The 286,369-nt window shown below is 42.1% G+C and overlaps 18 protein-coding genes and 1 long non-coding RNA gene across 40 annotated transcripts in view; 8 read left to right on the top strand and 11 right to left on the bottom strand.

Moving 5' to 3' along the window:
- oc90 (otoconin 90) overlaps positions 1-7,459 on the bottom strand; it is a 13,653-nt gene extending 6,194 nt beyond the window's left edge. For 2 of the 4 annotated variants that reach the window (XM_044026578.1, XM_044026587.1), the window contains exons 1-9: positions 7,359-7,456; positions 6,513-6,564; positions 6,049-6,120; positions 4,632-4,806; positions 2,848-2,954; positions 2,620-2,757; positions 2,488-2,535; positions 2,243-2,299; positions 1,566-1,688 (exon numbers count right to left, since the gene is read on the bottom strand). In XM_044026578.1, the coding sequence (XP_043882513.1) occupies positions 1,566-1,688; positions 2,243-2,299; positions 2,488-2,535; positions 2,620-2,757; positions 2,848-2,954; positions 4,632-4,806; positions 6,049-6,120; positions 6,513-6,555 (763 nt within the window). In that variant the 5' untranslated portion in view covers positions 6,556-6,564; positions 7,359-7,456. Of the gene's footprint in view, positions 1-1,565; positions 1,689-2,242; positions 2,300-2,487; positions 2,536-2,619; positions 2,758-2,847; positions 2,955-4,631; positions 4,807-6,048; positions 6,121-6,512; positions 6,565-7,358 lie in introns of all 4 variants that reach the window. The other 2 variants (XM_044026597.1, XM_044026607.1) reach the window with 2 other exon arrangements.
- Positions 7,460-14,604: 7,145 nt separating this feature from the next.
- Positions 14,605-15,666, bottom strand: LOC122767960 (basic salivary proline-rich protein 2-like). Its single transcript, XM_044023579.1, has one exon. It carries the CDS (start codon positions 15,664-15,666, stop codon positions 14,605-14,607), a length of 1,062 nt encoding a protein of 353 aa, XP_043879514.1.
- Positions 15,667-58,138: 42,472 nt separating this feature from the next.
- LOC122767471 (sodium/hydrogen exchanger 3-like) lies at positions 58,139-59,758 on the top strand. Its single transcript, XM_044022859.1, has 3 exons — positions 58,139-58,315; positions 58,618-58,696; positions 58,786-59,758. The coding sequence occupies exons 1-3, from the start codon at positions 58,139-58,141 to the stop codon at positions 58,902-58,904; spliced, it is 375 nt and encodes a 124-aa protein (XP_043878794.1). The 3' UTR covers positions 58,905-59,758.
- Positions 59,759-67,719: 7,961 nt separating this feature from the next.
- Positions 67,720-105,476, bottom strand: kcnq3 (potassium voltage-gated channel, KQT-like subfamily, member 3). Of its 3 annotated transcripts, XM_044026396.1 has the most exons (17): positions 105,384-105,476; positions 105,061-105,192; positions 104,009-104,467; positions 78,886-78,976; positions 78,349-78,475; positions 78,097-78,269; positions 77,612-77,785; positions 77,066-77,176; positions 76,370-76,465; positions 74,843-74,937; positions 74,291-74,317; positions 71,327-71,526; positions 71,142-71,247; positions 70,228-70,359; positions 70,050-70,145; positions 69,880-69,967; positions 67,720-68,977 (listed from the first exon to the last, which is right to left on the bottom strand). In XM_044026396.1, exons 3-17 carry the CDS (start codon positions 104,305-104,307, stop codon positions 68,270-68,272), a joined length of 2,523 nt encoding a protein of 840 aa, XP_043882331.1. In that variant the 5' UTR covers positions 104,308-104,467; positions 105,061-105,192; positions 105,384-105,476; the 3' UTR covers positions 67,720-68,269. The 3 variants fall into 3 exon arrangements, with proteins under 3 accessions (XP_043882331.1, XP_043882322.1, XP_043882339.1); XM_044026387.1 differs by lacking the exon at positions 105,061-105,192; XM_044026404.1 differs by lacking the exons at positions 105,061-105,192; positions 105,384-105,476 and adding an exon at positions 104,665-104,701.
- Positions 105,477-108,023: 2,547 nt separating this feature from the next.
- LOC122769852 (dynein axonemal assembly factor 11-like) lies at positions 108,024-129,447 on the bottom strand. Its single transcript, XM_044026730.1, has 12 exons — positions 129,396-129,447; positions 126,485-126,652; positions 126,262-126,339; positions 126,011-126,183; positions 122,823-123,010; positions 122,616-122,741; positions 118,852-118,929; positions 118,556-118,621; positions 118,345-118,483; positions 117,457-117,552; positions 116,930-117,006; positions 108,024-109,538 (listed from the first exon to the last, which is right to left on the bottom strand). The coding sequence occupies exons 1-12, from the start codon at positions 129,403-129,405 to the stop codon at positions 109,343-109,345; spliced, it is 1,395 nt and encodes a 464-aa protein (XP_043882665.1). The 5' UTR covers positions 129,406-129,447; the 3' UTR covers positions 108,024-109,342.
- A 1,351-nt stretch (positions 129,448-130,798) lies between these two features.
- LOC122769683 lies at positions 130,799-147,018 on the top strand. Of its 9 annotated transcripts, XM_044026445.1 has the most exons (19): positions 130,799-130,842; positions 134,479-134,506; positions 135,206-135,400; positions 135,649-135,768; positions 135,935-137,142; positions 137,809-138,045; positions 138,288-138,395; positions 138,470-138,523; positions 138,942-139,076; positions 139,332-139,466; positions 140,024-140,092; positions 140,192-140,286; positions 140,657-140,783; positions 140,921-141,038; positions 141,210-141,274; positions 142,072-142,150; positions 144,567-144,682; positions 144,912-145,041; positions 145,502-147,018. In XM_044026445.1, exons 5-19 carry the CDS (start codon positions 137,080-137,082, stop codon positions 146,329-146,331), a joined length of 2,361 nt encoding a protein of 786 aa, XP_043882380.1. In that variant the 5' UTR covers positions 130,799-130,842; positions 134,479-134,506; positions 135,206-135,400; positions 135,649-135,768; positions 135,935-137,079; the 3' UTR covers positions 146,332-147,018. The 9 variants fall into 9 exon arrangements, with proteins under 9 accessions (XP_043882380.1, XP_043882361.1, XP_043882352.1 ...); XM_044026426.1 differs by lacking the exon at positions 130,799-130,842 and having other exon boundaries at positions 134,218-135,126; XM_044026417.1 differs by lacking the exon at positions 130,799-130,842 and having other exon boundaries at positions 134,218-135,400; positions 135,935-136,596; positions 136,923-137,142.
- Positions 147,019-147,880: 862 nt separating this feature from the next.
- On the top strand, positions 147,881-154,497 carry si:dkey-7l6.3 (gastrula zinc finger protein XlCGF48.2). Of its 2 annotated transcripts, XM_044026798.1 has the most exons (4): positions 147,881-148,430; positions 148,605-149,127; positions 152,785-152,845; positions 153,320-154,497. In XM_044026798.1, the coding sequence occupies exons 2-4, from the start codon at positions 148,816-148,818 to the stop codon at positions 154,150-154,152; spliced, it is 1,206 nt and encodes a 401-aa protein (XP_043882733.1). In that variant the 5' UTR covers positions 147,881-148,430; positions 148,605-148,815; the 3' UTR covers positions 154,153-154,497. The 2 variants fall into 2 exon arrangements, with proteins under 2 accessions (XP_043882733.1, XP_043882725.1); XM_044026790.1 differs by having other exon boundaries at positions 147,881-149,127.
- Positions 154,498-155,347: 850 nt separating this feature from the next.
- LOC122769862 (zinc finger protein 90-like) lies at positions 155,348-158,078 on the top strand. Of its 2 annotated transcripts, none has more exons than XM_044026749.1 (4): positions 155,348-155,815; positions 156,091-156,164; positions 156,271-156,352; positions 156,980-158,078. In XM_044026749.1, the coding sequence occupies exons 1-4, from the start codon at positions 155,503-155,505 to the stop codon at positions 157,843-157,845; spliced, it is 1,335 nt and encodes a 444-aa protein (XP_043882684.1). In that variant the 5' UTR covers positions 155,348-155,502; the 3' UTR covers positions 157,846-158,078. The 2 variants fall into 2 exon arrangements, with proteins under 2 accessions (XP_043882684.1, XP_043882676.1); XM_044026741.1 differs by having other exon boundaries at positions 155,349-155,815; positions 156,977-158,078.
- Positions 158,079-160,004: 1,926 nt separating this feature from the next.
- tmem71 (transmembrane protein 71) lies at positions 160,005-168,792 on the bottom strand. The gene is made up of 11 exons (XM_044022576.1): positions 168,763-168,792; positions 166,967-167,000; positions 166,318-166,377; positions 165,605-165,650; positions 165,036-165,245; positions 163,045-163,319; positions 162,793-162,972; positions 162,645-162,711; positions 162,483-162,544; positions 162,341-162,390; positions 160,005-162,236 (listed from the first exon to the last, which is right to left on the bottom strand). Exons 1-11 carry the CDS (start codon positions 168,790-168,792, stop codon positions 162,213-162,215), a joined length of 1,038 nt encoding a protein of 345 aa, XP_043878511.1. The 3' UTR covers positions 160,005-162,212.
- Positions 168,793-169,564: 772 nt separating this feature from the next.
- On the bottom strand, positions 169,565-175,345 carry ift57 (intraflagellar transport 57 homolog (Chlamydomonas)). The gene is made up of 11 exons (XM_044026759.1): positions 174,892-175,345; positions 174,064-174,238; positions 173,394-173,512; positions 173,227-173,317; positions 172,883-172,951; positions 172,683-172,805; positions 172,477-172,548; positions 172,189-172,320; positions 172,044-172,106; positions 170,139-170,205; positions 169,565-170,042 (listed from the first exon to the last, which is right to left on the bottom strand). The coding sequence occupies exons 1-11, from the start codon at positions 175,044-175,046 to the stop codon at positions 169,855-169,857; spliced, it is 1,254 nt and encodes a 417-aa protein (XP_043882694.1). The 5' UTR covers positions 175,047-175,345; the 3' UTR covers positions 169,565-169,854.
- A 3,665-nt stretch (positions 175,346-179,010) lies between these two features.
- Positions 179,011-186,917, bottom strand: cavin4a (caveolae associated protein 4a). The gene is made up of 2 exons (XM_044026947.1): positions 186,369-186,917; positions 179,011-182,442 (listed from the first exon to the last, which is right to left on the bottom strand). Exons 1-2 carry the CDS (start codon positions 186,774-186,776, stop codon positions 181,882-181,884), a joined length of 969 nt encoding a protein of 322 aa, XP_043882882.1. The 5' UTR covers positions 186,777-186,917; the 3' UTR covers positions 179,011-181,881.
- A 1,986-nt stretch (positions 186,918-188,903) lies between these two features.
- Positions 188,904-202,408, bottom strand: LOC122769958 (tomoregulin-1-like). Its single transcript, XM_044026885.1, has 10 exons — positions 201,940-202,408; positions 197,690-197,799; positions 197,412-197,541; positions 196,360-196,389; positions 194,514-194,610; positions 194,250-194,398; positions 193,807-193,866; positions 192,349-192,463; positions 192,039-192,200; positions 188,904-191,771 (listed from the first exon to the last, which is right to left on the bottom strand). The coding sequence occupies exons 1-10, from the start codon at positions 202,067-202,069 to the stop codon at positions 191,687-191,689; spliced, it is 1,068 nt and encodes a 355-aa protein (XP_043882820.1). The 5' UTR covers positions 202,070-202,408; the 3' UTR covers positions 188,904-191,686.
- A 4,638-nt stretch (positions 202,409-207,046) lies between these two features.
- Positions 207,047-224,309, top strand: slc39a6 (solute carrier family 39 member 6). Of its 5 annotated transcripts, XR_006360461.1 has the most exons (13): positions 207,047-207,165; positions 209,123-209,356; positions 209,459-209,960; positions 210,935-211,079; positions 211,200-211,301; positions 211,366-211,535; positions 211,632-211,826; positions 211,941-212,016; positions 212,214-212,627; positions 219,086-219,166; positions 219,276-219,466; positions 221,787-223,420; positions 223,513-224,309. XR_006360461.1 is itself a non-coding variant. In XM_044026538.1 (12 exons), exons 2-12 carry the CDS (start codon positions 209,163-209,165, stop codon positions 221,937-221,939), a joined length of 2,223 nt encoding a protein of 740 aa, XP_043882473.1. In that variant the 5' UTR covers positions 207,047-207,165; positions 209,123-209,162; the 3' UTR covers positions 221,940-224,309. The 5 variants fall into 5 exon arrangements, 4 of the variants coding, with proteins under 4 accessions (XP_043882473.1, XP_043882492.1, XP_043882482.1 ...); XM_044026538.1 differs by having other exon boundaries at positions 221,787-224,309; XM_044026557.1 differs by lacking the exon at positions 207,047-207,165 and adding an exon at positions 207,318-207,563 and having other exon boundaries at positions 221,787-224,309.
- Positions 224,310-224,907: 598 nt separating this feature from the next.
- On the bottom strand, positions 224,908-234,986 carry LOC122769645. The gene is made up of 3 exons (XM_044026355.1): positions 234,963-234,986; positions 230,478-230,619; positions 224,908-229,266 (listed from the first exon to the last, which is right to left on the bottom strand). Exons 2-3 carry the CDS (start codon positions 230,614-230,616, stop codon positions 225,575-225,577), a joined length of 3,831 nt encoding a protein of 1,276 aa, XP_043882290.1. The 5' UTR covers positions 230,617-230,619; positions 234,963-234,986; the 3' UTR covers positions 224,908-225,574.
- Positions 234,987-236,392: 1,406 nt separating this feature from the next.
- Positions 236,393-241,245, top strand: LOC122769781. The gene is made up of 3 exons (XM_044026618.1): positions 236,393-236,412; positions 237,346-237,384; positions 238,704-241,245. The coding sequence occupies exon 3, from the start codon at positions 238,845-238,847 to the stop codon at positions 240,831-240,833; it is 1,989 nt and encodes a 662-aa protein (XP_043882553.1). The 5' UTR covers positions 236,393-236,412; positions 237,346-237,384; positions 238,704-238,844; the 3' UTR covers positions 240,834-241,245.
- A 480-nt stretch (positions 241,246-241,725) lies between these two features.
- On the bottom strand, positions 241,726-252,632 carry crfb16 (cytokine receptor family member B16). 3 transcript variants are annotated; one of them, XM_044026904.1, is made up of 8 exons: positions 252,099-252,632; positions 250,724-250,856; positions 249,882-250,072; positions 248,608-248,732; positions 248,327-248,480; positions 247,886-248,025; positions 243,564-243,654; positions 241,946-242,131 (listed from the first exon to the last, which is right to left on the bottom strand). In XM_044026904.1, the coding sequence occupies exons 1-8, from the start codon at positions 252,160-252,162 to the stop codon at positions 242,085-242,087; spliced, it is 945 nt and encodes a 314-aa protein (XP_043882839.1). In that variant the 5' UTR covers positions 252,163-252,632; the 3' UTR covers positions 241,946-242,084. The 3 variants fall into 3 exon arrangements, with proteins under 3 accessions (XP_043882833.1, XP_043882839.1, XP_043882848.1); XM_044026898.1 differs by lacking the exon at positions 243,564-243,654 and having other exon boundaries at positions 241,726-242,131; XM_044026913.1 differs by lacking the exons at positions 243,564-243,654; positions 247,886-248,025.
- On the top strand, positions 243,653-247,952 carry LOC122770089. The gene is made up of 3 exons (XR_006360495.1): positions 243,653-244,728; positions 244,882-245,000; positions 247,889-247,952. It is a non-coding gene; the product is annotated as an uncharacterized LOC122770089 (long non-coding RNA).
- A 1,621-nt stretch (positions 252,633-254,253) lies between the features above and the next one.
- On the top strand, positions 254,254-258,429 carry LOC122770059 (claudin-15-like). The gene is made up of 5 exons (XM_044027027.1): positions 254,254-254,687; positions 256,145-256,309; positions 256,472-256,553; positions 256,626-256,739; positions 258,234-258,429. Exons 1-5 carry the CDS (start codon positions 254,471-254,473, stop codon positions 258,313-258,315), a joined length of 660 nt encoding a protein of 219 aa, XP_043882962.1. The 5' UTR covers positions 254,254-254,470; the 3' UTR covers positions 258,316-258,429.
- Positions 258,430-268,596: 10,167 nt separating this feature from the next.
- The window catches only part of LOC122769814 (protein phosphatase 1H-like), a 23,839-nt gene continuing 6,066 nt past the window's right edge, over positions 268,597-286,369 (bottom strand). Inside the window, exons 2-10 of the mRNA XM_044026667.1 lie at positions 285,566-285,731; positions 283,175-283,531; positions 278,381-278,493; positions 278,196-278,280; positions 277,849-277,967; positions 273,237-273,300; positions 271,386-271,493; positions 269,905-270,056; positions 268,597-268,802 (exon numbers count right to left, since the gene is read on the bottom strand). Coding sequence (XP_043882602.1) covers positions 268,655-268,802; positions 269,905-270,056; positions 271,386-271,493; positions 273,237-273,300; positions 277,849-277,967; positions 278,196-278,280; positions 278,381-278,493; positions 283,175-283,531; positions 285,566-285,731 — 1,312 coding nt within the window. The 3' untranslated portion in view covers positions 268,597-268,654. The remainder of the gene's footprint in view (positions 268,803-269,904; positions 270,057-271,385; positions 271,494-273,236; positions 273,301-277,848; positions 277,968-278,195; positions 278,281-278,380; positions 278,494-283,174; positions 283,532-285,565; positions 285,732-286,369) is intronic.

Genomic DNA, 286,369 nt, shown 5'->3' with positions numbered 1-286,369 from the left:
GATTTTAACATCACATACACAGGAGTTGTTGCTGCTGCGTCCACTGCAGAACAAACAGAGTCAAGAATAGCTACTTCCCGCTGGCCATCAGACTGCTAAATTCCAAATAATCGACATTATCTGTGCAATATTTAACTGTTTTTTAAACTGTCTTTTTTATTTTCATATTGCTGCTACAGTTTTCATTCCTGTTTTTCTTTTTGCACTACTTTTATATATATTTATATACATATATATATACTTATTTATTTTTTTATTAATCATAAGTACACAATAATCTACCTCATTACCTCTACACTAATTCAATGCTATGTGTTGGTTATTATCTGCTTGCCAAGCAACGAAATTTCGTTGCCAGTTTTCACTGCTGTGTTTTCTGTCCAATGACAAATAAAAGGAAGTCTAAGTCTGCTGCCTCCATCACTAGGTTCTAATGTCTTATTTTGTAGAATTCAGCTTTCAAAATTCATCATTTCAATTTATTTTAGTGACACAAAGTGACCACACGAGGCAGCAGCAGACCAGCAGCTCCTGTGTGCTGTGGACTTTGGTGTGGGAGAGTGAGTGGTTTACAAACTTCAGTTTCCTGTTGGAAAAGTGAGATAAAAACACAAACGTATTCTTAAAGATGTCGTAGACTTAAACTGATGTAGATTTTATTAAGTGGATAAAATCTGATTTTGTGAACTCTCCCTTTTAAAAAATAATCATACAAATATTCCCAGGGACTCGATGAGATTTACATGTTTCAATAAGTTTTTATGACTCAGAGCTGGGATGAATCACTGCTGCTGAAATGTAAACTTGACCGCATCATTAAAATATTAAAAATGAAAGTGTTGTTTTTGTCTGTGAAAGTGCAGAAGTGTTTTCCTGTTCTCTGACACTGCTGTCATTATCACCTCAATGCTGCAGGACTGTGAGCTGCTCGAGTGCTTCCTCTGTCACACTCTCAGGATTATCTCTGTACACAACCTGTATATATTATTATCTCTAATATTATTATCTCTAAACGTCACATGTCTTTATCTCACTGTTAGACAGGAAATTCAAGTTTGTAAACCACTCACTCTCTCACACCAAACCCCATAGAGAAAACCAGTGATTTTAGCTGGCGGGCACACAGGAGCTGCTGGTCCTCTGCTGCCTCATGTGGTCACTTTGTGTCAGTAAAATAAATTGAAATGATGAATTTTGAAAGCCAAATTCTACAAAATAAGACATTAGAACTTAGTGATGGAGGCAGCAGTGGATCAAAAAGTCCTGTGTGTGTGATGTTAAAATCACTGGTTTTCTGTGTAGGAGAGTGAAAAGTGTCTCACAGTGAGATAAAGATGTGAACATGTGACGTAGATATCATAGACATCTGTTATTAAGTGGTTCGACTGCTTACCCTCTCTTATTGAACATAATAAACACCTACACTTTTTACATTGTGGATTGTGTCCAGGTGACACTGTAAAGATTGATGAGGTGTGTGACCCTTCACCCCCCACCCCCAGGTGTCGCCCTCTGCTCGTTCCCATGTTAATTCTGTGATCTGTGAGCCAATTAGAGGAGCGTACCAGCAGCTGCCAGCAGTGGGGGTTGGCCCGGTGGCAGAGTGATGAGGTCCTTGTCCTTCCCTGTGGTGTCACTCTGATGATCCACTCTGCTGCTCAGTGACAGGACAGACACAGTCAGGGGATCTGCAGGTTTCAGCAAGTCACATATAAGACTTTTAAGACCTTTTTAAATGAAATCAATGAAAACATACGATAATTCAGGGACCTCGCTGTATTACAACCCAAGCATAGCATGTGTTGTCATTCAATGAGACTCATTCAAGTTGACTTTTTGTCTGTTTATTGAACATAAAGTGATACTCAGTGCTCTCTGGTTCAAAGGCTGTATGTACAAGTGCAGTTTAACTGCATGTTTCCGACAAAGTATACAAAAAAATATACCACTGCTGCCTCCATCACTAATTTCAAATGTACTATTTTGTCAATCCGGTATCTGAAACTCTTCATTCAGATTTATATCAGTGACAGAAAGTGACCACATGAGGCAGCAGAGGACCAGCAGCTCCTGTGTCCCCGCACCTAAAATCACATTTTCTCCATGGGGTCTGGTGTGGGAGAGTGAGTGGTTTAAGCTAAGGCTGGTTCTCAGCAGTAGGGGGCTCTCACGGCCCTTTAAACATCACAAACACTAATAATCACTCACACTTTTGTGGCTGTGATCAGTTTGAAGTGTTTACCTGTCGACAGGAGGGCGGAGCTTAAGTTCACAGACTGGTTGAGTGCTGAGAGAAAATCTGGAAAGAGAAACACGAATCATTTCATTTAGGTTTCTTCTTAAAAAACTTTTTCCCACAGATTTTATGACCTCAGTCTTTTCTTTCGTGGCTAAAGTCGGCTAAAAATGTTTTGTAAAAAAAATCAGCTCCCTAACCACTGCTAACCCGGCTGCCAGTGTTCAGGTGATGATGTCACTCTGTCTCACCTGCTTCTCTGAAGGCTTCCTCCGTCTCCATGGTGACATTGAGCAGATCTAAAAAAAAAACAACTCAGTGAAATGAAGGTTTGGGTCATTAGGCTCCTCCTCCTCCTATGATGATGAAGATGACACAGTTACCTGTTTGATTGCCGGCAGAGCAGAGCGACTCAGCGGTGCCCCTCAGTGTTGAGTTGTGATGCAGCGAGCTGAGGCTGATGCAGTGGATGGCCGCCTGGTCACACTCACAAAACGTCTGCTGACACGGATCAACGACATCTGCCAGAGAACAACAACAACAACAACAACAACAACAGCATCTTATTTAAAGCGCACACACACACACAGGGGAAAATCAGCTGCACTCACCACAGCTGCTGTTTGTCGACAAACATGTGAAGTTGTCAGGGAGCAGTGGCAGCGTCTGCCTGCAGGGGGCAGCGTTCTGGTAACACAGCCTGTGAGTGTCGCAGCAGCTGCAGTGGACAAGAAACCAGAGACGTCAAGTCAAAGGTCAACAGTCAGGCTTTCCATTCACTGCTAACGTCGGTAAACGTTAAACGGTATTTTATTTTGTAGGAATAACTACCAAAATGAAAGCGAGCATAAAAATGTGTATTTTATTTTGAAAGAATAACTACTGAAATTAAAGATAACGTACAAATCTGTATATTATTTTGAAATAATCACTAAAATGAAAGTTAATATAATTTTTTTATTTTGAAAGAATAACTAAAATGAAAGATAACATAAAAATGTGTATTTCATTTGGTGGGAATAACGACTGAAATGAAAGATAACGCAACAACGTGTATTTTATTTTGTAGGAACAACTACTAAAATGAAAGATAGTGTAAAAACATGACAAAGGGCGACTGCGACACTCACTGCTCACTGTGACCTCAGAGGAATGTTGTGTTTACAACATTCCTTCGGTCACTCCATCAGTGACCGAAGCTTACATTACATTTACATCTAATTTACAGGCTAACATTAGATTCTCCTCCTGATAATGTAAAGGAGGAACAATTATAAACCAAAGGTCTCATAACTCATGGCCAGACCTCCCATTGACTTAAAATCAACTTCAGGTTTGCCACATCTAAATCTGGATAACAGTCGAGTAAAAAAGTGTAAATCGTGTTTTGTGGCAGGAAGATCTCTGAGATTTTGATTAAAAAGAATATTGTAAGTGGCTAAAATCTGTTTTTCCTTGCGTCCCTGCTGGCAGCCACATTTCAACCGAGTGCACACCACAGTGGCTGCTCCTTGACACAGGGGGGCACTCACAGTGCAGTCAGTACCGACTGTGCCACTTAACTGAACAACCACATTTCAAAATAAAACCATTAAAATACCAGCTTCATGCCTCAGTCTTCTCAGTTTCTTTTGCAGGGACTAAACGACTAAAATGAGCTCTAATTTCACAAGGTTAATTCTTGACTTTAATCTTTTATTACCATGATCATTGTACGTTTAGTATTTGTTTTTTATTAAGCTGGTCACTCTGTAAATAAAGTGATGTGGTATTGAGTGGACAGTTTGAGCTCACACACTCACAGCTGACAGCTCTTATCTTATTAACCAATAATGAAACATATCTCACAGGGAGATGAGATGGTTTGTTTCTCTCTCTCCCTGTGCTAAAATCTTTCTGCCCTGTTGAGTTTTGCGACTCCTCTCACTCTATGTGTTCAGCTTCAGTCGCCACAACACTTTTTTTTTAAAAAAGCACAGAGGAAAATGGAGTGTTGCTGTTTGAGGTTCTGAAGTTTATAAACCACTCACTCTCCCACACCAAAGTCCAGAGAGAAAATCAGTCATTTTAGCTGCTGGTCTACTGCTGCCTCGTGTGGTCACATTGTGTCACTAAAATAAATTGAAATGACTTAGTGATGTAGGCAGCAGTGGATCAACATCTCCTGTGTGTGTGATGTTAAATCACTGATTTTCTCTATGGACTTTGGTGTGAGAGAGTGAGTGGTTTATACACTTCAGTTTCCTGTTGGAAAAGTCTGTCTAACAGTGAGATAAAGACGTGAACATGTTCTCAAAGATATCGTAGACCTAAACTGACATAGATTTTATTTTTCTTTGTGTCCCCACTGGCAGACTTAAATCCAGCTGTTGCAGGTGACCCGGTCTGAACTTACATGTCCAGAGGATCCACAGGACTTCCAGCCGCCACAAATCGACAGGAGCAGCCATAATCCTCCAGGTCTCGTGGACAGAGACCCGTCTCACAGTGAAGTCTCACTGCGAAGCTCAGCAACGACGGGAAGTTATCAAAGAGCGTGTGGAGCCAGGTGAAGCGCAGGCCTAGGCAGTCTGTGAAACACACACACACGCACACACACACACACACAGACATACACACACACACACACAGACACACACACATACACACAGACATACACACAGACATACACACAGACACACACACATACACACACACAGACGCGCACACACACACACACACGCACATGTTCGACATTCATGACTTGAGGGGACATTGCATTGACTTACATTCATTTCTTGGAGACTTACTCTAACCTTAACCACAATTACTACTGGCCTAATCCTAATCCTAACCCCAACCTAACCTTAAAACATATCTTCACCTTAAAAGTTTGATTTTAGGCTGTTGACACACGGCCATTTTTGTGGAGGTTAGCGTGAGTAAAAACTCAGTGCCCACGAGGATGAAAACAGAGGCAAAAGTTCCACCGAATTTACCTGAAACTTGATGGTAAGATGTTACAGACCAAGACAAACAAGTTGACAGTAACTATGGCCTCAACTCAACAGGAAGTCTACGTAAATGAGCGACCTCGTCCGAGCGGTACCGACATAAAAAACACTCCAATTTGTTCGAGACACATCACAGGAGAAAAGCTATCGAAAGGTTTTGTGGATTCAAAACCATATCATACATATATTCACCATTATTATTGTGCTATAATTAAAAGTCGATATTAGTATAATTTTTATCAACACTCTCTGCTGCTGCTTATATAAATTACATTGTATTGCTAGAAACATGTAATCATTGACTATAAACTTGTAACTTGATACAGCTGTACAGGTGTATCTGCTCCTGGTCTCTATCGCTCTCTTCTGTCTCTACCTCACTCTTCCACTGAATTGCCAGAAACTTTGTGTGAAGATGTTATCGACCAAGATGAACAAAAAAGTCAACAGTAACCATGACCTCAACTCAACAGGAACTTGGCCATTCTGAATTTTGCTGTCCATTTTGGAGATTGGCACCAGATTAGGGGTTAACTGAAAACTGAAGACTGTTGAGTGAGGTCAGGTTAGTATTAAAGAGTGTTAAACGAGTGGTTTACTGCAGATTAAAGCTGTTGGTGATCAGATGTTTAACTGTGTATGAGTGCTGTCAGCTCCATGACCTTCCTGTTCAATCACATCAGGCTTCGTTCAAGCGTGTCAGTCACCAAACACCGTTTCAACCCAGTGAACCAACGGTGACCATTTGAACTTGTGAATGATCATTAAACAAGGCCCGTGTGTCACGTGACTCGTGTTATTATTACATCATGTTCTCACCCGTCAGGAAGTCCGTGTTCTGGTCGCCGGTGTCAGGGTTCGGGCAGAAGAGGGAGGAGCTTCCACAAAGAGCTGAGAATTTTACATGAAACACAAATAAATCATCAGGGGAAAAAAGTATTTTCAGTAGATATGAAAAGGAACATGGTAAAGAGACACTTCAGGGTTTTTTGAGGTGTGGTTTTGTCAGATGCCATCACACAAAATCTTTGCCTACAATATCTTTAAGAACACGTTCACATCTTTATCTCACTGTTAGGCGGACCTTTCCAACAGGAAACTGAAGTTTGTAAACCACTCACTCTCCCACACCAAACCTCATAGAGAAAATCAGTGATTTTAGCTGCGGGGACACAGGAGCTGCTGCTCCTCTGCTGCCTCGTGTGGTCACTTTGTGTCACTGAGGTCAATCTGAACAAAGGATTTCAAATGCTGATGGTGGCGCTGTGTTTTGTGTGACTCACCAGTAGGGGCAGCAGACAGGATGAAAATCCAGATGAGAAACATGACTCGTACCTGAGTTCAGAAGGGAAACGAGTAACCGCGCGTCATCTTAATCAGATTAAAACACAAGTCCTAATCCGACTGTGCTTTACAGCACGTCAGTGAATAATCTGTCAACCGTACCTTTCAAACTTCAAACAAATACAAAATAATGTTTTTATTGTATGATGACTAAATATTGTGTTTTATTCTTTTAAAATGAATAATTACTCGACTATATTTTAAATACAAAATAAACATGAAACGCAAATATTCACATTTATACACATAAAGGAAGTTTATCTAAACTTCTGGACAATATAAAAAAGCATTGTAATGTACATAAATATATAATCCACTTTTAATCCAATTTGTTTACTGAGAATTTGATAAATCAGCCACACAGATTCATCTGTCAACCTCCAACCTGCATTTTCTTTCTGCACTTCTATATTTTAAATAACAATAATAGCTAATTAAACCTTATATACATGAAATATGTCATTAAAACCCACAACATTTCGTAAATAACATAAATAATAACATAAATAACACAAATAAAAAAAACTATATGGCTCAATAAAGTATGTTCATCTTGGCTTTTAGGCAAAATATTAAAAGTTTTACTGCACAAGTTTGTGTAAACTTAAAGAAGTTATAATCGACTTCATTTTTTAACTTGCACTTTATCTCTGCACTTATATATCTTATTATATCTTTTAAATAATAACAGAGGTCAAATTATACGTTAAACACAAAAACAAAAACCCTGTCAAATAACACATACACATTTAAAAATCAGCCATAGATCAAACAGAACTTTTTACCTTGTGTGTGAAGAAGAAGAACTCAAACACATGGAATCCTCTTTGGTTGATTTCTCAGAATAAACTCAGTGATTGTTGGTGAAGATGAAGATGAAGACGGAGGAGGAGGAAAGTGGACTTCCTGGGTTTCTCAGATGACACCTGAGCTCTGGTTCCTGTGCAGGTATTTGAGGCCGTGGTGGAGGAGGAGTCCTCACACTGAGACCCACACTGTGCTCTTTGTCCTCCAGGACCTGGATCTGTGACCCGGGGCTCGACCTGGTTTCACCTGGTCTCATCTGGTCTCACTTGATCTTCCAGGATTTCACATCAATGACAGTTTTAATAACAGACTGCAGAGGGAGGGGGAGGGGCTTTTGTGTGGAACAGGTGCAGCTGTGGATCAGTGGGGGGGAGGGTCTTGAGTGAACACATGATGTTTATGTCAAGTGACACACAGGAAGTAGATTAAAGTAACTGCAGAGGGTTTGTTTTCACAGAACCAGGGTAACGTCCAGTAACCACAACCATGTCATGACGACAGAGCAGGTGGTTAACTAGAAAACTTCAGGTATGGTTAACTAGCTAACGTCAGGTTTAACTCTCTGGTTAACTAGCTTCATGTTAAACTATAGTTATCCGGCTAACTTGAGGTTTGACTCTCTGGTTATCCAGTTAACTTGAGGTTTAACTCTCTGGTTATCCAGCTAAATTGAGGTTTAACTCTCTGGTTAGCTACCTTCAGGTTGATCTCTGGTTATCCAGCTAACTTGCGGTTTAACTCTCTGGTTAGCTACCTTCAGGTTGATCTCTGGTTATCCAGCTAACTTGAGGTTTAACTCTCTGGTTAACTAGCTTCAGGTTACACTCTGATTATCCAACTAACTTGAGGTTTAACTCTCTGGTTAACAACTTTAAACTATATTCATCCAACTAACTTGAGGTTTAACTCTCTGGTTAACAACTTTAAACTATATTCATCCAACTAACTTGAGGTTTAACTCTCTGGTTAACTATTTTAGGGTTAAACTATAGTTATCCAGCTAACTTGAGGTTTAACTCTCTGGTTAGCACTATTTTAGGTTAAACTAAAGTTGTCGACTAACTTGATGTTTCTTTCACCGGTTAGCAGGTTAAACTATAGTTATCCAGCTAACTTGAGGTTTAACTCTCTGGTTAACTACTTTAATGTTAAACTACTCCAAGATTTCATAAACTAACTGAGGATTTTGGCTTCTAGTTAACTACTTTAATGTTAAACTATGGTGTAAATACCTTGAGGTTTAAATCTCACAGAATTTAGCTCCATACTAACTGAGGTTTAACTTTCTCTGGTTGGCACAACTTTAAACTATATTCATCCAACTAGCGAGGGTTAACTCTCTGGCTACCCTGCTAGCGTGTCTCACCTGGTTATCCAGCTAACTTGAGGTTACTCTGGTTATCCAGTTAACTTGAGGTTTAACTCTCTGGTTAACTACTTTAAGGTTAAACTATAGTTATCCAGCTAACATGAGATTTAAATCTCTGGTTATCCAGCTAACTTGAGATTTAACTCTCTGGTTAATTACCTCCAGGTTAAACCAGGGTTCTTCACCATGGTAACAGCTTGAATTCAGATCACAGGAAAAGACGTGAACAAACTGGAGGAGATTTTTATTTCCCTTAAGAAAGAAAATCGGAAGCTAAGTTTCTAAGATTTTCATAAATATTTTTTTTTACAACATTCAAGGTTTTTTTTTTAAATGAAATCCTAAAATCTGAAATAAAATGATGAAATAAAATGACACACACACACACGTATTGTGTGTGTGTGTGTTATAAATGTAGCTTCATTCACTCCCTGTGACGATGATGATGACGATGATGAACAGCTCTTTGTGTCTTTGTTTCCTCTCTGGTCACAGTTTATTGCACATCTTTGTCAGACATCTCTGCTTCAGATCTGTGAGCAGAACAAAGGAGATTAAGTTCTCCAGTTCACCTACTCCCGCCTTTAAAAACATCTGAATGATTAAGACATACAATAATAATCATGGTAGTTTTATTTTAACTCTGAGTTTCAGTTGAACCTGCAGCAGAAACAGTAGTAGAAGCAGCAGCAGCAGAAACAGCAGTAGAAACGGCAGCAGCAGCGTCTGATTTCCTCTCTCTTTAACATCACATGAAAAAGTCAAACTTCTCCATTTTCCTGAAAAATCTGTGTTCTGATAAAAACTTGTCGGCCATTTTAAAACCAGGATTTACAACGTTAATCTTTATTCTCTGTGATTTGCTGTTGCTCAATAGCCAGTACAACATCCCAGATAAGGGACACCCCTGCCTGATGCCTCTGTGTGCCTCTGGTCGACTGAGTCCACCCCCTACTTAACAAAACACTTGCGCTATAGCACAACAGTTTTATCCATGAATTAAATGTTTCTCCAACATCAAGTCCTTTAAGAGTTTTAAATTAATAAACATGATCAACTCTATCGAAAGCTTTTTCTCGGTCTGAAATTGTGAAATATCGATAAGGTCTCTTAGATGTGAAAGCTAATGAGTCCAACTGTTTAGAGGTGAACAGACCATGGTTCTGAGGGCCACCAAATATCGCATTGAAAGGGCATTTCTTAATTTCAATACTCAGTATTTTAGACATAATCTCAAAATATTTCTGCCAAAAATTGTGTAACTTTGAGCAAGAATAGAACATGTGACATAAATTGCATGGAGATTGATGGCATCTGTCACACCTATCTTCCACTCCTGGAAATCTTCCAGATAACCAAGCTTTAGAGAAATGCACTCTATGCAGGACTTTGAACTGTATCAAGTTACCAAGTTGGGCACAGAACAAGCTTGTGTAGGTCCTTTTAATGGCCCTACCCTTCCTCTGTGAACGTTATGCCCAGCTCCTGCTCCCACACCACCTTTGTTTTGGTTACGCTGCATTCATTCAGTGATAAGAGCTGAGCATAGATTTTTGAAATCAGTGATTTTTCTTTAGGTTTTAGCTCAAGAAGATCATCCCAGGGATGTTTAGGGGGCCTCAGGGGGTAATCTGGAAAAAGATAAGTCGCACAATGCCGGACCTAAAAGTAACGAAATAGATGGGTTGAAGGTAATCCAAATTTAGCACAGAGTTCTGTGTAACTGCAGAAGCCACTGTCTTTATACAGATCTTGAAAGCACTGTATGCCTCTGTTGTGCCATTGCAGAAAATTAGCATCCATGCTTGAAGGAGGAAATAAATGGTTTCTCAGTAGAGGTGTTCTAGAGGAAGCTGGTAGGATTTTGAAATGGTGTCTGAATTGATACCAGATCCTAAGGGTAGATCGTACTACTGGATTGTCAGTAAAGCCAGAGGGGTTGAACGGTAAACAGGATGTAAGTAGGGCTTTAAGAGAGGATCGGTTACAAGATTGTGCCTCGAGTCGACACCAAGGAGTGTCTGTAAAGTTAAGCCATTAAGTTATCTTCTGAATATGTGATGACCAATAATAAAACTGAAAATTAGGCAATGCAAGACCCCCATTAAATTTACAATTTTGTAATAGTGATTTACGAATCCTAGGAGCTTTATTGTTCCATATGAATCCTGAAAGAACCTCATTAATACTTTTAAAGAATTTCTTCGTTAAGTACAAGGGATACATTGAAACAAAAAAAGAAATTTAGGCAAAATATTCATTTTCACAGCAGTAATTCTTCCAATCAGTGTCAGTGGTAAGCTACTCCAGCACTGGACATCAGCCTTAACCTGCGTGATCAAAGGGGAGAAGTTTGCAGAAAAAAGAGAGGGCAATGTTGATGTTATGTTGAACCCCTCAGGGTTAATTTTGAAGAGAATTTCAGATTGCTGAAGTTGGAGTGCAAGATTATTTATCGGATAACAAATACTTTTGAGTGGATTAACTTTATATCCAGAGAATATCGTTCCAAAATATCCTCGGGTCCCACTCTTAAACAGAGAGGATGACCTCAGTGCGATCGACAAAGGTTCTATCAAATATTAGTGGGGACAAAGGGCATCCCTGCCTAGTCCCACGTGTCAATGGAAAGTAATCAGGATATCATTTGTGTGGATGCTGGCTTGTGGAAATGTGTAGAGAAGGCAAATCCAAGATATACATTTATCACCAAACTCGAATTTCTTTAGTACAGCAAAGAGGTATCCCCACTCCACTCCATCGAAGGCTTTCTCTGCATCCAAAGAAATGACCACTTCTGGAGTTACTGTCGATTGTTTAGAATGGAGTATATTTAACAGTGTGCGCACATTAAAAAAAAAAAAGCTGTCATTCCTTAATAAAACCTGTTTGTTCTTCAGATATTAAAGTTGGGAGGAACTTTTCAAGACGTCTAGCTAGTATTTTTGCTAAAATCTTAGCATGGACATTCAACAAAGACACAGGTCTATAGGAAGAGCAGGAGGTGACTTAAACGTACTTGGGATGGCCATGTATCCCGGAATACATTTCGGCGGAGCATAGCAGCAGATAATAGAAATATAAATCTGAAATAAATATTTTTCTGTGTCCAGGAACAAAGTTTTAACATCATTTGAGGCAGGAAATTAGTCATTTAGAATTCAAACATGTGGTTTGTGTATTAAGATATGACGTATGTATAGTTTGGCAGCGACGTTTGTCGGAGGTGATAAGCTCCGCCTCTGTGGACGCTCGGCGCTCACTGTGCCCGGCGCAGAGCAGCGTTACCTCGGGCTGTCCTGATGAAATGATCCGCTGGCTCAGACTGTCATTAGATGCTCGGTGTGATCCATAGATTTGTTGTTGACGTGTTATTTTGATTTTAATGGAAACGTTTTGACCTGACAGTTTGAAAGTTTGTATATTATTATTATTATTTTATTTTAACGTTGAATGTCAGATTTATATTAAAGTCGCACGATCATTGTATCTGTATTTAAATATAATATGTAAATATTAGATATGTAGAGTAGTATATATTTTTACACGTCATATATATATACTACTCTACAATGCTGTAATATATCTATTTTCCACATTGTATTATTTGTATTGTATATTTTATTTTTTATTTATTTTTTATTTGATAGATTGATTAGATCCAATCATTTAGATTGCGTTTTGTTTTCGACCACGTTCTCGGTTAGTTAACGATCGCCAATCAATAGGACTGTGCTTTTGAGTTCGTTTCCGTTTTGAAGTGTTTAGAGCTTTGTTTTCCTCCGTTTGGAGTTTAAGGTGTTAACCATAATCTGAGTTAGTTTCCTCTTCGGAGTGATTTTTTGTTTCCTGTTCATAGTTCCGCAGTGTTTCATTTGAAGAGCACTGCGTTCCGCATTTGTTATAGTCTTTCATAGCCTCGCTTTTGTTTTCCCTCAGTAAGAGGATCTTTGTCTTGAGTTTTGCTAAAGAGGACTATTAAAAGGCCTCTGCGTCCTCTCTGAACCAGCTTGTCATCTGGCCCTGGAGCCTTATTATTTTGCATAGCTTTGACTGATGCCATTACCTCATCTAAGATTAGTGGAGAGTCTAGAACCGCCGAGGCTTTAGGGTCTATGGTAGGGGCCTCAAGATTCTGGAGAAATAGAGTCATATCCGAGGTATCAGACAAAGATTTAGAACAGTAAAGAGATGAATAGAATGATTTAAAAATATCATTGATACCCTTAGGGTCAGTTACCAATGAACCTGAGGCATTTTTGATTTGTAAAATGGTACGGGATGCTGCTTGACGTCTTAGCTGATGTGACAAAAGCCTACTTGCTTTAGCGCCATGTTCATAATAAGAACTACGAGATCGCAACAGAAGTCGTTTTGCGTCAATCGTGGTAATAAGATCGAACTCTGTCTGTAGATCGAGTCTGCATTTCAATAATTCAGGAGATGGATTCACATTATATTGCTAATCTACATCCCGAATCCTCGAGGCAAGATCTTTTATTTTATTTTTGCGGGTTTTATGCTTTTATGCGGCAAATATGCTTTTAATGTCTCCCACAATAATGAGCAAGATAATGAGAAGAACTAGGCTGATTGATGGCTAAGAAATCATCTATGTAGGTTGATATATACTCAGTAAACTTGTTGTCAGCTAAGAGGAGAGGGTTGAATCTCCATGGTGCTGAGTAACGTGGGCAGGCTTGGAATTGGACATCTATACTAAGAGGTGCATAATCGGAGATGACAATTGCATGATATTTAGGGGAGATAACCTTGGAAATCAAAGTGCTATCAATAAAAAAGTAGTCATCGAACAAACACTCTGTAATGAAATTAAAATCTCCGATCTACCATTTATAAGCAAAACCATTAAACGGCATCAGTGCTTTAAAAGCATAAATATAAATACCTCCTTGTCAGCCTGGTGGGAATTCATCAAACTCACTGGGTCCTCGCATATCCCATGTAAATATACCCCAATCTGGAATAATCCAGACATACTACGGAATAAAACAACACTAAAACTCAAATCATGGCAAGAAAAAAGTATAAGGCACCTGGAACAAATTCTTCAAGATAACAAATTCATCCCATTTCATAACTTAGTGGAACAATATGGCATTAACAGCAACACGTCCATTGATTATCTACAAATAAAATCTGTAATCCAGACGAGGTTTAAAACCAGTAAATTGGATCTAGAACTACCTCCAATGATCAAACAATTTCTAAACCTTATGTCTCCCAAAATGGTGTCTAAAACACATGCACTATTGACTAAAAATGATTGCATAATCTCTTTACCAATCACAAAATGGGAGGCGGACCTATCCATCAGCCTAGATGAAAATTTCTGGTTACAGATATCATCTAACACATTCAAATTGATAAAAAATCCAGACCTACAACTAATACAATACAAAATCTTACACAGAACACACTACACAGGACAAAGGATATTCAGAATGGGGCTCTCACAATCAAATATCTGCACAAACTGCAACGAAAACACAGCAGATAACTACATGCATGCTATATGGCTATGCACACCGGTGTATAACTTCTGGTGTAGGGTATGCGAGGACCTCTCAGCATGTCTCGAATACACCATACCACCTTCCCCCACGCTATGCATACTGGGTGATTTAAACGTAATACATATAAACATGGAAAAATCGCACGTATTAATCAATAGCCTAAGCATCGCCAAGAAAACTATCCTCTTGAACTGGAAAAACAAGAAAAACTTAAGTTTAAACCAATACAGAAATTTAATTTTAGATCACATCTCTATGGAGAGAATGTCTGCTTCCATAAATAAACAATTACCTATATTTGATTTGACCTGGACACCTCTAATTGATTATATTTCCTAGGGCGGGTTGGTGACTGTGTCTTCCCTGGTCGGTCCGTGGTGTTGCGGGCCGTGCATCTGGGGTACTGGGGATGCCTGGTGGTCTGTGTGGGTTGGTGGCCCTCTGTGGCTGTGGGTCTGCCCTACGGGGGTCGGGGTGGATTTGTGGGGGGGCTGCCACCTTGGCCTGGGGGGCCCGTGGGGGTTGGGGGTGGTGGGCCGTGGGCTGGGGCTGGGCTGGCGCCGCACTGCGGGTGGGGGTAGGGGGTCTGGGTCTCTGTACGCTGGGGCCTGCGGGGCGCTGGGGGGTGGGGTTGGCCCCTCCCCTGGGTTCTCCCCTCCGGGGTGCACTCCTGAGCGCTCGATTCCTGCCCACCCCCTGGCCGTGTCGGGACTGGCGGTCTGGGTGGGGGCAGCAGTGGTGGCCATGAGGCGTCGCTGGACGTGGGGGATCGGGTCCCCTGCGCTCGGTCTGGGGGGTGTCCGGGAGGCATGGTTGTGGCTCATCATGACGCACCTCCCTGAAGGTACTGTGGTGGGCGGCAGTCTGCCTACCCGGCGGGGGTCGTCGGCGGGAGCAGATGCTCCTGGATGTTGGGGGACCCCTCTCCGGGGCACCGCGGGGTTGGGCGCGGCGGGTCCTTGGACCATTGGCCCTGCCTCTACCTGGGGGGTCTGGACCGGCTCGGGAGTCTGCCTCTCTTCTGTCTCTGGGGGCCCCCTTGGCTGGTGGCCCTACGTGGGCCTCCGCCTGTCCCTCCCTGGGCTGGGGGGCGTGCGGTCGGCTTCTGGGGGGCGGTGGGGGTGACGGTGGTGGGTATCTGGCCGTACCTCCCTGGTGGGCGGTCTGGGGGGGCTCTGCTCCCCCCGGTGGTGGGCTGGCCCTGCCCTTGGGCGCTGGCGGGCTCTGGGTGCGGAGGCCCGTTGCTATCCTGGGAGTGGTGGCTGTGGGCCTCTCCTGCCCGGTACGGCTACTGGGCGCCTTAGGCGCCTGGATGATTTTCGGGCCGTAGCTGGGGACGGACCGGACATTGGCACGGTCCCCCTCCCCAATACCAATCATACCTAATGACAACTCCTGCACATATACACTGATATGCACGATCACACACACACACACACACTAACACGCTAAGATAAATTAAATTTAACTGATATAACTGTTGTAAGCCCGGACATACTCTCTTGATGTGGTCGTTAACAATTACTATATAAACTGTATCTGAAAGTATGTTCTGTACACGCTAAATAATTTCAACTGTTCAGTGTTATTAACCTGTTACTAACACACTAATGTCACCCTTAAGTTGCCTAGGTTCTGTCTTATCAGGTATGTTCTGTCTACTTTATATAATTTCAATTTAATGGTACTAACCCATGTATTATACTGTTGTCCACCTTGCTCTCCCTCTCTCTCACTCTCGATCTCCTTCTCTCTTCTTTTTTCTCCCTCTCTCTCTCGCTCTCTCTCTCTCTCACTCCCCCTCCCTTCCTCCTCCCCGCTCACTCCCCATCCCCTTGTCAGTCCACTCCCTGTCCTCCTGTCCGGTCTGGCTGCCCGCAACACATAATCATAAAACGAATAAATAAAAATACTGCAGTTATGAGTATCCCAGACTCGTCCTGCACATATCAAATCTGTCCGACACCAAAAGGCATGCAGTCAATCATATTACATGCCCTGGGTACTAGACAGGACAGGTTAAAAAAAGTAGTCAATACGGGAGTATGACCGGTACACCTGAGAGAAAAAGGAAAATTCTTTTACTTGTGGGTTATAAAATCTCCAGGGGTCGACACACCCATTCTTAGCCATGAACTCTGAGATTACTTTGGACATGGGAGATTGAGTCAAGGTGCAAGGATTCGATCGATCCAATATTGGATCAATGACACAATTCAGATCTCTGCCAAAAATCAGCTGATGATCATTCAGGGAGGGGAGTTTCTCAAACAGCCTATTCATGAAACTGGGATCATCAAAATTTGGAGCGTATACATTTACTAGCACCACTGGGTTTTGTAGCAGTGTACCTACAATAATCAAATATCTGCCATCTTTATCCGCGATAACTTTATTCGAAGAAAACTGTACCTGTTTATTAATTAGAACAGCTACACCTCTGGCTTTAGAATTAAAATTGGAATGGAAATTATTATCTGCCCAGTGGTATGTGAGCCTGGCGTGGTTTTTATTGTGTAAATGCGTTTCTTGTACAAATGTTATACCAGTAACAAGACATTTCAGATGAGTTAACACTTTTGACCGTTTAACTGGATTACCCATACCCTTAATGTTCTAACTTATTAACCGAATAGATGAGCCAGGAATCCTGGAATTATGCGATGTATTAGCCATTAAGGATATTATCTACAGGAAGTCTGAGAAAAAGTAATAAATAATCACATAAAAAGGAAAACATCAGCAGAGGAATAAACAGGAACAGGAAAGAGATACATCCCATACCACCCATCCCCAGCCTTCTAAACTGTTCCCCGAACATGGCCCTCCCACCAACTACACATCTCCATCCCCAACTGATGGAAATAGGTGCATATGCTCCAAGAGCCATAACTCAACAGTTAGTGCTTACAGCGTTGTAGCTAAAATTAACCAATAGGGCGATGGTCATCATCATCATCATCCTCTGCTTATCCGGGGCCGGGTCGCGGGGGCAGCAGTTTTAGCAAGGGACCCCAAACTTCCTTTTCCCGAGCCGCATTGACCAGCTCCGACTGAGGGATCCCGAGGCGTTCCCAGACCAGAGTGGAGATGTAATCTCTCCACCTTGTCCTAGGTCTACCCCGAGGTCTCCTCCCAGCTGGACGTGCCTGATAAACCTCCCTCGGGAGGCGCCCAGGAGGCATCCTCACCAGATGCCCGAACCACCTCAACTGGCTCCTTTCAACGTGAAGGAGCAGCGGTTCTACTCCAAGCTCCCCCCGGATGACCGAGCTTCTCACCCTATCTCTAAGGGAAAAGCCAGCCACCCTCCTGAGGAATCCCATTTCGGCCGCTTGTACCCGCGATCTTGTTCTTTCGGTCATGACCCAACCTTCATGACCATAGGTGAGGATAGGAACGAAGACTGACCGGTAGATCGAGAGCTTTGCCTTCCGGCTCAGCTCCCTTTTCGTCACAACCGTGCGGTAAAGCAAATGCAGTACCGCACCAGCTGCTCCGATTCTCCGGCCCATCTCCGGCTCCCTCGTCCCCTTGCTCGTGAACAAGACCCCGAGATACTTGAACTCCTTCACCTGGGGCAAGGAGTCATTCCCTACCCGGAGAAGGCAATCCACCGGTTTCCTGCTAAGAGCCATGGTGCCCTGCAGAATTATATATTGCGACACTTCAACGTTAGTGGAACTACAGTGTATTACGTGCAACTTCCATTACTAAGGACACACCAACCCTGCCACACATACACACAAAAAAAGGGCCTGATAAACAAATCCACATCCAAACACCCTAAATAGGGGACTGCCGTCAGTCTACTCATGCGAGCCAATCTGGTATCATAACAATTCTTATGCATGAAAGAAAAAATATTCCAAAGTTCCCATAGTTAACTCAACAGGAATGAGATACCTCTGACTTTAAGATGTAAAACAGAAAGATAATACGTCTACACCAATAGATATAGGACTAAGCCACTTCAAGTCACACACAATGTCCCATTAATATCCATTATGTGTTGTCCCACATTATGTGGGTGCACTTGAATGTGGCGTAGTAACTGGCAACTTGTCAGAGGAGCTTTAAGTTTAAATGATACCTTAATTAACAACATGTACCAATTCAGTTTCCGTCTGCATTCAGTGTGTTAATAAATGCCTTGGCTTCACCTGGCGAAGCCTCCTTTTCCTCACCGTTGTATGTAACCCGCAAGTGGGCTGGATGCAGCAGCCCAAACCGCACACCTGGAATCCCTCGGAGCTGCTGCCTGACAACGTTGAACGCAGCCCGGTCCTGCGATGTTTTGGCCATAAGATCTGGAAATATCGAAATCGGCATGTCTCGGATCTTAATCCGTTTCTGTTCCTTGGCTTTCCGAAGTATGTCCGTGCAGTCTGAGAAGTAGTGTAACCTGACTATGACTGCACGGGGGCATTCTCCCGGTTGGGGCTTCAGCTGAAGTGTGCGATGGGCAGTGCGATCCCTCAGTTTGCGTCCTACACCATTGACCACTACACCGGAAGTCCTCTCTGTGAATCTTGTGTGGTTCATGTATTGCTGACAGAAAGTTCTTCTTTGTGTTTTACCAACCTCCCACCACAATGCTGAATTTACAAAATCCCCTCGTCTTAGCTTCCATCTATTCTAAATATCAGAGAATAAATCATATTTTTTTTTGTTGCGGAGCAACCTGACATTAAAGCCCACATAGACCGGAAGCTCCAATTAACGCTGCGTTTGTGTGTGTATCTGCGTCATTATCTCATTTATGAAACCCTAAAGTTTCAGAACAAACAGTTCAGCCACTGCTGAGAAAATAGTGTTGTATTGTTTTCCTGGGCTCTGCGAAGCGGATCGGCACTTCCTTAATTTGATGTCATCATCAGAAATCCTCACCACTCCTCTCACCACCGCAGCGCCTCCTGGTGCGGGCACTAGTCCGGGCACATCCGGTTGCGTACATTCAACCGCAGAAGAAGAAGAACTACTCTCGTTGTAGCTGCTGAGATGCAGAGCATCCACCGTGCCAGAGGGGGAGCTGTGTATCTGAGAGCTGGCCTATCTATGACGTCACTTCCAGGTACCTGGCCAATCACAGGACAACACAGTCCACATTCTGGAGGTGTGGTTTTGGTCTGAAACAGCGCGGCTGACGAGAGCGTCAGTGAGGAGATATTTTGATCCGCTCGTTTGCAGCGATTAGGAGGTTTTTAATCATGAAAACAAGTTAATATATGTAAGTAGACCTCCATAACTAACATGTATGTGTGATACAAGCATTCCATGTCACCTTTAAAGTGCCAGTAATGGCTCTGTTAAATTTGGGTTTGTAGATAAAAATCTGTTATCACTAGATGATGATCTGAAAAACCAACAGGTAATATTGAAGCTTTACATATACGATTGGTATATGTTTTATTGAAAAAAAATGTGTCTAATCTTGCAGCTTTCACATTTCCTTCAGCAGCTTTAACCCAGGTATACTGTCTTACTGTTAGGTTAGAATTTCTCCAAACAGCTACAAGGTCATTCTCTCTAATGATGTTTAAAAGAATTGAGGCAGATGGTGGGTGAGGCTCCCCAAAATTCATGTCTATTGTATGATGTGTTGTGCAATTCCAATCGCCTCCTAAAACAAATACTGAGCTGTTACTTAGTTATTAGTTTATTTTCAAGTTTTTTAAATAAACTTAAACGACCTGAACCTGAGTTGGGAGCATAAACTGTGAGAATAACACTGAGGCTGATTAAGAAAAACTCCAACTCATTCTCAGCTGTTTCTTGAAGAAACAAAATATGAATATTTTTATTATTCAGTTATGATTGTTTTTCTTCTTGCTCCTCCCCTATTCATATTCAGGCTTCCTATTTGAAAGCTTTCCATAAAAAAGAGGGAAAGAATGAAGAGTCAATAAAGTTGATCCAGCAGGAAAACACCTTTATGTTCATGTTTTAAAGGGGACATATTATGCAAAATCAACTTTTTAACCATTTCAATACTTATATTTGGGACTCTGGAGGCCCTACCAGTCGCCAAAGTGTGGAAAAAGAATACTCAGTCATGTTTTCGTGGTCCCCCTTAGTGTAAGTATAGGCGATAAAAACTCGATGTTGAATTCCCTGCGCTTATGACGGCAGCATGCGCATTTCACCGCGAATGTTACCACCCACCAGTAAGTTTACTTAGAGAGCTCCACCTTAGCTCCACCTTGTCCCTGTGAGAGTGCAGGCGAGGGAGGAAGAGCGGTATTATGTCAACGCGGAGGGACAAGTAAGTAAGTAAGTAAGTCAATTTAATTTATAAAGCACATTTACACACAGCATAAGCTGACCAAAGTGCTGTACAGTGAAAAACAGAAAAATACACAAAATAATACAAAGTAATACAAAAAACATTTAACCAATAGTCATCATTAAAATAAGATAAAACATGGATTGTGAAATAAGTAACATTCAAGACAGGGCACACAACACAGAAAATATAAAGAAAGGCATTACAGGATTAGGGAACAAGAAAGGCCAGGGAGTACAGGTGGGTTTTTAGCCAGGATTTGAAGGCAGAAATGGAGGGGGCAGATCTAATATCCAGGGGGAGCTGGTTCCACAGACGTGGAGCAGCAACAGCAAAGGCTCTGTCACCCCGCTGTTTGAGCCGTGTGCGCGGCACATGTAGGAGCCCTTTGTTGGTAGATCGAAGGGACCTTTGGGTAGAGTGAACCTGGACAAGGTTTGTGATGTATGCTGGAGCCAGCCCATTAAGTGCCTTAAAAACAAATAGTAAAACTTTAAACTGGACCCTAAAATGAACTGGGAGCCAGTGTAAGGAGGCTAGAATGGGCATGATGTGCTCACGCCTCCTGGTGCCAGTTAGAAGGCGCGCAGCTGAATTTTGGACCAACTGCAGGCGTCTAAGTGAGGATTGGGGGAGGCCAAGGTAAAGGGAGTTGCAGTAATCCAGCCGTGCTGTAATAAAGGCGTGGATAACTTTCTCAAGGTCATTATGAGATAGGAAGGATTTGAGGCGGGAGATCATTCTGAGCTGGTAGAAACTATTTTTGACAACAGTGCTGATCTGTTTGTCAAGGCAGAGTTCAGAATCAAGGATGACCGCCAGGTTCCTAGCATGGGATTTGACAGATGAGGTGAGATGACCTAGGTTTTGCTCTACAGTACATCTTGCCTTGGGAGGACCAAAAATTATGATTTCTGTCTTGTCACTATTCAGCTGGAGGAAGTTATTGGCCATTCAACTTTTGATGTCTTCAAGACAGACCAGGAGTGATTGTATGGAGTCCCTAGATTTTAGAGGCAAGTACAGCTGAGAGTCATCTGCATAAAGGTGAAAAGAGATGTTATGCTTTCTTATGATGTCACCCAGCGGGAGCATATACAGGCTGAAGAGCATAGGACCCAATATGGACCCCTGGGGGACCCCATACGAGACGGGAGCAGATGATGAGGAGAACTGACCAATAGACACAGAAAAAGTCCTATGTGTGAGATAGGAACGGAACCAGAGTAGCACAGTTTCCCTAATGCCCACCTGCTGATCAAGGCGGGTGAGGAGGATGTTGTGATCAACGGTGTCAAAGGCGGCACTAAGATCCAGTAATATCAGGATGGCATTGTCACCTGAGTCTAGTGTGAGAAGCAGATCATTGGTTACTACAAGCAGGGCTGTTTCAGTGCTATGCAGGGGTCTGAAACCTGACTGAAAAGGTTCAAATATATTGTGGGTGGCCAGAAAGGGAGTCAGCTGTGACAGAACAGCTTTTTCCAGAACTTTAGAAATAAAGGGGAGCTTAGAGATGGGACGGTAATTTTTTAGGCATTTGGCATCAAGGTTGTGTTTTTTAAGCAAGGGTTGGACGACCGCATGCTTAAAACATGCAGGGACAGTGCCCGAGGCAAGGCATGAGTTTAAAATGATCTGAATAGAGGGGCCAACTGCATCAAAGACATCCTTCATAATAGAGCAGGGTATAGCACCATGAGGTGATGTGGTAGGTTTCATGTGGTATACTACATCCCTCAGCTCAGTGAAGGAGATTGAAAATGGTTGAAAGTAGCTTGTACACCTGAGCAATCCGGTGGAGTAACAGGAGAGGTGGGGGTAAACAATGACCTAATGTTCTCAATTTTGTTAGTAAAAAACTTGAGAAATTTCTCACAGGTGTCAGTAGATACATCAGCAACTGGGGAATTAGGGGGGTTGATGACAGAGTTCAAAGTACTAAATAAAATTTTGGGTCTGTTTGAGTGTTTACTGATCAGGTCAGAGAGATGCTTCGATCTGGCTTTTTTTGCTGCTGCCTGGAAAGAAGCTAATGCAGATTTAAACATTTCAAAGGAGACAGTGAGTTGGTCCTTTTTCCATCTCCGTTCAGCTTTACGACAGGCCTGCCTGAGAGAGCGTGTGGCTTCATCTAACCAATAGTGAGATTTTAGTTTGGTGCGGGTGTACGTGAGAGGAGCTACAGAGTCAAGTATAGAAGAGCAAGAGGAGTGGAAAAGGGTAGCTAGTACATCGGGGCTAGAGGAGGATGAAGCCGCTGTTGCAATGGAAGAAGCAACAGTTTTACTCAGAAAGCTATCAGAAAACTGAGTTGAAGTAAGAGAGTGTATATGACGGGAGTAACGGCCCTGAGCTGTGGCAGTTCGCAGGGGACTGGAGAGGGTAATGTCAAACATAATAGGCTTATGATCTGAAAAAGTAGCATCCTCAATCACAATATTTTCAACTGTTAAACCATAAGACAAAATGAGGTCAAGTGTATGTCCCAGTTTATGAGTAGCTTTATTTATGTGTTGCGTAAAGCCAAGTGCATTTATTACACCACGAAATTCGCTAACCAAAGGTTTGTCCGGACAGCAGACGTGGATATTAAAATCACCAAGTATGAGAAGACGATCATGTACTGATACAAGATTGGAGAGAAAGTCAGAGAATTCGGTAATAAAGTCTTTGTCAGGCTTAGGGGGCCTATAGATCAGTGCACAAACCAGTGGGGACTTAACAGATTCCACAATTACGCATTGCAGTTCGAAGGTGGAGAAACTCCCTGCAGAGAGTGTCCGTAGTTTAAAGTAATTTCTAAAAACAAGAGCCACACCGCCTCCTCTTCCGACGCACCTCGGCGTGCTAAAGAAGGAACAGTTTGTTGGGCAAAGTTCACCGAAAACAGAAGACTGGCCAACTCCAGCACCAATCCATGTTTCGGTTAAAAACAGGAAATCCAAGTTGTGACGAGTAAAAAAGTCATTTAAAACGAAAGTCTTGTTAGACACCGACCTGCTGTTGATCAGCGCCACTTTTGCACTGGAGTGAACCGCAGCCTGGGTGCATCGGGAGTATTCCAGAGGGCGAAGGTTCAAGGAATTTACCCCGCCGCTACGGACACGCAGTCTCGGTCGAGCAGGGCTGACAGGCGTTTGGGGCCGATGCTGGGTGATGGATACATGGCAGGAGTACCTCCGATCCCACGAGCGTCGAGCCAGGTAGAGATTTCCCCGACCTAGATGGGCTGCAGAGAGCTGGCAGAGCCCGGGTTTAGCGGGTGGAACACTCGCTGCTCTCCTGATCTTCACCCGGGTGCCTCCGCGTTTGCCTCGGCGCCTCCGACGTTTCCTCCGGGGAATGCAGCAAGGTAGACGAAGGACACACTCCGCAGTACAGATAAACGGAGGGTGGCACCTATGAAATGGAGCAGGAGACCCACTAGTATGGGTCGTCAGTGCGTTTCTTAGGTGCAGCAATGTCTGGTGATCATAGGTCCATGTAGCAGCAGCAGCAGCAGCAGAGCAACGCCAGCATAGCAAGAGTGCCAACACAAACAAACATAGAGTACACCGGACAGAAAGGAATTGACGGAGCTGACGGCAAGCCAACAAACACACTAGCGCCATCTTGCTCACGTCAAGTGTGCTGTTGGTGGCTGCACAGTGGAGCACAGTGTTTTACACAAACTTCCAGCCTCAGAGGATTTTATATATGAAGCTTATGTGCCGGATAAAGTGTGTTCATGTGTTTGCACCACTTTACATCAGACTGCGGCCAGCGGTCGCCGTATTTAGTCAGCAACCGTATTTCACCGACGTACAAACACACACATTGTTAAGAAAAGGTCACATAGAGCTCATAACTGACCATTCTGACACGTCCTAATTAAAAATATTTGTTCAGTACGTCCTCCATGACCAGAGCACAGACTCAGTCTGATACAGTCACATACAGCAGCAGTTTATGCAGCGGTGGCGATCAGTGGTGCTGTCCCCAAGTGTTTTTAACTGATTTACAGTTCGGCACTGTTCGGCTCGATCCTTATGTAGGACGTCTCTTCCTGTGACGGCACTCTCGCTGTTTTCTGCTCACGCTGCCATGTTGATATTGTCAGAGAACTAGTAGAGGGAGGGGGAGACAAATAGAGCTGTAAAGCGCTGTAAAGCGGACAAATCAGAAACCCCTGGAAGAAGTGGGTGTGTGTTTGCCTGTGTCTCATTTGCATATAAAGGGACCATGCAACTGAGCGTTCTGAAAGGGGCGGGTTTAGCAGGGTTATTGAACTGCTATGATGCGTCATCCTTATGGTATTTTGACCAAAGCATGTCACTGACATGTTCATTAGGACACCAGGGAACTATTTTAATGGGGGAAATAGGGTATAATATGTCCCCTTTAACAACAGGATCTTTTCCTCTTATGTCTTTTCTTGGTTTTGCAAGAAATTTCTTCAACCTATATCTCTTTTTTTTGCTCAGTTCTTCAAATTCTATCATGCTCCTGATTTTCATCACAGAGTTTATGAAGCATTAGGAACAAAGTCTGTGATTTCTATTGCTTGCCTGTAACATGTTGCATCTAGAAAATTGTTACGGGTCCCAGAGATTAACAAATTTATACCTGTAATAGCAGGTAAAGGAGAGAGACACATGAAGATCAGGTTGTCGTTTTCCCATAACAGGTTGTCTCTGCTTTTATTAAACATCAATTATCACCATCACATAAGCACAATGTATAACAAATCTCAGTGTTATGTTCACATTTATCTTTTCACAAAACAATCAAAATCAACATTCTAGTCCCACAAATTGTCTCATCTTTTGCTCTTCTCACATACTCTCTGAAATTCAGATTCATAAACAGTTCTGTATATATATTTATATTACCTTTTTTCACCACAGTCCAAACTGATACAAACACTAGTCCAGGTAGTGAAATTTCGCTGCTTAAATCCTCTACCTATATATTTATATGTATATATCTATATCTCTACCTTGCTCCCATAGCAGGGAATTGAAATTACTAAATTAAACAAAGTGCTTATATCAAAACCAAATCTACCTGGCAACAGGCGCATGAACAAAATAAAAACAAAAATAATTATGTCAGATTAAACTCATAACAATACACTTTCACAACAAACAGACTTGTAAACACATCTCAAACTTTAACTGCATTTAATCACTTATAGTGCAACTGCGGCCGCGTGCGGCACAAAATGGCGTCTTCGCGGGGAAACTTTCTTATATGTTCTCTGTCAATTAGTAACAAAAACATTAAGAAGACATGCTATAACCACTCACGCTATTAATATTTGTAAATATAAAACAAAATCGCGGTGTACAAACACACTGACCTGTGACAGTAGGTAAAGGAGAGAGACACATGAAGAGCAGGTTGTCCCCCTTAACAGGTTGTCTCTGAGAGCGGCAGCGGTTGCACACCCCTAATCATTCCCCGGGCAACTCTTGGGAAACAACGGTTCCGCCCTCCCCATCTCAATATTCGTGTTGCACCACCAAAATAATAAATCATTAAAAAACAATACTTTACATAAAATAATTGCAATCATAAAAATAAAACAAAATTGTGGTTACCCTATTTTAGGTGTGCCACAAAATCGTTGATCTCTTTTACTGAATATTGTTGGTTCTCTTCATCCTGTGATACGATGTCTGAGAATTGTGACAAACTGTCATCAAACATGTCATCGTCCTCATTAAGACTTCCTTCAAAGTCAGTTCACCTGTAGGAGTCTGAACCTGTGCCTCGTGGTGTTCCTGTTCATCTCTATCATCACGATTAACCTGATCTTCACTGTTAGTAGCATAACACACATTTTGTCCTGTTACTTCTTTTTTGGCACTGAGCTGCGCGTCCCTAGTTACGGGGTCGCCTGCTGTCAGCTCCTGTGCCGATTGCGGGGAGTTAGTTGCGGCGTTTGCTGTATATGGTGGTTATCAGGGGCTTCTTCAGACGAGGGCTCACCTGGTGTCCCCGCCTCAGTCTGTCTGTGTGGACAAAACGAGCGTTTGTGGCCAACATCACCACATTCAAAACACTTGGGACACTGCCAGAGCTCACGCAAACAGTGTAAAAAACATGCTCATGTTTTACTTTAAATGACATGTCCAAAGTTAGTGACTGATCATTTAGAAACAAGAAAGCTTGTCTCTGCAGGGACTGAACATGTTGAAGTCTGGAGCCTTTACAGCCCAGACCAACTGTTCCAAACCACCAGCAAACTTCCCATAATGACTCAGTTCTTTCTCTTTAATTTCATTTGGGATGAACTGTAACATAGTTACACAAACACTCTTAGTTTTGCTGTTCTTTCCAATTTGTGTCAATGTCAGTCAGTCAGTCAGTCATCATCTAACCGCTTTATCCTCCACCAGAGGGTCGCAGGGGGTGCTGTGCCAATCTCAGCTACATCAGGCGATAGGCGGGGTACACCCTGGACAGTTCGCCAGTCCATCGCAGGGCCACACACAGATACAGACAAACAACCATTCACTCTCACACTCACACCTACGGTCAATTTAGAGTGTCCAATTTACCTATTCCCCACATTGCATGTTTTTGGACTGTGGGAGGAAGCCGGAGTACCCGGAGAGAACCCACGCACACACGCGGAGAAAGGCCCTTGTTCCAACCGGGGCTCGAACCCGGGTCTTCTCGCTGCAAGGCGTGATTGCTAACCACTACTCCACCGTGTGACCCTTGTGTTAATGTCTTGTCACTAATTCTCCTGTCATTTCAGATTCCGCCTTTTCTCCATGCCATGCAATCAACTGATTTCCCTAGTTTTCCCCGCCCATCTCCTCACCTGTGGTCCATTTGCTCATTAGTCCCTCTGTGTATATATACTAGTCCATTCATTCGACCCTTGCCAGATTGTCTTGTGTGTTAGTTTTTCTGCCAAGTGTTCTAGCATTTTCTAGATTGCCTTTTGTTCTGACTGCCTGTCTTGGACTTCTTGTTTTTGGACTGATTTCCTGGTTTTGACTCCGACTGTGGGACAAAGTAAAGTGCCTTTTCCTCCACAAACTTGACTGCCTCGTTGTCGTGCTTTTGGGTTCTTCCTTGCCTGTTTCTTGGACCGTGACATGAACGGGGGAACACCGGACACAATGACATGGGTCGATGGTACAAATAAAGGCGACACTGTAAAAAACTGATCTTTAAGTATCAGGCCCTTCTCCACCAACAGGTGAACCAAGTGTTCTTCACGAACAAAAGCCACCACGGCCTTGTTCATCCTTGAACCACATGTGATGTTTGCATGACTGATCTGGTCACTCACAGCCAACAGCACCTGCTCAGCCGCCACTTGAACCCCGTGTCTGATAGACAGGGGAGGCGAACCCCCCACAGGGGGGGACACCATGACAATCTCTCCAGGGAACACTCAGTTACAGAGACTGATCATACCTGTCAGTGTCATCCAATATTGTGGAGTAGGAAAAGGAAATGGGGGTGTCAGTCAAGGAATTCTCAATCTGTTCACCAACTCCACACACACTCTACAAACACTCTACACCAGTGGTACTCAATAGGTGGCCCCCGGGCCGGATCTGGCACGCCGGCCACCTATTTGTGGCCCCCAAACTGTTATTTCTTCACTATGGGTTTAGGTTGGGTCAGTACGTGTATATCAGGACTTGTCTCCATGCCAACAATACACAGCCAGCCTGTTACTGGTTAACTTTCACTTTCTTTTTTGGAGCAGTTCGCATATTAACACTTTGCCAGGTGTAGGAGCAGTACCGCATCCCCCAACCTTTTTTGCACCACGGACCGGTTTAATGTCAGACAATATTTTCATGGACCGGCCTTTAATGTGTGGTGGATAAATACAGCAAAATAAAACGATACGCCCGGCATAAAAACTGGTATTTTATAAATATAATAATAAACGTGAATCCACTGTTTATTATTATTATTATTATTTTTATTTATTATCCTCGTAACATCGCACCAATGATACTGCACAGAGCGCAACCGTGCGTCAGCGGCATGCGCTCTGTGCACAACATGTGAAGTCCCGCCTGTTAATTGCGCAGCAGTCGGTAACGGAGGACCCAGATGACACAAGCCAGGAGACAGGATCTGCGTCAACAGCAGTGGCACCCGCTCACTCTGCTTCACACAGATGGAAATGGCAGCAGGGTTTTCAGTGCTGTTGTGGCGATCTCAGGGTGTTCTGCCATGACTGACTGACGGGGGCGGTAACGTATTGTGTCACTTCCTGTGCTTCCACTGGTGTTACGCTGTGTGTCTCCTGCGCTCTCTGCGGTTTTCTATCTACTGGAACGATCGACTGATCTAACCGAACAAACACTCATTTTTATGACTAATACTAGTACTAAGACTAATACTTTCACCCGCTACTTTTGTTTAAACTCTATCATTTACGTAGATCACGTACAGTGTTTCTTTCTTTGCTAGCGTAAAGTTAGCTTAGCAGCAATGGCTTCTCTCTCTCCCTCTCCTTCTCCTGCTCTGTGCACAGTAAGAGGCTTAGTGTTAAGAGTCCTGTCCACCGCCAACCTGTTCACACCTCAAATAAGTTTTCCCCTCTCAGCGCCACACAGACTGAGAAACCAACGTGAAAATAGCGACGCCAGCGACCACAGTCTGGTGTTTTCCCGGGGCCAGAGCGGGCGACATAGAGTCTTATCTGAAACTGCTGGCTACAGATAATCGTAAATTCAGTAATGTTATTATTCATGTCGGCAGTAATGACACCCGATTACGCCAATCAGAGGTCACTAAAGTTAATGTTAAGTCTGTGTGTAGGTACGCACAATCTATGTTGGACAACATAATCTTCTCTGGTCCTTTGCCCAATGTGACCAGTGATGACATGTATAGCCGCATGTCGTCATTCAATCGCTGGCTGTCGAGGTGGTGTCCAGAAAACAACATTGGGTTTTTAGATAACTGGCAAAACTTCTGGGGGAAACCTGGTCTCATGAGGAGAGACGGCGTCCATCCCACTTTGGATGGAGCAACTCTCTTATCTAGCAGCTTTGGGCATTTTATTAGAAACCAATGACAATCCAGAGTTGAGACCAGGACACAGAGTTGCAGTCTTTCATGCTTCTCTGTGCTTCTTTTCGAGCAGTCACCTATTAAAAACCCCATAGAGACTGTGTCTGCCCCTCGACCTACTAAAGTAAAAACTAAAGTAAATAAATCAATAACAAACAGAAGAGGAGTTAGACATTCTAACTTAATAAAGATTAATACCAACAATAAAATAGAGTCAAATAATACCACTTTTAAATGTGGACTATTAAATATTAGGTCTCTCTCCTCAAAATCTGTTTTAATAAATTATCTAATTTCTGACAATTGTATTGATTTATTCTGTGTAACTGAAACTTGGTTACATGAACAACATTACATCAGTCTAAATGAATCAACTCCACCCACTCATGCTAATACCCATATTCCTAGAAGCTCAGGCCGAGGAGGAGTTGTAGCAGCCATTTTTAATACTAAGCTTTAGAAGCACCAGGTGCAGTTAGACAGTTTCTCCCCTATAGATCTCCCTGAGTTAACATCATTAGTTTCATCATCTAAGCCATCAACCAGTCAGTTAGATCCTATCCCCACCAAACTGTTTAAAGAGGTGTTTCTTTTAAAGGCGACATTGAATGCTTGTATCACACATATATGTTAGTTATGGAGGTCTACTTACATACAGTATATTAACTTGTTTTCATGGTTAAAAACCTACTAATCGCTGCAAATGAGCCAATCAAAATATCTCCTCACTGACGCTCTCGTCAGCCGCGCTGTTTCAGACCAAAATCACACCCCCAGAATGTGGACTGTGTTGTGATTGGCCAGCCAACGAGAGCTTTCCCACTGTCCTGTGATTGGTCAGGTACCTGGAAGTGACGTAGTAGATAGGCCAGCTCTCAGATACACAGCTCCCCCTCTGGCACGGTGGATGCTCTGCATCTCAGCAGCTACAACGAGAGTAGTTCTTCTTCTTCTTTTATTATTGTGCCATAATTAAAAAGTCGATATCATTAACTGTATAAACTTGTAACCTGATACAGTTGTTGTGTATCTGCTCCTGGTCTCCCTCTCTCTCTTCTGTCTCTACCTCATCTCCCTCTTGTCCTTTCTCTACCCCCTTTCTGTCCCCCACCTCTCTGCTGTCCCCCATTTGTCCCCGTAGTGTTTGCTCATTGTGTGAACTGTTGGGGTTCTCTGCTCTCCTTGATGTTGTCTACATACAGTGCCTTGAGATAATGTATGTTATGATTTGGCGCTATATAAATAAAAATTGAATTGAATTGAATTGAATTGAATCGAACTTTAATCCAGAACACCGGCAGAGTTATTGTCTCAAACATACTTTTAATGCCGCCGTCATTTGCGATCTCCAGCAGTTGATCTTGCGACAGGGGTCGTTTCTTGTTTTATTCAACTATTTATTTTAATTTATGTCAAAAAAAATTATATTTTATTTAAGTTCATATTTTTGTTGTTTTGAATAAAAAGGGCATTTTCTTTTGACTATTACAGTATATCGCATGTGGCCTGACCGACCTTAATAAATGGACCTTTGAGTCATTGAAAAACTCTTTGTGGCCCTTTAAGACTTGTATTTAAGTACCCCTGTGTTATGGGAATTATGCACCTCATGTAATACATGAAGACAAATGCTCAATGCAACCGTTGATGTGACCTGAGACCACTCACTCTTTGTATTGTTAATGTAACTGTTGGATGCGACTTTTGGCCAGTGACCATATGTATTGTTTTAGGAACTGTTTGAAGTAACTTGTGAATAGAGACAATGGGTCTACGACTGAGGGCAAGGTGATAACAAACCCACAGAGGCGGGGGTCTGCACCTTATGGCAGGATGATAGCTGACCCATTGAGACAGATAAATACCTTGCGATTCCTACAAGACAGAGAGTCTTCACTTTGTAACTGGCCTGTGTGTGTTGCTTTGTGAATGCTCCTCTTGTACAAGATTAAACCCTTGTTTGGACACTGAGCTGACTCCGATCTCCTTCCTATGGATCTCAATTCTTTTGACACCCTGCTCTACACGCTCACACATCCATATTCCCAGTATGCAGTGCAGAGTAGAGTAGAGTAGAAGAAGAAGACCCTGAAATTTTACCTCTTAACAGAAGACTAATTAGCCTAAAAGAATTTACATCACACGTCTTTATCTCACTGTCAGACAGACTTTTCAAACAGGAAACTGAAGTTTGTAAACCACTCACTCTCCCACACCAAACCCCATAGAGAAAATCAGTGATTTTAAAGCGGCCATAGCATGGTGCTATCTCACTTATATGTGAGATATGGAGGTGTACTTCAGAATCAGAATACTTTCATTATCCCAAAGGAAATTGTTTTGTTACAGTTGCTCCATATCAGACTCAGAAGTACCAGTTTTTTAAAGAGCACACAAGTTAAAAAGTTTTAAGATTAAAATTAAATAAAAAATAAAAATAAAGCCCAATAATGACAAAATGACAAAATGTACAACGTGTACAGATAGACATTATCAATGGGAGTTGTAAAGTCTGATGGCCATAGGCAGGAATGATTTCCTGTGCCTTACAAACATGAAGTCATTTTTTTGACCTCCTAGTCGCTACAAACGAGTCAATGTAAATGTCTCATCACTGACACTCTCGTCAGCCACGCTGTTTCAGACCAAAACCACACCCACAGAACATGGACTGTCTTGTGATTGGCCAATTACCTGGAAGTGACGTCATTGGCATGTCAGCTCTCAGACAAGCAGCTCCCCCTCTGGTAAGGCAGGCAGATGTACCGCTAGCAAGTATCAAAACATTGAGTGATGCTGTAATCCCTTGCGCATTTGATCCGGAGTCTGACCCAGAGTCAGAAGACACTGTGACAGTGAAAGACTGCTGCAGGACGCCTGTAGCTTGGATAACATTGTGGTTACCGAGATGATAAACACACATGCAAATTAAACACGAGCTTAGCGTGTAGCTTAGCCTGTAGCCGGCTATCGCTAATGCTAAACAACAAAACAACCAGACAAAGACAGTTACATACGTATTGTTGGCATTGCTCCTTCCTTTAGGTGAAGTTTGGTGCTGTGTCCTGCTTTATATTGCTACTTTCAACTAGTAGAAAGAAAGAAGAACTAGTAGTTCTTCTTCTTCTACGGTTGAAAGTAAGTCACCACATGTGCCCGGACGCTAGTGCCCGGACTAGGAGGCTCTGCTGTTTAGAGGAGTGGTGAAATTCGCCAGTTACGTAACTAGTCAACAGAAGTGCTGTTCCGCTTCGTAGAGCTCAGGAAAACAATCAAACCCAGCACTCTCAGCAGTGGCTGAACTGATTGTTATGATCTTTTAGGGCTTCATAGGTAATGGCGCAGATACACACAAAAAATGCAGCGTTAATTGGCACTTCCGGGCTATGGGATCTTTAACATCACACACACAGGAGTGGAGAAAAAAAAAAAACAAACAAATCTTCACAAAAAAGAGATTTGACTCTCTGCATTTCCATGGTTACCATCTCAGCCTGCTCTCATGCTCATGACATTACATTACATTACATTACATTACATTACATGTCATTTAGCAGACGCTTTTATCCAAAGCGACTTACAAAAGTGACACACACACACACACACACACTTTTATGTAATTGTGAGGACACTGATTGATGTACTGCATTCCTCAGCTGCCGACACACGACCATCAAAAATAGACACCTTTAAAGTTCAGGTGTCTTTATCATGCACACACACACACACCGTTTGACCACATTTGGCACATTTTTTCTTCTATAATTTGTCTCCAAACGCATTCATTTTTCATCCCAAAACCAAGATTTTACTCTCTATCAAATTATTAATATTATTGTGACTGGACAAAACATAACAATCAGTCCATTAGTAGTTAGCAATTAAATTAATTTATCCTTTTTATTTTTCGTTCGTTATTTTAAACAGTAAACTGAAGTTTGTAAACTCACTCTCCCACACCAAACCTCAGAGAGAAAATCAGTGATTTTAGCTGCGGGGACACAGGAGCTGCTGGTCATCTGCTGCCTCATGTGGTCACTTTATGTCACTAAAGTCAATCTGAACAAAGGATTTCAAAAGCCAAATTGACTAAAATAAGACATGTGAACTTAGTGATGGATTAACAACTCCTGTGTGTGATGTTAAAATCACTGATTTTCTTTATGAGGTTTGGTGTGGGAGAGTGAGTGGTTTACAAACTTCAGTTTTCTGTTGGAAAAGTCTGTCTCACAGTGAGATAAAGACGTATTTAAGACTCCTCCTCCTCCTCCTCCCAAACCTTCACTTAAATCTGTTTTCTTCTTACTGTGAGTCCATGTGTCCTTGTATTTGAACAGTGACATAGAAATGGACTCGTCCAGCTTTGATTTCCATTTTAAATAAAACCTAAAAATAGACACTGAGATTTAATTGGGGTTTGGATGATCTGTCTCTCTCTCTCTGACCTCCTGAGCCCATTAGCAGTGAGGCTGCTGCGATGATAGCGGGAACCGACGATGTGGCTGACACGTCCGCCTGAGTGCAGGTGAAGGATGAAGTGTTGTCCCCCAATTATCCCCGACTCTGTTCACACACTCAGTGAGTGACAGTCAAGGTCCTCCAGCAGCACAGGCATGACTTTCACTTTAGCAGCGGACTACGCAAGGTGGACCAGGTAGTCTGGTAGATATTTTTTCCACCATTTTCTTACAACTAACATTAACAAAATGACTGTGAAATTAATCACTTATCTATGTGCAAATGTTGGTTCAGAGAAACTCGATAAAGTCCCTAAAACTTGGCGTGACCTCAGAGCAGGGGAGGGGCCACAAACAGAGGTTTTTAAGGAAAAGTGAAAGGATGGAATGCGAATAATCTCTCACATGTACGTGATAAAGCATGGATTCCAGTGTCACGTGGATCTTGACTGAATCGTCCTCTACTGTTGTTGCACTTACTTCTGGAGAAGGAGATTCTTCTGATGCGGCGACAAACCTCCGAGGTGTGTTTCTTGTACCAGACGTGGCTGTCATCACAGAACCTGAGCCAAAACAGCAGAACCCACGGTGAGAGTTTAAATGATGGAGGAAACGTGAGTGAAGTTTCACCAAATAAGGTCAAAAAGAAAGTCACTTTACATCTTTAAGAACATGTTTCATGTCTTTATGTCACTGTGAGACTGACTTTTCCAACAAGAAACTGAAGTTTGTAAACCACTCTCCCACACCAAACCTCAGAGAGAAAATCAGTGATTTTAGCTGGCGGTGACACAGGAGCTACTGGTCTGCTGCTGCCTTGTGTGGTCACTTTGTGTCACTAAAATAAATTGTAATGAAGCCGAATTTTAGAAAATGAGACATTTGAACTTAGTGATGGAGGCAGCAGTGGATCAGCAACTCCTGTGTGCTGTGATGTTAAAATCACTGATTTTCTCTATGGGGTTTGGTCTCAGTGTCTCAGACTGGTTCCCAGCTCTCTGAACTCTTTCTTTAAGATTAAAAGAAAGAAGTTTAACTCTGCTACTGAGATGAAAAACAGCTGTTTACAATAACACAAAGAGTTTTAGTCCCTCCCTCAGATCACAAGACTAAAACTTTTCTTCTCAGTAGTAAAGAAGTGTTTGAGATGTTTCACCTCCTTGTGTTTGTCCTACGCTGTGCTCGTCTGCAGAGACACTGAGAGAAGAAGCTGCAGAGCTCTAGGACACATGGCAGCATCGTCGCCATTGTCACTGTCGCCGCCCTGCTGGATGTCCGCTTTCCCGTCAGCTGCGGCCCTCTCCGCGGACAGTCTCTCAAAAGGTCAGAGGTCACGTTAGTCACCGTGTGAATACATCACATCGTTCTAAAGCTGACAAATACACACACGTGTGAAAGATGTCTCATCATAATGCTTCATCACAGCCTCCTCATTAACATAAAAATGCATATTCAAATGTGGATTTTAATTAAGATGCTTCTCCACATTGTGCAGGTATTTGTTCACCGAGCAGAATATTAACCAGGACGGCATCTAACCAATCAACTAACCATTCAAAAAATAAAAATAAAAATAAAAATAAAAATAATTTTTATCATACAGCCAAGTCTCTCTGATTAGCAGCCATTATCGTTAATTAACTGTTATCGCAAATTAACTGCTAACGTTAATTCACCGTTATCATAATTTTTTTTACTTTGTGATTTATCATAAAATCATTTTGAAAAATCTGCAGCAGCAAGGTGTCTACACAGACACAGAGATGACACTCCACCACTGCCTCCTACAGGTGAGTGAGAGACTAACGTCACGCTCTGCAGAACACACACACACACACACTGCAGACCCTCTCTTTGTTGCTAGGCAGAACTCAGTGGGGGGGGTGCAGCGGTTGCCTCTAAAGTGTGACATTACTCTCATCTAGTGGACAAACAGAGGAAACAGTTTTAAATGTTTCACCTTGAAACATTTTTGTCTCATTCTGTGTTGAAATTAAAGAAATTAAACCTTAAATCCAGTAATTTTAGCCCAAAATAAATATTATTTTAAAAGTAAATTAAATTTTAAAAAAAGGATTTAATTCATTAATTAATTCATCATTAATTTCTCAGATTAAAAACAGGTACAAATCTTTTTATTTTATTAATTTATTTAAATTAAACCAGCGGAGCTAAGGCATGAATGAATATATAAAATAATTTTATTATATATTCAGTATTTCTTGTCAGGGTTGTGTTACATTTAATTTTTTGTATTTATATTTTTTAGGTTTGTGTATATACACATACATATATGTGTATATACACACACATATATATTTATATATATACATACTGTACATACATATATACAAATACATAAGGTGTTTCATCTGTAACGCTAAAAGAAACAATTTTGTCTTCTAATAACGGGACACATCATAAGTATTTCTTTGTGAGTTTTTGAGACATTTTACAGCTGAATATATAATATATTAATGCGACTATTTGACACCAAACCTTTGTGTCAAATATTATGGATGGATTATGATGGATTTAATTTAGGGTTAAGGAATAACAACATAATCATTAATATGATCATTTTTGCACATAATTCAGTTATTACTGATTATTCTAGGTTTTTGTCAGTACTGTTCAACAAACATCACTTCTCTTCTCTTTTAACCTTTAGAGCTAAAAAAAAAATCGAACAAATCTTCACATAAAAGAGATTTGACTGTCTGCGTTTCCATGGTTACTATCTCAGCCTGCTCTCTTCCTCATGCTCATGACACACACACACACACACACACACTTTTATGTGAGGACACTGGTTGATGTACTGCATTCCTCAGCTGCCGACACACAACCATCAAAAATAGACACCTTTAGAGTTCAGGTGTCTTTATCTCACACACACACACACAAACACACACACGCAAACACACACACCTTTTGACCACATTTGGCTTTTCTTCTATAATTTGTCTCCAAATGCGGCCATTTTTCATCCCAAAACCAAGATTTTACTCTCTAACAAATCATTAATATTGTTGTGACTGGACAAGACATAACAATCAATCCATTAGTAGTCAGCAATTAAATTAATTTATCCTTTTTCTTTTTCGTTATTCATTATTTTAATCAGTAAACTGAAGTTTGTAAACTCACTCTCTCAAAACAAAGTCCATAGCGGCAGGGACACAGGAGCTGCTGGTCCTCTTCTACATGGTGTGGTCACTTTGTGTCACTGAGGTCAATCTGAACAAAGGATTTCAAAAGCCGAATTGTCACATCAGACATTTGAACTTAGTGATGGAGGCAGCAGTGGATCAACAACTCCTGTGTGTGTGATGTTAAAATCACTGATTTTCTCTATGGACTTTGGTGTGGGAGAGTGAGTGGTTTACAAACTTCAGTTTCCTGTTGAAAAGTCTGTCTAACAGTGAGATAAAGACGTGAATGTGTGACATAGACATCGTGGACTTAAAGTGATGTAGATTTCATTACAAAAGTTAAGATAAGTGGCTTTAAATCTGTTTTTCCCTGTTCCTCTGCCATGCCCCTTTAAACCAGGTGAGGTCATTCGGGTTACCTGGCAACTCCACAGTCTTGCTGGTTGTCGTCAGTCGTCCTGTCGTCATGACGACCTCAGTGGGATGGACAGTTGAGATGGTGGTCAGTCTGGTCGTCATGGACATGGCGGCGGTCACTGAACGTATCGTCGCTCTGTGTGTTTGTGACGTCTGCGTTGTCTCTGCGTCGCCCACTGTGGTTTGACTTCGAGGCCCGATGGTTGTTTGTAGTTGTGTGGCGGCCATCTTTGCTGAGTCATCCTTGGACGTGGACGAAACTGAAAAAGAAGTAAACACAGAATGAACAAACTACGACCTGACTTTAAGTACATAGCTAATTAGCTAACTAGCCAACCATCCCTCTAGTTAAGTACATAGCTAGTTAGCTAACTAGCCAACCTTCCATCTAATTAGGTACATAGCTAGCTACCCAGCCAACTATCTATCTTCTTAGCTACATATCTAACGATCCATCTAATTAGGTACATAGTTAGTTAGCTAACTAACCAACTAATCGGGTTAGGTACATAGCTAGTTATCTATCCATCTGTGTAGTAAGTACATAGTTAGCTTGCTCTAGTTAAATAGATAACTAACCAACTTTCTATCTAGTTAGGTCATAGCGAGCCACCTAACTATCCATCTGTCTAATTAAGTACATAACTGGCCATTTTCTATCTAGTTAGTTACATAACAAGATAACTATTGATCTGTCTAGTAAAGTATATGGTTAGTTGGCTAACCAGGCAACTTTATATCTAGTTAGTTATATAGCTAGCCAACTAACCATCTATCTAGTTAAGTACATAGCTTGTTAGCTAACTGGACAACTTTCTTTCTACTTAGTTTCTCCTTCTCCTTTAATTCGGGTTGAGCTTTTTGTATATTTTTTTTATTTCTTCCTGATTAAATGAAGGTTAAATCCATATTTATGGTTGAAAAGTGGGGACATGGAGTTGATGCCCCAAAGCTGCGGTAACACTCTGCCTGTACAAGAAAATAATTTATTATCATGTTATTAACAACATGAATGTAACCATAACCAGTCAATAATAAATGAAGTGTAAAAAGAAGAGAAGTGAACTGTGAGCAGCGCAGTCACCAGTGTGTTACACTCACGTGTGTGACCTGCCATCACACAGATGTACGTACAGTCAGAGCAGTTCCTCTGACTCACTGAGGAAGAAACAACACAACAGGTGTCATTGTGAAGAAGAAGCTGCCGCTAAACACACACACACACGCAAACACCTGATAATATGGAGGCAGATTTAAAAAGCTCGTGGAAACTTGTGGAGTTTCCGATCACGTCCAACAACACTGCAGTGAAATCTGAAAAAATATAAATAAAGTTTAAACCTTCAAACCTTACAAAAACAAACAAACAGAGGGATTAAATGGACAGTGCATGTTTTTTACCGGTTAAATTGTTGGTGTCGTTGGTGACGCAGTAACAGAATCTGTCGCTCTCCACTCGTCTCACACTGGAAACTATTTAACAAACAAACACAGGTCAGAGGTTAACATCTAAAATTTAAATGTTTAAATATAAATCAACTATTCATGGAAGAATCTTTGAGGGGGAGCATAATAATCTAGTATTTCACAGCTATCTATATGTTGCTGAGACTACACGCAGTGACAGCGCTGCACCACGAGATGGCGCCAGTGACAAAGTTTTATGTTACAGACTCCACGTCCTGAGATCCAAGTCAGATTATTTTCACACAATCTGGACATTTCCTTTTTTGGGGGCGGGGCTTAATAGTGTACTTACTGTTGTAGAGGAGCAGTGTGAGTTTGTGCAGAGCCAGAGAACTGTAAGACGTCACACTGAGGAGAGAGAAGAGCTGACGAGAACCTGAGGAGGAGACATGGGAGGAACTTGATATGTGAGTTAAGGGACCTTCCCTGAACATGTTTACGATTGACCAAACAGGAAGTCAGCCATTTTAAAAAGGAAGTGTCCTCTAACTTTGCCATACGTTGACCGACTTGCACAAAACCTTATATGTGACACCAGGGACCTGTGCTGAACATGTCTGCAAAAGATGACCTCCCAACAGGAAGGGGAACGCCCGAAACAGGAAGTAAAGTCTAACATTGTCCGATCGATACGAAACTTAATATGTGAGTCAATGGAATGCGAGAGGAGGTGTGGGCACACCACGACTGGCGCGGTTCAGCTCGAACCTGGTCAGAACTGCACACGGTACTAGTTATTTTTTAAACCTGTGGAAACCTATTTCAATTGTATTGAAACCAGTTTACAGTTTTTCTCAATTGCTAAAACACTAAACACTATTATCTGAAACAAATGCTCAGTTGCCTGAACCCACTGATTGAATCAATCACACTTTTGGCAAAACCATAAACACTTTTCACCTGTTTAGACACAACTTGCCGACACATGTTTATAGTGATGCACCCGTGCTGCATAATGGTGAGCACAGGTGACAAAAGTCAAACACAGTTAAAGCACAAGTGTCACCATGTGAACACAACAACTCAAAACTGATCACACTTGTGGCTGATGATGTGAGGGAACATATAAGCCATTTCAGAGAGCACTGGTTTGTGAGGCCCTATGATGGATAGAAATCTGAGAGGAAGAGTTTGTGTGAGAGGTCGAGGTGGTCAGTTAAGACAAAGAACAGTAATATCTGATGAAATCAGAGCGACTGTGATTGACCATGTTCTTGTCCATGGTATGAGCATGAGAGAGGCCGGACAAAGGGTACAACCAAACATATAGAGTATAGAATATATGAATATGAATGCTACGTGTAAATGCACAAGATTTCAGTTTTTTGTCTTTTTGTACAAGTGGTAAATGCACAGGTTTTTTGTTTTGCAACATGCATTTAGCCTACAGTGAACATAAACATTTATTGTCATGTCCTGAGCATTGTGTTTTCTATTTTTCTACGTAGTGTTTAGTGACTGTTCAGTAGTGTTTTTAATTTTGATTGACTCAGGGAACGATTTGACAACATAGTTCAGTGTTGAGCACAGATTGAACTATTTTGAGGTGAAAGTTTGGTTTTGCAAGAAGAGTCTGAGGTTTTGTAAAATGTAGCTTAAAAATTGGGGTTTGTGTTCACAGTTTAGAGAAAAGGAGAGCAGCTTTCAAGAAATGGGTCTTAGCAATCGAGAAAAACTATACATAAACCCTGAACTCTCCCTCATGGTGTGATTTGAGTGAACTGCTCCTTTAAAATGCAGCAGCCTGCAGTTTGACCTCTGCAGGAGAGAATAAAGAAAAACAGAGGAGAGATTGAATGTGTGGATTAATCATGTCCAACATGACAGATTTACAGCGGAGGATTGAGCTGCACATGAGTGATATTATGACACACGCACCTGATTGGCTTGAATTTATGAGCGTATTGACGAGCGGCATGAGGTCGATGGCCGTGGGGTCGATGTGCTCTGCCGGGAATTCTGGGAAATTAAAGCAGGTGGTGAAGTCAACGGCAGCTCATTTAAGTCTGTATTCAGAAATAAGCAGTGTCAGCAGAGAGGAACAAGTCTCTGGGTGATTGTTATTTCACTGAACTGTGAGCGTTTCCCTCATATTTTACTACAACAACACTTTAGTCACATAAACCCGATCAATGTGATCTTTGATTTTCTTTGTTGTCGTCCATTTGAACCCATGACTGTGTGTCTTTTTACCAAACTTCATTTAACAGCTTTAGGTTTTTCTTTGGCAGCTATTTTGTGTCATTTGTGTCATTTGTTCGGCGTCAGCTATTTCCACAATGTTTAATTTCTAAAATATTACTAAAAATAATAATCCTTTCACTGTGTGTCATTTCTATTCTCATACCTCTCTGCAGTGGTTAATGTAAGGATTCTGATTCAGATTTAAAACAACAATAATGTGATTTTCTTTACCTGTAGCGTCCAGGACGTCTCTGGTGTGTCTGTCCTCCTGCTGTCGGTGTCTAAAAACTGCAGACACATTGAGACAATTCTCTTTTATTTATTATATATTCACATTTATTTCTTCACATTTAATCTTCATCTGATGAAAGTGATGATTTATGTTATTCTGTTTTTTTACAGTGATTTAAAGTGGTCATCATCATGGTGAGATTATCTGAAACTTAAGCACTAGTTTAAATGCAATTCAAAACTGTTCCCACTGGTTGTAAACCACTCACTCTCCCACACCAAACCCCACAGAGTAAATAATTTTAACATCAGACACACAGGAGTTGTTGATCCACTGCTGCCTCCATCACTAAGTTCAAATGACTTATTATTTCCTGAATATGGCATTTTAAATATTTCACTTAGACTTAACTCAGAGACACAAATTGACCACACGAGGCAGCAGAGGACCATCAGCTCCTGTGTCCCTGTGAGCTAAAATTACTGATTTGAGGTTTGGTGTGGGAGAGTGAGTGTTTTACAAACTTCAGTTTTCTGTTAAAAAAGTCTGTCTCACAGTGTGATAAAGACATGAACATGTTCTTAAGATATCGTAGACTTAAACTGATGCAGATTTTTGTTTCAGTGGCAAGAATTATTTTTTTCCTTCCAAGTGTCAGCGTCTCAGGCTCTCAATAAAGAAACATAATAATAATAATAAGTGAAATTAAAACTTTACGGTCTAAACCATAACGTTTTCTGTGGTGAACAGGAGCAAAAGTGTCTCTTTGGCTCCATGAACACAATGAACACATGACGTGGAAACACTGAAGTGACCTTCTCCTCCTTATCATCATCATCATCATCATGTTGAGGAGAAGGAGCAGAGTTTCTCCTCCTCAGCTGGAGGAAAAGGTTAGTGCTGCTCTCAGTTTGACATTTTCTGACATTCATTTTCTACAAAAAAACAAAGTAGCTCCTCAATTACAAAAATAAAATGTTTCCAAGTGTACGACACAGAGGTCGTCACCAAACTACACCATTTTTATTGTGGCCTTTTAATGTATGTGAGGTGTCTTTGAGCACCCTTTAAAACTATTATATGAATAAAATGTACTATTATTATTCTTCATTGTACTTCTGCAAGGATAATAAAGATTCTAATTCTCTGAGTTTCTGACATTTTTCAACTTTTAAATGTGAATATTTTCTAGTTTGTTTGCTCAGTTTTACAAAGAAATCATTAAAACAGAATCATTTTGGTTTGTGGATAAAAAGAAGACATTTGAGAATGTCATCATTTCCAGGTTTGACAAACACTGATCAATATTTTCAACATTTTAAGACATTTTATGGACCAAAGTACTCGATTAATCCATTATGAAAATAACCACTCTACAGTAGTTCGTACCTACCTGAGCTGAGGAGGATGAGGAGTAAAGTGATGAAGACACCGATGATGAAACAGAGACGTGGACGTGGTGGTGTAGATTTCTGTGAGGAGGCCATCGTTCTCACATGAGCGTCAGAGACTTGGTTTGACCACGCTGAGCTCCTGTCTTCTGTCTTGAAAAGGTGAGTGTGTTGAATGTCCTGTGGTGTCGTCATCAGGACGAAACCTCGGTGCTCTCTGTGGAGCCTGGAGAGGACAAAGCTTCACATTTACTGTCCAGCAGGACAGAGACGCTGATTATCCTCAAGGTGTCAGGACTTTCTGTACAAATAACAATGTTGCTCTTCTGTTTCAAAACTGTGTCAATCATTTTTGTTCTGTTTGAGACAAACTGTTCAAGAGGAAAAATACAGTACATCCAATTTAAAAGAAAACCTCAGTCATTTTACACATTTACTAGCAGGTTTAGCTTCTAGTTTAGACTTCACTGTGTCATTTTACACATTAACTAGCAGGTTTAGCTTCTAGTTTTGACTTCACTGTGTCATTTTACACATTAACTAGCAGGTTCAGCTTCTAGTTTTGACTTCACTGTGTCATTTTACCCATTAACTAGCAGGTTCAGTTTTGTTCAGTTCAGCTTCTAGTTTTGACTTCACTGTGTCATGTTACACATTAACTAGCAGGTTCAGCTTCTAGTTTTGACTTCACTGTGTAATTTTACACATTAACTAGCAGGTTCAGCTTCTAGTTTTGACTTAACTGTGTCATGTTACACATTAACTAGCAGGTTCAGCTTCTAGTTTTACTTCACTGTGTAATTTTACACATTAACTAGCAAGTTCAGCTTCTAGTTTTGACTTCACTGATTCATTTTACACATTAACGAGCAGGTTTAGGTTCAAAGTTTAGCTTCACAGAGTCAGTTAACACAATAACTGAGAAGTTAGCTTTACCTAGTTACTTACCTCTACCTCTTAAACCACCAATTTCAAAGATAATGTTATTGATATATAAAACAGAGGCAGATCAGATGCTGATGTTTCAATACCAATTGCAGAAAAAGATGACTGTTAATCCATTATCAATCACTAAAGAACCATTGGTGATTCATTTAGTAACTGGTTAGTCGCTGCAGTCCTGGGTTGTTTGTGCTCAGTACTCTCCACAGACCATGTGTCAATCAAAACGTGAGGGCGGAACCACAGTGTCCTTTCCTGAGTGTTTAATGACAGGGGAAATTGATTTTGTTGTAAACGGTTCTTTGGTGGCAGACACGTCAATAACAATAAATCACAGCGCAGTTAAGACCACATGCAACACCAATATACACATATTTAAACCTGCCAATATACAGTCTAATTAGGGTTTAAGCACAAGGTGTGTAGAACCCTATTGAAACCATAAGGATTATTCCAATTCTTCTTATTAGGGTTCGAGCAACTTGGTTGCAAGAACCCTTGCAACCAAGTTTTTGAGGCCCTGCAACCACGTTTTTGAGGCCCTGAACATGCCCCAAAACTCACCAATTTTTGCAACCGCATCAGATCTGGTGTAAAATTACTTATTCATGCTGAAACTTGATATGTGAGACCTCAGACCCGTCCGGAACATGTCTGTAAAGGATGACATCCCTACAGGAAGTAGAACTCCCGAAACAGGAAGACGCAAAAGTGGAAAGTCTCCTCCACAAACGCACTCCCTGTTTCATCACTTCCGAGGGGCGGTAACGTATTGTGTCACTTCCTGTGCTTCCACTGGTGTTCCACTGTGTGTCTCCTGCGCTCTCTGCAGTTTTATATCTACTGGAACTATTGTTTCACTGAACAAACACTCGTTTTATTACTAATACTAGTACTAAGACTAATACTTTCACCCACTACTTTTGCGTAAACTCTATCGTTTACGTAGATCACGTACAGTGTTTCTTTCTTTGCTAGCGTAAAGTTAGCTTAGCAGCGATGGCTTCTGTCTCTCCCTCTCCTTCTCCTGCTCTGTCCTGTGTTGTGTGCCACATGTTTAGTTACTCCTCTGCCTCCTTTAGTGATAAAAGTAAAAAATGTAGCTTGCTGGCTAGGGTGGAGGCGAGGCTTAGTGAAGTCGAAACTTGGCTCCGCACGATAGAAGCTAAATCAGTTAGCCAGTCCCCAGTAGTCGGTGCGGACCACCTAGCATTAGCTCCCCCAGCAGCTCCCGTGCAGCCGGGAGACAAACAGGGCAGCTGGGTGACTGTCCGCAGTAAGAGGCGTAGTGTTAAGCCTAAGAGTCCTGTCCACCACCAACCTGTTCACACCTCAAACAAGTTTTCCCCTCTCAGCACCACACAGACTGAGAAACCAACTCTGGTAATTGGTGACTCCATCCTGAGGAACGTGAAAATAGCGACGCCAGTGACCACAGTCAGGTGTTTTCCTGGGGCCAGAGCGGGCGACATAGAGTCTTATCTGAAACTGCTGGCTACTGATAATCGTAAATTCAGTAAGGTTATTATTCACGTCGCCAGTAATTACACCCGATTACGCCAATCGGAGGTCCCTTTGTCTCTAAAATCTTAGAAAAGGCAGTTGCCAATCAATTATGTGAATATCTGTGCATTAATGGCCTGTTTGAAGATTTTCAGTCAGGTTTTAGATTACACCATAACACAGAAACAGCACTAGTTAAAGTTAGTAATGATCTTCTCTTGGCGTCAGATAATGGTCTAGTTTCTTTACTTGTCCTGTTAGATCATAGTGCTGCATTTGACACCATTGATCATGATATTCTACTGCAGAGATTCGAGCAGACTCTTGGTATCACAGGTGCTGCCCTCTGCTGGTTTAAATCAAACTTATCTGATAGATTCCAGTTTGTTCACGTTAATGATAAAGCCTCACTACAAACAAAAGTTAATTGTGGAGTTCCACAAGGCTCAGTTCTTGGGCCTATACTTTTTACCTTATATATGCTTCCTCTAGGGAACATTATTAGAAAGCATAACATACACTTTCATTGTTATGCAGATGACACACAGCTATATCTATCGATGAGGCCGGATGAAATAAATCAGGTTGTTCAACTCCAGGAATGTCTCAGAGACATTAAGTCCTGGATGACCTGTAACTTTCTACTTTTAAACTCAGGAAAAACTGAGGTCATTATACTCGGCCCTAAACACCTCAGAGAAAAACTTTCTGATCACATTGTCACTTTAGACGACATCACCATGGCTTCCAGTTCCACTGTGAGGAACCTTGGAGTTACTTTTGACCAGGAAATGTCTTTTGATTCACACATAAAACTAATTTCCAGAACAGCCTTCTTCCACCTGCGGGACATTATGAAAATTAGTTACAATTAATTACTGTAACTCCTTATTATCAGGATGTTCTAACAAGTCTGTTAGAATCCTTCAGTTAATTCAAAATGCTGCAGCACGAGTTCTGACAGGAACTAGAAAGAGAGACCATATAACTCCAGTTTTAGCTTCTCTACACTGGCTCCCTGTACAGTTTAGAATTAAATTTAAAATCCTCCTCCTCACGTACAAAGCACTTAATGGTCAGGCCCCTTCATACCTGAAAGACCTAGTCTTACCCTATCACCCTAATAGATCACTTAGGTCACAAAATACAGGTTTACTTGTGGTTCCCAGAGTCTGTAAGAGTAGAATGGGAGGCAGAGCCTTTAGTTACCAGGTTCCTCTCCTGTGGAACCAGCTTCCAATTATAGTTCGGGAGGCGGACACTCTCTCTGTATTTAAAGTTAAACTTAAAACTTTCCTTTTTGATAAAGTTTATAGTTAGAGCTGTTCAGGGAACTAACTGCTGGGGGATTTTCCTGTGGTACACGCACATTCACTCTCTCACACTCAGGATTTGATTATGACTTTTTATATGTCATTAACCTTGTCTCTTTCTCTCCCTAGTTTGTGTCTTTCCTTCCTTCCCTCTCTCTCTCTCTGTATTCTCATCATGCAGGTTGCAGGAGCAAGATCCAGTTTTCGAGGCTACGCTTATCGTCACCATTATTATTATTTTGTAATTAAAACCTGATACAGTTGTTGTGTATCTGTTGCTGGTCTCCCTCTCTCTCTTCTGTCTCTCCCTCATCTCCCTCTTGTCTTTTCTCTCCCCCCATTTTCTTTCCCCCACCTCTCCACTGTCCCCCATTTTTCCTTTCACCCCAACCGCTCGAGGCAGATGACCGCACATCTCTGAGCCTGGTTCTGTCAGAGATTTCTTCCTGTTAAGAGGGAGTTTTTTCTCTCCACTGATGCCTAGTGTTTGCTCATTGTGTGAACTGTTGGGGTTCTCTGCTCTCCTGGATGTTGTCTATGTACAGTGCCTTGAGATAATGTATGTTATGATTTGGCGCTATACAAATAAAATTGAATTGAATTGAATTGAATTGAATTGAATTGAATTGAAATTGAATTGAATTAAAGTCTAACATTGTCCGATCTTCACGAAACTTGATATGTCAGTCAAGGGACCGTCCTTGAACACGTTTACAGACACACCTTTCATCCAACAGGAAGTCAGCCATTTTAAACAGGAAGTGCACTCTAACTTAGCACAGGGACGCTGAAAATAGTCAGAGCTGAAAATAACTAGGACTGAAAATAACTAGTACCACAAGCGGTCAATGAACGGGAGATGAGCTGGGGGACTCACGCCGACGTGGGCGCACGGAGACTCGCGAGCCCTCAAGTTCGAACCCGTTCATTACCGCTTGCGGTACTAGTTATTATTATTCTTAGTCCAAATGTATAACGTTTTTGAGGCCCTGAACATGCCGCAAAACTCACCACTTTTTACAACAGGGAATGCTCGTCAAAAAATGAAAGTGGGCGGGGCTAAACGCTGACCTCCTATGATTGATGATGGGTAGTTGCTGAAGACAACTATGTTGCTGAAAACGGTACATTCTGAAAACAGCACTTCCTGGTGGTGGTAGAAAATACTAAAAAAACAAACTATCACAACTTCGCCAATCCTGGTCCAATCTGAACCAAACCTGCTAGGATTGTTGATAGGCCCTAAAGACGTCTATATGAAAATATTCAATTTCAAAAACAGCGCCCCCTGATGACAGCAGGCAATATGACATCTGGTATTTGAATGAACTTGTCCTAGAGCTTTTGTGCAATCACCTTCAAATGCAATTTTGTGCAATCACCTGTCCGCCTCTGCGGACACTCGGCACTCACTGTGCCCGGCACAGAGCAGCGTTACCTCGGCCTGTCCTGTTGAAATAATGACGTCTCTGTCATTAGATGCTCGGTGTGATCCATAGATTTGTTGTTGACGTGTTATTTTGTTTTTAATGGAAACGTTTTGACCTGACAGTTTGAAAGTGTGTATATTATTAATGTTTTATTTATTTTAACTTTGAATTTTAGATTTATATTAAAGTTGCACGGTCATTGTATCTGTATTTAAATATAATATGTAAACATTAGACATGTAGAGTAGTATATATTTGTACATATATATGTATATATACTACTCTACAATACTGTAATATATCTATTTTCCACATTATATTATTTGTATTGTATATTTTAATAGAAATAAATTAATAAATGAAGTTAAATATTTAAAATGTAAAAATAATAACAACATATATATGCATTTATTAAAAGTATTTCATATGTTCATTTATCAACACCGTAGGTGGCGGTAATGAGGCTGCAGCACTTGGCACCAGCCACCATTTAAACAGCAGAACAATACATACATACTTGCATAGAATAGAATAGAATAGAAATACTTTATTCATCCCCAAGGGGAAATTGTTTTAACATAGCAGCAATACAAACAAATATTATAAACATAAAATGTAAAATGTGCAACAGTGGGGAAAAAAATAGTGCAATAATAAAGGAGTGGCATAATGGAGTGCAATGTCATACTGTATGTCACAGAGAGAAAATGTGCATTGTGCAAATGAGCAGTTTTTTTTGTTATTTTTTTAGTATTACAGAGAGTTATTGTAAGTTTTGATGGCTGATGGCAGGAATGACTTCCTGAATCTGTCCTTGTGACAGCGGAGATGTCTGAATCTCTTGGAGAATGTGCTCTCCTGGGCCTGGAGGATGTGGTGGAGAGGATGATCGGGGTTATCCATGATGGAAAAAAGTTTATTCAGCATTCTCCTCTCCACCACCGTTTTCACGGTGTCCTGTTTGCAGCCGATGATGGAGCCGGCCTTCTTTATCAGTTTGTTAGTTTCACCGGCTCCAATGCTGCTCCCCCAGCACACCACAGCAAAGAACAGTGCGCTGGCCACAACAGACTGGTAAAATAACTCCAACATTTCGCTGCATACATCAAAGGATCGCAGCCTCCTCAGAAAGAATAGCCTGCTCATCCCCTTCCTGTACACAGCACTGGTGTTAGCCTTCCAGTCCAGTCTGTTGTTCAGCATCACACCAAGGAATCTGTATTCCTCCACCATCTCAATGTCATCCCCCAGTACCCTCAAAGATTGTAGACTGTCCTCTTCCTCCTGAAGTCCACCACCATCTCCTTGGTCTTGGTCACATTCAGAATCAGGTGGTTCTCACTGGCCCACTTCACAAAGTCAGCTACCACTGTCCTGTACTCCTCCTCCTGTCCATCCCTCATACACCCCACCACCGCAGAGTCATCAGAGAACTTCTGCAAGTGGCATGACAGAGTCATATTTAAAGTCTGAGGTGTATATGGTAAACAGGAAGGGGGACAGCACAGTTCCCTGTGGGGCTCCTACATCACTGACCACCACATCAGACAAACCACAACCCAGTCGGACAAACTGTGGTCTGCCTGTCAGGTAGTCAGTGATCCAGGAGATGGTGGGCGTGTCCACCCCCACCACCTGCAACTTCTCTCCCAGTAACAGTGGCTGGATGGTGTTGAAAGCACTGGAGAAATCAAAGAAAGTGATTCTCACAGTGCCTCCAGCACCATCCAGGTGAGACTGAACTCGATGCAGCAGATAGATGAGGGCTTGGTAAGGACATCAGTTACCATGTGTGCAGTAGGGCAGTATCCTATAGATATTTTCCCTTCTGCGTGTGCAGACCGTACAAAGTGATACTTTATAGCCATATGTTTGCTTCTCTGTCTGCATACTGGGTTCTTGGATAGAGCTATCGCCCCCTGGTTGTCCTCATATACTTTGACTGGTACATGCTGGTTATTACAGCATGTACCATGATCAGCATCATTTTGTACAAAACCATTCTCTGTAAGGTGATCATGTCACTCTATAGAAGTAATCTACATTTTCACTTTCGTCATTACACTCAGCTTTACACTGGTACTCCTTTAAGTATTCGGGAGCTTTTCTCTGTCTTGTAGGATACCTGTTTTCTCCCAGTTCTCTCTGAGTATTATCAGTCTGGGTTGGACCTGCGTCAGCAATACTGGACTTTTTACTCTCTTTAGGCTGTCCCTTATCCTGGTTGACTATTTTTGGTGGCGTATCTCCATAACTTTCAATGGTGTCGTCCATGTCATGATCTGTCTGTGTCTGGCTGTCTGTGTTATTTTTGGTAATGAATTTTACCAGCCTATGTTTTAGGACTTTTCCTGAATGACAGTGTGCAGAGGGTGGCTGGCATTGTCCAGGAGGCTTAGCAGTTTGTCCACAGTTTTTCTCTCTGCCACTGTCACCAGAGGGTCCAGCCTCATTCCTACCACAGAGCCGGCCCGCCTGATGAGTTTTTGTAGTCTGTGGAAGTCTGCCTTAGTTGTGCTCCCGCCCCAGCACACCACAGCGTACGAGAGAACACTGGCAACCACAGACTGATAGAACATCCACAGGAGCTTCTTGCAGATGTTAAACGAGCGTAGCCTCCTCAGGAAGTACAACCTGCTCTGGGCCTTCTTGTACAGTACTTCTGTACTTGAGTTGCTTGTCCAGTCCAGCTTGTTATTCAGCCACAGCCCAAGATATTTGTAGGTCTGAACGACCTCCACCTCCTCTGCTCCTATTAGAACTGGTCTCGAAATGGGTCTGTCCCTCCTGAAGTCGATGACCAGTTGGCAGTTGTCAGTTGGCACCAGACAACAAAGTTCCTCACCAGGCTCCTATATTCCTCTTCCTCTTCATTGTCTCTGATACACCCCATGATGGCCGTGTCGTCTGCAAACTTCTGGATGTGACACGTTTCAGAGTTGTAGCAGAAGTCCACAGTGTACAGAGTGAAGAGGATGGGAGACAGCACAGTCCGCTGAGGAGCTCCGATGTTGCTGACCACAGTGTCAGACGTGATGTCCTTCAGCCTGACGTACTGTGGTCTGTCTGTGAGGTAGCTGGAAATCCAAGCAACCAGGCAGGGGTCCACTGGCATTCTGGTGAGTTTTTATTTTAGTACAAGGGGCTGGATGGTGTTGAAGGCACTCGAAAAGTCCAAAAAGAGGATCCTGACTGTGCCACTTCCCTTGTCCAGATGCGAGTGGGATCGGTGTAGGAGGTAGAGAATGGCATCCTCCACACTGACCTCTGCCCGCAAACTGTAGAGTGTCCTCAGCGTGCTGTACCTGAGGCCTAAGGAGGTTGAGGAAGAGCCGCTCCAGAGTCTTCATCAGATGTGAAGTAAGTGCCACCGGTCTGAAGTCATTCAGCTCGCTGGGCCGGTTCTTCTTTGGAACTGGAACGATGCATGATGTCTTCCAGAGGGTGGGCACTCTCCTGAGTTGTAGGCTCAGGTTGAAGACCCGTTGGAGTGGCTCCCCGAGTTCCGCAGCACAGGTTTTGAGGAGCCGTGGACACACCTGGTCTGGTCCTGCTGCTTTCCGGGGCCGGAGCTTCCTCAGTTCTCCCCTCACCTGATCAGCTGTGAAGCGGGGAGGTGGCTGCGAGGAGGGAAGGGGGGGAGGATGGCTGGTGTCAGAGAGAGGTGGGAGTGGGGGCAGGTTGGGGGGTGGCTGTGGTCGCAGAAGGGGAGGAGGAGGGGAAGGTTCCGCTGTGCTGCCTGGGTGGGGATGTGCTGGAAGGGGGAGGGGAGCAGGCTTCGGTGAAGGCCGCAGTGAGGGTGGGAAGTGGGGTGGAGTGGCTGAATCAATTGAAGAAGGTATTCAGATTGTTTGCTCTCTCCACTCCTCCCCCCTCTGTGCTGGATTTGGCTTTGTGGCCTGTGATGGTTTTGACACCTTCCCAGACCTCCCTCATGTTGTTATCCCAAAGTTTCTGCTCCACTTTCCTCCTGTAGTCATTCTTTGCCTCCCTCAGGCAGACTTTCACCTCCCGCTGTGCTGCTTTCATCTCCTCTCTGTCATTAGACCTGAAGGCCTTCTTCTTGTTGAGGACTGCCTTGACTTCCTGTGTTACCCATGGTTTGTTATTAGGATAACACCGAACAGTCTTGGTGGGGGCGACCACGTCTGCACAGAAGTTAAGATAGTCTGTGAGACAGTGAGTCATCCCCTCAATGTCCTCAACATGCTCACCCAGCAACACATCCCAGTCCGTGGTATCAAAACAGTCTCTCAGGGCCTCCTCAGCTTCAGGAGTCCATCTCCTGATGGAGTGAGTGGTGACAGCCTGCCTTTTGACCAGGGGGGTGTATTGGGGCTGTATATACACCAGGTTGTGGTCTGACTTTCCCAGTGGGGGAAGGGCGGTGACTCTGTATGCTTCCTTAACATTGGTATACAGTAAGTCAATCATCCTATTCTTCCTGGTGGGGCAGTTGACAACCTGGTGAAAAGCAGCCAGGGTAGAGTCCAGGGTGACACTATTGAAGTCTCCAGAAATAATTATGAAGGCTTCAGGATGTTGCCTCTGCAGCCGTGCTGTGACTTTAAGAATCTCATCACAAGCAGCGTCTGCTTTAGCCTGCGCCTTGACCTCCGGAGGAATGTAAACACACAGGGCGATCACGTGACTGAACTCCCTCGGCAGATAGTATGGCCGCAGGCTAACGGCAAGCAGCTCCAGATTCGGGTCACACAAAGCCGCCTTCACGGTGACATGGCCGGGGTTACACCAACGGTTGTTGACATAAATGATGAGCCCCCCACCTCTGCATTTGCCGCATGCCTCCGCGTTCCTGTCGGCTCTCACCGCAGTAAAACCCCGCAGGTCCACGTTAGCATCCGGTATGCTGTCGGTTAGCCATGTTTCCGTCAGGATGAACAAGCTGCACTCCCGGTAGATCTGCTGGTTCTCCAAAGCGGCCAGCTCGTCCATCTTATTCGTCAGCGAATTGACGTTCCCCATAATCACGGAGGGAAGCGATGGTTTGAAGCGCCTAGCCTTTAGCTTGGCCCCAGCCTTACAGCCCCGGTAGCTCCTCTGTAGCTCCACTGGGATGTTGTGCCTCTGTCTGTCTGTTGTCCTCCTGAGAGCCAGTAACTTCTCTCTAGAATAAGTGAGAGAGCTGGCTCCTGTGTGTGTTTTAAAGTTCAGTGTATCCATGGGATACATGTTAAATCCTTCACAAAGAAGTTCAAAGGTATTTAAAAGAGTAAAAAAGAGGTAAAAGTGTAGAAATGAAGAAAGTGCTGCGGAGCGACTGGAAAAGCTGCAGTCTCCTACAGCGCAAACAGGTCATGAACAGGTCTAGCCACTTACTGTAACACCTGTTGCGAATTTGAGCTGCTGTCTGTACAGCATATGTCCATAATTGTTTTGGGAGGTTAGACTCCAATAGCATGCATCGTGACATCTCAAATAAGGTTCTCCAACCTCTTTCGGCAGTTCCGTTCTGATGAGGTGAGTAGGGTGCACTCGTCTCGTGCCTTATCCAATTACTCCTAAGCAAAGACTGGAACTCCTGCCCGGTGAACTCTGTTCCATTATCAGACCTTATGCACTTTATTTTTCCATGTGGAGCCACATCTGCTATGGATTTTTCTGTAGCTTTTGTTGTGTCACTCTTTGCTTTGATAAAGTATGGAAAAATCATCCCACTGTAATCATCTGTAAATGCTATCGCATACCTGTATCCATCTTTATCTGCTGGTTCTATAGGACCGCATAAGTCTGTGTGTATTAGCTGTAGTAAACTTGTAGCTTTAGCATCTGCCTGTCTGTTTCTGGTCTGTGTAAACTTGCCCTGTGTGCATATTTCACAGTTTTGATTGGAGTTGTCATGTTTACCTTTTATCATCAACCCTTCGACCACTTTTTGCAACATCATCAAAATTACAGTGACTAAGTATCCTGTGCCATGTTTGAATGTCATGACGCTTTCATCTTCTACTGTGTTAAGGTAATACAGCCTACCGTACACATCCATTTTGAACTTGGTACCATCTCTGTGGACCAGCCAGTTATCACCGTCTTTGAAGTGAACCTCGGCTCCGTTCACTGTCGCTGACTTGACTGAAAAAATGTTTTGTGGAAACGATGGGATGTAGAGTGCTTGCTTAAGCCTCGTTTTCACTTGTTGTCCCTCGCCGTTCAGCAAGTAGACTTCGGCGTCTCCCCTCATCTTCGCCATCCCGCTTTCCTTGGTCCCGTCGGCAAGCTCGATCTTGTGGTCCTCGGGTCTGAAGCTCTTGTCCACTGTTTTGAACTTTGTAGCATCGTTGATCAGAGCCGCAGTCGACCATGAGACCCTTCTTGTTTCCTCTTTGTGTCGAGCTGTCACTCATTTTGAAGAAACAGAAAGATGCGGGCTCTGCCCCTGTCTCTCCCTCAGCTTTCTTTACGTGGTCACGGCCTCGTCCTCGATTGAATCCGCTTCCTTGCCGTGGCTCCCATTTTCGTTCCTCTCGTCTCGTCTGGTGTTCGTCAGGACATGTCCTGGCCATGTGTCCCTTTTTACCGCATGCATAACACTTGACATCAGCCAGGTCCATTTTCCTTCTTCTTCCTCGTCCTCTTGACCTCGTTGCCCCGCTCGTCTTCATCACGTTTTTGTCGCTCTTCCCATATTTTTCCATACTCTCATAACTTCGTAATTTTGTTTTAAACTCGCTGAAAGTTACAATGTCATTTGACTGGGTGATGTGCACGACGAATGGCTTGTATGAATCGGGTAGCTCCTTTACTACCATGGCTATCTGAAGCCCATCACTGATATGCTCGTCGGCTCTTCTCAATGACGTAAATATAGTCTCTGCTCGAATAATGTAGTCCGTGACAGTTTCACTGCTGGCCTTATGGAGCAAGGAAAGTTCACAATATCAACTCACAACGCGGGTTTAATCCTTTCCGGCATAGTGTTCGCGAAGAATCTCTGGTGCTCTTCTTCCATCACGTTTTGCGTCCCTCATTACCAATGACAAACTCTTGTTGTCCAGGCATTGCACTAATTCTGCATATGCCTCTCCGTTTTTTGCCTCATCTTCCGCGAGAGCTGCTTCGTCTTCGTCAGCTATCTCCAGGTCCTCCAAGACAACTCCACATGCGCGAGAAACCTCGTTTCCCAGAGTTCGTAATTTTTCTCGTCACCGTCGAATAACAGTCTGAACCATCTTTGGCCTGCATGACTGGGCCCATAACCTGTAGCGTTAGACATTTTTGCAGCAGTCTATCGCCAGAGTGGTCAGCTGGCACCTTTTATGCTAATATTCACGGGAGGGAAAATGTGATATCGTAGTTAAATCATTCATATATATATTTAGGTAGCATTATTATTGTTATACAGCAGAGGGCGTGTTGAGATTGTTGTCGTGGTCTAAGTTACGCGGGTTCGTTAGGCTGTTTTCTTCTGTATTATGCTGACTACAGTTTATTAAAGAAAGCGAAGACCAATCCAACTTATGGACCTTTAATCATTCCTTTTCCAAAGATGCAACATCTTTTTGGCGACGAGGATGGGATTAGGGGAAGCAAGCCGGCGAACGGACATTGAAAGAAACGACGTGACGGGAGTCGGCTACAGGGTTGACTAACCCTCAGTGAATGCGGTTAGCCAACGGCTGGGAAGAGGAAACAGGAAGCCGAAGTGGGAAAATGGCTACAATAGGCACGCTAGCAGCGTTTGACCCAAAGAATCAGACGTGGGATGAGTACACTGAAATACTCGAGCAGTTTTTTGCGGCTAATGGGATTGACGAGGCAGCAAAACAACAAGCTATACTAATAAGTGTCGTCGGAGCAGCGACCTACAGCCTGATGCGAAACCTTCTCAGCCCGGCCAAGCCCAAAGACAATACTTTTCAAGAGCTGGTACTTCTGATGAAAAATCACTTTGATCCAAAGCCCAGTGAAATTGTGCAAAGATATAAATTTGACTCTCACTCCCGCAAGCCCAATGAAACTGTCATGGAATATGTGGCTGAGCTGCGTCGCCTGGCGCAAGATTGTAACTATGGCAACACGTTGCAACAGATGTTGAAAGACAGGATCGTCTGTGGAATTAACGACGATAGAATCCAGAGGCGTCTCTTGTCAGACCTCACGTTTGAGGTCTGTAAGGCTCTTTCAATCGCAGTATCTATAGAGACTGCAAATAAAAATGCACAGGATCTGCAGACCTCGGGTGCCACAGCAAAATGCTTCAACCTCACCAAAGGGCAGCAGGAGACTCGTACCTTTAAAGGAGAAAGCAGAGAGTGTTATCGATGCAAAGGAACCAAGCACACAGCAGCAGATTGTAAGCACAAACAAGAAACATGTCATGCTTGTGGCAAAGTTGGACACCTAGCTAGAGCTTGTAGAAGCAAAGCTAAACTGAACCAGAAAAAGCATGGATCGTCAAATGTAAAGAGTGCCAACCAGCGGAGTGCACACTACCATTCTCACGAAGTGTGTGAGACAGAGGATAACAGTACAAGTGATAGCTCGGAAGACGACTCTTTCACTTTGAACTGTGTTAAGTGCCAACGAGAGCATAAGAGTGAACAGTACAGATTAGGGCGTCGGAGTGTGGGACACCTTAGAAAAGTAGACCCCTACATTGTGGATATGCAACTTGATGAAAAAAATGTGAACTTTGAAATAGATACGGGATGTTGCCTAACAGTCATGAATGAAGCGCCATTCAAAGCAACATGGAGACACACCAAACTCCCTAGTCTGCAGCCCATAAAAATCAAGCTGGAAACCTATACAGGGGGTCCTGTTAAGGTGATTGGCGCAACGCGTGTCAGTGTCAGATACAAGCAGCAGAAAAGAAATCTGCCCCTGGTGGTGGTCGAAGGAGAAGGCCCCAGCTTGCTTGGACGAGGCTGGCTAGAGGAGATAAATCTGGACTGGAGAGAAATAAAAAACAGTCGTAAAAACAGGAAACTGCACCATGTCAAGACAACAGAAAGCACACTACAGCAAGTGCTCAGCAAACACGAAGATGTATTTAAAGAGGAGTTAGGAACCCTGAAAGGCATGAAAGCTGCGATTCATGTGAAAAGTGATGCCACCCCACGTTTCTTCCGTCCACGGTCTGTCCCCTTCGCCATTCGGGCAAAAGTTGACAAGGAAATAGACCGACTATTGAAAGAAGGCATCGTCTCGCCAGTGAAATATGCCGAATGGGCATTCAAATTATTGTGTTAGCCTGACTAAATCAGACTAAATTTAGTCAGACCAGCCTCCAGATAAAATGTTGGTCAGGTGGAAAATGCCTAATACTAAAGTGAAACAGCATATCACCACCTAGAGTAAGGGGAGGTAACACTTCAGTCAATTAATCAATTTGGTAACTCCCTGTTTGTTGCTGAAGTTAGCATCCCTCCATCACCACTTGAACACATTTGGTGAGGGACTTGGGTATTTATTATCTAACAAATGTTAGCCTAACCCCTTGAGCAAAAAACGAACAGCTCTTTGTGGAGCCAGAACTCTAGAGACTTTGAGATTTTACTGAGCAAACATGCAAGATCAGTGATGGTTCTCACAATCAAGAGCTATAGCACATACTTTAACTTAAGTGTATCATTGACAGCAGCTTTAATATGATAGTTAATCTTTTCACGCATAGAACTAGCATAAGACAGACAAGCTAGCTCTCCCTGAAAGAAAATCAGATTTCCACAACTTAACAAATGGCTTACCGAATAAAATCCATGCCAGCTTAAGTCGTATGTCAAGAATATATTTGCTTGCTTTGTCTCCCAGTAGGACAGCCTTTTCTTTAATGGGTTCAATCACTTTCCCTGGACTTTGGTGTTGGATGGTTAGCGACACAAACTTCTGTTAGAAAACAAGGCCTAATGGTGTAATAAAGCAGTGAATATTCTAAATATAGACTTATGTTTAAACAGGTGTAGATTTTATCCAATGAACGTCCTTTACCTTTATATAATGAGTCTGTTGTTGGATTTAAAATCCAGCTTGTTTTCATTTCATTTTCCAGTGACTAAACTCCCTGCCCATGTCATTTGCTGTAGGTAACATAGAGGTCGGCCTGCTGCAGTATCTTCTCTTCGGCAGTCTCATCGCCGCGGTGGACCCTGTAGCCGTCATTGCCGTGCTCGAGCAGGTCCATGTCAACGAGGTCCTCTTCATTATGGTGTTTGGAGAGTCGTTGCTCAACGATGGCGTGACAGTGGTTAGTATCTCGCAGACGGGGGCAACTGCTCTTTACCTCATATTGTTCGTAAAAAAGTGGAACAGTTTGCTCAGGTATCTGTCTTTTGAAAAGCACACTTACAAGGCATGATATCTAATGCAAACACTTTTAAACCTTAGATACTGTAAGCTATATGTACAGAAAGCATTTTAGATGAGCAGAGTAATAGAATTATATTATATCGATATGTAATTCCTGTTCTTTATGTTATGTACAAATTGTTTTTTTCATTCATAGGACCTAAACAAAGAGCATTCACTTTCTTCTTTCTATTCTCTCAGGTGCTCTTCAATGTATTTGATGCGTTCGTATCATTGGGAGGACCCGCAATTAATGCTGCAGAGATAGTTAAAGGAATAGGTCAGACTTTGTTCATGTGGACATGTTTACACTGTCTGTTAAACAGCAAATAGTCCAGAGTTATATGTCGTCATTCTCTTTCTCCTCAGTGTCTTTCTTTGTCGTGGCTTTCGGTGGTTCCCTCATGGGTTTTGTTTTTGGCCTGCTGATCTCTATTCTGACCAATCCTGAAACCAACAGGGACTGTAAGGCTGTGTGGGGATTATAAGCTCACCGTAAATAATGTGGCTTCTTTGGAACAGTATCCGATACCAAAAATGGAGGACCTGTTTGGAAAGCTTTCAGGAGGAAAGCAGTTCTCCAAATTGGATATGAGCCATGCTTACCAGCAGATTCTCCTGGATGATGAATCAAAAAAAGTATGTGACAGTAAACACATCACGTGGACTCTTCACGTACAACAGACTGCCTTTTGGAGTGTCGTCTGCTCCAGCCATATTTCAGAGGACTATGGAAAGCCTGTTAAAAGGGATACCTCAAGTAGCAGTGTATCTAGATGATATCTTGGTGAGTGGAGTGAATGAGGCAAACCACCTGCAGAACCTTGATGAGGTGTTGACCAGGTTGGAGGAAGCGGGGTTGCGGCTAAAAAGAAGCAAGTGTGCCTTAATGCAAGAAAAAGTGGAATATTTGGGGCATGTAGTGGATGCACAGGGGCTCCACCCAGTGGAGAAGAAAGTTAAAGACATCATGGATGCACCTACTCCCACAAATGTCACTGAACTAAAAGCATACTTCGGTTTGCTAAATTACTATAACAAATTCCTTCCCAACCTGGCAACCCTGTTGGCACCCCTGCATGAACTTTTGAGACATGAGGTACGCTGGACATGGAAAAAGGAACAACAGGAAGCTTTTGAAAAATCTAAGAACCTGTTGAACTCAGCAGAAGTGTTAGTTCATTATTCGGCTGACCGAGAGTTAGTGCTCTCATGTGATGCATCACCGTACAGCGTAGGAGCCGTATTGTCACACAAGATGGATGATGGAAGTGAAAGACTTCTGGGGTTCATGTCACGCACACTCTCTCCTGCGGAGACAAAGAAGGCTTAGCTGTCATATTTGGCATCAAGAAATTTCACAAAAATTTGTATGGCCGAGTTTTCACTATTTACACAGATCACAAACCGCTGATTTCACTTTTCAATGAAAAAAAGCCTATACCTCAGATGGGCTCGCCGAAAGTGCAAAGGTGGGCTGTGACATTGAGCGCTTATGAGTACCACATCATGTACAAGCCGGGCAAACACCATGAAAACGCGGATGCACTAAGCAGGTTGCCGGTGCCTGACTCGGCGCCTGAACAAGAGATGACTGAGCAAGTTTTGATGATGGATGTACTGGATGACACACTAGTTGACACCACACAAATCAAACGAAAGTCTCAAATCAAAGTAATTATCCCCACCAAAGGCAGAGACAAAATACTGAGACTCCTGCACCAGACACATACCGGCATGTCAAAGATGAAAGGCTTGGCAAGGTCATATGTATGGTGGCCAAATATGGATGAGAACATTGAAAGCGAAGTGCAGGCATGTGAGGAGTGTCAAAAACACCACAAGTCACCACCTACTGCACCATTACACCCTTGGGAATGGCCAGAATCATCGCGGTCCAGGATTCATGTGGACTATGCAGGCCCTTTCCTCGGTGAGATGTTTCTAATCATTGTGGATTATCATTCCAAGTGGATGGACATTTACCCTGTGAAATCACCTACATCACAGGCTACCATTGAGAAACTGCGACAGAGTTTCAGTGTTTTTGGCCTCCCTAAGATGTTAGTGTCAGACAATGGAACGTGTTTCACAAGTGCTGACTTTGAGTCATTCATGAAACAAAATGGCATTGATTATGTGAGGTCAGCGCCCTTCCACCCTTCTTCCAATGGGCTGGCAGAGAGGGCAGTACAGACCTTTAAGGAGGGGATGAAGAAAGTAAGAGGTGACACACTGCAAACCAGACTGTCAAGATTTCTGTTCGGTTATCGCATCACGCCACATGCGACCACAGGCTTGTCACCTGCAGAGCTGATGATGTCACGGCGACTCTGATCAGCTTTAGACTTGCTCATGCCTGATTTGAAAACTAAAGTGCAGCACAAACTATTGAAACAGAAAGGGAATCATGACAACAAAAAAAGACTAAGAAGTTTTGCACCAGGAGACAATGTGTTAATCAGAAACTATTCCTATGGTCCAAAGTGGATTCCAGCAGTCATCGTGAGTTCATCAGGGCCAGTGTCATACATCGTTACCATCGGAACTGGCCAAACTCTGAAACGGCACATGGATCAGGTGAGGGCAAGATGGGTAGACACTGTTCCCAACGAACCGGAGAGAGAGAGAGGGAGCTGCTGCAGGACACAGAAGCAGTTTCCGAGGGCTGCACGCCTTCAGTGATGGAAACCACACCACAACCTCCATTATTTGAGCCACAGAAGTTTCACCGCGCTCCAGAGTCTCAGGCTGAAGTAGACTCCTCAGTGGCACCAGAGCTGCGACGTTCCCAGAGGGAGAGTAGTCCACCTGTGTGTCTTAAGGACTTTGTTAGATAGAGTGAGATCTCTTCAGGAATCGAGCTAATATTCACGGGAGGGAAAATGTGGTATCGTAGTTAAATCATTCATATATATATATTTAGGCAACATTATTATTGTTCGCCAGCAGAGGGCGTGTTGAGGTTGTTGTCGTGGTCTAGATCTAGGTTAAGCAGGTAGAAGAAGATTGCCGGAAGTTACGCGGGTTCGTTAGGCTGTTTTCTCCTGTATTATGCTGACTACAGTTTATTAAAGAAAGCAAAGACCAATCCAACGTGTGGACCTTTAATCATTCCTTTTCCAAAGATGCAACAAAAAAACAGACCGCCACCATCTCTTTAGTCATGAACTCAACGCACTGACCGTTTATTCTGCGCATGCTCACAGTTACATTCAGGTGCTTAATTTAACTTTACTGTGTAGGCTATTTTACATGACTTTGCCATTCATAATATCAAATATGCACAAATTGTTTTATTGTCTCTGGTGGGGCAGTCGACATATTGGTGGAAGGTTGGTAAAACAGAGTCCAGGTTGGTGTGGTTAAAATCCCCAGTGACGGTGATTAATGCAGTGGGATGCTGTGTCTGTAATCTGGACACAGTAGAGTAGACACCGTCTACTGCTGCCGCTGCATCAGCTGAGGGAGGGATGTAGACAGCCGCAACAATCACGGAGGACTATTCCCTGGGGAGGTAGTATGGGCCCATTCCCACAGCCAAAAGTTCGATGTCCGGGCTACACAGATGCTCCTTCTCACAAACATGTCCGGGGTGACACCACTTCTCATTCACGTATACAGCAACGCCACCCCCTGTCTTCTTGTCGCTCAGCGCAGCATCTCTGTCCACCTGCACAGTCTTAAACCCGGTACTGCCACGCTGTGCTCGGTGAAGTGTGAGTGCAGCCATGTCTCGGTGAAACACATGAGGCTGCTCTCTCTGAACACCCAGCTGTTCCTCACAAGCACGCAGAGCTCGTCCAGAGAGATCTCACATTCCCCGTGATTATTGCAGGTACGGCTGGTTTGTACCTCCTCCATTTGGCTCTCACTTTGGCTCCGGCTCTGCAGTCCTGACGCTTCCACTTCAGTTCCTTCGGAAGTTCGGGCTGTGTTGTAATCAGGAGTGATAGCTCCCTCAGCGCAATCAGCTGGTCGCGTGTGTGAACAATGCCCCCCCTGCACTGTGCGTCCGTCTCGCCACCAAAAAGTAAAAAAAAGTTACAGAAGAGCTGTTGTTTTATTGTTTTATTGTTATTGTTTTATTTTTTTATTGTTTTAACATTCTTGTTGTTTTATTGTTTTAACATTCTTGTTGTTTTATTGTTTTTATTGTTTTACCTTTTGTTTTATTTCTTTTCATGTACAGCACTCAATAAAGTTGAGTTGAGTTGAGTTGAGCCACAGAAACCGCACAAAAGTAACGGAGTACATGGCGCAACTGTTCCGGAAACTGTCATTCCAGATGCGAAAAAAGATGACAGAGTTCAGAGCCAAAATTAGTAAATAAGTTGAAGACATAGAACGTTTACAAAAGCCGTGAAAAAGCTTGAATAAAGCTAACTTGAATTTAAGTTTGTGCTTTGTGAACAATGCAATTATATTGCACTTTATGTTAACACCCACTGATGACAATAAACACGATTTTGTTGTTAATGCTCATTTATGTGTCTAGTCATTGATTAAGTCATATACCAAAATTGATTTAAATTGAAAAATGTTGCTTCTCATGTCAAATATTGATATACGATTAATTAATTACAAAGCCTCTAATTAATTACATTAATTTTTTTAATCGAGTCCCACCACTAATTCTTACATGTCTTAAAAAATAGCATAAAGGCTGGCAATTTTCATTCATGCAATAATAATAATACAAAAACTCATGTGACAATATCCACTCATTCAATTTTCAATTCAATACTTTATTAATAACTGGTGCAATTGAAAAGACAAAATTAAAAAAAATCATGTAAGAATACATTTGCATATTATATCATTAAAAGAAAAATATTAAAATTGATCAAAGACAGAAAAGAAATGGCAACTTTATTCTCCTTTTTAAAAAAATTAGTATCATTATTATTTTGATTATTTTCAAAGTGTTATGATGAAAACGATGATGCAGAGCTCTGAAGGCCACTCGTGTCAAGTTGTTCACACTTTCCCTTTAAAATGAAACAAAAGGAACATCTGTGTGATTCATGTGTTCATAACGGCTGCGATCACACAACAAATCAGATTATTATTATCTGTCCCTTTGAGAACAGATTTGTCGTCTCAAACTGTAAATTATGTGTAATATTTTTCAGGTTGTGAACGTGGTTTCTGACGATTTATTTATGGTTTGATTGATTGATTGATTGTTTGCCACGGTGACTGTCAGTGACTTCAGTGACTCACATTATCATTGCTACGTAGCAGCTAGCCTGAGGTGAATCAGTGATTTCATCTGAATGACGTTAAGTTGTTTCTTTTAAATGTTGTGTAAAACTGTGGAATTTGGATGAAGCTGATTTATTAAATCCAAATTAATTTTAGTCCATGGTTTTACCTGAATATCTCACTCCTTTAACTTCTATTAGCATCTGTATCTGAGTTTCGCAGCTAGTCTGAGGTGACGCAGCATCTTTTCTTTTTCTTTTTTTCTTTAAATGTTAAGTAACAATCTGAACACGGTATCCTGTGGTTAATGTTAGCATTTTAGCTAGGTTCGCTAACTAGGACACTAATGTGATGCTAGGCTCAAGAAAAACAAACTAACATCGTAGCTTTGTCCAAAGACTGGACAATTGTGAAGTCTGTATTTTGAAATTACAAATCCAGGGGGCGCTGCAGATCTAACTTTTGACATAGCTTTTGGGCGTCAACAAACACAGACAGTGAGTGAGTGTTTTCCCGTCATATTTGGTGTTTGTTAGTTTGTTTGTGTGAATGCAGGCGTCCACACAGATGTTAGAAACAGCAAAATAACATGAGTTTAAAAAAGAGAAGAAATCAAACGTAAATCTAAATTGTGGAGAAGACGTGGAACCACAGGAAGCCAAGGCACAAATCATTTATAGCAATTTAAAATGACAAAGTTAATGTAGAATGTGTAGTTCAGTGCAGTTACAATGAACACAATTAGCACAAGCTCCATGTTTGACCCCACATGTGCCGTAAAGTGCTCCTTTACACACACACCCACACCTACACACACACAAAGTCCAGATTATTAAAAAATATAGTTGATAAAGTTTGTAAAAGTGAAATAATGCAAATTCATGTTTAACAATGTGTCGTTAAATTCCCGATACAATGGCTGTGTTTGATCCTGTGAGTGACTGAATGAGTGAATAAACAAAAAAACTGAACCAAAATGAAAACACAGTGACACCTGGTGGTCAGTGTAGAACAGCATGGTTTATCCACAGCATGTTTTTTTTCCTCGGTAGCTGGACGACAAACGACATGAGACCGAGATTACATTACATGTCATTTAGCAGATGCTTTTATCCAAAACGTCTTACAATGGAATTGAGTACAATCAGCCAGGGGTGGAGTCAAACTTGCGGCCATTGCGACCATGACTTTCGCACACAGAGTACCGGTCTTAACCAATGAGACATTCCACCCCCAACAATATACAACGATACTCGTGTCAGTCCGATACTCCTGATACTCGTCAAAAAAGGAGGCGGGACATAATCTTAATTTATTCAAAGGCGGAGTCTGAGTGTCTGGGTTTTACTTTCAACGTCATGTGATTTACAAGCTGCATCAGCGCCATCCTGTGGCCACACAGCAGAATCAACATTTGTCAAGTTTCTGAGAACAAAAATGTGGAATTTGTGACGACTTATGATTAAAAATGGCAACTATTTCAGAGAATAAAAGTCGCATTACGCCGAGAACACAAAACCTTTGTGCGACGTCTGTGTGTGGAACTGTTGTTTCATTCACAAAAACAAAACAAAGTCATGTTAGCACTCGTCTTCTGCGATCATTGGTGAGGATTAAAGGGTGAAAACTCAAATAACTGAAAAAAATCTACATTTTATGGCACATTTATAACTCAGACGTGTTATCTTTAGATCTAATTTTCAGGTTTTTGGGAGAAAAACATTCAAAAATCATCTTCACTTATTGGAAGACAAACAATTTAAAAAAATATCAAAATGTTTTTTTTAAACAGTATTTTGTCATGTGACCACCAGTGAGAAGAGACTGTACACAAACTGTATATGTCAGAGATTCTAAATTCTTCTTCAACAAAAACACAGACAAACACATTACAACAAACATTACAACTTTTACATCTGTCAATCACGTCATGTGTGAATAACTAAATGAGACAAAAGCAGCGACAAAAATAAAGTGAAAAACTAGTGTAAACCTTTGAATAAAAGACAAAATCAGATTCACATTCATTAATCTGCAATATTCAGGCAATTTTCAAAAGTGGAAACTTTCCATGGGAACTAACGAGAATAAACTGAGAATAAAAATTTAAAATCTGAAGGAAACTTTTGTTGAGTGGCTAAAACATAAAGAAATCTAACATTTGTAAGTTTGTAAGCCACTCACTCTCCCACACCAAACCCCATAGAGAAAATCAGTGATTTTAACAACACACCCAGTTGTTGATCCACTGCTGCCTCCACTAAGTTCAAATGTCTTATTTTGTCACTTCAGTTTAAAATCCTTTGTTCAGATTGACCTCAGTGACACAAAGTGACCACACGAGGAAGCAGAGGACCAGCAGCTCCTGTGTCCACACCAGCTAAAATCGCTGATTTTCTCTATGAGGTTTGGTGTGGGAGAGAGAGTTCCCCACATTTTCTTTAAATTATCCAGAATATACAGTAAATTCTCATAAAAAGTTTCCAAAATTCCCCAACAAAAGTTCCCATGGAAAAGTTTCTGGAAATGTACTAGAAAATTGAATCCAGTGTTGTTGTTGACAACACTTAACGCAGAATGATGAGTCATTCTCAGCTTCAGAGGCACAATGAATGAATGAATGAATGAATGACAGCAGGGATCATCATGATCATTTAAAATCCAGAGATAATAGTGAAGAATAATAAGAGTTTAACTGTAATATAAGTTGATAAGTTAGTGAATAAGAATAGAATATAAGTCCTTCATAAATCAGTAAATAAGTGTTTGGTTCACGTCACTAAATCTACTCGTTTTTCTGCTTCCACACCTCGTTTCAACTGAATCTGGACATTTGTTTCCTCCTGCTGGGAGCACCGGGTGGGTCGAGTTTGTAGCGGTTTGTAGGAAGTGTGCTGTAGCCATGGTGTGAGGTTAATGCTGAGGTTAAAAAAAACATGTTTGATTGTTTTTTTAACTATTGACTGTAAGTTTTTTATAACACAGCAAGTCAGTGGCTCTTATTTTGAAAGCCAAGGAAGTCATGTAGTTTGGACAGGAAATTAAATAGTTTGGACAGGAAGTCAAATAGTTTGGAAAGGAAGTTTAACATCGCACAGTGATAAACGTAATTAGTGAATAAAAACATGCTAACACTAACTTTTGTTTTCATATTTTTTCAAAATCCACCTTTTATGTTCAAACATAAACTACAAGAAAACAAATAAATAGCATAGTAACAGCAGGAGAACAGTGCCCCCTGTTGATGGTGAGCTCCACCATGTTGTGTGGGGCAGGAAATGCCACTGTGACTTCCTGTTGAAGCGTGGTGTGGAAGCTGTTCTGTAAACGTCACCTGACTCTGAAGGTGCTTGAACATGCGATAAGTGTGTAATAAGTCAAGTGTAAATATCGCTACATTCCGTATCAGCATCGTCTGACATCTAAAGCTGAAAAAAAAAAACCGTTGCAATCGTCTGCGATTAGTGAGCCTTTGTGTAACCGATCACATACGAGTAGATTTTTCAGTCTTTACGATGATTGCGTTCAGAATAAAAAAAAACCTCTACATTGTTGAAAAGTAGAAAATCATCTGATTTCGTAACCGTGAGAGTGACCGCCCACTTTTAGGCACTATCGCAAACTAAAAAAAAAAATTTGTTCTTCCAGTGTCGCTATGAACAATATTAGCGCTAGCATTAGCCCCACATGACTAGTTATGTTGAGTGTTGTTAACTTGTGATAAATCACAAATTCCTGCTTCAGGAAGTAAATTTACGTAAATTTAAGTACACTACCGGGGCCGTAGAGCTATGTTTGTCAAACTTCATTACGTACGTTTTTAGCTTTAGCATTAGCTCTGGGTAATGCAGAAAACTAAAACTGTACGCGGTTTTTTTTTACGTCCTTGAATTCATGTGTTCATGTGAGGCAGCAGAGATTTAGTCTTTCATATTTTTTGTATGTAAAGTTTTGTCGTGGCGTGAAAACAAAAAAGTGTTGGGGACAGAAATGATGAAACGCGACAGACTCAGACACTCACACGATCATCATCGACGTACAAAACAAACACAAGAGACTTTTGGTTCCACTTTCATGCTCCGATCTTCACCCCCAATGGTGCATCATCATGCAAACCATGCAAAAGAAACAACCAGAACAATGAAAATGTATTCATATAAAAAATAAGTGTTAGAAAATGGCATAGCAAGTATATGTTTCCCATTCAATCTCTTGTTTTTCTGTTTCCTGATATCCTGAACTTCGCAGTGTCTACACTAAAAATCGCATGCATCACATGCAGTGCGGTTGGCTTTGCGGCGATAAAGCTTTTGGGTGTATATTATATGTAGATTAATGTTCTTTTTCATTTCAGCTAAATCTTTTTCTGAAGAGTGCACTGTACAGAGTTTTACTTTATAAACGTCTGGATTCCCTTTGTCGCGGGGCATCTCCACACCATGGCTCTCTGTCTGGACTGTGGTTGGTTGATGAGATCGGCAGTGGCCTCTGGAGGTCGTTGACCTGGTGTCGTCGTGGTGGATTAGACCCATCTGAGTGGTTTGGTACAGAGATGTGGCTTTGACCCAAACTGGTTTAGAGGCATGGGCTGGATTTAAAGGTCTTAACTCAGAGTCTTGGATCCCTGTGTGACCACACCCTCACCTCATGGTGGCGTGGTCCACACAGCGTCGCCAAATCCCTCTCCTGTGGAGGAGAGGGGCAGGGGCCCCCCGCTGGGGGTGAAGGGGTCTGTGTCAGTATCTGTCTCCCCCTCCGCCAAGTAGCTCGGCCTGGGTCTTGTCCAGGTACTGTCCCCAGTCACTACCTTGGCCCCCGTTGACAGGTCCTCCCCTTCCTCCCCCTCCCGCTCCCCAGAGATGCTGAAGCCGCTCGGTGAGCGCTCGAGCTCCTCGTGATTCACCGACAGCATGGAAAGAGGTGAGTCAGCCCCTCGCCCCCCTGTGGTCCTGCCCAGCCCCACCGACAAGTCTTGCAGGGAGCTGATTGGCAAAACGGTAGGACGCTCCGTGTAGGTGGGTATGGCAGCCGGAGGGTTGTGCTGGTAGAAGTGTGAGTGCGGCGGTTGATGATCTGGAGGTACGCGACCTCCTCCTAAGCCCAGAACATCTCCACCCCCTCTTCCACCCCGACCGTAATATGGATTCAACTTGCTGACCAGTGGTACCTGATACGCCATGTGAGGGAATGCCTCAGTGTAGTCCAAGAAAACCCGCCTGATCTCACCGCTCTCCGTCGGATCGCAGGTCTCCAGTGTCATGTGTGCAGTGCCGGCTGAGTCCACCTGCAGGTGCTCAGTGTGCTGGATGTGCATGTCCACCAGGAAGTCCAACTTCTTCTCCATGTCCTCCACCTGAGACAGAACAGACTCTCAAACAGGAGCTCCAGATAATGTCCAAAGAGTTGGTTGACAAAACACATGTTGTCTGAGTGAAAAGAGTTCACAACAGCGGGAGAACCTCTGGAGCACCCATGTGAGGGGGAGGAGCCTGGGTTGAGGATTGTCCAGAGTTTCTGCAGCTGTGTTCTCACATGACCTCACTTTCAGACATTATCCGGAGCTTAGACAAGGGAACAGGAAAAGTTCCTGAAAATACCCAGAACGACTGCTACGTACATTTGCGTTCACAAATACAGATCCTTGACAATGAGGATGTCGGGACTTCAGTCCAGGTCTGAAAGCAGCTTTAAACAGAGGACTCACAACACAGAACACACACAATGCCCATTCATTTTTAATGTGGCAAAACCATCCTGTTGCAGAACTGCATTGTGGGTCTGCGTGTGGTAAAGGTTGAGCTTTTTAACACGGCAGTGTGAAAACCCGTCACTCAATCAGTGCTCTATTTAAATTTAAAAAAAAATTTGCCGGAAGGTTGTAGGACAATTTGCAGTCTAGTGTTAGCACGACTCGCTGTGAAAGACCTCACAGATATTAAAAAATCTACTTACTGTGGACATAAAGATTCAAGGGAGGGCTGTCCCAGCATAAAAAATGTGGGTGGAACTTAAAGTGGGCGGAACTACAAGTGATTTGGACAACTTGAAGTTCCCGCGCACTGTGACCTAACTTTAACACAACACTTTTTTGTTCTGTTTTAATTCTTTTATTTTGCTGATATTTATCTCATGTGGTTCTGTGTGATTTGGAGAACTTTGGAAAATTGTGCTTGAGTAAAAGCAAAGCCATCAAAAGTTTAACTTTGAATAAAATGTTGTTTTTGTCCCACGTGTCAGAACATGTGAAGTTCTGACCTGTCTCTCCACCCTGACAAATCTACCCATCATGCTTTGGTCGTCGGTGTCTGGCATGGAAGCAGCTTTGGCGATGTAGGTCTCGTGCCTGGAACACAGGGACACTGAGTGGACGTGCACAGCACAAACTTTTATTTGCACCAACAATTAGAATGAGTGGGTGACAGTACCTGGGCGACTGATTTGGCGGGTATGTGAAAGGCGTTTTTTGCGTTTTCTTGTGTTTCGGGGTGAGGGGGGGTCCAGGGGCAAGGATCATGTCGATCCTTTAAGGAAAAGAAAAACTGGATGAGCTGGAGTGAGAGGAAAGCTTTGATTGGTTCAGACAGACCGTGCGGTACCGCTGACCTCGTCTGGAGGTATTTAATCCTGCAGAGCATGTCCAGGTGTCCGGCAGAATATTGCTCGATCACGTCCTTCACATCATAAGGCCTCAGAGTTTCCTTAAACCGCTTCTTGTTCAGGAGGAACTGCATGATCCTGTGAGACGTAGAGTTCACGTTAGTCTTACAAGAATAATCCTCAACCACCAATAATTCTTCTGTAGTTATGATTTTCTCCCAAAAAATATAGCAACTGTACACCCTGAAGGTTACTAAAGGTGTACTTTATGTAGCCAGTGGGTGGCGCCATGGACCGCTAACATGATTTAGGGAAATGATGATGAAATGAGATTCAGGCTTTTTTTGGAGCGTTTAGAAGCACATCTGCACACAGTATGGCCCGAGTGTAAGGAAGATCGGAGGTCCATCAGCTCCTCCTGGAAGATCCACTGCAACCAGATTGAGTTAAAGTCATTCCTCAAGCTTTTTCTACATCTGCTATGATCTTAAACTGGAGCAATCAACTGAGTGAAGCACCTACACTGCATTCTTTAAGTTTGCGAGCTCACATAGAAACTATGCTGAACATGATCCTCACTCATCAGCTGTAGACAACTGGACTTGGACCTTTGCTGCTTAGTTCAGAACTGAAGAAGCCTCTTGGATCAGATGTGAAACATCTTCAAACTTAACTCAACCGAGTCCAGTTGCCTCCAGCCGACTCCTGAAGATGAAGTGAGAACCTTCACAGACATTTGCTCAAACATATACAGATATAGAGAAGTATCTGTATAGAAGAGAAGTATTCTCTGTATACTTCTCTGTGGTATACAGAGAAGAATATGAAGAACCATGTGTCTGTTTTGACGGAACTGTCGGAAATACTCCAAAGATGCTGCTTTTCGTTTGAGATGTTTTAAATGAAACCCAGTTCCTGACCTGACTGCCCTGATGACCAGCTTCAGTGTGGGGATCATCTCCTCCAGGAACACTTCTGGAGGGAAGCCCCGCTCCTCTAAGGCTGGATCAGCCAGAGCTCCGGCATCTGACACAAAACCAGAAACCACATCAGAAGAAAATAAGACAGATTTCTTTACCATTTTTAATAAATGTAAAACTCGTACCTTCAGAGCTCTGGCGGAGTGTGTAGGCCTTCATGCGGAAGGCGGTGCGGAAGCGTTCGCGGTTACTGAAGCCGGCAGGTTTGGGCTCCTTTGAGGGACTTTCCTCGATGGACTCGGCGTGACCTGTTAGCTTCCTGCTCGATCCAGCTGATAGTCTGGCATTAGGAAGGCGAACGCGCTCGAGTAAACTCAGCTTTTGGCTAAAAAAAGGACAAAAAACAGCAAAAGTGTTAATATTATCAGAGGAAAGAGGAAGACGTGATCAAACGTTAACAAGAAGACACTGGACCACCATGAAAAGAACATTAATCTGGCCGTGTTGGAAAATTAAATCATATAAACATCAAAAGACCTAACGTACAAATCTAAATGTTAAATATAATTAAGCAGCGAGTGTAGGCGTAGGCGTAGCTGATCACCTCTGACGACGTCGCTGCTATAAATACTATAAATACTAATAAACCATAAATACATGACATCTTAATACACAGACCACATGTTTGAATTCTAAATAACTAATTTCTCGCCACAAATGATCTTAAAACTTTGTTTGGGACACAGACAAATATCTATTTCAGGTTTATATTTGTATTCTGTGCTGCTGTGTTCCGGTGAAATGCACTCGTGTGCACTGACAGGCATGGGGTATTTGCATATATTCTAAATATTTAGCTTTAAATTTAATATTTAACAAGTGAAGAAAGAGAAGTATGATTGAATTTATACAAACGGCAAAACTTTACCCAAACCAGTGGGAACTATGCAGGATTTTGACCAGAATTTAACAGCTTCAGAGTCTTTGTGATGGTTAAGTGTCTCCACTGCCCCCTACTGTCTGTTACCGGAAAACCAGCAGCCTCAGGATCAGAACTATTGTCGGTTGTCGTGGGTCAAAAGGATCGCATTTTTGAGGAAGTCAACATTCCTCAACAAAATGTCACGCAAATCATGAACTCTCGCAGAATCAAAAGAGGTGTGGCCATGGCAACCTTCGGAACAGTGGTGAATTGCGATCATTCACTAAAGAAACAGGAAGTGTCACTGTAACTTATCCGTACATCTGCTAAAAACTTTCTGCGTCAGATATGGAACTAGTGATGGGAAGTTCGACTCTTCTTACTGACTCGGATCTTTTACTCTCAGACAGTAAATTGAACTAATCTTTTTTTGAGTCATTTCGTTCATTTTTACAGTGGTTGGCGCTGTATCCCTCTTGTGGGCGTTGTAAAAAAAGACCTCGGTTCTCAAACACTTAACATGCTTTGCTTCAGCTGACAAAGTATAATACACAAAATGCCACAAGCAATTCAAACCATATGAAACCCTAGGAAAGCAAATACACACCTCAATAAAGTGACAAGTGTCCTGTATCCTCTCTGCCATTGTTTAACAGCACGACAGTGACTAGGTAGCTGTCACGTGACCTGAGGACGGACGCTCGCTCAGTTGAGTGAATCCTGAACTAATCATTTCTGTTTCCTTCCCTGCTGAGCTTATGCAGCTGCCTGCTATCGTGTGGTGAAGGAAGGTACTGCATGAAAATGAACAAATCACTCACTGAGATGACTCATTACTCCCGAGTCATATAAAAGATTAGTTCATTTTGAACGAAACGTTCACGAACGACACATCACTATACGGAACGCGGCCAGATCACGTGGACACATGGAAACTGAGCCAAGGGCATAGCGCCACCTGCTGGCAGGGTGGCTTTTTTTAACAAACAAAGATCACGGTCTTCTATAAGAATCCCCCGTCTTGTTTCAGCTTTTCCTCACAGACGAGACAAAGTCCCAGTCGTCAGCATTTCTGTTATTGTCCGACAAAGACGAGCGATCACAGGTCAGAGAAGACGCCTGTGGGTTTTAGAGGCAGAGAAACCGGAGCCCACAGCTGCCACCGCAAGGCCTGTGAACCCCGCAGTGTTCTCAGAGACTTCGCTCCCACAGCCGACGCACAATACCAGTCTACCTGTCGCCGTGGAGACAGAACTGAGACATAGATTACTGCACTGAGAGAATGTCTCTGTGATCAGACACGATTATCCCCAGGTTCTCTGTAAACCAGGCAACACAGGGACAGCGAGGACAACAAGGACAACAAGGACAACGAGGACAACGAGGACAACGAGGATCCTTATCTGCCATGGCTCAGGTTTCCCAGGTAACACACACACACACACACAAACACACATTCTCACACTGCTTACTCACTGAGGACACTCAGAAACATACAGTAATTACCCCATTAACCCTAAGAACCTAACTCTAACCTTTGACCCAGTGGTTCCCAAAGTCTGGGTCAGGATCCACATTTGGGTCGTGGAAGATTGTTTTCCGGTCCCTAAACACATTTTCCGATGTTTCCTCATCTGCAAGTTTAAAGTTTTCATTTATTCACTAAATGTGAAATATGAGGACGACTGGTCCTGAACACACACATACACACACACACACGTTTTCACCTGCAGTGACAACAGTGAAGGATTCATTCTTTCTTATCTTAGATAAAGCTAAAGTATAAAGATAAAGTTATTAGCAGGTATAACTTTACACCTGCTAATAACTTCCTTACCATGAAGGTCACACACACACACACGCACGCACGCACACACACACACACACACACTTTTTAAAGTCACATGACGGAGAAATCATCAAACTCAGAGCGTCTAATGTCTCTGAACTGTCATTCATAATTGAAACATAACTAATGGACTCACTAATAGGTTTCTATTTCTATAACACTGACATCACCCAGGCTGTGTGTGCGCGTGTGCGTGTGTGTACACATGCGTGTGATTAAAGAGCGACACATGAGGAGGTCGTCTCATGTCATCGTTCACATATTTACTGCAGCCATTAGCGCCTGAGATTTATTCTGCGCTTGATTTAATGTCGGAAACCGTTTGAAGGCAAGCTTGAGAATATTCTGGGATGAGTGAGGTCATCGTGTGGGACCCACCTCGCCATGACCTCCAGGTGATCCTTCCTGTGGACGAGATGCACAGTTAACATTAAACACTGCGGTGAGTGGGTGTGGAAAAATTCAATCCGTACACATGCGTACATAATGTCAAGAGGGACAAAAAAAGTCAATGGGACCCTCCCAACAGGGAGGTGCCCATTTTGGATCAAAATGGACCAAAGTCCATAGCGTAAATCAGTGATTTTAGCTGCTGGTCCTCTGCTGCCTCGTATGGTCACTTTGTGTCACTGCAATAAATCTGAACTCCTGTTGGAAAAGTCTGTCTGACAGTGAGATAAAGACGTGATCATGTGACATAGACATCGTAGAAACTGAAACTGACGCAGACGTCTTTTGTAAAGTGGTTAAAATGTGTTTTTCTGTCCCTTTCACTGGTTTTCACTCGAGTGTTTGCAGCACTTTAAATATGATTAGTTGTTACAGCAGCCAAAGGAGATCAAACATGCTCTAAAATGAGCAATAAATAATAAAAAACAAAGTAATATAAGATCGAAGTGAAGAGAAATCTAATGTTCGTGGTGACGTTACCTGATACAGGGGAAAGAGATGACCGTTTCATAAAATCTCCACGTGGCGATGAGGTCTTCTCTGAGTGGATTGGTGGAATAATATCTCCACGCAGACTTCAGAGTTCAGAAGAGAAAAATCATCTCAGATTAAACAACAACAATTAAAGAGTAACTAAACCACTTTTTTCAGGTTCAAATTATAAGGTTATCTAGTCAGTGGTGGGCTGTCAACAATATCAAGAAAGTATTAGTATTATCATTATTATTTTTTTTTTTATATATTTTTTTTTAATAATCAAATTAATGTGTGTCTGAACATGTCTGAATTCAATTAGTTTTTCAGTATGTTATGATTATATTTCCAGAAAGAATATGGATATTTTTTGTGAAACTGAGCTGGATTTTCCCGGATGTCATTAAACGCATCATAGCTCCATGGAGCTGCTCTAATAGTATTGCTGGCCTTTTGTTGAAGCTGTCATTTCCTATTTGGTTATAAGTTTGACTGACGTGTGTCGTCAGCCAATCAAAATGTGATATCATAGTGACAGAACTCCCCAGGCCCAGCGACGTGTCTGGCGCTAGCCCCCGCTGTTGTCGTCAACGACGTTTGAACCTGTGGCGGGTTTTGAAGTAAGCTATGATCACTGCATTAACACCACCGATCCATCATGTTTCTGATCTCCTTCGTGTGCACTTTTTATGGCGATCGTTTGGAGAAAAGAAGGAAATGATTTCAAGAGGAAGACCTACACCGAAGGGGTACATGATTTCTGGTAGTTGGAGTGTTAATGATAAATGTATAACATGTTTTAGAAGTGGTGAGGACAAAACTGTTGATCTTAAATAGTGCTGGGGACGTGTTCCGCCGCGAAGCTGACGCCTATGCTTATGTGGAAGCTTGTTTTTGTGTCATATAGTGGTTTGTGAAATTACGGTTGCTGAGTGACTTAATCGAAGATGTGGTGGTAATGATGCAGTATCCTATAGATGCGCAGTGGTGTGCGTGTGCGCTATGGTTGTTGCAGATCAACTGTCTTGTGAATATAGTGCATAATAGTGTGTTTTGTATGTGGTTGTGTTTGTGCATGTTTTTTTTTTTTACTGAAGGCCCTGACTGAAACCCCACGGTACGCTACTGTATCTAGTAATATTATTATTGACTGATCCAGGTCCAACTCCTGGTAGTTTTGTGTAAAGTATTTGAATGATGTATTTTGTGTTAAATGTGGGTATGTACGGCCTTCTCTGGATAAACTCCTCCCATTACAGATGAATTTTCCTATTAGCTGACTCTTCCCAGCACTCATAGTTCTGGCGGCTAACACAGCAGAGCACCATAAATTCAGGGGAATTCAACGAGCAGGAGAGGACGTAGGAAAATAAAACATCCGGTTTACTTTTCAGAATAAAAGGGCTAGGGTTAGTACTTCACTTTACTACATCACAGAGAGTCCTCGCGTTGCAGCGCGCGCCTGTTTATTTCCCTGCCCACTTTTTGTGGGCGGAGTCAGCTTCAGAACAGGGTTTAGTTAAGAAGTCTCACCTGGATGAGTCCGGCTGCTGGATGTCTGCGCTTCTCAAAGTGCTTCTGTCTGTGCTGCTCCTGGACCTTCAGAGCCAGACCTGATCCCAGAATCCCCTGCAGCCAGAAACACAGTCAGAACCAGGACCAGCTCGCAGGACACACCTCCTCTGTCTACTGTCCTCTGTCTACTGTCCTCTGCCTCCAGTCCTCTGTCCTCTGCCTCCTGTATCCTGTCCTATGCCTCCTGTCTCCTATCTTCCTATCTGCCTCCTGTCTGTCCTCTGCCTCCTGTCTTCTGTCCTCTGCCTCCTGTCTTCTGTCCTCTGCCTCCTGTCTTCTGTCCTCTGTCCCCTCGGTGTCAGATTATCAGTGAAACTACAAGTATGACACTAACCCTGTGAGGTCAAAGGTCACCAGGGAGGCAGGGCAAGGAGCTGTCAATCACGACTGCACTTAGACAGAAACAAAAAGAAAAGAAAAGAAAGAAGGAAGGACACTAAGAGGACAGTATGGACTGTCTATCCTTCTCCTATTGGTCACATGTGTCATGTGACACAGGAGCCGGTCACATGACCATGGGCTGATCTGTAAAACCTAATGAAACATATACACAAAGAAATTCAGCACATTTTGTTGTGGGGGACCCAAAAACAGATCTCCTGTGTCCCGACCCAGCCTTTGGGAACCTCAGGCATTCAGAGGACGTGGACTCACTGCAGGCAACGCGAAGAAGGACACGCCAATCAGAGCGAAGGTTCCAGCCAACAGTCGCCCCGCCCACGTCTTTGGTGTCTTGTCCCCGTAGCCGATGGTTGTCAAGGTGATCTGCAGAGAGGACAGAGACAGTGTGTGTGTGCTCTCCACGTCCATGTCTTACAGCGTCATCATCATGGACCATGTGGTTTAACAAGCTGCAGCCAGACCATAATACACACACACACACACGGTCAGAACCTGAGGACAAAGTTGTGATCATAGATTCTTTCAGACTCTCGGGTCAGAACCTCATGACAGTGATTTATCGTCCTTTAAACATTTGAATTTACAAGAATAAAACACTAACACTGTTGTAGTGTAGTGAATCAGAGCAACTTTATCCTCCATTTATTCTACTTTTCTTCTCCATTTGAGTCAAATTAGGCGTTTAAATATTTATCTTTAAAACCAGTTTCTGTAATTTTCCAGCTTCTTAAATGTGAATATTTTCACCAAACACAGATTTATTTGTGGATTAACGTAACGTAACAAAGTGTCACATACCAGCCCCCACCAGAGGGCGTCGGCGTACGTGTCAAAGTCCTGCTTTTTGGGCTCGGCGGTGGGGTCGTCCTGGTTGGACACATCCACGGAGACATCGTCCTTCTCCACCAGGTAAACCAGGAAAGACGCGAGGATCAGAGACAGGAAGCCGATGTACCAGGCTGTGATCAGCTCCTGCACCGACGCAAACACACCACACAGTGCTTAAACTTTTACTTAGCTGACTTGCTAACATTAGCTAATCAACCCTTAAGTTACTGCTAACTTATGTTTTTACAGGGACCATTACATTGCTAATTAGCGAACGTTAGCTCATCATTGCTGATGTTAGAGACAACTTTATTTTGAAAGGGACATAACATCTAGCTTTTATTTCGGTAATTTGACAATATTGACAATAGTGTTGTAACATCAGCTTTTATTTTGGTAATTTTATCTCAGAATGCGATGCTCAGAGCAGGAAGTTTATTTTGAAACAGTCGTACTTTACTGTGTGCGTAGATCGCAGAGCCCAGCAGTTTCCAGGTCCCGCCTCTTCGGTCCATGCGCAGCATGCGCAGTATCTGCAGGAAGCGCAGGCTGCGCAGCGATGTGGCTAACACGTTGCCCTGGTTACGCACGGCGATGACGGGCACCGAGGCAATCAGCACGAAGATGTCTGCGACAGAGCAGACGAGGGCGGAGTCAAACATGTTCACGTCAGGAGACGATGAAGACGTTTAATCTCAGATTCTCACCTAAGATACAGAGAGGTTTACGGGCGAACTTGAGTCGTCCTCTCAGTCCTTTGTAACGACAACAACATCCTGCCGCCCAGATCCTCAATGCAAACTCTGCTCCGAAGATGAAGATGGCAAAGGTTTCCTGAAAAAGAGAGAAGATACAAAAAATGTATGTAAATGAAACTTTGTATTAGTCCACCATGTTTATTGTTTTTACTTTGTAAACGTCAGTTTACATTTCTATGATATCTCATGTCTTTATCTCACTGTTTTTCCAACAGGAAATTGAAGTTTGTAAACACTCATTCTCCCACACCAAAGAGAGAAGATCAGTGATTTTAGCTGAAAGGGACACAGGCGCTGCTGGTCCTCTGCTGCCTCGTGTGGACACAGTGATGGAGGCAGCAGAGGACCAGCAGCTACTGTGTCCCCGCAGCTAAAATCACTGATCTTCTCTCTGGGGTTTGGTGCGGGAGAGAAAAAACCCTGAACTATTCCTTTAACAGGTTAAAGCTTTATTAATAATGTAGAAAACATATGATTGGTTCTCACCAGAATAACGAGCCAGTGAGCAGAATCCTTCTCATGTTCTCTGAACGTGGTCAAAACGGCCAGAATCAAACACCCGAGGACGATTAAAAAGCTGCAGAGACAAAAACAACGACAGCACGAATCATGATTCCACTGCAGCAGGTTTGTGTGTGTGAAAGAGGAAATAAAAGAAATCATAATCATGAGGGCAGAAACATTCAAATCTGACGTGCAGTGTTGTTTCCCCACCACTAGAGGGAGATGCATGTCCACTGCAGCTTTTATTAACGCAGAGAAGGTGAAATAATTCATGTGAGCTTTATAAAATAACAAAAGTCTTTATCATGTTGATGATGTAAAACAAAGTTACAAACGTCCTCAGTATGTGTTTAATGTCATGTTTTTAAATCCTCGTGTTTCTCTCCAAACTCTGACACCAGCTTCTTCACTGGGTGTGTGTCAGATTAACTGCTGCACACAGGAAGTCAGAGACAACTCATATCTGCAGTGAAGGAGAAACCAAGTGCTCTCTTTCCACATCATTAACAAATGTTTCCTCTCAGTCAACTAAAAAAACAACAGAACAATAAAAACCTGTCTTTTAATTAAAATAGTCTCTGAGAACAGATTATAATCCAGACGAGACTGTCACTCGCTCCCAGCGTCTGTGAACAGGATTTATTACGACATCGGAGTTTAACGGAGGAAGAAGAAGAGACAAAAACACAGAGACACACAAGAGACACACAGAGTGTGTCAGTGACAAACCATGAAAACTAAACATTTAAATAAGGAAACGTTTGTAAACTCACTCTCTCACACCAAACACCACAGACAAGATCAGTGAGTTCAGCTCACAGATCCTCTGCTGCCTCGTGTGGTCACTTTGTGTCACTGAGGTCAATCTGAACAAAGGATTTTGAAAGCTGACAAAATGAGACGTTTGAACTTAGTGATGGAGGCAGCAGTGTGTGTGTGTGTGTGTGTGTTAAAATCACAGGTTTTCTCTGTGGACTTTGGTGTGAGAGAGTGAGTGTTTACAAACTTTGCTGTCTGACAGTGAGATAAAGACATGATCATGTTTTTCAGCCAGGTTTTCACAGACTCTTGTGTTTAATGATGAACTCTCGAACTCTCTGTGGAAAATAACAATCATGCTGAATTTGTACACTGGACGTCCAGAGAGCAGCAACCCCTGTGACCACCCCAGTCATTCATGGTTGTTGTGTTGCCATTCAGCAGCTTCAGGTTGTGAAGTTACATCATTCACCTGCAGGACAACTATTGTTGTTACATGTCGCCGTGGTTACGTCAATCACACTGTGTGTTTTACACCAGACTTCCTGTTTCACCTCAAAGTTACTTAAAGGATGGAGTGAGACAGAGAGAGACAGACAGACAGGGAGAGACAGAGAGAGACAGACAGACAGACAGAGACAGACAGAGAGAGAGAGAGAGAGACAGACAGACAGAGAGAGAGACAGACAGAGAGAATCCTGCAGGACATCGATGTAAACTCGATATGATGTTGCAGATACTGATCTGCAACACACGCAGCTTCCTGCCCTCAGCTATTCTGTTTAATTAGACACACGCACACACACACACACATGCACACACACATTCACACACCACACACACGCACACACACACGCACACACACACAAGCACACACACACGCAGTAAAACTAATGTTGTTGTCATCTACCAGGCCCATTGGGACACTTCTTGGAGGAACTAGATGTCCTCCTCTCAAACATCCCAGAAAATGGCCCACCACTTGTTCTTCTAGGCGACTTCAACATCCAGTCAGAGAAGTCATCCGATCTACTTCTTCTACTTTCCTCTCTTTCTCTCTCACTTGCTCCTTCTCCACCAACTCACAAAGCTGGCAACCACCTCGACCTCATCTTCACCAGAAACTGCTCCACCTCCGACCTCACGGTAACTCCACTTCATGTCTCTGATCATTTCTTCATATCCTACTCTCTCCCACTCTTCCAATCTGATGGTCTCATCTCATCAGATATTGCACTTGTCCGTCGTAACATTCGCTCTCTCTCTCCCTCCTCTCCGTCCTCAACTCTTCTATCAGCACTTCCTTCAGCTGACTCCTTCTCCCTCATGCATCCCAACTCTGCCACAGACACCTTCCTCTCTACTCTGTCCTCCTCTCTTGACTCTCTCTGTCCTCTTCTATCAGACTAAATTTCAATCCTCTTTCTCTAACCCCAAAAAACTTTTCTCGATCTTCTCTAACCTCCTTGACCGCCCACTCCCCCTCCTCCCTCCTCCCTTCTACCAATTAACTTTGTCAACTACTCTACCAACCACAAATTCAGCTCCTTCTCTATCCTCTTTCACCTCTATCTCAGGATCAAGTTCTTTCCCTAATAACCTCTGCCCGCCCCACCTCCTTCACCCTTGACGCTATCCCTTCTCACCTTCTTCAGTCAATTGCTTCTGATCTTCTTCCTTTCCTCACCCACCGCATTAACAGATCTCTATCATCTGGTTGCTTTCCTGACTCTCTTAAAGAGGCCAGAGTGACCCCCCTCCTTAAAAAACCCACCCTTGACCCGTCTGCAGTAAATAATTACAGACCTGTCTCTCTTCTTCCTTTTCTTTCCAAAACTCTGGAGCATGCTATCTTTAATCAACTCTCTTCCTACCTTCACCGGAACAACATTCTCGATCCTCGATCACTCGACCAAAACTGCACTTCTTGCTGTCACTGAGCAACTCCACACTGCCAGGGCTGCCTCTCTCTCCTCTGTGCTCATCCTCTCGGACCTTTCTGCAGCGTTTGATACAGTTAGCCACCAGATCCTTACTTCCTCCCTTCAAGAACTATGTGTCTCAGGCTCTGCACTTACCCTACTCTCATCCTATCTTCAAAACCGAACATACAGAGTAACCTGGAGAGGATCTGTGTTGGAACCCTGTGCTCTAGCTACTGGGGTCCCTCAGGGTTCTGTCTTGGGCCCTCTCCTCTTCTCTCTATACACCAACTCTCTTGGTTGTGTTATTCTCTCTCATGGTTTTTCCTATCACAGCTACGCCGCTGACACCCAACTAATTCAACTTTTCCCAGCTCCGACACACATGTAGCAGAACGGATCTCCGCTTGTCTGACGACATCTCTCAGTGGATGTCTGACCATCACCTGAAACTCTATCTCGACAAGACCAAGTTTCTTTTTCTTCCAGGAAAGGGCTCTCCCACCACAGACCTGACCATCACCCTCGACAACTCTGTGGTAGCTCCTTCTCATACCGCAAGGAACCCATCTCTCCCTCACTGCCAACACTGCTGCAACAGCTCGATCTTGCAGATGCATGTTGCACAACATCAGAAGGATACGGCCTCTTCTAACCCAGAAGGCGGCACAGGTTCTGGTCCAGGCTCTTGTCATCTCACGCTTGGATTACTGCAACTCCCTCCTGGCTGGTCTCCCTACGTGTGCCATACGACCTCTGCAACTCATCCAGAATGCAGCAGCTCGACTGGTCTTCAACTTAGCAAAATTCTCTCACACTACACGGCTCCTCCGCTCCCTTCACTGGCTTCCTGTAGCTGCTTGCATCCACTCTAGTGCTTGCATTCCATGCTACAAACGGATCCGGTCCAGCCTACATCCAGGACATGATCAAAACCTACACCCCAGCCCGCCCACTCCGCTCTGCATCGGCAAATCGGCTTGCTGCCCCCTCACTGAGAGGATCGCAGAGATATTCACAGAGCTCAAGACTGTTCACTGTCCTCGCTCCCAAATGGTGGAACGATCTCCCCATCGACACTCGCTGCGTACAGTGCGTGTGAGGAACATGTGAGGAACATGTGAGAAACATGTTCCTCACACATATACATACACACATATATACACATACACATATATACACACACACCTATACACACCCAGTAAAAGTACAAGTAAAAGTACAAGTATGTAACACTTTTTATAATGACTTCGTTTTATACATGACACACGCACACACACGAGTGACTAGTGACTTTACAGCAGACTCATAGTCGTAGTTGTTGGAGATTAACCCATGTTTTTAGGATTATTAAGTAGTTTTAAGTGATCTACAGTTCAGCTTGATTGTGTGTGGGACGTCTCGTCCTGTGACGGCAGTCTGACCCACTCAGCACGATGTTGGAACCTCGCCTGAGCACTAGTGGAAACGCTACTTAAACCGTGGCACGGCGTGGTGAGGCGAGGCGAGTAGAGCCGGTGGAAATGTGCCACATGTGTCCTTGAGCAAAGACACTTAAGCCCATGTTGCAGTGAGTGAATGTGTGAATGGGTGAAAACTGTGGTGTAACGCAGCTTCATCAACACTAGAAAAGCTCTAATGCCTTCTCTAGATTTAGAGTGAACATCACTTCATTAGTTTATCGAGAACATTAAAGTAAACTGTTAACAGTGAGGTTTCAGAACCCGGCAGCTTCACAGACTCAGGCCTGAAACCACAGACCAACGTGGTTTATTGGCCTCTAATTGATCACAGATTGATGAGCTCTGACAGTTTAAGTGATTGTGGAAGTCTGGTTAAAGTGAACCTCACTGAGGCTCTCACTCTCTGAGGACAACAGGTCACAACTGTCCCCCACTCTTTGTCCTGCAGCTGATACTAAGTGACAGCACACACACACACACACACATACACACACACAGGCCGCTCTTTCTGCATGTGACTGAAGCGTTCAGACAACGTGACGAGAAAAAACATCACCTGCACACGTTCAAAGATCATCACCTGTCTGTTAAAAAACGGTGACTGTCCTCGCCTGTCCTCGTCTCCGGAGAGTGAAGGGCAGAATCTAATTATCCTATATTTCCTGGACGAATAATTAGGGTCATTCCAAAGCAAATGAGCTTTAGTGACGGACAGACGAGTGGAGGAAGAAGACAAAATAATGTCTCCCAGAGTCAAAGTGTGTCTGAGACGTTATTAAAGTGAACCAGGTGAAACCCCAAGTCCCAGAGACAACTAACTGAGGCCAGTTTGCATCGTTCAGGACGTAACCACGACAACAACAACTCTTCTGTCTTCTCTCTGTTTGGCGAAAAACGTCCTCAAAATTCAACTCTGTTGTCTGAAGACTTCCACGTCCCTTCAGGGTCAAAGACTGGGGTAGACAATTAGTCTGACTACACACATCAGTAATCAGACTAGGTTAGTCTGACGAAGACAAGCTGGACTTAAGTCGAGCGAATGAGTTTATGAAAGAGGACGATAACACACGTTTGTTTGGATAAAAATTTCCAAAAAAAGGTTTGTGAAGAGAAGAGACAGCAAAGAAGGAAAGGAGGAAGGAAGGAAGGAAGGAAAGGAGGAGGAAAGAAGGATGAGAAGGAAAGAAGGAAAGGACGAAAGGAGGAAAGAAGGAAAGCAGGAAAGGAGAAGTAACTTTGACCTCTGACATCATTACGTTATAATCAATAATGAATCCATCCATCAATCACCTGAGACTCAGTGTAACGCTGCCGTGAACACATTAATGACAGGGACGATCTCACTCATTCACTCAATCCAACAACTGAGTTTATGAAAGAGGACGATAACACACGTTTGTTTGGATAAAAATGTCCAAAAAAATGTTTGAAGAGAAGAGACAGCAAAGAAGGAAAGGAGGAAGGAAGGGAAGAAGAAAGGAAGGAAAGGAGGAGGAAAGAAGGATGAGAAGGAAAGGAGGACGGAAGAAGGAATAAAGGAAAGGAGGAAAGATGGGAAGGTGAAGAGAAGGAAAGGATGAAAGGAGGAAAGAAGGGGGGAATGGGGAAGGAAGGAAAGGAGGAAAGGAATAAAGAAGGAAAGCAGGAAAGAAGGAAGGAAGGAAGGAAGGAAGGAAGGAAGGAAGGAAAGGAGGAAGGAAGGGGGAAAGAAGGAAAAATGGAAAGCAGGAAAGGAGGAGAGGTTCTGAGTGTGAGTGAAGTAACTTTGACCTCTGACATCATTAAGTTATAATCAATAATGAGTCCATCCATCAATCACCTGAGACTCAGCGTAACGCAGCTGTGAACATATTTATGACAGGGACAATCTCACTCATTCACTCACTCATTCATTCACTCATTCATTCACTCATTCATACTGCGTTTTAATGAGCAGCCATGTTTGTTTACCACCATGATAAATCTACACTCACTGACCCACTTCGCCTGTCGTCATGGAGACCAGCTGAGTGGTCGTGATGGTGAGGGGGAGGAGCTTAATGACGGCGAATAAAGAGTCACCTTTGTAGAATCAACATAGCTGTGATCAAACACACACACTCTAAGAAGCAGGCTTTAATGTCAGTGTGTGAGCAGACACTCGCTCCCACAGAGTTTCACCTGCTGGGGGCGCTAATTTATCACCTGAGTGCCCTTGTGAGCGGGGGAGCCATTACAAGCCTGGCAGGATGAGGTGTAAGTAATCAGTGGCAGGCAGCGAGCGAGGGAGGGAGGGAGGGAGGTGCGTTCATTAGCACAAACATGTCCATCTGTCTGCTGTCTGTCCACACACACGCACGCATGCATGCACGCACACACATGTTGGACATTCATGCCTTGAGGGGACATTGCATACATTACATACAGACTTACATTACAGTTTTTCTCAATTTTGTTTAGACACAACTTGCCGACACATTTTCATAGTGATGCACCCGTGCTGCATAATGGTGAGCACAGGTGACAAGTCAAACACAGTTAAAGCACAAGTGTCACCATGTGAACACAACAACTCAAAATTGATCACACTTGTGGCTGATGATGTGAGGGAACATATAAGCCATTTCAGAGAGCACTGGTTTGTGAGGCCCTATGATGGATAGAAATCTGAGAGGAAGAGTTTGTGTGAGAGGTCGAGGTGGTCAGTGAAGACAAAGAACAGTAATATCTGATGAAATCAGAGCGACTGTGATTGACCATGTTCTTGTCCATGGTATGAGCATGAGAGAGGCCGGACAAAGGGTACAACCAAACATCAGTAGATTCACTGCAGTGTCCACCATAATCCAAAGATTTAGAGAAGAGAACAGGTAATTACAGTATGTAAATGTTGACAGCAATTACTATATGACATACTGTACCACAGTATACTGTAAGTAAATATATTTATAGTTTCAGTACATCACTGTACCAATATACTGTAGTATTGTAATGGAGGGTTGGTCTAACTGTTTGTAGGCCTAGTATTCCATGTATATTTTTTGTAACTGCATGTTCTCTTCTTGTAGAATTGAAAGACTGCCACACTCTCCCCACACCAAGAGAACCTAATTGTTGATATGGTCCATGAGAACAACACCATTAAACTGAGTGAAATTCAGCAGAAGATCATTGAGGACCATGTAAATTTTGAGGGTATCAAACAGTGTCAGCCTCTCAACTGTTGATCGTGTCCTCACGATCAACAGATCACTGGCCAGACAAAATGTGGCCTGTGATATGGATGAAGTCCTGTGGCCTGACCCAGTACGGAGACATGATGATGTGGTTGAGTAATAAACTTATTTGTATATTTGTGTACTTTATTTTTACATGGGCTTACTGTACACAAGTGGCAAATGCATAAAATTTCTGTTTACGTGTAAAGCAAGTGCTAAATGCATGTTGCAAAACAAAAAACCTGTGCATTTAGCACTTGTACAAAAGACAAAAAACTGAAATCTTTACACGCCTACAGTGAACAATAAACATTTATTTCTCCAGCTTCATGTCCCAAGCATTGTGTTTTCTATTTTTCTACGTAGTGTTTAGTGACTGTCCAGTAGTGTTTTTAATTTTGATTGACTCGGGGCATGATTTGACAACATAGTTCAGTTTTGAGCACAGATTGAACTGTTTTGAGGTGAAAGTTTAGTTTTGCAAGAAGAGTCTGAGGTTTTGTGAATGCAGCTTGAAAATTGGGTTTTGTGTTCACAGTGTTAAATGTGTCTTAGCCATCGAGAAAAACTGTAATTTCCTGGAGACTTACTCTAACCTTAACCACAATTACTACTGGCCTAATCCTAACCCTAACCTTAAAACATGTCTTCACCTTAAAATGTAGTTATTTACGTTGTGGGACCATAATGTGACTGTGTAAACAGTTTTAGGTCCTCACAACATTAGTAATACCCCCCCAAGCAAAACACAGGGACATTTTTGTAACCGTACACTGAACAGCCACCAGGGGGCGCCTCAGCTGGTTACAAAGTCTCAATCACTTCAGTTTCAGCTCTTCTTCAATATAACATGGACAAAAAACACTCTCTCACACCAAACCTTATGTAGAAAATCAGTGATTTTAACATCACACACACAGGAGTTGTTGATCCACTGCTGCCTCCATCACTGAGTTCAAATGTCTGATTTTGTCACTTCGGCTTTCAAAGTTCTTCATTTCAATTTATTTTCGTGACACAAAGTGTCCACACGAGGCAGCAGAGGACCAGCAGCTCCTGTGTCACTGCAGCTAAAATCACTGATTTTCTCTATGAGGTTTGGTGTGGGAGAGTGAGTGGTTTACGACTGATAATCAATACAGTTATTATTAGTCCTATCATGTAATACTGACGTATCTGAAAAGCTCCAACAATGCACCAGGACTCATCCTTCAGGCCGCACCTCGACACCAAGCATCGCCATGGAAACGAGCAGCACAGCGGCACAGTGAGTGAGTGTGTGAGTGAGTGAGTGTGTGAGTAAGTGTGAGTAAGTGAGTGAGTGAGTGTGAGTGAGTGAGTGAGTGGGAGTGAGTGAGTGGAGTGAGTGTGAGTGAGTGTGTGTGTGTGAGTGGTGAGTGTGTGAGTAAGTGTGTGAGTGGGGGAGTGAGTGAGTGAGGAGTGAGAGTGTGAGTGGGTGAGTGAGTGAGTGAGGAGTGAGTGAGTGAGTGAGTGTGAGTGAGTGTGGAGTGAATGTGTGGTGAGTGTGAGGGAGTGAGGAGTGAGTGTGTGTGTGTGAGTGTGTGAGTAAGAGAGTGAGTAAGTGAGTAAGTGAGTGAGTGTGTGTGTGAGTAAGTGAGTGTGTGTGTGTGGAGTGTGTGAGTGAGTGAGTGAGTGTGTGTGAGTGAGTGGAGTGAGGAGGAGTGAGTGTGTGAGAGTGAGGTGTGTGTGAGGAGTGAGTGAGTGAGTGTGTGTGAAAGTGAGTGAGAGTGAGTGAGTGTGTGTGTGAGTGAGTGAGTGTTTGTGTGTGAGTAAGTGAGTGTGTGAGTGTGTGAGTGAGGAGTGAGTGATTGAGTGTGTGAGTAAGTAAGTGAGTGAGTGAGTGAGTTAGTGAGTAAGTGAGTGAGTGAGTAAGTGAATAAGTGAGTGAGTGAGTGAGACGAGGCTCTGAATAAATCAATATTTAGTAGAAAACAGTTGAAACAAGGGCCTTTCTGCATGGAGTTTGCATGTTCATGTACTCTAAATTGACCATAAGAGTGAGTGTGAGAGTGAATGGTTGTCTCTATCTGTGTGTGGCCCTGAGATGGACTGGCGAACTGTCCAGGGTGTACCCCGCCTATTGCCTGATGTAGCTGAGATTGGCACAGCACCCCTCGCGACCCTCTGGTGGAGGATAAAGCGGGAGATGATGACTGACTGACTAGAATAATAATTTGCCTCTACTGTGGAAACACTTATTTTAGTCGCTTTAACAAAACACTGCAATAGAATCTATGTCAGTTTAAGTCTACGATGATCACGTCTTTATCTCACTGTCAGACAGACTTTTCCAACAGGAAACTGAAGTTTGTAAACCACTCACTCTCCCACACCAAAGTCCAGAGAGAATATCAGTGATTTTAACATCACACACACAGGGGTTGTTGATCCACTGCTGCCTCCATCACTAAATTCTAATTTTTTGTTAATCTGGCTTTTGAAATAATTCACTCCGATTCAACTCAGTGACACAAAGTGACCACACGAGGCAGCAGCTCCTGTGTAGAGCTGCTGGTTAATCACTGATTTTCTCTACGGACTTTGGTGTGGGAGACACACACACACACAGCTCACTGCTCTGTAATGACTGTTGCATGAGGTATTGAGGTTTTGTCCTGGTGTCAGCTGAGGTCTGACCTCTAATGGACACACGGCGAACTCAGCTCCCATCACTCAGTGACTGTGGACGAGCAGGATTCACCACTGTCCTGCAGCGTCCTCGCTGTCCTGGCAGAGACACGTGGGACTATTTATCACCACAGTCTCACAGAAGAAGATGTATGTTTACTGTTCACTCTCTGTGTGTGTGTGTGTGTGTGTGTGTGTGTGTCTCAGAGTTCAGGGTCATCACAGCAGTGGAATTTCCTCAGTTTCTTATCGAGTACATTTCTGAGTATTCCTGAGTGTAAAGGTCAGAGTATCAGCTGATAAAAGTTTAATTATTAAATAAAGCAGTGACAAACACAGAGTGAGCGCCCCCTGCTGCTGAGACAGAGACACTCACTGTCAGTGAAAACAAAATGACTGCCAGAGGAGACATGAGGAAAATCTGATTTTAGACACTTAAAAAAGACACATGTAATAAACTAACCTAAGCTCAAGTAGATAAACTAAACTAAGCTATGCTAAAGTAGCTAAGTAAAAGCAGATACGATAAACTAAGCTAAGCTAAAGTAGATACGATAAGCTAAGATAAAGTAGATACGATAAGATAAGCTGAGCTAAAGTAGATATGATAAGCTACGCTAAGCTAAAGTAGATACGATTAGCTAAGCTAAACTAAATTAGATATGATAAGCTAAAGTAGATATGCTAAACTAAGTTAGATATGATATGCTAAGCTAAAGTAGATAAGCTAAAATAAGGTAAGCTACAATATGATCATATGATTATGAACACAGCTCTCAGTGACCACAGGAGGAGGAGAAGTCGCCATGGAAACTAAACTGCCAAAGGCAGCAGCTTCACCAACACACACACACAAAATTACTACAGAGGAAACTCCCTGAAAGTGATTATATTCATCGATCGTCATTTTTCAGCTTCTTAAGTGTGAATATTTTCTACTTTCTGTCATTTTTCAGCTTCTTAAGTGTGAATATTTTCTAATTTCTGTCATTTTTCAGCTTCTTAAATGTGAATATGTTCTAATTTCTGTCATTTTTTAGTTTCTTAAATGTGAATATTTTCTACTTTCTGTCATTTTTCAGCTTCTTAAGTGTAATTTTTCAGCTTCTTAAGTGTGAATATTTTCTAATTTCTGTCATTTTTCAGCTTCTTAAATGTGAATATGTTCTAATTTCTGTCATTTTTCAGTTTCTTAAATGTGAATATGTAAATATGTTCTACTTTCTGTGATTTTTCAGCTTCTTAAGTGTGAATATTTTCTACTTTCTGTCATTTTTCAGCTTCTTAAGTGTGAATATTTTATACTTTTGTCATTTTCCAGCTTCTTAAATGCTTCTGTCATTTTCAGCTTAAGTGTGAATATTTTCTACTTTCTGTCATTTTTCAACTTCTTAAGTGTGAATATTTTATACTTTCTGTCATTTTTCAGCTTCTTAAATGTGAATGTTCTACTTTCTGTCATTTTCAGCTTCTTAAATGTGATATATTTTCTACTTCCTGTCATTTTTCAGCTTCTTATGTGTGAATATTTTATACTTTTGTCATTTTCCAGTTTCTTAAGTGTGAATATTTTCTACTTTCTGTCATATTTTAGCTTCTTAAATGTGAACATTTTCTACTTTCTGTGATTTATCAGCTTCTTAAGTGTGAATATTTTCTACTTTCTGTCATTTTTCAGCTTCGTGAATATTTTATACTTTTGTCATTTTCAGTTTCTTAAGTGTGAATATTTTCTACTTTCTGTCATTTTTCAGCTTCTTAAGTGTGAATATTTTATACTTTTGTCATTTTTCAGCTTCTTAAATGTGATATATTTTCTATTTTCTGTCATTTTCCAGCTTCTTAAGTGTGAATATTTTATACTTTTGTCATTTTCCAGTTTCTTAAATGTGAATATTTTATACTTTCTGTCATTTTTCAGCTTCTTAAGTGTGAATAGTTCTACTTTCTGTCAATTTTCAGCTTCTTAAATGTGAATATGTCATTTTTCAGCTTCTTAAATGTGAATATGTTCTACTTTCTGTCATTTTTCAGCTTCTTAAATGTGAATATGTTCTACTTTCTGTCATTTTTCAGCTTCTTAAGTGTGGATATTTTCTACTTTCTGTCATTTTTCAGCTTCTTAAATGTTTACAATCGAGACTTCTTCTCCTCCTTTTGAGATTTTGTCCAATCACAGAGCAGTTTAGAGAGAATGTGTGCTCCTTATTGTTGTTCTACTAAGTCTACTAAGTCTGTCTCTATGTCACACTGTGAGACGGACTTTTCCAACAGGAAACTGATGTTTGTAAACCACTCCCACACCAAACCCCATAGAGAAAATCAGTGATTTTAACATCACACACAGGAGTTGTTGATCCACTGCTGCCTCCATTACTAAGTTCAAATGTCTTATTTTGTCACTTCGGCTTTGAAAATCATACGTTCAGATTGACTTCAGTGACACAAGGTGACCACATGAGGCAGCAGAGGACCAGCAGCTCCTGTGTCCCTGCCAACTAAAATCACTGATTTTCTCTATGGGGTTTGGTATGGGAGAGTGAGTGGTTTACAAACTTCAGTTTCTTGAAGGTTTATTTATATTTTTCAGTCGCCCCCTGGTGGACATTGAGGAGAATGGAGTTTACACTCTTCCACTCATGATTTAATTCCTGACTATGTGTGTGTTGTAGAGATTTAAATGAATAAACACAGTCTTCACTTGTGTGAAGCAGCAGCTGGTGAACACATTTATTTCAGTCCCTGCTTTTAATTATTATCATTATATTAATTATTACTGTTGTTGTTGTTTGTTGGCACACCTGCACCCCCCCTCATTAACGTAAGCAGCAGCTGTTTACAGTCTGCACACATTCACACGTTCATTTACTGAGTAAAAGACTCTGTCTCTGCTGTCACAGACTCTCTCTCTCTCTCTCTCTCTCTGTCTTTCCTAATGGTTTCATTTATGGTTATTAGTTGACATTGATTATTTGGTCCATTCCTCGATCGATGAGTCTTGTATGAATGTATGAAACAAAGAAAGTAGAAAATATTCACATTTATGAAGCTGAGAAACGACAGAAACTGGATTTAAGCTAAAACAACGATTTGTGTATTAAGTTTGTTTTAAATACAGAAGATTGGTTTGTGTGTAAATATAAGAACATCTGAAGAATACATTCTTTAATGATGATTCATGTAAATAAAGCAGAAGTTTTTTCTCATTAAAAACAGACTTTGAGAGATTTACAGTTTAAACTTCATTAATGAGAAAAAAAACGCTGACTCACCAGCATTCAGATAAGGGCGTCGACCTCCAGCTGTCATCATCAAAATTCTCACACACACACAAAGAGACACAGACACACACACGCGCACACACAGACACACACACTCTCTGAACACACACACAGACACACACAGACACAGAAGCTTCTCTGAACATCAAATCTTCTGTTGCTGTTTCTGTAAAAACTGCCTTTATTTTGGTGAGTGAGCGTTTTTAGACAGGGTTGCCTAGCAACTGAGACTCTTAGTTGTATATGGCTGTGTCACACACACAGAGACACACACACACACACACACCCACAGCTGTGGTAAATTTAGATGGTGAAGTCAGCAAAACACACACAGCTCTTTATGACACATATGAACATCATGTGACTACATCATCATCAGCATCATCTTCATCACCATTATCATCATCATCATCATCTTCATCGTCTTCTTCTTCATCATCATCTTCATCATGGTGGTTTAATCATTTAATGAAATGTATGAATTCATTAATAGATTAAATAGATTAAATGAGATTGAAAGAAAACGAAATGTTTTCATGTTGACATTAAACGTAAAACTCTAACGTCACTAAAGACGAGCAGGAGTTTTTCATTTAATGTTATTGTTGATTTACGTTTTCTCGTGTATTTCCCGCTACTGTGACTGTGATTTATTCTTTTTAAATGTTTTACCAATAAAAACTGGATTAGATTAAAACTAACAAACAAACAGGAGTAAATTCAAAGAGAAGAAGAAAGAGACATGTTTTTATCTGAGGACAGAGTGGACACAAGAGTGAGGACTCAATTATTTATTTGAGCAGAGAGAGGCACACACACACACACACACTGAAGATAACTTTAAGAAACACTGACTCTCCCACATCAAACCCCATAGAGAAAATCAGTGATTTTAGCTCACAGGGACACAGGAGCTGATGGTCCTCTGCTGCCTCGTGTGGTCACTTTATGACATTAATCTGAATGTATGATTTTTTAATGCCAAAATGACAAAAAAAGACATTAGAACTTAGTGATGGAGGCAGCAGTGGATCAGCAACTCCTGTGTGTGTGATGTTAAAATCACTGATTTTCTCTCTGGGCTTTGGTGTGGAAGAGTGAGTGTTTACAAACTTGTGGAAAAGTCTGTGACTATCACAGGGATGAAGTTCTCACTGAAGGCCCTCACAGCAGAAAAAACCTTTGAATTTAATGTTATTTATGAGAAATTAAAGAATTTCTGCTGTTTGACACCAGGGCGGCCATTTTACTGGAGTCAGATTACACCTGAGAGTCACAGGTAATCAGATTACTACAGAGTCTACAGGGGGACAGGAGGGTCAGCTGCTGCTCAGAGCTGCTTTAGTCATGTGACATCTCCCACACAAAGTTACCCCTTAAATTAGCCCTTAAATTAACCCTGAAATACATCAGCGCACACGGAATCTTTAGCCAGGCCTCCTCCTGGAGAGACAGGGACAGATATGAAGGAAGTCAGAGTGATTTTTCAGTTTGAATACTGAAGACTAAACGTGTCCAGTCAGCTGTCCCTCTGATCCCTGAGCTGTCGTCCCCTGCTGTGTCCTCTCCTGTCCTTCAATCATGGTTCAGCATCTTTTCCTCTAAAGTTTGTTTAAACACGAGCAGAGACACCAGCGGTCTCCAGCTGCGACCAAACACATCCTCACCTTCAGGACGGACAACAGCTTCATCAGAGACATGAGAGACAGAGAGAAGATGCTCAGAGACATGAGAGACAGAGAGAAGACGTTCAGAGACGTCTGAGAGAAGACGCTCAGAGACATAGAGAAGATGCTCAGAGACATGAGAGTCAGAGAGAAGACACTCAGAGAGAAAAGACACTCAGAGACATGAGAGACAGAGAGAAGACGCTCAGAAACATGAGAGACAGAGAAAAGACACTCAGAGACATAGGGGAAGACGCTCAGAGACATGAGAGATGGAGAGAAGACGATGAGAGACAGAGAAGACACAGAGACATGACAGAGAGAAGACACTCAGAGACATGAGAGACAGAGAGAAGACGCTCAGAAACATAAGAGACAGAGAAAAGATACTTAGAGACATGAGAGACAGAGAAAAGACACTCAGAGACATGAGAGAAGACGCCAGAGACATGAGAGACAGAGAGAAGATGCTCAGAGACATGAGAGACAGAGAGAAGATGCCCAGATAGAAAAAGACACTCAGAGACATGACAGACAGAGAGAAGACGCTCAGAGACATGAGAGACAGAGAGAAGACCAGATACATGAGAGTCAGAGAAAAGACCAGAGACATGAGAGACAGAGAGAAGACGCCACAGACGTGAGAGACAGAGAGAGACAGAGAGAGCACCAGAGACATGAGACAGAGAGAAGCAGAGACAGAGAGAAGACCAGAGACATGAGAGACAGAGAGAAGACGCCAGAGACATGAGAGACGGAGAGAAGCCAGAGACATGAGAGACAGAGAGAAGACAGAGAACATGAGAGACAGAGAGAAGACGCCCATACATGAGATACATGAGAGAAAGAGAGAAGACGCTCAGAGACATGAGAGTCAGAGAGAAGACGCTCAGAGACATGAGAGTCAGAGAGAAGATGGCCAGAGACATGAGAGACAGAGAGAAGACGGCCAGAGACATGAGAGACAGAGAGAATACGCTCAGAGAAATGAGAGAAGAAGCTCAGAGACATGAGCGACAAAGTGAAGACGCAGAGGAAGAGTCAGAGTTAAAGAATCTGAGTTAAAGAGTCAAAGATAAAGAGTCAGAGAGTCAGAGTTAAAGGGTCATAGATAAAGAGTCAGAGTTAAAGGGTCAGAGATAAAGAGTCAGAGTTAAAGGGTCAGAGATAAAGAGTCAGAGTTAAAGGGTCAGAGACAAAGAGTCAGAGATAAAGAGTCAGAGATAAAGAGCCAGAATGAAAGAGTCAAAGATAAAGAGTCAGAATTTAAGAGTCAGAGATAAAGAGTCAGAGTTAAAGAGCCAGAGTTAAAGAGTCAGAGTTAAAGAGCAAGAGTTCAAGAGTCAGCGATAAAGAGTCAGAATTAAAGTGCAAGAGTTAAAGAGTCAGAGATAAAGAGTCAGAGTTAAAGAGTCAGAGACTGACAACAGAGAAGATGAAGAACGATGTGGTTCACTCGATCGTCACCAGTCTTCAGGAAAGAAGGAAAGGAGAGAGCCGAATCTCAGCGACAAGTCTCACAGGAATTGGAAATGATTCGTCATTGCGGCAGAGAAAGTGGGGGGGGTGAAGGGGTGAGGGAGGCAGAGAGAAGTCGACGGGGAAGGAAGGGAAGAACAAATGGTTCCTGGTGCAAAATGAAGCATGAATAAATGATGAGAGAGTAAGTGCTCTGTCAGCTGCAGGAAACCTGACACCTCCACATCACACGTTCACTCCTCACAGAAAATCACCCAATCATCAGAAATCAGGAAGTCACTTTAACAACTACACCTGCACTTCCTGTTCACATGAAATATTTACACATGAAAACCTGAACACGATCCTGGAACTTTTAAAGGTGCTCGTAAAACTTATATGTTCCTCGCAAAATATTTATGTTCCTTCACAAAATGTTTACATTCCCTCACAAAACCTTTACATTTCCTAAAATTCTTTGTTCCTTCACAAAATTCTTTGTTCCTTCACAAAATTCTTAAGTTCCTCCACAAAAATTTCACATTTCTTCACAAAGTTCTTACGTTCCTTCACAATATGTTTACGTTCTTTCACAAAATTCTTACGTGTATCACAAAATGTTTACGTTCATCACAAAATGTTGATGTTCCATCACAAAATGTTCTTGTTCCTTTACAAAATGTTTACGTTCCTTCACAAATCTTTTACATTTTACGTTCCTTCACAAATCTTTTACATTCCCTCGTAAAACTTTTATGTTCCTTCACAAAATTCTTATGTTCCTTCACAAAATGTTTACGTTCCTTCACAAAATTCTTACGTTCCTTTACAAAATGTTTACGTTCATCACAAATTTTTGTTCCATCATAAAATGTTTAAATGATAACGTTCCATCACAAAATGTTAACGTTCCTTAACAAAATTTTTACGTTCCTTCACAAAATGTTTATATTCCTTCACAAAATGTTTACATTCCTTCACAAAATTCTTAGGTTCCTTTAAAATTTTTTTACGTTCATCACAAAATGTTTACGTTCAATCACAAAATGTGTACGTTCCTTCACAAAATGTTTACATTCCCTCACAAAACTTTTACGTGCTACAGAGCTCCACAGCCTCATGTTAGTCTCATTATGGAGGCCTTCACAGGCCAGAAGGTGTGTCAACACTTTCATGCAGCTTTAACTTCCAGCTCCTGAACTAGTTGCAAATGTTTCCTCACATGAAGGTGTTTTAACGTAGCATTCAAATTAAATATATAAACAAAAACCACAGCCTCAGTTACAGTACCACCAGAGAGAGAGAGGGTGAGAGAGAGGTGAGAACTTTCCAGACGAAGCTTTTAAAACCAGACTGAGCCACAGGCTGGTTAAACACCACACACACAGACGTGCTATGGAGGCTAATGCCTCCTGTGTGAGGAGCTAACAGCTAATGGAGCTGATGTGTTTATTATTTAAAGGGAGAATCCCTAACGAGTTGTGAAGGATCGATAACTTCAGTCACATGAGGTGGAGTGGCTCAGTGGTTAAGACCCTACCTTGTGTACCAAAGACATCATGGTCGCAAGTTCGATTCCACCCCTGGCTAATTGTACTTGATTCCATTGTAAGTCGCTTTGGATAAAAGCGTCTGCTAAATGACATGTAATGTAATGTAATGTAACATGACTGATCTTAGGATGATGACGTCACCTGGTTTAATCGTTGATGATTAACTGACAGTGAAAATATCGATTAGCTGCGTCGCATTAGCGTTAGCCCGCTAAAGTGTGAGCTGATTATTTCACAGAAACACACACCGATTATTTTTATCATCGGTAGTCAGATATTTCACACGGAATATTGAGTCTCATGAGTCTCTCTGATTTAGGTGTTTTTCTGTAGACGTTAAAGACAAAGAAGACACATCGACTGAGTCGTCCTCTGTCACTTCCTGTTTGGAGGAATCACAGCTGATCTGAGGCGTTCAATTGTTCCATCAGCACAAGCTTTTAGTCGCTCTTTACACTGCCATTGATTTTCATGCTGGACCTGCTCTCTCTGTCTGTCTGTCTGTTTGTCTCTTTCTCTCTCCTGGTGTAACTGGTCCAGAGGAGAGTGAGCTGCTGGAGTCTTGGAGTGTTTGCATCATGTTTCTTGAAGTGAGCAGCAGCTCGCGGCCGTGGTGACCTACTTTCACCATGAACACACACACGCACGCAAGCACACACACACACACACACGCACACATACACACATACACACATACACATCCATCTAATGTGGTGACAGAAGTTAATTTGTGTCAACCTTCATTTATCAGCAAAATCCTGCTGCTGTAAATTCATTTGATCTATAACTGACACCTGAGGTTCAGGTTTTTCAAGGTTCTGAGAACAAAGCATGTGACCTGAGTCCAAAAACCGTCCTGAGAGACAGACACTCAATCTGACTGACAACATGGCTGCATTAAACTAATTTTAGCCAATTAAAAAAGACTTGTCTCATAAACCTGCGTCAGTTTATCTTCAGAACATGACCACGTTTCTATCTCACTGTCAGACAAGAAAGTGAAGTTTGGAAACCACTCACTCTCCCACACCAAAGTCCATAGAGAAAATCAGTGATTTTAGATCACGGGACGCAGGAGTTACAACACACACACACACACACACACACACACACACACACACACACAGTTATGTGGTTATCATCACTGGTGAGTTTATATGATATCAACACGTGCACGCTCACAAGCTCTCGTGCACACTTGTGAGATCAATCAGAGCAGGTAGAGCGGTCCGACCCTCAGGAGGATGAACTTACTGAGCGCAGGAAACAGATCTGACTGCTGTAAAGGGAAACCCCCTCTTCAATCCCACAATCCCTTTCTGCTGCTGCTGTTGCTGACATACGTGTGTGTGAGTGAGGAGATCGTTAGCGTCTGTAATTTCAGTCGTGTCTGATTCTGCCTTGTCAGTGGTTTTCACCGTTCTCTCTACATCCTGTAACAGCACTGCCAAAAAGAAAGAAAGAAAGAAAGAAAGAAACAAACAAACAAAACAAAATAAACAATGAAAGATCCCAAACACCCTGAACGTAACGTGTGTGACGTCACACTCAGACCGAGGCTACAACCACTGCACACACAGACTTCTGTCACAGACCATTAAGAGACCTTTGTTCAGCTGAAAGTGAAGAATAAAAAAAACGTCTGACAGAAACATCACACGCACACATACACACACACTCTCTGACACATACGGGCATGTGTGTTTGTGTCAGAGTGTGTGTGTGTGTGTGTGTGTGTCAGAGTGTGTGCGTGTGTGTGTGTGTCAGAGTGAGTGTGTGCGTGTGTGCGCGTGTGTGAATACCTGAGCACCTCCTTAGTCAGTTTGACACAAATGTAACGTGACAGCATAAGTGAGGCCTGAGGTTAACGGTCTGACGAGGGAGTGGCGGTCAGAACCTCGCCTGGGCCAAAGGGGGGCGGAGCAAGAGGGAATTTATTAATAATAACAATAACAATATTAAAAATAATAATAATACTAATAATATAAGACAGCGTGAAGGAGAGAACAGAGGGAGAGAGCGAGAGAAAGTTAATTTGTTCTGGTGTTCAGGGGAGGAAGACAAACACAGCGAGGTTGCCACGGTAACGTCACAGAAATCACGAGTCATGGACTAATGTAGATCACAAAAGGGGATTATGAGGCATGGCGCAAACAAGAAGCAGCCCGTGTGTGTGTGTGTGTGCGTGTGCGCATGTGTGTCTCCAGGGTGTCACTGCAATTTTAACACCCTGCTGCCTCCGTGAAAAATAGAGTGTTTCATGAAGTCACTTTACGATCCCTGATCCACCGTCACGGCGGCAGAGAGACGAGCCGGTTTACTAACATCACAGCTGCTGGTGTCTCTGCTGCCTCATGTGGTCACTTTGTGTCACTGAAATAAATTGAAATGACAAATTTTGAAAGCTGAAGTGACGAAAAAAAGACATTTGAACTAGTGATGGAGGCAGCAGTGGATCAACAACTCCTGTGTGTGTGATGTTAAAATCACTGATTTTCTCTCTGGACTTTGGTGTGGGAGAGTGAGTGGTTTACAAACTTCAGTTTCCTGCGAGTCTTATGTTAAGTGTAAAGTGTAAAATCTGAGTCACATTTCAATGACAATGTGTGTCTCGGTCTCGTTGTCACCGTAACAGCACAGTCAGCAGTTACTACCTTACACACGTACACTTCACCCAACCTGAAATATGCGTTTATGAAACATGAGGCCAGAGTGACCCTGAAATTTTAACCAGTTAATCCTCAAGTCCGAGTGAATGTTTGTGCCACATGTGAAGAATTTCCCACATGGTGTTTGTGAGATAAACATGGATAAAACACAGTAAATCACTCCGTCACAGTAGTGTGATTTAACTGTAATCCACCCTCTTCTCTGCAAAGTCAGCATTAGATGAAATTTCGAGTTAATTAAGCCTCGACCTTAAATTTCCCGTCTCCATAATCAACTGCTGAATGAGTCTCCCACTGGAGCGACATTTGTCCGAGATAAATGTCATTAATCTAAATGACCGCAGCCATTAGTCCATTAGCAAACTGAAGCCAAAACTGGTAAACACACAGAAAACAGCTCCACAGAGAGAGGCAACATGATCCAACATGACACCGACTTAATTCTGAGCCACACAAACCACAACTCATCGTCAGCAAACCAGCAAATCTGCACCCATCTTGTTTATTTAACAGTCAAACTAGAAAACACAAACAAGTGTTACACTGAGAGCGTTAAGGACAAAAATGTCCTAGCTCCCAAATGGTGGAACAAGCTCCCCATCAACATCCGGACAGCGGAAAGCCTCCACATCTTCCGCCGCTGACTAAAAACAAATTTCTTCCGACTCTACCTTGACTAAGACGACGGCGACAAAAAATCACACTTATGACTATCACTTTATAGTTTGGCTTACTTGAAGCTCTTACTTACTTCTAGCTCTTATTTGTACCCAAATGTTTAAATGCACTTATTGTAAGACGCTTTGGATAAAAGCATCTGCTAAATGACATGTAATGTAATGTAATGTAAAAAATGTCCCATTTAAAACCATTCAAAACGCACTTACGTTAAACCACAATACGTGCATGTGCCTGCGAATTGATCACTATTAAACATGCTACTTCCACTAGATGGCACTGTTACAATTGCTGCTGCTAATCATTGACATAATCATAGAACACAAATAAATCTATTCTGCATGGAGTTAATTGACAATAATAAATATTTTCTGGGGTTTTTGTGGCATCCCGGGAAAAATATGGCATTAAAAAAAATCGATGTTAAAACACAACTCCACAGTTTTCAAAATAAAAGTCTCACTTTCTGTTTGTCCACACTCAAACACAACCTTAGAGCTTTCAAAATAAAGGTCTAATTGTCAGTTTGTCCACACTAAAACACAACCCAGCAGTTTTCAAAACAAAAGTCTAATTGTTAGTGTGTCCACAATAAAAAAACACAACCCAGGAGTTTTCAAAATAAAAGTTGAATGTTCCCTTTGCTGACACCAAAACACAACCCATCAGTTTTAAAAATAAAAGACTCACTTTCTTTTCATCCACACTAAAACACAACCTTAGAACTTTTGGCTTGTTTGTTTAAAGGTGAAGGGAGGCAGATGAGAGCAGTGCATTATGGGTAGGAGCACTCCTGTCAGGCCGGTCTCGATGCCAGGAGGAGGTCAAAGTTCACCGCTGATCAGCCACAGAATCTGCCGATGTCAGACGTCTCCTGTTTCCCCTCGCTCGCCCTCTATCTGTCTCTCTCTCGCTCTCACACATGCTCGCTCTACCTGACTCTCGGCTGCCCGCAGATCTGATTTCACTCTCTCTCCAGTGTTGTTATGGTAACCAGTATTTTAGTACTACAGTGGCTCAGTGCTTCAGCCTGACATTTCCTCACAGTGTCAACCTGCAGGGGGGGGCGCACGTGAGTAGCCAGGACATCAGACCATGCTAACCGTAACAACCAGGACAAACAGAGTGTCACCCAGAAAACAAACATAGGATAATAATAATAATAACAATTATTGATGACATTTGATCAGCGATAACATGACCTCAATAGACCCAGAGATCACATTATTAACTTGAAACTAAAACTACTTTCAGTGATGAGACACAAGGATGTCCAAGAGACAAAACAACCTGAAGGACACAAGACAAAGAGACACAAAACAACCTGAAAGACACACAACAAAGACAAAGAGACACAAAACAAGGGCAAAGAGACACAAAACAAGGGCAAAGAGACACAAAAGACCTGAAAGACACAATACAAAGACAAAGAGACACAAAACAACCTGAAAGACACAAAACAAAGACAAAGAGACACAAAACTAAGACAAAGAGACACAGAAAAGGTCGAAGAGACACAAGCCAAGAACAAAGAGACACAAGACAAGGACAAAGAGACACAAAATAACTTGAAAGACACAAAACAAAGACAAAGAGACACAAAACTAAAACGAAGAGACACAAAACTAAGACAAGAGACACAAAACAACCTGAAAGACACAAGACAAGGACAAAGAGACACAAAACAAGGACAAAGAGATACAAAACAACCTGAAAGACACAAAAATAAAACAAAGAGATACAAAACAACCTGAAAGACATAAAACAAAGAGACACAAAAAAGGACAAAGAGACACAAAACAACCTGAAAGACACAAAAAAAGGACAAAGAGACACAAGACAAGTACAAAGAGACACAAAACAACCTAAAATACACAAAACAAAGGCAAAGAGACACAAAACAACCTGAAATACACAAAACAAAGGCAAAGAGACACAAAACAAGGACAAAGGGACACATAACAACCTGAAAGAGACAAGATAAAGACAAATAGACACAAAACAAGGACAAAGATACACAAAACAACCTGAAAGACACAATACAAAGACAAAGAGACACAAAACAAACACAAAGAGATATAAAACAAGGACAAAGGGACAAAGGGACAAAAAACAACCTAAAAGACACAATACAAAGACAAAGAGACAAAAAACAACCTGAAAGATACCAAACAAAGACAAAGAGACACAAAACAACTTGAAAGACATAAAACAAAGAGACACAAAACAAAGACAATGAGACACAAAACAAGGACAAAGAGACACAAAACAACCTGAAAAAACAGAATGCAAAGACAAAGAGACAAAAAACAACCTAAAAGACACAAAACAAGGACAAAGACACACAAAAAAAGACAAAGATATACAAAATAACCTGAACAACGCAAAACAAAGACAAAGAACAACAAGAAAAGGACAAGAGACACAAAACAACCTGAAAGACACAAGTCAAAGAGACACAAGAAGCCTGAAAGACACATAACAAAGACAAAGAGACACAATACAACTTGAAAGACACAAAACAAGGACAACAAGACACAAGAAAAGGACAAAGAGACACAAAACAACCTGAAAGACAGAAACAAGGACAAAGAGACACAAAACAACCTGAAAGACACAAGCAAGGACAAAGAGACACAAAACAACCTGAAAGACACAAACAAAAGAGACACAAAGCAAGAACAAATAGACACAAAACAACCTGAAAGACACAAAACAAAGACAAAGATACACAAAACAAGGACAAAGAGACAAAAACAACCTGAAAGACATAAAACAAAGAGACACAAAACAACCTGAAAGACATAAAAGAAAGAGACACAAAACAACCTGAAAGACAAAAGAAAAGGACAAAGAGACACAAAACAAAGACAAAGAGACACAAAACAAGGACAAAAAGACACAAAACAACCTGAAAGACACAAAACAACCAAGTGTTGGTTTGAGTGTTTGTGTAAATTGAACCTTTAATAAAGTCTTCAGTTTTCACTGATGTCATAGTTTTTATTTATAATATCAGTGTTTAGTGAAAAATAACCTTACAACTGGGATTATGATCAGTTTACACACACACAGACACGTGCGCGTGCACACACATGCACACACTCTCTCACACACACACGGACACGCACACACACACGCACAAACACACACATACGCACACACACACACACACACACACTCACACACAGACATCATACAAGGGCAATTTTCTATTTGTCCACACAAAAACCCAACCCAACAGTTTTCAAAATAAAAGTCTCAGTTTCTGTTCATCCACACACAAAACCCAACCCAACAGTTTCAAAATAAAAGTCTCAGTTTCTGTTCATCCACACAAAAACCCAACCCAACAGTTTTCAAAATAAAAGTCTCAGTTTCTGTTCATCCACACTATAACCCAACCCAACAGTTTTCAAAATAAAAGTCTCAGTTTCTGTTCATCCACACTATAACCCAACCCAGCAGTTTTCAAAATAAAAGTCTCAGTTTCTGTTCATCCACACTTTAGAGATTTCAAAATAAAAGTCTCACTTTCAGTCAGAATCAGAAACTAAAGCTCACCATCATCATCATGATCCCCATGATCACCATCATCATCATCATCATCACCATCATCACCATGATCACCATCATCATCATGATCACCATCACCATCATCATCATCATCATCACCATCATCACCATCATCATCATCACCATCATCATCATCACCGTCATCATCATCATGATCATCATCATCATCACAGCAGCTCAGAGACACTGAGGACATTTCTGTCAGGGGTCAGGGGTCATGGTCATGTACTTACACAAAGGCGTGGTAGAGCAGCGCCCATCCTCGCGGCCTCTCCAGCGTGTCGTAGATCAGGTTCTGGATCCGCCTCCTCCTGATGTTATTCCTCTTGTTCGGCCGCGTGTAGCCCAGCGGCGTCTTGGCCAGCAGCCCGACACCGAGGCCCTGTGAGCCGCGACTCGACGACACCAGCAGCAGGGCGCCATCTTTGTCCCCGCCCCCCGAGTCTGTGAGCGGCGTTGGAGGCAGAGCTCCACCCGGAGGCTTTTTCTGCTCCTCCGAGCTGCTAACGACGCTCCTGGAGCGAAGCCCCATGGTCAGTGGTGGAGGAGGAGGAAGAGGAGGAAGAGGAGGAGCCGGATGACGACAACGACGCCCGGCAAGGAACGCATGCCATGTTCCAGAGACAGAAGACGGAGGACGGACCGTCTAGAACGTTCAACGACGGAGACACGGAGGGAGGTGAGAGGAGCAACTGAGAGGGGGAGGAGTAGGAGCATGAGGAGGAGCAGGAGGAGAAGGAGCATGAGGAGGAGGAGGAGCATGAGGAGGAGGAAGAGGACGGAGGAGGAAAAAGAAGAAAGGACAAATAGAGGAGAAGAAGAATATTACATCTCCAGTTTTAAACAAACAAACAAACAGTCGTCATGGTCTGTGATCTTACACACATACCTGGTCCAAGTTCAGACCAGGTTCAGACCTGGTCCCAGAAAAACCACATTGAGACATGGTTTGACGACAAATGTGTCCACATTCCTAAGGAAGGACAAATTACAGACTCTGCCTCCTCTGCTGACGTCACCTGACCTGCAGCAGTTTCACTGCATTTTTACACTTATCACCTACAGCATTCATTCATTCATTCATTCATTCATCTAACAACACACACTCACTGTGTGGATGCAGTATTTTCCCCGCCCATTTGTTCCACACAGGTTGCAAAAATGTGGCTACTTCCTGTCGAAACAGCCTACTTCCTGTCGAAACAGCCTACTTCCTGTCGAAACAGCCTACTTCCTGTCAGGAATTTAAAGAATAAAATGAATAACTAATAAAATTAAATTTTACCTTATTTTCTTATAAAATAAACACGGTTGAAGCTGCAGTCAGGTGACACCAGCTGTCAATCACAGTCATGTCAGGAGTCGCCCCCTGGTGGCTGAGAGGACTCTGTGGACACAATCTGTCCTCAGACCACCTCTGAATGTGAATGTGGATGTGACACACACACACACACACACACAATAAGAGACATGTCAATCAGTTAATATTTGTATCGGAGAAACAAAGAACTGAGCAACATCACGTTACATCTTTGACGCACACACATGCACGCACGCACGCACGCACGCACACACACACAAAATGGACAGAAAAACAGCGGTATGTACCAGCGGCGGATCCCGGGCATGACTCGAGCCTCCGGAGCTTCAGCCTCCATCCACCTGCAGAGGAAGAGGAGGAGGTGACTGAGGCGGAGAAGGAGCAGCAGGAGGAAGAGGAGGAGAAGAGAAGAGGAAGGGTGGAGACACAGAGGAGGAGGAGAGAGAGAGAGAGAGAGAGAGATGCTGCTGCGAGGAAGAGCTCGAGACTGACTGAGAGAGAGAGAGGGAGAGAGAGAAGCGTAGACGCGACTCACACATACACACACCCGCGTGCGCGCTCTGGTGCGCCGTGCACGCGCAGGAAGGCAAAAAAAAACTCTGACAGGTGAATATAAACACGCGCGCGCTCAAGGAATGAAAGATATGTACAGTCATGTAACACACACACACATACACACACTGTCTTACTGTAGCTGTGAGGACATAAAACAGCAACACAAAAAAACAGGTGATGAGGACAAAATGTCCCTCACACAAACACACACACACACACACACACACACTGACCATAACCACAATTCATATCTTAACCAGTTCCTCATTCTGCCTCATTAGGACCAGGTTTTGGTCTCAATGGGGACTACTGCTCCTGACAAGGTCAGTGTTTATGACAGAACACACACACACACACACACAGAGTGTTAAAACAGATTGTGTTTCTTCTCAGGGGGTTTGACTAAACTAACCAGAGTTCACTCACTCTCCCACACCAAAGTCCACAGAGAAAATCAGTGATTTTAACATCACACAAACAGGAGTTGTTGATCCACTGCTGCCTCCATCACTAAGTTCTAATGTCTTATTGTGTCAAATTTGATGTAGATTTTATTTACTGAGTCTTTTGTTAAATGGCGTTCTTTGTCACCTCTGGCAGTCGTCTGGAAGAAGAAATTATGTGATCTAACCACAGCAAAAACAGCGGGACCAGGATCATCATCACCACACAGTGATTTACATGCGTGACACTGACGTGTTTATTGTGCTGACTCGTTGTATCGGCTCGATCCTCTGGGACTCGACACCAGGAGTAATTTTTCTCACGCAGCTGCATCGATTCATCGAGTCAATGAACGCCTCACAGGTCCACGAACACAACACATTCACCTTTAATCTGACCACGGTCAGACACTGGAGACATGGAAATGATGCGTCCACTGAAAACTAACAGACGTTACTCACTTTAGTGTGGACGAACAGAGATGAAGACTTTTATTTTGGAAACTATGAGGTTGTGCTTTAGTGTGGACGAACAGAGATGGAGACTTTTATTTTGGAAACTGCACGTTTATGTTTTAGTGTGGCCCAACAGAGATGGAGACTTTTATTTTGGAAACTATGAGGTTGTATTTTTTATGTGGACAAACAGAGATGGAGACTTTTATTTTGGAAAAATTAGGTTGTGTCTTAGTGTGGAGGAACAGAGATGGAGACTTTTATTTTGAAAACTATGAGGTCATGTCTTAGTGTGGACGAACAGAGATGGAGACTTTTAATTTGAAAACTGCATGGTTCAGTTTTGTTGTGGACTAACAGAGATGGAGACTTTTATTTTGGAAAGTATGAGGTTTTGTTTTAGTGACAGAGATGGAGACTTTATTTTGGAAAAATTAGGTTGTGTTTTAGTGTGGACGAACAGAGATGTAGACTTTAATTTTGGTTGTGTTTTAGTGTGGAGCAACAGAGATGCAGACTTTTATTTTAGAAACTATGAGGTTGTGTTTTAGTGTGGACCAACAGAGATGAGACTTTTATTTTGGAAAATATGAGGTCCTGTTATAGTGTGGACAAACAGAGATGGAGATTTTTATTTTGGAAACTGTAAGCTTGTGTTTTAGTGTAGACGAACAGCGATGGAGACTTTTATTTGGAAACTGCACAGTTCAGTTTTGTGTGGACGAACAGAGATGGAGACTTTTATTTTGGAAACTACGACGTTGTGTTTTAGTATGGATGAAAAGAGCTGGAGACTTTTATTTTGGAAACTATGAGGTCATGTTTTAGTGTGGAAGAACAGAGATGCAGACTTTTATTTTGGAAACTATGAGGTCGTGTTTTAGTGTGGACGAACAGAGATGAGACTTTTATTTTGGAAACTATGAGGTCATGTTTTAGTGTGGAAGAACAGAGATGCAGACTTTTATTTTGGAAACTATGAGGTTGTGTTTTAGTGTGGACGAACACAGATGGAAACTTTTATTTTGGAAACTATGAGGTTGTGTTTTAAAATATGATATGTTTTACTCTTATATTAACGTAAATAAAGATATTCACTCACTCATTCATTCATTCACACAGAAGGAGCTGAGGTTTATAAAACCACACAGAGTTAAAGTCAAATGTTAAATGGAAGTAATGATGTTTAAAGACCACAAACACAAACATGTGTTTCCTGTTTCACCACCAAACCATGACATTTCATCCATAATTAATGAGGCAGAGCAGGAAGTGACCACTGATCAGTTTACTGTCCTCACATCTGTGTCCAGGAAATGGTTTTAAAATATCTGTCTTTGTCTCCATGGATTCTGTCACACATTCTAATTCTGTCCAATCCTGCACACACACAAAGAGACACACACACTTTTATTTTGAAAACTGCTCAACAAACAGAAAGTCAGACTGACTTTGATTTTGAAAACTACAAGGTTGCGTTTTAATGACTTTTATTTTGAAAAAGGCAGGGTTTGTTGTAGCATTAACAGTGTTTTAGCTTGGATGAAGAAAACTGAGACTTTTATTTTTGAAAGCTGCCAAATTTGGTGTTTCAATTTGGACTAAAAGATACAGGCTTTTATTTAGAAGACGATGGGGCTGTGTTTAAGTGTGGACGAACTGAGATGGAGACTTTTATTTTGGACGTGTTTTAGTGTACTTTATTTTGTCTACGTTCTCGTTCTCGTTCTTGTCCACGTCCACGTTCTCGTTCTCGTTCTCATTCTCGCTCTCACTCTCAGCCACGTTCTCGTTCACGTTCACGTTCTCGTCCACGTTCTCGTCCACATTCTCGTTCCCATTCTGGTTGTCAGGATGATTCGATGATCAGCTGTGAATCAGAGCAGTTTTTCTTTAATGGTCAGAACTTCCTGTCTGTTCCAAATATAGACCGTGGACAATAAAGAGAACAGTGAAGCTGTCAGGAGGAAAAATGCTCCGGTGCCAAAATGTCCTCTGAAGACGCTGCTGCTTCCGGAATTGAGGGAGGAAGGAGGGAGGAAGGAGGAAGGAAGGAGGTAGGAGGAGGAGATGGACTTTATGACCGCTGAGTTTTTCAGGTGACGACTCAGAGAAAAGTGAAGAACAAGGAGACGAAGTGTTAGCCGAGCTTCAAGGAGACTTGTTTGTCCAGAGTCGTGTCCTCTGGGCTGTGAGCAAAGTCTGACACGACATCAGAAAAAAACAAAACAACACTATGGGAGCCGAATGTGTTTGATTGTGTTATGAGGTTTGGTGTAATTCACTCAATGTGTGTGTGGGGTTGTTGTACTCTCAGAGGGGGAGCTCAGGTGTATATAGGTGGCATTATCACTGTCCTTGTCAGGTTTTTGACCTGGAAGGGCAAACGGTTTTCGACCGCTGTGGCGCAGAGGCGCTCCTCCTTTGATTGTTTGATGGAGTTTCCTTATGTATGGTAAATGCACAGCAATAAATCCAATATATTGCAACTCAACGAACAACGTGGACATTCAGTCAAAGGCAGAAAAAGAGCAATCGGCAAGGCAAAGTGCGTCAACCAGGTTATCCGGAGTTAGAAACCTCAGTAGTGGAAGTCTCACAGTGAGCTAAGTGGAAGTCTCACAGTGAGATAAAGACGTGAACATGTGACGTAGCTATGTAGACTTAAACAACCAGATAAAATAAAACAAAAAGTTTTAATTGTCCTTAAACTAAAGTCAGGAATCCTCAGGTCAGTGTTCAGTTTCATCAAAAACCTGGCACACGTCTCAGTTTGATTATTATGCCACGTCTTAAACAAGTGGAGGAACGTCGGGATCGTCCACAAACTCCTCAGAGGACGTGTCGTGTCCTGCAGCAGTAGGTGCAGCTGTTCTGGAAGCTTCCAGTGGACCTTCTGTCGTCTCCTGATGTGGCACGATGCTGCTGAGGGCAAGTGCCCGATGTCTGCTGGGGTTGACTTCCAGACACTCGAGAACCTTGTTTCTTCTGAGGGAAGAAAAAAATAAGAGTCAGAGACAATAACGTGTTGGTGTGGACGAAACTGCACAGTTGTGTTTTGGTGTGGATGAACAGAGATGAGACTTTTATTTTGGAAACTGCACAGCTGTGTTTTGGTGTGGAGAACAGAGATGAGACTTTTATTTTGGAATCTGCACAGCTGTGTTTTGGATGAGACTTTTATTTTGGAATCGAAGCTGTGTGGTTGGGTGTGGACGAGATGAGACTTTATTTTGGAATCTGCACAGCTGTGTGTTGGTGTGGACGAACAGAGATGAGACTTTTATTTTGGAAACTGCACAGTTGTGTTTTGGTGTGGACGAACAGAGATGAGACTTTTATTTTGGAAACTGCACAGTTGTGTTTTAGTCGAAACAGACACTGCGTTCACTGCCCAACCCCTGACCCCTCCTCCTCCTGCAAACTTGCTGGTCTTTAATTTTACAAAATAAGACATTTGAACTTAGTGTTGGAGGCAGTAGTGGATCAACAACTCCTGTGTCCCTGCTAAAATCATTGATTTTCTCTATGGGGTTTGGTGTGGGACAGTGAGTCGTTTACATATGTCAGTTTTAGAGATGCACGATATTTATCAGACCGATAAAAATATCGGCCGATTTGGGGGAAAATTACATAATTTTTTATCGTTCCGTACATTTATCCGATCAAAAGATAAATTAATGAAATTGGGGGGATTGTTTTGTTGCACTGGTTAAGTCTATCAGGACCCAAGCCTGACCCGTTACTGCCTGATTAACAATGAACACGTCTTCACCAGTGTGGGCGTTTTGCCTCCATGTCAGAAGATAATAACAGCATCGCTGTTCAGCGAGGATTCCAACAGGAGGAAAGAAGACTAAAAGTTTGAACAAATTTATCGCTGTCACTGTAGTGAAGCGGGACTGAAAGAATATGAAGCAGCCGCGGTAACAGTTAGTGTGGTGTAAGGGATTGTCGATGTCCACATTCAGCAGGTGTTTGAAAACTGTTTCGAGAGACAGTGAAAAGGCTAAAGCCATAAACGACACAGCGCTCGACGACCAGCCTTTTCCTGTCATTGAGAACCTGGGTGTTAGCGAGCTAATAGCACATATGGAGCTACGCTACACCCAAGCTGTTGCTTCTTCTCGGATGTGTCCAAGTGAAAAGATCGTTTAAGGGGAGGTTAAGAAATGGTGAGTAGAAAGTGGAAATCATTTTAAGTTTTCTTATTTGGAACTATAAGATTTCAGAAAAATCACAAAGCATTAATAATTCTGTAAAGCTTTGGCTGATGAGTCACTTTATTTTTGAGGATGCACTTTGTTTTATTTATTTGATTAATTTTTGGAAATGAAATGTCAATGCATATTATTTTATATTACTGCAGGATACTCCACAAATACCTTACTGTTATTGTTATTTACAGCAAATGACCACATATTTGTGTGATGACATGAAAAAAATAATAATTTGAACATGAGTTTTTCGTCACTGCATCGTGCACAAACTGCAGATTATCTTAAATATGAATTTATCAGTTATCGGTATCGGCCATGAGAAGCAGGAAATTAGTGGTTATCAGTTAAAATTTCACAAAAAAGAACAGATTATAGACCCTTGAACAAAAGACTCAGTTTACAAAATGTGTGTTACAAAAAAATGTGTGTTTACAAAATATGTCAGTTTAAGTTTCTACGATCTCTACGTCACATGATCAAGTTTATCTCACTGTTAGCCTGAAGTTTGTGAACCACTCACTCTCCCACACCAAAGTCTATAGAGAAAATCAGTGATTTTAACATCAAACACACAGGAGTTGTTGATCCAAGTTCAAATGTCTGATTTTGTAAAATTCAGCTTTATAAATCATATGTTCAGATTGATCTCAGTGACACAAAGTGACCACACGAGGCAGCAGAGGAGCAGCAGCTCCTGTGTCCCCACAGCTAAAATCACTGATTTTCTCTATGGGGTTTGGCGTGGGGTTTTTCACTGAGAGTAAGCGTCCAACGTGTAACTCCGCTGTTGACCCTGACCTCTGACCTTTAAAAAACCGCCACAGAGGACATCACCACGGCGACGAGGCCCTCAGGGTTCCTGATATTCATGTCATTGAGTAAATATACTGTATGTTGACCCTCCTCCTCGCAGCCACAGCCCACTGAGTATGGACTCTGTAGGTGAGCTTGGGGTCAAAGGTCACAGATTTAATCATGTACAGAAGATGCAATAACTCAGCAGTGGGTGGTGTCCACACTAAAAGACAACTGCGCAGTTTCCAAAATAAAACCAGAAAATATTCACATTTAAGAAGCTGAAAAAGAAGCTTGTTTTAATTATTTAAAAAAACCTTGTACCGATGAATTAACTGTCAAAATAGTTGATGATTAATTTAGTAATTGATTAATAATCAGTGAATGGAGTAATAGTTTCAGCCCTACAGGCCGGGCATGTGTACTGCAGGGTAAATTCCTGTTTCAGTGTGGATATAACTGAAGCTGTGTGTGTGTGCCTGTGTGAGTGTGTGCGTCTGTGTGCGTCTGTGTGTGTGTGTGTGTGTCAGGTTGAGCCTGAGGCTCACATGTTTTACTGTCGCCCTATTTCTGCGATACTGAAGCTCCGGTCAAGGCCGTGTGGTTGAGCCACGCTGAGTGTGTTACAGCCTGGTGTGATGAGGACACCAGGGACATGAGACACCAGGAACATGAGACACCAGGGACATGAGACTTCAGGGACATGAGACACCACAAACATGAGACACCAGAGACATGAGACTTCAGGGACATGAGACACCAGAGACATGAGACATGATACACCAGTGACACCAGGGACATGAGACATGATACACCAGTGACATGAGACACCAAGGACATGAGACATGAGACACCAGTGACATGAGACACCAGGAACATGAGCAGAGCCGGCCCTGGGCATAGGCAGTATAGGCAAATGCTAGGGGCGCCGTCATCCACAGGGGGCGCCGAAAACGGGAAAAAAAAGAAAGAAGTGTATATTTATGTATATATATATATATATATATATATATATATATATATATATATATATATATATATATATATATATGTGTATATATATATATATATATATATATATATATATATATATATATATATATATATATATATATATATATACATATAAATACTACTTTTTTTTACCAGCGCCATTATTACTATTATTTCGAAATATTATATAAGCCCACAGCAACATAAAGTCATAGCAAAGACTATTAAATAATGCAGAAGCCTTTTTTCTGGGTTGCTCTGTACCTGCGTGAGGGGGGCGGGGTCAAGAGGACAGCTGCCTGAATCTGAACGGACTGTGACCCAGAGACGAAGAAAAAGATTAATGACACTGTATCGGAATTATGTCCAAAAGACTGAAGCCATCCGGCGCCCAAGGAAGGAAAAGAAGGAAAGAAGAGGAAGAAACATGTGAAAAAGATAGAGGTACAGTAATGTCAATGTGATGAAGTGCATGAAATTAATAGTTTAATGCATCGTAGTTACCAGAGCAGAGTATTAGCTTGCTAGCTTACTTCAGACGATAGCGACATTGTTTAATAATCAATAAATAGCTGAGTCGACGTGTGTTAATGTTACTCCACCTTAAATTCATCAGGGACGTTTGGAAACTTAACGTTAGGCCTGTTCAGGTGTTATTTTACAGGTGTCTTTCCTGCTTGTATGTCAGTTAAAATGCTTTTAGTTGTCCATCCCCTTTGTAATAGGGTGGTTGTAAGCCTTTGGTTTTATGTGTCACAGTTTATGTTTGTTAAAGTTTACCAGTGTTAAAGTGTATTACTGTTAATATTTCATACCTTAGCTTCCCCATATCATTCATAGGCTATATATACATATATATTCATTTCACTGCACTTTACTGGTTTTTGCACTCTGGTTAGACTGAATTGCATTGCACTGACAATAAAGTTGAATGAATCTCATCACACTTTCATTATTAGTCTATATTAGTCTCATGTATAGCACACCAAGCATCTGTTTTTTTTATTAAAATGTAACATGCAGTCGTAACATATACTTCTCTTCTCTCTTCAGATGCACTTTTAAAATATTTCAGCACCACCCCCAGTGGCACAGCCTCAGGTGCTCCTGTCCCGTCTACCTCTGCACAGCCCAGTGACACAGTATCAGGACTAAAGGCTGCACCTATCTACCTTGCTGACTTGCCATCTCTTCTTACAGACAAAGTAAGAAGAGAGTTAGTTCACAGAGGACCACAAAAGGAGCTGGCTGATGTACTCCAAAAAGAATGATAGCTTGCACTGTTTTTATTTGGTGTGATATTCTTTACTCAGAGAAATAAAATCTTGAATACACACATGCAGTTTCTGTGTGATTGTATGAAAGTTGATTGTGAAATTGACTGCTGCGATGCAAGGGGGCGCCAGCTAAGATTTTGCCTAGGGCACCAAATTACTCAGGGCTGGCACTGAACATGAGACACCAGGGACATGAGACTTCAGGGACATGAGACACCAACATGAGACACCAGGAACATGAGACACCAGGGACATGAGACACCACAAACATGAGACACCACAAACATGAGACACCACAAACATGAGACACCAGAGACATGAGACTTTAGGGACATGAGACACCAGGGACATGACACATGATACACCAGTGACACATGATACACCAGTGACATGAGACACCAAGGAAATGAGACACCAGTGACATGAGCCACCAGGGACATGAAACTTTAGGGACATGAGACTTCAGGGGCATGGAGTCACCAGGGACACCAGTGACATGAGACACCATGAACATGGAGACACCATGAACATGGAGACACCAGGGACATGAGACACCATGAGACATGAGACACCAGGGACATGAGACACCAGGGTGTGTGTGTGTGAGTGTGTGCGCATGTGTGTGTGTGCGTGTGCGCTATCAGGGGCATTTTATGCCAGCACACTATACTAAAAACGCATGTACAGCGTCTGTGCGATAACATCTAACCTCTAACGTGTAAATTCATTCACTTTCAATGGACAGACGTCACGTCACGTAGGCGTCACGCAGACACTGCACACGCGCTGTTGCGCATACGCCTACGTGACAGGTGAACTACGCCTCAAATATGTGACATGGCAACTCATTCTCTCTTTTCCCAGCTCTAACACACTTGTAGCAGAACGGATCTCCGTCTGACCGACATCTCTCAGTGGATGTCTGACCATCACCTGGTCAAACTCAATCTCGACAAGACCGAGTTTCTTTTTCTCCCAGGAAAGGGCTCTCCCACCACAGACCTGACCATCACCCTCGACAACTCTGTGGTAGCTCCTTCTCATACCGCAAGGAACCCATCTCTCCCTCACTGCCAACACTGCTGCAACAGCTCGATCTTGCAGATGCATGTTGCACAACATCAGAAGGATACGGCCTCTTCTAACCCAGAAGGCGGCACAGGTTCTGGTCCAGGCTCTTGTCATCTCACGCTTGGATTACTGCAACTCCCTCCTGGCTGGTCACCCTGCGTGTGCCATACGACCTCTGCAACTCATCCAGAATGCAGCAGCTCGACTGGTCTTCAACTTACCAAAATTCTCTCACACTACACCACTCCTCCGCTCCCTTCACTGGCTTCCTGTAGCTGCTCGCATCCGCTTCAAGACTCTAGTGCTTGCGTTCCATGCTACAAACAGATCCGGTCCAGCCTACATCCAGGACATGATCAAAACCTACACCCCAGCCCGCCTACTCCACTCTGCATCGGCAAACCGGCTCGCTGCCCCCTCACTGAGAGGATCGCAGAGACATTCACAGAACTCGAGACTGTTCATTGTCCTAGCTCCCAAATGGTGGAACGAGCTCCTTATCAACATCCGGACAGCAGAAAGCCTCCACATCTTCCGCCGCAGACTAAAAACACATTTCTTCCAACTCTACCTCGACTAAGACGACGGCGACAAAAAAAACAAACACTTCATAGTTTGGCTTACTTGAAGCACTTACTTCTAGATCTTATTTGTACCCAAATGTTTAAATGCACTTATTGTAAGTCGCTTTGGATAAAAGCGTCTGCTAAATGACATGTAATGTAATGTAATAACATGAAGACCACGCGTGACTGTGAAGTACAATTCTACATGAGCATACAGACACACGCTGTGTAGTGTTTGTGGAAATCAAACAGTGAGGGGTCATTCGTGCCGTGCCATGTGCTAACGCAAGGGACGCCTGTGAGCACGCTCGTCTCAGTGTACAAATTATTTACTTTATAATGACGACTTTTGAGTTATCAGCTGCTTCGCTTCACAATTCAAGCAGTCCATGTCACACCCGTCGCCAGACCTCAGTTTGAAGGTGGGCATATGAAATGCATGGGGGGGCACAGTTATTAACCTACAGTACGTATATTTTTTATCATCCTACACACTATATATTGCAGCATGTAATCATCACGTTAAACATACCAACAGCAATATGACCAGGTATAGCCTAAAACCAGCGTGTCATTTGTAAATCATAAGGTGCCGGAACACAAAGCTTACATAGGACAGCGCAGGGATGACGGTCACAGGTCACAGGTCCCGGAAGGCATACAGAAAACGGTGCTGAACAACAACACGCACATGCCCACTTACAAATGTGAATTGTGAAAAGTGAGAAAATGTGTTTATTGACAAACAGAAATTGAATCCGCTCTTGAAATAACAGATAAAAGCCCTTTAATTTTTTTATTTATAGCTCAATAGAAATGAATAATTTCTTTAAACTTAAAACTTTAATTAATCAATGCACGACGTGTCGAGCTTTTGTGCTAATGGGAACAGAACGCACTTCAGTTGCGAGGCGCACGATGAAGTTTCTCCGTGTCATCAACACATTTTTTTTTTTTATGAAGAACTGAAGCATTTATTGCAGCCAGGGCGAGGATATTACAAAACACTGCCACTGGTGCTTTTCAGCACCTGTGAGGTGAACAGCGGCATTTGCGTTTTCCCCGTTGCGCCACTGGCCGCACAACCTGCGGCCGATGGCGCTATATATACATATATAGTACATATACATAATGTGTGCATTATGACTGAAATAGCCTAAACTGTCACATCGGTCTCTCTTGGTAATACATGGACTGCTTGAATTGTGAAGCGAAGCAGCTGTTAAACTCAAAATTCATTATCATAAAGTAAATCATTATTTGTACATTGAGAAGAGTGTAAACACAGGTGTCTGCTGCATTTGCACGTGGCATGACACTTATCACCCATCACCCTTTATTATTTTGTGTACTCGCAATACGTGTGTGTGTGTGTGTGTGTGTGTGTCAGTCACACACACACACAGTTACTGTTAATCGTTAATACAGTTACTGTTAATCGTCGTGGAAACGTATACCTCTCTCTGTCCTCGGGTGAGCGGCTGCGTCTGATTGGACGAGGGGCGGTTCTTGTCACTTTGATTTCACATTTAGCCTGCAAAACAGCGAGTCGTCGTTAAAGCTGCTGCTCTTTAAAGACACTCAAAGACACATGTCACTGTGCTGTGAGCTGTGAGCGCCCCCTGCTGCTGAGAAGTAGCCTGAGACACAGAGGCTCACTCAGTTTGTAAAACACTCACTCTCCCACACCAAACCCCATAGAGAAAATCAGTGATTTTAGCTGCCTCGTGTGGTCACTTTGTGTCACTGATATTAATCTGAATGAAGGATTTCAAACAGCGAAGTGACAAAATAAGACATTTGAACTTAGTGATGGAGGCAGCAGTGGATCAACAACTCTGTGTGTGATGTTAAAATCACTGATTTCTCTATGAGGTTTGGTGTGAGAGAGTGAGTGGTTTACAAACTTCAGTTTCCTGTTGGAACCTGTCTCACAGTGAGATAAAGACATGGACACGAAGAGCTTTAAAGTTACCGTACGTACTCGGGGCATGGTGAGGAGCAAGTGTCCAGTGGTTTGAGACCTCAGTGCTGTGGAGCTGTCGGGCCTGACTTCAACGGGAAGAACCATCTGAAACATCTGTGGGGGTGAATTATTCACAAGTTTAATTAACAAGATTAATGTGGCGACGTGGCAGTGACATTGTACCATGGTGTCAAATGACTTTAATCATCTGTGAGGCTTTTTATAGCCACACTGTCCAGAGAAGACTCAGGAGACTGAGACTGTTCATCACTGAAACACTGCTGCTGCTGCTGTTAATGCTGCTGCCGTTAATGCTGCTGCTACTGCTGCTAATGCTGTTCATGCTGCTGCTGCTGTTAATGCTGCTGCTACTGCTGTTGCTGTTGCTGTTCATGCTGCTGCTGTTGCTACTGCTGCTGCCGTTAATACTGCTGCTTCTGCTGCTAATGCTGCTGCTTCTGCTGTTAATGCTGCTGCTGCTGTTAATGCTGCTGCTGCTGTTAATGCTGCTGCTGCTGCTGCTGCTGTCAATGCTGCTGCCAATGCTGCTGCTACTGCTGCTTGCTAATGCTAATGCTGCTGCTGTTCATGCTGCTGCTGCTGTTAATGCTGCTGCTACTGCTGCTGCTGCTGCTGCTGTTAATGCTGCTGCTGCTGCTACTGAGAGTCAGAGAGGCGGGGGTAGACGACCTCTGTCCACAACAGGTGACTAATAAAGTCTGTCCATAAATGTATCAGCGTATCAGAAAAATCTTTAAGGACTCAGCAGCTTCACACAACATTTTATCTGCTGTAAATCAACTCTGTCCCTCACTCGTCCCTCACTCTGTCCATCACTCTGTCCCTCACTTTGTCCCTCACTCGTCCCTCACTCTGTCCATCACTCGTCCCTCACTCGTCCATCACTCGTCCATCACTCGAGTGGGAGATTGAGCGCAGGTTTTCAATGACCTTTCCTTTGACACTGACTCTGGCGAACGTCGGCTGAATGTCCACATCCAAGAGGGAGGAGTCCATGTGTCTGTGGGAGGGGCAGGGGGAGGGTCTGAAATGTCAATTATTCAACAAAGTTAAAACTAAACTGAATTAAAAGAATGAAAGTTGTTGTTGTTTGTACCTGTAAACAGACAAGTCTAAGACGATGCTGTTGTTGTCTTCGTCCTCAGTCAGAGAGAAGTCCAGTCTGTACGTTCACACACACAAACACACACAGCAGGGGATTACCTCACAGCTAGAGGGCGCTGTTTGTCACCAGTGTGCATAGACCATCATACATGCTTTTATTTTGTAGCAGCCAATCACTGCGTTAGACTACTGACAGTAACCTGAACAGTTAGTAACCTGACTAACCCTAACCTCATCCATAACCACCATTCTAATCTTAACCAGGTCAAAGGTCAAAGGTGTTTTTACTTTGGTTCGTTGACGTTGAGGACGCGTCCGTCCACAGTGATTAGAGTCCTTGAGGGTTTCTCCGTCTTTACCATTGACCTGAGGGACAAACAGCTGAGTGTGAGTGTGTGTGCGTGTGTGAGTGTGTGTGCGTGTGTGTGCGTGTGTGAGTGTGTGTGCATGTGCGAGTGTGTGAGTGTGTGTGCATGTGCGTGTGTCTGTGTGTGTGCGTGTGTACGTGTGTGCTTGTGTGTGTGACGGATGGTGGCAGCAGAGTTATGAGTGAGAGGGTGAAGGAGAGACCACGATCATCTGTGAAGATGGAGTGGAGACATCATGACACACACACGTTCTTGTACAGCGTTCTTAAAGAGGACACTCAGAGACATAATGCATTCCCTAACCCTTTAATTAACCCCTTAAGGTTTGTTTATGGATAAAAGAAAGATGGCGGCGTGTGTGGATGCAGTGGCCCCTCGCTTTCCTGACAATGTGGTGTTTAATTTGTTAAATATGTGTTTGACCGACAGTTTGTCGTGTTCGTCTCGTCTGTATACGTCGCAATATCAGTACAGTCGACAGGCTCTGCTAGACATCTGCAAGAGCAATATAACGTTTTGGACATTGACACAGACACACTGCTGGAGCTCGGATTACTTCGCCTGCCTGCGACCACACCAGACTCGACTGCCACTCCTCCCTCGGAATGGAAACGTCGGAAGCGGTGTGCGAGGAAGCAGAAAAGGGGCAAACGTGGAGGTATCCGGGCTCGGCTAGCAGCTAGCCCATCTCGCCCATCCATACCATCCATCGTCCTGGCAAATGTACGATCCTTGGACCACAAAATGGATTAAATACAACTGCTGAGGTCAGCGAATCGGACAGTGAGTAACTGCTGTGTGCTTGTTTTCACTGAGACATGGCTGAACGACAACATCCCAGACTCTGCCGTACAACTGGAACAGCTAACATGCTACCGAGCAGACAGAGTCCCCGTTAACGGAGGTAAACAACGTGTCGGTGGAGTGTGTGTTTACATACATCCCGTATGTAAACACACACTCCACCGCCACGTGGTGAGACGCTGTTGTAGAATGTAAACACCGTCCTTTCTACCTGACAGGAATGTGGCACTTTGTAAACTGTACCAGGCCATCAGTGAACAACAGACAGCACACCCAGATGGATTTACCATCCTCACTGTAGATTTTAGTCATGCTGACCTTAAGACTGTCCTCCCAAAATTCTACCAGCATGTCAACTTCCCAACAAGAGGGGAAAACACATTGGATTTGGTTTACACTTCCCACAAAGGAGCATACAAGGCCTCCCCCCTCCCCCACATCGGACTCTCTGATCACATTACTGTTATGCTAATGCCAGCATACAGGCCCAGAGTGAAGGTTGCGAAACCAGTAAGGAGGTATGAGTGTGGCCGGAGGACGCCATGTCTGCTCTTCAGGACTGCTTTGCAACAATAGACTGGGATAGTACATTACATTACATGTTATTTAGCAGACACTTTTATCCAAAGCGACTTACAATGGAATTGAGTACAATCAGCCAGTGGTGGAGTCAAACTTGCGACCAATGCGACCATGGTGTCTTACGCACCCTAGACCACTGAGCCACTCCAAACAAGCAGCCACATACAACTACAACACAGACATCGAGGAGTTCACAGACACTGTGACCTCTTACTTCCGGAAGTGCATTGATGATGTGACCCACACAAAGACCATCATCATTCGGGCTAACCAGAAGCCATGGCAGACAGGAGCTGTCCACCAGCTGCTGAGGGCCAGAGACAAAGCCTTCAGAGCTGGGGATGAAAATGGCCTGAGAATAACGAGAGTCAACCTGTCCTGTGGCATCAGGAAAGCGAAACAGGACTATACAAAAAAAGATAACCTGCCACTTCAAAGACAGCAGAGACACGTGGAGCCTGTGGCAGGGCATTCAGACCATTACGGACTACAAGCCTGCGCCACAGATCTGCGATGACAACATCTCTCTGCTCAACAACCTCAATAGCTTCTTCGCACGGTTTGAAGCTACAAACAATACAAGCCCACAGAAAACTCCCCCCGCCACCCCATGATCAGGCTCTATGCCTGTCTGCTGCTAGTGTGAAGCGGTCACTCTCCACCATCAACCCCCGCAAAGCAACAGGCCCAGATAACATCCCAGGACGTGTGGTGAAGGACTAAGCAGAGGAGCTTAAGGAAGTCTTCACAGAGATCTTTAACACTTCTCTGAGTCAAGCTGCTGTCCCATCACATTTCAAGGCCACCATCATCATCCCTGTGCCAAAGAAACCTGCTCCATCCTGCTTCAATGACTATCGTCCTGTGGCACTGACCACCATCATTATGAAGTGCTTCGAACGGCTAGTCATGTCTCACATTAAGTCCATCCTTCCTCCCACCCTGGACCCCTTTCAGTTTGCATACCGAGCCAAACGTTCTGCTCTCCACCCAGCCCTCACCCACCCGGACACATCAGACTCATATGTGAGAATGCTGTTAATAGACTTTATTTCAGCATTCAATACCATAATTCCACAACAGCTCATCTGTAAACTGGACCAGCTGGGACTCAACACCTCCCTTTGCAACTGGCTGTTGGACTTCCTCAGTGAGAGGCCACAAGCAGTATGTGTCGGCAATAACACCTCGAGCAGCATCACACTCAGCACAGGGGCCCCCCAAGGCTGTGTGCTCAGTCCCCTGCTCCTGACCCTGCTGACTCACGACTGCACACCAACCTACAGCTCAAACCACATGGTGAAGTTTGCGGACAACACAACGCTGGTGGGTCAGGAACGACGAGACCCACTACAGAAAGGAGGTCGACCTTCTGACCTGTGGTGTGGTGCAGAGACAACAACCTCCTGCTGAATGTCAGCAAAACCAAGGAGATTGTTGTTGACTTCCAGAGAGGCCACAACGTACACCTGCCACTGACCATCGTTGGTGCTGTTCTGGAGAGATTTACTTTTATAGTACAAACATATCTTCATAATCTTTCGAATGTTACTACCATTACATCTGCCTTTTTTTGCACTATTTGTATTGTTATTTGTATTGTTGTTGTATATCCTATATCGGTGTATATTTGATATTTTATATGTTTAAATTTTATTAATTTTAGTATTTTAGTTTTAGTATTAGGAAATGTCTGGCTATCTGTTGTGCCAGTGCACTTTAACTGTTTTCACCACGGCGAATGAGAAACGTCCTCTCGATTGTTTGTATGTCTGGTACATGTGAAGAATTGACAATAAAGCTGACTTTGACTTTGACTTTGAGTTACTTTCATTTGACACACTGGTGAGTGTTAAGCTCTCTGCTGAGGGTTGGCCGTCACCGCCCTGCAGAGGTCGAGGACAGTGTTCAAGGGACCTTCAGTCTGCTGCACATTGGTGAAAGCACGTCCGTCAGTGTGGATGCCCGAGGAAGAAAAGAAGACACTGATCTAAAGACTTGTGTAATAAAATCTGCATCAGTTTAAGTCTGTCTCACAGTGAGATAAAGATGTGATCATGTTCTGAAGACATCCTAGATTTTATAAGCTGAGTCTTTTGTTCAGTGTTTTATTTGTTATATTGTCTTTTTGTCATTTTGTTTAAAAACTGTTGTTTTTAAGTCACATTTGATTTGATTTAATGTAAACTCGAGTCGTTATTTGTAAAAGAAAATAAAAAGTCAGTCTGCAGCTCAGTGTTACACTGACACTCAGTGGCACAACAGGGGAACTGCAGCAAAACAGAGCAGTGAACCTACTTCTCCTTCGCCCTCCTCTTCTCCTCCAGGTGGCGATGTGCCTCCAGACGAGACTCAGGGGTGAAGGAACACGGCGTGTGCCAGAACTCCTTCTCCTGCTGCTCCTCGTCCTCCTCTGAACACACACTGCAGACACAGAGAGGATCTGGACTCTGGACAGGACTCAAACCTCGCAGAGACGTGGAAGTCGTCACGTTTGTCACTCACGCTGCGTTGCTGGCGTCGTCCTCGTTTCCTCCATCCTCTCCTGCTCCCTTCCTCTCTGCTTCCTCTTTCTCCTTCTTCCTCCTCTTCAGGTATTCATCCTCCTGCACCCACACACGTCTCCTCACCTCCTCCAAACCCTGACACGCTCCAATCCTCTCCGAGCGGCTGATCTTCGTCCCGTCCAACCACTGAGGACAGAGACACAGGAAGAGTTACTGTCAAAACTCAGAGATTTTCACACGTTGAGGGTGTGGGCTCAGTTTAGGAGACACTTTGGCTACTTCGATTTTTGCCTCTCAAGTCCCATTTCTGCCAATCACTTTTTTCAGCCTTCCTTATTGGACACAACATTCCAGGAATGGCGGAGACTGGGTATTGAGCATTTCAGGGATCTTTTCATAGATAATCATTTTGTATCATTTGAGCAACTAACTGAGAAGTTTAATCTTCCAAAGTCTCCCTTTTTCAGGTATCTACAAATAAGACACTTTCTTCGCTGTCAGATACCAAGCTTCCCTCAGACACCTGATGTGAACATTGCTGATGCACTTCTCAATTTACAGCCATCACGCAGGGGTTTGATCTCAATTGTCTATAATAAACTGCTAGGTATAAGACGGGCCCCACTCGACAACATTAAAATTGCATGGGAGCAAGATCTGGATTTGTCCTTGTCAGAAGAAATGTGGGACACAATTTTAAATTGATAAACTCCACTTCGCTTTGTGCCCGTCACTGCTTGCTGCAATTCAAAGTTGTTCACAGGACCCATATATCCAAAGCCAAATTTCTGCCCAGATGTGGATCCCTGGTGCGACAAATGTAAGAGAGCGGAGGCTTCGCTCATCCACATGTTTTGGACATGTCCTAGCCTTGAGAAATACTGGAGGGAAGTTTTCCAAACCTTGTCCCTTATTGTCAATTTGAACATAGAGCCCAACCCTTTGGTCGGTCTTTTTGGAACTGCAGGGGAGGTCGATGTGCGCCTGACCCCAGCTAAACGGCGAGCTCTGTCTTTCGCCTCTGTCCTGGCCAGGCGTGCAATATTGCTGCGATGGAAAGATGCTGTCCCGCCCACCCACGCTCAGTGGTTGAGAGATGTTATGTCTTGTCTAAATCTCGAAAAAATACTACATTACTCCGTAACTCCAAAGAAAAGTTTCAGAAAGTGTGGGGACCCTTTCTGGAATACTTTCATAATTTTAAAACTACATAGGGGCTGGATCCCTCACACTTTGCTTTTGTTTTTATGCCACCTATACCAAGTGGACAAATTGGCCTGATGCCTGCTTTTGACCCATCTGTGGGTTCATAATTTATATATATATATATATATATATATATATATATATATATATATATATATATATATATGTATATATATATATATATATATATATATATATATATATATATATATAAATATATATATATATATATTCATATATATATGGGGTTGGGTTAGATAAGGTTTCTTGTTTTGTGATTTTGTAATATGTAAAAAAAATATCTTTGAGAAAAAAAACACAACTGTAAGTACAAAAACACAACTGTTAGCGCCCCCTGTTGCTGCATGAACCGGTCTACAATACCTACGTCACATGATCACGTCTTTATCTCACTTTCAGACAGATGATTTTCCAGCAGGAAACTGAAGTTTGCAAACCACTCACTCTCCCACACCAAAGTCCACAGAGAAAATCAGTGATTTTAACATCACACACACACGGGAGTTGTTGATCCACTGCTGCCTCAATCACTAAGTTCTAATGTCTTATACTGGACCTTTCTCAAGTACGCAAGTATGATTCTTCAATTAGAACAGCAGCTACTTCCTTCTTCTACTGTTTGAATGGCAGGTGGCGCCAAGTGTTTAAGCCTCATTACCGCCACCTACAGTGTTGATAAATGACACATAAATAAATAAACACATGAAATACTTTTAATAAATGCATATATATTGTTATTTTCACATTTTAAATATTTAACTTAATTTATTAATTGATTTTTATTAAAAATATACAGTACCATGTGGGAAATAGATATATTACAGCATTGTAGAGTATGTATGTATATGTGTACATATATGTATTTTATACATACATACAGTGGTGGGCTGTCAGGGCCAGCAGGGCCTTCTCTGCTGGCCTGATAAAATCAAAAAAGTATTTTTTATTATTATTATTATTATTATTTATTTATTATTTTAAATAATCAAATGAATGTGTGTCTGAACGTGTCTGAATTCAATTACTTTTTCAACATGTTATGATTATATTTCCAGAAAGAATATGGTTATTTTTTGTGAAGCTGAGCAGGATTTTCCATAATGTCATTAAACGCATCATAGTGGACCTGCTCTAATAGTATTGCTGGCCTTTCGTTGAAGCTGCCATTTCCTATTTGGTTATAACTTTGACTGACGTGTGTCGTCAGCCAATCAAAATTTGATGCATAGTGACAGAACGCCCCAGGCCCAGCGATGTGTCTGGCGCTAGCCCCCGCTGTTGTCATCAACAACGTTTGGGTTTTGAAGTAAGCTATGATCACTGCATTAACACCACCGATCCATCATGTTTCTGATCTCCTTCGTGTGCACTTTTCACAGCGATTTCACATCATTTCTGGTAGTTGGAGTGTTAATGATACATTTAGAATATTTTTTAGAAGTGGTGAGGACAAAACTGTTGATCATAAATAGTGCCGGGGACGTGTTCCCCGCGTATCTGACGCCTATGCTCATGTGGAAGCTTGTTTTTGTGTCATATAGTGGCTTGTGAAATTACGGTTGATGAGTGAAATAACGGAAGATGTGGTGGTAATGATGCAGTAGCATATTGTGTTTGTGCGTGTTTTTTGTTTTTTTTAACTGAAGGCCCTGACTGAAACCCCACGGTACGCTACTGCATACATATATATGTATATTTATATATATACATACATAAATATATACATACATACATTTATGTGTATATATATATATATATATATATAAATATATATATATATATACATATATATATATATATATATGTTGAGAAATCCTTCGCTCAGATTGACCTCAGTGACACAAAGTGACCACACGAGGCAGCAGAGGACCAGCAGCTCCAGTGTCCCCGCCAGCTAAAATAAATTTCTTTGTGGACTTTGGTGTGGGAAAGTGAGCGCTTTGGTTGTAACCTTGTTACCTTGAGTTGTGCCAGAGATGTCACCACGTACTGTCTGTAGCCCTGGAACTCGGCGCAGGGGTTCCCGACCAGAAACAGCTCCCTGAGGTGAACGTTGTGTCTCAGAGTCTCGACGCTGCTCAGGCGACCGATGAAATTGACCGTCAAGTCCAGCTTCTGCAGACTCTCACAGCCTGAAGGACATGAGTGAGATGCCGGGTTCACAGTCAGACAGTAACACACTGCTAACTCCAGTAAAACTTTACACCAACCTTCAAGGTTTTCAATCACTTCAATGTTGTTCAAGGCCAGATTCAAATACTGCAGTTTCTTCAGGCGACTCAGATTCTCTGCATGAAAACAACACAATAACATGAAATAATGCCATATTTGTACAGTACATGTAGAGGTGAGAGTTCTTCAGTATCACAACATTTGATCCAATCAGGAGCAAGAATCTCCATGTCCCTGTGTCCCTGTGTCCCCATGTCTCACCCATCCTGTCGATGAGGTTGTTCTGCAGGTAGAGGATCTTCAGCTCCCTGCACCACGTGCCCAGATGCTCGATCTTCTCGATGTCCTGCTGATGCAGAGAAACTTCCTCTAGGGAGAAGATCTCGCTCTCGTTGTGCTCGGCTCGTCGGCGAACCATGTCCTCCGTGACTGGATGAGGAACAACAGAGACATGAGACGAGGTCCTGTGACCTCTGCGGTCAGGACGACAACTACACACGGTGGCACGCCGCCTCAGCAGAGCCCAGCCTGCTCATAATATGAATATACCTTTAAATCTAAACCTCACACACTGCACCTTTAAATCTAAACCTCTCACATTGCAACTTTAAATCTAAACCTCACACACTGCACCTTAAAATCTAAACCTCACACACTGCACCTTTAAATCTAAACCTCTCACACTGCACCTTAAAATCTAAACGTCTCATACTGCACCTTTAAATCTAAACCTCTCACACTGCACCTTTAAATCTAAACCTTTCACACTGCACCTTTAAATGTAAACCTCAAACACTGCACCTTTAAATGTAAACCTCTCACACTGCCTTTAAATGTAAACCTCATTTAAATGTAAACCTCACACACTGCACCTTTAAATCTAAACTCTCACACCTTTAAATGTAAACCACACTGCACCTTTAAATGTAAAACACTGCACCTTTTAAATGTAAAACACACTGCACCTTTTAAATCTAAATCTCACACTGCACCTTTAAATCTAAACCTCTCACACTGCACCTTTTAAATCTAAATCTTTCACTGCACCTTTTAAATGTAAACTTCACACACTGCACCTTTAAAACCTCACACACTGCACCTTTAAATCTAAACCTCTCACACTGCACCTTTAAATGTAAACCTCACACACTACACCTTTAAATGTAAACCTCACACACTGCACCTTTAAATGTAAATCTCTCACACTGCACCTTTAAATCTAAATCTCTCACACTGCAGCTTTAAATGTAAACCTCACTCCCTGCACCCAGGGCCGGCTCTACCTAATTTTGTGCCCTTTACTGAGCGCTCGTGTGTGTTGCCCGAGGGCTTGGACGGCCTTTTCATGTCGTTAATAACAAAAGCTTCACCTGTCTGTGACCTGACCTCTGATCCCGTCATGTGATTCAGCAGCACCACATTTTAGGAACATTATTGTTTGTTCATTTGTTAATATTTATTATTTGCAAGAGAGAACACACAAATGAGGGCGACTGGGAATAGAAAATCATTTTTATTTTCATTGTTTTAAAAATTTAAAACAATGAAAATTTGTTTTCATTGAAATTTTTGCTGGAGGGGCGCCTCGCAGCGCCCCTCCAGCAGATGGCGCTCTAGGCGACCGCCTATATCGCCTATGCCAAGAGCCGGCCCTGCCTGCACCTTTAATGTAAACCTCACACACTGCACCTTTAAATCTAAATCTCTCACACTGCACCTTTAAATCTAAATCTTTCACACTGCACCTTTAAATGTAAACCTCTCACACTGCACCTTTAAATCTAAACCTTACCTTTAAAGGGGACATATTATACCCTATTTCCCCCATTAAAATAGTTCCCTGGTGTCCTAATGAACATGTCAGTGACATGCTTTGGTCAAAATACCATAAGGATGAAGCATCATAGCAGTTCAATAACCCCGCTAAACCTGCCCCTTTCAGAACGCTCAGTTTTCGTGCATGGTCCCTTTATATGCAAATGAGACACAGGCAAACACACACCCACTTCTTCCAGGGGGTTTCTGATTTGTCCTCTTTACAGTGCTCACTCGCTCAGCTCTATTCCTCTCCCCCTCCCTCCACTAGTTCTCTGACAATATCAACAGCGTGCGCAGAAAACAGCGAGAGTGCCGTCACAGGAAGAGACGTCCTACATAAGGATCGAGACGAACAGTGCCGAACTGTAAATCAGTTAAAAACATTTCGGGACAGCACCACTGATCGCCAGTGGCGCACGGCGAGCTGAATAAATTGCCGCTGTATGTGACTGTATCAGACGGAGTCTGTGCTCCATGGAGGACGTACTGAACAAATATTTTTAATTAGGACGTGTCAGAATGGTCAGTTATGAGCTGTGTGACCTTTTCTTAACAATGTGTGTGTTTGTACGTCAGTGAAATACGGTCGCTGACTAAATACGGCGACCGCTGGCCGCAGTCTGATGCGAAGTGGTGCGAACACACAAACACACGTTTGCTGACTTTATCCGGCACATTAGCTTCATATATAAAATCCTCTGAGGCTGGAAGTTGGTGTAAAACACTGTGCTCCACTGTGCAGCCACCAACAGCACACTTGTCCCTCCGCATTGACATAATACCGCTCTTCCTCCCTCGCCTGCACTCTCGCAGGGACAAGGTGGAGCTAAGGTGGAGCTCTCGAAGTAAACTTACTGGTGGGGTGGTAACATTTGCAGTGAAATGCGCATGCTGCCGCACAGGGAATTCAACATCAAGTGTTTTATCGCCTATACTTTAAATCTCACACACTGCACCTTTAAAACTCACACACTACACCTTTAAACCTCACACACTGCACCTTTAAATCTCACACACTACACCTTTAAACCTCACACACTGCACCTTTATATCTCACACACTACACCTTTAAACCTCATACACTGCACCTTTAGTAAAACACAAATAATAAACATGACCAATGTTAGCTTAGCTGCTATACACAGAACGTTAATGCAGCTAACGGAGATAGCATTAGCCTCGTTAGCTTGCTGCTCATGAACTCCACAAACTTCGTTCAAACTAAGAGACTTGAACCACAAACATGTTTATCAACTGAAAACACGCGAGATTTTAAACGTAATGAAACGTCGTTGATGTGTTTAAGTGGACAAATGTTGTTGTTTTTCTTGTTTTTTTTCTTTTCTTTACTTACTGTAAACCATCGTCCCTCCGTTGTCAGCCGTTACCGTGGAAACCGAGCCAGTGCTGCGTTCAGGTGGTGTAGGAAACTACTACACCGTTCGCTGAAGACAAAAACAGCACAAGTCATTCGTCAGAGCTGAGACAAAGAAAGCAAAATCACCTTGTGTCCTCAACACTGAGGTGTAAAGTAAATAAATATAGTGAGTTTGTATTTGGCATGAATAACAAAATAAATGGTAATATTTTCACAGATCATTACATGTCATTTAGCAGACGCTAAATCCAAAGCGATTTACAATGGAACTGAGGTGGAGGTGGAGTCAAACTTGCGACCATTGCAACCATCATGTCTTTCACACACAGGGTACCAGTCTAAACCACTGAGCCACTCCACCCGTCAGTCATGTTCAGAATTAACATGACTGACGACATCATTTTTTTATCAAGATATCAAGATACAATATTATTGAGAAGTGATTACTTTCGAGAATAAACAAATTAACCTTAAAAGTAAATGATGCATTCATTGCAATATTTTATTTTTTTGTTTCAGTTAGGAGTAAATTAGAAATACTAATATTTTGAGGACAAAGTGTCAAGAAATGTGGTTAAAATGACTAATAATCCATATTTGTAGCAAGTTAATTGCTCAACATGTCCGAAGATGCTGATATTAAACTTAAACATCAATACATTTGTTTTGTAATTTTGTTCTATTTTGTTGAACCACAAAAACAAGTAAATATCACAATTATTCGAATTTAACTGGATAATAAACTACACATGTGGAGGTAGAATTTTTCATAGTTTTTTAATGTGGATACAGTTGTGACAAAATATCAGTAATTATGTTTTGGTTTTATTGTGATAAATAACATAATCTGCAGTTAATGGATTGTTTTTCAAGACGCACTTGAACGCACCACGACGTGATCCCCCCCTGTGCTTTTATTTTGGAAGTAACGTTACGGAAGTGGCTTGTCTACGCGCTCGTGGAGGAGAAACAAAAAAACAACAGCGAAGCGAGCGTCCTCATCTCCGGGTCTCCGCACCGGACACTCAGCTCGGTCACCGCGGCGGCTCCCCGCTCCTCTCCCGCTCTTCTCCACTACTCCAGGACATCCACCGATGTCACTGTGACGACACGCGCCCGCTGCTTGTCGTCGTTTCACGGCCGCTCATCATGACGGTTTACCAGGCGTTTCACGCTCAGTTGACGTCCGTCATGGAGGCGCTGTCCAAAGCGGCGGTGGCGGAGATCTGTGCGGTGGTGGAGGACAACTATGCGGTGCTGCAGCTGGAGGTTTCCCGTAGCCGCAGCGAGAACGAGGCGCTGAGGAGGAAGCTGCGGGCGGTCGAGACCATCCTTGCTCGGGGACACCGGGGAGGCGGCGCGATGCAGGACGACAGCGGGCCGGAGGCAGATGTCGGCGGGGGGATGATGGACTTCACCGTCGGTGAGTTTCCGGACCTTTTACCGGCGGTATCAGAGGTCCTTCTTTTTCACTCTGTGCTCCGGTAACTGCCACTCCAAACTAAACCTTATTGAGAACATGTTTATTTAAAGATGAATCACGAGTGAATTTAAAATGTATGCGATATTTTTAATCCCTCCGTCATCCAGCGGCTCGCTTGTAGAGTCAATATAAATTCGGCAAACGTTTAAATACGCTAACTGCACGTTTTGTACACTTTTTCGTTTACTGTGAGTGAGCAGCGTGGAAGAGGTGGCCACGGTGAACTGATGGGAACATGGAGGTTGTTGATAATGAGAAGTGGAAAAAAAAACGATCGTCACGTGATGTGATGATCAATTTCAAGCCGATATGATGCATTCATTTATCGTTGTAAGGAGGTTAATCTAAGTGGTGAGTAATTAGAAAAAACTCATTTAAAAAAGCAAAAACGGAGCAATACAAATATACAGGATTTTCTCTACGAACTTTGGTGTGGGAGAGTATGACGGCGTATTAGGGCCACGTTGAGAAAAAGAAAATCACACACTTCGAGGATAAAGTCGTTAATTAACGAGATTAAAGTCGTTAATTAACAAGATTATTTAAGATGTTAACGTAAATTAAGAGTCGTAATATTCTAACCTGTTGTTTTAGAAGAGGAGAGTTGAAAGTTGAAAGAATATGCAAGAAAATGCATGTTTTCCGCAGAAAGAACAAGACGGACTTGGAGAAAATCGCTGGTTTTGTACTGCGGTCAAGTGAGCCGTCGTTCGTCTTCGCGTGGTCAAGTGAGCCGTCATTCGTATTTTAAGTGCGCCCCTGCAGTCGAACTTACGGTGAAAGCTGGGAGTCGGCTGAGAATCAGCGCTAGTTTGATACCGGCGCGATCACTTCCGGTTTTCAAAAAAATACGTTACTAATACAAGGGCAATCAATCATGCTGATTTTAAGACATTGGGTCACATTGTCCAAAAGCTACTGAACTAAATATGTTCCCTAATTTATTTCGAGCCCCGGTTGGAACAAGGGCCTTTCTGCATGGAGTTTGCATGTTCTCCCCGTGTGTGCGTGGGTTCTCTCCGGGTTCTCCGGCTTCCTCCCACAGTCCAAAAACATGCAATGTGGGGATTAGGTAAATTGGACACTCTAAATTGACCATAGGAGTGAGTGTGAGAGTGAATGGTTGTTTGTCTCTAGTTGTGTGTGGCCCTGCGATGGACTGGCGAACTGTCCAGGGTGTACCCCGCCTATCGCCCGATGTAGCTGAGATTGGCACAGCACCCCCCGCGACCCTCTGGTGGAGGATTAAGCGGTTAGATGATGACTGACTGACTGTACAATAACAACACATTGGCTCATAAGTTCTGACAATGGTTTACACAATTGATCTCAGGAGCATGCTGACTACTTTCTCACTCATTATCAACTATTTTTACTGTATAATTTTTGAGAAATTAAGCATCAAAGTTGTCTCTTTTTTTGACTCAGAAAAAGGCTGAAAACTCCGTTTTTACTGTACAATAAAATTACTTTGGCCCATAAGTTCTGACAATGGTTGGTACAGTTGACCTCAGGAGCATGTTGACTACTACCTCAGTCGTTATCAAACAGTTTTACTGTATCATTTTTGAGATATTAAGCATCAAGGTTGTCGTTTTTTGACTTGGAAAAAGTCTTAAAACTCAATTTTTACTGTACAATAAAATTACTTTGGCCCATAAGTTCTGACAATGGTTGGTACAGTTGACCTCAGGAGCATGTTGACTACTCCCTCACTCACTATCAAACATTTTTACTGTATAAATTTTGAGATATTAAGCATCAAAGTTGTCTCTTTTTTTACTCGGAAAAAAGTTGTAAACTCCATTTTTACTGTACAATAAAGTCACTTTGGCCCATGAGTTCTGACAATGGTTGGTACAGTTGACTTCAGGAGCATGTTGACTACTCCCTCACTCACTTTCAAACATTTTTACCGTATAAATTTTGAGAAATTAAGCATCAAAGTTGTCTCTTTTTTACTCTACAACTTTTTTGGGAAAGCAACAGTTGCGGTGGACGGTATGAGCTCAAAATTATATATCAATATGCCGTATATAACCTTTTTTATAATTACTTTATTGCCTCGTGTGAGCTTTTCCGTCTTTTACTTATTATAATAATAATAATAATGATAATAATAATAATAATATAATAGTACTTAGTCTGTACAGCACCTTTGTCCACAGTGTTTGTTTTAAAGTGCTTTACAAGTAAAGTTGGAGTGGATTTGATCATTACAAAATAAAACATATTTATGATAAATCTATTCATTTAAACAAAAACAACAACAGTTACAAATTGATATTGTTTGGAGGGCCACATGTGACCCCCAGGCCGCAAGTTTGAGACCACTGCTTTAAGCAATTGTGCAGTCCCACGTGAAAAGTCTCTGCACTTGGTTGGAAGAATGGCTGCAAGACAAGGGTAAGTGGGCCTTTCACATATTTTCCAAGGCTACTTGGCTAAATTGACATGGGATTCTGAAATTCATATATTAATTGTAAATTGTAGGGTTAGGACCAAGACTAATATTTGTGCTGTAGCACACATGGCGAGGTTAATTAGCCAATTAGTCTATAGCTATTAGCTGTAGCAGAGTGTGAACAACAGGTTATCTATTAATTATTTTAATCAGTGCACATGCCAGAATAAGGTATTTTGTTAATAGGTTACTGGACGGAGTAATGTTACATACAGTAATAAATAAATAAATAAATAAAGAATGAAATAGAAAAGAAAGAAATATATATATCACATAGCCATGCGAGGTTATACCCGAACGCGCTATGTTATTTAGCCTCTTAAATATAGCTTCATATACCGCCGAGCCACAGTTACCGCGAGAGGGGTCTGGCTGTAGACCTGCACTGTGAGGTCTCCTGCACTGTCAGGACCAGTAGTTGATTCGAAGCCTTTCAAAATAAAAGCGAGCATACCGGAAGCACGTATTTTTCGTTCCCAGTTCAACTGAATAAAGTGAAAAAACTGAGGAAAATGTCAAGATAAAAAACAAACAAAATATTATATATATAAAAAAAGACAATACAAAACGTTATGACCACTTCTAGGGTTATTCTACAGACAATCAGTACAAACTAGATGTACAGCTATTATGATCCCCTTAAAACACTATTAGCCTACTCAAAATGCCAGTATTTTAATTTTTACATTACATGTCATTTAGCAATAAATAAAATAAGTATATATATATATATATATATATATATATATATATATATGTGTATATATGTATATATATATGTGTATATATGTATATATATGTGTGTGTATATGTGTATATGTATATGTGTATGTGTATATATATATGTGTGTGTATACATATACATATACATATATACATATAAATATACTGTATATATAGGCCTATTGCGTTGACCGGCCCCGCTAGACTCCGGCTCACTCGGAAATATCCTGGTACTCTCGATGTCCAGTCTACCACTGGACTGATATGATCTGCCTGCAGACCAATGATTGACACAGGAGGATGACAGGCAGACCTTACAATCAACAGCAGACCTGTTAGGTTAAGTTACCATAACCTAACACAATAACTTTGTCTTTTCTTCACTTTAGTGTCTTTGTCTTCTCTGCATTTGGAAAGGTAAGTGAGGACCATCGTAAAGTAGGCTCACTTTAAATTTATAAATGTTTTCATTTTCTGATAAATAATAAATGATGTGTGTGTGAATCCTTCTTTATATCGTTTCTGGATGTGAAGATTTTCATAGTGTGATTTATGCGCTGATAAAACATTTTTTGGATACGACAATCAGTTCGCCTAGCATTTTTGTTTTTTCAGCACTACGGTGCTACACAGCTCCTATTAAGACAGGTGCTGAGCCAGTGGCTCATTGCAGAGGTGACGTGAACCTTTAGTGGGCCCTTTCAGCCTTTGGTTATTTCAGCACCATGGTCAACACCATGGATTTGTTAATGGTCAGCTGCCTACTGTCATCTCACCACAGTGCCACTTGGCTATTTCAGCACCATGGTCAATGCCAATGATCAAGTCACACAAAATCGATTCAGACATGGCAACACACAAGTGACACTGGGCTGTCTCCCTCGGCCGTTGTTACAAACCTGCAGTGCGCCAGAGCCTCACACACTCTGACTGGCAGCTGAGGCAAGACACTTACAGGACCAGTAGTCCAGGCCGACTGACCAAGCCTGTAGAGCTGTCTGAAGTCCTTAAGAACGTCTCTTTACTGGACAACACCAGTAGGCCTATAATGCATCTAAAAATGTTCTAGCTCATCATATGATGTGTTGAAATAACATATTCTCTTCTTGTTTCCAGTCCAGAAAAATTGCAAAAAGCGTTGAGGAAATTGTTCCTGTTATAGACAGACTTCATGCCTCAGCAATATCTGTTGGTCATGAGGCAGAAATTGATCAGGATACATTCTGGGGTGAAGTCTGCAAAGACATTGGAATTTCTAATGTCAAGACTAACAGGACATGGCTCAAGAACGGGTATCTCAGACACAAAAAGGTAATGGTTTCACATTTATCACTTTGACATTTATAAAAGACTGTGGATACGAAGCTTTAAATTGTAAAATTCATAGTTCATATAATTTCAAAATGTTGTATGGTCATTAGTGGTCTTCACCTGGTCAGTGGCCCATGTTGCATGTGGATTTCCTGAAACTCTAATATTTGTTACAAAGGATTATGGCCTCTGAGTCTACTTGTTTCTTGTAGAGTGCTATGTGGACTGACAGTTTGATCTCCCTCTAGAAAAATGTGGTGGCTGCCAATAGTACAGCCCAGTCTGTGGTGTCACCTGACACTGATGCGAGTGAAGACACTCCTGGCCCTACGCCCTCTCATGATGGCATGACCCCAAGTCCTGCACAGGTAACACTAGAGTTCAATCACTGAGTAGCCTGACTAGAAAGCGTGGAGCAGGGTCCAACAACACATGAAAAATAGCTGAGTCAATTACATTATTGTACATTCTATGTAAACTGTAAACCATATTCCAGAAAAAATATTAGATTTTAATAGTTCTTGTTATTTGCAGATCGGATCAGTCTCTTCGGATGAAGAATATACATCTGATGACGAAATTGCCACCCCCGCCTTGTTTTTTCTTTATTGACCGCAAAGATTGGACAAACCTTCGGAAGACACAACATCAAAACAATGAACTGGACATCAGTAATGGCAAACGGTATTAAAAGCATACATCCACTTTGCAGTTTTGGATTCCAAGGACACAGAGTCAAATCCATCAGCTCTAGAAGAAGTGGTCCAGTCTTTGTGTGTTCGGGCTACTGCCTCTTCGATGACTGCCCGGTAGAGGTGGATGTCATAGTCCAAGAGGAGTCATCCCTGAAAGCCATTGTGAAGTTCCGTGGTAGTTTCGTGTGCCACCGATGGGACCAGCTGAAAAAACGGCCAGTGCGAGGCAAGGAAAGGGATGCCCTGTCTCAAACCCTTTCAACAAAAATGCCCAGGAGTGTCTTCCTTGAGAGCCTTGCAAGGCTTGATGACACTGTCATGGCATCAGGTTGCAGGGACCAGGTCCCTGCTACGGGTGTGATGAAAACTGTGTCGTGGAGCCAAAAGGTTAAAAGAAGGCGGCATAAAAATGATATAATCAGCCTGCAGAGGATGCTGAAAGAAGAAGAGGAAGATCCTAATGAAAGGATAATCCAGAAAGTCGGCCTTCACCCCAAAAGTGTAATGCTGTTTAGTCTCAAAACACTCAATGTCTTCTTTGACAGATGCAAAGAAGACATTGAGTCTTCTTTGCATCTGCTTTTGGGCCATGTTGTCTGTAATCAGACAACATGGCCCAAAAGCCAAAACCAGGCCGGTTATGTTCATTTGTGACGGCTCAGTGGTCCTCCTACAGTCACTTTCATCGAATTTCTGTGGAGTGAGTCTGCTGGAACTCCTCTGCAGGTATTTCTTGATCGTGACTGGACAAGCAAAGGATGATGCCATCGGTCTTCCCATCCTCCACAGATGCCTAAGTAAACTGATTTTGTAATTTTCCTTTGTAGTGCCTCCAAACATTACAAGTTGGCAATGCATGTGTTTGGACTGATGACCCAAGCATCAACATTGAGGGAACTGGATGAACTTGTCATCAGTACCAACGTGGTCTTCTCCAGTTCCCACAGTGGAGAAAAAGTAGAAAAGCATTTTTGAAATCTCCAAATGCAGCTCACCAAAGGAGGACCATGTCCTGAGGACTATACAGACAGCAACCTGGACTTTGAGGTATATTTCTCTTTACTGTAAATATTACATTATTGGGTTGGATGTAACTTTTTGCTGTTCATTACTCAGAAATTTGAAACTTCAGACACATTTGGCTTTTTAAATTCAAGCTTTAAAGTGCTTAACACTGGAGACAGATAGGCTACAGGTAATAAGCAGTTGTGAACAGACCCAAACCCAAAAAAAAGCTGATCAGAAAAAAGGTGGCTGGATGACATGTTTTAGTATCCCATTAATCAGCTGTTTTTGGGTCAGAATCTTGCAGTGTCTAAGGGCATTTTGAGCTGTCAACTTTGCCAAAATAATTTGTTCACGAGCAACTGTAGCTCGGGAGGTAGAGTGGATCCCCCACTAACCAGAAGGTTGTCCTTGGGCAAGACACTGAACCCACACTTGCCCCCCAACGTGTCATTGGGACTGTATGAATGTGTGTTGGTTAGGGTGAATGTGACAAACAGTGTAAAAGTGCCATTTACCATTTAAATTTCAATTTATTTAGGATAGCCCATTGAGATGCAGCATCTTGTTTTAGTCTTACTGTCATCTGATGTGTGAAAAACATCATATTTCCACACCTTCCTTTGTCAGCTACTCTGGTGAGGCACCCTCCCTGTACTCTTTATAATTTCAGAAAAAGTCTTACAGTTTTATATAATGTTTTTCTAGAATGACATAGGACCGACACGATTTCTACAACATTTTGAAGAGGTGATTAAGAGGGAAGACCTTGACCAGGAAGGTGATGAAAACAACTACTATTGTCCGACTTTCATCCCAACCTTGATGCGGTACTTTCTTCCTCAGGCTGCCCTGTGGAGTAAATTACTCCTCGGTGATACTTATAAAGTCACTCTCAAGGCCCTACTGAGGGAGTATGCCGACTCCAAAAGGAGAAAGAAGAAGGTAAGAAGTTCATATATTGATCATAAATACTCTAAGCAAACCCCACCCAAATGAAATGCTCAGAGTAAATTCATATTCAAGAGTATTTTCCATTCGAAGTCACATACAGAACAACTTTTTTGATTTTTTGATTGTTAAATTTAATGTGATGGCATGACATGAAAGAATGCAATATTGTGCTTCAGTACTATACTATTAAATTAATTTGACATTAACAGTATTATTTTGTTGATTAACCTTAGACACATCGGGTGGACGTGGAACGGTGGAAGAATAGAAGACAAAAAAAAAGAGGGGTGTATGTGTCGAAACTGTCCAAGCCTTTTGTCTTCAAACAACAGAAGAATAAGGTAAGTTTTTTTGAGAGACTGGAATGCCATAAGTGGAAAGTACAAAATAAATCTGGTGTATCTGTTTATTTTAGAGAACATTGGACAGAAAAAATTCCAAAACATCGGAAAATCGTTCTCCATCTCAGGTAATTTGTTGAGGCAAAAACTTATAAAAGCATCTTATGAGATGATGAATTGCAATTGATTGCAATATGTACTTTAAAGACTATGATGACACTGCTACTTCTATCCATAGAGTCCACAAGGCAAAAAACAACCTCCATTTGTATCAGTCAGTGACCCAAGTATGTCCAACACTCTCTAATGTTATATTTATCAATCATTACATTACATGTCATTTAGCAGACGCTTTTATCCAAAGCGACTTACAATGGAATTGAGTACAATAAGCGAGGGGTGGAATCGAACTTGCGACCATTGCGACATGATGTTTTTTCGCTAACCCCATTTCATGTTTTAAATGTATTTTATTTTAGAAAAAACACACGTAGAAAGGAGTTTTTCCTAGCACAAAAATAAGTAATTGCTTTTTGTGATTGGCAGGTCACACAACTGTGGAGAAAAAGTGACACCGAAGTGGTCGTTTCTGTGGTGCCCTCTCAAATTATCGGGCACAACTTTGTAATTCACCACAGTGAGTTTAGAACACTAAAGCCTCACCAGTGGCTTGTAGGCGAGGTAAGTCCTTTCATTAAAAAAACTGAAACACTTACAATTAAAGCAGCAAACAGCAATGACAGGCCCTTGTAATGTAGCTACCTTTGAATTTTCATTTGGATTACAGACTTAAAGTATGTGATTTAATTGTCTTTTTTTGTTTTTTGTTTTATACATAACAGAGAAGATGAACAGTTATCCATGAGAATCATATTTTATGAATTTTAAATTAATGTATGACCTCTCACGTTTTGTTATGTGTTTAATTCTCTGAAGGTCATTGAAAGCCTCCTTCACCACACTGCCACTAAACTGAATTTGGGAAGCACCATTTACATTCTAAGCCACTATGTGGCTGGGGTGATCCTCTTTGGCAAGAGAGAGGATGTAAGGCGACACAGTTTGTCTAAGGTAATATTTGTATCAGGTACAGAAACAAAGTACAAAAGTATGATTGACAATTGTTTACAAGTTGTACAAGTTAGCATATGTGTGCGTGTGTATGTGTATTCCATTATGACAGGCCATTTGAGAAATATTTCAGTCTTGCTCTCACATGTAACATCATACTCTATCTCTATCTCACACACTATTATACCTACACTGGCACACTGTTACACACACTACTATATCCTCTGCTCCCCTTACCCGCACTTTCTTCAATTTCGGGATAATAGGTCTTATTTAAGGAGGTGGCACAGTAACATCCTGTTATTTCTTTCAAAGCCAATCAGAAAATAATAATTCAAGTTCACTTCAGGCAGACTATTATTTTTGCACACATCGTTGCTATCATGTATCATGTATCAGTGAGTATAGTAGTGTGTGTGTGTGAGGACGATGTTCCATGTGAAAGAAAGATATTTTTCTCAAATGTTCTATCATATTCCAAAGAGCCTCTCATTCATTAATTCATTCATAGCAGAAAATACTTATTAATTATTTAGTGATTTTGGATTTTGTTACAGATTGACTTTGACAAATATAAGGCCATTGTGTCATTTGTTAACATCAGTGATACTCACTGGAAGTTTCTGGTAGGTCATTAATTCATAACTAATAACTGCCTTCAATTCTCCTTTGGATGTCATTAGTAATATAATAAAATAAAATCATATTTTCTGTTTTGTTTACAGTACATCAATGCTGCAGAGACTTCTGTCTATCTGGTCGATCCCGCACGCAGCACAACTGAGCAGGCGGACTCAGACGATGCAGCAAATAGATTGCGGTAATTAAGCTATTCTACCAGTCAAGTACAATTATAGCAATTTCATGTTTTTGCAAGACTTGCTTTATTTCAGAATTATAGTATGGATACAATGCTGTAAAAGAGGCTTACAGTAATCAACGTGTATCAAACAACATGTTTGAGGCGGGACTACAGAACAGAAATAGGGAACAAGTATGTATGCATAGCAACCAAATGCTGGACAGCAACACAAGCAATATTCAAGAAAATAGTTGTCCAGTGTCCCTCACATTAACTACATGTCACCCCTGCTAAACACCAAACAAAGTAGGAAGAGACTTCTTACCACTTGTGTAATGTATGTGTATGTATTCATTATATTAACCACATCAAAACTTCTCTGATACAGCGAGTACTTCAAAATGAGGAGGACGTGTCATGGAAAAAGTGACTGGGTAAATGTCAAGTGGACAGGCGATGTTCTGCAACACCCATTCCAGAGAGATGGGTCCAGCTGTGGAGTAATTGTCGTCAAGGTAATAAGAATGTTGCTTACTTTATCAAAATCATCAACATCCATTAAGATTTTTTGATCGATTTCTGTTTTCATGCAATTCCACTTGCCATATTTTGCAGACTTGGAAACCTATGCAAACCTTGTTTAACTGTTTAGATGGCAAAGGCAGTCATGGAGGCTTTTCCCAACAGAGCGAGTATGACATTTGGGACAGCTCCAGGCAGGATGGCAGAGGAAAGGAAGAAGTTGGCAGTTAAAATTCTGCAAGCCTCAGGTATGTAACAATGGATCTTAAATTTACAGTGACACAGTATTACCGAAAACACTTTACAAACTTGTTTGTCAATACGCTGTAATAGGAAGATGTTTGTTATTGTTATTAAAGGTACAATAAGTTGTTGTTGTAAATGTAATATTTTAAACTTCATGTTCGTGTTTAACACAGACACCAGCTGTGCCATGTGCGCAGCAGTAAAACCGCCACTTCCAGGGCCTGCCTTCACAAACTGGGTGAGTTTTTGTTTTTTTTTTGCGAACATTTTGTATGCCTTATTTTCAAGTGAATGACAGCGAACAAGGGCAGAGCATCCTGTTTCACTCCCTAGCCATAAGGATAAGCATTTTTTCCTATAAAGAATTCTGACAAAAAGGTGTGCATTAGTTTGAGATTACAAAGATTACAAAGATTACAAAGATTACAAGATTACAAGATTTTGAACTAGAGAATAATCAAATATAAATAAGTAGTCAGCAAAAGCTATGCTATGAAACATATTGTTATGAATGTAGCCGACATAATTACTTGGTGATTTCCATGAATAATGCAAAAGCAATGGTCAGGTCAGCCTTGTAATGCCATATTTCTCACATCCATTATATATTTTATTACAGTGTGTGAATATATTTCTACACAGTGGAATAACTGGAACACTAAATACCAGGCTGTGAAGCTATCGCCATATGTAGAGCAAGATGACAAAACATATCTTTATCATGTGTTTGAAAGATGCAACTATGAAATAAAGAATATCATGATTAATTTATTTTTTAGGTACTTCATTAATCCCCTTAGGGAATAATTCTCTGCATTTTGACCCATCCTAGAATTAGGAGCAGTGGGCTGCCACACTAGTAGCGCCCGGGGAGCATTGGGGGTTGGGTACCTTGCTTTTTGGCCGGGTGGGGATTTGAACCGGCAATCCTCCGGTTACAAGTGAATTTCCCTTTCCACTTGGCCACGGGCTGCCCGATTATCTTAGGTCCATGCTGATTAAAAATTAACATTTATACTTGAATGCTTTTTACAGATTCAGTGTGACACCTGTTGCCGGTGGTTCCATGTGGAGTGCCTTGCCATGGACTCTGCCACACTTGAGCAGGCAAAAGGTGATGACTGGAATTGCACACTCTGCCAGAAATGAAACACCACCTTCGGTGTGCGGCAAGGGGTTAGAAAGCCTCAACAACCCCAGTTAAAACATTATGGTGCAAAATGTATGTAATTTATATAAATGTTCATAAAACCAGCTGATGTTGTGATTATGTTTTGTATCTTTTAAGTGCAGCTTGGAAAACTAAAGCTACCTCAAGTGTTAGTGAATGTGTCATCTTTTGACATTATGTTATCCTGTTTGCATATTGGGAGAGCAGATGGAGTTTGGGAGATAAGTGTTGTGTACCCACAAGGCCCTGTACTTCATACATGGTGTCACGTCCCAGCTGGTTAAGAGGGAATTGAAATAAATAACCAAGGTGGCATGCGGTAAAATAATTTATTTCACAAAGGAGTTGATAATAATTTACAAAATGGGCAAACAGAAAAAGGGCAGATGCTGTACAAATAAAACAAGAATCAAATGAAAAAGGACTCTTCAAAAGGAAGAGCTAGGTTACTTTCTCAGTACACAATACAAAATGAGACTCCACTTGAAAAAGGGGAACGGCATCTCTAAGCCTAGTGTCTCTAAATACATCAAATGTAACCTGCAAACAGAATTTTTTTTTTTTTTCAATAGCCCTAAGCCCTAAGCCCTAGTTGGGCTTCCTAAGCTAGGAAGCCCAACATACAACTAACTGCCACTCAGCATTACTTGAGGTTAACAATCAAACACAAGATCACAATTCCTCACGCAACATGAGGCGCCTCGTGTGGACTGGGAGCCAGCATCTTCTTGTCCTCTTCTGGTAAGTGGTTTGTATTTATATAGTGCTTTTCTGGTCTTGATGAACCCTCAAAGCTGCTGTACACTGCACTTTTGCCATTCACCCATTCACTCACATTTACATACAGCGCATCTATGTGCAGTGCAAAATTTATACAGCAAAAATGTTTGATAATGACTGAGGTAGAAATCAACATGCTCCTGAAGTCAACTGTACCAACCATTGTCAGAACTTATGGGCCAAAGGGATTTTATTGTACAGTAAAAATGGAGTTTCTATTTTTTTCCCGAGTAAAAAAAACGACAACTTTGATGCTTAATTTCTCAAAATTTATACAGTAAAAATGTTTGAAAGTGAGTGAGGGAGTAGTCAGCATGCTCCTGAGATCAATTGTGTAAACCATTGTCAGAACTTATGAGCCAATGTGTTGTTATTGTACAGTAAATATATAAATAAATTAGGGAAAATATTTAGTTCAATAGCTTCTGGACAATGTGACCCAATGTCTTAAAATCAGCATGATTGATTGCCCTTGTATTAGTAACGTCTTATTTTGAAAATAATAAGCGCTGATTCTCAGCCGACTCCCAGTATTCACCGTAAGTTCGACTGCAGGGGCGCACTTAAAAAACGAATGACGGCTCACTTGACCACGCGAAGACGAATGACGGCTCACTTGACCGCAGTACTTTACTGGAGTAGGAAATGGCTGGAACTGGTCGACTGCAGGGTTACCGGTGGATGCGTCAGCGGGCCATTCAGAGGGGTTTTGTGGTTTCTCAAGAAACAATACGACTGATAATTAAGATTCTGGATCCAGAAGGATTTGAGGTCCGGCGAGCACGGCGTCTCCGACGCTGATGTTGTGCCGAAAAGAGACTGCTTGCCGAAAAACGACTGTCTCTGACGGGAACGCGCATCAGTTCAGAGGAAGCGAGCGTAGGTCTACTCGTAGATATAGTACACGGGTCAACGGGCGCAGCACCGAGAGAAATGTTTTTTTTACTGTGCAAAAGAAATGTCCTCGGTGCTGCGCCTGCCAGAATCTTAATTATCAGTTGGATTGTTTCTTGAGAAACTGTTAATTTACGACTTTAATCTAGTAAATTAACGACTTTATTCTCCAAGTCTGACACTTTTTTCTCAATGTGGCCCTAATACTCCGTTGTGGGAGAGTGAGTGAGTGAGTTTTTAACCCCCTTCAACAAAAAATATATATTAAGTAACATCTATGTCAGTTTTGTAAACCACTCACTCTCCCACACCAAAGTCCACAGAGAAAATCAGTGATTTTAACATCACAACACACTGCTGACTCCATCACTAAGTTCAAATGTCTTATTTTATGACTTCAGCTTTCAAAATTCCTCATTCCAATTGAGCTCAGTGACCCAAAGTGACCACACGAGGCAGCAGAGGACCAGCAGCTCCTGTGTTCCTTGCCAGCAAAAATCACAGCTTTTCTCTGAGGTTTGGTGTGGGAGAGTAGCACTCATGTGTTCACTGAGAGTGAGCGTCCATCCTGTAACTATGCTGGTGCTGTTGGAAAAAGTCTGTCTGACAGTGAGATAAAGACGTGAAGTGACTATACTTCCTGTTAATGCATCAAAGCTTTTTTTGTTGTTTTTTTTCCACACAGAATGTGTTTTATCGTCAGGAGCCGGTGTGAAAACTGCAAATCCTTCAAGCCTGAAACATCACACTTGGTTTTCTGCATCAGACGCCTCGACAGACGTGAACTCTGCCACCAAAGAGGTGACATTTTTACCACGTTACAGTCAAATTACTGCTTCATCTCCACGCTGCTCTGTAGCTGCTGCATTCTGTCTTTGGAGTGAATGATGATGGGATGTCACAGGAATGCTTTTTAAATCTCACACACACGTTCACACAGTCTCTCAGGTGAACTCTTCATGTATGGGGGTGGGGGGGGTCAAAGGTCAACATGGTCTTACAAAATGTCTTTATCGCTTCCTGTGCTCAGGATCTGACGTCGTCGTCTGCTGCTGCTGCTGATGATGATGATGAGGCACATGACCAGGATGTGGTTGTGATAAAGGAGGAGGCAGTGAAGGAGGAGGTGAACGATGAGGAGCTGCTCCTTAAGGAGGACGGTAAGAGAGGAGGCGTCAAAGATGCCAGACTTCAAAATAAAAGCCCCAGCACAGACGAAACAGGAACATTCAAGAGTCAACAGTTCAGGGTTCTCTTTTTAAGTCTGGTTGTATGAGGGACCTGCTGTGAGCGCCCACAGGGGATCTTTTAACTGAGTCTTCACAAAAGACTCAGTTAAAAAAATCTCCGTCACAAGTTCACGTCTATATCTCACTGTTAGACAGGAAAGCACTCACTCTGCCACACCAAAGTCCATCGAGAAAATGAACAGAGATAAAGACGTGATCATGTGACGTAGATATCGTAGAAAGTTAAACTGACATAGTCTTTTTGTTGAGTGATTAAAGTCAGTTTTTGCAGCCATGTTTTCAGGCTGACTCTCAGCAGCAGGGGGCGCTGACAGTGACAGGTTAACGCAGCATTTCTCACTGTTTTAAACTTGTTGATGTTTGTCTGAAGGGATGGAGGCGCCGCTGTCGGAGGACAACAGCGAGGAGGGGCCATCCGGGATGACAAGATCCGCCTCAGATCTGAGGTTGTGGGATCAGGGCGGTAACAGACCTTCAGACCGCGTCAGTGCATTGGAGTCTCCAGGTCCTGCGGAGGTCACGGAGGGCGACTCGTCAGACGTTGTGTTTGATTTAGCATCGGAGTCGGACTGTGAAGCTCCGCCCACTGCTCTGGTGAGGAAGCAGTTCTTTCTCAGGTCTGGAGGAGAAAGTCCAGTCTCTGGTCCTGGGACCTCGGAGCTGAAGGTCGGCGGCGCCGTTCATTACGACACAGAGCTGGACCTCTGCTCCTCATGGTCGAGTCAGAACCTGGCGAGCGCGATGCCCATGACTCATCATCCGTTCCTTAAACCGGACCACCGCCCGACGCTGCTGGACAAAATGTCCGACTTGAACGCCACAGGTTTCCCGTTGGCACTGGGCCTCGGCGGCTCCAGGTTGGACCCTCTGGACCTGAACAGGTACTGCAGGGACCGACGCTTTGCCTGCAGCTACTGCGGGAAATGCTTCACGTCGTCGCGGAGCCTGGAGACGCACGTGCGCGTTCACACGGGTGAGCGGCCGTACAGTTGCGCCCAGTGTGGGAAACGCTTCACGCAGTCGGGTCACTTGAAGACGCACCAGAGCGTCCACACCGGGGAGCGGCCGTTCGCCTGTGAGCACTGCGGGAAAAGATTTGCCGGGAAACAGAACCTGAGGATCCATCAACAGAAAAATCATCGGGGTCAACAGGAAGTCACTAATGCTGCTGCTGCTGCTCACCCCAGTGTAATCTGCTGACATGTGGTTCTGTTAGAGACCCGGACACTGGACCAGAACCTCGCTACTGTTAATCTGACTGATTTCTTTCTTTTTTTTCCACAAAGGAAACGTCTTTTTGTGAAGTGTGATTGTTTGAGGCCTGACACAGAGACTGTGCTGTGAGCGCCCCCTGCTGCTGAGAACCATACAAACACAGAGACTGACTTAATAATCAATGATGTCTTCAGAACATGCCCACGTCTTTATCTCACTGTGAGACAGACTTCTATAAACCACTCACTCTCCCTGCACCAAACCTCAGAGAGAAAACCAGTGGTTTTAGCTGCTGCCTCGTGTGGTCACTTTGTGTCACTGAGGTCAATCTGAACAAAGGCCTAATTTTCCAAAGTAAGACATTAGAACTTAGTGATGAAGGCAACAGTGGATCAACAACTCCTGTGTGTGTTTGTGTGTGTGATGTTAAAATCACTGATTTTCTCTATGAGGTTTGGTGTGAGAGAGTGAGTGTTTACAAACTTCTGTGTGTGTGTTAGAAAACTTCTAGTTTTCTAACTCGTCTGACAGAGAAACTGTGACACAAACATGAACTCACGTTAAGACTAATATTGTATGTTTTCATCTGTATGAGAATTATAAACATTTTTAATAATAATGATTTTCCAAGGGTCTCATAATATGCAAATAAATTTTAATTTGTAAAAACAATTCTAATTTTTAAACTAATAATAAAAAACACTACACTCAGCTTTTTATTATATTATTTTATTATAAAATAAAAAGCTGCATAGATTAAACTAAGAATCAGAGGTGACGTTTGTGACCTGCTCTCTCACTCTCACACACACACACACGTGCACACACGCACACTCTCACAAACACACACACACACACATACTCTCTCACAAACACACACACTCTCACTCACACACTGTCTCACACAAACACACACACACACGCACTCTCTCTCTCACTCTCACACACACACACACACGCACACACGCACACTCTCACAAACACACACACACACATACTCTCACAAACACACACACTCACTCACACACTGTCTCACACAAACACACACACACACTCTCACTCACACACTGTCTCACACAAACACACACACACGCACTCTCTCTCTCTCACTCTCTCACACACACACACAATGGAAACAATGGAGTTCCAGTGGATTCTCACTCTGTCGTTTGTTGAAAAGATTCCACTCCAGTTTTATTTATAATTATAAACTTTACATTTTTAAACCACAGTGTGGATTAAAATAGATGAACAACATACAAGTTACACATAAAAGACAATAAACATTAAAAAACTAAGCATAAACACAGAACTCACTCTGGGTTCAAAGAAAAACTAACAATGCATGGAAATCAATGTTTCTGCCAATCATTCACTGTCTCAGGGCCTAATAATAATGACCAGAATTCCTTGAAATGTATTTTATGGAAATGATGGTAGTTTGGCGGAGTTGTGTATAAAGGGTTAAAATAAAAAAATACATTATTAATATTTGATATGTATATTTCAGGCTGAATTGGCTTTAAATGACCGATTCATTTAAAGTGGAAAGAAATATTAATATCTAACATTTTCACAGCAGTTTCTGGGAAGGTGACGTTATGGGACGGCGTTTAAAGGCAAATAAAATAATGTTAAAATCAGGGACAACACACGTCCTGCTGTCCATGTGTTTGACGTCGTCTTTGAGAGGACAGACATTTCCATGAAAGGTAAACATCACAGGAGTCTGATGTTTTATGTCTTTCTTTGACACCTTTTATCTCAGTTGTTCTTTTCTTTTACCTCCTTTTTTCAATGTTTTTTATCGTTGAGCGCCTTCTGGTTTTAGAGCAGATTCTCCTGCAGTGTGAGGGATTAACGACGCCATCGGACGCGTCAGAGTCGACGCGTTCAGAATCATCGTAAGCGAAGCTCGCAGTCTGTTCCGAAGTCACGTTAAATCATGCGGGTTTCTCTGAGATCCCAAATCCCTGGAAGCTCCTCCCTGAAATACTTGGATTAAGTTTAGATTATTCGCGTTATTATTTGCCTTATTTCAGATTGATTTCTTGATGTTAATGGATTTATTTTGCATAATTCCTGTGAGTATAAATCCTCCCGTATCAAAACAAACACTTTTACTTTGAAATTTTGTGAAACATCATTATGAATGTCTTCCTTGTAACGTCATCACGTAATATCGTGTTCTAATTTTAAGATAAAATTGTTGTTAATATTTTACACTGTCACTGAACATTGTTTTATCTATTGACCAGACAAGACGCTTTTATTTTTGAAATCCGGAAGTGCGACTCAGGCGGAAACAGGAAAAAAAAACACACACGCACACACCACCTGTAGTTCTTTGTTGAGATCACGGACGAGCCGCGTCTGTCGGAACCGAACACGCCTCCGGTCGCCGGGAGGAGCCGCGCGCGCCCATCAGTCCGAGCCCGGTCCACTTCCTGTTCGCGTCCCCGCCGCATCATGGCGGCGCTGAGCAACAGAGCGCTGCACGAGCAGCTGAGCGTCATCATGGAGGCGCTAACCAAAGCGGCGGTGGCGGAGATCTGCGAGGTCGTGGACGAGGGCTACGCGGTGCTGCAGCTCGAGATCAACCGCAGCCGCCACGAGAACGAGGCGCTGAAGAAGAAGCTACACCTCATCGAGTCCATCGTGATCCGCGGAAGCGGCAGCGCGAAGACAGCGGAGCCGGAGGTAGTCGCGCCCGCGGAGGACGCGCCGCAGCAGCGGCAGTGGCAGCGAGACGGAGGAGGCGAGGCAGTGCCGCACGCGGAGGTAAACACCCACTAACGCTACACTCAGACATAATGCATTCCCCAGCCCCTTACCCTTAACTTAACATCAATACTAAGTGCCTTACTTAGAGTAAGGCACAGAGTAAGTTACTCTTACCTTAACCCCTTACCTTAAAAAAACTTACCTTAAAATCACAACTAAGTGCCTTATCTTAACCTTAACCTGTACCCTTAACTTAACAGCACACTAAATGCCTTACCTTAACCCTGTACCCTTAACTTAGCATCACACTAAAGCCGCATTTCCACCGGCTCTACTCGCCTCGGCACGACACGGCACGATTAGGTCACATTCTCCACTACAAAAAAGTACCTACTTAATGGGGACATATTATACCCTATTTCCCCATTTAAAATAGTTCCCTGGTGTCCTAATGAACATGTCAGTGACATGCTTTGGTCAAAACACCATAAGGATGACGCATCATAGCAGTTCAAGATCGCTCAGTTTTGTGCGTGGTCCCTTTATATGCAAATGAGACACAGGCAAACACACACCCACTTCTTCCAGGGGGTTTCTGATTTGGCCTCTTTACAGCGCTCACTCACTCAGCTCCTGTTCTCTCCGCTCCATTCGTCTCCCCCTCCCTCCACTAGTTCTCTGACAATATCAACATGGCAGCGTGCACAGAAAACAGCGAGAGTGCCATCACAGGAAGAGACGTCCGACACAAGGATCAAGCCGAACAGTGCCGAACTGTAAAATAGTTAAAAAGACTGAGGGACAGCACCACTGATCGCCGCCGCATAAACTGCCGCTGTATGTGACTGTATCAGACTGAGTATGTGCTCCGGTCATGGAGGAACTACTGAACAGATATTTTTAATTAGGACGTGTCAGAATGGTCAGTTATGAGCTCTATGTGATCTTTTCTTAACAATTTTTGTGTTTGTACGTCGGTGAAATACGTCCCCTGACTAAATACGGCGACCGCTGGCCGCAGTCTGATGTGAAGTGGTGCGAACACACGTTTGTTGACTTTATCCGGCACATTAGCTTCATATATAAAATCCTCTGAGGCTGGAAGTTTGTGTAAAACACTGTGCTCCACTGTGCAGCCACCAACAGCACACTTGTCCCTCCGCGTTGACATAATACCGCTCTTCCTCCCTCGCCTGGACAAGGTGGAGCTAAGGTGGAGCTCTCGAAGTAAACTTACTGGTGGGGTGGTAACATTGGCGGTGAAATGCGCATGCTGCCGTCATAAGCGCAGGGAATTCAACATAGAGTGTTTTATCGCCTATACTTACACTAAGGGGGACCACGAAAACATGACTGAGTATTCTTTTTCAACACTTTGGCGAGTGGTAGGGCCTCCAGAGTCCCAAATATAAGTATTGAAATGGTTAAAAAGTTGAATTAGCATAATATGTCCCCTTTAAGGTGGGCGGAGTCAACACTGCACGGCTTGTTTTATACGCGACACACACCCACACATACAAACACACACACACAGTCACACTCACTTGTGACTAGTGACTTTACGCCACACTTCTGTAGTTGCTGGAGATTAACCACGTTTTTAGGATTGTTAAGTCATTTTAAGTGATCTACAATTCGGCGCTGTTCGGCTTGATTTCTGTCCTCACGTCTCCAGAGTACAGCCTCCTACTCCACAGACTACAGCAGTCTGTGGCTCGCGATCAGCGGCGCTGTCCCTAAATACACCACTCCACTTTAAAAGACTCCTGTTAAATATAGAGGTTTCCATGGTAGTTGTTGGAGATTAACCCACGTTGTTAGGATCATTAAGTAGTTTTAAGTGATCTATAGTTCAGCACTGTTCAGCTTGATTTGTGTGTGGAAGGTCTCTTACTGTGACGGGACTCAGCGGCCGGCAGTCTGACCAATCATCACATAGTACCTGATTTTAAGCAGGCTTGGAACCTCGTCTAACCAGGTACTAAAAATAGTACCTGGTACCAGGTACTAGGCTAGTGGAAACGCTACTTAAACCGTGCCGTGGCAAGGCGAGTAGAGCCGGTGGAATTGCGCCATTAGTTCCTTACCTTACCCTTAAAGGGGACATATTATGCAAAATCAACTTTTTAACCATTTTAATACTGATATTTGGGACTCTGGGGGCCCTACCAGTCGCCAAAGTGTGGAAAAACAATACTCAGTCATGTTTTCGTGGTTCCGCTTAGTGTAAGTATAGGCGATAAAACGCTCGATGTTGAATTCCCTGCGCTTATGACGTCAGCATGCGCATTTCACCGCGAATGTTACCGCCCCACCAGTACGTTTACTTCGCAAGCTCCACCTTAGCTCCACCTTGTCCCTGCGAGAGTGCAGGCGAGGGAGGAAGAGCGGTATTATGTCAACGCGGAGGGACAAGTGTGCTGTTGGTGGCTGCACAGTGGAGCACAGTGTTTTACACAAACTTCCAGCCTCAGAGGATTTTATATATGAAGCTAATGTGCCGGATAAAGTCAGCAAACGTGTGCTCGTGTGTTCGCACCACTTCGCATCAGACTGCGGCCAGCGGTCACTGTATTTAGTCAGGGGACGTATTTCACCGACGTACAAACACACAAATTGTTAAGAAAAGGTCACACAGAGCTCATAACTGACCATTCTGACACGTCCCAATTAAAAATATCTGTTCAGTACGTCCTCCATGACCGGAGCACAGATTCAGTCTGATACAATCACATAAAGCAGCTGTTTATGCAGCTCGCCGCTGATGATCAGCGGTGCTGCACTCTCTGTGTCATCTGCCTAAACTGCTTGGAGCACCGGAGCTGGTCAGTGGTGGCGAGGTCTCCGGAGCACAGTCTCCGGTCTGATACAGCAACATGCTGTTTATTCAGCTCGCCGTGCGCCGGTGGCGATCAGCGGTGCTGTTCATAAGTGTTTTTAACTGATTTACAGTTCAGCACTGTTCGGCTCGATCCTTATGTAGGACGTCTCTTCCTGTGACGGCACTCTCGCTGTTTTCTGCGCACGCTGACATGTTGATATTGTCAGAGAACTAGTGGAGGGAGGGGGAGACGAATAGAGCTGTAAAGAGCTGTAAAAAGGACAAATCAGAAACCCCCTGGAAGAAGTGGGTGTGTGTTTGCGTGTGTCTCATTTGCTTATAAAGGGACCATGCACGAAAACCGAGCGTTCTGAAAGGGGCGGGTTTAGCAGGGTTATTGAACTGCTATGATTCTTCATTCTTATGGTATTTTGACCAAAGCATGTCACTGACATGTTCATTAGGACACCAGGGAACTATTTTAATGGGGGAAATAGGGTATAATATGTCCCCTTAAACCCTTACCCTTAACTTACCCTATCACAATGTAAGTGCTTTAGCCTTACCTTAACCTTAAACTCTTACCCTTAACTTACCCTATCACAACATAAGTGCTTTTGCCTTACCTTAACCTTAAACCCTTACCCTTAACTTACCCTATCACAACATAAGTGCTTTTGCCTTACCTTAACCTTAAACCCTTACCCTTAACTTACCCTATCACAACGTAAGTGCTTTAGCCTTACCTTAAACCCGTACCCTTACAGGAAACTGGTCTGTCTCCCACACCAGATTTTAGGAGCTGCTGGTCCTCTGCTGCTTCGTGCTCACCTTAAACAGCTGATTGTTTTGTGATTGTGTGACGTTCACACGATTGTCGTTGATTTCTGCAGTTTCCAGACGTGGTGTTGATCAAAGACGAAGACTCGGACAGTAAGGACTCCTTTGGTGAAGGTGAGTCTCAGCTCCTGGCCCCTGGTCTGTGTTTGGTCAGTGAACGCCTCACTGCAGACACGTCAGCTGTCAATCATAAACCAAACTCAACACAAACATGAACATGTGAAGATACATCAGTGTGATGACAAACCTACTCTCCCACACCAAACCCCATAGAGAAAATCAGTGATTTTAGACAGGAGCTGCTGGTCCTCTGCTGCCTCGTGTGGTCATTTTGTGTCACTGAGGTCAATCTGAACGTGTGTGTGTGTGTGTGTGTGTGTGATAAAATAAAATCACTGATTTTCTTTATGGGGTTTGGTGTGAGAGAGTGATTGGTTTACAAACTTGAGTTTCCTGTTGGAAAAGTCTGTCTCATAGTGAGATAAAGACGATAAAATAACATGTTTGACTCAAGAACGTGATGTTCTGATGAAGAGCAGACGTTCGTCCTTCTGTAGTTTCTTTAAAATCAATGTTTCCTTCTTTCAGAAAACGAGGAGACGACCATCGTCACATCGACTCAGATCGGCCGCAGCGTGAAGAGACGCCATTCAGGAAACAACGAGGCGGAGACACCGTCTTCTACAGAACACGTGGCTCTGAACACGTCCAGAAGGACGAGCGTGGCCGTCTACGCCGTGGACTCTCCTCGCAGCGAGCCCGGCTGTTCCAGTGCCGACGAGGCGGAGACCGGCAAGTCAGTCTGTTCCTACTCGTCGCAGATGGACGTCCAAGTGGTCCAGGAGAACTCGCTGGTTCCTCTGAGCTCCAGCAATCCCGCGTGTTTCAGCAGCTCTGTGATGGAGCCTCAGTCAGACAGGGGGGACGCGGACTTCAATCTCACGTGGACCAAAACGCCAAAAAGCCACGTGTCCTTCGCTCAGTTTCACCAGAGCGAGAACGCCGACGCGTTCGGGCTGAAGCTGGTCAGCGTGTCGGGCTCGGCGCCCGCAGACAGCCAGCTGCCCGAGAACAGCAACTCTGTGTTTGATTACGCAGACGTGGACATGATGAGCTTTGGTCTGTACCCGAGCGGCAGCAAACGCTTCGTCTGCTCCGTCTGCCACAAGACGTACGCCACGACGCAGAACCTGGACGTCCACATGAGGATCCACACGGGCGAGAGGCCGTTCAGCTGTGACCAGTGCGGCAAGAAGTTCACGCAGTCGGCTCACCTCAAGTCGCACATCAACGTGCACACGGGCGAGCGGCCGCACGTCTGTGCCGTGTGCCACCGCACGTTTGCCGTCAGGCACAGTCTGAAAATACACATGAGCAAGTGTCACCCTGAGGTGTCGCTGTCCCAGAACACCCACGTTTGAAACCACAAGAGGAAATCACACAGTTATTTTCATTTTGAGTCACAAAGAGTTGATCAAAGGTGTGAATGATGGAGTTTGAATGATTGTTTTTCTTTTATGGAGCAAAGGAAGCAAAAAATATTCCCCTAAACTCTGGTGTATCTGGGTCACTGAAACAAGCCACAAACCTTTTTTCATTTTTCTTAAACTTATTTCACACGGGCTCTAAAATCTGCGCTGTTTTGTTATTTAATCTCAGTTTAAACGTCTCTGGAATTCCCGTGATTTGCACAAGACTTTTTGCACAAAACTATTTGAATAAATAAGTAATTATTTAATTATTTTAATCATTTTAAAACGACAATGAACTCAATGTCTTTGCTTTTGTTTTTCTTTGGTAGAAAACATGGAAAATAAAAAGCCGACGCTGGAGTTAAATCTACATTTTTCATGTGTTCAGATGAAAAGTTGAAAGAACTTTGATCGTTTCATTTAATTTGCGTTCTTTTTGTAATGGAAAATTTCTTAAGTTTTATTTGTTCATTGTTTTGCTGCAGCAATAATCAATTACTCTTTTCGTGGAACATTATTTCCAGAGACATTAAAGGGCTGTTGTTCACACGATGAGATAATAACCTGTTTATGAAAATAAATGAGAGATTTTCTCCACTTGTGTCCTTTTGTGTCATTTTTCAACCAACATTTGCTGCTGTTGAGACGCAAAGAAAACTTCAATACTAATGATATCTACATCATTTTAAATCTACGATAGTTACCTGTCACCTGTTCATGTCTTTATCTCACTGTGACTTTTCCAACAGGAGTTTGTAAACCACCCAATCTCCCACACAGAAAACCAGTGATTTTAACATCACACACACACACAGTTGTTGATCCACTGCTGCCTCCATCACTAAGTTCTAATGTCTTATTTTATCACTTCAGTGTTTGAAATATTTCATTTAGACTTAACTCAGTGGCACAAAGTGACCACATGAGGCAGCAGAGGACAGCAGCTCCTGTGTCCCTGTGAACTGAAATCACTGATTTTCTCTTAGGTTTGGTGTGGGAGAGTTTTTTCTGATATAAAAAAACCTAAATTAATAAAAATGTTCTTTGAAGGAAAATATTTCGTTTAATTACATTAAATTCTATTAAAAAAAACAACATTAGAGTGGAGATTTCCGCGCATGCGTGTTATGTACTTTTTTTGTTCGTTGCGTCACTTCCTGGTTTGTGCAGCTCTGTTTACACCAGGTGACAGAATCGCGCAGGAAAAACACGCGTAGCTGCCGCGTGAGCTTCGTTAGTGTGCTCGTGACGATCTGAACACTGACCAGAGACAAAGACGCACGCGGGGAGCGCGTCATTATGTCGCCTGCCGCCTCCTTTCACGCGCAGCTCGCGTCCATCATGGAAGTCCTCGCGAACACGGCGGTGGCGGAGATCTGCGAGCTCGTGGACAGCGGATACTCGCTGCTGCAGCTGGAAATCTCGCGGAGCCGCAAAGAGAACGAGGTTCTGCGCAGAAAACTGCGGCTCATTGAGCTGCGAGCCGCGCGCGCCACCGCGCTGCGAGCCGCGGTGACCGCCGGCGGCGCCGCGCTGCTCAACGCGAGTGGCAGCCGGGCGCGCGCTCATTATCACCCTGGCAACGAGCCGAGGCGGAACCGAACACCTGCAGGTAACCGTTAGCGTTAAAAAGCTAATGCTAGCATTCATAACGGAGTCAGATAATATTGATGAATTTAAATGCTAATGCTAGCATGTGAGGAATGCTAATTTAAATGTGTAACGCTAAGGTTTGAGATATTTAAGCCACATCACATTATTCACAGAATCATTACATAATTATTAATATTTAAACGATCACCTGCTGATGAAAAAGCATGAAATGCAACAAAGATTCAGATAAAAAGTGATGTTAAACTTCTCGTCTCTGTGACACGTGTCTTCCAGCTGAGGTGACGTTGTCCACAGTGTCCTGCACGGCGCCACCTGCTGACTCTGGAGAGAACAGCGCTCCTGTGATGGTAAGTGAGAGGTCAGAGAGAAGTCGTATGTCTTTTCCTCGTCTGGTCGCGACGTCGTTCCTTTAACTCTGTCGCTCTTTTTTTTTCGTCTCTTCTCCGATCACAGGGCGAGTCGGTTCACGTGACGACGGCGGTGATCAAAGTGGAGGAGGACGAGGACGCTTCCTGGTCTCAGCCCGAGCAGAACTGTGAGTTCACTTCTATTTTGAAATTGTCACAATACGATATTATCACAATATTTAAGTCACAACAGATTATCGCAATATTTAAGTCACAACACAAATTATCACAATATTTAAGTCACTGGGGGTCCCCCTAGCTTGGGGCCCTGCGTGGGCCTCCGTCTGTCCCTACTTGGGATGGAGGGCGTGCGGTTGGTCTCTGGTGGGCGGTGGGGGTGGTTGCAGTGGGTTCTGGCCTGCCTCCTCAGTGGGTGGTCTGGGGGGCTCTGCCTTCACCGGTGGTGGGCCGGCCCCGCCCTGGGGCACTAGCGGGCTCTGGGTGCTGTTGGCCTGGGCCTCTGCGCACGAGATACTTTCTCGTGCGCAGCAGAAAGTATTGTATGCGTGCGTGATGTCCGCGAAGTTTTTGTTTTTTTCCGATGTCCCTTTAGGGGCTCCGTAGGTTCTCACAATGATAAAATATTGCGATATTTCACTGTATCGAGTCGAATGATCCGACTGTTTCAACAGGAAGTTCAGTCAATCAATACACCCCGCCCTGTCCCATCAGGCCCCGTCCCCCAAAATACTGGAAGTTGTTGTCTGTAGTGAAAGTAAAAATGTGATTTTTTTTTTTCCCCCTCTCTTTAGCAGCTTTTAGTCACCTTGACGAACGACAGACGGCAGAGCCGGAAGCTCCGCCTCCACTCTCCAAACAGGAAGCAGTGAGTGAAGGCGGCGGCGACTCGTCTCAGTCGTGGACGAGTGGTGAAGTCAGCTCCACCTCTGCGTCCGTCCAGAAAGTCCCAAATGACACGTGTACGACGTTTGAGCCACAGCTCCAACATGGCCACCTCGTTACCCAGAATGCTTTGAGTGAGGAGGAGGAGCCCGGCTGCTCGTATGCAGTGATTCACGCCGATTCCGGTGGTGGTGCCGGCTTCCACTTCAACGTCAGTGAGGCGAGCGAGTCAGAGCAACAACTGGTGTTCACAGACGACCAGCAGAGGACGGCGCTCACCACAGATGACCAGCAGAGGGCGCCATTCACCACAGATGAGCCTCAGCAGCAGAGGAGAGAAGTGACGGAGAGAGAGAACACTTTCATGAGGAGGGACAGGTGGAGACATGAGGGTGGAGTCAGCAGAGGAGACGCTCAGGGCACCGAGGACGGCGGGAGGTCGTTCATGTGCAGCTGCTGCGGGAAAACGCTCGCCTGCCTGAAGAACCTGAAGACTCACATGAGGGTCCACACGGGCGAGAAGCCCTTCACCTGCGCGCTCTGCGGCAAACGTTTCTCCGACTCCAGCAACCTCAAACGCCACCAGAGCGTCCACACCGGCGAAAAACGCTACGGCTGCGTCCACTGCGGCAAGCGGTTTGCGCAGTCGGGCTCGCTGAAGGTCCACATGAGTGTCCACGCTGACTGCAAACAGTTCAAGTGCTCGCTCTGCGGGAGGACGTTCATATCGGCCGTCCACCTGCGCAGACATGTGGCCGTGCACGCCGCCGCACGCTGATGTCAGAGGTCACAGTCCAAACGCAGCAGCAGAACACCTGCTGCTTAAGGGACAGATCAGGTTTTATGAAGTGACATTAGTCTTGTTAGTCCAACTAAAATCAAGCTCATCTTTAGTCGGACTAACGAGACTAATGTCTAGTCGGATGTACGATCACAATGATTTGCTTTCTTGATTAATCGTCAATAAATCTGTTGATTTTGTTATTTTTACGTTATAAAATGGGAGAAGAAAATTGGAAAAAAAAGGTGTAAAAATGTTTGTTTTTGTTTTGTCTGAAAACTGAAGTTTTTTTCTTTTTAAAGGCAAATGTGGTGAAAGCAGACATCACACATGTTACTTTCATGTTTTAATAAACTGTCCACTGAGTCGTTTTCAGTTCTCAAAATATCTCTAAATCTGTTTTGATTCAGGAGTAAATCAAACATACCATAATATTAGGAAATCTAAATATATATGTTAAAGAAAAATGTAGATTTATTAATAATTCTGCCCAGAAATGTTGAATTACTTTAATAACACATTTCTTTGCATTTCTTTGTATTTTGTTTTTACGTAATTATCTGCAAACATTTTTCCTGTTACTTTTGATACTTTCTTGATGTTTATTCATAGATTTATTAATTTATTTATTATCAATTTTCTCTCTGTTTTTATTTACGTATTTGACGTGTAATTATGGCATGTATCTGTACGTATTGAGATCATCGCTTAATTTCCCGATAATGGATTATTATTTATAATATATACGTCAACATCACAGTTGCTCGAGTAACGTGACTTTAAAGAGAAACTAAACTCCTGTTCTGAAGCTGACTCCGCCCAATGCCTGATTTTAAAAATCTACAAAAAGTGGGCAGGGAATCGTTGAGTGGCAGGGGGCGTGACCATCGCAGCAGCGGCAGCTTAGAGCTGTATTTAGCACGAGACGCACACATTTCAATAAGTTTACACACTCACACATGACATTTATCACACTGATAAAAGTCACCGCAAATAAATGAATAATCTATGAATCAATGTGAAGGCAGATTGCTCTGCTTAGTTCATTCATACAGCTGTCTTGAATTAACAACCTTCATGTGTATTGGGCATTTACTTTGCGATATCCACAATTACATTCTTCCTAGGACAAATGACGTCACGTATCCCAGAATGCAATTCGCCGGAACATAGCAACAGTGAAAACAAATATAAACCTAAAAATAAATATTTTTCTGGGTCTGCAGTTTTAAGATCATTTAGAATTAGTCATTTAGAATTCAAAAATGTGGTTTGTGTATTAAAATATGACGTATTTATAGTTTGACTGCTACGTTTTCGGAGGTGATCAGCTCTGCCTCTGCGGACGCTCTCGGTCTTCATCTGCCTGGACATTAGCTGTATTTAGCATTCTCAGTTCATTGTTCGTGTCTGGAGATAGTAAATGTTTGATTCTCTCAAGATTTCTACCACAGTTGTTGATAGAGCAATGATCTCTCTCTTGTCCGAGAGCGTCCGCAGAGGTGAGCTCAACCGTATACACTAGTTTGAACCTGAAAAAAGTGGTTTAGTTACTCTTTAATAAAAAAAAAAAACTAATTTTGAACTCTGTACGAAGTTAAAATGACACTGTTTTAACTGCGTCATGTTCGACATTTAAAAACGACGCAACTTGCGAACTCTGAAACTTTCTATATTTGTCGTGTTTATAAGCTGCGTTATATTTACGTTGTAAGTCGGGACTGGGAATTGTTGTCACCTGCGAGTTGATCGCGTTTGGGCTAGCTATCATTAGCAACACCAGTCAATAACTACACTGACAGAATTTTGCATCGCAATGTTCACAGAATATCCTTTAAACAATCACTATGTTTACGACTTATTTAAACAAAGCGGACAGAAATGTAATTAACGGTAAAATTAATTTCCATGTTGGAAATTAGACTTAACTCGGAAATTCTGACTTTTGAATAAAACCTTTTTGACAGTGAAATTTTCCACTTCATGCCGTTTTACCTTGTGATGTCCGATGTTGTCGTCATCGTCAGCTGAGGAAAACGTCGGACTCTAATGCGTCTGAAAAACGTATTCACATTTTCTCTGGAGTAAAAAATTATTCTTTTGTGTTTTTATCGTGTTTTTAATGGAGGAGAAACAGACTTTAAACACAAACACTGTTAAAGTTAAACCTTTAAAACACAGCTCCATCAAGAGGCCCAAACGGGCAACTACACATCGTCCAAAACCACAACTTCTTGACTGAAACAGCGATTTATTTTATTTAAATATAATATTTATCTAATTTTTAAAAGTTCAAATCTACGTCAGCGCTTTGTTTTTTGTTTTTTCAGTTTAATTTTAATCACATGATTATTGTGAAGGTTAGTGACAAGTGCTTTAAGAATAGATACACAAAACAGGAATAAGACTCATGTTTTAAATTCATCACAGATATTTATCAGGAATTTCCCGTCGTCGTAACTACTTATTAATATTAACTAATATTTCTGCGATATCTCAAACTTTGATGATTTAAAGCTGCATTTACTTGTTCATTTGAGGCCACCAGGGGGTGCCAGTGTTTGTGCAGTTAATAATAATTCACAGTTTGAATTAAAAGTTCAAAAATGTTCCTGCATTTTTTTCCCTCCATCTTTTGTCTCCATCTCCTCCTGAGGGGAAAAAAAAGATTGCACTCCTAGTTTTAAGGCCTTTTAAATACACGTTAAGTCTGCTTTAAGACAGACTTTAGCTTGTGTGTCGCACTTTTGTACGATTTGAGGAAGGTCCTGTTTCTTCGTAATCATCCAGTTAGCGAAGACTTTTTACGCCCAGAAACCAAAACAAGGAGTGGAAAGAGGCCAAAAGACTCTGTGGAGACATTTAACGGCAATTCATCGCGAATATAAAAAAATATCTGCAGCTTTAAAACGCAAAGTCGTACAAAGTCACTCAGAGCAGTATTCAAAAATATCGGTTATATATCGGTTATATACGTAAAGGTGTTCGGAATCGTCCAGTCTCAACAGGTTTGGCACTAAAATTAACATTGGACGATTCGGACTCCCGATTCACGAAAACGTGGAGTCTCAGGCCCGATCAAACCCAACAACGCAACAAAGTTCGCAGAATTTTTCAGTGAAACATTCCCGATCTCAGCAAATTCACTGATCACAAAAAAACACATACAAATCTTTACGTGAGATAAAAGTTCTACGTTAGTCATACACTACCGTACATTTGTTTACGTTTGCTTTGATCGCATTTTTTTTTCCTGATGAAAACTTCTTTTTTTTTACGATTATTTTCTGTATTTATTGCCATCTTTAAAAATCCCTGCCTCAGAGTGCGAACAAAACCTGATTCAAACACGACTTACTGTATGTTAACTCCACCTGTCTGCTCCAGTGCACAGCTTAAATCAAACTCCACCACACATTTACCAGCGTTTTTTAAGCGTCTTTGTTTCCGTTGGTTTCTCTGTGTTTAAGGCACTAAAAAGAGTCTCACAAATAAATATTTAAAACGCTCGTTACATATTGTTTGGTTTGTTTTCAGTCAACGATAAACAAATGAAACAATTCATGCAAGAGAACGCAAATTATTTTTCAATTAAACTACGCTGTTAGCTTCAGACACTGAAATATTTTCACTGAAACAAAACAAAGAAAATGTCGTGAAACATAATGTCCTGAAAACTCATCGGCCTTGAGATTCTTCTGACGCGTTTTACTATGAACACAGTTAGCTTAGCATTAGCCCCAGAAAACTCGACGGGTGGTTAAAGGAAAATTATCTTGTGAAAAACATTTTTTTTTGGCACTGCAACAGTAAGATGCAAACTTTTTTGTACAAAATCAAAATACTGCAGCTTTAGCATGCTAGCATCTTATTTTTGTTCAGATTTCTCAAGAAAAAAAAATTATTTTCCCCAATTTTCGCCCTAACCAAAGTTTGACAAAAACAAAAGACACGTTTTTTTGTCTTACGACTTCCTGAATCTCACATAGAAGCTAAACTACAGCAACTCGCATCGCCATGGCATTGAGTTCCTTTTTATCAGAAAACAAAGTGTCGACTCGGCTTTTCTTCTGACACAGGGAACACAACTCAACGCAATTTTACTTTTGCCATCCTAAAAAAAATCGCAATTATAATGTCAAGGATCCTGACTTTGTTTTATTTTTTGATTTAAATTGAAGGTTAAATTAAAGCCACGCCCTCAGATCATGAACGGTTGACGTTCGTAAATGCGACATTGTCACACTTTTTTCAGTAAAATGTTTTCCAGAACTCTACGAACACTGCGTCACTTACATGCAAACATTTACTGTAACAACCATGTGGAATATTTCTGCGAAGTTTCCCTCCGACGTTTCCGTCTTTCACTCGTTTCTTGATGTAATGTCCTGAAAAAACAAAACAGAAAATGAACAGTTAAAGGGACAGTCTTTGCTAACAGTGCCCCCTGTGGTGATGGAGGGCGCTAACATCGTGTTGGATGTTCCTTCACCTCCGTCTTCGCTCTCCTCCACTCGCCCATTGGCCCTGCCTTCGTCAGGACTGAAAGAGACAAAACATCGTAGATTTCAAAAACGTTATTTCAAAAGGTTTAAATAAAATTTTAGTTGAATCCGAGGTCATGTGACACTCACACATACACGTCGTCATCGCCACGAACACGGTGGATGCTAACGTTGTGCTCCACCAAGGACACCTGCACAAGAGGATTGTGGGTAATAATCTGTGTTGAATTATAATCTCAAATTTCAATGTTTTAATACATCGTGCAAGATTCGTAAACACTGTTGTTTTACCTCGTGATCAGAGCCGCGACAATGAAGACGGTGAAGATGAGGAGTAGAAAAGTCTTCATCGTCAAACCTGAGATAAAAAAAAGAGAAAAAACCTCTGACCTCTGACTCCACCCACTTAAATGATGATAAGGATGATGATGAAGCTCACCCGTGTGGTCAGGTGACATCTGACAGCAGCAGGCATTGGTGTAAAATGCAGAAGGGGGCGGGACTTCTGAGAGCCCACCCAGCTCCTTTGATTGATAGATCTCAGAGCAAATCTCCTCCTGGATCAGCAGCGCTGGGGGCAGGGACACTTTGTCAGGAGGGGGCGTTGCCTCTGTCAGGTCTGTGAGGAGACAGTCAGGTGACGCTGGGTGATTTCGCATTTGAACGTCGTTAACATCGCACGTTGTTTTACCGTATGTGAAAGCACGGCTGTCGTCCACCTCGCTGCTGCTCAGTGCAGACCATGCCTCATCCAGCACCGCCGGCTCCGCCCCCTGCTGGCTGCTCCTGGACCAGTCGTGACCTCGCAAATACTCACTGTCTAGGTCCAGGTCCAGGTTCAGGTTCTGTCGGGTCCCAAACACACCTCTGAAGACTTTCTCGCCCAACCACGTCTGGCAGCTCTCGGTGACATCACTGAGGAGGCGGGCCAACGCGCCACGAGGTCGTCGTCTGCGGCGGAAAACTCTGAGACACGAAAACAATTCTTTTTGTGATCTTTGATTTGTTATTGATTCTTCTTGAAAACCACTTTATGATCGAAAAAATTAAAAGGGACAGTTCAGGTTGTGACTGAGACAAGAAACAGTGAAAAAATGCTATCTACGTAAAGTAAATTCAAATGCAGGATTTTTAAAGCCGGATTGACTAAAATAAGACATTTGAACTTAGTGATGGAGGGAGTAGTGGATCAACAACTCCTGTGTGTGTGATGTTCAAATCAGTGGTTTACAAACTTCAGTTTCCCTCCGTGTCTCAGCAGCAGGGGGCGCTCACAGCTCAGTCACCAAACACTGACTGAACCAGAGCTGTTAAACATCGCATCGGCCCTTTCTCAATACTCAAGTAAGCAAGTATGTACTTGCTTACTTGGCCAAGTATATACTTGAGAAGTACGCTGGTAGTATATGGTATATGGTAGTATATATAAGTACGGGAGTACACAAGTATGTGGTTGATTCTCAATACTCAAGTATGTATGTATTGTTCTGCTGTTTGAATTGTGGCTGGCACCAAGTGCTGCAGCCTCATTACCGCCACCTACAGTGTTGATATATGAAATACTTTTAATAAATGCATATATATGTTGTTATTATTTTTATATTTTAAATATTTAACTTCATTTATTAATTTATTTCTATTAAAATATACAATACAAATAATATAATGTGGAAAATAGATATATTATATATACATATATATGACGTGTAAAAATATATACTACTCTACATATCTAATATTTACATATTATATTTAAATACAGATACAATGACCGTGCGACTTTAATATAAATCTAAAATTCAAAGTTAAAATAAAAAAAACATTAATAATATACACACTTTCAAACTGTCAGGTCAAAACATTTCCATTAAAAACAAAATAACACGTCAACAACAAATCTATGGATCACACCGAGCATCTAATGACAGAGACGTCATTATTTTATCAGGACAGGCCGAGGTAACGCTGCTCTGCGCCGGGCACAGTGAGCGCCGAGCGTCCGCAGAGGAGGAGCTTATCACCTCCGACAAACGTCGCTGCCAAACTATACATACGTCATATCTTAATACACAAACCACATGTTTGAATTCTAAATGACTAATTTCTCGCCTCAAATGATGTTAAAACTTTGTTCCGGGACAAAGAAAAATATTTATTTCCGATTTATATTTCCATTATCTGCTGCTATGCTCCGCCGAAATGCATTCTGGGATACATGGCCATCCCAAGTACGCTTAAGTCACCTCCGATGCATCCTTGGTAAAAATGGGCGGAGCGAGAACACTTCCGGGTTTGAGAACCGTCCTCGCTGTTCGCTTACTTGAGAATTGGAACAGAACTTGGACTGAGGCTGATGATGTTTTCACAAGTACGGGAGTATGCAAGTACACACAAGTACGCACAAGTATGGATATTGAGAAACGGCCATTCCTTTACATAAGAATAAGTCATGTGACACAACAGACTTCAGTGAAGGTTTCAGTAACACACTGGTCTCCTAGCAACCATGACAGATGACACCACCCACAGGACTCTAAAGGCAGCAGACGTCAGGTGAGAGGAGTTTACAGCAGTGTGTGTGTGTAACTTGAAAAAAGTCACGCACTCCACCTTTAAGACGTTCACAGGACAAAAACAAACTGTCGTGAATGGCGTTGGTGTCACGTGACGCGCTAGTCTCACCTGACGGGGTTCTCCTTGTAGGAGACGCTGGTCTTACACGGCGTCAGGGACACGTTGCCCTCGTCGTCCCAGGTGAAACTGTCCTCGGTGACGGCGTAGTAGCCGTTGGTGAGGAGGCGCGCAGAGCGGCGGCAGCAGCAGGGGGCATTGCCCTCCGCTGAGGAGTAACACACGTAGGAGGAGTCAGGAGAGAGGAGGGAGGCGTCCAGGCTGAGGGAGCCGGACGAGAGGACGTTAGTGGGAGGCGACGTCACAAAGGATCAATGTGATCAATATTTATCACTTTTTATTATTTTTGATTTTATTATCGATTATTAACAAAAATCTGTGACTGAATCTGATTTTAATCCTTGTTTGCATTTACTTTGGCAAAACAACGCCCAAAAATCTGTCTCCTCTTCAATCTTGGATTATGAACAGAATTAAGATTACAGATTAAAAATTGTTTCATGGACCAGGTTCATCTTTGATGATTCACCTCTGAACAGAGAAAAGTCTCTTTGTGTTTTTGAGTTTTCTGTCACATCTTTATTGATCACAGATCAATATCACAGTTGTTTATCTCTTACCTCTGAGACGAGGGATTGGTCCGTAACCTTCGTTTGATCGGTGAACCTGAACAAGAGGAAACATTAACACTAATAGCCAGTTCATGACTAACACTAACCTTAACCATAACCAGTTCATGACTAACACTAAAACTAACCTTAACCATAACCAGTTCCTCAGAAATGAGGTTCTGTCTCATTAGGTTTTGGTCTCCATGTGGACTACTGGTCCTGACAAGGTCAGTGTTTATGACCACACACACACACACACAATTCCTAAACTTGAGTGGTGTTGATGTGACGACAATGATAAACACTGACAGGAGCCTGTTGTTATGCGGCGTTCAGGAACCAGTATCACTCACTCTCCCACACCAAACCTCACTGAGAAAATCAGTGATTTTAACATCACACACACAAGAGTTGTTGATCCACTGCTGCCTCCATCACTAAGTTCTAATGTCTTATTTTGTCTTCGGCTTTTGAAATAATTCTCTCAGATTGACGTCAGTGACACAAAGTGACCACACGAGGCAGCAGAGGACCAGCAGTTCCTGTGTCCCTGTGAGCTAAAATCACTGATTTTCTCTATGAGGTTTGGTGTGGGAGAGTGAGTGGTTTACAAACGTGTAGATATATATTCTCTGCTTTTGTCTCTCACACACACACACACACACACACACACACACACACACACACACACACACATAACATGCTACGATTGGCTCACATACTCGTCACAGCTCCAGAAGAACAGAGACATGTTTGTCTGCAGCTCAGAGTCTCCTGTTGATCTGTGAAAGACATTAAACACACACACACACACACACACACACAAAGTTCACGTGAAAGTTTCTGTGGGTTTCTCTCCAGCTGTTACTGCAGGAAACTCAAAATCACTACAATACGATACTTATATATATACATATAAGTATATGTATAAATATATGTATAAATGCATATATGTATATATGTGTAGATATATACTGTACATACATACCGACAACAATAATATTTACACACGTTTGCGTCACAGTAAAAAGTTGTGATGACTCTCTTTTGAGTTTGAGTTCCTGTAAAATCCTGACACTTCCATGATTTAATCTAAATGTATATAATGGCAAACAAAGTCTGGGTCGGGACCAGATTATTTTTGGGTCCTGAAACAAACTTTTCCAAACCTTTCAATTTGCATTTATGAAGGAATTTAAGTTTCAGTTCATTTTGGATCCATTCAGCGTAGAAACAGAAATTATGAACAACTTTGCTGTGGTCAGGATTTATGTTGTGATTTGCTTCGCTGTCTTTAAAACAGTTGGTAAAGTAAAGTAATCCTGTTGATGAGCACAGATTAAGAGCAGATTAAAGAGAGAAACGTCTCACCGTCAAAGTGCTGCTGCTGTTTTCTGTGCTGCTTCTGTCATATCCTGCAGAAACCACAGCAGTCTGAGAAAAACAGGGAGAGAGAGAAAGAGGGGGGGAGAGAGAGGCTGAAACTGTGAGCTCATGTTTCCTGTTAACTCTTTGTTTGTAGAGATACACCAAACCTCATAGAGAAAATCAGTGATTTTAAAATCACAGCACACAGACGTTGATGATCCACTGCTGCCTTCATCACTAAGTTCTAATGTCTTATTTTACGACTTCGGCTTTCAAAATTCTTCATTTGAATTTATTTTAATTATTATTACTTTATTTATTTGGCACAAAGTGACCACACAAGCAGTAGAGGCAGTAGACCAGCAGCTCCTGTGTCCCTGCCAGCTACTCTATGGGATTTGGTTTTGAAAGATGCTTCAACAACAGGAGGCACCACTGGAATGAAGGAGGTCAGTGACAGTTAGAGGAAAACAAAGGGGGTCCTCTCAACTTCCTGTTTCTGTGTTTCAAAACAAAACTTTTTTTTGTCCACAAACACAAAAAGATTGATATTTCTTTGTTTTTATGGAGCAAAGAAACTAGAAAATATTCACATTTAAGAAGCTGTTAAATCCCAAAAAATTTTTATTATTATAATTATTGTTATTGTTATTATTATTAATAATAATAAGAAAAACACTCAAACTCATTAATCAATGATAAAAATAGTTAATTTACAAGGTTTTAAGTTCAGAATCTAATGATTATCTGTTTAAAAAAATAATTCAAGAAACAAAATCAACTAATAATGAAGGATATAACAATAATAGTAATAATAATAATAATCATCATCATTCAACCTTTACATTTTAAATTGTATCATAATTGTAACTGAATGAAAAACTGACATCTTTATTCATTTGATCCTCTGGTTGTTTAAAGGAGCGGAGTCTGAATTTATTTTCTGCTGTTTGTTATGAGATTTCCTTTATTTACATATTTAATATTTCTTCATTTCCCCTCTCCAGTCCTGCACAGTGGTCTCTCCCCGGCCTCCCAGCATGCTTTGCAGCAGCTGCTGATGTTGGAGGAAAACGCGTCACGGATCAAACCATTGTCCTCTTTTATAATTAAATTAATATTAGTATTATAGTCTGCATCACACCTGTGTCGCTCTTATCTTTGACAGTTCTTTATTTTACCTACATACATACATATATATGTTTGTACAACCCGTTTTTATATGTATTATTTGCATGTTTTATTTTATAGTAAAGCACTTTGTTAACCAATGTTATGAAGTTTATTAGTTTTTCCTGACATATTTTCTCTAATATTGACAACGTTTGTAGATTTTGTTTAATTACTCACTGCTGACTGTTGTGTGACGTCATTGACATGAACATAAATGAACATTAAAGACATTAAATGTGTTGCTGTCGGCGTGTTTCCGTGTGATCTTCACGTACAGGCGGATTTTTCAGCTTCGATGAAAGCAGCGATAAGAGAAATGTTGTTTTTAAAAGGCAGGAAGTGACAAAAAAATCTACTAAACACGGCATTCTTTTTATAAAAAAAAGTTAAATGTTTATTAGTAACAATTCGTATTTTCAATTCTGAATTTACGGAACACAGACAAAGTAATAATCACTTTCACTCACCGGTTTTGGTTTTTCCAGTTTCCGGTGATTAAACTTCTTTTTTTAAAATGTCCTGGAATTGTTGTGGTTTATTTTTGTTTAAGTTGAACGTTATTTTTTCTTCCTCTTGTGAATAAAAACAGATCGAAGCATCAGCTTCATCCGTCGCTGAAGCCTCACCCTCACACCGGAAACTAGAATAAAGCACATAGCGATACCACTTCCGATCAGCCTTCAACGTAAACGCACACCAAACGAAGTTAAAGTTAAAGGTGTTAAAAATGGATAATTCAAGTCAGTCAGACTTTTCCAACAGTAAAGTGAAGTTCGTTAACCACTCACTCTCTCATACTAAACCCCACAGAGAAAATCAGTGATTTCAGCTTACATGGACACAGGAGCTGCTGGTGTACTGCTGCCTCGTGTGGTCACTTTGTGTCACTGAGTTTAAAGTCTAGTCTAAATGAAATTTTTCAAATGCCGAATTTGACAAAATCAGACGTTTGAACTTAGTGATGGAGTCAGCAGTGGATCAACAACTCCTGTGTGTGTGAAGTTAAAATCATTGATTTTCTCTATGGACTTTGGTGTGGGAGAGAGAGTGGTTTACAAACTTCACTTTCACGTTGGAAAAATCTGTCTCAGTGAGATAAAGACGTGAACATGTCCTTAAAGACATTGTAGACTTAAACTAATGTGGATTTTATGACAAAATTATTTTGTTAAAGTGGATAAAAGATGTTTTTTGTGTATCTAAAAAAACATATGAGCTAAATACACAATTTGTGTTAATATTTTAACTTATAAGCATCATAATACTTTTATAATATGCTTAAAGCTTTTCCTCTAGTTTTTAGTGTTTTATCTTTTACAAATATACATACACAAGTGTTTAAATGTGACAATCATAAATATGCAAACCTCCATTAGTTACAATCATCAATCACACAATTAACGATAAATTCAAGCTCATTACTCACCATTAGAGGGCACGTATCCATGAGCTTTTATTTTCAAGGGCACACACCGGATGTTTCCAGGTTTGGTGCAAACTAAAACTCAGTTTTTGTCCGCTGGTGACACCTGGTGACTACTTACTGCAATAACAAGGTTTTCAATGATACAAGGATAAAGTTTATTTTTATTCAGAGATATTTTTTAATCACTACTTTGTATCAAAATTGATTTTATGTCCATGTACAAAAAAGAATAAATAAGTGAAATGTTTTAGTGTTTTTTTAAGACTTCCTCTGGTGATTTGTGTGTCCTGCGTCACGTGAAGGGCCCGGCACCAACCGTGGACTCGGGGATGTTGGTGGCGTGCATGTCGCGCGTCATGTTGGACTTCTCTTTGAGTTTGGCCTGCAGCAGCGTGTGCTGCACCACGCCGATCCTCACGTCCATCTGAACGATCTCCTGCTTCAGCTTCGTCAGACTCTGCTTGATCTTCACCACCGGAGCTGAGGGACGGATGGACGGACGCAGAGGAGAACAAACACACACGTGAACATGACGGAGCGGCGGTGCAAGCGAACGAGTCAAGCAACGAGTCTCACCTCCATCGGACATGCTGCTGCCTTTCTCCTCCATCTCCTGCTTCACCTTCTCCAGCTCCTCACTGATCTGAAACACAGACAGAGGAACTGAACGTTAGAACAAAAGTGTACAGTTATTATTCATCCACAGACATGTTTACATAGTTTTAGCCACTTCAAAGATTCAGATAAAATATATATACAGTATATATGAATATATATACGGTTATGTTCAAAATAATAGCAGTCCCACATCACTAGCAAGATAAATCACTGTTTTTGTTAGAATTTCAACTTCTACACTGCAAAGGCTCAGCCAAAGAAGATCAAAGATTGCCTGTGAGTACTGTAACAACCAGACGACGTGTATGTGAAGCCAAGCTACCAGCAAGAAGCCCCCGCAAAGTCCCATAGTTAAAAAAAATACATGTGCTGAAGCGGATACAATCTGCCAAAGAACACATTGACTGGCCTAAAAAGAAATGGCGTAATATTTTGTGGACTGATGAGAGTAAGATTGTAGTTTTTGGGTCTAAGGGCCACAGACAGTATGTCAGACGTCCTGCAAACACTGAATTCAGGCCACAGTACACAGTGAAGACAGTGAAGCATGGTGGTGCAAGCATCATGATATGGGGATGTTTCTGGTACTATGGTGTTGTCCTATTTATCACATACCAGGGATCATGGATCAGTTTGAGTACATCAGAATACTGGAAGAAGTCATGTTGATGTATGCTGGAGAGGAAATGTCCTTGAAATGGGTGTTTCAACAAGACAATGACCCCAAACACGCCAGCAAGCGAGCAAAATCATGGTTACAGACAAACAGAATTCAAGTAATGGAGTGGCCAGCACAATCCCTGGACCTTAATCCCATAGAAAACTTGTGGGCTGACAAAAAATGCTGTTCATGAGGCAAAACCAAGAAATGCAGAGGAATTGTGGAACGTAGTACAATTGTCCCGGTGCCAGACGTTGGTCGACTCCACGTACCACAGATGTGAAGCAGTTATCAGAAACCGTGGTTATGCAACTAATTATTAGTTTATGATTCTCAGGAAAGTTGAATCTTCAAGCATCTCTTAGTTTATACAGTACATTTTTGAGTTTGTAAAGAAAGATGTCAACACTGCTATTTTCTTGAACATTATATTTCTTGACTATTTGTAAAATATTATCAAATTCAATTACTTTTTCTAATTTTCTTTGCTTGCTTTGCTTTGAAATAGAATGTGCAGTGTCCCCAATGCATTTGTGTTCATTAAAATACAATTTATTTGAAGAATTTTGAGGTTTACTCACCTTTTTAAAACACACTGCTATTATTATGAACATAACTGTATATAAAATAATAAAATAAGTCTTTATCTAAAATAAACGTTATCTCACTCTGTTACAGACTTTTCCAACAGGAAACTGAAGTTTGTAAACCACTCACTCTCCCACACCAAAGTCGAGAGAGAACATCAGTGTTTTTAGCCTGCAGGGACACAGGAGCTGCTGGTCCTCTGCTGCCTCGTGTGGTCACTTTGTATCACTGAAGTCAATCTGAGAGAATTATTTAAAAAGCCTAAGTGACAAAATAAGACATCTGAACTCAGAGGCAGCAGTGGATCAACAACTCCTGTGTGTGGGATGTTAAAATCACTGATTTTCTCTGTGGACTTTGGTGTGGGAGAGTGAGTGGTTTACAAAGATGCCACAAACTATAGCTAATGTGATCTAACCAAAGTGTTGTTAAATTCATTGTACATGTTATGTTCATCTTTATGTTATGTTCATCTTTAGCTTTAGACATGAATTTTCATGTCTAAAGCTCAGTGCAGTGACACGTTACTGCCACACGATGGCGCCTACTGAAAGTGATTGTGAATTTAAACAATCTCCTCCTCCTCCTCCTCCTCCAGTGGTGCGTTCACTGACCTCAGCCAGGACCCTGGTGCGTTCAGTGACTCCTCCACTCGCCTGCTGGTATCGCTCTCTGACCTGAGGCAGAAAAAACATGTTTCTGAGAACAAAGGAGTGTGAGTGTGTGTGTGTGTGTGTGTGTGTGCGTATGTGTGCTGACCTCGCTCAGTTTAGCCTGGGCGCTCCTGTACTCGAGGATCAGATGTTCCAGCTGGTTGTTGATGTACTTCTCTCTGCTGCTCACTTTCTCCAGACTCCTGCTGATGTCGTCCTGCAGTTTGTCCAGGAAACTCTGAGCGCACACACAGGCACACCCACACACATGCACGTAAACACCCACGCAAGCACACACACATTATATATACACTTCACTTTTGTTAATGTATGTCCATCAAGTGTGTGTGTGTGTGCGTGCATGTGTGACGCAGCAGCAGGTCAGTGAACACACCTTGGCCTCTTTGAGTGAAGACCTGATCCCGTCTCGATGTTGATGCATCTGGTCCACGTGGATCCTCCAGTCCTGTTGGGAGGAAACAAAGAGCATGCTGGGAAACTTGGAGCCAACACTGACGTTTTGATTTTCAGGTGAACGGTGAAGCTGGTCTATGGGGATTAAAAACACCAGCAGGTGGCGCTCAGGTGCTGAGGCTGTACCTTGTTGTCCATCCTGACAGTGACTTTGAGCTGAGGCAGAACTCTCTCCACCTCCAGGCTCCACTCAGCCACATCCACCGTCGCCTCCAGGATTTCGTCTGGTTTAGATGACGTCTCCATTTCCTGTGAGAGCGAGAGGTTCAGAACCAAGACTCAGAAAAAAAAAGTCTTCCGATGACGGTATTTCAGGGTGAACTCACAGCCCTGGTCGAGCGTAACTTCAGAGCCTCCAGATCCATCATGTTCTCCTCCTCCTCATCAGGCTCGTCCTGGAAATTATCAACAAAAGACACAAGAAGTTAGGCAATATCACGTCTTTATCTCTAATTTCTACTTTCTTTGCTCCACAAAAACAAAGAAATCATTGAAACTGAATAATTTTGTGTTTGTGGACAAAAACAAGACATTTGAGAAATGTCATAATTTCTATTCTAACTATTCGATTAATCAAGAAAATAACAGATGAACTAGATTATGGAAATAATCCTTAGTTACAGCTCTAGCTCTGAGTGTTTAATATGAGTACAAACAATTTGACACTTACGATCATCTCCTCCTCCACTTTGCTGAGTGTGAGCTCTGCGTCGTCCTCCATCACAGACTCTTCCTCTGTGGTTTCTGTCGGGTAGGTTGGTCTGAAACAAACAAACAAACAAAATCAGAGGGTGAAAGGAGGAGAGAGAAAAGAGAGAGGACAAACATCTCATGTACCTTCTGAAGGAAAAGCCCCGTCTCCTCAGGGCCTCCTCGGCCAGGCGGTCCAGAACCAAGCAGACGTACTCGCCTGATCCAGACTTCAGTTTGGAGGGTGGGAAATCCACTTTAACACCCTGACACACACACACACACACACAATGTATCACAAATCTACTGAACAAAAAAACCCTGAAGAAACTGAAGTTTGTAAACACTCACTCTCTCACACCAAAGTCCACAGAGAAAATCAGTGATTTTAGCTGGTGGGGACACAGGAGCTGCTGGTCCTCTGCTGCCTCGTGTGGTCCCTTTGTGTCACTGAGTTAAGTCTAAATTAAATATTTCAACAGCCGAATTCAGAATCAGACATTTGAAGTCAGGAGTTGTTGATCCACTGCTGCCTCCATCCCTGCGTGTGTGATGTTAAAATAACTGATTTTCTCTATGGGGTTTGGTGTGGAAGAGTGAGTGGTTTACAAACTTCAGTTTCCTGTTGGAAAAGTCTAACAGTGAGATAAAGACGTGATCATGTGACGTAGATAGCGTAGACCTAAACTGACGTAGATTTTAATAAGTGACAGGAGTCTGGTTTTACTGGAGCCACCTTAGCACCTGCAGCTACAGCATTTTATTTTAAAAGTTTACTTCCTATTTCAGGATGTGCTGATGATCCTGTGTTGCTTACAAAAGCTCGCAGCTCCGCCAGGATGTTGGACACGGTGGCGTTGGGCTCGTCGGACTCCTGCGGCTCGGTGAACGGCCTCCCCGCAGCGTCGATGAGCCATGCTGCGATGATGGTGAACATGTAGAACTGCTCACCAGGGTTAGAAGCCAGATATGGACTGGAGACAAAATAATGTCTGAGAAGAGAAAACAAAGAGAAGAGTGTCGGCAACAAAAACACCTGGCCCTGTTTTTATTTACTCTTTGTTTTGCTTCTGTGATGTCACTTTATTTTGCAAACATGGGCACAAGTAGAAATGAACAATATGCAAAAATAATTCTCTCAGATTTTAATACCTGTAACATCATTTACTGCATCACACAAATTAAAGAGGTAAACAATCTTCTTCGTTCATCGTTTGTGGAGCCAATATTACCACAAGGTGGCAGCAGCAAACATTTCATCTGTAAACTGCAGGAGGGTTTAAAGAAGTGACAACATTTACAAGGTTTCTTGAATGCATCCTGAAGCTGCGACTCTAAACCAGCGTTTCCCAACCCTGGTCCTCAGGGAACACTGCCCTGCATGTTTTAGATGCTGCCCTGCTCCAACACACCTGATTCAGATGATTCAGCTCGTTACCAGGCTTCTGCAGAGGTTGTTGATAAGCTGACCATTTCAATCTGGTTGGAGCAGGGCAACATCTGAAACATGCAGGGCAGTGTTCCCTGAGGACCAGGGTTGGGAAACACTGGTCTAAACTCAACATGCTGTAGATAAAAAAGCCTAACTAGATTATAAACTATCTCAGTTCATTTTTACTAGCCGTTGAGTGACGTCACGTCTCACCTGGACAGGTTTTTCATGTTGTGTTTGCTCAGAATCTCCTCTTCATAACTCAACACCTTGAGTTTTTCCAGTAAACTTTCCATCAACACAAACACGTGCTGAGCCGCTCCAGGGCCGCGCTCCTCTTCATCAGCCCCCCTGCCGTCGTCCGCCATAATCGTCGTCAACAACAACGACTCTCTCAGTTAGCCGTCAGCTCGTTATGGCCGATTTTGTTTGGCCCCGTTGTTAGGGCAACGGGGAGCTAACAGCTAAAGCTAGCCAGCCAGGGGGCTACCGCTAGCTTAACTACGTGTTTGTCACTAGAATTTCACTCGTGTGTCAAAAGAGTGAATCAATATCCACACAGAAAACACGCAAACACGTCCGAATAAACACAACTGCGGACGTCACCGAAGTCCTCCGACGAGACCAGCTGAACGCGTCACTGTGTGCTAACACTCTAGCACCAGCAGCGGAAGTCCGCCCTGGAGCTTCTTCACAATAAGAGCTTTTTCTTGTTCATCTGTCATTGTTTCCGGGTTCAACCGTTCAAATTAAAAGCTAGCAAGCTAGCTAGATAGATAGTATTGTTTTTTTAGTCAGGCTTCCTTCTTCTTACGAATGATAGGTGACGAGTTGATGGTGTAGAAAGAAACCTCTCTGACACAGGACTCGTACCGAACAAAAGGGATTTTATTTGGTAAGTCAGGCGTCAGACCGAGCGCTGCAGCATCTCGCGAAAATGTGTTCCTGCCAAATCTCTGAACAATTCTACCTGCATAGGAGCAGGTCCATACTTTTAAGGGTTTCTCGAACCTCCTCTTCCTATACAACACATGATCGTAAACATTAAAGAATCAGCAACAGGTTTGATCTTGGTACCCCTTAGTTCCAACATAGGAAGTATCTTTGTTTCTTTAACAAGCCTTCTTTATCCAGGACTGACCCAGGTCTGACCCATAAATGTGTGTAAAAACTGTCCTGGGTTATGCTCGTGACCCCCATGAGGAATTTCCTGGTTACACATTTAACGCAATGGAATGCACATCTTTAACTTAGTCCAAAAAAATCAGTCTGAGTCTGAATCTACTCTTCAATATAAACCTGTCGTACATGTGAACCCAAACTCCAGCCCATCCTGAGGAAGCCTTCTGCTCCTCAATGCAATGAAGTGTACATCTTTAAACATATTTGTGACAGAATGTAGCTGTGTTAATGTGTTCACCTAAGTCAGATATTTCAATAGATTGATAGATAGATAGGTAGATAGATAGATAGAGGTCTTAAAATCAATTCTAATTCAAATTGGGAGTGTCATCTATGTGGTAGCAAGTACCTTCTTTAACGAGAAAGGCAGAAAAATTTCATTTTGGCTCATGTAGATGAACGACAACAACTCCCAGAATGCACTGCGCTCACTGCCCCGCGACAGTCTGGCTGTCTCAAGCATATGGTCTCAATGTTCGAACCCATGGATGTATTATAAGAACTGGATAGAGCTCCGCCCCCTCTGCCTTGAAGACAGTTTTGTCATGATGGCCACTCGTGGTACTGCAACAAAAAATACTCATGGGCCCAAAAAGCAATTTTCCCATTGACCATAGTAAAATAGTAAAAGAGACACCTATAAAACTGTTCACAGGACACCTCGAGACATGGACACAGGGATGTATAGATCTTTATATTCTATATTTTAATTCATGGAGTTTCACGTTTGTAAAACCTTCCTAAAGGCCACAAAAAGCCCAGAAATATCTTATTTCCCAGAGTGACGTGACAGCTGTGTACGAGCACAGCAAAGCACGGTCATGTGACGTCTCAGGGACGGCTACTGTCAGGGAACCAAACGAAAACTATATGAGAAATGTAAATAAATGAAGGCAATGATGGGTTTTCTTACATTTACATTTATTAATATATTACAACAAAGCAGGTTTTATTTATTTATTCATCGCTCATTTAGGAATTATTTTCAAACTTATTATTGGTGTATTAACGAGCTGATTCATACTGACATCGTGAACACGGGGCAGATGAGTCAAATGACGCGCGTCAGTTTAGGGCAAACGGTGGAAAGAGAAAAAAAGATTTTTTACAACTCAGTGGAAAACTGAGGAAGGGAAGCACAACTTAAAAAGAATACTACTGTTATTCTAGCAAAACATAGCCACGTGCAAATTGGTGAAGTGTTCCTTTAAAAGCCTGTCTGTAGATGTTTTAGTCCAGGGCTCTTTCTGTCGTCTAAACAAAAACAGCTGTAATGGGTTCAGCATCTCTGTGATTAAGAGTAGATGATAAACAGAATCATGACGCTTTTCCAACACACGGCTCGACTCGGCGCGGTTTTCCTTTTCTTGTCCATCAGTGATAGAACCTGGTACCTGCTGTTTTTTCAGTTCCTGCTCTGTCGAGGTTCTGCCGGCCTCTGATTGGTCAGAGAGTGATGTCACTGAAGAGTCATGAGCGTGACATTGAAGCAACAATGTCCAACTGTAGATCAAAGTTAAAAAGACTTAAAAATCCTGAAAACATGCATTCATCTCCAACATATTTCACTTCAGTGACTGAAGGACTGAACCATTCTGTCAACTCATCTGAATTAATGATTCTAATGATATACTTTCACCCAAAACAACTGCTTTACAAGTCACTCGTTTGTGTTTGTCACGTGGGTTTCACGTGTCGACGAGCCGTGCCAGGAATGTGTCGTGGAAAAGCGCCATGAGATGACTTTAGTTTATCGGTTTGAGGATGTGCAGCGATCCTCTCAGGTGACACAGTCACACTGCAGCTCTCCACTCTCCCTCCTGTTCCAATGACAAATGTAAGTGAGTATTGTACGTGTGAAAGCACTGATGACCATTCTACAACTGCAGCAAGAACACATTTGATGAGTCAGTCTCTGCGGTTCGATCGCTCTGAGCCAACAAAGAAGAAGGGAAGTGTGGAGAGGAGGAGATGAAAATGTTCCCTGCTCTCCTTCAAACACTTGAGGCCTTTTCCTCTCTTGGACATGTTTGTATGAAGAGCTCAGCTGATGCATGACAAACACAGAGCTGAATGAAATCACTCCAGAGTGGCGTTTGCCGCTCGCTCATCAGCTCTGATGAAAATCTAAACTGTGGAGCTTTTTTTCAGATGGCGTCACTGATGCAGAAGAAGAGACTCGCTGGTCTGAAGAAAGGGTAAAATTCTTGTATTTCATTTGGCTCCACTTCTCCTCAGGCTTTGATGGGTGCTGTTGCTGTGACAACCCGGTAACAGTAAAGCACAGGTGCCTGCTGGTATTTGTGGGAGAGGTTGATGTCGCCACGGTGTCGTCTTTCTGAGTTTGTCAGGTTTATAAAAAGCTGCAGCTGAGATCGGACGCAGCAGCTGAGCAGGACAGAGTCACCAACAGGAGACTCACTTAACACAATCTACATCAGACATTCATGTCTTTATGTCAACGTGAGACAGACTTTTCCAACAGGAAACTGAAGTTTGTAAACCACTCACTCTCTCACAACAAAGTCCATGGAGGAAATCAGTGATTTTAGCTCACAGGGACTTTGGAGCTGCTGGTCCTCTGCTGCCTCGTGTGGTCACTTTGTGTCACAGAGGTAAATCTGAAAGAGGGATCATGAAAGCCGAAGTTTACAAAATGAGACATTTGAACTTAGTGATGGAGGCAGCAGTGGATCAACAACTCCTGTGTGTGTGATGATAAAATCACTGATTTTTGTGTGTAATAAAATTTAGATTTTTGTCAAACATGTGAAGGTGTATGTTGTTTTCAAGACGTCTCCACAGGTACACGTTGGTTTCAACACAACTTTATTTATTTGTACAAAACAAAACACACACAGGGTTCAGTCGGCCGACCGACGCTGGGTTCAGATGAAAAATGACAACAACAAAAAAGAAACTGATTCAAAGTGAAAAAGGTGAGACACATGTAAGAAATGAAACCTTTTTAAAACTTTCACACCAAAAAAATATATCAATTGTTATTTCTGTGTTTCGAGTGTACACAGAGATAGCAACTTCAAAAACACACCACACTGCCCCCTACTGGTGACGGTGGAAATGATTATACTAAAACAAGTCAGTTGTTCCGAGTTACGACTTCTGAGTACAACTGGAACACAGCGTTTATCCACTCACCAACAGCAACAACGATACAGAAAGTTACCAAAGCTGGAAGTGTGTCTTTCACAATAAGATGCTGCGCTAAACATAAAATGGCAGAATAGAAAGAAATTTAAAAGATTTGCGCCTAAAACTAACAAGCCGCAAAAACTGGAGAATAAAGTATAAATAAATAATAAAAATACACTAAAAAGCAGCAGTGCAAAAAAAAGAGAAAAAAAGCCTCTGGCAGCAAAGATCGGATTCTCTGAAATCTGTTAAAGTAATGTTCGTGTGACGTGACCTTCAGAATAAAACAGAACGTAAAGTGAAAGTGGCGCCATCACATGGCGACATGTTTACTGCGATTACGAGATCAGCGCTGAGTAATTTGTGTTCATACAACCTGTTTAGGCTTTCAAAAAGAGGCGGAGCCCATGGAAGATCGGTGAGTTAATACGTTGTCATTTTAGTTGTACAGAGTTCAGGGTTGGGTCGCACCACTTACGTCGCAATTTCCGAGCTAGTTTGCAGCTTGTAATTTGCACCAGACCGGAGTACATAGATCGTAAATTCATTGTCATATTTGAGTGGTTACTCGTCGTGTAAAGTAATGACAGTAGCGTAGCATTGCGTTACGATGGGGCTAATACTGAAAGTCTTTCATGAAAAGTTACTCCTCTATTTTCACGAACCATATAAAATTTTAATAATAAGTTATCATTTGTTACTGTTGAGCACCGCCCTTCTGATGTTTACAGTAGCGTCAACGTTTTCATCATCACCGCTTTGAATGTTAGCGTTTTCACCGTTTAGAGCAGGGGTCTCAAACTGGCGGCCTGGGGGCCACATGTGGCCCTCCAATCGATTTCATGTGGCCCGTCAAACGATATCAAGTTGTAACGAGTTATTTCTATATGTTTTTATTTTTAAATCAATAGATTAATTTTGCATCACAAATATGTTTTTGTTTTATTGTTGCATATTACAACAAGCTCTTATATTTTGAAATTATCCAATCCTATCCAACTTTATTTGTAAAGCACAAAACAAACAAAGTGGACCAAAGTGCTATACAGAATAATGGATAAAAGACAGAAAAGCTCACACGAGGCAAGAGTATATATAAAAAAAGCAATTAATACGATATGTAATTATGTATTGATATGTAATTTTGAGCTCATAATGTCCACCGCAACTGTTGCTTTTCCCAAAAATCGTTTTTTTTTACTTGACTGGCCCCCAACTGACCAGACGAGACAGTCAGTGGCCCACAGGTCATTTGAGTTTGAGAATCCTGTTTTAGAGTTTTTATCATCTTCATCGTTAGCATTTTTAATGTTAGTGTTTTCATCGTTAGCGCTTTCATCACTTTTTTTAGTGCACCCAGAGGTAAAGCCCGGTGCACCAAATTTCACAAAACGTGGTGGGGACATGTCGCAGACCGAGACAAACAAAAAAGCCCACAGGGAGCAAGACCTCAACTCAACAGGAAGTCAGCCATTTTGAATTTGGCTTCCTTCTTTGTGCATTTATCTTACCAACATAAAAACATGCCAATTAATATTAATATTAACAGATTCAACAAGGGGCGTGGCCACGCCAATTGAGGTGAAGTGGCCTGTGGGTATAGCGCCACCTGCTGGCAGAACGGTGTAGCTTACACGTACAGGTGACTTATTTATATAGAGAATATCACGTATGCTGTTACTGAGGTTAGAACCCTGAACTCTTTAACTATGAAAAACTAACTTTACCATGGGAGCGAAAAACATGTCGTGTTCGTAAAATCATGAGTTCTTGAGTTCTGTTCAAAAGTGCCAAAAGAAAACTGACCAGAGTTGCAATGAATGCACGTTAATTTTATTTATATTTATCTTTATATTTTTAGAACCCTCGACCACGCTCTGTGTTCCTCATCGGTTTTAAATTCCGTAGCTTCTACGTGCAGCAGCCTTGTCCTGCTGTGTCTCACTCTCACCTCGTCTTCTTCTACGTCTACATGTTTGTTTGTTTTTTCTCCCGCTCTCAGAATCCAGTCTGACGTCGAGTCCGAGTTCCTCAGAAACCAGCTGAGACCTCCATGGACTGAAGTCTCCTTCATATGTACAAGAGACGCAAACCTTACATCAACATGTCTGTCCTCTCTTCTCTGTCAGACCCTAAACCTCGCGTGACCTTTGACCCCGATCACCAACTACAACACAACCTCTGAACAATCGCACGTCTCTGAAATTTGGACTCAAGTCTTAAATTACGAAGCTTAAAACTGCAGTGAGTAACCTGTCCATTGTGAACATAAGCGATGTCCTCGCTTTGACAAAATGTCCTCGCTTTAACAAAATGTCCTTGCTTTGACTAAATGTCCTCGCTTTAACAAAATGTCCTCACTTTAACAAAATGTCCTCGCTTTGACAAAATTTCCTTGCTTTGACAAAATGTCCTCACTTTGACAAAATGTCTTTATTTCCTTCATCTGAAAACAGACAATCCTGTCAGACCTGACTGGGGGAGCGTTTGTGTGTATGCAGCAGCAGAGAGGGGGCGGGCGGAGACAAACTGCACTCTCCCACCTCTAGCTTAAGTGGGAAAATCACTTTCTGTGCGCAGCGGGGGAATGTCGCTGGGTGACACAAGGGACAGTGAAAGAGAGTGTGAAGTCATTCGTCAAAGATTTGTTTACAAAGTTACGCACTGCAGCTTTAAAGTGGTGGTGTTTTGGTGAATTATTGCCCTCACTAACTCACTCACTCACTCACTCATGTCACAGATTGAATAAATAACCAGTTCATAAAGTGATAACACTTTCACTTCTTCTGTTTAATTCAAGCTAACTAAATGTCCTTCATTGCTGTAGACCAATCACAGTCAAGTGTCCTGCTTCCTGGTGACGCTGACCTACTCCACTGGCCCCTCCCTCTTGCTTTCCGTTGTGACCTCGGTGTAGGCGATGCCCTGGCTCAGCGCCTGTGGCTCGTCTCCCTCCTTGGCCTGGTCGTGGGGCTCGGCTTCGCCTTCAGCGCCCTCCTGACCTTCAGCGACAACCCTCTCCTTCTTCAGCTTGATGCGAAAGGTTTCTTTGTTGGGAGCTTTCTTGGCAATGTTGTCCTTTAGCCGCTCGCCCGACTGCTTCAGCCGCTCACCGGCCTGGTGCATCTTCTCGCGCCGCTCGGGAGGCATGACCTTCTCGCCCAGGTTGTGGAACTTGGAGCCGAGGTTGTCTTTGGTCTTATTCATGTTCTCCTTGGAGAAAGCAGCCTTCAGTGTCTCCGTGCTCTTCACCATTGACTTCTTGAGGCGAGCGGCTCGAGAAGACTCTGTCTCCTCCACACTCAGGTACTCTTCGTCGGAGGAGAGGTCAGCGGGGGCGTCATAGGAGTCGGGTTCGATCTCCAGCCCCTCCAGGCCAATGCCTTTAGGAGACTTAGTGACGGCAACAGATGGAACCTCTGTCTCCCCCTACAGGTAAAAAAGACAGAAGAGTTTCAGTATGTGTGGACAATCTGATCAGAAATAAACAACAAAGATCACACAACTGTCCAGTTACTGGTTCAGTGTGGTTCAGTGTGGTTCAGTCTGATTCAGTTTGGTTCAGTCTGGTTCAGTCTGATTCAGTGTGTTTCAGTCTGGTTGAGTTTGGTTCAGTGTGGTTTAGTCTGGTTGAGTTTGGTTCAGTCTGGTTCAGTTTGGTTCAGTGTGGTTCAGTCTGGTTGAGTTTGGTTGAGTCTGGTTCAGTCTGGTTCAGTTTGGTTCAGTGTGGTGCAGAGGGATTCAGTCTGGTTCAGTTTGGTTCAGTGTGGTTCAGTGTGGTTCAGCCTGGTTCAGCCTGGTTCAGTTTGGTTCAATCTGGTTCAGTGTTGTTCAGTTTGGTTCAGTTTGGTTCTGTTTGGTTCAGTGTGGTTCAGTCTGGTTCAGTGTGGTTCAGCCTGGTTCAGCCTGGTTCAGTTTGGTTCAATTTGGTTCAGTGTTGTTCAGTTTTGGTTCAGTTTGGTTCAGTTTGGTTCTGGTTCAGTGTGGTTCAGTCTGGTTGAGTTTGGTTCAGTGTGGTTCAGTGTGGTTCAGCCTGGTTCAGTTTGGTTCAATCTGGTTCAGTGTAGTTCAGTTTGGTTCAGTGTGGTTCAGTTTGGTTCAGCGTGGTTCAGTCTGGTTCAGTTTGGTTCAGAACTGTTTGTATTAATGTGTTTCCGTCAGGAATAGAACCATACCATCCTCCCTTTGACAAAATGAAAAAAACACATCGATGCAAACGTTTCTTGAGTTAGCCATTGTTAGCCACCGTTAGAATTGTTAGCCACAGTTAGCATTGTTTGATATTGTTAGCCAAAGTTAGCATTGTTTGCCATTTTTAGCCACAGTTAGCATTGTTTGCCTCACGTTAACAGTGTGACATCATGTTTAAAGAGCGATTTGAAACAGTGTTATGTTTGTGAAACATTTACCATGAGACAAATATGGCAGAATTGAAATTAACGGTAAAAGTAGCAGAGTTTGTAAAAGTGGCAGCCATCTTGGAATCTCATGTCGGTGCTGATTAAGTTTCTGAGATTGGACTTTAAATGAACCTCAGAGCAGATTTTTATAATATATTCATATTTGATATTAAAAGTATTTAAACTATTTCTTTTTTTTATTTTTAAATGTCCTGAATCTTCGTCCTTGTCTTGCGTCTGAATGTTCGTCCTCGTCCTGCGTCTGTCTTCATCTGTAAACTTTGACTTTGGCTTCTTGTGCAGCTGCAACATGTCTCACAGCGTGGATTTTAATCTGCACTGTGAAAGTGATCTGCAGCAGCTCGTCTGTCTCCTGCGTCCACGAGGAATAGACGCACGCGCTTCTCCTTTAGACGACAGAAAATATGATATACCTCCGAGACGACCGGAGCTGCCGTTCCCCGACGTCTTTGCAAGATCCAGTTTGTCTATTTTTACTCGGATGAAACGGAGACCCGTTGAGACTGGAAGCTGCTGCCGACAGCAACAAACACCAGAAACTCAAGCTGGCAGGTAATAATGACATCGATCCATTCACCACTGAAATAACTGAAGTTTACTTCATCTGTTTAACAGTGATTCTGTACATTTAATGTGAAATACGTAATGCTTATTATTAAAGTGATAGTTCAGTTATTTCCATGCATAATCAGCACTGACTGTGCCGTGCACTTAAAAACGTGGCTGCCAGTCTTTATCTCACTGACTTTTCTAACAGGAAACTGAAGTTTGTAAATCACTCACTCTCCCACACCAAAGCCCATAGAGAAAATCAGTGATTTTAACATCACAGCACACAGGAGTTGTTGATCCACTGCTGCCTCCATCACTAAGTTCTAATGTCTTATTCTGTAAAATTTGGCTTTCATAAGCCTTTGTTCAGATTGACCTCAGTGACACAAAGTGACCACACGAGGCAGCAGAGGACCAGCAGCTCCCGTGTCCCCACCAGCTAAAATCACTGATTTTCTTTATGAGGTTTGGTGTGGGAGAGTGAGTGGTTTACAAACTTCAGTTTCCTGTTGGAAAAGTCTGTCTCACAGTGAGATAAAGACGTGAACGTATTCTTAAGATATTGTAAGTTGGTAAAAATCAGTTTTTCCTTATGAGCGTCTGTGTCTCAGCAGCAGGGGGCGCTCACTGCATGGCCAGTGATGAGTTCTGACGTAAATAATAGATAAAAGATTTAAAAAATGAATAAAACCAACATGACATGAATGTAGGATCTGGCAGAGATCAGCTGAAATGTTTAAACCTAAAGAATATATGTTTTATTGAGCTGTAATTTTCTGTATTGCTAAATAAAATAGTGTCACTTTTCCCTCTGAGTTCTGTTCATCATCTGATGAAAACCCCACTTAATTCTGATTTAATGTCATTAAAAAGTCGTATAATGTGTCTTTTTGGTTTATTTTTCAACGTGTTGACGTCTTGCTCCAGCTCTTGTCTCCTCCTGATTAACGTCCTCTGTGAGGACATGCAGCGTCTTATAAAGACACAGATGCTTCACTGTAACACTGTGTCTTCGCGTCCTCGCTCAGTTTCTCAATGCGTCTTAATGAATTGAGTTCATCTCAGTCTTGGCACGCGGCCTTGTTCCGCCTAAGGGAACGAATCCACTTACTCTTAACTTAATTATGCTCCGGTTGTTTATAAACAGAAACCTGGACTGGATCCTCGAGCTGAAGCGGACTGATTTCAGTGTCTTATTTTTAAACCGTCCTTTCAGTTAAAAGCCTTTAAAAAAGCATCTTATTGAGCTGGTGTTGAGACATGTCCTCAAAGCTCTTCACTGTTGAAGGATTTTAAATCTTGTGACTCAATCGGAGTCCTGTTACGAAGTCCAGGTCGGAAAAACCAATACACCCATGAAATATGTTGATTAATGAATTAATAATTTAATTGAATAATTAAAGTAAATGTTCTTTGAACCCAATCAGGAGACTGCAGTTGGATGTTTTTGTAGAAAAAGCAGAGACAAATTAACAAGCAACATTTTTCCTACAGGGGTGTGTTAACTTTAAAGCTTATTTTTCCACAAAACAAAACTGTAAAAAGGGCTAACATGTAGCTTCTACGAGCAGATACAATCAATGCTCACTTGGGGTCACATGACACAGGATTTTATCAGATATAAGTGCGAGTAACTTGATTGAATGCACTAATATTATCTTCAACTACTTTATTTTGGCGCCAAGTCAAGTAAAAAACGTCTTTGGCCACACCCCTTTTGAATCCATAAAAAACCCTTTTGAAAACGTTTTGCCTTTGATGTGTTTCGTACAAATGGACATGGTTTTTTTTATCTTGGTATGATAAACACGCTAAGACAAGTTTTATAAAGCGAGTTACAGGGCACTTACGGTTTCAAAAGACCTACTTCCTGTATGCAGGTTATGCTCGGGGTGGTCCCCTGGTCTCACACAAGAAGTCTTCAGTGGTTCGGTCGATGTACAGCTGAGTTACGTTAGGCACTTCCTGTTTCATGCCGAAAAAGCAGCTAAATTGAAAACAGCCGACTTCCTGTTGGGACAGCTTTGTCAATGGACGTGTTCAGGGTCGGTCTCTTGTGTCATGTACTAAGTTTCGAGGCAATTGGTTACTGTATGGCGAAGTTAAAGTTCCTGTTTTGTGGCAAATGGTCAGAGTTTGCCAAATTCTGATGCTTGCCATGGCCATGCCCTTTTGAATCTGCAAGACCTTTCAATGGCTTTTTTCGCTTTTGATGTATTTAGTACAAATTATCGCATTTTTTATGATGGTATGATTAACGTGCTTGGGTGAGTTTGTTCATTTGCAAATTGCCAAATTCCAAATAGCCGACTTCCTGTTCAGTTGAACAAATGAGTGGAATGTTTCTGCGATAAAAAATGTAACCTTTGAACAAACACTCACCTGATAGATGACCACTCGGAACTTGTTGCGCGTCAGCAGCTCGTCCTGCGTAGACTCGACCTTTTTGACTCGTACGTTCTGCTTCTCCACACGGGAGCGGACCTCCTTGACGTTGGCACTGACCTTGCGGGTCTTCTGCAGGAGCTTCTCCACCGTGCCGCTGGTGTCGCCGTGATCCTTGGCCAGCTTCATCACGTCGCCCTGGATGCTCTTGATGTTGTTCTCCAGCTCCAGCTGACGCTCCTCCATGCGCTGCTGGCCAGACTGGACGTTGTCGATGATGCCGGCCACACGCTCCAGCAGGGACAGGATAGTCAGGGCGCTGATGGGGTTCCCGGCCTCGTCCTCCACCCCGACGATCTCCAGCTTCTCCTGGACGCCCGCTGTGCGATACTTATGCTGATCCATTGCAGAGTTTCGACGATTCTCGCACCAAGCGTTTAAAGTGTCAGACGCGTGGTTTAGTTTGGGGAGGGGGACCAGGACCGTCAGGGTTACCAGCAGAGAGTCCGGAGAGTGGTGCCACCCCAACTCAGGTCTGGAGACGGGAGAGGGGAGACTCCACCTACCCCTTTTTAAAAAAAGCGTACATCCAAAGGGATGTTGGATTCTCATGAGGGGAGCGGCGACGCTCACACGAACTCCAGCTAAAAATAAAAACTCTTTGTAAGGCGACACTCGGACATTTTGGGACGACTCCAACTGAGGGAGGATGGAAATCCCCGCCTTCGTCTTGATCCACATTGTTGAACCCATGCAGACTGATTCATAATTTTTCTTGCTCATGGGTCGGTGCCAGCAGCTGTGAAATATGTACATCATCAGCAGCAGCTTTGGCGTTGTGCTAGCACTGGAATGTTTTCAGGGATTAAACACTGCCCTTTTTTCACTTCCCTCGTGGGGGGGCAAAGTCCAAACATTGACTCAGACTGAGATCTGGATCTCTTTATAGAGTTGACTGACATTTCCAGAGAGTGAAGAGCATCAGACAGCCACTATTTTAACACCCACTCCTGTGAGCTGCCAAAACGTGAAAGAATCCTAAGCTGCCGTTGTAATCGAGACCAAAGTCGGACCAAGACCAAGGCAGAGTTAAGACCACTCTATATCCTACCTCAGTCTTGGTCTTGACTCAGTCTTTGTCCCTGGGTATCTTCAGGTCTTGGGTATCTTCAGGAGTTAGCTGTTGGTAACCGGACTTCTTCAGTTCTTAGGTTCTGTCCACATGAAAACAAGTCAAAGTGAATTTTTGAAGTCTTGATGCTAACGTCTGAACATAAAAGTCCAGGATTACTTGGTCTTGAGTTAAGTCAGTGACGTGATAAACTGATGTGGTCACCAAAACTGGAATCTTTCCAGGCTACAAGCTCATGGTGGTTTTGAGCGTTCAGGATCCACTGAGGGCGGACCTACTGGTTCTGGTGAAAGGCAGAACCTGTTACATCTGAACTACAACCCAAACTTCCAAATGTGGAAGAGCAAACAAAATCGATCCGTTCTCACCGAAGCAAACCGTAAACCTTAAAACTCAATTCAACTTCCTTTTTGCCAGGAAATGAAGATTGTATCGCATCCCTCGTGGTTCCTGTGAAGACGTCGACTGATTTATTTCGTTAGCAGCTAAACTGACACCTGAAAAATTTTGTTTTCATTTTAATGAATGAATATTGGGATCACATTTTTGAAAGAGTGATATTTTAGAGGCTACTATTACTGGATGTGTTCGACTGAAGCCAGCAGCTGCTTCTGTGTCTGCAGCTCCACAGCTCTATGTTTAGCCCAGGCAGCGTGCCCGAGGCTCCGCCCACTGCCAGAAAGGAGTGGCACACGTGTTCTGTCCGAGCGGTGACCTCTGTTCTGGTTCTGATTTTGCAGATGAGCAGTTTTTAATTAGCCGCAGAATCACATTAGCCCCTCCCTCTCTGGCAGGTTCAACCAATCCTATCACAATGAAACACGTGGAATTTGATTAATGCATCAGAATTCTGGTGTTTTGAAGTGTGTTTGTATGAGGTTTCTCACTGTTAGACAGGAAACTGAGGCAGCAGTAGACCAGCAGCTCCTGTGTCCCCGCAAGCTAGAATCACTGATTTTCTCCATGAGGTTTGGTGTGGGAGAGTGAGTGGTTTACAAACTTTCCTGTTGGAAAAGTCTGTCTCACAGTGAGATAAAGACATGAACATGTTCTAAAGATATTGTAGACTTAAACTGACGTCCCCTGCGGTGTCAGAGACTCACAACTTTAAAGTGTAAAGTCAATATGTGGATTCATATGTTACTGATGCCAGGTAACCTGTAATGTTTTTGTTTTTGTGAAAGGTTTGTGATAAACAGCTGCTGTCGACATTAAAACAATGTTGTAACGTAGCTGTAGTTTTTAGTTTATGGAAGTAGGACACAGAATCTCTGGAGGAAAAACATCTCACACTCACACACGAACACACAAATCCATAACAGGAAGTGGACAATGTAAAACAAGAGCAGCATCAGAAAAATGAAACTCCAATGAAAAACAAACCAGAGAGAGAAAAAGACTCAGCTCAAATGACACGCCTCTATTTGTGTAAATAAAAAAAAAATCCTTTTTTTTATTATAACAGAAGCCGAAGATCTCCTCTCACAGTCTACATGCATGAATATTAACATGTCAAACACATTCTAGTCACATTTAGAGAAGATTACAGCTGCAATGGTCGACAACAAGAACAAAAGGGAGGAGCTGAGCTACAACATGAAGACGTGACAGAAAAATAATAATCCAGTGAAAGAAAAACAAATGCAGAAACAGAGAAGACAAACATCTGTGACGCTCAGGCTCAAATCAGTGTTTGTTAAACCTTTCAGGGATAGTCGTATGTGAGCGACCCCTGCTGCTGAGAACCAACCTGAGACTCCGCTAATCAAATCTACGTCAGATTGAAGGCAGACGAAACCAAATCCCTGATTTTGAACAATTCTGAGTCATAATGTGAATGCAGTAGCTGGTGTTTGACCAGAGAGGGCAGTAGATACACCATATTTTTTAATCACATGTTTAATATAATTTTAGAAATTTCCACCCACTAATTTATTCTGTTAAAATGTTTTATGTGCGATGGTTTACAAGGATTAGGATTCCCACACCAAACCCCATAGAGAAAATCAGTGATTTTAGCTGGTGGGAACACAGGAGCTGCTGGTCCTCTGCTGCCTCGCGTGGTCACTTTACACTACATTACATTACATGTCATTTAGTGGACGCTTTTATCCAAAGCAACTCACAAGGGAATTGAGTACAACCTGCCAGGGGTGGAGTTGAACTTGCGACCATGATGTCTTTTGCACACAGGGTACCAGTCTTAACCACTGAGCCAAAACATTAGAACTTGGTGATGGAGGCAGCAGTGGATCAACAACTCCTGTGTGATGTTAAAATCACTGATTTTCTCTATGGACTTTGGTGTGGGAGAGTGAGTGGTTTACAAACTTCAGTTTCCTGTTGGAAAAGCCAGTCTCACAGTGAGATAAAGACGTGTCTCAGGCTGTTTCTTGGTATTTGTACCACATACTCCGAACTATCCCTTTAAACATGAAGATTAAAACAGATCGTGTTAGAGTTTCATTCACAGAATGTTCAGGCGTGTGTGTGTGTTTCATACTCACGTCCTCACCTCAGACAGAAACGTGAGTGAAGTGATTTCTCTGTCTCTCAGACACAAAATAAAAACAAACAAACAAAGACTTTCATCAAAAGCCCCGACTACGGGAACAACTGAGAATTAAACCCACAACCACCCGACCTCCTTCACAGTCCACACGAGTCAACTCTGAACGTTACAATCAAACATACTGTTTACACTGGAACGTAAACAAGCAACGACGCAGACGATGCAAACAACGTCTGCAACAAAACTTTACGCTCTTCCGTGCGACTTCTGTCGTCTCTTTGGAGGTCAAGGCGTCGGAAACACGTCAGCTTTTTCTTTTTAAAAAAAAACTACACCAAGGAACACAGTTTTCACAAGTCATGCTAATATACAGTAGCGAGAGTTCAGAAATAAGAAGAGTGAACGCAAACAAAAATAACAAATCAAAAAATTTGCTTTGTTCACACACACCGACGTCCTTCCAAGTGGAATCCTTGCGAGTTCTAGCCACGTCGCAAGTTGTAAGTTCTTTAGACCTTACACCTGGTGTAGTTAAAACTTATACCGGCAGAGGGCGTACGTCGACCCCAACTGCTCACAGAAGAGAGTCTAGTGTTCCATTTACATCGGAATCTGGAAGTTGGAACCGGGAGTGACATAAATTCCCAAGTTCACCTCACACCAGTGAAAAAGTCGGAAACACAAACGTGTCTCGGGCTCGCCATCGTTTGCTATTCTTCATGATATCAGTCGTTAAAGATGCTCTGTGTACCATGTGTACGACAGATTTACTGCAAAACAAATGCGACAAAAGTGCTAGTAGCGATAAAAGTAGCAGTGCTTTGGAATACTAACTCTTGGGAACGTGAGGTTGCAGCAAGTTTCAACGACAGCAACGCAAAAAACAGCAACAGCGCCAACGAAGTCAATGACAAAACTTTTCGCTCTTCCTTCTGACTTCCTGCCAGTTTCCTGTCAGAGTCTCTGCGGTGGACAATACGTCGTAAATTTCTTTTGTTACAAAAACATTTGTTTTTGGATTTGTAAAAGTGTTTCACGTTTTGCACTTCAAGCCACTGTACCGAGCCAACAAGCCAGAGAAAAGCAAAAGAGGGTGGGGCCAAAAGTGTAAATGAAGGTGTGTCCACAACGAAAGATTACAAAGTCAACGTAAACATTTGCGTAACCGTTGACTGTCGACAGATGCTGAGCCAAGATGATCTTTGTTTCCGGTGTGAACGCAACTTTTTACTAGTTCCGACAAGTCAACGACGGATTCACAACATCAGGGGGACATACACGTGTGTTTGTCACGTCCAACAACACAAAACAATCAGAAACAGATCAACATTCCAGAGCGGCGGCCATTTTACATTTGTCTATTTATGTTTATGAAAGGTGCACTTTTTTTACGTGTTTTAAGTGTTCAACAAAAACCTGTGAGGAAGCCGGTGAAGTAACGAGCACACGCGAAAGAAACACGCAAAAACACGGTGAACGCACAATCGTCCCATCCTCAAAAAAAAAACAAAGAAAAAAGCAGAGAAAATAAGGCCCCATCAACAGAAATGTAATTCGTCCTTTGTCTTCTTCTTTTTGATGACAAAATAAAGGATACATACACCTATTGTTTTAAAAAAAATGGCTGTAAGAAAAAAACGTATCAAAAAAAGAAGTGTCCGTCAAATGAGGCTATACCATCCTGGAGTTAGTGTCCGAGGAAAAGTGTCCAAGGTTTTGTTTTTGTCGCCGCCCTCTGTTGTTTTTCGGACATTTCCTGAAGAGACAGAGAAAAATTTACATTTTCAACAAAAAACCTCCAAAAAACAACCTCTACTTTGTCTTTAAATGTTAGCATCATTAGCATTCAAGCTAACATACCTCTGTCCCAGTGCTTAGCACTAGTTAGCATTGCATTCAAGCTAACAGACATCTGCCCCAGTACTTAGCACTAGTTAGCATTAAAGCTAACAGGCCTCTGTCCCTGTAGTTAAGCCCCTTTACATTTCCGTTTAGTTTTTTACACGATGCAACATGTTTGTACCTCGTGATGCACATCACCACGGCGACAATGATGGAAATTTGCACGGCGCCGATGATAGCGGCGATGAGGACGTAGTGAAGTTTCTGTCCACTGGGGACGACATAGAGGATGTTGAAGTCCTGAGGCTCGTCGCACTGTTGACCTTTGTAGCCTGTGTCGCATCTGGGACAAACAGGAAGTGACAAAATGGAAGAGGTGTGTCATAAAGATGTCAATAACATTGTGTTTCAGTCTCATCTCTCCCTGTGAGTGCTCCCTGCTGGACAAACTGTGTAACAGACATATTGTTACTGGTACTACAGGGACTGACCTGCAGGTGGCGACGTTGTTTTTGATCTCACATTTCCCATGAACACAGAAGGTGTCGGCACAGGGGATCGGCATCCCGGCGTAAAAACCATCACTGTGATCCAGACCTGTGGTTTCTGAAGAAAACACCATACCATAATATAAATTTATTTAACTGTTATTATTCTCAAATCCTTGTTCATTAAATGATGCAACCGTAGCTAATTACAGCTTAAAGCAGCTAACATCAGCTAATAACAGCTAACATAGGAGCGGACATCAGCTAATAGCAGTTTATAAATCATCAGCTCATAAATCATTATGATGATTAATGAGCTGATTTTTAAATTGACAGATTAAAAGTAAAATTTTCACTGGTTCTGTTTATGTCACTGAAATGAAAGAAAAAACAACAACAACTAAAGACGACGAAAGAGGACAATTTTCTAACAAACTGCCTGAGAGAGCGAAAACACTAATGATCATATTCATCATAAACACACAAAATCTCATCTGCTATGACATGAGTATGAAAAATAATTGGTTAATTGCACCATAGAAGAGACTCATTGACCTCCGCACAATATGTATCATGCATACCTATTTATTATATTACATTACTTTACAGGTAAATGTGTAACAGAAATGACAAAATCACAGGCACAACATTACAAAAATAAGTTTGTGGATATACTATATTTAAATGACACATCTTAAATTAATCACAGATCACGTTTTTATCTCCAAATCTGAAATACATAAAACAATTATAGGAAGAACATTTATTTTGACATGATTCGGCTGGATTAGTTTTTAATACAACAGAATACATTTGAGTAACTTTGATTAAAGTCTAGATTTTTAACGCTTTTGACAAAACAGTAGCTGACAGTTCTACGACGTTACAGAGTTCACGTGTTCTCAACAATCTGTCCATGTTTGATTTTACTATCATGATGAAATTAGGTCCTTTATTTTGAAAGGACTTGTGATGAAATTAGGTAATTTTCTCAGCGGAGACCTTTATTTTGAAAGGACTTGAGATGAAATTAGGTATTTTTCTTATCTGAGACCTTTATTTTGAAAGGACTGATGATAAAATTAGGTAATTTTCTTACCTGAGACCTTTATTTTGAAAATACTCATGATAAAATTAGGTAATCTTCATACCTGAGACCTTTATTTTGAAAGGACACATGATAAAATTAGGTAATCGTCATACCTGAGACCTTTATTTTGAAAGGACACATGATAAAATTAGGTCATTTTCTTACCTGAGACCTTTATTTTGAAAGGACACATGATAAAATGAGGTCATTTTCTTACATGAGACCTTTATTTTGAAAGGACTGATGAAAATGAGGCAAAACATCTTTTACCTCAGACCTTTATTTTAAAGGACTTTTGATGAAATTCAGTCATTTTCTTACCTGAGACCTTTATTTTGAAAGGACGTGATAAAATTACTTCAGTTTCTTACCTAAGACGTTAATTTTGAAAGGACTGCTGTCGTCTTTCCTCCCCACCTTTTCTTTATCAGCTGTGGAAACAGGAAGACAGAGTCAAGAGTGTGTGTGTGTGAGTGTGTGTGTAATGAGACAGTCGTTAGTTTGACATGAAGGTTGTGTTGTGACAGAGACGAGGCTCAGACTCACAGACCTGGGATTGAAGTCACACTGAGGTGGAACAAATAATCTGCTGAGCGTAAATCTTGAATCTGGAGAAGTGTTTCTGTTTTTAGACCAAGTGAGGAAGGAAAGGAGGTGAGGAAGGACTAAGGAGAAGGTGTCACGTGCAGCTGACACCAAGATAAACTGATTTTATCCGTTATCTATGTCTTCATCTGACTGTTAGACTTTTCCGACAACCTCTCACTCTCCCAAACCAAACCTCACAGAGCAAACCACATGACCTGCTGCTCACCTGGACACCTGCCCAGGTGTTTGACGTCGATCTGCTCCTGCTTCATACACGAAGCCTCTCTCACTAAACAGGGGTTGTTGTAAGAGTTCCCGTCGGTGGCACACACCGGGTTTTCATTGTGACCACTGCAGTCAATGTTACATATGCACCTGAGGAGGAGAAGCGTCGTCATGACGACAGCTAACAATGGCTAACAGCAGCTAACAACAGCTAACAACAGCTTCTTTCCTGGTTTGATGGTCATGTGATGGCAGGTTCACTCACCACACATCCTCAGAGTCTTCGTCACACTCCGCTCCGTATTTACACGTACTGCACTTCGTGAACTTCTTCCCGACGTCTGAGGCTGAACCTTCATCGTCTGCGAGAAAAGGTAAAAAAAGTCTTACTAATTACATTTTTTATTAACTATAGCTAAGTTACATTATATCGCTAAGCTAAGTTACATTATCATCACTAAGCTAAGCTACATTATGATCACTAAGATACATTATGATCACTAAGATACATTATATCGCTAAGCTAAGTTACATTATGATCACTAAGTTACATTATGATCACTAAGCTACATTATATCGCTAAGCTAAGTTACATTATGATCACTAAGCTACATTATATCCCTAAACTAAGTTACATTTTAATCACTAAGTTAAACTACATTATATCGCTAAACTAAGTTACATTATAATCACTAAGTTAAGCTACATTATGATCACTAAACTACATTATATCGCTAAGCTAAGTTACATTATGATCACTAAGGTAAGCTACATCATGGTTTATAAACTAAGATACATTATGGTTGCTAAGCTACATTATGATCACTAAAATAAAATAGATTATGGTTGCTAAAATAAGCTCCATTACAATCACTAAAATAAAACAGATTAGGGTTGCTAAACTAAGCTCCATTACAATAATTAAAATAAAATAGATTATGGTTGCTAAGCTAAGCTACATTATGGTTGCTAAACTACATTTTGATCGCTAAGCTACATTATGACAGTAAAGATACATTATGGTTGCTAAACTACATTTTGATCGCAAAGATTATGATGGTACAAGAAAAATAAGTGGTTACCACGAGTTAACAAAGTCTTTTTAGACAATGGTTTGATAATGTGTGTGTGTGTGTGTGTGCATGAGTGCGCGTGTGTTCAGGACTGTAGATGTGTGTGTGTTCAGCAGAGTCAGCAAAGAACCAAAGTCTCTCTGGTGCAGATCCTCACTGATCGATCACAGCCTCTGAGCTCTCCACGTTTAATACACACACACACACTGTACAGCCTAATTTCAGGCCAAATCAATAATCAGCAGTTCATTTATTAACCATTAATGATGGTAGAGATGAGACGTAGGTACATTTTTACTGGTGGTAACCATGGAAACCCACTTCAAAATTGCTTCACTATTCCTATAAGACAGTCATGTAGCTTAGCTATCATAATGTAGCTTAGCTTAGCAATCATAATGTAGCTTAGCAATCATAATGTAGCTTAGCAATAGTAATATAGCTTAGCGATCATAATATTAGCTGTCATAATGTAGCTTAGCTTACCAATCATAATGTAGTTTAGCTGTCATAATGTAGCTTATTTTAGCAATCATAATGTAGTTTAGCTGTCATATTGCAGCTTAACAATTATAATGTAGCTTAGCTTACCAATCATAATGTAGTTTAGCTGTCATATTGCAGGTTAACAATTATAATGTAGCTTAGTTTAGCAATCATAATGTAGTTTAGCTGTCATATTGCAGATTAACAATTAAAATGTAGCTTAGTTTAGCAATCATAATGTAGTTTAGCTGTCATATTGTAGCTTAACAATTATAATGTAGCTTAGCTTAGCAATCATAATATAGCTGAGACATACATTGCTTAACTACAAACACATTTCATAATTTATCTCCGAGCTTTGACCACTCCCTCCATCACATGTTGACTCCGCCCACACAGATGGCAGAGATACCTCCTATCTGGAAGCTGTCGCTAATCCCCCCCAAGCATCCACTGTGGCCCAGATGGTCACACACTGTCTGTTTCTAAATGTGGCACAAATCAGTTCAGCAGCGCCCCCTGCTGCTGCTGCTGAGAACCAAAAAAACTCACCGTCCCCATCTCCTGAACCAGAGCCAGGATCTGTGAACACACAAGAGACACAACAACAATGTCACACAAGACATCTGCACGTCCTGTTTTCAAAATAAAAGTCCACAATAAAACACAACCTTCAACATTGCTTTTAGTGTGATATAATTGCAGGACTTGTCAATGTGCAGCTTTTTTTTTTAAGTTTATGATTCATTTTGGAACACACACACACACGCACACACACAGTGTCCCTGGCTCAGATCTGTGACTTCATCAGGAAATGGAAACTCTGTCCACAGAAATGGACGCGACTGCATGGACCAAATAAATTTCACCTTTTGATGCAACACTTTTTTTTCCCAAAGTCATACAAGTGGGCGGAGTCAATAACAATGTTGTCTGGGTGAAAAACTACTGTTCATGAAAATAAGTCTTTTAGATTTTTCACAATAAAAGTCAGTTTTTGTTGGCCCACACTAAAACAAAACTAAGAGTTTTCAAAATAAAGGTCACCGTTTTTGTTGGTCAACACTAAAACACAACCATGTAGTTTTAAAAATAAAAGTGTCACTTTTGGTTCTTCCACACTAAAATAGAAACCCACAGTTTTCAAAATAAAAGCCACAGTTCCTGTTTGTCCATGCTAAAACTTGTGTGTTGTCAGCGCTGCAATGAGTCTTTAAATAAAAAAACACGTCCTTGTGTCTCTGTGGTTCCGTCAGGAATCCTCTGAAGGATCTTCACTGCGGTGTGGGTGGAGTTTAACGGCACTCAGCCACAACTGCTAATTAAAATTGATCTGCGGCTGATGAACAGACTCATTCTCTGAAATCAATGATGATGATTATGGTCTAAAGTTCAGGGAGGCAAACGACTGGTGGTCAATTAAAAACACGATGATAGTGAACTTAAAGTGAGGATGTTCATTAAAAACACAGTCACATGATCACATCTTTATCTCTCTGTGAGACAGGAAACTGAAGTTTGTAAAGCACTCACTCTGCCACACCAAAGTCCATAGAGAATATCAGTGATTTTTAGTGTTGTTTGTGTGTGTGTGCACGTCTCACCTGTGGAGCAGGGACCGTCAGACACTCTGGAGATGAGTCTCTGCTGTTTGCAGGACGCCTGTCTCCTGTAACACTCGTTCTGGTACGTGTCCCCATTAGATCCACACACTGGGATGTAGTTTTTATGACACTGGAAATCAAACAGTGTCCGATATTAACACACACACAGACACACACATAGACATTGACAAACACACACAAAATTGAATCAATGAGAGTGAGTGAGTGAGTGAGTGAAACCTCTTCAAAGACAGTAAGAAGTGAATTAACCCTCTCACCTGAAACTGACAGACACATTTGAGTTGAGCTCCGTCGTCTCTGCAGGCGCCTCCATACCTGCAGGTGGAGTCATCACACACTCGCAGGTCACTCTTCTTCTCTGACAGATCTGCAACAGCATCACACACTGTAATGTTATCTAACTTAATCTAGTCGAATCTCATTGAATTCAAGCAAAACATGACACAAGTAAAAAGGACACATACTCTGCCACACCAAAGTCCATAGAGAAAATCAATTATTTTAACATCACACACACAGGAGTTGTTGATCCTCCATCACTAATTTCAAATGTCTAATTTTGTGAATTTGGCATTTAAAATCCTTTGTTCAGATTGACCTCAGTGACACAAAGTGACCACACGAGGCAGCAGAGGACCAGCGGCTCCTGTGTCCACACAAGCTTAATCACTGATTTTCTCTATGGGGTTTGGGGTGGGAGAGTGAGTGTTTACAAACTTCAGTTTCCTGTTGTTAAAGTCTGTCTAACAGTGAGATAAAGACGTGAACATGTGTCACATAGATATCGTAGAAACTTAAACTAACTAAGATTTAAGAACTAAGATTTTCTGAACTTAGTCTTTCAGGTGGCTAAACAATCACAGTACAGTGAGTACTGTATAGTGTCTAAGCTCAGATTCAGTGGATTTTCAAAGGAAACGCTCACTCTTTCATCTTCATCATCTCAGTCTATAAACTGTGAGTCCACACACTGACAGGTTTATCGAGGCCCCCCCCTCCTTGTTGCAGCACTAAATGGATTCTCCTGAAGATTCAGTGATGTGAGACTAATCAGGTCCCATTCCAATTCTGAACACAGCAACATTTGACCCTCAGTGAAAGTGAGTCAGTTCCATGAGGTCACACTGTATGTGTGTTTGTTCTCTGTCATAAACACTGACCTTGTCAGGACCAGTAGTCCTCATGATGACCAAAACCTGGTCCGAATGAGACAGAACCAAATTTCTAAGGGACTAGTTAAAGTTTAGGAGTAAGATTTGAATGTCGTTTGTGGAAGTAGAATTTGATTCCCATTGAAATAGAGTGTGTTTCCCATTGAAATAGTGTGTTTCCCATTGAAAAAGAGTGTGTTTCCAATTGAAATGGTTTGTTTCCCATTGAAGTAGAGTGTGTTTCTCATTGAAGTAGAGTTTGTTTCCCATTGAAGTAGAGTTTGTTTCCAATTGAAATAGAGTGTGTTTCTCATTTAAATAGTTTGTTTCCCATTGAAGTAGTTTGTTTCCCATTGAAATAGAGTTTATTTTCCATTGAAGTAGAGTGTGTTTCTCATTGAAATAGAGTGTGTTTCTCATTGAAATAGTTTGTTTCCCATTGAAATAGTGTATTTCCCATTGAAGTAGAGTTTCCCATTGAAGTAGAGTTTGTTTTCATTGAAATAGTGTTTCCCATTGACATAGAGTGTGTTTCTCATTGAAATACAGTTTTGTTCTTATTTAAATAGAGTGTTTCCCATTGAAATAGAGTTTGTTTCCATTGAAGTACAGTGTATTTCTCATTGAAGTAGTTTGTTTCCCATTGAAATAGAGTGTGTTTCTCATTGAAATAGTTTGTTTCCCATTGAACTAGAGTCTGTTTCTCATTGAAGTAGAGTTTATTTCCCATTGAAATAAAATGTTTTTAACATTGAAATAGACTGTGTTTCTCATTGAAATAGAGTTTGTTTCCCATTGAAAGAGTCTATTTCACATTGAAGTAGAGTTTGTTTCCCATTGAAATAGAATTTAATTCCCATTGAAGTAGAGTGTGTTTCTCATTGAAATAGAGTGTTTCCCTTTGAAATAGAATTGAATTCCCATTGAAGTAGAGTGTTTCTCATTGAAATAGAGTGTGTTTCCCTTTGAAATAGAGTTTGTTTCCCATTGAAGTAGTTTGTTTCCCATTGAAATAGAGTGTTTCTCATTGAAATAGTTTGTTTGCCACTAAAATAGTGTTTGTTTCCCATTGAAATAGTGTGTGTTTTTTTTCCATTGAAGTAGAGTGTGTTTCCCATTGAAATACAGTTTGATTCCCATTGAAATAGAGTGTGTTTCCCGTTGAAGTACAGTCTGTTTCCCATTTTAATAGAGTGTTTCCTATTAAAGTAGAGATTGTTTCCCATTGAGGTAGAGTGTTTCCCATTGAAATAGAGTGTGTTTCCCATTGAAGTACAGTTTGATTTAATTGAAATAGAGTGTATTCCCCATTGAAGTAGAGTTTGTTTCCCATTGAAATAGTATGTTTCCCATTGACATAGTGTGTTTCTCATTGAAATACAGTTTTGTTCTTATTTAAATAGAGTGTTTCCCATTGAAATAGAGTTTGTTTCCATTGAAGTACAGTGTATTTCCCATTGAAATAGAGTTTGTTTCCCATTGAAGTAGAGTTTGTTTCCCATTGAAGTAGAGTTTGTTTCCCATTCCCAGTGTGTGTGTGTGTATCATTGTGAGGGACAAACATATTTTGAGGATATTTTGTCTGGTCCTTTAAGGGGTTTTTCGGGGGTTAAGACCTGGTTTCACACACACTGAGGACAATTGCAGAATGTCAAACACACACATGTTCGACATTCATGACTTGAGGGGACATTCATTTCTTGGAGACTTAATTTAACCAGGTCCAACCGGGTTCGAGTTGGAACAAGGGCCTTTCTGCATGGATTTGCATGTTCTCACCGTGTGTGCGTGGGTTCTCTCCGGGTTCTCCGGCTTCCTCCCACAGTCCAAAAACATGCAATGTGGGGATTAGGTAAATTGGACACTCTAAATTGACCGTAGGAGTGAGTGTGAGAGTGAATGGTTGTTTGTCTCTAGTTGTGTGTGGCCCTGCGATGGACTGGCAAACTGTCCAGGGTGTACCCCGCCTATTGCCCGATGTAGCTGAGATTGGCACAGCACCCCCCGCGACCCTCTGGTGGAGGATAAAGCAGTTAGATGATGATGACTGACAATTACTACTGGCCTAATCCTGACCTCAACCTAACCTTAAAACATATCTTCACCTTAAAATGTAGTCATTTATGTTGTGGGGACTTGATTTTTGTCCCCACAAGGAAGACAAGTCCGTATAATGTGACTGAGTAAACAGGTTTAGGTTCCCACAACATTAGTAATACCTGGACAATGAGGACAATCACACACACACACACACACACACACACACACATACTGAGGACAATCACAGACATAATACATTCCTGATCCCTTTAAGCCTAACCCTTAAATCAGGTCCCTAAAAAGCCTTTAAAAGTTGCGAGGACTTGTCTGGACTCCAAAATATAACAGTTTATTTTACGTGTGATTGGACCAGGTGGTGACATGCTGCAGTCAGTGAGCGCCCCCTGCTGCTGAAAACCAGCCTTACGACTGCTAAATTGTTATTTGGAATTTAGCAGTCTGATGGATGCAAGAGACACATGTCACTCTCTTTATCTGTGACATTTGAAGAAAAACAAACTCACACTGACCCAGACAGTGAGGAGCCCACGCACAACATCAAGTTAATTATTTCCACAACAACATCGTGAATTTTATGCGTCCTTGAAGAGATTTTCTGCTGCGTTGCACACAAACAATTCTCATTATAAGGACTGATGTAAAAATAAATGAATAAATAACTAAATAAATAAATACATTTAACAAAAGGTTACATCTTTAGTAAATATAATCTAATCCAACTGTAATTCCTCTGTTGGTGTAAACAACTCTGGTGTCTGAGAAAATACACAACCTCATACACAACCTTGTACAATATTTTGTTAACAATTCCGTAAAGACTCTCGTACAGAATTTTGTAATGAATCTCATACAGACTCTACTCAAGAATTTCCTACAGAATTTTGTTAAGAATGTCGTAAAGAATTTTGCACAAAATCTCATAAAGAATTTCATACAGAATCTCGTAAAGAATTTCATACAGAATTGTGTAAAGAATTTCATACAGAATTTCGTAAAGAATCTGTTACAGAATTTTGTAAAGAATCTCTTACAGAATTTCGTAGAATCTCGTCAAGAATTTCGTACAGAATTTTGTAAAGAATCTCGTCAAGAATTTCGTACAGAATCTCATACAGAATTTTGAAAAAAATCTCTTACAGAATTTTGTAAAGAATCTTTTACAGCATTTTGTGAAGAATTTCGTAAATAATTATCGCACAAAATATCGTAGCCTACAAAATCACACAGAATCTCGTGCTGAATCACAGAAAAACGAACAGTCTCAGACTCACGCACACTCACGCGCAGTCTCTCACCTGCGCACTCTTTGCCTTTGCCTCGACACTCTCCGCTCTGTGGAGAATAAGAAGCAGTAGTTTGGTGCAGCAGCAGCAGCAGAGACACGCAGAGCAGCCACCGCACACTCCCGCAGGAACACCCCACCATGATGAGGAGCAGGATGAAGAATGTACAGGAGCAGAGAAGATAATCCAGAGAGAGAGAGAAAACACCACGGCCTCCTCGCCCTGTGTCCGCTGACAGCAGAGGAAGAGGAGGAGGAAGAGGAGGAAGAAGGTGTGTTCAGGAAGCGGCGGGTGCGCGAGGAGGAGGCATCTTCATCATCACCTTCACCATCCGTCCTTCTCTTCGCTCTGAAAATCCTCCAGGAGGAAGAGGAGGAGGAGGAGCGGTGGTCGCGGAGTGCGTTTTCCGCGCGGTAAGGAAGCGGAGACGCGGTGCGGTGTTAAGAGCGCATCAGCGGCAGCGACGCTGCAACCACAACAAAGAGACCCGGACTGAGGAGGAGAGAGGAGACGGGCTGGTCACGTGAGGGGATGCAACACAGACACATACACACCACCTCCACGCCCCTGACGCATGCATGCGCGCACGCACGCGGACACGCAGAAGGACAGTGAAGAAAAGAGAAGAAAAACAGTGAGATTTCCCACAGACGTGAAGTAACCGTCACTGATCACTGATCAATATCAGGAGGATTTAATGTTTTTATTTACAGGAGCTTCTTGTGTCACAAACAGAAACATCTTCATCATCATCATCATCCTCTGTGTGAACACATTAAAGGGATAGTTTCATTGTATGAGCTGACTGCTGTGAGTGCCCCCTATTGCTGAGAACCAGACACTCACTCTGAGTGAAAGCATGGCTGAAGTTTGTAAACCACTCACTCTCCCACACCAAAGTCCATATCAGTGATTTTAGTTGGTGGGGACACAGGAGCTGCTGATCTGCTGCTGCCTCGTGTGGTCACTTTGTGTCATTAAGTGAAGTCTGAATTAAATAATAATGCTGAATTTATAAAATAAGACATTTGAACTTAGTGATGGAGGCAGCAGTGGATCAACAACTCTTGTGTGTGTGATGTTAAAATCCCTGATTTTCTCTGTGGACTTTGGTGTGGGAGAGTGTGTGTGTGGGTGGGAGAGTGAGTGGTTTACAGAAGTGGGTCTCACAGTGAGATAACGACGTGGACATGTTCTTAAGGTATTGTAGACTTAAACTGATGTAGATTAAAGGAGACATATTATACCCTATTTCCCCCGTTAAAATATTCCCTGGTGTCCAAATGAACATGTCAGTGACATGCTTTGGTCAAAATACCATAAGGATGAAGCATCATAGCAGTTCAGTAACCCTGCTAAACCCGCCCCTTTCAGAATGCTCGGTTATGTGCATGGTCCCTTTATATGCAAATGAGACACAGGCAAACACACACCCACTTCTTCCAGGGGGTTTCTTATTTGTCCTCTTTACAGCACTCACTCGCTCAGATCCTGTTCCCTCTGCTCTATTCGTCTCCCCCTCCCTCCACTAGTTCTCTGACAATATCAACATGGCAGCGTGCGCAGAAAACAGCGGCCGTTTCTTCCCAAGTAAGCAAGTAGGTACTTGCTTACTTGGGAAGTATATACTTGAGAAGTACGCTGGGAGTATATACTTGCCAAGTACGGGAGTACACAAGTATGTGGTTGTTTCTCAATACTCAAGTTTGCAAGTATGTATGTATTGTTCTGTTGTTTAAATGGTGGCTGGTGCCAAGTGCTGCAGCCTCATTACAGCCACCTACGGTGTTGATAAATGAACATATGAAATACTTTGAATAAATGCATATATATGTTGTTATTATTTTTACATTTTAAATATTTACCTTCATTTATTAATTTATTTCTATTAAAATATACAATACAAATAATAAAATGTGGAAAATAGATATATTACAGCATTGTAGAGTAGTATATATATGTACACGTCATATATATGACGTTTACAAATATATACTACTCATATTATATTTAAATACATTTAAATACAATGGCCGTGCGACTTTAATATAAATCTGACATTCAAAGTTAAAATAAATAAAACATTAATAATATACAAACTTTCAAACTGTCAGGTCAAAAAAGTTTCCATTAAATGTGGAATACTTCACCGACACAGTATCATCGTCCTCCTACCTGAGCTGGCTCTTTAACCATGGCTCATTAACCTTGCCCACCCCACACTGACTGAATTAATATTTACATAGTGAAGATTGGTGCTATTTTACGTTTGTTACATCTCTGCTGGGCGGTGGTGTCAGTGATGGAGGTGGCGTTTATTCCTCTGTGGTGCTGTTGGACCTGGCTGGTTCCACATGAGCAGCTCTCACAGCTCTCCCGGGCACTATCTCCACCTGCTAGAAGGAAGACGCTTCTAAATCATTCACAAGTCTAAAGACCATCAGAGGGGGCGCCGGGGCGGAGACCACAGCGGGGAAAACTCTGGACACTGAGCTGAAACGAGCTTCATGGTGAAGATTCATGTTCTCACACACATTCAGGTGAATAGGTGTCACTCACTCACAAAACTGCTCCACCTCCTTCATCACACTCTGCGTTCTTCTGATTCACATGACCACAAGCCTGGTGGCCATCTTAGGACAGCTAATCATGGTCTTCTCCACTTGTGGACAACCAGAGATGGATTTTTTTATTTTGAAAACTGCAAGATCGTGTTTCAGTGAGATTAACATTTTTATTTTGAAAACTGTGGGGTTATATTATAGTGTGGATGAACAGAAAATGTGACCTTTATTTTGAAAACTATGGGGTTGTATTTTAGTGTGGACGGACAGAAACTGAGACTTTTATTTTGAAAACTATGGGGTTATATTATAGTGTGGATGAACAGAAAATGTGACCTTTACTCTGAAAACTATGGGGTTGTATTTTTGTGTGGATGGACAGAAAGTGAGACCTTTATTGTGAAAACTGTGGGGTTGTATTTTAATATAGACAGACAGAACATTTAACATTTATTTTGAAAACTATGGGGTGGTATTTGACTGTGAATGGGAAGGAACTAAGACTTTTATTTTGAAAAACTGTAGGGTTGTGTTTATGTGTGGATAAACAAAAACTGAGGTCTTTTATTTTGAAAACTTTGAGAGAAACTTCTAAATGCTGTTTAACTTTGAAAGAACGACTAAAACTTTGAGCATTTTAGTTGATTGGTCGATGAAGACTCCTCCTCATCTGTTGCTTGGTGAGGTTTTGGTGGGACAGTCCTCTCTCTGATCAGCTGAGCAGGTTTTCTGTGCTTGTTCTTGGTTTGTGTTTGAGCTTTGTCTGCTGTGGTTTAACGTGAAGCAGATTATTCAGATTATTATTCTCTCACCATATGTTTTAATTCAATTCAATTCAATTCAATTTTATTTGTATAGCGCCAAATCATAACATACATTATCTCAAGGCACTGTACATAGACAACATCAAAGAGAGCAGAGACCCCCAACAGTTCACACAATGAGCAAGCACTAGGCATCAGTGGAGAGAAAAAACTCCCTCTTAACAGGAAGAAATCTCTGACAGAACCAGGCTCAGAGATGTGCGGTCATCTGCCTCGACCGGTTGGGGTGAAAGGAAAAATGGGGGATAGTGGAGAGGTGGGGGACAGAAAATTGGGGGAGAGAAAGGACAAGAGGGAGATGAGGGAGAGACAGAAGAGAGAGAGGGAGACCAGCAGCAGATACACAACAACTGTATCAGGTTACAAGTTTATACAGTTACTGATATCGACTTTTTAATTTACAAAAATTAGTCACAGATTCACACAGCGTCTCTTTGTAGCTTCTTAACTCAAAATATTAAAATCTTCAAAACACATTTTTAATGTTTTTTTCTTTTATATAAAACACCTAATTTTTATCATGCCACACACAAATATGTTGTGTATGTAGTTGTAAATAATTATATATCAAAATATATACACATTTTAAAAATATGTGTTCAATATATAGCTCAACATAAACGGTATCATTTTTGTTATAAGCAAAGAAGAGAAGTGAACAAACGGGTTTGTCGTTGTTGTGAAGTGTCGCCACCTTGTGGACATTTAGTTCACTTCCCTTTATACTCACTGAAGAGAACAGTGATCACAAGAGCTGAAATTTACTTATTATTCATGTTTGGGTGTTTGGGTCTTTATTTTAAATCATTAAAACACTTTCTGTCATTGTTCAGCTTCTGAAATGTGAATATTTTCTACTTCCTGTCATTTTTCAGCTTCTTAAAAGAATAAAATTAAGAATTCAACATTTTCTGAAGCAAACAATGAATACATTTGTGGGCCAAATAATTGACAGATAAATTAAATTGACTTAAATGTATTGAATGTATTCACCGGAGAGAATTTGTGATGTTTTTTTTTTATTATTTAAAATTAAGAATCAGGAAAACAAACATTAAAGGGACAGTTTGGTGTTTTTTTGGAGTGTGTTTGTATAAAGTACTGAGAGAAAAAACAGAGAAACACCCAGTCCACAGTAAAATTGTTTCTCTGTGTGTGTGTTAAACTATATCAGCCCAATGAATAAATAAACACGTATGATTGTAGTGAATGAGGTCGACTGTGGAAAACAAACAAACATTGAATTGTGAAATCAAACTGGAAATCTTTAACTGAATAATACATTAAACATTATTGTTGTCTTTTCCTTAGTTCTTCGTGTGTCATTTACGAATTTAACCAGATTTGAAAATGAATGTGTCATGAAACATAAAATAAAAATATATATATGCAGTACAGTACATAATACTTTTACTTTTTTGAAAACAGCATTAGATCTGTTTCATCGGCACTAGTTTATAAATATATACATATATGTATAGTATATAAAATCGTGTTTTATAAAATAACGTTAAACAAATCGTGTTTTATAAATTATGTATATATTATTTTTATAAAACACGATTTTAAAAAAACTTGACTTGACTTCTTTTTCACGATTTCTTTCACCAGGGTTTCACGCAATTCTTACCGAACACAGATAAATATTAGTATGCTCAGTATATAACATGTTCACACTTTATTATTTCCAGGATTGTCTCCTGCAGTCACGTGTCCACATGTCTCCGTGTCTCTGTCAGATTTCCGACAGTCCCTGAAGGCACCGCACGCTCAGCATCCTCTCGCCGTCGTCGTTACCGGACAGAAGAACGACCGACCGGCACCGTGAGCCACAGACGCGGGGATTCACTGTAAGTCACCGTCGCTTCTTTACGTGTTTATTTTAAACGTTTAATTCCAGATTAAGTGAAGAAGAGGAAGCGGATCTTCAGCTCCGCACGGCGGCAGCAACGCGGCGGCGGCGGCTTAGTTTCCGGGTTTGTCGTCTTTGTGCACACGGCACCGCGCTGGTGCAGAGCGCAGACCCAACGTGCTACTGTTTACCTCTGCCGTGTGTGTGTACGCGGTCAGAGTGTTCGCTCATGCTGCGGAAAACACCACTTTTAACGTGTTAGCGGCGTGGTTTGTCCGCCAGACTCGGTCCGTCGGGCCTGTTCCGCGGTGGCCCGGCATTTGTCGGTGTCCACTTCCCCGAGAAATGTCACCGCACAACCGCAGCTAGCTGGGAAGCTAACACCGCTAATTCACAGTTAGTACGTGAAGATGTGAATCTAGTCGTGCTAACAGCGTTAGCAGCTAACAGTGGACCGTTGAAGATGAGCTCTGTGAGCCACCTTCCATAACCAGACTCCGTTAAGGAAACGTTCAATTTATCATCTCCCTCTGCACCACAGCGCGAATATTTAAAATGAATGCATTAAATAAATACTTTTTTTTTAGACTCAGTCTGCACTGTAAATCAATAGAGCGAACAATCGACTAGTAGTTGTTTCCACCCACCTAATCTTTTTTGTTTCTATAGCGTGAACTCACACTGTACATCCTCTCACTCTCTGTACATACAGTAGTGAGACAGAAACCTTGACAACAGGGGTTTCAAACTCATTTAACAGTCGGTTATGTATATACAACGACAATGTTATTTATACAAGCAGCAGCAGAGACTGTTGTGTGTGAGTGAGTGTAAGTTCCTCCAGCAGCCTAACTAAGATATGCTCTAACTACAAGGTTTACCCAAAAGGACGGCTTTAAGTCTAGATTTAAATAGAGAGAGGCTCCGCCTCCTAAAGTGACATGTGTACCACGGGCTTTACAGACTCTGGGATTCACAAGTAAGCCTGTATTTGGGACTGGACTGATCTGTCTCTGGGGTGATAAGGTAAAAGAAAACAAGTTCTTTAAGGAATGATGCGGCCAGATCGATAAAACAATAGTGATCACGTGGCACAGATCAGGGTGCACCCTGAGTAAATTGCAGCTGGAATAATACACAACTTTCTAAATGGACAACCTGCGGTGTGTGGGTTACACCTTCAGGCTTTACAAAAGCATTTGTATGTATGTTTTAACACAGAAAATAAGTGGGTGTTATTTGTAATCTGTATCCGGATTTCAGCATAATCCGTGAAACTGTTCTCCGCCTTGCTGGCCAGCTGTCCTGTAATTGTATTTTCATTAGTGTTAATCCCTTTGTGTGTGTGTCTGGGTGTGTGTGTGTGTGTGTGTGTGTGTGTGTGTGTGTGTGTGTGTGTAGGTAAAGTCCAGCTGTAGCTGTGGATGATAAGTGTGTTTACACACCTGCTGAGAGTATTTTTACATCTGCTCCAAACTTATAAAACACTCTTCTCTGAACTTGTGGACAAAGCAAGCGTTTGAGAACATTATCATTTTCAGGTTTAACAAACGCTGATCAACATTTTTACACATTTTATGAACCAAATAACTAATTGATTAATGGAGAAAATATTCGTTAGTTGCAGCCCTAGTATTTTATTTTGTAGGAATACCTACTGAATTGAAAGGTAAAATAAAAACATGTATTTGAATTTGTAGGAATAACTACTAAATTGATGCATAACATAAAATGTGTTTTCTTTTGTAGGAATAACTCAAATTAAGGATAACATAAAACATGTATTTTATTTTGTAGGAATAACTACTAAAATGAAAAGGAACATAACGTAAAAATGAGAATTTTATTAACAGTGGGTTCCATTTGTAGTCTGGACTTGGCATTTCAGAGGGTCAGGGAAGTCAGATTCCGATGTAAATGGACATGACACAATCTGATCTACGCAACATTTTCAGGTGACATCACTTCCTGTTTGTCCCGTGGACCGTGGCCGTGATGGCACGTGACGAGAAGAGCCGAGGCGCGGTGGCCGTGGTCCTCCTCATAGTGAGTATGTTGGGCTGCGGTTCTTCGTCTGAATCGGACCGCGGCACGTCCACCCCCGAGGTGACCCGCTTGGTGTCGGCCGTGGTCGACCCACAGAGGGCGGAGCAGAGCCAGAGACGACACCTGGAGGCGCTGTTCAACAGGTGAGTGGACACATGCTGAATTTCCGAGCTCACAGGGCTTAACTCGGAGTTAGGAGTTTTAATTTTAATTAATTTTGTATAACGTTTCACCAAACCTGGCAGGTATGGAGAAAACGGCAGCATCTCTCTGGACGGGTTAAAGCGTCTGCTGCAGAGCGTGGGGCTGGATCGCATCAGGACTGTGATGGTGCAGCATCACGAGCAGCTGGACCACCACCACGGCCACCATCTCCACGACAACAACTCACACGACCACAAACTCGTCCACAGTGAAGCCTTGCAACCGGAAAAATTCCAGAAGAATCAAGACGATCGAGGCGGCACGCGGGGTAAGAAACAGGAGAACCCAGAAAACCAGCAGAACCTATACCTCAAGAAGACCACGGCGGTGCAGGAGGTCGGCACCGCGGCGGTGTACAGCGCTCAGCTGTTGGCGAAACAAGGGGGCCCAGGACAGCACAGTGCTGCCGGAGACCAAACAACCAGAGCTGCTGTTACCAGGGCGACGGTGACTGAGGCTGCTGCAGTCAGCAGAGGAGACGACCACGATCACAGCCAAGACCCTGACCATGATCATGTGAATGGCAGCATAGCAAGTGCAGAGGTACGACTGTAACCATGGTTTACAGTTGCTACATTCCACTTTCTTGAAGAAAGATTTGTCTGTATGAGGAACTGACGCGTTGTCAGATCTGACTGAGCTGTGAGACAGACTTTTCCAACAGGAAACTGAAATTTGTAAACTACTCGCTCTCCCTCACCAATGTCCACATATAAAATCAGTGACTTAGCTCACAGCGACACAGGAGCTGCTGGTCTGCTGCCTCGTGTGGTCACATGTGGCGCATTTCCACCGGCTCTACTCGCCTCACCACGCCACAGCACGGTTTAAGTAGCGTTTCCACTAGCATAGTACCTGGTACCATGTACTAAAAATAGTACAATGCCGAACTGTAGATAAGTTAAAACTACTTAACAATCCTAAAAACTTGGGTTAATCTCCAACAACTACAGGAGTCTGGTGTAAAGCCACTAGTCACTCTTGTGTGTGTGTGTGTGTGTGTGTGTGTGTGTGTGTGTGTGTGTGTGTGTGTGTGTGCCATGTATAAAACAAAGTCACCGCAGTTTCATGCACCCGTGCAGTGATGACTCCGCCCACGTCAAGTAGATACTTTTTATTGTAGTGGAGATGCAACCTGATCGTGCTGAGGTGAGTCAAATAGAGCTGGTGGAAATACGCCATTAGTGATGAGGCAGCAGTGGATCACCAACTCCTGTGTGCTGTGATGTTAAAATCACTGATTTTCTCTATGGACTTTGGTGCGGCAGAGTGAGTGGTTAACAAACTTCAGTTTCCTGTTGGAAGGTCTGTCTTACAGTGAGATAAAGACGTAAACATGTGACGTAGATATCACAGACTTTATTCGCTGTGGGAGTCTGTGTCTGGTTCTCAGCAGCAGGGGCCACCGTCACTCAGATTCGGTGTCTTTACCTCATTCTAATCAACAAGTGTATCAAACTGGAGTTGACTAGTTTTACTATGAATTCAGAATCAGAACATAGCTGTTTTTCCTGCAGTGCCTGAACGCCTACAGACTCCTTTCATCACATGGGATGTCTCAGGAAGTGGGCATGGCCCTAGGAGACTTCAGCTACCTTTGCCCCGCCCTCCTCAACCAGATTGATGCTGGGGCGTGCATCGTACACGCACACACGCTGAAAGGTTTGATGAAAAACAAAATGATTATTTTGTTTTGATTTTTGCTCTGGTCAAACAAGAAATAAGCAATTTTCATAAAGTTCTGTTTATGCATGACAGTTGTTTCCCTCCTTTCTTCGCCAGACGGCAAACATCACAAACACGCTCATGGTCACCATGGTGACCACAACCACTCGGACCATGACCACAGCGAGCGCACAGCTGTGGAAAAGAACATCGCAACAGGTAACGTTGTTATTCTGTGTAGAATTTTAGACCAAGTTTCTGAGTGTGTGTGTGTGTGTTACAGCGTGGATCGGTGGCTTCATCTCCATCACCATCATTAGTCTGCTCTCGCTCCTCGGCGTCGTCCTCATCCCGCTCATGAACAGAGTTTTCTTCAAGTTCCTCCTCAGCTTCCTGGTGGCGCTGGCAGTCGGTACGCTGAGTGGCGACGCCTTCCTTCATCTCATCCCACACGTGAGTAGACACGGGGGCGGGGTGGGGCTTACTGCGGAGTGCATTCCTCCTGTTGAGCAGTTAAATAACGGCGTGTTTGTGTTTCTGCTGCTTCAGTCTCAGGGAGGACACCATCATCACCACAACGAGGACTTTGAGACAAACTTGGAGGAGCATCATCTCCATGGCGAGGAGGACGGAGACCTGGATGCCGTGTGGAAGGGCGTGACGGCTCTGGGTGGAGTCTACTTCATGTTTCTCATCGAACACTTTCTGACGTTGGGAAAAATGTATAAGGACAAGAAACAGAAGGTCAGAGCTTTAGGGAGCTTTTTTTCTGTCCAACAGTGAGAGAAAGACATCTTTATCTCACTGTGAGACAAGAAACTGAAGTTGTAAACCACACCGTGATCTCTTGTCACGCAGGTCCAGAAGAAGTGGGAAAACAACGCTGTGGAGAAGCAGACGACACTGGGTGAGAACGACCTGAAGTCAGCTGATGGTGAGATGTTTGTGAAAAAATTTCCACAAACTAAAATTATTCACTTTTAAAGATTTTCTGGAACAAAGAAAGTTGAAAATATCCACATTTAAGAAGCTGAAAAATGACAGAAACTGGATTTAAGTTGACAATGAATGGATTAGTAATAGATTCATTGTCTCTTCTGGTTTTATTTTACTTTCATGGCATTTTTCCAGACGTGGAGACAAATGGCGCCGGGACATTTGGCGACCACCCCAGCACTCTGCACGACGGCAGCGTGGCGGAGGAAGAGCAGGTGATGCTGGCGCCTCCGGTTGCCGTGGTCTCGTCACCGGGTTACGGCCGGGCATCGGGAAGTGCTGCCACCGCCGTCACCTACACGGACGAGGACTGTGAAAACAAGTGCCACTCCCACTTCCATGACACGGTGGGCCAGGCCGACAGCATGCACCACCACCACCACGACTACCACCACATCCTGCACCATCATCACTCACAGAACCACCACCCGCACAGCCATGCCCACTCCTACTCGGAGCAGCACTTCCAGCAGGCGGGCGTGGCCGCGCTCGCCTGGATGGTCATCATGGGAGACGGACTGCACAACTTCAGCGACGGCCTGGCTATCGGTGAGTCTGCGTTACCACAGAGACGAGAAGTTTTTTGATACAATCGAACAATAGAAAAAAAAAAACGGTCTTCTATGTAAACTCTGACCCAGGTGTACATAGAATATAGGATAGCGGTGAAACCGCGACTCCTTTTGGCAGACGGACAAAGAAGCAGAAACTGTTTAAACTGACACCACTGTGTAAAAATACATTAATTTATTACTGCTAGTGCTGTCAAACGATTAAAATATTTAATCGCATTAATGTCATAGTTAACTCGCAATTAATCGCACATTTTTGTCTTTTCTAAATGTCCATTGATTTCTTTTTGTCCCATTATTTTTGATTTTGTTTTTGAAATTTTTATTTAGAAAGGCAGATTTCCATCACATACAATAAATACAATTGTAGTCATTCAAGGTCACAGGAAAGAATGGATGCAGAAAATCCTGATGATTTTGTCCATATTGCCCTTCTGGAATTTACTTTTACGGACCACTACTTATCTAGTTGAGAACGATAAACAAACAAAACAAAACTGGGGAGCGCACCATCTCAAACGAACAAAACATCACATAAAAAAAAAGGTCAGTTTCACACAAAGCACAAATACAGTCAAATGAAATCAGATCTGATTGGTTTCACGTACTCAGTCCATTTGGACCACATCTTATAAAATTTGTCTTTTTCAACTTTGAGGGAAAAGGAGATCTTCTCCATAACATAAATCCCATAGACAATTTCAATCCAATCATCAATGGTGGGTGGTTCTACTTTTAACCATTTCCTCGTAACGGATTTCTTACTGGCTGCTACAGTATAGGCAGCAGTTTTTTGTCTCCTTTGTTCCATGTTTCCAACAACAGATCGCCCAAATACACAGTTTCACATTTAAACCGAATGTTTACATTAAATACATTTATATGTTTGTGGATATCTTCCCAGTAAGGTCTTATTGCCTGACGGTCCCACAAAATATGAAAATGATTGGCTCCATTCGACCCACAAAGTCTCGAACAAGCGTCCCCATTGCCCTGATGTCTTCTCTGAATAGGTGTAATAAGAAATCTTGCGGTGTTTTTCCAGCAGAACTCCCGCCACGTGTTTGACCCGGTCGACACCCATTCTAGCTGGCATATTTTCTCCCTATGTGTGATCGTTAGATTTACTTCTTTTTCCTATTTCTTTTTTATGTATTCTGTGTTCTCTTGTTTAGATAATTGTATGGCATTGTATAACTTGGAGATAATTTTGTTGCCTGATCTGGGTTTAGTTAATGATAAAAATACCTCCATGAGCCCTGACTCACCTTTAACTAAGACCTTTTTAAGATTTTTGTTAAAATAGTGTCTACACTACATCTAGTGTAGATATCTAAAGAAATCATCCCTTCCCAGTCCATGATCTTCAAAACTCCGAAATGTCCCTTTATGGACAAATGAATAATAGGTAGTTAAACCTTTTGAGATCCATATCTTAAATCTGGCATCAATTCTATTTGGTGCAAAGTCTGAATCATAGGCCACCACCTCATCATTTTAGATGCTTCCCCTAATCTACAATTGTTTATTATTGTTTTACTATTTCCTGCCAGGGTTCCCAGTCTTCTGGGATTTCCTGTCCTACTTGTAATCTGTTATCACATAGTAGGGCTGTTATTGGGATTCCCTTTATCACTGTGCCTTCCATTTCCTTCCATGCTGCAGTGTATGTTGGTGAACACAGGCAGATTAAAGGCCTCATTTGGGCTGCAAGGTAGTATTCCTGTAAGCAAGGAAGGTTGTGATAAACTTATCAATAAATCGTCAGTAAATAGGGCCAGTTTTTGCTCCCCTGAAGTCATTATTACCCCCAGTATATCTGATCTTTGCCTAATCAATTGACTCATGGGTTCTATAAACAAGGCAAAGAGGAGTGGCGACGCACAACACCCTTGTCTTGTTCCTCTTTCCAAAATGAATGAATGGGTTAGATCTCCATTGATTTTAATTCTAGCTGTTGGTTTGTTGTATAGTGCTGCAAATGTACAGTATCAATTATAGTTGTATGGAAGCCACATTTTGAAAGTACTTTATATAAAAATGAATGCTTTCTCTGCATCCAAACTCAATATCAGTGTCCAATCTTTTTTGTGTGACTTGTCTCATAAGGTGCAGTGTTCTTCTGATGTTATCTTGGGTCTGCCTTTGTCTGACAAAGCCAGTCTGGTCCTTATGTATTAATACTGGTAACATCAGTTCTATTCTTTTAGACAATATGGATGTGAATAATTTATAATCATTATTCAGAAGACTGACAGGACGATAATTCCCACATTCTAATTTATCTTTCCCCTCCTTAGGTATGACTGAAATCGTTGCCTCCTTTCATGAGGGGGGGATGTTTTTGTTTTTCAAAACCCAATTGAACGTTTTTAATAATGTTGGAATTAGTTGATCTTGCATTGTTTTGTACCATTCTGTGGGAAAACCATCTGTCCCAGGAGACTTCCCCCCTTTCATCCTCCTGATTGCTAATTTAATTTCTTCTTTTGTTATTTTAGATATTTACTTTTCATTTTGATCATCAGTGATCTTCGGGAGATTTATCTGAGCCAGAAAGGTATCGATCTGGTTGTCGTTGCTTGCCTGTGGTTGGGAATACAATGTTTTATAGTATTTTCCGAAGCACTGCTTGATTTTCTCCGGACTAGTTTCTATGTCATTTTAGTTTTTTTTACTTATTTTTCTCCTCATATGAGCAGATGGCTATTATTTTACCTCTAATCACCACTTTTAATGCATCCCAGAGGATAGGTGGAGTCACTTCATCCTTATCGTTATTCTCCAAATACAACTGAATTTCACCTTTCAACTTATCTTTAATATTATTCAGTCTCCATAGAGTGGACTTCTTATTATTATTCAGATGGAGTGACATATAAACGGGACCATGATCCAAAATGGTACTGGTCTTATTTCACAGTTATCCACCATAAAAATATCTCCTTTAAGCATGAAAAAGTAATCGATTCGCGAGTAGAAGTTGTGAGCGTGTGAGTAATGGGAATAGTCTCGGCTTGTCGGGTTTAACTCTCTCCACACGTCCACAATCCCCACTTCACGCAAATCTGCCTTTGTTATCTTTGAGTTCTGATATGTGTTCGTAGTTTACAGCACTAGATATCATAATCGCCACCCCTCTCCATGGGAAAAAAGAAAACATGTTTAAATCCTGATTTATTCAATTTAGCATGTTCAGAGTCATTGAGGTGTGACTCCTGTAAGAAAGCCACTTGAATTTTATCTTTCTTTAATTTTGATAAGATCTTCCCTCTCTTAACTGGATTGAGTACTCTATTTATATTAAATTATGCTATTTTTAAAGACCTGTTTTGCATCTATGTGATTCCCCCCGTCATCTCACTCAAAAACTTGGTGCGATTCCCCCTCCTGCAAGAACCGGCAGGGAATGAACAACTAACATCTTGATAAACATCCCACCAAACACAATTTGTCCGTGTGACTCCCTATATAGGGGTCTGTTAACCTCACCCTGTTGAGCCTCCTCAGTTTGGAGGAAGAGGCCCTTACCTGCGATAGTCGCATATAGGAAAAAAGGGAGAGGGAGAAAACGGAAAACAAAAAATCCAAGGGCCCCGAAAGAACCAGTCCATTAGGATCTTCACCACTAATTACAGCCATAGTACAGGTCCAAGTATAAGAAAAGAAAAAAAATATAATGTATATACATACATAATAAATACAAATATATATCTATTTATACATACATACATAATACATACATACATACACATTTCACAGTTGATTCCGCCGTCCTCGAGCTGTGGGTTAAATCCTTTATGTCCCAGAGGGGGCCGGTGATGGTCTTCTGAAGGCTTGAAGCTTGTCCTTGTAGCTAGAATCCCGCCCGGTTGTGCCCTTCATCGCTCGTCTGTCCAATCTCCTCCAGGACAGCCGTTGCACCTGCTCAATAAGCGTCTCCGGAGGTCTGGTGGAGCTTTCTCGCTATGCGGCCATCTTGACGGTGGCCGCATAGGGGACGTATTTCACCGACGTGCAAACACACGTCGGTGAAATACGTCCCCTGACTAAATACGGCGACCGCTGGTCGCAGTCTGATGCGAAGTGGTGCGAACACACGTTTGCTGACTTTGTCCGGCACAAACTGCCGCTGGCTATCAGCGGTGACACAGAGAGTGCAGCACCGGTGATCGCCAGCTCGCCGGAGCACCGGAGCTGGTCAGTGGTGGTGAGGTCTCCGGAGCACAGTCTCCGGTCTGATACAGCAACATACAGTTTATTCAGCGCGCCGCTGGCGATCAGCCAATTTTAACTGATTTACAGTTCGGCAGTGTTCGGCTCGATCCTTATGTAGGACGTCTATTCTTGTGACGGCACTCTCGCTGTTTTCTGCGCACGCTGCCATGTTGATATTGTCAGAGAGCTAGTGGAGGGAGGGGGAGACGAATAGAGCTGTAAAGCGCTGTAAAGAGGACAAATCAGAAACCCCCTGGAAGAAGTGGGTGTGTGTTTGCCTGTGTCTCATTTGCATATAAAGGGACCATGCACGAAAACCGAGCATTCTGAAAGGGGCGGGTTTAGCAGGGTTATTGAACTACTATGATTCTTCATCCTTATGGTATTTTGACCAAAGCATGTCACTGACATGTTCATTAGGACACCAGGGAACTATTTTAATGGGGGAAATAGGGTATAATATGTCCCCTTTAAGCCTCAACTTGTGCACGCCCACAGGGAAAATAAAAAGGCCATTCTAGTCGAGCACGAAAACTGTCAAAAATGCCAAAAGCAAGGGAAACGAGCGTGCAGAGATGTTCTCCGCAGCGGAGCAAACCCTCCTCATGGAGGTATATGAGGATTACAGCCACATAATCCCAAAGAAGGGCAATACCGTGGCAATCAATAAAGCGAGGGATGTGGCGTGGCAGAATATTGCCGACAGGCTGAATGCGTAAGTGACAAAGAAAATGAAGTATTTCAGCATCATCATGTTATATAAATCCTCCATCAAAGGCACAAAATATATGTAGACAATAATCTACCAATTGATTTCTTGATGGTTTTTGTTATGTGGACCTATTAATGCAACCAAATCCCTAAAATTAAAAGGAAAATCCCCAAAGAACAAAGACAGCCCTAATAAGTAACATTCATATGAACATAATTAAAATAGCATTATTGATTCACTGCAATTTATGTGAAATTCTCCATATTTGATCATTTGGCAGCCCTAGTAGTAATGTTAGTAAGTGATATTTATCAACTCAATGTTATGCAAATCGATGGGATAGCTTTGATTTATTTCCTGCATGGCCAATTGTATAGAATTGATATCATTTTAATTTAAGCCTGTCATTTTTACATGCTGTATTTAGTCCCAGATGCTGTATGTTGAATTGTTGTGTTTTCATTTTATTTTATGTAAAGCACTTTGAATCACCTTGTGCTAAAATGTACTATATAAAGTTGCCTTGCCTACATTTTTGATAATAATAGGCTACATTTAATCAAAGTATTTTACATGACTCATCACATTTATCATACAATTGATGGTAGATTATTACAAGAAGAAATGCAATGTTGGTTATCATTCTATAGCAAATAATCATATGACAGATCTATTGATTGTAAAAAAAAATTTTTTATTCATTTAGAATCATTTTAGCAAATCAAGCAATTCAATGGAAACAAGGACCCCTATTACAGTGAGGGAATGCAGTTGACAGCAAATCAATCATCTAATTGTGGTTTGGTGTACATATTCAATCTTTTATTTTCAGTGTCTTAGTTTAATTTTGTATTTATTTGTGTCTCATTTTTTATTATGTTTATTTTGGTGATAATGTTCTTTCATATACTTATAAAATATATAATTATTAGTATAAATAATTTCTTGAATACATTTTATTATATATTTTATGTTTTACATATTATTTTATCATTCCATGACAGTTGTGTGTCTCTGTTTCTGTCTATTGGACATTCTTTGATCATAGATGGTGCTAAGCTTCACTTTTAGCCTGCTACAGACCAGGTTTGCCTGGCAGCATAAGTTACCATGGTTACTTGGCTGGCATTCACATTAGCCACCTTGGATGAATAGGGTTGAGGCTCAGATTGATGGAACGGAAACCTGAGCCACAGTTATGGCTTAGCCATAGTTGAGGCTTAGCCATAGTTTCCATGGTTACTGAGTTGGGGCTAATCTCAGCCTCTTTGATGCAACCGAACTCTCACTCATATTAGCCAGACTTGGCCATTTAAGCTTGGCGTTGCCTTTAGCCTGCTCGACGGAATACCCCCCAGTTTTCGGCAACGGTGACAACAGATATCAGGCGAGCTGTAATACCGGCATGGCCACATGGTGGCGACCTACACGTTGGTGTCTGATTTCTTTGTATGTATGTTTCTGTTTTTCAACTGTGTGAGTGACGCGGTGGTATTGTGGTGCAGGGGCGGCGTTCACAGAGGGTCTGTCCAGCGGCCTCAGCACGTCCGTGGCCGTCTTCTGTCACGAGCTGCCTCATGAGTTAGGTAAGACCTCTGACCCTTTAACTCTCACACCCGTCCCCTCCCACGCTAATATTATTCAGATGTTGTTGAGTTTTAGCTCTTGACGACTTGAACTTTTGAATTTTCCCAGGTGACTTTGCAGTGCTGCTTAAGGCCGGCATGACGGTGCGTCAGGCCATCCTGTACAATGTGCTGTCGGCCATGATGGCATTCCTGGGCATGATCACCGGTATCCTGATTGGACACTACGCCGCAAACATCTCCATGTGGATATTTGCACTCACAGCTGGTCTCTTCATGTACGTGGCTCTGGTGGACATGGTGAGTGACGTCTGCACCTGAACCTGAACTCACCACTGAACGCTCGCCACTGATTGCTCGCCACTGAACACTCGCCACACACCACTGAATACTCGCCACTGAACGCACGCCACGCACCACTGAACGCTCGCCACTGAACGCCAACCACTGAACACTTTTAACAGAATTTTATTTTAGAACAGACAGTACAGCTCAACATAATGTACCTATTGACAATATATCTGCATATAATGTGTAGATGTTTAAATTTAACAGTAGTTAATCAGGGTTTTATTAATTTTAACTATTGTATATAATGTGAAACTGTTGAAAGGACAAAAAAAATATGTAAAGCATACATATATAGCATATATCATTCAAGTTGTTAGATTTTTGCAACTCCTGGGCGTCTCTAGCCTCTCATTAGGCCATTGAGCCAGGTATTCTTGACAGACAGGCCACTGGGCCAATCAGTCGTCGTGTCATCTCACCGTTGCGCGGTGTCTACAGCTGAGCACTGTTAGACGGCCATTATTTATTTTGTTTTGTGGCGTCTGTGTCTTGCCTTGGTAACTATGGTTCTTCTTCAACGCGCAGCAGTCCAGCCTTTCCAAACCTATTGATGATAGTGGATTGTTTGTCAATGCTCCACACTGTCAGGATCCACTGGCAGACTTGACCATAAGTTGCTCTTTGCATGCGGGCCATTTTAGTGAAAGATTTCTCCCCACTTGTCATCCAAGCCTCCCACTGAACATGGAGCGAACGAATGTACGATTTACACTGATGTCGAGTGGCTGCAAATACTTTGTTGTGCAATTGGTCTAGTGTGACAGTTGTCAGTTTTTTCACGGCATGAAGTTTGTGAAACCGGGAAAATCCATAAATTAGCCGTGTCATTGTTTAAGCCGCAAGTTTCAAGTTTTTTTTTATTATTAAAAAAACCCACGTTCAAACCATTGAATAGATTCTAACATGAGTTAAAAATTAATTCAATGATTAATTGGTTCAGCTCTTGCTGGTGAACGTCTCCAACGTCTGATTCTACTTGAGTTTGTCGTGTTTGAGAGAAGCAGCTGTCAGGACCAGATGATGCATGCACGCGCGCACACACATAGAGACACGCACACAGACGCACACAGGCACACTCACACACACTCACACACAGACGCACAGAGGCACACACAGACACTCACACATAGACAGGCACACTCACACACAGACGCACAGAGGCACACACAGACACTCACACATAGAGACACACATGCAGAAACGCACACACGTCTGTGTGGTAAACACAGTGAAGTCTCTGAGTGTGACACTAACCTCTTGTGGCCGTGTTCCTGCACTGCACTCTGTAAAGCTCACATTTGTGGAGGAAGAACATGAAGTCACTTCCTGTGTTTTTGTCGGTGTTGCTGGCTGCTCATGTTTTATTTTGTAGGAATAAATAATGAAATGAAAGATGACATAAAAACTTATTTTGTAGGAATAACTACTAAAATGAAAGATAACAAACTTTTATTTGGTAGGAATAAATACTAAAATGAGAGATAACATAAAAAAACTGTATTTTATTTATTTCGTTTTAAAATATTTGAACCTAAATTGTTTGGACAGGAAGACATTTTTACGCAACAGGAAGTCGAAATTTTGGAGGCTAAACTGTCTTCACATTCTTCGCCATGAAACAGGAAGTTCTGTGTAACTGTGACCAACCATGAAAATTACATTTTTATTAATTTCCCTTTCAAATGTATCACAGAAAATCAATGTCTCGTTAGTTTCAGAACTGTCGAGGCTCACTGATTTCTACAACTTCTACGTGTTTCAGAAAAAATGTAATATGAAAAAAATAGTGTGTTAGTGCCACATTAAAGTGGCTGAAGTGAAAAATTAAATGACATGAATTCTCGGAATTACTATACTTTGACTTTTTTTCAGAATTTCGACTTCTTGACTTTAATCTCAAAATTCACACTTTTTTTCTCATTACGATTTTCTGATTTTACAGTAATCTCAGAATTCAGACTTTTCCTCAGAATCCAGACTTCTTGACTTTAATCTCACAATTCTGGCTTTTTCTCTCAGAATTCCGAATTACTGGCTTTAATTTAAGAATTTCGACTTTCTGGCTTTAATCTCAGAGTTCCGACTATTTCCTCAGAATGTTGACTTTAATCTCAGAATTCTGATTTTGAATATAATCTCAGAATTCGGACTTTCTGACAAATCTTGGAATTCCGAGTTCTTTTCCCTCAAAATTCTGACTTTGAATTTAATCTCAGAATTCCGACTTGTCTCCCAGGGCCCTAATCCTCTGTGGTCTTTGTGTTTCCAGGTTCCAGAGATGTTACATAACGATGCTGGCGACCACGGCTTCAGTCACTGTGGCTTCTTCCTGCTGCAGAATGCCGGCATCCTGCTGGGCTTCTGCATCATGCTGCTCATCGCCATCTTTGAGCACAAAATCCAGCTGGACCTGGGATACTGAGGGGGAGGGGCAGGGGGCGGAGTTTGGCGCTTTGTGTGAGTGTCGGGTTGCGTTTTTCTTTAGGTCACTTGTTTTTTTCCCAAACGTGAAGTTAAGTCGTGGTAGGCGTGTGAAAAGAATGAAGGATTACCCAATTATGTTCAGCTTCGTGTACGACAGATTCTGAAACCCGATCCATGCTCCTGTCACTCATCAAATGGTGCGTTTTCCTTGATCGTAAATAAATGATATAAAAATCACAGCTTTTAGGTCAGGCCTCAGAATCCTAGAAATTCAGTTTCTAATATTTTATTTTCCAGATTTATGTCAAAGCTAAAAGTATCCGTACTTGTCTCTCATACTCTGTTTAGGATTATATCTCAAGTGATGTAATTCTCATACATTTCAAAAAGATTGCATCAATCCCTTCAGTTTTTAAAATTCTACCTTGATCAAAGACGTTTACAAGACGCGATATTGCTAGGATTTAGTAACGTGGATTAATACGCGGTGACATTCACACACACACGTGAAGCAACTGTGAAACACATGGGAAATGTTAGTGAAAGTTAATTATTATGAGTTTTATTAACACTTTTTGTTACAGATAGATTTTTATAAAGTTAGTTTGGACAATGCACAACATCTGATGCCTGGAGACACAAGGAAAGATTTTAGGCACTTAATCATAGTCTACCATTTCTACATCACATGATCACGTCTTTATCTCACTGTGAGACAGACTTTTCCAACAGGAAACTGAAGTTTGTAAACCACTCACTCTCCCACACCAAAGTCTCACACACATCACACACACAGGAGTTGTTGATCCACTGTTGCCTCCATCACTAAGTTCTAACGTCTTCTTTTGTCAATTCGGCATTTTTAGAATCATACATTCAGATTGACTTCAGTGACACAAAGTGACCACACGAGGCAGCAGAGGACCAGCAGCTCCTGTGTCCCTGTGAGCTAAGATCACTGATTTTCCCTGGTGAGGGAGAGTTAGTGGTAAGATATTGTAGACTGACATAGATTTTACGTCTTTTCCTTTGTTTCTGTGTCAGGATCTCATAAAAACCCCCACAGAATTTGCAAACTATTCCTTTAAAGCTCCGCAAGTATTTCTTTTTTCGGCACCTCAGCGCTAACTAACGCTTTGTCAACAGTTTCATGTCACGTTTAGGTCAAAGTTCATGCGGACATGGACCTCTTTCTGTATGTTACATGTACATTATTATCATACATGTTTGGGGTTTTGTGTGTGGGTGGGGAAAAAAGTGTTAATCAAATCACGTCAAGACTCTGCGCTAAATATTTTATTAATTGTCATTTGTCTCATTGTGTCTGTCGCTGCGTCGGAATCTTGTTTCGAATTTCCACCTCAAGTGGCTTTTACGAAATTCACGCAAAATTTTTAAATCATTTAAAACCTTGTGAATTTAGCCTCCGCTAATGTTACCGATGTGAACACGACGTACACTTGTGTGCCTAATGCTAAGGTGGAATATTGTGAAGTGCGTACATTTATCTTGATGTAAATGTAACTGGATCTTTGTGTTAATTTGCGTTACTCAAGTAAACTAATGCTAAGCTAACTACCTTCATAGTAAACAAAATGCGATTGTAATGCATGTTTTCCGATGTTTCCACGTAGTTTCACTTCCTTGCTCACTTCCTGCCCGACCCTCTTCTTCCTAACACATCAATAACTGTACCTTTAAAGAATCGCAGTTCCCGTTAGCTTTAGCTACGTGAACATTTTTTATTAAGACGCTTTTTATTAAGCGTCTTTATTCCACTCGATGCTAGCATCCATCTATTCTTTTGTTCGTAGTCTTGTTGCCTAAACCGTGTGTCTGATGCTAAGCTAACTACCTACCGGCATTGCCTCGGATGTTCCAGCGCTCGAGACATTAACTTTTGCGTAAGAACTTTGAATGACAGACTTGTCGCAGAGTGAACAGCCGATCAGTAAAAATGGAGGAAAATCACTGGCAGCTTTAAACGTGTTGCGTGATTCATCGCTGTGAGTTGAAACTGTTGTCATGGAAACATTTACACTTTAAACAGCAAAAAAAGGTCAAATTTGTTTTATTTTTGGTTTTTAATCACAAACTTGTTACATGTTTATCAGGGAAAAAAGAGAAAATATTGCGATAAATGTTTCGTCATGCTGTTGTTTTTTACAGAAACAAATTCTTAAGAAAAATGTCAACGCAAATGTGTTTTTTTTTTCAAGTTATTGATTTTATTTTGAAAAACTTTCAAGTGTTTGTTTCTCTGAGTGTTTGTCGTTGGTCTTTTGTCGTCTATCGTCCATCCTTCACTACATTCCTGAATACATGAACTCCATGAAAATAAAGCTGCTGCTCTTTTTCTCTCCACTAACACTTGACGTTAATTTTTCGTATGACTATTTTATTATGAAATAACTAATAAGTTAAAGCTAACATAAATATACAAATTTTATTTTGAAAGAATAATTCACTAATAAAAGCTAACAAATATGTATTTCATTTTGAAAGAATAAATTAAAGCTAACAATTGTGTATTTTATTTTGAAATAATATTAAGAAATTAAAGCTAACAAACGTGTATTTTATTTTGAAATATTAAAAAATGAGAGCTAAAAAAATGTATTTTATTTTGAAAGAATAACTAAAATGTGTATTTTATTTGGAAAGAATAACAAATAACAAAAGGTGTATTTTAAGAAAGAATAAATACTAATGATTGTTTCCTTTTTCTTTGTGGTTTTTTATTATTTAAAGTCCTATTTGATTTAATTTAATTTGTAACTTGAATAAGAATATAGTAAAATACTTTTTGTTAAAGTCATAACAATTTAAAGTTATAGAACATGAAGCCCTTTTTTTAATTTAATGTAATTAATTAAAAACATTGATATAGTAATAACAATAATATGGATGTGTCCATGTGAGCGTTTTATGTAAACTTTATTTAAATCTCAAAGACAGAAAGAAAGAAAAAGTGGAATAAATTTATTTATGACTTCAAGATTGTAAGACTTATTCAAATGTTGAGAGAAAAAAATAATAAAAACAAACAAGAGATTTTTTCAAACTTCACAAACGTGTGGATTTTCTATCATTTAAAAAAAAAAAAGATGATAAAATTACAAACCAAACCCAAGAAGTTTGGGATTTTCCTGCAATGCTAACCGAACAATGCTAGTGTTAGCACGTAGTGGTAGAATAAAAGAAAAATAAAATCATGACTTCATCAATCATTAAACTTCCTAATTTTTCTGCTCAAATTATCAGAATGATATTGCAAACAGGATAAAGCGTTTGCACTCCCTCACTCTTTCTTTGTGCCATGCTTTTCTGTTTGTGATTCTGATCGTGGCTTGGAAAGCTGCCTGCTGATTGGCTACTGAGTTTTGGATTGCGACAGAGAAAACTCAGGGAGCGCAAAGGCAAAGGGCGGAGCAAACAAAATTCCTATCTTTGCAAACAAAGTGTATTTTCATTTCTTTTCAATGATTAAATAGATATTTTATTTGCATTTGTGGCTTAAGTGTTTAGAAATTATTGACACACATCTAATATTAAATCTAAATGTTAGCATGAGTCAGCAGTATTTCAAATGGTACTGGTCATCACTGTAGCAGCTGCTTGTGCAGATTTTTCCTAAGAAAATCCCAAATAGTTTCCCATTTTCTTAAAGAAGCCGACCTTTTCTTTCCTCTGTTGCCGCTCCCGAGACAACTGCTCATCGCTTTTGTTCAGCTGCTCTCCTTTGGCCACCTTGGAGATGATCTCTGCCCTTTCCCTCATGGACTCCAGAGAGTGGACTCGAGCCTGGTAACCTTCCTTGGCCTCGGTCATTTCTCCATCAATCAGCATGTCGATGTACTCCGGGATGGTCAGGGGGTTGGGCTTCAGTGCAATCTCTTGAAGACGATTTATGGAGGAAGCCGACTGTTCAACGAGTGCTAAAATCATGTCTTGGAGGCCGACGATCTCTTCCTCTTGCCTCTCGATCAGTTTCTGAGTGGTTATCTTTTCATGCGACGCTTGCTCGTACTTCTCTTTGAGCTCCTTCAGTGTCTTCTTCTCCGTCACTTTAACGTACTCCCACCTGTACCTCTGGTTGAAGTGAACGCTCCAAATGCATTTTCCGGGGCAGACCATGCACATCCCAGTCTGATCTATCGCGGTACAGCGATCTTTTTTAGAATCCTCTGCTATGCCGCATGGGTAGTGACATGTTATTGAACACTTCTGACAGTTGGTGATGAACTCTCCGCTCTTGGTCAGTTCTTCTTTGACTGGTTTGATCATTTCCACCTCAATCTGAAAATTTTCATTTGAGCTCATTATTGTTTCCTGGTCTTTGATCTTTTCTTTGGTCGTCCTGATTTGCTCGAGTTTTGCTAGTCCGGCTTTCACTTGTGGCTGTAGACCTTCAACCGCCGTTTCCAGCCGCTTTCGCTCTTTCAGAACCTCTTGGGTCATTTGCAAGCTTCTGGTTGTTATTTTGCCCAAAGCAGTGAAGAACCGTTCCATACTTTTGGCTCCCATTTTCCAAAACATTTCGTCAAAGTTGTCATCGTCCGAGTCTTCATCACAGGTCTCGCCTCTGAGGCACCTGTTGTCTGCAAAAAGTGCAGAGTTGTTGAACTTGAAGTGAACTGGAAGCCCCAAGTCATTTTTGGGACAGGGCAGTCCAGAGATGTTGATTGCTTCTAGAACTGGCGGCTGCTTTCCATCTGCGAAAGTCACCAGCATCTCAATGTTCTCTGCCACATCTTTGCCAAAAATGGAGAGCACAGAGTCGAACACGTAGCGCTGTGTTGCCGTCAGTCTTGCAAGAGAGGCCTGAGTAACGAAACACACGGCGTCGATCTCTTTGACTCCCTCACCCGAGGTGAAGAGCTTCCTGACTTGTTCTGTTATGTCCTTGTCTCGTCCTATTCCTCTTGTGTCTCCAAAACCTGGAGTGTCCACCATGGTCAGAGAATACGGGATCTTAAAACCCTCTTGATAGTTCACTTTGTAGACTGAGACTTCAGAGGTCTGACTTTCAGCCTGTGATCTGGACTGATCCTCGACAACCAATTTAAATCTGAAATCATCCTTCCACTCTACACCAACAATGTAGTTGATGATTCCATTGATGAGTGTGGATTTTCCTGATCCGGTCGCTCCCAGGAGCATGATGGTACGATTCTGCCTCATGGTTTCTTTGCCAAAGTTAAATCTTCGGCATCCCTCTATGTCCATGTCTTCCTCTGTCAGTGGCAGTTTGTAAAGAGAGGGAGAGTTGGACTCCAAGATCTTGCTTTTGTGTTTGAGGTATTCCGCGAGGCGATCAAATTTGCGCATTGTTGTGCAGACATTAACAGGGATGCTTTCTTTGCTTCTGCCATCTCCACCACAGTCACATATGACCCTAACAACATACTCTGTCTCGGACTGAAGCCCTGAAATGATTGCCTTCTCAGCTCCTGACCACGTGTGGTTCCACTGGAGATCTTCTTTTTGGGCGTATTCTACGATGTAGCTCAGAACCTGCACGTCTTGTCCGAGCTCTGCAGGTTTCTGCCAGCTCACTGATATCTCACTGGAGTTTGGGTCAACTTGAGGTTTTCCAGGTGGACTGCAGGGCAACGTCTTAACAGAACCAGTTACCTCACTGACCGGCCCGATACCTACTGAGGTGACTGCTCTACATCTGAGCACATAGTCGGTGTTGGGACTCAGATCGCTCACTGTGACCTCCTCAGCCTTTGGTGCCATCTTTCGTTTCCATCCATCCTCTCCACCGACACAACAATCCACAGAGTAGGAGGTGATGTTCTCTGCTCCAAATCTGGGTGGAGAGATCTTCAGCGTCACACTGTTGTGGTTTATGTCACTCACTCTCACAGTTTCAGGTTTTGAAGGTGGTTGGAAGTTCTCGTCTTCAGGAGAACCATCTTTATAAAGGTAGATGCTGGAACCTTTCAGGTTCTTATTTGTCAAACCCACTGTCAGGAACTTAATGTTCTTGTTCTCCTTGTTGGCTTCAGCAAAGTCACTGACAAGCTTTACTTTCTTCCTCATGGTATCTAAGACTCCGTCTGAAAGGTACCATTGCTCCTTCTCCACATCGTAGGTAAGTGGATCTTGGTGGTTGTCGAGTTTGGTGTTTTTTTGGTTGTAGTTTGACAAAGCTGAGAGATACGGTTCAACACTTTCCAGAGAGGTGAAAACTAAACACACCGTGTTTTCTGCACGGAGAATTGCCTCATGAAGTTTGCTCTGAGATGAAACAATCTCTGTGTTTTTCAAAATGTTGGTAAAAGATTTTAAAATGCTGATTTCCCTCTCTTTGCAGTTCATCCACTCATCCAGGTTTTTGCTGTTGAACGGAGAAGAGTGTCTCTTCATCAGAACCTCTGTGAGCACCGACTCCTCTTCGCCTCCTCCTCGTATTGATGGAAGTTTCTCCGATAGGGTTCGCTGGAAATCCAGCTTGAACACTGTACACATTTCTTTAAAACTTCTAAGTTTTTTGCCGATCTGTGGGAACTGCTGTGCGGTTGTTGACCTCATTGCATCGTTGCACCTCATTTCAATCTCGCTGAAGTCCTCCAGGACACTCTGTGCTTCCTGAACTAACCCTACACTTATCTGACGGACAATCTTTGCAGCAGAAGAATCTAAATTTGTCAGAGGCAACAACCAGACCTTCAGTGGTACGACTTTTTCTCTGTTGGGTCCCAGCAATGTCGGCAGGCTTTGGTAGACGTTAACGGCGTCCTGGAAAGACACAGGATTGTTACGGAGAGAAAAGTCTCCGTAAAACTTACAGGAGAATTTGTCAACATAGGCCTTGTCTTTATCTTCCATTTTTAGAGAACCTTCGCCCTCGATAGCAAGGCATGGGATCCTCTTGATCATCACTTTCAGGTTCCCCTGGATGTCTTGATGATCTTCCTTTTCCGACACCTCGCGGTCAAACACAAAGAAGGCTTGTGCTCCATAGAGAATAGCTGTGACCACATGTGTGGCTATTTGTTCATCAAACACGTACGGGAACTTCACGTTGCCTCTACTGAGATGACTCATCGACAGTTCCTCGAACATTGTGGTGGTTTCATACTTCAGAGTGACCCTGGCCAGCTTTTTGGACGTCCTCTGATCATTCAAGTATTTGGCCGATCCATTCACTTCTACCAGTCCACCCAAGAAACTGGCCTTCAGAGAAGCGTCAACCTTCAGAGATGAAGATTTGTCCTCGATCGATTCAGATGCAACAATCTCAAATTCACTGCTGGGTTTTTCTCTGGCTCGTGTGTCTTTTTCCAGGTCGCTGATGTTCCACAGTGTCTTTCCTGCCGAGACAACAGAGACGCATCATTCCAAACAGTCTTTCACTGTATGAAAGAAAGAAGCAGCAAAAAAACTCATATCTCACCCTTACCTTACCCAAATTATTGTAATTGTAAATTGTTACTGTTATTCCAAAGCATTTTTTAAGTGGTTAACCCTAAATAACCCTAAATAATGAAAAACAAACATTACTGTGATATCTGAATCATATAATTATTTTATATACAGCTTTCTAAAATAATGTATTCATGTATAAAAATTAACAACTTTTGGGATCACTTTAAAGGGGACATATTATACCCTATTTCCCCATTTAAAATAGTTCCCTGGTGTCCTAATGAACATGTCAGTGACATGCTTTGGTCAAAATACCATAAGGATGAAGCATCATAGCAGTTCAATAACCCTGCTAAACCCGCCCCTTTCAGAACACTCAGTTTTGTGCCTGGTCCCTTTATATGCAAATGAGACACAGGCAAACTGATTTGTCCTCTTTACAGCGCTCACTCGCTCAGCTCCTGTTCCCTCCGCTCCATTTCTCTCCCCGTCCCTCCACTAGTTCTCTGACAATATCAACATGGCAGCGTGTGCGGAAAACAGCGAGAGTGCCGTCACAGGAAGAGACGTCCTACATAAGGATTGAGCCGAACACTGCCGAACTGTAAATCAGTTAAAAAGACTTAGGGACAGCAGCTGAATAAACTGCCACTGTATGTGACTGTATCAGACTGAGTCTGTGCTCCGGTCATGGAGGACGTACTGAACAAATATTTTAAATTAGGAATGGTCAGTTATGAGCTCTATGTGACCTTTTCTTAACAATGTGTGTGTTTGTACGTCGGTGAAATACGTTCGCTGACTAAATACGGCGACCGCTGGCCGCAGTCTGATGCGAAGTGGTGCGAACACACGAACACACGTTTGTTGACTTTATCCGGCACATTAGCTTCATATATAAAATCCTCTGAGGCTGGAAGTTTGTGTAAAACACTGTGCTCCACTGTGCAGCCACCAACAGCACACTTGTCCCTCCGCGTTGACATAATACCGCTCTTCCTCCCTCGCCTACACTCTCGCAGGGACAAGGTGGAGCTAAGGTGGAGCTCTCGAAGTAAACTTACTGGTGGGGCGGTAACATTCGCGATGAAATGCGCATGCTGCCGTCATAAGCGCAGGGAATTCAACATCGAGTGTTTAATACGTGAATTCTAACCTGGGACGAGGAAATCCTTGCGACAGTCGTAAAGCATCCCCAGACTAAACGGCCGACCAAGCGCTGCCACCTCCATTGCTGTGCTGTCTTCAGGCTCCGCCTCTTTGTCCTGACTGTGAGTCACTTCAGGATTCTTCATCCACTGAAATACAAATGTAAACTTGTTTGTTTCTTTTTCAGGTTTCAGTTCCAGTAGTAAAAAAAAAAACAAGACTTGTTAAGAATTGTTTTTAATGACCTGCCACAGCCCATGTGTAAATTCTTCAAAACCCACCAGGCTTAGACCTGCTAACATGCTAATGTGTGCATTTGGACTTTCTGTGTATCTCACAGGACTACTGGAATTAAGCTACGTATCCCTTCAATGGGTCTTTCTTATTTGGCTATTAGTTGCTATTGTGTCTCACTGGGTTCTTTGACTTTTGACTTGTCTGTTTAGTTAAGGTGAAAGTTTGGTTTTGTCTTGTTATTTACTTCTTCTACTTTCCTCTCTTTCTCTCTCACTTGCTCCTTCTCCACCGACTCACAAAGCTGGCAACCACCTCGACCTCATCTTCACCAGAAACTGCTCCACCTCCGACCTCATCATTTCTTCATATCCTACTCTCTCCCACTCTCCCAATCTGATGGTCTCATCTCATCAGATATTGCACTTGTCCGTCGTAACATTTGCTCTCTCTCTCCCTCCTCTCCATCCTCAACTCTTCTATCAGCACTTCCTTCAGCTGACTCCTTCTTCCTCAAGCATCCCAACTCTGCCACAGACACCTTCCTCTCTACTCTGTCCTCCTCTCTTGACTCTCTCTGTCCTCTTACTTCACAGCGGGTTCGTAAGTCCTCCCCAGCCCCGTGGCTGTCTGACTGCGTGCTGAGAGAGCCATTTTACGGGCAGCAGAAAGGAAATGGTGGAAATCCAAACACCCTGACGACCTGCTTTCCTATCACTCTCTTCTCTCCACCTTCACTGCTTCTATCTCTGCAGCCAAACAATCTTTCTATCAATCTTCTCTAACCTCCTTGACCCCCACACTCCACCTCCTCCCTCCTCCCTTCTACCAATTCACTCTGTCAACTACTTCACAAAAAAAGTAGATGACATTTGCTCTTCTTTCTCAACCCCACCTCCTGGTCTCACTATTCTACCAACCACAAATTAGGGCTGAGCAATAATTGGATCTCGATTCAGGATCGCGATAAAATTTTGATCGATTACGATAATAAGCTCGGGACATATTATTCGATATCACATGAAAAAGTAAGCGCAACAACAACAGTATCAGAGTCTGTCGGCTGCCGTATGCTGGTAGGACATGCCCACTTCCCATCGTGAGCAGCGTTGCTAAAGTTCCAACCAGAGAGAGAGCAGGAAAGAAGTTGAAGAAATGAGGAAACAATGAGCGAAGACAGCGAAGACATTGTTATAAAAAGGCAACACGACGTCAATTGTGTGGACGTGGTTTGGATACTGCAAAAGCGACCAGGAGCAGGCGAAGCCGGTCTGTAAAATATGCCGCCGGTTGGTACACAAAGCCTGTGGCGGCACCACCTCAGTGTTTACACTGACAGTGTGACTCTTCGGGCTCAAGCTAGCACGACATCTGCCGTTAGCATTGCTAGCGAGAGCAGCTCTGTGAAACAAAAGTCTATCCAGTTGTTCTTTGCAGCCATTGCCCCGTATGAAATATATAAACTATAAAAGAAAAAATATAACAAGCGCTGTTAGATATTGCCTCGCTGCTTTAAAGCCAGATGTGGTGGATGGACTTGTCTTTCTTGTAAAAAACCTATAATGGGGTAAATGATAGAATAACTGACTGGTTCACTTCATATTGTGCAATTTTGGCTCAGATTTCGTTCTACTTTTAAAATATTTCTAGAGATCTACCTTAATCTTTCAGGTAGCATTTGTGCCAGGGCCATGTTTACTGTTTTTGTACTGGAGATGTTCACTGTCCAGCCGAAGCAATTTGATGTGATAGTTGTCCCAGCTGTTAGTTTATATACAATGTTTCTATAAGTAAAAGCTTGTATTATTGTGTAAAGGGTGATGACTCATGTTTACATTAAAAAAGATGTGCACAACCTTTTATTTTTGCACTTTTCAAAAAACCAATAGTGGTTTAGTTTTGACATTTATTTTGTCTTTGTTAGCACTTGAATGTGTCAGAGGGTGTGACCCACATGTTTACTTAGCTTGGTTTTGTGCTGCCTCTATAAATATTTGAGATTATTATTATTTAATAATTGTTTTTTAAGTTGTTTGAATAAGTTGTTTTTTATGTTATTAAACTTTATTATAAAGTTTCAGTGAATCTCTTATTTCTTCAAGCTTAAGGATGTCCCTCACACTGGCAGCATCTGCAAAAACTACATATCGTGATAAGAATCGAGATTGATCAATATGGAAAAACATATCGTGATAACATTTTTTTCCATATCGCCCAGACCAACCACAAATTCATCTCCTTCTCTATCCTCTTTCACCTTTATCTCATGATCAAGTTCTTTCCCTAATAACCTCTGCCCGCCCCACCTCCTGCCCCCTTGACCCAATCCCTTCTCATCTTCTTCAGTCAATTGCTTCTGAACTTCTTCCTTTCCTCACCCATCTCATTAACACATCTCTATCATCTGGTTGCTTTCCTGACTCTCTCAAAGAGGCCAGAGTGACCCCCCTCCTTAAAAAAACCACCTTCAACCCATAAATAACTACAGGCCTGTCTCTCTTCTTCCTTTTCTTTCCAAAACTCTGGAGCGTGCTATCTTTAATCAACTCTCCTCCTACCTTCACCGGAACAACCTTCTCGATCCTCATCAGTCTGGTTTTAAAGCAGGTCAGTTGACCAAAACTGCACTTCTTGCTGTCACTGAGCAACTCCACACTGCCAGGGCTGCCTCTCTCTCCTCTGTGCTCATCCTCATCCTCTTTTCTGCAGTGTTTGACACAGTTAACCACCAGATCCTTACTTCTACACTTACCCTACTCTCATCCTATTTTTAAGACCGAGTAACCTTGTCCTCTAACTACTGGGGTCCCTCAGGGTTCTGTCCTGGGCCCTCTCCTCTTCTCTCTGTACACCAACTCTCTTGGATCTGTCATTCACTCTCATGGTTTTTCCTTTCATAGCTACGCTGATGACACCAAACTTATTCTCTCTTTCCCTTGCTCTGAAACACACGTAACAGAATGGATCTCTGCTTGTCTCCGCTCCCTTCACTGGCTTCCTGTAGCTGCTCGCATCCGCTTCATGACTCCAGTGCTTGCGTTCCATGCTACAAATGGATCCGGTCCAGCCTACATCCAGGACATGATCAAAACCTACAACCCAGCCAACTAGAACTTTATAGTCTGGCTACTTAAAGCACTTAGTTACTTCTCCAAACTCATGCTTGTACCCAAATGTTAAAATGCACTTATCGTAAGTCATGACAAGTAATGTAATGTAACATTATACTGAGTTGAATGGGAATGGTTAGATCTGGTAACATGCTAATGTTTACATCATAGTTTAGCATGTAAGCATGCTAATATTACACTGAATGTGATGGGAATGACTAGACCTGCTAACAAACTAACCTTAGGATCATAATTTAGCATGTTAGCATGCATTATATTAGCAACCAAATCTGATGGAAATGACTAGACTTGCCAACATGCTAATATTTATCATCAAAGTTTAACATGTTAGCATGCAAACAAACTAAGTTGGATGGACATGACTAGACCTGCTAATATGCTCATCTGTGACATCATAGTTTAGCATGCTAACATACTGTGTTGGATGGAAAGGACTACACCTGCTAATATGCTAATGTTTCATCATAGTTTAACATGTTAGCATGCTAACATAATGAGTTGGATGAAAAAGACTAGACCTGCTAATCTGTAACATCATAGTTTGCATGCTAGCATGCTAATATTATACTGAGATGATGGAAATTACTGGACCTGCTAATCTGTAACATCATAGTTAAGCATGTTAGCATGCTAACATTTTACTGAGTTGGATGGAAATGACTAAACCTGGTAACATGCTAATCTGTAACATCATAGTTTAGCATACTAACATTATACTGAGTTGGATGGAAATGACTAGACCTGGTAACATGCTAATCTGTAACATCATAGTTTAGCATGTTAGCATTATAATAAATTATTTGTTTATTATTCGTCTTAATGTTATATAATGTGTTTGTTTGATTATATTTAAATTAGTATTTGCAACAGCAATAATGATTATAATAATACAATAATAATAATAATAATATAATAATGAGAAACAAACACTTTAAATAAAACATGAACACATGTCAACAGTAAAAAACAATGAATATCAAAATGTTAAAGTAATAAAAATGCAGTCATTAATAAAAAACAAAAACATTTTGTGTGTGAAAACACTTACGCACAGGAGCAGAGACACAGAGAGTGTGTGTGTTTGTGTGTGTGAGAGAGAGTGTGAGAGTGTGTGTGAAGAGACTTACCCACAGGAGCAGAGACACAGAGAGTGTGTGTGTGTGTGTGCGTATCCTCTGAAGCACAAACTTTTCTCTTTATATATCATCGTCTCTCGTTGAGAAAAACCCTCCTCATGTTTATTCATCACAGGAGGCGGAGCAAAGAGGAAGCTGCCTGATTTCACAGAAATCATGTGACCGACTGATAGAGAGCGAGAGAGTGGGAGGTGTGTGTGTGTGTGTGTGCTGGTATGTGTGTTTTTATTTTCACTTTTGCAGAGAAACTGTTTCTGGGAAATGGGCTGATTTCTTTTTTTTTGTTTTCCCGCCTGTGATCTCTGGGTCAAATGGATGCGACGACAAACCACATCTACAAAGTATTTACCTGCTGTGTATTAAAGGTGACATGGAATGCTTGTATCACACATATATGTTAGTTATGGAGGTCTACTTACATATATTAACTTGTTTTCATGGTTAAAAACCTGCTAATTGCTGCAAAATATCTCCTCACTGACGCTCTCGTCAGCCGCGCTGTTTCAGACCAAAATCACACCCCCAGAACGTGGACTGTGTTGTGATTGGCCAGCCAACGAGAGCTTTCCCACTGTCCTGGAAGCTCTCAGATACACAGCTCCCCCTCTGGTACGGTGGATGCTCTGCATCTCAACAGCTACAACCAGAGTAGTTCTTCTTCTTCTGCGGTTGAATGTACGCAACCGGATGTGCCCGGACTAGTGCCGCACCAGGAGGCGCTACGGTGGTGAGAGGAGTGGTAAGGGTTTCTGATGACGACATCAGCAAACGGAAATGCCCTTCCGCTTCGCAGAACCCAGGAAAACAATACAACACTATTTTCTCAGCAGTGGCTGAATTGTTGTTCTGAAACTTTAGGGTTTCATAAACGAGGTAATGACACAGATACACACACAAACGCAGCGTTAATTGGAGCTTCCGGTCTATGTCTGTTTAAAACATATGCACATGTTTCTTTTTTGGTCCCCCAAAACTTCAAGAATTTTAACATCATCAGCTGTAGAGTTTTCAAAATAAATTCTGCTTGTCCACACTTTTATCCAAAGCGACTTACAATGCAATTGAGTACAATCAGCCTGGGGTGGAGTTGAACTTGCGACCATGATGTCTCTCGCTCACTGGTTGCTGGTCTTAACCACTGAGCCACTCCAGTTTATTAAATAACAAACTGTGGTAAAACATAAATAAAATAAGAATCAGGACAAAGAAAATAATGTGTGTGCAGTGAGATATGAAAAGTTCAAACATAATAATGATGTACAGGTGCTGACATTTATCTATTTATATGTAACTCAGTTTTACTGCGTTTCTTCATCACAGATAGCATGTTTATCCTAATCCCGCCCCCTCCTTGAAGCCACACCCATCTCAGCGAGTGTGTATAAAGTAGCGACCACTCATTCTCTCACTCTGATCCCCCACACACACACACACAGATCTGGTAAGTTTCACTTTGATTCTTCGGTTGTTTTTTTTCTTCCAGAGGAAACAAATGTTTTTTTTGCTTTTTTTTACTTAACAGCCGTTTAAAGGATTATTACATTATTTCTTTAAAGGTGTTATGATTTATGTATACATTTTGGGCATTTAATATTCCACCACCAAAATATGCTTTAATTATCTATCTACTGTATATATATACATTATATATACCGAATGCGTTTGTCAGCGTCGTCTGGCTTTTTAGTGGCTTCTTCACAGGTGCAGTTGTTGAGTACGGAGCTGTGGTGGTGCTGGTGTCTGCGTCGTGCTCGTATTAGCCGCGGTGTACGGCATTATTTTCATACAATGCTTGCATATTCTCCGTGTCTTATCAGTCACTCTACTGCCATTTCTCATTTCCGCCGGGTACCCAAAATGTAGGCACGAAAAACAACTATGTAACTTTATATGTATATGTTCATCAATTTGAACCCCCTCCCTTTGTCTGTATTTATGTATGTATATATACATATGTATATATATATATATATATATATATATATATATGTGTGTATATATATATATATATATGTGTATATATATATATATATATATATATATATACATATGTATAGCCTCTTCTCCTCCATCTCCTCTGGTCTCTCCTACTCTCCCTCCTCCAGCGTTTCCTCCTGTATCTCCTTCTGCATCTCTACTATCCGTCTAGGTCACAAATAGAATCTCGTCACACCCCTAATATGTATATATGCATACACACATGTATATATGTCTATGTGCCCCCACAGGTTACAAATAGAATCTCGTCACACCCCTAATATGCATACACATGTATATATGTTTATATGCATACACACATGTATATATGCATACACACATATGTATATATGCAGAGAGAGAGTTGATCATAATCTGAATCTTTGTTGTTTTTCAGATCTGGAGTTGAACTTTGACCTGAACACAAAGAACACAGGTTAATGCAGATTTGTTGTCGTTTAAATTCTCATACTTCATTTATAATTTGAACTTTTCAAAAAAAAGTCTCAGTTTCTAGTTATCCATTAAAAAAACTTACTGTTTTCAGAATAAAAGTCTCAGATTTCAGTTATCCATTTAAAAAAACAAAACACCTTACCATTTTCAAAATAAAAGTCACAGATTCTGATTTTCAAAACAAATCAAACCATCCCATAGTTTTCAAAATAAACGTCTTTGTTTCTGGTAATCCATAAAACAATGTCGTTTTTAAAATAAAAGTCTCCTTTTCTGGTAATCCATCAAATAAAGTACAATTTTCAAAATTAAAGTCTCCTGGTTATCCATTAAAAAAAAACCTTACCCTTTTCAAAATAAAAATCTCAGATTCCGGTTATCCGTAAAAAAAACCAACACCTTACTGTTTTCAAAATAAAAGTAAGTTTCTGATTATCCATTTAAAAAAGACTGTCTCATAGTTTTCAAAATAAAAGTCTCAGTTTCTGGTTATCCAATAAAAAAAACCCCTGTCTCATCGTTTTCATTAAAAAAGGTCTCAGTTTCCGGTTATCCATAAAAAAACTGTGCCATAGTTTTCAAAATAAAAGTCTCAGTTTATGGTTATCCATACAAAAACTGTGCCATAGTTTTCAAAATAAAAGTCTCAGTTTGTGTTTGTCCAAAAAGACTGCCTCAGATTTCAAAATAAAAGTCTCGGATTCTGGTTTTCCAAAAAAAAACACCACCTGTCCCATACTTGTGTTTCTGATAATCCATAAAACAACATAGTTTTCAAAATAAAAGTCTCCATTTCTGGCAATCCACAAAATAAAGTACTATTTTCAAAATAAAAGTCTCAGTTTCTGGTTATCTATGAAAAACTTACAATTTTCTCAGTTAGTGTTTGTCCAAACAAACAAAAAAAAACCACCCAGTTTTTAAAATAAAAGTCTCTGTTTCTGGTAATCCATAAAAAAACAAAACTGTCTCAGAGTTTTCAAAATAAAGTCTAAGTTTCTGGTTATCCATAAAAAACCTGTGCCATAATTTTCAAAATAAAAGTCTCAGTTTCTGGTTATCCATAAAAACTGTGCCATAGGTTTCAAAATAAAAGTCTCAGTTTTTTGGTTATCCATGAAAAAAAACCCTCTCCCATAGTTTTCAAAATAAAAGTGTATTTCACTTTCTGGTTGTCCACAAATGAATCCAACACGACTTCTTGACATCATCATTAAACAATAATGACTCAACCTGAAGAATGTTATAGCGTTTATTTTTCATGGCTGCTACAGATGTGTGCATGACTTTGTTTTACAGATTCACTCTGAAGACCACGGCACAATAACAGATGAATGGATGAGTCCGCCTGGTAACAAAGACTCACCCTCTCCACCACCGACGTGCCTCTGCTACAAACTGGTTTTTACTCATACATAAAACAAACTCACCATCACCACAATGAATCTGTTGAAGAAGATCTCGTCTTTCTTTTCGGCACCGAAAAATCCTGAACACCAAACGCCACCTTTAGGTGTCCCTGATTCCAAACCATTTGTTTACATTCCACCGGAGTCAGAGAGCGTTCTACGGCTTGCCGATGTCATACGACAAAAAAGCACGTTGCTGGAACCCAACACTGGGCCCCTCCCCATTTTTAAAATCCCTCTGACTAAGGAAGACATCAACGTGGACGGGTGCAAACGTTTCCGTTTTGGAAATGAGTCTGTCAAACACAATCGCACCATCATGGTTCTTGGAGCAACTGGTGCCGGCAAGTCAACACTTATCAATGGCTTCATCAATTACCTGTTAGGCGTAGAATGGGAAGATAATTTTCGGTTTAAATTAGTCGATGAAGGTCACGCGATAACACAAGCTGTGAGTCAGACATCTGAGGTCACTGTGTACAAACTCAACCACCAGGAAGGTTTTAAGACCAACTTCTCACTGACCATAGTCGACACTCCAGGCTTCGGAGACACCAGAGGCATCATAAGAGACAAGATGATTGTCGAGCAGCTGCGTAATCTCTTCTCCGCTAACCTTGGAGTCAGTGAGATCGATGCTGTGTGTTTCGTAGCTCAGGCCGCGTTAGCACGACTCACACCCACGCAGAAATATGTTTTTGATTCAGTTCTTGCAATCTTTGGCAAAAACGTGGCAGAGAACATCCGGGTTCTGGTGACATTTGCAGACGGACAACGTCCACCAGTTCTGGAGGCGATCAACGCCTCAGGCGTCCCCTGTCCGACAACACCTGAAGGACTGCCCGTTCACTTCAAATTCAATAACTCGGCACTATTTGCCGACAACAAATCGTCCAAAGCAGAAAACATGAATTCAGACGACCAAGACGGAAACTTTGATAAGATGTTCTGGAACATGGGCATGAGAAGCATGAAGAGGTTTTTTGTTGCCTTGAATGTGATTGATACGAAAAGCTTGACGATGACAAGGGACGTCCTCAGAGAAAGACAGCAGCTGGAGATTTCAGTCGACAGTTTGCAGCAGCAGGTGAAGATCGGGTTAGCCAAGCTCGAGGAGATAAAGGAAACGGCTCAGCAACTCAAAGAGCACGAGGCCGAGATCAGCAGGAACAAGGATTTTGTGATCACGGTCAGAGTCACAAAGCCGTTTCAGGTTGATATTTCAGGAAGTGGAATTTACCTCACCAACTGTCAGCAGTGTCACTTCACCTGTCACGATAATTGCGTCTACGCAAACGATCCCGATAAAATACATTGTTGGGCAATGGGGCCAAATGGTTACTGTAATCAGTGTCCAAGTAAATGTATCTGGAATGTCCATTATAATCAAAAGTACAAATGGGAGTACAAGGAAGTCGTGGAGAGCAAAACAGTGAAAGAGCTGGAAGAGAAATACCTCCAAGCCACGCAGGCGAAATCTCCTGTTCAGGCCCTGATCGATCGGCTGAGAGCGGAGTACGATATGGTGCAGGTTGAGGTGGTCAGACTCATGGAAAAGTCCGCTGGGTGTCTGAACCGACTAAAAGAGATTGCGCTGAAGCCAAATCCTCTGTCCACACCAGAGTACATCGACATGCTCATCGAGGGAGAAAAGTCTGAAGCCAAGACCGGCTGGAAACAACGAGTCCAGTATCTGATCGGCATGAGAGAAAAAGCAGAGTACATGGCTAAAGTGGACCGAGGAGAGGAACTCCTTCAAAGTTCACCTACCGATCTGGACTGTTTTAATCCAAACCAACCAGACAACAGTGTCAACCAAAGTGAGTCTGATGCCGAACCAGATCCAGAGGAGGCAGAGTCTGATGCCGAACTAGACGAGTCTGATCTTGATTTAGATCTAGACCAGGATGAGGATGAGGAACATTTTACTGTTACTGGTAATGAAAGTGAAAATGAAGACGGCAAGAACGTTTGTATGATAGACTCAGATGAGGCAGACTCTGATGAAGACCCAAAGTAAAATGGCTGACACACAGAAGGAATATGGACATTTATGGATCTGTGTCAAACGTGCACTTCTTGTTCCCCCAAAGAAAAAAAGCTCTAAGACACACAGCACTGAAGCTACAGTAGCAACAGTAGCTACATTACTGTAGGTACTGAAGCTAATGTAGCTACTGAAGCTACAGTAGCTACATTAGCTTCAGTAGCCACAGAGCTGTTTCACTTTAATGTCACTGCATTTATTTTTCGGTTTTTGATTAAGTCCACAGCTTTTAGTTCTGTAAATGACTTCTGAAATATATCAATATGCAAATGTAACCACTGCCTTTGCCTGTGTGTAAACATAACAAAACAAAAACCCTAAAAGACCACAAGAGGTCGCCAAATGATCATTACAATGAATATATATACATATATGTATATATGTATATATATATATATATATATATATATATATATATATATATACATATATATATATACATATACATATATATATATACATGCAGTATATATATAGATTCTGCATTTCTACATATTATGTAGAAATTGTGTTGTGTTGTATTGTGTTCTATATTAGGTCCTAATCTACAAATAAATAAAATCATCACTTGTAATTTTTATATTTCTAAATATTACTGTGTCATTGACTTGTGTTCCTATATTTATGACTTCAATGATTCATTTCTGTGTTGTTCAGTAGAAGGTTATGGCCTTATAAATGTAAAGATACCGGACCACATTTAAATATCTATCTATCTATCTATCTATCTATCTATCTATCTATCTATCTATATATATATATATATATATATATATATATATATATATATATATATATATATATATATATATATATATACATATATATGAATAACTAAACAGAGAAATAGAGACGTTCCATCCACTTTTATTTATTATTCTTTTATTGAATTCTTGAATACGTCAGAAACATAATTAATAAAAATAATTAATAAACATAATTGTGATGATGTGCAGCTCAAGCGAGGAAGAAAACAAACATCAGTTACAGAACAAATAATTATGTTTAAAACGGTATTAAACATAAAAATATAAAATGCTTTGTTTGGCAGCAGTGGACTCATGCAGCTGAGAACAATAACCGTCCACCACGTCCACAGAGGAAGGAAGTTTGACACCTTGTTTATCCACATGTGACACAAACACATCTTCGTCTTCTTCATCTTCATCACTCTTTAATGTCTGCTGCTCTGAGTCGATCATCGCGTCGATCAGATCATAAACTTCAGGCTCGTGACACACAGTTGCATTTTGAAGATCCCAAACTGATGGCTGTAAAACAAATTTTATCTTTACATACTTCAGTGTTCACATTTATTATATGTATATGTATCATATATGTGTGTATATATATATATATATATATATATACATATATATATATATACATATACACAGTTGAAACCAGAAGTTTACATACACTATATAAAAAGACACATGCTTTTTTTCTCACTGTCTGACATGAAATCAGATTTGGGAAAGCCCAAATGAAGATGTCATGTCTTTGGAAGCTTCTGATTATTTATTTATTTATTTATTGACAACAAGCCAGTGTGCCAGTCAAATAACTGATTTTTTTTCATAACCTGATCAGAAAAATCTCAAGTCATTTTTAAATTACCATCCTCAGCAAAGAAGTAGTAATCCAGTGGTGCAGAAAGTGTTCTGTAGCAGAGACGGCACCAGTAGAAAGTGGCTGACGTACTGTCCAGAGCGTCATATGCTGTATTGTTTCATCTGCATGGCATTCGGTAAGAGAACTGATAGCAGTCTGTATATCAGTGGAATGTGGAGCATGAGAGAAGCAGCACACACAGAAACTGTGCTGAAGTTTAACTCTTGAAATCTCTGCTGATATCAGCAGTGTGTTTGGTGGCAGTCAGATGTCGTCGCACAGAGAGCAGGTCAGAAAGAGACGGCAGGTTTTGGAGTGCATCATAGATGTCATCAAGGTTCTTGGGAAGAGGGGGCATGCATACAGGAGGTCACAAAATGAGGCAGCATATATGCTGGAAGACCACACATTTGATCATGATAATTTCTTAGAACTCATATTTTTACTGGGGAAGTATGATTTCTGTTTAAAAGAGCACCTGGACAGCTGCATTGAGAACAGCAAAAAGTTGCATTTGTCTGGTGGCACAAGAGGCAGAGGATCCCTTGTAACTATACTATACTATACTAACTATTATAATTATGAGGTATGTCACTCATGTTGTTCATGAGAAGAAGTGCAGTTCATCCACTGTGGACATGCTGTCAGAAGTTCTGGACAAAATGGGCCTCAGCAAGACCATGTGGATTGGAAATGCGACTGATGGGGCATCAAACATGCAAGGCCAATACAAAGGATTCTCCTCACTGTTGTCTGTACAATCTCCAAACCAGGTGCATGTATGGTGCTATGCACCATTGATATGCTAGTCATATCAATGGATGAATGTGTGGGAAGAGAGTCTTGCTCCTATTGGCGAGACATGCTGGTGGGCCAAGCATGAGGCCCTGAAGAAGGTGTTTGGCTCCTTTGGAAAGCCGGAAGATGGTCTGTACGTTGATGTGCTGTTGACATTATCAGTTACACAGAAACAGGCAACAGTGAAACCATGTATCCGTGTCATGGCCAGAGGATATACAGAGTCATTGCTCAAGTATGAGACAAATCTTCCTGCACATATTTGAACATACTTCTCCATTGTCTAAATACCTTCAGATGGCAGGATTGGACATCCTCTCTGCTCACCGAATGGTGGCATCGACACAGGATACGCTGAAAAGCTTGGGAAGAGATTTTGAATCTGTAAAGAAAGCAGCAGACACATTTGATAACTGGACAAACACAGAAATCCAAGAGAGAGATGACACGGACATTGAAGTGGAGGCCACACTGCCACAAAAGAGGAGGAGGAAGAAGAACGTTTTGCCTGGAGAGATGGCTCAGGATGAGACCCTGGATGATGCAGAAAAATCCGATGAGGTGAATGTGCATAACCGGATCATGGACCCAGCAATTGAAGGCATTCATAGGCGTTTTTTAACACACAGCAATCTATATGCTGACTTGGAATGTCTGGATCCCAGAAACTTCCCTCAGCTCTGCACCAGTCTGCCCTTCAAGACTTAAGCAAGGGCTTGCAAGGATTTGACAGCAGGGCAACCAAGGAAAATATGCAGGCTGAGTTGAAAAGCTTTGCACTCCAGTGGAACAGGCTGAAGGCATCCCCATTGGCAGAGTACAAGGCAAGAAGCGTATAAGATGGATCAGGTGGTGAGGAGGACAACACAGAGGTTGAGATAACTCCCATAAGCTGTTACTCCTGCAAATAATGCCCTATGTGCTGCTACCAGATACTTCACCGTTTCAACATGCTGACAGATGCATACCCTGTCCTAGGCCTTGCTTAGAAATACCTGCTTACATTATCCTTCGCGCAAGTGGCTTGTGAGCGCACAGTTTCAATTTTGAAGTTTCTTAAAAACAGACTCAGAAGCACCCGCTCATCTGATAAATTGGAGGCATTTATGTTGATGGCCACAGAGAAAGACGTTGTCATGGCCTTGGACTCTGACTCTGTGAGAAGAGAAGAGTGAGCTGCTTAAAAAGCTGCTCCACTGATAAGGCGAGAAATATTTAATATTATTGTTATTATCACACATCACACAAAATGGATGTAGTAATTCATTATTTGTCATTTTAATGATGCTTTTAGAAGTTTTATTGTGCTTCTGTGTTGATCCTTAATGGTGTGATCATGTCCACTAAATTATCAATTATTTTCCATTACAGGTTGTTCTGATATATTTGAGGAGTAGTTCTCCCTCTGTTCTATATGTGGACTTGTTCTCTCATTTGGGACCACTGTTAGAATTTGGTAAGTTTATCATGTATTTTTTAATGCTATATAAATTCATACTTCATAATTATAAGAAACGCACATCCAAAAAGTTTTCAACTCTAGGTGCAGGACACAGGAAAAGGTTTTCTTTATTTTTCAGAATTGATAATGTATCCATGTCCCTCTCAGGTTGACCACTTGACATGTGAGAGCTTGAGGAGTTGTTCCCCCTCCGTCCATGTTTGAGGACTGGCTCTCTCTCTGCCTCCACTGCACCAATGTTTGGCTGTTGAGTCTCCTCTAGTATGGTGAGTTTATCATCTTTAATATTTTATGAAATCATACTAAATTTGTTTTTCATTTACAAAGTCACAGACTAAAAACAGAAAGGGTAGCATGAGGGTTCTTCCTGTTAGTCTCGTCCCACCACTAGTCATGACACTATAATGAATAAAGACTGATTGATTGATTGTTATAGCTGTCAATTTTAGTCCTTGAGTTCATAGTTACATGCTTTATTCGTTAACTGCTATCAAGGAATATAACTCTCCTTTGTAGTATGCACGAGAGGAGATGCTGCGAGATGTGTGGACTTCTATGTAGTGTCTGCTGATAATGTCACTACAATATATTACGGCCTCCTTTTAAAGAGGAAGCATGGCTCGCAGGAGACCGAACACAAGGGACGCCACAACGAAGTCTCACCAAAAAATGTAAATTTATTTAACAAAGGTTGTCACTGAGACAAAAATAGGTAACGAAGGAGGTCCCGGCAAAAATAATAACAAGCAGGTAGTGTCTGGGCCAACCCAGCAATGGGCCGTAGGACCCAGCACATCCCTAAAAGAAAAACAGATGCTTTGAAATCAAACCCCGAAAACAGGACTGCCGGTAACCTCCAACAAAATAAAACTTAGTTTACAGCGGATCTCAATCATCTACAGGGGAGGACGAGAAGGGAGCTGCTGGCTGCACATTCTGTCTTTATTTCCTTAGGTAGACCAAACAGAGAGAGGAACTTCAGCAATGCTTTGACTACAGGCTGTGAATTTACGTAAGGGTAAAACCGAGTCACAGCGCACATGATGGTCAAGAGGAATTTATTCCCGGCCTTAGTGCGAGGAAATGGACCCACACAATCTATCAAGACACGCTGAAAGGGCTCACCCACCACTGGAAGTGGATAAAGCGGATATGGAGGTATGAGTTGGTTCGGTTTGGCACGTGTTACAATGATGTCTAACGTCACGCTTTAACCCTGGCCAGAAGAAACAACGCAGGAAACTATTGTACGTTTTATTTATACCCAAGTGGCCAGCAAGTGGATTATCATGAGCCAATTTCAGAACATTCGATCGACATGTGGCAGGGATAACAACCTGCTCAACAACACTCCAGTCGTCACTAGCGGACGTGTACGGTGGTGTCCATTTACGCACAAGCACACCGTCATTTAAATAATTTCTTCAGTGTCCATTAAAGTATCAAAAAGCGGTATTAAACACTGGTCGTTCTTCTGCTCAGTAATAAGCTGTTGACGTGACATACAGTACATATCTTTGATTTTTCCTGATCAGGACACGCGCTTGGAGACAGTGGAGCTGGGGGTGACTGCTGTGAATCAAGGTCGACCATGAAGCTCCCAACTCTACTTCTCCTATCGTGTCAGACTCATATCTTGGACTTAGCTTATCTGGCCAGACAGTGAGAGGAACCGGAGTGACTAAGGGATTCAAGAGTACTTTACCGCCAGCCATTTCCTAATATGAAATGCATGCCTTTAATGGGAGGTTGAGAAGTAACTCCAACACCGACATTCCCCTTAACCAGCCCCGAATCAAGGTAAATAGAATGCAAATTTATGCGAAACAGGTGTTTATCGTATGTCCACGTTTTTTACAGTACGGGTCTATCCTTAACGATTCCACGTGTGTCATTTTCTTTTGACGCAGAATCAGTGCCAGCCCTAGGAGGCATTGAAGGTTTACTCACCGGTACACTGTGTTCGGAGGATGAATGAGAGTGATCAAAGGATGCAAGACCTAAAACACCAGCAAGTCTCAAAACGCCGGCAAGACCCAAAACGCCGGCAAGACCTAAAACACCAGCAAGACCCAAAAGCAAGACCTAAACACCCCAAAACGCCGGGTAAGACCTAAACAAGCAAAAAAGACCTAAAACACCGCAAGTCTGCAAGACCCAAAACGCCAAGACCTAAAACACCGAAAAAAAGTCTCAAAACGCTGCAAGACCTAAACACCAAGACACGGCAAGACCTAAAACGGCTCAAAACGCAAGACCTAAAACACAAGTCTGACCTAAAACAAGACCTAAAACACCAGAAAGTCTCAAAACGCCGGCAAGACCTAAAACACCGGCAAGACCTAAAACACCAGCAAGACATGACGTTTTTTACAGTACGGGTCTATCCTTAATGATTCCACGTGTGTCATTTTCTTTTGACGCAGAATCAGTGCCAGCCCTAGGAGGCATTGAAGGTTTACTCACCGGTACACTGTGTTCGGAGGATGAATGAGAGTGATCAAAGGATGCAAGACCTAAAACACCAGCAAGTCTCAAAACACCGGCAAGACCCAAAACGCCGGCAAGACCTAAAACGCCGGCAAGACCTAAAACACCAGCAAGTCTCAAAACGCAGGCAAGACCCAAAACGCCGGCAAGACCTAAAACACAATCAAGTATCAAAACGGCAGCAAGTCTCAAAACATTTGCATTTGCCCCTCTCGGCCGACAGAAACGGAGGCAGAAATGAAGTCTTTTAACCAAACAAAAGTTGAACTTTTGGAAGGTGAGCGCCCGTTACATCTGGTGTAAAAGTAACATTTCATAAGAATAGTCAAACATGGTGGTGGTAGTGTTCTGCAGCAGGACAATGATCCAAAACACACCAGCAAGTCCACGTCTGAATGTTGTTGTTGGTCATGCAGGTTTGGATCGTTTATTTTCACTTAATAAATAAAATCATCACTTAAAAACTGCATCTTTGTCTAATATTTACATTTGTTTGATCATGTGAAACATTTACATGGGAGATCTGTTAGTACTGTGTGGACTGGACATGTATTAAATATGTGTTTATACAGAACTGATTTATTGTTCATTTCAAATATATATAAAGTTTGTCAACTACGTTCTTATTTTAGTCAAACTGAAACGTGTGTTTGTTCCTCACCAGTGACGGCGGATGTGGATCTTTCTGGAAATAAGTTTGACAGAAGTCACAGTGGACGACGACGGACAAGACGGCGGACAAGAGGACGGACATGAGGACTATGGTCACTGTCACTGTGGTCACTATTCTCCACGCAGGACCTGTGAAGGTCAATGCAGATCAGTGAAGGTTGGTGACAGTCAGTGACGGTTGGTAAAGGTCAGTGAAGTTCGGTGAAGGTCGTGAAGGTCGGTGACGGTCGGTGATGGTCAGTGACAATCAGTGAAGGTCAATGAAGGTCAGTGAAGGTCAGTGACGGTCAGTGAAGGTCAGTGAAGGTCGGTGGCGGTCAGTGGCGGTCAGTGAAGGTGGTCGGTCAGTGACGGTCAGTGACAGTCAGTGAAGGTCGGTGAAGGTCAGTGACAGTCAGTGAAGGTCATTTTAGAAATCGTTGATGCTAACCTGAACCTGGGATGATGTCACAGTGAGTGTCAGTGCTGTTGCTCTGGAACTGATTCTCCAGGATGAGCCGCGCTCGCACGCAGTACTTCACTCCTTCCTGCAAGGCAGCGATGTTCAGTCCCGCCTGCCCAGCTGCTACTGAGTAAACGTCAGCCTGGAGAGAGTGAGAGACTTCTGAAGTCCGATTGTTTATATGAATGCAGTTACAAAAAGGAAAAAAGGAAGGAAGGAAGATGTGACAGATAAGAACAAAAGAGCAAAAACAGGAAGTGAACTCTGACCTTCAGCTCGTTGCCTGACCTCCACACTGTCACCCTGATGATGGCAGAGGGAGGGACTTTGTCAAAAGAAACCTGAAGGGTGTCGCCCACGGCAGACACCTTCATGTCCGGCACTGTCAGGACACCTGGAGGACAAAAAGGTTTGTCCTTTAACACTTTAATGTTATTTGAGTAGTTATTCCTACAAAATAAAATGCATGTTTTTATGTTATTCTTCATTTTAGAAGTTATTCCTACAAAATAAAATACATGCTTTTATGTTATCTGTCATTTTAGCAAGTACCATTTTAGCAAGTTGGAGTTGTTCCTACAAAATACACATTTTTGTGTTATCTGTCATTTTAGTAGTTATTCTTACAAAATAAAATACACTTTTTTATTTTATCTTTCATTTTAGGAGTTATTCCTACAAAATAAATACATTTTTTATTTTAACTTTCATGTTAATAGTTATTCCTACTAAGTAAAATACACTTTTTTATTTTACCTTTCATGTTAGTAGTTATTCCTACAAAATAAAACACACTTCTTTATGTTATATCGTTTTAGTAGTTATTCCTACAAAATAAAATACACTTTTTTATGTTATCTGTAATTTTATTAGTTATTCCTACTAAATAAAATACACTTCTTTATTTTATCTTTCATGCTAGTAGTTATTCCCACAAAATAAAATACACTTTTTTATGTTATCTGTCATGTTAGTAGTTATTCCTACTAAATAAAATACACTTTTTTATGTTATCTGTCATTTTAGGAGTTATTCCTACAAAATAAAATACTCTTATTTATGCTATCTGTCATTTTAGTAGTTATTCCTACTAAATAAAATACTCTTATTTATGTTATCTGTCATTTTAGGAGTTATTCCTACTAAATAAAATACACTATTTTATTTTATCTTTCATGCTAGTAGTTATTCCTACAAAATAAAATACACTTTTTTATGTTATCTGTCATGTTAGTAGTTATTCCTACTAAATAAAATACACTTTTTTTATGTTATCTGTCATTTTAGGAGTTATTCCTACAAAATAAAATACTCTTATTTATGTTATCTGTCATTTTAGTAGTTATTCCTACTAAATACAATACACTTTTTTATGTTATCTGTCATGTTAGTAGTTATTCCTACAAAATAAAATACTCTTATTTATGTTATCTGTCATTTTAGTAGTCATTCCTACAAAATAAAATACACTCTTTCATTTGAGCAGTTATTGCTAGGTTTGTTGTCTCCTGATTGGATAGAGTTCAGAACACAGATCACTTACTGTTTTTGCGGTTGAACGGTGGAGAGAGCACCGCCCATGTGGACAACTGTGACCCACACTTCGCTCTGACGCGGACGCTGTAGTCGGAGTCAGAGCCCAGGTCCAGGGTCAGGTCGCAGTGACTGCGAGGGATCAGCTGACACTCGGCGGCGTCGACCCAACTGTCGTTAAGAACTGTCAACTCAAACTCCCTGACACGCACAGACGCACGCACACACACACATACATACAAACTCCATCAGCTGCAATAAAGACACTATTGGGAGTTAATTTACTGAGATAAGCAGTAGGTGGCGCCAAAGTCTGTGTCACCATATAGGGATCACTGCCAGTAACAACTATTTAATTCTTTGATCATTTCCTCAATTCATTTAATACATTTTTTGTCCAGAAGATGTCGAAAAATGTTGCTCAGCCGTGGAAATGATGATGATCCATAAAACAAGTAGAAAATATTCACATTTAAGAAGCTGAAAAATAACAGAAAGTAGAAAATATTCACATTTAAGAAGCTGAAAAATGACAGAAAGTAGAAAATATTCACATTTTCTCAGATTAAGAAGCTGAACAGGATTTTGTGACTGATTGAATGAATAATAGTCGTGTAGAAATTGATTAAATCTTTCTTGTAAATAACTCAAACAAAACAAATTGAAAGTAAACACAGTGACTTCCTATGATGTTTATTTACAGCAGTGATTGACAGGTGCAGAACAGACACACCTGCCCATCATCATAATCATCATCATTAAACACCTGTGGAACGACTTCACTCATTCATCACAGTCATTACTTCATATTTGATGAATGACTGTGTGTGTGTGTGTGTGTGTGTGACTCACCCCTGGAACTGCACAGAGTACAGAGCTGAAGTTTTGCATGAAACCTGAAGGGGGCGCCACCTCAGGATGTGTCTCATGTCAACAGACTCCACAGAGACTGAGGCGGGAGGAGGCAGCAGCGTCCTGACCCCAGCTGGTGAACAGAGGAACTGACGGTTTTAACTGAAAACAACTGAAAATGTGACCTGGACATGACATGATGCTCCGCCTACTGCTGGTCTCCACAGAAACACACTTTAGTGCAGTGGTTCTCAAACTTTTTTTGTTGGGCCCCCTTTGAAGAAAAAAATTCTCAGGGCCCCGATCTCACGAAATTGTAACAATGTGTCAACTATAATATTATTGAATCAATATTAGAAGAAACGTTTCACTTTTCTTTCAATAATTTGTTGTGCAAATAACATTTTTGCTTTAGTAATACAAATAACCTCAATATTGCTTCATGAGAAAGCAATTTTCAAATAAAAATAGGAAATGTGCCATTATAACTATAATAGTGTCATTTTATAAACAATAAATACATTTGGATAACAAAGAATACTTTACCAATATCAATCATTTGCTGTGCAAATAACATTTTTTTGTTTTAGCAATACAAATGCTGTCCTCTGCCAATGTTTTGAGACACAACACACATTTGGTCTTTGGTGGCATTTTCTTGTCTTGGGTTTTGGTCGTGGTGACTCATTGTTCCGTTCGGCTAACGTTGGCTTGTTGTTAGTTTACGAAACATTGCACACTTTTCTTTTTGCCCCTGCCAGAAACCTCTCTATTATCCAAATCTTGTCACCAGTGTAGATTTTGTTGTGGTACGTCACTTAAATGAGTCTGGGTCACATCGAGACCAAAAGTTCCGCCCGCTAAACTTCAGTTAGCAGAACTCGCGCACCACCTGGGAAGTCTCCACGCCCCACAAGGGGGGCCCGCCCCACAGTGTGAGTGAGTATGTGAGTGTGAGTGAGTGAGTGAGTGCGTGTGTGTGTGTGTGTGTGTGTGTGTGTGTGAGTGAGTGTGTGAATGAATGAGGTGTGTGTGTGTGTGAGAGAGTATGTGAGTGAGTGAGTGAGTGTGTGTGTGAATGAGTGAGTGTGAGAGGTGAGTGTGGTGCGTGTGAGTGTGTGAGTGTGTGAGTGAATGAGTGCGTGAGTGTGTGTGTGTGTGTGTGTGTGTGTGGTGAGTGAGTGTGTGAATGAATGAGTGTGTGTGTGTGAGTGAGAGAGTATGTGAGTGAGTGAGTGAGTGTGTGTGTGAATGAGTGAGTGTGAGTGTGAGAGTGAGGTGTGGTGAGAGCGTGTGTGTGAGTGTGAGTGTGTGAGTGTGTGAGTGTGTGAGTGTGTGAGTGAATGAGTGCGTGAATGTGTGAGTGTGAACTCACCACAGTCGAGCAGCAGGATCATGATGATGATCATCACCAGACTCTTAGTCCACATCAGGGTCATTACCAGGACTAGACCTGGGTGAAGATCCGCTCCATCATGTCTAAAACCCAGCCGGTCTGCTGCGCAGGAGCAGGTCCAGGGTTTGATCTGAATCCTGAAAACACGTCTGCTGGTCTTCACTCACTGCACAAGTCTGGATCCTTTAAAACCTGGACTTGACTCTCAGCTGAAGATCTACATGTGTTCTGACGCTGAGAGTCACTGTGTGTGTGTGTGTGTGTGTGTGTGCTCAGGCTGTACAGCCGGTCTGACTCGTTGTCACAAACTTCGGGCGTCACCTGTCAACTCTAAATTACAACAACCTCAAACTCATCACACCTGACGAGAGTGGAGAGTGAAAAACAGACTTAGTGAGAACATCTCTGACAGAGGAGACGTGTGTAATGAAGTCTGTACTTCAGATTAACTTTCTACGATCACACTTTATGTCACATGATCACGTCTTTATCTCACTGTTAGACAGGAAACTGAAGTTTGTAAACCACTCACTCTCCCACACCAAAGTCCAGAGAGAAAACCAGTGATTTTAGCTGCTGGTCCTCTGATGCCTCGTGTGGTCACTTTACGTCACTGAGGTCAATCTGAACAAAGGATTTCAATCACTGAAGTGACAAAATAAGACATTTGAACTTAGTGATGGAGGCAGCAGAGGACCAGCAGCTCCTGTGTCCCCGCAGCTAAAATCACTGATTTTCTCTCTGGACTTTGGTGTGAGAGAGTGAGTGGTTTACAAACTTCTGTTTCCTGTTGGACGTGAAAATGTTCTTAAAGACATTGTGAACTCAAAGGTCAAGTATGTGTTTTTAGTGACATCTAATGGTGAGCCTGTGAATTGCGACAAACCTCCCCATCACTGAGCTACGGTGGCCTTCATGTACCAGAGATGATGTCATCGCTAACAAGATCGAGTTGAGGCGCCTGTCAGCAGATGAGGTTTGGGTTCATGTGGACGGAGTTTTGTCAGTTCTTGTTGCTAAAACTAAAGCAGTGTTTACCAGAGTCTGCGTGGAGAATGATTCTGGATTTGTGTGTAAATAAATTTCTGATGACGCCTTTAAAAGTGGATAAAAAGTCTTATTGTGAGACTCTGATGGTGATTATACTCGTCTCCAAACACACTCATGTTAGTGAATTCACTTTCTCTTTTAGTCCGGTGTAGATTTTATCAGCTGAGTCTTTTTGAAGCGTGCGTTTGTGTTTGAGGCCGGCTCTCGGGCAAACACCTCATTTATTTTCCTGCAGGGGTTTATTTCACTTTGTGTACATCAATATGTATTTTCTGGATTTTTTTTACTTCTTTCAGTTTCTCTTTAAGAGTAGAAAATATTCTGTTTTGGTCTGTTTATTACTATACTGACTCTGATTATTACTATAATAATTCCAGCGTCACTCACAGAGAAGATGAGTGTGAGGTGTCGGACTTTGGACTCTCAAGATGAGCAAACATTAACTCTCACCAGCCATAAAACTATAAAACCCTGTTACTGCAAAACCTCTGTCTTTTTCACCTGCTGATGTGAACCATTTCAAATGTGAGGTTGTGAAGTTTGGTTTGGGTTTCACGTCTTTATCTCACCGTTAGACAGACTTTTCTAACAGGAAACCGAAGTTTGTAAACCACTCACTCTCTCACACCAAAGCCCATAGAGAAAATCAGTGATTTTAACAACACACACACAGGAGTTGTTGATCCACTGCTGCCTCCATCACTAAGTTCTAATGTCTTATTTTGTCACTTCGGCTTTCAGATCATAAAGTGACCACATGAGGCAGCAGAGAACCAGCAGCTAAAATCACTGATCTCTCTATGAGGTTAGGTGTAGAAGAGTGAGTGGTTTACAGAGTGTCTAACAGTGACATAAAGACGTGAACATGTCTCACAGATATCGTGAGACAGGGTTGTGATTAAGAACTTAACACTGTGTGGGGTTCAGTGGGTAACACCACTGACTCACATGTCACCCCAGTGAACAAACAGCTTCTGGTTTCTGTGTCTGGTTTCAGGGACCGACTGAGATGTCATCCTCATCCTCATCATCGTCATCATGGTCACAGTAACTAGGGCAGGTGCGGTTTTATGGCTCCTGTCAGAGAGTAAAGTCCTGCTGTCGGAGACAGACGCCACATTATCAAAGGACAGAGACCAGATCAGACCAGAGCGTCCACCAACCAACCATCCAACCAGCCTCACTCCACTGCTCCTGGACCAGGTCTTCAAAGCCTTCTCCAGCCCTGACTGTCCACAGGCTCCACTCGCAGCTGACGGGCTTTCCTCTCACGTTGTCTCTGACCAGGAAAAGTGTCCGCCATGTCGACGGCTGTGCAGGCGACCGGGTTCATCATGTGCATCATCAGCTGGCTGCTCAGTGGAGCGTCGCTCGCCAACGACTACTGGAAGATCTCCACCGTGTCCGGCAGCGTCATCATCTCACAGAGGCAGTTTGAGAACCTGTGGCACTCGTGTGCGGAGAACAGCGCCGGCATCGCCGAGTGTCGGGACTTTGAGACGCTGCTTGGTCTTCCCGGTAAGAGTTTGTCTTCTTTAGTCTTTAGCCTTTGTTTGACAACAAAAACAAGATTGAAGAAGAGAATGAAATCATTGACAAACTGTGGTGAAATAAACTGAAATTTGACAGAAAACAAGAAATCATGTGACGCTGTTTTCCCGCCTAAAATCTAATCATCAAATCATGACCAGGATCAAACCTGTTCTCCTCTTTTATTTTAAATTCACCTCTAATGCAAAAAAAATCAAGTGTAGGAATCCATTTGTCACTGAATTGCTCAATATTAGTGTTTTTTACTTTTACTGGCAGCCATTTTGTGCTTTGTCCTCCACTGAAGGTAAAATGGAGAGAAATTATAAACAGGACGAATCAGCCATTAAAATCAAAATTCCAAGAGATTAAAGTTGGAATTCTGATTTGTCAGAATTCTGAGATTAGAGTCGTTACACAGATTTTAATCTCTCAGAATTCATTTTCTTTTCTTTTGGTTTTTTAATTCTCGTTTACATGGGTCCCTCATACTCTTCCATGGTGTTTTGAGTCGATAATGATTCTCTCTCCTGGCGAAAGCTAATAAAAGATTGCAGTGTTTTAAAACACGACGTCTCAAAACATCAGTGTTAAAACACCCTCGTTTCACCCCTTCACCTCAAATACTGTATGTTATGAGTGAATGTGGCTGATTGTTCTGCTCAAATAAGTGACGATCATAAAGAGGCGCGGCAGCGGTTTTTACGGGTCACTTTGTTAATAAATGACCAGGAAGAGCAGTTACTCAAAGAGACACACATGAACATGACAATGTAAATAATAAATAAAGTAATAATAAAATAACCCTCGTTACACACATCACATTGTTCAGTTCAATATGAGGGAAAAACAGCAGCAACATTTAAAAAGAGGTTTGATTCACGTAGATGAACCCACTCAACTCGATTAACTCCATCACCAATGTTACGTTTAACAGAAACGAATTGAAAACATTTTATCACAAATGTCTGTCTCAAATACAACCTTTCAAAATAAAATACACTTCATATGAAGGCTTATTATGTAAGAAATCAATTTAAAAAAACAAAACTAAAAACATTTCAGTCAACAAAAATGTTTTGTTTTTGTTATTTGTTTAGTTTTAATAAAAAACCTTGGTTTGTTAGTGATTTTAGCTCGCAGCGACACAGGAGCTGCTGGTCCTCTGCTGCCTCGTGTGGTCACTTTGTGTCACTGAGTTAAGTCTAAATGAGAAATTCATTAAAATATGACATCTGAACTTAGTGATGGAGGCCACAGTGGATCAACAACTCCTGTGTGTGATGTTAAAATCACTGGTTTTCTCTGTGGGCTTTGGTGTGGGAGAGTGAGTGGTTTACAAACTTCAGTTTCTGTCTCACAGTGAGATGAAGACGTGAACATCGTAGACTTAAAGTGACGTCCATTTATTTTTTGACGTGTGAGCGTTTCCTCTCTGTGTGCAGGTTACGTGCAGGCGTGTCGCGCTCTCATGATCATCGCTCTGCTCATGGGCCTGGCGTGCATGGTCGTGTCTCTGCTCGGCGTCAAGTGCATCAGGATCGGTTCGACCACCGACCAGACCAAGGCCAAGATCGCCTTCACTGGGGGAATCCTGAGCATGCTCTCCGGTGAGTCCACGAGCTGATGGCAGACGGGGCGACAGGGCGTGGAGAGAACGTGGGGTGTGGTGCGAGCGTGGGTGTGTGGTGGGAGTGCGTGGAGTCAGCACGTGGCGTGGAGTGAGCGTGGCACCATCTCTGGTTCGTGATCACATGTGTTTGTGTTTGCAGGTCTGTGTGTGTTGATCGCGTGTTCCTGGTACGCCTACAGAGTCGTCCAGGACTTCAACAACCCATTCTATGGTGGCGTGAGGTGAGATCACCGCTCAAGTGTTCACTCTGTCACTTGTTTACAGCGGATTCACTGCGTCACATGTTTTTAAAGGTTCGAGCTGGGCACCGGTCTCTTCCTGGGATGGGGCGGAGCCAGTCTGGCATTCCTGGGCGGGGCTTTACTCTGCACTGCGTGTTGCAAAGCATCGGCAGGAGAAAAGAAAGGGTAAATGTTCAAAGTTTCACTGTGACCTGTCAGCTGATGTCACTTCCTATTAGTGTAAACATGCTGATGTCACTTCCCGTCATTGTAAAGATGCTGAAGTCACTTCCTGTCAGTGACAACATGGCTGACAGCAGAGACATGAGGAAAAACTGGTTTTAGCCACTTCAAGGTACAGTGAGTAAACTTGGTTTCATGTCACAGCTGAACATCCCTCACCTCACTCCTCTCTTCCAAGTGTGTTGTTGAACCCCCATAGCTTTCAGTTAGCATCAAAACATGTTTAGTTTGTCCACTACGGGCTCCTGTATAAACATGGAGGTCCAAAATGGCTGCCTCCATAGACCTGGCACTGCTCCTGATGTGAATATAAAAGAGTCACTTTGGGGTTCATGAAAAACTATTCATTCAACCACTTGTACACTTAAATGTCAGTGTAATTATTTTATCTTAAATTTTACAAACTGGATCTTTAAAAAAACTTGTGTCATAAAATCTACGTCAGTTTAAGTCTCTGATACGTCACATACGTTCACGTCTTTATCTCACTGTGAGACATTGTGTGTGTGTGTGTGTGTGTGTGTCTGTGGTGTTAAAATCACAGATTTTCTCTATGGGGTTTGGTGTGGGAGAGTGAGTGGTTTACAAACTTCAGTTAACATTTATTACATAAGTCTTTTACTCAGTGGCTAAAATCAGTTTTTCTTCTTGTCTCTCTGCTGGCAGCCATTTTCTTTTCACTGAGAGTGAGGCCGTTTCTCAATATCCATACTTGTGTGTACTTGTGCGTACTTGTGAAAACTCTTGCCCATTTTTACCGAGTATGCATCGGAGGTGACTTGGCATGGCCATGTATCCCAGAATGCATTTCAGCGGAACATAGCAGCAGATAATACAAATAAAAAATTGAAATAAATATTTCTCTGTGTCCTGAACACAGTTTTAACGTCATTTGAGGCGAGAAATGAGTCATTTAGAATTCAAACATGTGGTTTGTGTATGAAGATCTGACGCATTTGTAGTTTGACAGCGACGTTGTCAGAGATGATAGGCTCCGCTTCTGTCCAGCAGAGGGCAGCGTTACCGCGGCCTGGCCTGATGAAATAATGACGTCTCTGTCATTAGATGCTTGGTGTGATCCATAGATTTGTTGTTGACGTGTTATTTTGACAGTTTGAAAGTTTGTATATTATTAATGTTTTATTTATTTAACTTTGAATTCATATACACAAACACACTACTCTGCAAAGCTGTAATATATCTATTTCCACATTGTACTGTATATTGTAAGAAAAATAAATTAATAAATGAAGTTAAATATTTAATATGTGAAAATAATAACTATATACATGCATTTATTAAAAGTATTTCATGTGTTCATTTATGAGCCTCTGTATGTCAGGCTGGTTCTCAGCAGCAGGGGGCGCTCACAGCACTGTCAGCACTTACTATGATTCAGCTCATTTCATTACATCTCTATGTCTCTTGTTTTTTCAGAGGGTTCTATGGAAACCCACCAAAGACGGTCTACACGGCTACAGCCAAGTCTGATCCAGATTCAGCCAGAGCATACGTCTGAACACACACACACACACACTGCTCTCTGCTGCCCTCGTGTGGCAGCTTTGACAAATATCTTGGGAACGATGAGAGGTTTTTTGTTGATGTTTTGAAATAAAAAATTTAAATGTGAGGAAGAGACAATTTTTTTTGTGTTTAATCTTAATGTTAAAGTTTGTTGTTTACTGAATAAACTTTGTTTTACATAAGAAAAAAAGTGTTTGTGTGTTAATGTATGTATTACACACTTTTAGAATGCATTTGTCATTTCACTCGTTTCTGTTTTTTTATGTCTGTAGCACCCCAGTGCCCCTACAATAGGCATGGAACTTTAAATAGACTTAATTTCTACTCGAGGTGCTCCCTGAGCTCTCTTAAACATTATCTATTATAATTAACCTATATGGTTTGGTTTGTAATATATGAATGAACTCTTTTTACCCTAAACCCTTACTGTACACCTGATCACCACCATGGTATTCACAGAATCTTTCCTTTTTATAAAAATAGAAATGTATTTACTCTATAACACATAAAATAAATAATACAGCATTAATAAAATAAAACGCTTCACCCTGTAAAGTGAATGAAACATCAACAAAACCATTAAATGAAATAAAATGAAATAGGTTACCACTTGTACCTTTACACCTCTCTTAAAACTAAAAACTAATATGTATCACATTGCTTGCAGTGTTCAAACACACCAATAAACAGATTGTGATCAAACAAACCAGCTATTAATTGAACAATTCAAATGTCATATGCCAGTATTTCCTATTAATGAACTTGTTGCAGGCCTGTTTGTTGCGTGTGACCAAAAACTGAACGGCCGCTTCGCTCGTGAGCAAAGTAACATGGCGCACCGTTTACCTGCTGAGTTGGAAGACCGTAAGGAGGAGATGAAGGGACGAAGCTCCGCCTGCGAATGCCTGCGTGGAGTCGCACACCGTGGCTCGTACAGATGTTAATCCTCTCTGTCAATCCGCTTTGTCCAAACAAACAGCAAACTCGCCTCTGTTACAATCTGTGTGCGTGAAGAACGATGAAACGCTGCCGCGCCCGTGAACTCTGTGCTAACTTAGCAGGAAGCGCTACTCACGCTGGTGAAGTCTCTTTACAGTCCAAACCACACAGCACCGATAATGTAGTTATCTGTCCGACTACTTTACCAGTACAAATCCTGTCTTATAGCCTGGACAAAGATTATAACTATGTCATGGAAATAAAGATCGAGCCCGGACTAGCCGTCCACGCTATCCTTCTCCTTCGCCTCCGTCTCCCTCGTTTTTCTCGCTCTCTCTCCTCTCGCTCTTCCCTGCGCGTGCGTCTTCCGTTTCGGTTTAGAGGTCACATTTTTAAAACAGTTTACAAAAATATAATATTGAAACAAAAATAATACAGGCCATTGGAAAAATAAATTACATATTGGCATTATGCATTCAAACATTTTTAACATTCCTTCATAAACAATTTCTTAAACATAAACAAAATTAAAAGACACATACAGCCCAGGGCTACACTCTCCCCCACTTAAACGGTTCTCATGACTCCATGAGACCTAACTCAGACATGAACTATGAAGTTTTTACCCAATCTTCATGACTACACCCCTGTGAACTATAGTCAAGGGCTGGTCTTTAGATCTTCCTGCCTCATCATATGTCAGTCTGATAACAGGTTTAATTGCCCTCTTCCCTTTCCTAGAGGAAGGTCTTTGAGGGGCAACTTCCTCGTCAGTTGACACTGGTGCTTCTCCATCAGATACAGTGTTACCTTTTTGCCCAACGTGTTTCTCCATCATTGACTGTGTTTAAACCATCACTCCCATCATCAATAGCATTTTAAGTCTCTGACACAACATCCGGCTCACATCCAGCAAAATCAGAAACGTCCTCAAATTCCTCAGCAGTATCCACTACTGGCAAAACCTTCTCTCGACTCCCCTCAGAAACACAAACTCTGGAACCATCATGCTCAGATTTCCACTTGTACATTGGTCTTAAATCACCGTCTGATTCACTGGTCTCTTCATCAAATGAATAATTGTCTTGACGTCTCAAACTATGACTCTTGTGAGTCACAGACCTTGCTTGAATCCTAGTCACTGGTCTCTACAGGTAATGGAGCAGCTTGCTCTTCATCAGACATCCTGACCAATCAGCAAAATATTGTCTCTATTAATAGTTCTGAGCTTTCACTTTCAGGCTTTACCTTATAGACAGGCAAGTCAGGGAGCTTTTCCACCACTACATAGGGCATAGAGTTCCAACGACCCTGTAACTTATGCTTTCCTTTCAAGCCCAAGTTCTTCAAAAGTACTCGATCAACTTTTGCTAAAACTTGGTTCCGCATCACTTTTTCATAGTTTCTTTTGTTTCGCTGATGAACTTGATTAGCTGACTTAGTTGCAAGTTCGTATGCATTCTGCAGATCTCTCTTCACTGACCGTCTCATGTTCATCAGTACCAAAACACACATCAATAGGTAACCTAGCCTCTCTGCCAAATATTATGAAATAGGGTGAAAACCCTGTGGCCTCGCTCTTATTACTATTGTATGCATGTACCATTTGACTGACAAATCAGCTCCACTGTCTCTTATGAGTATCCCTCAAGGTCCCCAGCATGGAAAGTAATGTTCTATTAAAACGCTCAGGCTGTGGGTCCCCTTGAGGATGGTAGGGAGTCGTCCTGGACTTACGGATCCCCAAAGTCCTCAAAAGTTCTTGAATCAATCGGCTTTCGAAATCACGGCCCTGGTCCGAATAAATACGGGCTGGGAGGCCATAATGAACCAAAGACTTCTTAACCACTGTCACTGTCACAGCTGTTTGATCTTTAGTCGGGCTAAGCGCTTGCACATAGCGACTAAAATGATCGGTGACGACTAGCATGTTTGCACATCCAGTGGAATCAGGTTCCAAGGACAAAAAATCAATACTCCATGGGACCACTGGAGGTGATCTGACCTTCCACAGTTACCTATGTACTTCTCAATAGTCTGAGTAATTTTCAGCCAGTAAAACCTGTCCCTTATCAGCGCTACTGTCCTCTCTACCCCCAAGTGTCCCATATCGTCGTGCAACGCACAAATCACAAGCAGTCTGAACATCTTGGGCAGCAGCAACTGACGTAATTGCTTTCCAGATGCTTTTTGAGTAACTCTGTACAACAGTCAATTTTCAATTCTCAGTTTCTGAGCAGCTTTGAGTGCACTATCCTCCAGCTGTGCATTTTTCAATTCCTCACAGGTAAGCTGTTCTAGGTGGCCTTAAGTAAGATGAGTTGGAAAAGCATACAAATCAGAAACACCTTCTGCCGGGACTCCTTGTTTGTCGGCCACAAACACATTACTGTCAGGTAACTGAAGCATGCGTGCTTGACCACAAATTGCCCTCACATCACCCTGCGACAACTTTTTCCAAGGTTCAGCATCTTCGCCAATCCAGTTACGAGAAAGCAAATCGGCATCAACATTAATTTTACCAGGGCGGTACTTAATTTCAAAGTCGTACGTGGCTAAAGCTGCAAGCTATCTATGCCCTGTAGCATTCAGTTTCCCAGTTCTCAGCATGTAGGTGAGCAGATTGTTGTCAATCATCACAGTGAACCTCACCCCGTATAAATAATCATGGAACTTATCCACCACAGCCCACCTTAGGGCTAAAAACTCAAGCTGATGGATATGATACCTCAGTTCTGCAGGACAAGACGGCTTGTAATGGCATATTGCATGCACACAGACACACAGTTTCTTTATGTCACACAAGGTTCAGTGGTTAGTTGTTTCTTGGGTCACACGAGGTGTAGAGGGCAATTATAAGTTTCCCATTTCATCTCAAGGTCCCTGTCCTCCCAAGAAACTCCCTGTTCTCTACTGATATCTGCTAGTTTCTCACAACAGTTTATTGGCATCATATCAGACAACTACTCTATCCAATGAACCTTCTGTTCTTCTGTATCACGTACACATACTGCTGAAGACATGTTTATATACGCCTTGTTTCTCTCTGCTCAGTGTTGTTCACTTTGCAGACTCTTCGACTCTGTAAACTGTGCTCCTCTGGTTGCAACTCAGATTAAATCAACTTGCTTGTATTCATCCGACTCAGTTCTCGTGCTTCATCTCACTCACAAAAGTTCCCACAACAATTTGGTGTCAGAAGTGGGTCTGAGAGTCCGTCGGGATCAAAAGGACGTCGGCAGCGCGCACCTGGAATCCAGGAGATCTTCCTCTACCTCCAACCAAGTATTCAGAGAGAGGGGACCGGCGATCCAATTGATTGACTGACTGGCTCCACGACGATCCAAGATAAAGATAACGTCCGCTTGAGACGGTGAGATGTTGACTTTCCAAATTCCAAATTTACCAATGATTCATGAATAATGACAATGATTCTGTAAGTTTTTTTTTATGTATTTTCTGAGTCTGTGGATACTTGCATTACTGCTGGTCATCATTTTCCATCGTTTACTTCCTTTTTGTTTTGGAACATTGACACGGAACTGTCATGTTTTTTGTAGGTTTTGATTGAAGGGGTTTACTTCCTTGAAATTGAAACTGAGTTTGTAGGTATAGGTTTTCATAACCTGATACTGAGTTTGTAGGTATAGGTTTTTATAACCTGATACTGAGTTTGTAGGTATAGGTTTTTATAACCTGATACTGAGTTTGTAGGTACAGATTTTTATAATCTGATACTGAGTTGTAGGTACAGATCTTTATGGTCTGATACTGAAGTAGGTGAGAACTTTCCACTCTCACTGAGGTAGGTGAGAACGTTCCATTCTCACTGAAGTTAGGTGTGGGTTATAGGCGTCAAAGACCTACACCTAGGATTATTTACTAGAAGTCAGGGACTTACCGGTAGACAGGGTCTATACGAGGTAAATAATCAAAAGAGTCAGGGACTCTTGGTAAAAAGGAAACATGGGTACCCAAGGAAGTAAACGAGCGAAAAATGATCCAGACAGTCCAATTATTCTGGCCATGAAACAAAAATATGGGGATCAAAGTGTTGAATGTTTAAATTACTGGGTAACAAATCATGGATTCCCAGAAGGGGGATCGTTGAGCAAAACTCAACTGAAAAAATTACGTGAAAGTCTTGAGAAAGAAAGACAGACAATTATGAGCAAAAAGAGAGTGAAAAGTGATAAAATGAGAGAGATTGAAAAGAATGAAGGATGTCTGAAAAAGTGGGAAGATGAATGTGAAACGAGAGAAAGGAGACAAGTGTGATAACATGCAAAATGATAACATGTATGAAAGTTGATAAGAAAGACAAAGGAAGTGATTTTGAACCTAAGAGTAAAAAGAATTCTCTCTATCCTAAACTGACAGGGTGCGGTCAGAGCTCTCTGGTTGATGACGCTTCCTGGTCCCTCCCTCGAAGACGACCCCCTCCAGATGCAATGGCTCCGCCTTCGGTTCCTCCTCCATACAACGCCTCATCTGCCACGTCATCACCGATGTCATCCACATCCTCTTTCATGAACACTCCCTCCCCAGGCTCCAGTGTCCTCACCTCCTCCTCCCTCTCCCCTCCAATTGCAGCACGCACCAGACAACAATCAGATTCAGCTCTTACGATGCCAATGGTGCAAGTTATGGGTCCGGATGGAAATCCAGGTTTTGTCTACTGCCCATGGACAACTCAGGACCTGATTGATGCAGCATCACACCTCCCAAAGCCTGCACAAGGTGGCGCTGCCATGGCACGAGCCTATGTTCAGTTCATCAAAGATTTCACACCAACCTCAGGCGAAATCCAGAGAGTCATGATGAAATACATGAAACCATCTGATTTCTCCAAGGTGAAAGACATTTTCCCAAGAGATGGTGACTTCAGACCACAAACGGTGAATTGGGACACTAATGACAATGCTGATCTAGCAGACCGACAGTATCAGGACTTTGTCACACAATTAGGACTGAAATTGGTTGAGGTTTCCCCTGCTCACTGTGACCTTGTTAAAGTGAATGCCTGCTGTCAGAAGGAAGAGGCATGCAGAGGGGACGCAGGCCATGGCAAGGAGAGAGATCAGGTCCAAGAATGGGACCACCACCAGGTTACGATGTGTGATTCCTGTGTGGCACTAAAGGACATTGGGCAAAGGATTGCACACAATTCCGAGGCCGAGGCAGAGGAAGAGGTGCTCCACCTAGAGGCAGAAATGACCGTTGGCAACAATCATCTGACTGATCTGAGAGACGAGGGAGGGGAGGACCAGATGCGTGCGTCACCCAGACAGCCTACCCTGAACCTTCAGAAAAGGGGAGTGAGAATGACACACACACACACACCACTCACACGCTTACACCGCAGCAACAACACCAACTACTCACAGATACTATTGAAGTTTTACAGAGAAAAACTGAGTTTAAACCTATAGGAACATACACCATGTATGATGACTCAATGGTGCAGAAACTGCCCACTATGATTTTGAATGTTGCAGGAAAAGATGTTACATTTATGGTTGACTCGGGTGCAACACGCACAGTGTTAAAATACTCTGAAATACCTGAGGCCAAACTCAGTGGCAATTTCATGTATTCCATTGGTGCATGTGGAACAACAGTGAAAGAGAACTATACATCTCCAATTACGTGTTCTCATCCTGAACCATTTACTAAAGTAAAGCACTCATTTTTGCTTTCCCAAGTCTGTCCATTCAACTTGTTAGGACGAGACTTGATGATGGCTTTTGGCATCGACCTGATTTCGACACCAGAAGGAGTTAAAGCTGTGAGACGAACAACTCCACCCAATCCTGAAGCCTATATAATGGCTAAGTAGCAACCTGATTTAATCTCCTCGCTGCTCTACATATACCAATGGAAAGTTGAGAGTGTTTTGGCTCCATCTCTAACTGAACGTGCACATGCACTGGTTAGCCCAACTGCAGCTTTCATGCAGCCTGAGGCACTCCATTGCACGTCACACGTGACAACTGACCTTGACAGAGACTATGAAACTAAATGGTGGACTGACATCAAAGATACTCTACTGACTGACTCTCTCTACTGGACAGACCTGCGATGTGCACTTTCTGTCAGCTTAACAGCTGAACAACAATGATTTTTTCTGATTAACAATTCACATCCACATATTTCGCTTTCCAAAGGACAAACTGATCAATGGAGAGATTTAGGTCCATGGACAAAATCATGCATTGAGCTCAAAGATTGGCAATCTACACCTGACCCACATGTGTCGTACTCGCCAAAGGGGGTGTTTTCAAAACTGCATGCAAATTAACTGTGGCTACTCTGAAATCTGTCTACTTGCTAGACCACAATCTTGATAAAACCGAACACATACACCAAATGCTCTCCGCAGAACAGATCCATCCAGCCCTTGCACAAGTCCCACCCAAATTGTGGGCACAAGGCAAATATGATGTAGGTCTCATAAAAAATTGTGAACCTGTAATAGTCACTCCTAAGTCTGACTACAGACCAAAACGAGTTCAGTACCCTCTGCGTCCGGAAGCCGTCGACGGCATTAAACCTGTTTTTAAATCCTTATTGGAAGCTGGTGTTATTATCCCATGCAATGACTCACCTGTCTGCACTCCTATTTTTCCAGTTCAAAAAGCTAGAGAACCACCATCTCTACCCGAGTGGCGATTTGTTCAAGACTTAAAAGCAGTTAATGCAGCTATTCATGCCAGAACACCAAGTGTTCCTAACCCCTACACTTTGCTTTCACAAGTTCCATCCTCTGCTAAGTGGTTTTCAGTTGTTGATCTATCAAATGCATTTTTCAGTGTTCCTGTTCACAAGGATTCTCAGTACTGGTTTGCATTCCAGTTCAACGGGAAAGGTTATACTTTCACCCGTTTATGTCAGGGTTTCACTGAATCACCAACAATTTACAATCAGGCTTTATGCGAATCATTGTTGCCTCTAGCGCTCTCTGATGGCACTGCCTTACTACAATATGTAGACGATCTTCTGATCTGCGCTCCAACTGAAAAACAATGCATAACTGACACTATCAAACTGCTCAAACATCTGGCAGAAGAAGGACACAAAGCCAGCTTAAACAAGCTACAATTTGTCAGACAAGCTGTGACCTTCCTGGGTCACATAATTTCTGGTGAAGGCAAAACTATGTCTCCAAAACATATTGAAGCTATCCAAAAGATTCCAAAACCAATTACCCAAAAACAAATGCTATCTTTCCTGGGGATGTGTTCCTACTGTCGCGCTTTTGTCCCTAATTTTTCTGAGGTTGAAAGACCCCTCAGGACCTTGTGTCACCAATCAGGCATGACCTCTCGCTCACAACTTGAGTGGACACCGGAAGCAGACACTGCATTCCTGAACTTGAAACTTCAACTTCAGTCTCCTCCCACACTTGGACTTCCTGACCCAACCAAACCATTCACTCAGACTGTGGATGAACGTTCGGGTTGCATGACTTCTGTCCTCCTACAACCTCATGGTGATAGGCTCCGTCCTGTGGCATATTTCTCGGGTAAACTCGATACTGTTGCAGCAGAACTTACTTATCTGATGTTTATAAAACATGAAAGTCGTAACCTTCTTTCTTTGAATATCTCAGATTTGTTGTTCCTAAAGTTCAGACTGAATCCGAGAGAAAGAAAAGCTGTTAGGTTTTTGCCAGATCTCCCCTTTTATGTAAAACAACAACGCCCAGTTCATAAAAGCTGGGGAGCCAAAAACACTCACTTTAACAGGAGAAAATAAATATCTACATGACATCGCAGCAACGAGCACTGAATCATGTCCAAAGATCACTTTTCACAATCCTCCAACCAATCTCACTTACTGAGTTAAAGTGACAGAGCAGCTGAGATGTGGATGAACTGGTGTTCATCAGTCCTGCAGCGTTGAATTACAGCAGCAGCAGCCTAAGAAATCTCCTCTCAGGCTTTTCTATGAAGTGATACCCTTCATTCTTTGCCCACATATAGCTTTGGGACTCACTTGACACACATTAGTGATGGTCTTATTCTGCTGGAGTGAAAAGGATTGGCTTTGCCGCCTCATTCGTGCTAAGAATTCCTACAAAACGCCTTGAAAATGAGATACCTGTTCAAGCTGTTGTTGGCCCTGTCGGTATTTGTTTGTTTTCCCGGGTGTACAGGTGTTTTTTTTTTTAAGTATGACACAGCAGAAGAAAATGTGATTGTGCCTCCTTTTCTTTTTTTTAATACAGCAGGAAAATGGGCATTTAAACCTTGGTTTACACTGGTGTCAGGTTTCCAAAAACGGTACAAATGACTTTGTTTTGCTTCGATAGGAAGAAAAACTAACTTACAGCAAAGGAAAAAAAAAAGAAAAAGAAAAGTGTCCAATGAAAAGAGTTATTTACATTTTTTACATTGAAGTTACTCACGTTTCGACAGCTTACTCTGAGATACGACATTTGTAACCGAGAAACTAAAACAATACAGCAAAACCCAACGAACGGAAACCACTGGATCAGACACTCACATCAGGATAATCTTCTATTATTATGTACATTGTGTTAGATCAGACCACGTCTAACTGTCAGAGGCACCTGCTACTCATGAAGATGAGTTTATCTTAAAATGTAAGAACCAGTACTGAAGAAAAGGGGGAAATGAGACTATGATCATGGGAGTGGAGTTGTTTTTTTCTACACTGCACAAATATGGGGAATGTAATTAAACGATGGCACAGGCGGCAGCTGAGGACGCGGCAAAACCGAGCATGCAAACAGCCACTTAAGAATGTCGATGAGCAGCGGAGGAACATCATGAGGTAGATGACCGAGGGAGCGGAAGGTACAACAGAATCTGAAAACGATTTAAAACAGTATAATAAGACGGAGCACGCGGGGGGTGTTTTCTTCATAAAATTAAGACGAATACAGTATTGGAATGTGGGAGGTACAAACGTGAGAAAACAGATGAATCAGTCTGGCTACATTAAAAGTTGACATGGAACAGAGGAGGTGTGATTCATATGTACAGTACATGACATCAGTCCTCTGTTTTGTTTGTTTGTTTGTTTGTTTGTTTGTTTTTTACACTGTACAGAAATTCAACCAAATACACATTTTATCAAATGTGTGTATGTCTTGTGTATATACATTTTCACATTTATAAATATTGTGCATTAGCGAGTAACAGCAATCCAGAGACGCATATTACCATCTCCATCCATGAGAGGACACGCTCCCGCCCCTTTGCTTCACTTTGTTTACTTTCTATCGGACAGGAATCCCACTTCTTTCCGACCGGTAAATGTCTCCACTCCCTCGGCGAAAGCACTTTTAAATATGGAGCACGAGGGAAGGGGCTGGGGTAAAGGCAGGGTCACGTTTTTGTTTTGGACGCACTTATGTCATCGGGTTAATTCTGCTTGTTGCCATACATGAGAGGGATGATGTAGACAGAGATGTCGTCTCCGGAGCCCAGTCGGTCGTTGGATATTCTCCAGCCGCGATCCTTCAGCACTCCTCGTGCTCTCATTATGAGGTCTTGCGCCGCCATCGTGTACCTGCGCAAAACACACAAGTGACGAATGATTAATGGCGATGCACATTAAGACAAATGGCGGTCATAACTACGCGCGGTGGTATGCATCTGGAACTGTGTCTGCCCGCAGCAAAAAGAAATAAAAATCACATTAAAAGTCCAGTGTGAAACATCTAGACTTTTTAAAATTTGAATTTAACTTCATGTTATTTAATACATTTTAAAGCTGTAGTGCCTGACATTTAAATATAAACAACTGCCTGTAACATTCAAACTATTGTCAGTTAGTTCACCCAATGCTGATTAAGCCTCATGACTCTCTCTGCATTCCTCAGTATAGCAGTTTTTTGGTGTTGTTTTTGTGTCTGTTGTGACTTTGCAAACAAAGTGATGTATTTAATGCTATGACAGAGCAGGCGAGGGAGGGGGAGAACACAGCAGGAGTAAAGCAGGACAGCTTTGTACAGCAGCAAGAAGTGTCCACATTATGTTTTAAAGGTGGATTCCACTACAGAAATTAAAACTGGACATTCAGCAGGACTTTACGATTGTATTTTAAATCCATTTTTTTCCGAGGAATATGATTCATGCTCCACCAACAGCAACCAACCGCTCGCTGAACAGCTGCCTGACGAGGTCCCTGCTGTGCCAAACACAGCCGCTGCTGCTGATTCCTTCACCATGCAGCTCCAATTAAGTCTCTCTGGATGCGGTCAAAACAATTAATGCTACAATAATGTACAACACATAACTAAGTACATAATAAGTACCATAGAAACACACACACATAGAAAAAAGACTGCACATAAAAGCAGCCATTGGGTAAAGAATGACTGGTTCAGACAAGGGCCGGGTTTTATGAGGCAGCCATCTTGTGCCACCATGTTTGAAGTCTAACTGGACAAACAAAGCTCACTACAGTCTGTGATGCATCACTTAATTCTCACACACTGGACCATTAAGGTGGACAAAGAGAGTCTTGCTCGTGTTTCCTTGGCATGGGAGAAAAAAAGACCTTTGTGTATAATCACAAGATAAAAACACACATCCTGTCTACGTGCAGCAGGGGTGAGGAGAAGTTCAAGCGTGAGTGATGGCCGCAGCTGTGCGACGGGTGAACCTGCCTGTGCTGGTCGTCGGGGTCACAGTTTGACAGGAAAGACGTGACCGCTTCGGCTACTTCCTGGTTGGCGAGGACGTCCCACAAACCGTCCGTTCCCAGCACGAGGACGTCGTCGGCGCCGTGCTCGTGCTGCGCGAGAGGGTAAACTTTGACCTGAGGGTGAGGCAGAGGGAGAGAGAGAGAGAGAGAGAGAATAACAGTCATGGTTTGGATCCAACCGTTTGATAGAGACTGAGACATGGCCAACAACAACTTCAAACTCATTCTAAACGGGCTGTGAGTATACATGCGAGTATGTACGCAAAAAAATGTCATTTTTTTAATGTAATTGACAATTTATTCCTAATTTTCTGATAAAGTGAATCTTTAAAATCCTTCAGTAAAGAGGTGTCATGTTGTCGTAGCAGCTCCTCTGAGGCACATGCATGGCAAATAAAGTTCTCTGGCTCATCATCATCATCAACATCAACAACAAATAAGCCTCAGTTTGGATGTTTTATGAAAGATAATTCCTCTGAGACGACGAAAATGATTGCATCAAACTGAAGTCAGCCAGCGAAAGCACTTGCACGGGAATCAGAAGGTCCTCTACGTGGCTTCATGAGCCTCTCTTTAGAGGTAAACCTTGTGATTTAAGTCACGCTTCGCAAGAAAAGGAGAGGAATGAGGCAATCAATCCACGAACAAGAGAGCTTCCCAGAATCCATTCGAAAACACAGATTTCAGCGGCAACAAAATATCCCTGCAAGACTCGACAGGTCATGGCTGCAGCATTTGATTTTTGACCCGGCGCCCACATTTGATCTCATGAGTATGAGCTGATGAATCTAAATGTCAAAGTCAGTTTTTTTTTATTTATAACATGAGAGCACTCAGTATTCTTTTACTTGACGGGGATTTTTTTCCCCCCCAAAATCCTTCAATGCATGATTTGTTTTTTGTTTTTTTTTAATCTGGAGAACGCAAAAATGTTTTCCTGTCTTTAATCTGGTGCGACCCTCAAAAACACAGATTTGCAAATGTCAGACTCTTGTTTATATTCCAATGGTGAGTGTTTATGTTCTGTATGAATCAACAATAGCTAGAACAACAACGCTGAGGAAATCCTCGAGTCCTCACTAATTCTTCCACACTGGGCCTTTGTATGTAGGCCTGACAACTATAAAGACAAGGTTTTTGTCCCTTCACATCGACATCCCATAACTTAACAGCTGTAACCGCGTTATCCTCCACATGAGGGATGCAGGGGGCGCTGTTGCCAATCCCAGCTGACATAGGAAAGGCGGTATCACCAGATGCGGGATGCGTTTTGTTCCTTCTTTGTTTACCCATTTATTTTTTTTGAGAAGCAAAACCAAACAGATCTAGAAGTAGAGAAGTTTCACAAGAGTAGGGTTGGACAAAAATGTGTTCGGTTGTATTATCACGCTTAACATTTCATAGACTTGAGTCATTTTATTATACACAGTGAAGGAAGCCTACCTCTGGACAGCAGGACAAGAACGGTTTGATGTAGATGTTGGAGTCGTGCACTTTGAGGTTGTGGTCCCCAAGACCTCTCGTGACCCCGATGGTCGCCAGCACACGAGCCTGTAAAGGATCATAACATAAGCATTTGTTGGAGTCAGATTGAGATGGATGATATTTGTGTAAATATCTGTTAAAAAAACAAAGATGTTCTCTTCAGTCTGTAGAATCAGAAGTGTATAGATCTTCTATACTGTTGGTATTTTCACCTTTTTAAAGGACTCGCTTTCCACTTTCTCACAGTTCCAGCAGAATAAATCTGAAGTATCTCATTCAGAATAGATTACTTTTTTATATCCTGAAATGACGAGAGGGCCACAGTGAATATTTTTGAGTTATATAAGTATAAGAGTTACTATAAGGCAAGGCCAAGGCCTTTCATTTTGTAGCTTTAGTCGTTGTTTATTGGATATGCGACGATGCTCTGAGATTTGGAAACATGGCCTCGTTGCTTCAACGAATAAGTGAATCACTGCAGGGCGACTGAAGCTTGGTAAGAGTGAGTTTGGATCAGTGTGTAGCACAGATAAGAGGAAGAAAATGAGCCAGAAACATGGAGAGTGGGTTTCAAAGAGGTGGCGAAGCTCCTCCGACAGAGAAGGGAAAACATCCTGGACTTAATTGTTGAGCGCTGGCGTCCAGCAGGCTGCGCGCCGGCTTTGAAGTGCTTTACGCGATCAAGCCATTCATCTCAACTCAACATCAAAGGTAGAGGACACAACATGGGCATGGCCGACCATGTAGGGAGGGCTACATAATCCCAGTGTGGTTGCAGGCACAGAGAGAACTGTGGAGTGACGTCTGCCTCGGTCGTCAGTCAAACATAGGCTGTGTTCAGATCTATTTAGTTTCCTTCCAGGCCTGTGTGGACACAGAAATTGAGTAGTCAATTCTGTCACTTCACGTATCCCTGTATTCTCAAATGTGTTAGCCCACCTGACATAAAACGAGCAAAAAACAAAAAAGAAGAAATCTTTCTAGAAAAATGTTTAAAAGTAAAAAATGTTCTTAATTTGGCACATAACAAACTGAATTTGCAATCGTTATATCCAAATTTGAGCCGACTTCTGTTCAGGAATGCAAGTAAATAACTTTAACTTGACATTTTCAAACAATAATTAAGAATTTCTTTCTTCAGTACAATAATAATAATAATAATAATGATATTTTACCATTAAAGAGCTTCGACATACTGGTGTATTAACCATTACAGAAATAGTATATCCAATCAAAACAACAATGGACTTAGATGCAATAAAGTGAACTGTCAAATATGATGTGTAACGCACCCTAACCCTGGTAATCTGAGCATAACCACAGATCTACTTACTCTCTGCCCAACTGGATATAAAAGTTACATATTCAGACTGATCAGGTTTCTTCTCTGACCTTTTCAACGAACAAGAACGAGACTGCACTCTCGACCCTTTTCGTTTGCATCAGTGTGGTCAGTGTTTCAGAGATGTCATCTTCCAATTACCATGTTCTTCACCTGTCTCAGCTGCAGCGTGTTTTCATCACGGGCCGACTCTGACGGGAGTCCCACCACTGAGCCTGTAACGCTACCGTTAATCTGCTGCATGACCTAAAAGAACAGAGTCCATTACGGGAGAGAGCTTTTCTGTGCCATAGGTTGGTGAACCCTTGTGAAAACAAGAGGCCGGGATTGCTTTGGCTCCTCCACACGGCGCTGGGGGTCGAGTGGGGCTGACGAATGCTGCCCTCACAAGCTTTGATTACAGGCGAGGCACACAAGGCTGCTGAGGGAATAACTTGGTCAGGGAGCAGCCCTCGAGCACTTCTTACCTTCTTTCCTTCGCCGTATATCAGGGGAAACTTGAGGTCATCGTCCTCGATGGTTTTATACGCCCTGTGCAGAAGAGAAAGGATACTGGGGTTAGTTTTTTTTTTTTTGGTTTATGGCAGACAGTGCACACATGCCCGATAGATACACCGTCTCCCCACCCCCCACAGGCTCTGCTGCTGAGACGACTGGCACACAGACAAAGAGTACGCTAGGAGGGAAAAGAGAGGCAGTGAAGGGAAGAAAAAAATAACAAAAAAAAAACAGCCAGACATCACCCACAGGCATAATTCCCTCTTCATCTTTGTCTCCCTATTGGCGAAAAGTGAGAAATCTATTGATGCGTGAGGTTTGCTGGTGGTTTTTTGTGACTGTGTATGTGTGTGTGTGTGTGTGTGAAAATCTGGATGTAAAACAGCTGAATGATGCAAGAGTATCCACATTCGCATTCCCCCGCTCTCAGAGCGGTGTTTAAACTTCCCCTAAATAATGAATAATTTACCATCTTCAGACTTGGACCAGACAGAGCTGCAATACGAGGGAAAAACACTGTATAATATATTCATGCCAGATCTTAAGATACACTTTTCACCTTTGCAGCTCAGCACTACTTCTTTTTTTTTCTCCTCATCCATTCCCACCCAACGGTTCCACTTCAAAAGAAGCAGCTGTGTCTGCGTGTGGAACCAGAAACATTACACATTTGAGCCAATTCCCTGTCGAGCTGCCAGGACAAAGTTTTCCATTCACAACTCACACCAGGTGCTCTGAAAAGGAGTCCTGATCTGGATCCAAACTGATAAACGCCGTGTATTTATCTTAACCTTTAGACTGGAGGGAATAAAAGGTCAAAAAAAGATTGCAAAATAATATTGCAAATATCATGCGACTCGTGCCTGGCCCGCACACCTTTATCCAATGAATTTCAGCTGCTGTGAAGCAGATTAGCAAGGACTGGGGATGGTTTTTACATTATTCCTGGTTCCACTCCGTGAGACCATATGTTTCCACCTTAGGCGTGCGCCATATACTGCTGCTTTCAGCACTTTTTTTTTTTTTTTACACAGTGTGCAGAGTGAGGAGTATCACAAGTGAAGAGCCCGCAAACACAGAAATACAGGCTGCTGAAATGTTCCCTCACGAGCGTCTGCAGTGTTAATGGTGTGGAAAAACATATAAAACCGCAGTGAGATGACATGAGACTTAAAACAAAGCATTAAGAGAGACATTCATTGAACTGGGGCAGGTCCACCGCCGTCCATTTGCACAGAAGCGAATGCATTTCTGCTGCAGAAGCACTCCAACTTTAGTATTTAAGAAAGAAAAAAAAAAATGACTACAAGATAGAGACACATGTCTGTCAATATTTTAGTGCTATCCTAGATGAGATCCCCAGAGGCTGCTGTCGGGGACAATGTCCCTCTTGGGACGTGAGTTTACAGCCTATGCAGCCTGTCATACTCGGCGAGGAGCGCTGCTGAAGGGCTGAACTGTTTGACCAGAATATCAGTGCAATGCCTTCACATTTAAGGGCTGCTTCGTGACACAAATCATTGCAGAGTGTGACTGAGTGCAGGCAGAGAGGGTGCGGAGGAAAAGGAGGGTGGTGGTGGTGGAGGTTGTATCATCATCTCTGCGGGTGATGAGATGCAGGCAGGAGAGGAGTGATGTCATTTCCTCACGGTGCAAAAAGGGGTCGCAGGGCTATTGGCAGCGTGTGTGTGTGTTTGTGCAACACTGCCTGATCTGCGCACACACACACACGCGCGCACCTACGTAACAGCCTCGTGACGACAGACGTTGAGGGGACATTGTACCGGGATTGCATCAGCAGCGAATGAGTGAGTCAAATTGGTGCAATTGGGATCTGTATTTCAGTAAACCTTTCCGTGAACCTTAGCGGTTTTAAAGCAACCGCCAAATTCAGGGGCAGAATAAATTGCCACGACCCAACGACTCTCCACGCGTACAGTGAGCCAAAGGCATCGGTCATGCTAGTACAAAGGCACAGCGGAAAAAGAAAAGGGGGAGGAGGGGCTGGACAGGAAAAAGAAAGAGAGGGGATGAAAATGGTACGACAGTGATGAAGGTGTGCCTTTCTCTCTCATTTATTGTCCATAGGAAGAGGGGAGGACAGTTTCTCCAGTGGGCACAGGCATTAAAAAGAGGCAGGCGTGAATGCCGCCCATTGCCATTTATCATTGCCCTCCTACGTGGCCAACACACCATTAGTTTTTTTGTTTCTTTGCAGCTTACAAATCATTTTCCGACTGGACTTTTCCTCATTTCCTCCACTTTTATCTCCGCTTCTTATCTTGCACCTTACATTTCTCTCAATTTCCTTCTCATCTGTCCAGCCCCCTCCCTTCATTTCTCTCTATACTCTCTAGCCAGCCACCTTCCTTCCCTCCCTCCTCCTAGCCGGCTGTGTTGCTATGGCATTTGGATCATGTCGTACATGACTGACTGCTCAACCTCCATCACCGCAGGAGGCCTCGCAAACAAACCGCCCTCCATCCTGGACCACGACACTTATTACAGTTCCCAACGCTCAGACTTCTGGTCCAACTGTCTGAGGGAGGGGAGGTAAAGAATGCCATGAAGGGAGACAGAAAGAGGTGGGCTGCGTCGTTGCATGTATGCATGTATGCCTTCATTAGAGCACGGCCTTGATCACGGATGCCAGAGAACACCCACACGCGCACAGCATGTGGGCAAGCAGGATACCAGCAGCCTGTGCACGTGCGCGTGGACAGAAAGCTGCGGAAAACAATATCCTTCGTACCTACAGAGCATCCGAAGTGCGGCTCAAGAATGACCCACCGACACAAGTCACACCAACCCAAATCGGAGCAATGCGCCACACCGACTGGCGCGGTCCTAATTTTAAGGCTCGGACTTAAAAATCCGGGTAAGGCCAATGAAAAAAAACGGGGTCATCAGTGTAACATGATTAAAAATACATCACAGGCCGTCACAGTGCTGCTGCTGCTGCTGCTGCTGCTGCTGCTGCTGCTGCTGCTGCTGAGGCACTAGGCCGGCAGACCAGTGAGGAATGCAGCCACTGACCCACATCTGCTGAAGTGAGTGGAACTGTAAAAACACCCACAGGGAGGTGGTGACATAAAACATACTGCTCATCTCTCCTCAGTTACCTGCCATGTTCTCAGGCATGTAGATCTACACACATCACGTCATTGAAACCCCCTTTATTTTATGTTAAGTTCATGATAGAAGCCTCCTGTTACAAGTCCAATGTGTAAGAATTGGTGACACCTAATGGTGAGACTTAGTACAACTCACTGCACCACGGTGGCTTTCGTTCTTCTGCATGAGAGGCTGAAGGCCACTCCAGATGACACAGGTCACACGAGTCACCCTCCTTCTTATGCACAAAGCAACGACATATAAATAAAGATAACACAGAGTTTGAAACCCTTTGGTTCCTCATGTTAATTTGGAGTCATTTCCTTCACTGACCCGTCTCTGCACAGTGCTTTCACGTGACGTACATTGGGATTCTGTGCCATACGAGTAAAAGTGAATAATGTTGGCAAAAGATTAAATTACAGGAGCATCTGAACTACTTAGAACTCCACGCGAACCATAAAACACTTTGCTTACGCTTTAATGCCTTCGGTAATCAGTAATAATAGCCCAGCACTGACAGAGTCGTATTAAACTGCTGACTGCTAGCACATAACTTGATTAAATACTCTTAATTACTCCGCTGCTTTTGGCCTACATGTCGTGATTATGAAACACTTTGGAAAAGTAGTTGTCATATTTGAACAGCTCAGTGAGGTGCGGACCACTTTGATCAGCGAGGATGTGATCTTATGGCAAGTGTAACGGTGACTGTGTAAAATCATTTACCCCCTTTTCTGCCAAGGAGATACCAAGTCTACAAGTCCTTGAACCTACTTCATTCGCTCACTTTTGCATGCCCACACATCCGTCTTAATCTGTTCTCCCCTTTCTTCCGCGTTGATTCTCACGTCATCGTCCTCCGTCTCTTTGACCTTTTTCTCCAGAGCAGGATAAAGTGCCCACAGATTCCTTTTAGCATTCGTCTCATGCACGGAGGCAGAAATGTCAAGGCCATTTTGTGACTGTGAGGCTTTGAATGACTTCTCCTATGGAGGTTGTCATTATGGTTGTATTTTTCATATTCAGTGCATTATACACGGTTTTAAATTACTTGAATAAATTCCTCTATGAGGGCAACCACGAATCTGAATGGTTTTTTTTGAAGGAAAAATGTGACAGGAAGCCACACAGGGGAGACCGGGGCAAGTTGTCTTTCAACTCAGAAGGTCGTGGGTTTGATTCGTGGCTCCACTCGTCTACATGCAGACGTGTCCTTGGGCAAGACACTTGACGGCCGTGCTGGCAGTGTGTGAATGGGTACAAATGGGTGAACAGAAAACTGTAGTGTAAAGTGGTCATCAAGACTAGAAAAGCGCTATTTCCATATAAACCATTTACCACTGAGAAAGAAAAGATCAGACATCTTCTGATTTGGCATGATGTGGAACGTGTGCATTTTTCCATTTTGTGGTGAATTACATACTTAACAGGTCTATAAATATAAAAAAAAAGCAATCAACCCACCATCCCGACATGGTGAAGTCACGGTACAGCATCCTCTTGCCAACCTCTTTTCTCTGCACTCTCCTTGGGAATTCCAGATGTGTAAACTCGTTGCCTAATAAGTGGGGCTGCATGTATGCCTTTGATATGAAAAGAGAGAAGAAGAAAAAACACACACACACACAAACGTAAGATTGACGCGCCTGAGGGATAGGAAAAAACTATTCCATTGTCTCTTAGGCTGGCAGGCAGTGTAAGAGAGACAGAGCCGGGCATGGCTGCTGTCTCACCAGGAGAGGAGGTCAGTTCTGCTAATATCTGACAGCTGTGCTCGTAAGAAAAGAAGCTGAAAGAGGTTATTTTCTTACAAGGAACTGCAGTCGCTGTCTCTCAGACTCCGGTGTAAACTCTGTTGACATGGGGATCACCTGCCCAGCACGGATAATAATCGCTCTGAGGACGAGAGGAGCAGACATAACAAACCTGTGAGCTGGGACACTGTCGCTTCTGCAGGCTGCAGTACATTGAGGAGCACGGCGGGAGGAAGTCTCACCTGCTGTCCCCTGCGTTGCCAACGTAGAGCTTCCCGAGTAAATAGAGAACCACCAGAGCAGTGCAGCCACCCGAGACGTTGTAGGCCGCCTTCTCCTTCTCTATCTGTGCGTCCTAAACAGCAAACACAAATCCTTTTAATTAGATCACGTAATACACACGTCCTCTGGAAATAATCATGTTTGGAATCATCTTAGTCTTTTAAAACGGTTTTCCCAACAGCACGTAACATTTAAATAACAACCTGATACCGAGTCAAATATCTCCTTTATACTTGAAACCTGCCATGATGTCATGATTAATTATAGCAACATAATGAATTCATTTATTATTAAAAAAAAAAAAGCAATAAAACAAAATGGAAACCAAAAGGACAGAAGAGAAAGTTTGGAGGGACTGTTGGTTATTACACCAGTTAATTAGCCCAGATTAATTTAGTGCTAATTAAACCAAAAGAAAAAAAAATGAGGAGTAAAAAGAAACTGTGCCGTTAGTTCATTAATTAGATGAAAAATGAACCTGTCAATGAATTAATCACATGAAAGAAACTGCTCACACAAAGGGTTTAACCCTTCCTTGCTCTCACTCACTCTTGCTGTTGCTGGTCGGCTTATGATCACAGAACAGAAGACGGAGGCAATAGCAGCAAAATGAATGAATCAGTCATCAATCACTCTCAACTAACTAGATAGTATGAAAAACGTTGCTAACATTTACATCCAGTCCGTCCTTGAGGTGTTTTCCCATGATGAATGCATGTACTTGATAATGACCTCCATTTAATTACAAAATCAAATGTGTACCTGTGTGTGTTTGACAGGGAACTGTAATGTGTGCATGTTGTCCTTAAAGTTCCAGTGTGTAACATGTAGGTCCAATTACTTTCATTTGGTAGAAATTGAAGGAGGAGAAAATTGATTTATCTTTCGTGCACGCTTGACTCCGCCTCTGTAGGTGGCGCTGTATCTCTACAAGCTACTGCGTATTGAATCAGTTTCCTGTTGACCTTTACGTCACCGAAAAACAATGTGGATCGTGCTGTAGTTCTGTACGTTTTCTTCCTGCTGTACATTAATCGTGATAGAAATTAGATGGAACATGGCTCTTGTTCTTGTTGTGTTGTCGTGACGCCGCCGTCATATGATTTCCGGGCAACAGTATTGCATTTGGTGCATGCACAGAAGTCCGACTCCAGTCCTACTCCAGTCCGACTAAGTGTACACATGCAGGAGTAATCGGACTATACTTGCATTAACGATTTTAGTCGGACTAACGCGCTCACATGACATTAAGAAAACCAAATTATTGTCTTAGTCTGACTAAAGCCGTTTCTCTAACACACTTGGGTGGAAAGGGTGTGGTGAGGGACATTCAGCTGTGTGTGCTTTGTGATATCCTTGTGTGTGATTTCGTATGAACGGAAAGTCTGGGTATATGCGCAATGCTTTTAACACAAACACACAATGAAATGATGCAGCAGTCTGACGAGGGCACGACGGGCCACAGAGGACTGATATACAGCGTGTACGTGTGTGCGAGTTGAGTCGGAGGAAGGTGAAGAAATGTGTCCTTCATACTGGATTGATTATGAATCCATAGTGAGCCACACATATTTATCCTCACTGTACCTCTTGCTGCAGGCAAAGTCTTTAATAATGAAAATGTCTGCATGAACGTCAGCACCTCTCTCCCTGACTGCAAGGAAGAATCTAACAACTGGGCCAAGTAACAGAGGCACAGAGAAAGAGGGACTGAGACACACGGTGGTCAGTCCAACAGCAGTCAACCTAACTCACAACTCATGCTATTAAACTGTCTCAATGGGACTTTTGCGCGGCAGCCATTTTGACAGGTCACAGAGGGAAAATCACAGGTGAAAGCCACCTGTATAGTAACACTTATAATATAATATAATATAATATAATCAGAGAATAAAGTGTAAATTATAAACATCAAATTGAATAGTGTGTTTTGCATAGGTGAGAGACAACCTTATACCTTCAGATACCAAAATTCAGCACCATCCGATGTAACATGAATCAGAACTTGGCAGTACCAACGTAATTCATCGAGTTCCATCAAAAGTGTTGAATTCTGTACCAACCAGATTGATAAACATTACGTTGTCCATTAAAATGTATTATTGTATGCACTTTCAAGGTGAAGTCAAGTAAATCTCGTTGTACAACTTGTATAATGACAATAAAGGCATTCTATTCTATTCTATTCTAAAATGAGTGTCCTCGCCTAAATTTCTTGGCCAGAAACAGCGATTATTACCATTTTTGTACAGATTATATAAATGATATAACATAGTAAATACTGAGCATTGATTCCTGATGACCCAGATTATATATGTAGGTCTAAAATACTCACTCAGTGGGGAAATTTTAAAGTGTGGAGCTGGATTTACTCACTCAAACAGATATACACAGCACTGGGAACAGGGCTCAGGGACTTGCACTGAGCAGGGTCATCTGAGGCCAATGATCTCATCCACTCACATTTCTGTCCTGGCCCAATAAACTCTCAGTGTGATAAGACTCTGTCTCAGATTTTTTTTTAATGTTTACACATCCCTGAGTGTTTATCGGGCCAAAGCAGCCACTTGACACACACTGACCACTTTTATAGGAATGCAGTGAGTCGTGTCAGAGGAGAATTAAAGCTGGAGACTGAGACCAAGAATTACAGCAACAAAGCTGCCAGAGATTCTGTCACATTTAACGTTTTCTTAGGTGATAAGATACTTTTTTTCCTAAAGTAACGCTTTCCAAGCAGAAATGTGTATCATTTGAACCAGATTGTGTTTAATTTTACAACAGTGATTACTCAAAATTAAAAGAAATGACAGATGTGGAGGAAAGTAGGTGATCTAATCAGGACACCTGGAAAAACAAAGTAGTAAAACAGTGATCCCTCTATATGCTTTAAAATACTGTTACTCCATTATACAGGTTTGTACCTTTAGGTTTGAGGTATGAGCGTCAAAGCTGCTGTGACGTCAGCTGCACTTAATGAATGGTTATGAGTGCATTACACCTTTAAGAAGTAGAGGAAGCACGAGTGGAAAGATGTTTGCTGATTCATACGCCGATATGTGACAAGAACTGATCATTCAACGGAGATTAAATAAATTGGAATAAATAACGTTAGTGAGAGGTGGGACATCATTTTAACATCACAAGATCTGAATTCCTGCTGATGACTGTCATGTTTTGTAAATGTGTACAGATTGTATTTAGTACAACACTAATAGTAACATCATTATGCTAAGTTACTTAAAAACACAACCCTCGTGACTCAAGAACAAACTGAATGCCATGAACCAAGATTCCACACAATTTCATAAACTCACCCAGACAAAGACAAATACTTAACTGCACACCTCCACCTAGTGGTTACAAAGTGTAAGCGCCAGGATTAGTCACCACTTTTTAGCAACTCACCTGTTGATATGACACTTACCCAGGATACATAACCAGCCCTTTCAAAAACATAAAGCTTTAAATGCATCTGCAGCCCTTACACTCACAACCGGGTCACAGGACATCTGTCTTTACAACATGTTGCCTGTATTTAGTGAAGCATTAAATTATAATAAGGGATTACTGATCATATCGGATTTTCCTCACATCTAATGCAGTGATTTTGGCCAGTTTTGGACCAACACCAATACAGAGTATGGTATCATCTCATCCCTAACATCATGTTTTCATCGTCACGTATCCCACAGTGCCTCGGGATTCGCCGTACTGCTTCAGTATCTTTGAAATTAAAGATTGAAAGAAAACAATATTTTCAATGAAACGGCCATTACTATTTCAAATCCCTGCTCTGGAAAGAAAAATAGCAAAGTGTCTGTTGATCCAAACCCTCACGCACACTGAAACTGAGGCCAGTGGAGTTTGACCTGTCCCCCTTAAAGCCTGTCAGGAAGTCCTGCACTGTTTTGATTGGCTCTGGTTTTCAACTATTGGCCTCTGCATGAGTTAATTCTCTTTCATCCACTTACAACACAGCCAGATGGTGTTTGTGCGTGTGTGTGAGTGTGTGAGTGTGTGAGTGTACAGTTACCTCTCTATGATCTTTTCTGGTATAAACACTGATCTTGTGATCTTGTCATCTTGTCAGGACCAGTTGTCCTCCTGTGGCGTGTTTCCACCGAGTGGGACAGTTATTTTTTTGCATTTACATTGGGAAGAGTACTAAAATAACCAGTGCCAGCTGTTCCATGTGTCAGTAACCTTCCCTTGGGGGTACCAGAGTCATGGTACGGTACCGGTGGAGCTAGACCCACGACAGTCAGCTGATGGGGCGACAGAAAAGCGCCACTCGTTTGTGAACGGTGTTTCTTCAACGCCTGCAAGCCTGACCAAGAGTTTTACTGTTCCAAACCATACCATACTGCACCAAACCGAACTGGACCATGATGGAAACGCACCAAAATGGAGAGCAAAACTTGGTCCTAATAAGGCAGAACCTAATTTCTGAGGAAGTGGTTAGGTTAAGGCTGGGGTTAGACATTAACTTGTTATAGATAATGCTTTTTAAAGACAATGCAGTGTTCGATTTTAAAATAATTCAAAAGAGTCTTTCCCAGATGTGGCGGCAGAATGACAGACAAAGAATCAGATATCAGAGTTTTTAAGATTATCTGAGATGAAATTGTCTTTTTTTTTCCTTCCTGCAGGACGACTCGCAGCGCCAATTGAACATGTACTTTATGTTCTCCTATTTAAATGTCACACATAGTTGTAAGTTAAGGGTTTAAATATAAACACGACTCTCTTACCATGTCTTTGAAGGCATTCTCAATGGCGCCAACCACCAGACTCTCGTGTGAAACTTTCTTCTCGGTGAAGAAGCGGGTGGGTGGCGTGCTGGGTGAACCCGGAGCCCCTGCAGCTCCCCGCAGGGAAGCGGCCCTGGTGAGGGCGCGCTGGGACGTCGGGGTGAGATGGTGACTGATTGGTTCCTCGCCGAGACATGTGGGTGGCAGCAGGTTGGGAGTGCAGAGGATCTCGGTCACTTCTTGGAGGTGCAGAGCGATGTGGTGATGAAGAAGGCGGGCAGCCACTACAGCTGCCCCAGAGCCTGCGTGGCCATCAAACAATGCCCAGTAGTGGAAGGTTAGGTCTTCAGAGCCATCCTATATCAGACACAAGTTAAAAAAAAAAGCTTTGGTTAACATTTAGTTGACTTTTTTTTAAATTGAAAATACTGTCCCTGTCGTACAGACATTAAATCTAGATTAGAGAGACGGTCATTAACACCCTCCTTTCTATGGATATTGTAATCAAATGTTTAATGCAGGTGTTAATTATGTCTTCTGATCAGGACATTTAACTCGCTTTTGGTGGTGCAATTAAACAGATGAATGTGTTCTTGTGTTTCCTCTGACGTTGATACTTCAATCCACAGGCTTTATCAGACACAGCGCGGAGCAAAAACAGACGGCGTCCCGCGCGTCCCTTTGCAAAGTTCCTCCTCCCACAGAACATGTCTCTGTCTTCTTGCGTTGATCTGGTTCATTCATCATCACACACCTTTGTGGCCGATGCCTTCAAAAACTGCAGTTGCTCTCTGATGTTCCACCCTCTCCCGGATCATGTGCTTATGCTTTTATGCATTTGATAGCGACATGTAGACAGAAGGTGGAGCTTTGCATATTATTTGTGGCACACGCAGGATGTAAAAGGGATTAAAGGAGGGGTTTATGTACTGCTTTTGTTTCTTCGTCGAGTGTGGGTCATTACTTGTTTTTCTGCACGTTGTGGCTCTTATTTTCTAAATATAGAGGCATGTGTGTGCTTCAACATGAGCCCGGGCAGGAAGCAAAGAACACTCAGAGGCTCTACATAACTGTTTATTGGTCCAGTACCACTGCAGAAGTGAGTCATGAGGCACTTGCATGGGTTTACTGTCGACTCTCTGTGGGCCTGTATGAAGAGTACTGGTGGGCTGACAGGACACATTAGCAGCAGTGATGCCTTTATATAGGTATACTGTATATTGCCTTGGGTAATTAAATTGCAGCGTGCTTCTCAAGTTGTTTTTAATCAGTGCTGAAGACGCTCCTTATTTTACCACAGCCATTTATTAAATTTAATTTACTTTGTACTTCTTACTTTCTAGTAAGAGTCTATTTTCTTTGCATTTCTCTTTATTGTTTTATATTTACCGTTCAGCAAAATGAAGTGCCTTACAGGTGTAGTGATGTCCTATACAAATAGTTTTTTTGTTGGTGTTTTTAAGAAGCTTTACATTGGTCATAATTTCGTAATAATGCTTGAAATAGGGAAGTAATGTTTTAGTTATGTCCTCATATTGCTATAGCAACCAGTGTGTGGTAGATTCAGGAGAATACATCTCAACCTTATAGCAAGATTAAAATGATCAGTTGTTATATGATCAATTATTAATGATCAAGTTTGTTTTACAAACATTTTTATGTAACAGTATTACGAGGATAATAGCCTATAGTAAGTGTCAATACTAGGGTATTACCTGGATATTACTTTGGAAAAAATGCCATTACTGAAATATTATCTCCTTATGATAACACTATTACATTGTTATTACCAAGCTGGATATGGCACAGAAAACAAGATGGTATTACGATAATATTATCTCCCGATTACAATCTTATTACAATGTTGTTACTGTACTGTATTGTAAAATGTTGTCTCGTTGGCATCCATAACGCTGCATTATTGCCTGTCTCTTCCTTAGCCTCTTATTCTTCTTCTGAATGCCCACGGCTATTGTAAATCTGCAGTGCCTGCTTTAAAAGAACGGTATGATGAGTAAACGCACCAAAATCACAATAGGCTTGTCAAATAGTAAAAAAATACTTAACTTTAAGTCGTCTTTGTGTGTTTCTAGCGTAAATGCACTCACACGGTGTCAAGTGTGACTGTCAAGTGCTATGTGTGTAAAGGACAGTGTACGCCCCAATAAGCTGTTGATGGGACGGGATGAGGGGACAGCGAGTGTCGACGACAGGCCCCGAGGACATTTCAAGGACTACATTCACTCTGATCATTACCTGGATTTCATCCAGTGTAGAAGCTCCCAGTATGTGAGTTTAATAACATTCTCGTTGGGTCTAAAACTCTACCTAATTAAATAATGTAATGTAACCTTTTTTTTAAACCTTGGTGAAGGTTTAAGTTTGACTCACCGTGTTCTCCTGTAGGCCCACGTCCTCCCCATTGGGCAGGGAAGACCTCCTGCGGGCCAAGGGGGTCCGGTTGGGTGTGGAGCTTCCGGCCGGTCTCCTTTTGACCACCAGCACTTCACAGCAGGCCTGGTCCTCGTTCAATGTGCTCTTTCCTGCATTGATCACTCTAGATAAGAGAGAAGATAACAGAGGGGACTTTAGGCCATGCTTCATCACAACATGTCATTGAGATAAGAGATAGGGTGTATACTATTGTGACTTTTAAAAGCAATAAACCTTCAGCAACATCAGCTAACGAGGATCAGAGCAGAAACAACCACCGATGAATGAGAACTGTGTTTCAGGAGGTGGTTAAGTTTCTTTGCCTTTATGATTACTGAGACTTTAATCTCCTGCATCTCCGCGCATACACACACACGCCGTACACATTTCAATTTGAGCGCCACACATACAGGGCAAAGGACAGAAAGACACTTTACTGCATTATACAACACCTGGCAGATGGTGCACTGCTGCTGCGAGCTGCTGTAGTCATGGACAAGCACACACTGTTTGACAATACTCCAGGCATTCTTAATTTAGCCACGCCACAGGAGGAGTCTCGTCAACAGTGGCCCCGTTTGAACTGTATGTGTGGTGAGTTGACAATTTGAAGTACAAAAGGTTACTAAATCAGTTGTTCCTCTGTCACAAAGGGACCATTTAAAATTCCATTGTGCGCATTATTACAGGATTTAAAACAAGTCCATAATTTCAATCATCAACGCGGCGAGAGGCGGTCATAATAAAGTCCATATGTGGCAC

The sequence above is a fragment of the Solea senegalensis genome, linkage group LG1 (genome assembly GCF_019176455.1).
Source record: "Solea senegalensis isolate Sse05_10M linkage group LG1, IFAPA_SoseM_1, whole genome shotgun sequence".
NCBI lineage: Eukaryota > Metazoa > Chordata > Actinopteri > Pleuronectiformes > Soleidae > Solea > Solea senegalensis.
The sequence above is the reverse complement of the archived record's forward strand: the minus strand, read 5'-3'. Positions and strand labels throughout refer to the sequence as shown.

Bases quoted from the DNA above. Each gene is read 5' to 3' on its own strand.
- LOC122769781 (XM_044026618.1), top strand. From the start codon at position 238,845: ATGAATCTGTTGAAGAAGATCTCGTCTTTCTTTTCGGCACCGAAAAAT.
- LOC122769852 (XM_044026730.1), bottom strand. The intron at 118,622-118,851 runs GTAAAAACACCT...GTGAACGTACAG, and splicing joins CTCAACGTCAACGAACCAAA to ACTGGACTTCTCTCTGACTG. The intron at 109,539-116,929 runs GTATACGTTTCC...TTCTTCCCTCAG, and splicing joins TCACCCGAGGACAGAGAGAG to AAGAAACAAGGTTCTCGAGT.
- LOC122769645 (XM_044026355.1), bottom strand. From the start codon at position 230,616: ATGAAGAATCCTGAAGTGACTCACAGTCAGGACAAAGAGGCGGAGCCT. The intron at 229,267-230,477 runs GTTAGAATTCAC...TTGTCTCGGCAG, and splicing joins CAAGGATTTCCTCGTCCCAG to GAAAGACACTGTGGAACATC.
- crfb16 (XM_044026898.1), bottom strand. From the start codon at position 252,162: ATGACCCTGATGTGGACTAAGAGTCTGGTGATGATCATCATCATGATC. The intron at 250,073-250,723 runs GTGAGTCACACA...TGTGCGTGTCAG, and splicing joins TACTCTGTGCAGTTCCAGGG to GGAGTTTGAGTTGACAGTTC. The intron at 242,132-247,885 runs GTGAGGAACAAA...TTTGTTTTACAG, and splicing joins ATCCACATCCGCCGTCACTG to CCATCAGTTTGGGATCTTCA.
- LOC122767960 (XM_044023579.1), bottom strand. From the start codon at position 15,666: ATGATTGGTATTGGGGAGGGGGACCGTGCCAATGTCCGGTCCGTCCCC.
- LOC122767471 (XM_044022859.1), top strand. From the start codon at position 58,139: ATGTCATTTGCTGTAGGTAACATAGAGGTCGGCCTGCTGCAGTATCTT. The intron at 58,316-58,617 runs GTTAGTATCTCG...CTATTCTCTCAG, and splicing joins TCAACGATGGCGTGACAGTG to GTGCTCTTCAATGTATTTGA. The intron at 58,697-58,785 runs GTCAGACTTTGT...CTTTCTCCTCAG, and splicing joins AGAGATAGTTAAAGGAATAG to TGTCTTTCTTTGTCGTGGCT.
- slc39a6 (XM_044026538.1), top strand. From the start codon at position 209,163: ATGGCACGTGACGAGAAGAGCCGAGGCGCGGTGGCCGTGGTCCTCCTC. The intron at 209,961-210,934 runs GTACGACTGTAA...TTTTTCCTGCAG, and splicing joins GCAGCATAGCAAGTGCAGAG to TGCCTGAACGCCTACAGACT. The intron at 211,536-211,631 runs GTGAGTAGACAC...CTGCTGCTTCAG, and splicing joins TCCTTCATCTCATCCCACAC to TCTCAGGGAGGACACCATCA.
- ift57 (XM_044026759.1), bottom strand. From the start codon at position 175,046: ATGGCGGACGACGGCAGGGGGGCTGATGAAGAGGAGCGCGGCCCTGGA. The intron at 172,952-173,226 runs GTAAGTGTCAAA...GATAATTTCCAG, and splicing joins AAGTGGAGGAGGAGATGATC to GACGAGCCTGATGAGGAGGA. The intron at 172,549-172,682 runs GTACAGCCTCAG...TCCTCCCAACAG, and splicing joins CTGTCAGGATGGACAACAAG to GACTGGAGGATCCACGTGGA.
- cavin4a (XM_044026947.1), bottom strand. From the start codon at position 186,776: ATGGATCAGCATAAGTATCGCACAGCGGGCGTCCAGGAGAAGCTGGAG. The intron at 182,443-186,368 runs GTGAGTGTTTGT...TTTTACCTGTAG, and splicing joins TCCGAGTGGTCATCTATCAG to GGGGAGACAGAGGTTCCATC.
- LOC122770059 (XM_044027027.1), top strand. From the start codon at position 254,471: ATGTCGACGGCTGTGCAGGCGACCGGGTTCATCATGTGCATCATCAGC. The intron at 254,688-256,144 runs GTAAGAGTTTGT...CTCTGTGTGCAG, and splicing joins GACGCTGCTTGGTCTTCCCG to GTTACGTGCAGGCGTGTCGC. The intron at 256,740-258,233 runs GTAAATGTTCAA...TTGTTTTTTCAG, and splicing joins TCGGCAGGAGAAAAGAAAGG to AGGGTTCTATGGAAACCCAC.
- kcnq3 (XM_044026396.1), bottom strand. From the start codon at position 104,307: ATGGGGCTTCGCTCCAGGAGCGTCGTTAGCAGCTCGGAGGAGCAGAAA. The intron at 76,466-77,065 runs GTGAGTCCACGT...TTCTGGCTGCAG, and splicing joins CCTTCTTCGCGTTGCCTGCA to GGGATTCTGGGATCAGGTCT. The intron at 74,318-74,842 runs GTAACGTCACCA...TCTCGTCCACAG, and splicing joins ATCTCTTTCCCCTGTATCAG to GAAGGATCACCTGGAGGTCA.
- LOC122769683 (XM_044026445.1), top strand. From the start codon at position 137,080: ATGCAGCTCACCAAAGGAGGACCATGTCCTGAGGACTATACAGACAGC. The intron at 141,275-142,071 runs GTGAGTTTTTGT...TGCTTTTTACAG, and splicing joins GGCCTGCCTTCACAAACTGG to ATTCAGTGTGACACCTGTTG. The intron at 142,151-144,566 runs GTGATGACTGGA...TTTTCCACACAG, and splicing joins CACACTTGAGCAGGCAAAAG to AATGTGTTTTATCGTCAGGA.
- LOC122769862 (XM_044026741.1), top strand. From the start codon at position 155,503: ATGTCGCCTGCCGCCTCCTTTCACGCGCAGCTCGCGTCCATCATGGAA. The intron at 155,816-156,090 runs GTAACCGTTAGC...CGTGTCTTCCAG, and splicing joins GCGGAACCGAACACCTGCAG to CTGAGGTGACGTTGTCCACA. The intron at 156,353-156,976 runs GTGAGTTCACTT...CCCTCTCTTTAG, and splicing joins GTCTCAGCCCGAGCAGAACT to CAGCTTTTAGTCACCTTGAC.
- si:dkey-7l6.3 (XM_044026798.1), top strand. From the start codon at position 148,816: ATGGCGGCGCTGAGCAACAGAGCGCTGCACGAGCAGCTGAGCGTCATC. The intron at 149,128-152,784 runs GTAAACACCCAC...TGATTTCTGCAG, and splicing joins AGGCAGTGCCGCACGCGGAG to TTTCCAGACGTGGTGTTGAT. The intron at 152,846-153,319 runs GTGAGTCTCAGC...TCCTTCTTTCAG, and splicing joins TAAGGACTCCTTTGGTGAAG to AAAACGAGGAGACGACCATC.
- tmem71 (XM_044022576.1), bottom strand. From the start codon at position 168,792: ATGTGCTTTATTCTAGTTTCCGGTGTGAGG. The intron at 167,001-168,762 runs GTGAGGCTTCAG...AGGATATGACAG, and splicing joins TTCTAGTTTCCGGTGTGAGG to AAGCAGCACAGAAAACAGCA. The intron at 162,712-162,792 runs GTGAGCTTCATC...TTTTTATCTCAG, and splicing joins GATGTCACCTGACCACACGG to GTTTGACGATGAAGACTTTT.
- LOC122769958 (XM_044026885.1), bottom strand. From the start codon at position 202,069: ATGGTGGGGTGTTCCTGCGGGAGTGTGCGGTGGCTGCTCTGCGTGTCT. The intron at 192,464-193,806 runs GTAAGAAACTGA...TGTTTTCTTCAG, and splicing joins TTTCAAAATTAACGTCTTAG to AAACCACAGGTCTGGATCAC. The intron at 192,201-192,348 runs GTCAGTCCCTGT...TGTTTGTCCCAG, and splicing joins AACAACGTCGCCACCTGCAG to ATGCGACACAGGCTACAAAG.